The 284,162-nt window shown below is 53.2% G+C and overlaps 5 protein-coding genes, 1 long non-coding RNA gene and 2 pseudogenes across 14 annotated transcripts; 3 read left to right on the top strand and 5 right to left on the bottom strand.

Annotated features, from left to right (window-relative positions):
- On the bottom strand, positions 8,453-24,126 carry GHRHR (growth hormone releasing hormone receptor). Of its 3 annotated transcripts, XM_021078506.1 has the most exons (14): positions 23,965-24,126; positions 19,550-19,652; positions 19,315-19,422; positions 18,574-18,671; positions 17,348-17,445; positions 16,468-16,600; positions 14,923-15,076; positions 14,572-14,632; positions 13,900-13,969; positions 13,112-13,203; positions 12,494-12,623; positions 11,907-11,948; positions 10,336-10,440; positions 8,453-9,560 (listed from the first exon to the last, which is right to left on the bottom strand). In XM_021078506.1, the coding sequence occupies exons 1-14, from the start codon at positions 24,019-24,021 to the stop codon at positions 9,456-9,458; spliced, it is 1,356 nt and encodes a 451-aa protein (XP_020934165.1). In that variant the 5' UTR covers positions 24,022-24,126; the 3' UTR covers positions 8,453-9,455.
- Positions 41,430-54,689, bottom strand: AQP1 (aquaporin 1 (Colton blood group)). 3 transcript variants are annotated; one of them, XM_021078524.1, is made up of 4 exons: positions 54,110-54,689; positions 44,601-44,765; positions 44,237-44,317; positions 41,430-43,510 (listed from the first exon to the last, which is right to left on the bottom strand). In XM_021078524.1, the coding sequence occupies exons 1-4, from the start codon at positions 54,497-54,499 to the stop codon at positions 43,331-43,333; spliced, it is 816 nt and encodes a 271-aa protein (XP_020934183.1). In that variant the 5' UTR covers positions 54,500-54,689; the 3' UTR covers positions 41,430-43,330.
- Positions 54,754-66,250, top strand: LOC106508225. Its single transcript, XR_002340503.1, has 4 exons — positions 54,754-56,051; positions 58,755-58,874; positions 62,775-62,964; positions 65,031-66,250. It is a non-coding gene; the product is annotated as an uncharacterized LOC106508225 (long non-coding RNA).
- LOC110257608 lies at positions 74,299-81,919 on the bottom strand (annotated as a pseudogene).
- Positions 74,299-180,459, bottom strand: MINDY4 (MINDY lysine 48 deubiquitinase 4). Its single transcript, XM_021079233.1, is given in 21 exon segments — positions 74,299-74,737; positions 84,204-84,276; positions 84,820-85,000; positions 91,486-91,647; positions 94,678-94,741; positions 106,733-106,800; positions 112,643-112,708; positions 113,861-113,924; positions 115,551-115,652; positions 123,851-123,939; positions 125,345-125,461; positions 128,171-128,277; positions 133,235-133,293; positions 159,353-159,666; positions 159,669-159,770; positions 165,169-165,415; positions 169,185-169,420; positions 172,006-172,125; positions 178,381-178,809; positions 179,342-179,439; positions 180,442-180,459. Coding segments are annotated over 19 exon segments (2,283 nt in total). The 5' UTR covers positions 178,444-178,809; positions 179,342-179,439; positions 180,442-180,459; the 3' UTR covers positions 74,299-74,688.
- LOC106506831 lies at positions 183,639-205,315 on the bottom strand (annotated as a pseudogene).
- INMT (indolethylamine N-methyltransferase) lies at positions 191,283-196,123 on the top strand. The gene is given in 3 exon segments (NM_001244733.1): positions 191,283-191,490; positions 193,233-193,440; positions 195,458-196,123. Coding segments are annotated over 3 exon segments (789 nt in total). The 5' UTR covers positions 191,283-191,339; the 3' UTR covers positions 195,888-196,123.
- CRHR2 (corticotropin releasing hormone receptor 2) lies at positions 229,703-274,405 on the top strand. 5 transcript variants are annotated; one of them, XM_021078456.1, is made up of 13 exons: positions 229,703-229,868; positions 239,641-239,734; positions 244,631-244,756; positions 259,492-259,577; positions 261,121-261,230; positions 261,618-261,735; positions 263,576-263,729; positions 264,260-264,320; positions 265,808-265,880; positions 269,892-269,977; positions 270,169-270,304; positions 270,590-270,631; positions 272,371-274,405. In XM_021078456.1, exons 1-13 carry the CDS (start codon positions 229,782-229,784, stop codon positions 272,509-272,511), a joined length of 1,314 nt encoding a protein of 437 aa, XP_020934115.1. In that variant the 5' UTR covers positions 229,703-229,781; the 3' UTR covers positions 272,512-274,405.

A 284,162-nucleotide genomic window follows, 5' to 3' on the forward strand; every position in this document is an offset into this window, starting at 1 on the left:
ACAGGGAAGCCCAACCATGAACACAAAACACTTAAACAGAACAACGAGTTGATCCTCACTGCAGATTCCACATCTGTGGATCTCAAATGCATCTGTCCCCAAAATCACAGCGCTGTCAGGGTTATCCATCTGAGGGCCAGGGGCATGAGGGGCCCTCTGCACACGTGCTCAGCAGGGTTCCACCACGGCGAAGCTCAGCCCTCTCGTTTCAGCTCAGACTGTAAAGTGTCCTTTTCAAGGGCTCCTTAGGGCCACGCTCTTCACGTTTTTTGTGCGTGTTGGTGGTGTCCCTGCATCGGATGGCCCTAGGTGTGGTGCAGGGGTGCTGTCTGGATTTCCTCAAGTGCAAGGAGGCCACGCTGTGCCCCAAGAGGAAACACACATGTAACTTAGCCTCTCTCAACATGAGTGATGGTGCTGTTGGCCACAAGTTCAATGTCAATGAATCAGCGATATAGATTAAATCAGGTGTCTATAAACAGAAGCACACGGAAAACAAGGCTCCGTATTGATCCGCTGACAAAACACTGTGCCCAGAGGCTCCCAGGAGCCTGGCCCTGGGAGGGACAGTTCCGGATTTGCTACCTCGGTGTCCACGGCCACCGCATAGAATGTGACTACCCACGTGAATCACGAGGATGAGCCCTAACTCCTGCCGAGGGCCATGAAGAAATAAGCACGGAACACAGTACAATGGGGAACCATGTCACTAAGGAGCTGGGCGAGCCTCTCTGAGGAGGGGACACTGGTGCTGATCGGGACTCAGGGGCAGAGTATCCCAAACAGTAGTTGAGGCTGAAATGAGCATCGACCCAGGGCCTCTGGGGATGGTGAGATGGCCTTGGGGCCCCGGGGACAGGGGCCGAAGGAAGGTGGGGTGGCATGACGGGGGGGGGACAGGCCACACGGGGCCTTGAGGACATGGAAAGGAACGCACGTTCTTCTCTGTCAAGTGGGAACAATGTGGGCGGGGGGGGGAGCTCTGCTCCTTCCTGTGGGCCATGTCCTGTGAGAGCCAACAGGCCACCTGTGAGGGGTTTGTGGCAGGACCCTTGGGGTTGTGGCACAGAAATTGGTGGCAGGAGGATGATGTGGGACACAGGAGGGCAGCCAAGACTTTGGAGCCTCCCGATGGAGCCCCAGGAGTTACTGCTGGAGTCCCGTGGGAACTGCCAGGTGGGCGGGGTTGACCCCCAGAACTGGGAGGAGGAGCAGGTGGTGGCCCGCTGGGCAGAGCCACCCCCACACTGTGGACGAGAGGCTGGGCGGCCACGCAGGAGCCTCACGTGTGACCTGTGAGGCTCTCCCGCGAGGCTGGGTCAGGGCGTGGGCAAGGCTCCCTTTAAGGGGGTTCCTGTCACCTTCCCCATCCCACCCTCCAGGACCCTTCCTATGCCAGAGCAACCTACACACTCATGCACACGCATGGATAATCTCTTTTTGAAGGATCCAATCCGATCAAACGGTTGTGTGCTCCGGGCCTCCCACCTTCGTGGGAGCTGCTCCCCCACCCCCCAGGATCTCTCCTCTCTTCACACCCTATTCATCCCTGTGGGCCCAACACACCTCTGCCTCCCAGGAGGACTCCTCTGACTGCTCTGACCCCCATTGACCTCTGACATTTGAACCCCCACAGCCCTGCTGGCCTGAGTCCCGCACCTCTGTTCTCGGCGTGCACGCCCACCCCCCAAAGCAGAACCGAGGTCTCCACTTTGAGGTCCCCATGGCACAGCCCTGGCAGGAAGGTGTGCAGCTCAGAACTCGAAAGCTACGGCCAGGATCAAACTCAAGGTCAAGATTCCTGTAGGACCCAGGTTGAGGGTGGAGGCTGTGCTCAGGGCTCCAGCTGGTCCCAAGTTCAGACTGAGGAAGGGGCTGTGGATGGTGCCAGGTCTGCCTGTGCTGAGCCAGCTACTATGGGAGCCCTCTACTCCCACGGCCACCCCACACCCCACTCAACTCCAGCTGCTGGGCTGAAGCCCCTGAAGCAGGCCCGGGGCTGATTCCACAAGCCACTGGGTGCCAGGAGGGGCCCTGCCTGGCAGAGATCTGTTCAGTGAGAACCCAGAGCTGCTCAGTGCCAGCCGAGCCCTGGGCCCCGCTGGTGCCATGGTGATGCCACCACTGCCAGCCTTTCCCAGCCCCGTAACCATGGGAATGTGTACAGGGCTGCAGCTGCTTAAGGAGCATCTCCGAGGCTGGGAAACAGACTGCCCATTGACCCCATCATGTCTGCCGGCCTGACCTGCTCCTGGGGATGCCAGCAGGGAGGCTCTGGGAACTTTGGTTATGCTGCCCCACCTGTCATTCCCCAGGCTGCCCACCACACACACACCCCACTACACTACCGCCACCCTATCCGTGGAAGGGATGCCTGAGGAGAAGGGTCTGCAGGAAAGAAAGAGCCTGGGGTGCAGGAGATGGGCAGAGGGAACCACGGAGGATCTGACAGATGGGGCAGCTGGCCATCTGGATGCAAGTGAAAGGCTTCAGCCACCTCCGGCCAGCCCCAGGCCCCAGACATCCAGGGTCGTAGAGACAGGCCAGCTGCCCGTTGGACTGTTGTGTCACTTCCCACAGCTGGAAGCGGGGGCTGCATAAAGAGGAACTAGAGACAGACAGAAAGCAGCAGCAGGACAGGGACAGAGAGAGAAACAGATCAAGATGGAGAACCAGAGGCAGAGAGCGACACAGGGAGAGAAGAACGGGGAGAGACCCAGCAGCAGAGTGCCCACACGGCAGAGTCACAGAGATGAGAGACAGAGCGGCCTGCCCCCCGAAAAAGTCCCAGACATCTGCAGTTTGTGCCTTCTTGCTGGTTTCCAAAGCTGGGCTCTATCTCCGAAGGCCGTCCAACTCCTGACAGCTCCAGGGCCCGGCCTCTGTCAGCCCCCAAGTTTGGAGGAGGAGGCCATCAGAGAATTGCTGGATGGGACACACAGGTCTCTGGAGCAGGGCGAGTGCCTAGGTCTTTTCCTGTCCCCCTGCCCTGGCCCCTCGCCATGTGGCCTTGTCCTGGATCTCCCCCGTGCTTGCCCTGTCCCCCGACTCAGCGTCACCCATCCCGGCCTGAGCCCCTCTCTGCCGTCGCCAGCCTTCCCTCATCACTGGACACTGGCTGCCAGTCCTCCTGCCCCTCAGCTCCAGCCTTCATCCTGGTGACAGCGATACCCAGGCCCACTGGCCCAGCAGCCCTCTGGTGCTGCCCCCGCCCCCTGCCCCAGGCCCTCCTCCTGGGCTCGCAGCAGCCCCTCCCTCCCAGGCGCAGAGGCCCCATCCTGGTTACGAACCGCAGCTGCAGTGCCCGTTCCCTCTGACCCTGCTCACCTGTCCTTCCAGATCTTTCCTCAGGGCCTCCACCCACACGGCTGACCTGTCCAGCAGACTAAACCCTGGTCCACCCCACCACTGGCCCCTCTGGTCTAGACCCCGGGTTGTCAGCACAAGCCCTCATTTGCAAATATAGCCCAGAAGTCTCGAGTGCCATTGTCTTCTGGGCAAAACCTCACCCCAAATAGGCTCCCCTTGGCCTTGACTGTGCCGGACGCGGCCCCCAGGGAAAGAGTCGCTCTCCAAATTCACCTGCCCTGCTCACCACCGGGAGCTTGTTCCCCACCTCCTGCCGCTACTACCTCCTAGCTTCCCCCTTCTCCTCAAGACCCCATCTGCTCTCTGCCCCCACAGCCCCCTCCCCTCCAACCCTGCCTTCAGGGTAAATGCAGGAGCCAGCAGCCCCCCAGCCCCCGCTACTGCCCACAACCCCCAGGGCCAGGACCCCCTTCCCTGGACAAGATGCCCCTACCTGGATTCTGGGGCCACTTTCTCAGCCACCTTGCCCCACAACCCGCCCTCCCCCATCCTTCAGTGACTCCCACATCCAGCCCTTTAGCACGTATCCAGACCCTGGATCCATGTTCGCCTCCCGAGACCCTCCCCTCCTCTCCCCCTCCCAGACTGGCCTGGACAAAGGGCGTGTCTACACACACACACACACACACCGCCTCCCTGTCTTCACGGTCCACCCACTTTGCAGCACCCTCCAGTCTGCCTTCCAAGTCCATCTTCTGCCCCAAACGCTCCTGCTGCCAAGTCCAGGGCCCTCTTCACCAGCCCCGTCTCAGGTTCCAGGGCGGCGTGGCAGCGCTCACACGGTCCCGGATCCCAGCCACCCGGGTTTCCTCCCACTGCTCCATCCAGCCTCCTCCAGGGGCTCCGGCTCCTCCCAGGGTCTGTGAATATTCAGCCCCTCGGGCCCCCTTCCAGGCTCAATCCTCACTCTCACCCCTGGGGTCAAACACCACCACCCATAGACCCACAACTCATGAACCCCACTTCCAGCCAGGCCTGTCTCCCGTGCAGCCCACACCGATTGTGCTCACACGCCTACGACTGCTCTTCCCTCTAAAACGCGCTCCTCTCCACCTCGGCCCGTTTCAGGATCTCTAGGAGCCCCCTTCTCTTCACCTCACACAGGAACTAACTCATCATGACATCTTTTGAATCTGGCCTAGTCTTCCCTACCGCCACCCAGGGCCAAGCCTCCCCTTTCCGGCTCCCTGCTGCCAGCTGGGGTCTCCACCTGGAATTCAGCCTGCCCTTCCATACCAGCCAGAGGGATCACTGCAAAAACATGTCTTTTCACACACTTCCAACAGCTCTGGGGGTGAGACCTCCTCCCCATGGCTTTCCTGATGCTATGAGATGTGGGTGCTTGCCCCCCCCCATCTCAGAGCTCCTTTCCCTTTACTCACTTCAATCCAGCCACAGCAGCTACTTTCAGTTCCTGCCAAAGGACAAGCTTCTTTCCACCCCAGGGCCTTTGCATGTGCTCTTTCCTCTACCTGGGATTTTTATCCGCTTCCTTACTGGGCCAACTCCTGCTCATAGTCTAAGCTTAGCTTATGTGTGCTCTCTCCAAAAAGCCTCCCCCCTTTTCAATACCCCCAGACTAGTTTTGGTCCTCCAGATATTTGTCCCTTTGGCATTCTATGGCCCCTCTGTACACCTATTACCACCATCATGCAGTTGTTTGAGCTGCATGACTCTCCCGGTGTTGGACCTCTGCCTTGTTCACAGGAAGCCGGCTTATTCTGAATGCCCTTCCTACATCTGAGGAACTCAGTCAGTATGTAGACCCTCCTTGCCAGGTAGAAGTCAGCACGGGCTCTCCAGCACCCCCTGCAGCTAGTGGGCAGGATCAGGTACCCTCAGAGGTAGCTCTGTGAGACTAGGGTTTGGAAGAGAACTCCAAGAGAAAGCCAGCGCCAGGTGCAATCGAGTTTTGGCAAGCATGGCAGTGGAGGAGTTTGGCTTTTCAGGGCAACCACGTGGCGTGTCTGGCATTTCGTTCCCAGCGCTGCTAGTGTGAGCAGACGCGTCTGCAACCAAAAGTGATCGAGTTGGGTATACGCCACAGTGGTCCTCTGTCGGACGGGGGCGGGGGAGGGGGTGGGTTGCTGCCTTGACTCTTCTCCCGAAGACCTGCGAGCTCCCTAATGTCCTTGACTAGGTCGTGCTTCTGCTGAACCCAGCCGGAGGGGTCCTGTTGTCTGCAACAGCGAGCTCCCCTCCCATCTTCCTAACCAGAGCCTCGGGAGGAATGTTTCAGAAATATTTGCTCCTGTGTTTCTAGGCTCTAGCAAGGCGTCTGCGCCCTAAGCAAGCATGTAGCAAATGGGGGGCCCCACAGGACCCAGAGCCTAAACAGAAATGCCCACGAACATCCCTGGGGAGAACAAAGCCTGAGTCTGAGGTCCACCATTCTGTCCTGCAGACGCGTCCTCTAGCACTGCTCCCCAAGCTGAGATCAGACACATTCTCCCTTTCTGCCCAGCAGCCAGTGGCCCTTAGCCCGGTGGGGTTCTAGGATCTACATAATCAGCCTCCACCGGGAAGGCTTCCTGGGCTGCTCCTGTGCTCACCTGCCCCCAGTTCTCTGAGTTCCCGCAGTGCAGAGAATCTGAGCCCCACACATCTGTTCTTAAATTCAGGTTCAGCTGCAGTCCCCTAGGGATCTCATCGACATTGCTGGGGGCTCCCCGGGGACAGGGAGCCGGCACTGCGATTCCCCTCAGCGGAGAGGAGCACAGGCTAGAGACACAACAGCGGGAAGTTGTTTCTCCCTTCCTTTTAGGAAACTCCTTTTAAGACCTGAGGAGAAGCTGGCTGGAAGGAAAACACTGCCGTGGACGATGGGAAACCCTCCTTCTCCTGCACAAAACCAGGAGCCCAGGGAACCCCCTGTGGTGTGAACGCTGTACTGAGACTCCCATGAGCACGGGTTTTCCTGCTGCTTGAGCTCTCATTCTTCTTAGCTTGTTCCTCCTCAAGGCTGGAGTCAGAAGGACTTGGCAGTGCCCCATTCCCCCCTCTCCTCCAGAAACCTCTTGCTCCTGAGGCTGGCCAGACCAGAAGCCCCTTCTGCCACCAGCCCCACAGGCTTCCTGTGCCCAAGGCCAGGTCCTGGGAGTCCAGCGTCCCTCTCCAGTGTCTGGGCCTCATCCAGGGAGCAGCGTCAGCCCCGCCGGGGTTCCCGGCCTTACTTGTTCTGCCACCTGGTGGCCAAGTTGAGCATTGCTCTTCTTGTTGCCTGTAATTCAAGGTCCCTTTCGAAGCGCGCTCAGAAATCCCTACCAACCACCTCCTTCCTGCTACAGATGGGGATGTTGAGGCTCTGAGAAGGGAAGGGTTTGACAGTCAAGGGATCTTCCCAGGAACCCTCTAGGTAGGCCCAGTCCAGGGATCCTTGCAGTGGAAGAGAGTAGCCATGGGGTGGGAATTTGAGGCTCCAGCTGAAACTGGAAAGGGTCGAGGAGGAAGGAACGGAGTTCCAGCCATGGATGAAACTTCTACGGAAAGAATGGACCATTCACAAAATGAGCTTCTGCCTCAACCACCGCTACCACCGTGAACTAACTGCTAACTTTAGCTCGTAACACCAGTTAAAACTTCAGAAGAGCACCCTTTGACTGCTAAGCTGACAGAAATACTCTTAATGACAATAATGACGCAGAGAAACTATCGCATTCACACTGCTTGCACAAGAATACACCGGGCCACCTTTTCTGGAAGTCAATTCGCCAACAAGCTTCACTGACTCACATGCATTGCATTGGCTTCAAAATTCTAGGTCTAGGAATTTACTCCAAGTTTTTATCTTTTTTGAGACACACATGGAGAATTGTATGCAAGGAAGTTTGTCCTCACAACTATTTGTTAAAAAATTGGAAGCAAAGATCACCAGGAAAGATGCGTAAAATAATCATTGGCTACACAAGATTATTAGGTAGACTTTGTAAATCACACTGCAGAATAAGGGTCTGCAAGCCTCCCTCAGCAGCCATGATTTACCCTTCTTAATAACTTTATTGAGATAAAATTCACATCTTAAATCTTACACTTTTGAAGTGTATGATTCTGTGGGTTTTCATATATATGCAGAGTGTGCAACCATCACTGATATCTAGTTTTTTTTTTTTTTTTTTTTTTTTGCTTTTTAGGGCTGCACCCACAGCATATGGTGGTTCCCAGGCTGGGGGTCAAATCGAAGCTACAGCTGCTGGCCTACACCACATTACATTAACACAGAATCCAAGCTGCATCTGCAACCTACACCCCAGCTCAAGGCAACACCAGATCCCCGACCCAGCCAGCGAGGCCAGGATCGAATCCATGTCCTCATGGATACTAGCCGATTCGTTTCCGCTGCGCCGCAAGGGGAACTCCATCACTGTCGATTTTAGAACATGTCATCAGCCCTAAAGAAACCCCTTATCCATCAGTCATCTGTCTTCATTTCCCCCTCCCCTCAGCCCCAGGAAACCACTAATCTGTTTTCAATCGCTATGGATTTACCTATTCTGGATATTTCATATCAATGGAAGCATGCGATACATGATCTTTTGTGACTGAGCCAGTTCACTTAGTATCTTTTTAGGGATCATCGTATCCTATCATATATCATATGTCATTCTTTTTGCTTATCCACTATATGGTAATGCTTCATTTCATTTATCCATTCACAAACTGATGGATATTTGGGTTGTTTCCATCTTTTGGTGATGGTGAATAATGCTGCTATGAATATTCATGTACGAGTTTTGTGTGGAGGGACATTTCAATCCTTTTGCCTCCATACCTAGGAGCGGCTTTTCTGGCTCATGTGGTAACTCTAGGTTGGACTTTTTTAGGAACTGCCAGACTTGTTGCAATTTTACCATTTTACATTCCCACCAGCAAAGCATGAGCATTCCAATTTCTCCATATCCTCGTGAACATGTGTCATTGTCTGATTTTTCACTTTAGCCATCCTACCGGTGTGAAACAGTATCTCCTTGTGGTTTTGATTTTCGCTTTCCCGATAACTAATGATATCACGCATCGTTTCATGTGCTTTTTGTCCATTTTCCTATATCACTTATGTTAATTTTAAATATAAGAAACAAGATACAAATTGATGAACATAGCACGATCTTCAGACGTTTCAAAAATGCAAAGGAAAAAAATCTTTTAGGAAACATACAAAAATATCACTGGTGATTGTCTTTCGGTAAACAGAATACAGCTGATTTTTATTTTCTTTTTAAATTGCTTCTACATCTCCCAAATGCCCTGCAATCAGTATGAACTAATTTCATGATCGGAGGCTGAAGAAGGGAATGCGTGGCAGGGTTTTCAGACCAAGCCGCATTTGTCTGACCAGAAAGGTGCTGGGTGGGTGAGCATCATGGCCAACAATGTGCCCTTGGGTTTCTTACAAAGGCATCTCTTTTCCCCGTGTGACTGCAAAGGAGAATGTGGCCTTCAGAAGACAAGGCAATGGCAGGAAGGGTGAGGGTGACGAAGGAAGACTTCCCAGAGGCCACGGGGAGCTGAGCTTTGCGGGACAGACCTGCTGTGAGCAGACCAAGAATGGGAGAGATTTGGTCCTGACCTGCACTAGCCATTTCTGCCTGTTCGCTATCCTGAAATTTCCCTCTATGCCCATCAGTCAGCAAACTGCTCCCCAAGGACAGCACCCAGTTCTCACCCTCCTACCTCCTGCCAAGGAGGAGGATGGGGGAGGAGTGGACTATGACCATTATTGCATCGGTGGCTCTTAATGGGGGGGGAGGGGGCACGGGCGCGATCAGCTGGCAGCAGGCTGGGGGCACGAGGGCACACAATGGAGAAGATAGAAGAGAAAAATCTAGAACTGAACGATCTCCACCCTAGAGAAAAGGAGGGAAAGAGATCCCAGCCATTTCCAAAAGAACAAACCCAAAGGCTAACAAGGCAGAGGAGAGACGTGCTCATTAGTTATCAGAGAAATGCAAATTGAAACAACAAGGAGATGTCACTTTACACGCATTTGACTTGCAAACATTAAAATGCTGGCAAATGCCAAGGGTTGGCGGCACTGCTGGTGGGAGTGGAGATCTGGCCGGAGTTCTGGAGCGCAATCTGGCACCACTCTGTCACGTCAAGAAAAGGCACAACCACTGACCCGGCACTTCCAGTCCCGGGTATGTGTCGCCATGGGCTCGGGGGCGGGAAGACCCAGCACATGAACACGCACTGACCTAGAGCCAGGGGGAGACGAGACGGTCACACGTGGGTGGTGACACCCCGTGGCACCATACAGCAGTCAAAACAAGCGACCAGATGAGCGCCCACGGCAACCTGGGTGGATCTCTTACAAGAATCGTGCCGGGAGGAAAGACGTTAGAAGCAGGATGAGACATACAACCGACAGCATTTATGTAAATTAAAAGTACAGACACGCATCACACCACGCATTTCGCGGGAAAACACAGAAATGCAAGTATTCACATGAACACGCTGGAATATTTGCCTGTGGGAGGAGGGGAGCGGCGTGGAGGTAGAGATGGAAGAGGGTACATTTTTAAAGTGCATTAAACCAGAGGACCCCAGTACAGACAAATGACAGCGACGCGACATGAACTAAGGCGTGAGGTCTGAAGAAAAGCCCACTGATCCCTCCCTGGCAGAGGCGCATGGAGTCACTCGAAAGCACATCCACTCATTTACAAGTTTATTGGCTCCTCTGGCTTTCGGCTCCGGCCCAGACTCCAGGAGGAGGGACGCGAGAAGGAAAGAGACAGAGGAACCAACGACTTCAGAGGTAGACACACAGGGACTCAGGCCAAAGAGTCAGAGGCAGGACAGGAAAGAAGGGCTGGACTGCAGCCTGGGCAAGGGCACGAACGGAGGGTTCCTGGGGGGCAGGGGGCTGGTCCCCCTCCTCTGGAGGAGGGTGGACCCAAGCCGCTGCCCACGTTCAGGTGTGGATTCCAGGTGTGTGACAAGGGCAGCTTAGCACACAGTTGTCAGCACCTTCGCCCTTGAGCGGGAAGGCTTTGCCCATTTGGCATGAGTCCTCCAGGCTGGCAGAAGTTCAGGGTCATGGCCATGCCACCTCCGTGAGATCTCAGTCCTCACCTCCAAGGAAACAGGGAGGATGTTAGGGAGGTCCCTTGGCTGCTTCTTTACTCAACCCCAGTGGGGCTGAGAGCACAGGGAGAGACCATGCAGGAGAAACAGAGACAGGGGTTTCTGGGGCAGGAGAAGCTATGGTTGGCCGCAGCCACTGCTAAGTACTGTGTCTGGAGGATACTACTTCCTCCTTCCTGGGAGTATTTCTGACCATTCCCTTCCACTCTTTTTCTGCCTTTTAGCACTGCCTTTGTCTAGGCCCAGTTAAAGATATTTATGGGTGCTTTATTTGAGTTTCTGGTAAAAAAAAAAAAAAAAAAAAAAAAAACCTACTCTGTCTTCTCCAAATAGCTGAGACCCTGTTCTGGGGCTCAGTCCGGCCCCTGCCCACTGAGCTGAATTGTGGCCACTGGGAGCCTGTCCAGAGGACATGACCTGAAGGAAGTGAAGCCTCCAAACTTTCTGAGGAGTCGCAGTTGAGGGTACTGAGAATAAGTGAAAAAAAAAAAAGCCATTTGGGAAGTGCAGGGGGTTGGGGGTAATGTCTGCAGTTTCACATCTCCAAGGGGGCTCCGGTGGGCAGAGGGAGCAGAGAGGCTGGGACCTTTCTGACAAAGATGAGCCTAAGCGGTGACAAAAGGCAAAAGGGAGATATATTCTGTTTGTCCAACATAAAAGTGAGCTTCCTGACAACTGTTGAGAGGTAGTAAGCTCCCTGTCTCCAGAGGCATGTAACTGTCTGGCCCTCAAACCTGCTTCCTGGAACAGATCCCTCGACACATTTCTGTGGAATCCCTTTTTTCAGACGTCATCTGGGGCACTGAGTTCAAATTCCCCCACTTCTCCCATAAAGCAAGTCTGTCCTAAAGGGAAAGTGTCGAGTGTCTTCGGGCGGGATGTTCTAATTGGCTCCTCTCTGCCATCTCTCCATCATTCTGCAAGAACACCGACACCATCTATCCTGTCTCTTCACGTTTGTCCACCTCTGCTGGGTCTGGGTTTTTGTGCGTCTCTCCTCCAGTGCCCTGCCCTCCATTGTCCTCCCTGGCTCTGCACCTGAATCTATCTCCCTAGACTTTGTATGTCTACCTCTGGCTTTCTTGATTCCTCTCTGTCTTCTCTCTGTCTCTCCAGGAACTGACTTGTTCGTTCCCCCACTCTCCTTTTTGTTCAATTTTAGGAACACAGAATTAAGGGATCCCTTTACCCCCCCCCATCCTCTTATGATCCCTGAAAGGCCTCTTCTACTTCCTGTTGAATGGACAGTAAACTTGGCCCAGCCCAGAGAAGGGATGGATAAAAGATGTTTATAGGAAGTATTCAGGTGTAGCTTGATCCAGAAGCTCAGAACAGACTCCCAGGAAGGACTGTAGAACTGGGATTAACAGGGGCTGGACAGGAGGGGGAGGGAGGACGTAGGACTGGTGAGAGCGAAGCCTTAATGAGTAAGGACAGCCTGAAGGGTCACATACCTCTTGGTTGAGGAAGCAGTACAGGATGGCAACAATGAAGCCCTGTGGGGCCAAAGAGAAAGGGGCCCGTCACCTTGGCCCGGCCTCAAGGTGTCTTCCTACTACCTTTTCACCCACCGCCAGGCTATGGCTTGAGCCAGGTCTTTGGGAAAAGGGTAAGAAGGTGTGTTCATCACTTACTATGTCCAGTGTATTGTCACATGTAACTGTCACACAAGACGGCCAAGGCTGTACTGTGGGCCCCAGTGGCCCATTTCTCTGATTTTCTTTATTCCTGCATCGCCCAGTATTAAGCAAAGAGCCTGGCACATAATAGGTGCTCAGTATATATTGAATGGACTGGGTGGATGGATGGAGAGATGGGAGGATGGTTGGACAGATATGTGCAGGTGTAATTGAACAATAGAGACATGGATGGATGGAAGAGGAGCAGCCTGGCGGGCAGCTGAATGAATGGCGAGGGCTGGAAGGAAGAATAGCCAGCCTAGTCGCCCTGACCTACCGTGAAGTCAACCCGGCCCATGGACGGGAGCACCTGCCTCCTGCCAACGACTCAGAGGGAAGGAGTGAGTGCCTGGGGGCCTCACCTGGAAGGAGCCCAGTCCCAGCTCCAGGGGGAGGCGGATGCCCAGGCCAGCACTGTCAGGCAGGAAGTTGAAGATGACGTAGTGGATTCCAAACAGTGGGATGAGGAGAAGGGTTGACTTGGAGAGACGCCTGCAGAAGAAGACAAGCCCAGGGCTGGAATTAGAAACACCTACATGCCCCCTGCCTCCTTTCACTTCCCACTGGTGTTCTTTACCTCGGACCCCTGGAGTCTAAGGTTCTCTCTGCCAAATGCTCTTGTCTCAATGTATTCCAGTCAAGTCTGTGCATCTAGTTCAAAGACACTTCCTCCGGGAAGTCTTCCTTGATTGCACCCCAAACTGCACCATCTATTTTAAAAGGATCTCCTTCAGGAGGCGCCTACTGAAATTGATCTCAGCACTCATCAGCTGTCTGGCCTGGTAACTGGCTGTTTGGAGCCCCCACACTTCCTATGCTGTGATGTCCCAGAGGGCAGGGGCCAGATCCATTCTCTCTCTGGGAACATGGTAAGAATCATAGGACCAGGATCACAAATGCCTAATCGTGAATCAAAAAGGAACATGCTGACTCCTGCTCCAGTTTTGTCCCATAATCCCTAAAACACACACACACTTTACCAGTACTGAGGCTGGGTGTGGAGGCTGCCCTGAGCTGGCTCCAGTTTCCTCAGCAGGATGCGGATAATATTGAGAAAAAGCCCAAAGTTCACCTGGAAAATAGAGGTGCAGGAAGGTGGAAAGCAAGGATCAGGGTGACTCCAATGCCGGGGGTGGGGCCTCTTTGGGGCCCAGGAACCTCAAGTCCTGAGAGGCGGGGATGTGCAGGTGGAAGGATGTGCATATCACTGCTCTAGACCTTGACCTTGTCACCTAGTGACTAGGAAGTCCCATGTGGGGTTCAAGGACTCAGGGGCTCAGGGTCCTCCTCCCTCTCCAGTCATGGGACCAGGGTGGAGGTCAGGCCTTGCCATCCTGCCTCCAGCACCTCTCAGGCTCTTCTCTGGCACAAAGCCTATGGCCTTCACTTTGCACAATTGCAAAACTGACAAAAATGTGTACATTCACCCAGGCCACGCAAACCAGTCCTGGATGCTCTGTCTTCTGCATGGGAGCAGGTAAGCGTTTCAGCAGCCACGCCGTCTACCCCCACAGCCCAGCCTCACTGCAGTAGTAGGTGATCTGAAACCAGGGCACAGACTCATCAAAACTCTGAGCTGGAAGCACTGGTTCTACCAACGGGCTCTTGAGGTCCAGAGAGGCTGCACAGAGAATCTGTGGCAGAGCCAGGCTGGAACCTGGGTGTCGGGACTCCCAGCCTGGAGTCGTGTTTCCTGCTGTGTATGGCTGCTCAGTGGACCCAGGCGGTAGGCTGAAAAAAGCAGAGGCCACCAGTCTCAGGCACTGACCCCCACGGAGAGGACGATGGGCCCTTTGATGATCCACCAGTAGGGGGAGCTGTCGTCCAGGTCCCAGCACCTGGGGAGAGGACAGGCCAGGACAGATGCAGGGGTGCCGTGCGGGCAGGTGCTGCAAAACCCTTTTCTGGAGGTACCCATGCTGCTCCCTCCTCTCTTCTCTCTGCCTGCTGGCCGTTAGGTTCCTCATTCTGGAATTTGGGTCTTCTAGCCTCATGCCCTACTGTCCAGCCTTATCTTCTCTCCCGGACATTTAGAACCTTTCCGAAGGAGCACCCCAATCCAAGCTGGACTCACCCTTTCTCTCCACCTGGAAGGTGAGTTTCTCAAAAATCAGTCTGTCTGCTGCCTTCTTACAGCCTCAACACTTCCGCCTCTGTTCCAAGAAGCCCCCACTGACAGCCCCCTACCCGTGCCTCTCCTGGAGCCCCGGCGCCCTGAGCCTCTGCACCCCCTTCCTGCCGGGGCTCAGGCCCCTTCAGTGCTGTCCACGGACCATGTCTCCCCACCCTCAGGCCTGGGGATTCCCTGAAGGCAGGAGCAGGAGCAGGAGAGAGCTCCTTCTCTCTCCCCAGGTTGAACAACAGCCACGTTGCCTGAATGTCCAATTCACAGCCCATGGGAACCCGGGACAGAGGGGACGAGGGGATCACGCAGACTCACGCAACATCCTCAAAGGCCAACTTGCAACCCACCCACGTGCCAGTGAAGAGCAGGGGCAGCCCTGCGGGTACAGAGAAGACGCGAGTAAGGGGTCTGCTCTCCATCCAGCACCTGCCTCCCACCTCCACTGCCAGCCACGGGGGCACCATGGAGGCCGGACCAGGCAAGAGCTCAGAGGCTGCGGACGTGGCCCCGAGCTCCAACACTTGCTGTAGGATTACAAGCTGCCCTTCCCCGCTCCGGGCCTTGGGGTCACCATGAGTGAGCTGAAGCAACCTTTGTGTGCCTATCCTGGGCATCCTCCACCCTCACTCCCACCCCCACGGTGCCCAACCTCGGCTGGATGCTCACCCCAGCCAGCGAGAACCAGCCACCAGAAGGCCCTCCTCGTGCTGGGTGACGTAGAGGCCAAGAGGCAGGTCAGGTAGACAGCTTCTGCCAGCAGCCAGCTGAAGTTGGTCATGGTGGCGAAATGGGAGGTGGCCACAGAGACCTTGCACAGAACCTGCGGGCCAGGGCCGGGTGCTTCAGAGCCGGGACGCCCACTGGAGCCCCACCCGGTCTCCCCACCCCACTCAGGCCCTGAGTCTCCAGGGCTGCTCCAGCTTGGGCTGCCCCAGAGGGGATGCGGTGGTGTAATGTGGTGGTTAAGACACAGATTTGAGGTCCAGACAGCCTGGGTCCCTGTGTACCATCTGGGTACCCTCCCCATACCTTAGCTTTTCATCTGTAAAAGGAAAAACCCGATTCCTAGCTCATGGCCGCCTCAGAAAGATTAAATGGAAATTTACACGAGTGGCTACTAGTTGCCTTCTCGTCCCTTCTCTCCTGAGCTCAAGTCAAGCCCTAGAGCTGAGGACATGGAAGGCCATTCATTCCCACGCGGCTCCATTCGGCCGCCGTTCGCGCCGGCACCCACACATGCACTCATTCACAGCTCGACTCTGCTCATCTGTCGGGGTGAGAGGCATGGCCTCCGAGCGTAGATGGCCCAGGCTGGGTCCCACTCCCACCCCTCAGCAGCTGGGTGACATCGCCAATTGTCCCTCATCTACAAACGGGACAAAAATGAAAATATAGGTAGGAAATAAAAGGAGATAAGAGATGCAGAGCGTTTAGTGTAATGCCTGGCACATAAGTGCTCCGTCTGTATTGTAATTTCCTTCCCTGATGAATGAAGGGCACGTGCTGGTTCACTCATGTATCTGTTCGTCTCGAGCACAGTGTCAGAGGACCTACTAAGCGCTGGGCCTCCACACGCAGCCCGCCTCCCTTTATTTTCCACCTCTTCTCATTCACTCGCCTCCCAGCCCCCGTTAGGACCCCCCAGTTCTTGGACTTGCCCCAGCCTCTCCTGTCTGCGGGGGCTGCTTCACCCGGCTCCTCCCCAGTCCTTCTGCATCATCGCTGCCCACCCAGCTCCAAAGCCATCTCCTTCCTGGAGCCCTCGCCTGTCCTCTCCCAGCTGTCAGCTCCGTCTCTCTGCCAGCCCCATAATCTGGTACAATCTGTTCTCTTTGTCCCCTTGGGGGCATCTGCAAGCCCCTCACACCCACAGGCAGCACAGAGAGACCTGCTCAGAGGGAGGGCGAAGAGGAAAGTCTGGGTGGAGCGGAACGTGGTCCAGGCTGGGGTAAGGGATGGGCCATGGAATAGGGGGAGGGAATATAGAACAGAGCGTGGAATAAGGGAAATGGGGTGGACGGCAGGGTCCAGGAAACGGCAGGGGGACTTAGGACTTGACCCCAAAGAGGGGCGGGAAGGGGGAGGGGCGATTTCCTGCTCTGTCACTGGCCAGGCCAGGGCCCCAGGGGACTGGACCAGCGGGCACATCTACAGCCTTAACCCATCCTCCTCTCCCGCACCCCCACCGGCACCCCCAACCCTGGCTGGTACCGTGGAGAAGCTGCAGTGGTCCGTGTTCTCGCTGTGAAAGAGGGCGGCGTCTTTCAAGAACACAGCTCCCGCCTTGAGGATAAAGGTGGCGAACAGCTGGCTGTGGATGTAGTTCCTGGGGCAGTGGAGCCTCCTGGAGGGGGTGGGGGGGGTGGGGGACAGGACGCAAGGTGGGAGACGGGCTTATGGTGTGCTCAGAGCAGGCTTGGGGCGGCTGAGTAGGTGAGGAGGTGAATCAAATTGGCTTGGCTAGGATCAGATCAGATTGGATTGGATCCACTTGCGCTGAACCTGAGGCTTCAGCTTTACCCGTGCAGGAAGGCTGGGCTCAGGGTAGGTGAGGCCACAGAGAATAGCCGTCCCTGCCCTCGGGGAGCTCAGAGTCTGGAGGACAGAGGCAGAAACCACAGGGTACCGCCCGGGGGTGGGGGTGGGGGTGGGGGCTGGCTGATCAGAGAGATGAAGCCCATCCCCAGGAGACAGGCTGGGCGGGGTGGGGCTCAGACTCGGAAGTCTGGGGGGCTTCAAGAGGGCAAAAGTCAAAGGAACTGACATGGTCCAGAAGGGCTTCACTGGAGAGATGCAGAGGATGCCGAAGGCAGAGGCACACTGAGCTTTGAATTTTAACAGATGGGAAGACACTGAGGAAGAAGGAGGCGGATAAATTCCAGCCAAATAAATTCCACATGAGCAAAGGCACAGAGGAGGGAGCTGGCCCTGGAGTGTGAAGGGAGGGGTCGGCTTGCGGGGGAAGGAAAGGAAAGGTTAGAAAGAGGCGCCAGATCTGGGAGCGTCTTGAGTATCTCCAGGATTTAAGTTTGCCGCCGTGGGCGACGGGGAGGCAGCGAAGGTCCTGGAGCAGGTGGTGAGGACGGCGAACCTGAGAGCAACCAGGATGGCGATGGCCACGAAGAGGGCCACGGCAGAGACGCTGTGGCCCGTGGTGTAGACGATTCTCACAGTGGAGAAGTAGGATTTCTGGGGAGGGTGGAGATGGAGGTATCTCAGCAACTGGGCCCTTGGGGAAAAGGAGGCTTGACAGTCAAGCAAGTGAAGCTTTCGATTCTAACCCCAAACTGCTGCTGTGGGGGCAGGAGCATCTGCGGGGACCAGGCAAAGCCCCTCGGGAGCTGGAGCATTTGTTTGCAGCCTGTCGGCTGGTGAGGGAGGAGGCAGGGATGGAGCAGGCGAGCTGCCTGTCATTGCTCCTCAGGGAGGTGGGCAACGGTGCTGCAGAAACTGCCTCCCTGGGGACCCACGGCGCTCAGGAGGAAACAAGCCTTGTTTATTGACATCCAGCTTGTTCCCGGCCTGGGGACACAAAGACCCCAAATAAAGGGGATAGCCAGGGAGAGATGCAAGGAAAAGCTCTTCCCCTGGTCAAGGATTTGGATCAATCAAAGTCAGCCTGGACCCCAGAGACAAACACGGAGCGGGGCCGGCTGCGGGGGCGGAGAGGGGAGCAGGGATCCAGCAACCCTGAGGGATACAGGCAACCACCACCCCTCCCTGACCCAGTCTTTTCATCTGACAGACGGTCAGACTCCTGCTTCACCTCCAGGGCTGGGGGCGGGGGGTGGAGGGGAAGAGATACAGGATTATGGGTGAGAAGCATCTGGCAGAGGCCCTGCTCAATTCAGAAGCTGGGGTGTGCCGGCTGGATCAGGGTCACTGCCACCACCCCAAGCTTCAGTCTTCCTCCCTTGCCCACAGTTGTGCACACCAGCCCACAGACTGAGGACCAGAGAGGGCAAGGAGCTTGCCCAGGGCCACCAGGGGCTTTGTTCCCCAGAAGTGCTCCAAGCGCCCCGTCCTGGGGGTCAGGGCACAGAGAGGGTACGCCAAGGAGACCAGGGGACGGCGGCCAGCACATCTCCCACCCCATCCTCTGCCTCCCCCTCCATCCTAAGAGCACAGCCCACCTGTCACCCTTGAGCAAGTGAGCCCAAGACCCCTCTCCTCCAGACACTACCAGCTTCTGGAAATGTGCTGATGAATATTCCAACCCGCTGCCTACAGGCGACCTGGGGACCCTACCTTTGTGCGCCCACCACCCAAACAAACATCCACAGCGACCCTGCCTCCAAGATGCCAGGAGCCTCTTACCTCATCAGTCAGCAGCTCCAGGGGCACAGGGCAAGCCTCGGGATATGGCGGGAAGGGCTCAGACCAGCCCGTGGTGGTGCAGTCCCGCTTCAGGGCCCCTGGGAGGCAGGCGGGGGGTGGGAAGCAGAGGTCTGGTCAGGGCACCCCTCCCCTTGCCCCAGGACGGCCCATCTCCACGGCAGAGAGGGGGAAGCCTTCTCTTCAGAGGCCTGGGGTCTGGGCCCAGCTGCCTGGGACACCTTCTGAGACCTTCCTTGCTGGCCCCAGACTCACCATCTATTAACTGAGAGAACACCTTCCCGAGGCGCAGAGTAGCGCATTCAGGCCCAGCGTTCTAAGGACAAGCCGGACAAAGGAGGCCCTTTCGGCCTCTGGAAGGATGGTCCACCCAGACACCCAGGCCCGGGGGGGGGTGCAAAGTGGGGGCCCCTTGCACCGGCCCCCTCCAGGCAGCCGATAGCATCTTAGAATCAGAAAGGCTGTGCCCCTCCCCCGCAGAGCCAGCCCCGCCCCCCAACCAGGGCACATCCAGAGAACATTTACTGGGTGCCAGGCCCTGCGCACAGCACTGTCACAGGTCAGGAGATGGAGGGCTGGGAGGTCACAGAGAAAGACGGGGAGGGGGACGCGGGGCTCCAAAGCCAGGGTGTGTCCGCCATCCTCTGCCACCACCACCGCCACCGCCACCGCCACCGGGTGAAACCACCTGACCTCCACCCGCACCCGCCCAGTCCCCCTCACCTGGCTCAGAGCTGAAGTGAGAGAAGAAAGCCGGGCAGGGGAGGGTCACCCACTCCCCAGGGCCTGCCGTCGGCCAGCACAACAGCCCATCCCAGGTCCTAGGACAGCCTGGACGGCGAGATGGGAACAGAGAGGACTCAGGCCAGGGACAGGCTGGTCCACCGTCCTGAGTGGTGAGGCCGGAGGAGGTCAAGACATCCATGACAAGCCCCCTGCTCCCTCCCAAGCCCGGTACCCGAGGAGGAGTTGGCCATCCGGTCTGCTGCTTGTAGACAAGTTCGCTCGTCTTCTCTCAGCTGGGTGATGAAGTCACATTCCGGGTGCACGTGGCCCAAGGCCTGTGGGAGAGAGTTCATGGATGAGCCCAGCCAGCCGGGGGCTTCCTCTGGGCTTGCTGATCAAAGGACCTGAGGACAGAGGTAAAGCCCGATTCATCTCTGTGGCCCTGCCCCGAAGCGCGTCCAGACCTACTAAGTGGGTATTTGGATGAAAGGCGGGCAAGAAGGAAGGGAGGGTGAGCAGATAGAGAGCTGGATGGATCCTTCCCCTTTTCATCGCATGGAAGTAGATCCTGAGCACATTAAAGATTTCAGAAGATCTCCCGGAGGGGGTCGACTCAGGAAGGCATCCGCACAGCGGTCTTTTTCCCTTCCTTCTTTTCCTCCTCTGCTCCGAGCTCCTGCTCCCTGAAAATAATTCTGTGCAAACCACCCTGGTGGGCAGAGTCACGGCCTCCCCATATGTCCACATCCGAATCCCTGAAACCTGTGACTAGGCGACCTGACAAAACCTTTGCAGAAGTGATGAAGTTAAGAATCTGATGACAGAGGGGTCATCCTGATGATCTGAGTGGACCCAATATAATCCCTGGGGTCTTCACAAGAGCGAAGCAGGAGCGTCAGAGTCAGATAAGGAGATGCGATGACAGAGGCAGAGGGTGTGTGTGTGTGTGTGTGTGTGTGTGTCTGTGTGTGTGTGTGTGTGAAAGAGAGAGACAGGGAGAGGAAGATCCCACACTGCTGGCTTTGAAGGTGGAGGAAGGGGACCATGAGCCAAGGATGCAGCCGGACAGGTGGAGTTCCCACAGTGACGCAGCAGAAAGGAATCCGACTAGTATCCATGAGGATGGGGGTTCGATCCCTGGCCTTGCTCAATGGGTCGGGGATTGGCATTGCCTTGAGCTGCGGTGTAGGTCACAGACGTGGTTTGGATCCCACATTGCTATGGCTGTGGTGTAGCCTGGCAGCTGCAGCTCCAATTCGACCCCTAGCCTGGGAAACTCCATATGCTACAGGTGTGGCCCTTACAAAAAAAAAAAAAAAATAGAAGCTATAAAAGGCAAAGAAGTGGATTCTCCCCTACAGTCTCCAGAAGGGAATGCAGCCCTGCCAACACTTTGATTTTTAAACCACTAAAACCGTTTTGGACTTCTGACCTTCAGAATTGTAAGGTCACTGAGTTGGGGCTAATTTGTTATAGTAGCAATCGGAAACTCATACAACCACCTCACAGATGCCTTTGTCTCGAGCTTTGCTGGCTGGATGGATGTGGACATGAAAAAAAAAATGGATGGGTGAGCAATGGGTAGATTGATGGAGGAATAATTTACCTTTTTCCTTTCTTTTTAGGGCCGCATCTGTGGCCTATGGAAGTTCCCAGGATAGAGGCTGAATCAAATCTGCAGCCTCCTACCTATACCACAGCCACAGCAAGGCTTGATCTGAGCTGCATCCCAACCTCTGCTGCAGCTTGTGGCAACACCAGATCCTTAACCCACTGAGTGAGGCCAGGGATCGAACCCACATCCTCATGGATACTCTTTGGGTTCATAACCTGCTGAGCCACAACGGGACCTCTGGAGGAGCAGTTATGGTGTGTAGCTTGGTGACCCTGAAGGATTCTTTTCGGGAGTTCCCCCAGAGGCTGGTGCAACCCCGTGACCACAGGAAATGCTCTCTGGATGCTGGAAAACAAGCTGTTTTTCTGGAAATCCCCTAGCAGTATTTCTGCAAGTTTGCCTCATGGTCCAGCTGGAGATTGTTTGGGATGGAGCCAAGAACACGCAGAAATCTGCGGCTGGATCTAGGACTTCGCATTTTAACAAGGTCTCCGGGGAGCTGGCAGTCAAAGGCAGGAATTCTTAACACCTCTCCCTTCCACCGCCCCAGAGCTTGGGCAAGACTGAAGGGGCCTGTCCAATACCCCATGGCCCCAAACAGACCCACGTGAGGAGCCCACGTTTACCAGACACGCTCCTTACACCGTGGACGTGGTCCACATTTGTGTCTGACACGCACGTGGAAGTCGACCAGTGTAAATTTCTGTCCCCAGGGATTCACCGGATGGGGCGGGGGATGGAGTGAGGAGAACAGCTGAGACCCGGTCCCAACAGACCCAACACAACCTGATCAGAGGCAGGACAGACACGGTCGGAGGGGGTCCCTGCTCACAGGGACTGACGAGCGGGCATTTGAGCCAGACCCGAAGAAAAGGGAGCTTTTAAGTGGTGAAGAAAAAGGCATTCGGGACAGAGAAAACAGCATGTGCGCAGAGCGGGAAGGGGAGACCCACCCAGGCTGCGGGAGCAGGGGGCCCTCCCCATGGCAGCCTCAGGCGCGTGTGCCCCAGACACACACGTGCACACACGAGTCCACAGCGTCTGGCCCAGAGTCCGTGTCAGCAGGTGTTGAATTAATTCCCAGTGTCCTTAGACAGAACTCCAGGCACAGTGAAGAGGGCAGTGGTTGTGAGACAGGGGCTGGGGTCAGAGAGGCAGGACTTCAAACACTGCACTGAGGACAGTGGACAGTGCGTGACCACAGAGGAGGACCCGGGGCCCTCACCACAGGCCAGTGAGCGAGCAGAGGACCGGGAGACCCAGCCCAGTAAGTAGGCTCCCCCGACCAGGCCTGCCCCTTCCTGAGCTGCTGACCCTGGCCCTCCACGTCCAGCTGGGGTTCAGCTCTGCCACTTCCTGCTTGGGCCCCTGGGCCCACAGGTTGCCCATTCCACCTGCTGCCCAGGCTCCATGGCTCCAGTCTGGTGGTGCCCCAGAGTCATCTCTTGGCTTCATCCCCAGGACTCAGTGACCTAGGGGCCATCTCCAAACAGAGCCCCCGGCTTACCTCTCCCACATCTCCCCCGCACGCCCCAGCAGTCTGGTTGTTGGAACCGGGCAGGTGGGGAGGGCAGGTGGGCCTGGCATGGGACGACTGCCTTGCACAGCCAGCTGAGCTGTAGCCTGGGTGCTCCCAGAGCTGCGGGCTCCTTCTGCCCTCCCCCGCTCTCCTCGCCGGGAGCCCCGCCCTTCCTGGGGCTCCTTCTCGGGGCCTGACTAGGCAACCATGGAGGCCAAAGGAACGAGGGGCCCTAGTGGGAGGCATCCCACCAAAAGGGTAGAAGGGCAGCCCCCACATTTCCTAAAAGAAGGAAAATTGAGGTATGGCCAACTAATGACCCTGGGGGTGGGGGAGGGGTGGCCCTTTCTAGACTGACCCAAATGCACCTGCTGGACCCCCTGTCACCCTGCACACCTTGGCCTTGAGGACTGTGACGACATCTGACCTGGGGTCTGTGGCAGATGGCACACTGTCATTTAGTGCTGGCCATGACACTGGCACCAGCTCCTGAAGGACCCCTGCAGGCTCTCAGCCTCCCGTCCCCAAAACACAGCATTGACCGTGGGTCACACAGGTGAGAGGGAGGAGCCCCGATGCCCAGGGAAGGGCAGCGGGAGGTGCCCCTGTTGCCCCCCACGCTCAGCCTGTGACAAGTCAGATCCCACTCCGTGCACAACAGCCCTGGTGAGCAGACATTATTTTTGTCTTTTACAAGAGAAGTGAGGTTCAGGAAGCGAGGGAGCTTGCTCAGGTCACAGAGCTAGTTTCTCGGTGCCAGGATTCAGGTCCGACGGCCAGGCAAGGAGTGGGGGGAGGTGGCATTCAATGCACAGGAGGCGGGGCAGCCCCCCAACACACACTCACCCACACACACACACACACACACACACTCTGTGTCTCTTGTGCTGGTCCCCGCATTGTCCCTGTCACTGTGTGAACTCCGGGAAAGCATGCTGGGGGGGCACATTCAGATGAGCCCCCTCCTGGCCTCCAGCTTTCTAGGCTTCTGAGCAATACACGATGTCATGAGTCTCCCCAGCCCCGGGGCGCATCCTACGAGGAAGAGTCCCCCAGATGCTGGAGGGGAGCAGTTGTCCACTTCGTCCCCAGGCCCACTCAGTCCCCGCCAAGCCCTCTTCAAAGGAAGCAACCAAATCAGAGTGTGGCTTCCGGGGCCGTGGGGTAGGGAGGACGTAGGAGAGTCTATCTAGGAAGGTGTGTGGGGAGGACTTGGGGTGTGAAGGGACGCACAGGTGTGTCTTGGGGCAGACAGTCTGGTGGCCCCAGTGGGCACAGACAGACCCTGGAGGCAGCAACAGGGAGGGGAACTCAGTTCAGCATCGCAGGGGTGGGCAGACTGCCTGGGAAGGGGGTTGGGGGAGGAGAGGGGCCGTGGGTATCAGGATGTCTCCAGGCCGTGTGACCTGCTTGGTAGAGAGACTCCTGTTCTAGGGAAGGGCATGGGGTCTCCTCCAGGCAGACCCAGTAGGACCCTGTGGCTCCCAGGTCTCCAGCCCAGCTGGTTACTCACGACTGGTAGGGAGCTCAGCAGGCAGAAGATGCAGGCAGCCCACACCCCGCTGTCCATGGTGGTGGCTCGGCCTCTGTCCCCTGGGTCAGCCTCCGTGAGCCCCAGACTTCCCCGCACCGTCCCCGCTGCCGCCACCGCCAGCGCCCCCTCTGCCTCCCTTTCCTGGGTGGCTGTTTGAATAGGCAGGAGCCAGCAAAGGGGACAGAACCAGCTGAATATTCACCAGGATCGCAGGACACTGTGCCCAGCTCAGCCCTGGCCTTGGGGCGGGACTCCATGTCCCCAGCAGGAAGGGGTTGAACCCCTCACAAGTCCCCTTCCACTCTGTCTGTAAGCTGGCCTGTGTCTGCCCTCATCCCAAGATCACAGAGAAATGACAGCCCCAGGACACCTCTTGCCCAAGAAAATCAGTATTTGCTGCTCTGAGCCCAGCCCTCTGCAGCCCACCCTGCAGATTCCCCCGAAAGCGAAGGCGACTCGGAGAAGACCTGGGTCCACCCTCAGGGAGCTCCCAGTTTGGCTGTGATCACAGCCTCATCCATAGGGCTGGAGGGTTGGCTCAGAGTCCTGGGGACCCAGCGGAGGTAGGGGTAGGGTGTCCATGGAGGCTGGAAAGTGGGAATGAGCTTAGAAAAGGCAGTGAAGCCACACGAAGCACCTCCATGGGCTGGCCAGGAAGCTGATGTACCAGCAAAACCTCGGTTCCACTCCCAGTAGGAAGGCCAGCCTGCATGGTGAGATGACGTCTGCAGAGACCAAGGCTCTGGACTTCCTGTGGGGGCTAATCAGAATCTTTCCAGCAGTCCTACGGCATGAGGGGTAAACCAGAAGCATGCAAGAAGATTCATGGAGCTAAGCCGTCCTGTATGGGGCAAAACCACTGTTATCAGGGTCAGAAACAAGAGGACCTACCCAGCAGCTCAGATTCTTTGGAATATTCATTACTCAGTCGTTTTTATTATAGTTTTAGACTTTAAAATGTGGGATCCTGGAGTTCCCGTTGTGGCTCAGCAGAAACGAACCCAACAAATATCCATGAGGATGCGGGTTCAATCCCTGGCCTTGCTCCGTGGGTTAAAGATCCAGTGTTGCCATGAGCTGTGGTGTAGGTCACAGACATAGCTCGGATCTGGCATTACTATGGCTGTGGGGTAAGCCAGCAGCTGCAGCTCCTATCCCACCCCTAGCCTGGGAACGTCCATACGCTGTGGGTGCGGCCTAAAAAGACAAAATATACATATAAGGAGATAGATAGATAGATAGATAGATAGATAGATAGATAGTATAGGATCCCAACTGGCCAAGCTAGAGACAGGGCTCTGCATTACCCTGGATCAGTACCTGGCAGGTGCAGACATCTGTGAGAAGCTCTGCATTCCCAGAGGCTGTTGGGCCAGATGCTGTGACCCAGACATGTTTACAGCCTGATGCGAATCATGCATGATGGAGCACCTCGCCCCTGCAGTGTCTGGATGGAGGAATCAGTGTACATCAGCAAGGCTTTATTTTTCCATTTGTAATCATCACCAACAAAGAAAACTATCTGGGAAAGAAAACAGGAAGCACCCGCCCCCCAAGCCCCAGACACTCCTGCCCTTGCACAACTGTTTTTACACCCTCGACCGTGGTCCAGGGCAGGTGTTGCACGACACCGAGCTCGCACATTTGTGGGACGAAGCAGAGCCCCTCTGGTGACAGGCTGCGTGAGGACACAGCGCTGGCGCAGAGTGCAGAGCAGGTGTAGCTTAAAGGGAAAGCCAGAGCCTCTGTCCCTGAGTTATAGGGAGGCAACAGCCCAGGATAAATGCTGTAATTGATACCTTTAACAACTGAGTATCAGTTAGTATTACAGAGGGTTAATAATTGATATTACTGCTGCTACTAGTGATTATTATTTAAATCAGCGATTCCTGACAAGAAGCAATTGGTCACCCAGGGGACATCTGACAATGCTTAGAGACAGTTTTCAATAACACAGCCAGGGGTCGGGGTGGGGAGGAGGCGTGGCAGGGTGCTCTTGGTACGTAAGGGTAAAAACCATAAAAACCGGGAGTGTCGATAAACATCCTACCTTGCTCGGGGGGGATGGTCCCCCAAGCCGTCTAAAGCATTTCCCGCTGCAAAGGTCAATAGCATGAAGGTGGAGAGACTCCGATCCAACTGCTTGCGTTCCCCAAGATGCCTTCAGGTCCATTGTCCCTTCTGTATGGACAGTGTCTCTGGACCCCCGTCACTAACTATCTCTGTATCCGCTCAAGGTTCAACATTTGCCTCCACCATGTGCCATCGGCGTGGGCAAGCTGACCTTTCTGAACTTCAGTTTTTCCATCCGAACAATGGGGTGTAGGGTCGATAACTTCCTTGTGAGGCCCATGGGATAAGAATAGACAAGGAAAGGCATATAAACCAGCCTCCTAGAGTGCCTGATTCACAGAGAACATGTTACAGAACGGACTATCAGCCAAGAAACAGTCCACTTTTTGTACGGAAAAAATAAGGTTACATCTCTAGCTCACACTTACAAAATACAAATTCTAGAAGGCTTAAAGTCCCAACTATAAAAGGACAAAATAATAAGATTGTTTTCCAAAAATGGAAATTTGCTTTTATAATCTCAGGAGAAAGTAAATTTTCTTATATACAGATAAAAACCATAAAGAAAGGATTAATAAGTTTGACCACGTCGACATTTTAAAAAAAGTATGTTCAAGAAAGGACCCATGGGAGTTCCCGTTGTGGCGCAGCGGAAACAAATCCAACTAGTATCCATGAGGATTCAGGGTTCGATCCCTGGCCTCGCTCAATGGGTAAAGGATCTGATGTTGCAGCAAGCTGTGGTGTAGGTGGCAGATGTGGCTCAGATCCCACGTTGCTGTGGCTATGGTATAGCCGGCAGCTGCAGCTCCAATTTGACCCCTAGCTTGAGAACCTCCATATGCTGCATGTGCAGCCCTAAAAAGCACAAAAAAAAAAAAAAAAAAGAGAGAGAGAGAGAGAAAGAAAGAAAGAAAAGCAATATGATATAATTTTTTAAAGTTATAGATAAGCCTACCCTCTAAACCAGAAGTTCTATTTCTGGCTATTTGTTCCAAAAGGCATTATTATTTATCATAGGTAGTCCAACCCAGAAAACAACACACCGGTCCAATGATAACTGAATAGCTCAATAAAATGTGACATATTCACGCAACAGAATAATATACAGCATTAAAAGGGTGAACTAATTCTATTTGTGTCAACAAGGAGAGATTTAAAAAATGTACACCCCAGAAACTTCTGCTTCCCAACAAGACAGAGTAACGGCCAATGACTTACCTTCCTCCTTCCTTAACAACAAGATAGCCAAACAAAATATACAAAATATCAGATTTTTAACAGTGAAGAAGAAAAGCATCCATGCTCATATGCACTGGTGCAGAAAAAAGCATTTGACAAAACTCTATTACCCTTTCAGGATAAAAGCACTCAATATGCCAAGATGAGAGGGGGGCTTCCCTAAGACGATAAGGGCCACATATGAAAACCCGCAGGGAACTTCATCCTCAATCATCAAAGACTGAAAACTTCTTCCTTAAGATGAGGGACAAGATGGGATGTCAGCTTTTGCCACTTCTAGTCCACATAGTACTGGAAGTTCTAGTCAGAATAATCAGGCAAGCAAAAGAAAAATAGGGCATCTAAATAGGAAAGGAAAAAAAATTCTGTTCACAGATGACACAATTATATGCAGAAAAATTTTACATATTTGTGTATATTTAAGTATCATAAAAATCATCAAATCATAAAAATGGAGAAAAAAGAAAAGGGACCGGGTCCAGAATGTGGGCTCAGATGCAACAGTTGCTTTAACTCCAATATTCCTGAGTTTAAGAAAAATATCCTTGTAAAAAATTTAAATGTAAAAGATCCCAGTAGCTAGTGTTTCATTTTTTTCTTGTCACCGGTGAGTACTGGCGATGTAGAGTGGGGTCTGTTTGCCCACAAGCTTGTAAGTTCTTTAAAATGTACCCTCAGGTTCTTGGCGGAGCGCCCCTCCCAGCCCCTGCAAACCACACAGAGTACTGGGCAGGGGAGGCTTTTCGGTCTCACCTATGTCTGGTGCCCCCTGGTGGTAATACTGGGCAACTGCTGCCCCTTTCTAACGTCAGAGCAGGGCCAAGCTGGAAATCAACCCCTGCCTTAGGGTGGCTCCAGGCATGTCCACAACAGGGGTAGGAGTCTTGTAGCTCGTAGACAGGCCTCAGGGAGCAGCTATTTCTGGATATTTGAGCCAGATCTCCCTTGTGGCGGTGGGCTGAGAGGGTCCTCAGAGCAAGTCCAGATCCAGCCCTATCCCTGAGTTTTAGCCCCTCTCCCTATTTCCCCAACCCTGTTCTTCCCTCAGGGGCAGGAAAAACCTAACACAGGAGATGGGGTCCTGAGGTCTCTACAGAGGGCACCCATATAGCTGGGGCTAAGCAGGGGCTCTGGCTGCCTGAAGACATAACCACTCTCACATGTGCTCCTGACCTACCTCTGCACAGGGCCTGGGTCAAGGCTCAGTGTCTATCCAGAGTGGCAGCTCAGCCTGTGATCTACTTGGGGTCTGAGTTGGACCAGAGTTGGGGCTCACACTTGGGGGTCAAGATCAGGGCTAAGTTTGGGGCTCGGTCAGGGCTTAGCCTCCAGCCAGAATCAGGGGATCAGGTTGAAGACCAGGGCCAAGTCCCTGGGGTACCACTGACAAGGATGCTTTGATTCTTTGGGCTCTGAGGGCAAATCATTTTCTGTGATGAAGTTTTCAGGTCAGTCTCAGAGTCCCAGAGTGATTTTTTTTTTCCCTGAGCAGAAATCATGGCCCCGCTGGAGCACCTGCTAAATGGGGTGGGGGGGGGCAGGGAGGAGCGGGGTGGGCCAAGGTGTGGAAGGGCCGGGGTGCTGAAGGAGGGCTGGCCTGCAGCCAGGCAGCATGAGGACAATGTGACACTTTGTTTTCCTCTAACGGAAGAAGGCCCTTTGATTTGTGCATGGTAACTCATTTCTTTATAAACTTTAAACTTCACCCAGACTTTGCCCTCCTCCTGGAGCAAGCTTGCTCCAGCCAGGCCCGACGAGAGGGGCTGCCTGTGAGGGATACAGACCCAACTGTCCCTGGCAGCTGCATAGATAATTGCCCCTATTTTGCAGAAGGAGAAACTGAGGTGCCCAAAGTCACAGGGGAAATTGTATTTTTGAGCTGGGACTGGGACCCGGGTCTCCAGGTTGCCGGCCCTAGGTGCTTTGTTCTGCGGCCCAAATTGCATGCCATCCTTCCCAGTGAGATTCCGATTCAAAATTTCAACGGCTTATTTTGGTGTTGAAGGGGTTATTACACTAACTGAAGGTGCTGGGAGCAAAGCCCCCAGAGCTTTGTGGGAGCATCACCAGGAAAGGGGCCCCAGGGAGAGGGGAGTAAGGCTGCACCCCCCCCACACACACACACATACACACTGGCCCACCCTGTGGCCACGCCCCAGACTTTGCAGATGTGGCAAAGTGCCCCCTTCTGGCAGAGAGAGGACTCCATGGCCAAGGAAGGATGGACCCCTTCACCCACTCTTTGGGATAGACCCAAAGAGAGCAGAGACCTACCCGGGGTCACGGAGCGGGTCAGAAGCAAAGCTGGGCTGCTACCTGCTCAGCCACTCCTCCCAGAGCAACAGGAGGAGGGGCACTGCCTCTGAGATGTTGAGATGTGGCTCTAGATCTGGGGAGGGGGGGCCCTCCGGGCTGGGGCCGAGGGGAGCTGCAGGAGTGGGGGTGGAACGGCTCCAAGGCTGGCGCAGCACCAGGGGTGAGATCAGTGCTGCACCAAACTCTCCTTGGCTGTAGTATGGCCAGTGGTCGGGGCGGGGGCGGGGGGGGCGCAGAGAGTGGTCGGGAGAAGCCAAGGGGGGCAAAGCAATGTTAAACACAAAATTCAAGATAGCAGATTACCTCTAAGGGGTATTCAGGGAGTCCAGGACATGCATATAACTGGATGCAAATTGCTGGATGTGATCTAGTTCGGGGGGTGGGTGGTGGAATCATGGGCGTTTATTAGATTGTTAAACTTCACTTACCTCTTCAGGCATTAATCCTGGAGCTCCTGCAGTGGCGCAATGGGATCGCCAGCATCTTGGGAGCGCTGGGATGCAGGTTCGATCCCAGCCCAGCACAGTGGGTTAAGGATCCAACGTTTCCGCAGCAACTGCGGCTCCGATCTGATCCCTGGCCCACGAACTCCATATACCAGCAGGGCAGCCAAAAAATAAATAAATAAATAAATAAATAAATAAATAAAACATTAAAAATAATAATTAATACTTACATAGAGTTTACTATGGGCCGGGCCCTTCAGTAAGCATGTTATTTAATCTTCACAACAGCTCTGTGAGGTGGTCCCATTTTACAGATGAGGAAACTGAGGCCCCCCTTGATCTGTTGCACATCACCCTGGATTCTAACCTAGACAGTCTGATTCCAGAGCCCATGGTCTAAAGCACTCCACCCAGCTAGATATATTGTTGAATAAGTGTATTTTTTTTTTGTCTTTTGTCTTTTGTCTTTTTCGGGACGCACCCACGGCATACGGAGATTCCCACAGGCTAGGGGTCTAATCGGAGCTGTAGCCGCCGGCCTTCACCACAGCCACAGCAACACCAGATCTGAGCTGTGTTTGCGACCTACACCACAGCTCACAGCAACGCTGTGGTTCCCAGTCAGATTCATTTCTGCTGCGCCACGACGGGAACTCCAGTAAGTGTGTGATTTGATGTGATAAAACACTTAAAGTGCCCCCTGGGACAGGTCTGGAAGGAGGCTGCCCTTGCCTTCCAGGCAAGATGCAGATGTCCCCACCTGCCCTCCCCTCCCCCAGGTAAAAATCCCACCGTCCCTTCCTCCTTCTCACTGTCTCCCCGACCGCCCACCCTGCATTCCTCCGGGCCCTGAGCTTCCCTTTGCACAGCAGGGTGGCTGGGACTGAGCCTAGAACATTCCTGGAGGAAACAGCCCTGGTCTCCACTGTGAGGACCTAAGAGCTGGCGGGAGCTCCTTGCCCTTGAGGTGGGAGGGGTGATGCCTGGGCCTGGTGTCCCCTGAGGCTTCTCCTGGCTTCTCCCTGCAGCTTCATCCTCACCCTCCCCACCCCAACCAGCTCAGGCCCACCCAGCCCCCTTATTTATAAACCATATGTCCCTGTCCCTGTCTGTCCCTACTGTTTATCCAAAGCTTCAGCTGCTTCCCCTGATAACCCGAGGACCCGTGGTCCTGGGGAACTGGGAGGGGCCGGGGCAAGCGGAGTTCAAGGGTGCGCGGCCCTGCCCTTCCCCCTGCTCAGGAACCTCCAGGGACTCCCCCTGGACGTTGCAGGGACTGATGGACAGAACTTGCTCAGAACTTAGGAGCCGTCCCTGGTTAAAATTCCAGTTTCCCTTGCTGCTCCCAGGAACAATTCCAGACTGCTCAGCCAAGTCCCTCGAGTCAACTGAGGAAATTCAGGCCGGGAGAGGGGAAGTGACTGGCCCTCCCTCGCAGCCAGGCAGTTTGAAGTCCTCTCTGCTTCACGGCACTGCCTGTCTACCCTCCCAGTGTGGAGAAATGGCAGAACCCTGGGCCCAGACCATTGCTCTGAATCCTGGCTCTGCCCTCCCTTAGCTGTGCAACTTTGGATTGGTTGCCTAACCTCTCTGATTTATAGTTTCTTCATCCAGGAAATGTAAACATTGTCTGTTTTGTTCAATAGCCAGTACCCAGAACAATGCATAACCCGTGCTAGGAGCTCCGTCGGTGTTTCTCCGGTGAGTGAATGAGGGAGTGACTCCCTCTCAGCTCATCTCTGAGTAGCAAGCAAAGCCATATGTATGGGAATCTTGCACATGGCAAACGGGGCTCCCCTGCCCCTTTGCTGACCACTCTGAGGGCTCCAGCCTCCTTCCTGATCCCAGTCCAGGTCCCCCACCTCCAAAGCCCAGATCCATCCTGAAATGCCCAGGCACCAAGATTCTGGAGCCTAAGCGGTCTGCTCCGAGCAGCCCAGGCCAGCCTCCTCCCCAGCCGCTCCTCCAGCCTCTGCTCCCCCTTCCCTGCCCAGCTCCGTGGTCCCTTCGCTTGGTACCTGGAAAAATAGTGCCCCGGCTTCCTCTCGGTCCAGCCCGCAAGGTCCCCAGACACCCCTTTCCTCTCTTCTCTTTTGTTCAGCACATGTGGCCCTCAGCCCAGCGTGGGGGTTGCACGGGCGGGCAGCTGAGGGGGCTGAGCTCAGAGCAGGGAGCTGGGGGAGCCTGGCACCCACTGTGCTCAGGGCAGTTCTGGGGGCTGCAAAGGCCTTGGCAGAGGCAGAGTAGGGCTGCCCCACAGGGAAGGGCCGAGGCTGAGATGAGAAATGGCCTCAGTGAAAGGCGATGAGAGATGAGGGCCAGAGCAAGCTGAGGCCGCAGAAGGAGCTCTAGGCCGAGCAAGGATGGAACCCCAGGTAAATGAGGGACGGGCCCTTCTCTCTGGCCTCAGCTTTCCCAGCTCTGTAATGGGAGCAGGATGCTGGTGTGGGGGTTTGGTCAACTCTCCACCACCCGCGGCCCTTCTCAGCTTCCTGTCATTCTCACAGCTGGTCACTGCGGTCCCCACGTGGAGACACAGCTGTCCCACGACCCCTGCGCCAACAGGCAGCATCTACGCCCAGCCAGGCCTGCTAAAGAGCCCCACCACCCCCTTCCTGATCCTCCCCCACCCAATAAGCCCCCTCACCCGCCTCGTAGGACCCACGAAGGATTAGCGGCCAACAGGAGGTGGAGCACTGTGGGCACAGCGGTGGGGCTTGGAAGCAGCCCCCCTGGGCTCAAGTGCAGGGTGGCGTTTCCACCAGGGAAGCCCCAGAGTAAGTGGAATGAGGGCCAGGCCTGCGGGTGCTGCCCAGGCCTCCTCTGCCTCAGGCAGGGGGCTGGGACAGGGTCCCCAGGACCAGCAGCCAGAGCAGAGAGGGGGTGGGAATGGGATGCCCAAGACCAGCCTCCACGCGAGCCCCCTGTGCCCTGCCTTCCTCTCAGCCCTCTGCTCAGGGAAACGAAGTTGGCAGAGGGGGTCCCGGGTCCCCCAGCCCAGCAGAGGCACAGGAGAACAGGCAGGACAGGCTGCAGGTGCAGCTCAGTCCTGCACCTTCCAGAGCTAGACAGACCCAGGCCTGGCCGTGGGGGACGTCAGGGTTCCCAAAGCCTCCTGGAGCTTCCAGGGACAGATCCAAGGCCTATGTGTGTTCCCCCACAGCAAGTGCAGGGCCAGGGGCACCTTAGGACAGAACTGCAGAGGTTTGAGCTGGGGTGTGAGGGCTGAGACCCCCAGGCCAGCACGTGGGGCGAGGCTTCCAGGCACAAGGTTTGGAAAGGCCTTTGAGCAAAATCCTAGCCCGGGAGGAGATGTTGGGACTTTCAGATTCAATCCCCGTTGTATGGCTGGGCAAACTGAGGCTCAACGAGGAGAAGGAACACATCCTATGTGCTGCAGGAAGTGGGTGGCAGAGGCAGGCCTAGGACTTTGTGCCTGGACCCCGAGCCCCCCTGCTCGCTCCGCTTCTGCCGACTGCATGGGCTCTGGCAGCGAGGGAGCCCTGGTGTGCTGAGTGCATCCCGGCAGCCCTGGTTGACCCGTCCCCAAGGCTCTGCATGAGATCTGGCTGGGCATGGGCTCATCTCCAGCCGGCACCACCTTTGCCCGCACCTCTGGGGGCTTGGCACGGACACCAGCCCCAGTTAGTTGGAGCACAATGGAACCAAGTCAATGATTCCTGGACGCTTTTTCCTGAATCCACAGAGGCCTTCACTGGGTGTACCAGGCGCCTGCCCCAGCCTCTGGATGAGCTCCCCAGGACCGAGCGGGATGGGGGTTAATCAGTAACGGGCACGGGGAAGAGTGGCTGCAAGGAGGAAGTTCCCCCTCACCCATCAGCCAGACTGTGCGCAGCCCACCCCGACCCCCAGTCTCTCCCTCTCTCTCCCTTTGTGTCTCTCGACCTTTGTAATCTTTCCGTCTCTCTTGCGAAGTGGTTATTTCTGTCTTTGCCCCACTCCCACCTCCTCTCTCAGCCGTGTAGACACACACACACCTATATCTGCTCCCCTTTCCTTGCACCCCAGCATCCTCACTCCGAACCCAGAACTTCCCTCTTTCACCCTCTCCCCTCACCCCCCCCCACACACACCGAGGAGAGGTTCTGATAAACTAAGCCACCCTGAGGTTTTAAGGAGGGCTTCTGAAAGCTGAGGGGCCCTCAGAGACAATGCCCAGGCCCACATTGACAGATACATGTGTTCTGTAGAAAACCGGTTCTCCAAAACAGTAATCAGATTATGTCCTAAAGAAATTTCTGTGGACAAAAACATTTGGTGAACACTGGCCTAAGTGAGTTTTTTTGTTGCAGGACTTGTCAGGGCCTTTACCACGATGAATTTCCTAGAGGGTGATAGGGTTTTCAAAGTTATCTTAGCTCCAAGAGGGAGAGAATGGGGATCTCACTCTGCAAGGACCACAGGGCAGGTGACCCACCTAAGCCCGTTCACTCGGGCCTTTTCTGGGCACACGGATGGCACTGATGAGTAAACTCCCCAAGGCTGCTAACCTCCATACAAATCTATTTCTCCAGGGTTCCCCCTCCAGAAAATCTTGAAGACAGCCTGAGACAGCTTCACAGGTAGAAGGGAGCCCTCAGAATTTTCTGGAACTGAAGCTTCAGGCCCCATGGAGGCATTCCTAGGTTTAGTCTCTCCAGCCCCCACATTCCTGGAGGCAGATTCAGCGGCTCCTCCCAGGCTGGAGGTCAGTGCCAGCAGCAGAAATTCTTGGAGTTCGTCTCGGCTGGAAGGTGCCACCGGCTCATCAGTCACAATCCGGGTGCATCGGCAAAGCCGGGAACCTCATGAACAGTTGAACAGAGTCGTTCTCCCCCTGGAGCCCAGGAATCTTCTCGCGGCATGTGGAGCAGGGACCAAAGCAGAGAGGAGGAGAGGGGGGTAAGGGGAGCCAGGGGACAGAGAGACACAGAGGACCAGGACATGCCGGCATCCCTGTCTTTCTGCTGAGACCCAGAAGCGTGGGTGGCACAGAGGGCGCTACCACAGGGGTTGCGTGTGCTCGGCTCAGAGTTGCAGGTGCACACGCCGGATGACCTGTGGCCATTCAGGGGCCCTGTGCCCAGTGACCACAGGAGACGTTGCCTTCAAAGTCAGCCCGGGTCAGTGATTTGACCAAGACCCAAACTAGCTTCGTCCTCACTGCACCTTCTTGAACACGGCACTCACCTCCTGGCACCAAGTCACCGAGGAAGCAGGGTACGTGCAAATAGAGGCTCCCAGCATTTTTAGCAAATGGATACTTTCCCATGCAATTCTCACTGAAAACAAAATCCTTGTTGCCCCCCGCCCCCCAAAAACACCTCGTGTGTAAGCTACCCAAGCACGAAGACCTGGTTCGGTGAGGGGCGGGGGGAGTCAGGGCTCCATCAGACCCCCAGGAACCTGCTTTTCCCGGCGGGCAGATTCACGTGGACTGCCTGAAACTCCGCCTGTGCCGTCACGGCTCAAAAAGTCAAGCTCGACCTAAAGAAGGTTTCCTTGGAGTTCGAACAAATAACCAGAAAGTTGTGAGTTGGTCGCATGGGGATCCTGAAGAGGCCGTAAGGCTGGTTCCACGCTCATCTCAGACATCATCGATTCCTACCTGAGGGGCTTGACACGACTCTCCTCCACCCCCACCGCCACCCCAAGGTGATGGTCAAAACACACCGACACCTAGCATGACCTGGCAGCCGCCCCAGCCGTCACCATTAAACTAAATAACTCTAATTCATTGTAGTGGGTGTTTTTTTGTTTTGTTTTGTTTTTTTCTTTTCTTTTCAGGGCCGCATCCACAGCATATGGGGGTTCCCAGGCTAGGGGTCTAATTGGAGCTGTAGTCTCCAACCTATGCCACAGCCACAGCAACGTGGTTTCTGAGCCGCATCTGTAACCTACACCACAGCTTACGGCAACGCTGCATCCTTAATCCAATGAGCAAGGCCAGGGATCGAACCCGCAACCTCATGGTTCCTAGTCAGATTCGTTAACCACTGCGCCAAGACAGGAACTCCAATTGTAGTGGTTTTATGGGTTGAAATTGTTTGGGTTTTCTATTTGAGCTCCTTAAAGGCATAGACTATTTATATCTATTTAAGTTGCATTGTGAAAAATATATGCTCAGTTTCAAAAAGTAAAGTTCCCATTAAATCAGATGGCAAAGACATGTTAGTCACTTTCAGAATGTCCAAGACTGCTGGCCATGGCGGGCTCCCGTCCCTGAGAACTTTTTAGTCTTTATGGATGATCTGGATTTGCTTCTTTGGGATTTGACTCACTGGTTGAATTTACTGAGTCTCTTTCTCGCGCTCTCCCCCCCTCCCCCCGACCCCGTCTTTCATTTTTCTCCCCAAAGACAATACTTTTCTCCTTCCAACGCATCTTTCTCCTGTCGCCTCACACAGTAGCTTGCTGGAAAGTGTGTGCGGCTCCCCCTTAACGCGCACAGCCAGGCCGGCCTGCCCAGGCTGCATCCTCCGTGGAGGCAGGCTGGCTTCAGGCTAACTGAGCAGAGCGCCTGGTGGGGACACCTCTTAGGAAACAGGACCACGGGCAGAAGACCCTTCTTTAGCCTTTGACCACGTGGCGGGGATCAGTCCTAGGTGAGGCTGCAAGAGCTGGCAAAGCACTGGGCATGTGTACCACCTAAACAAAGCTGTGCCAGGGCTCTCCCACAAGTGAGACTCACTGGAAGGTTCTTAGGACAGATGAGAGGATGACGCCAAATATAGTATCACAGGAATAAGTTCTCCAGCACACACACACACACACACGCGCATAAATAATGCATTCTTTCCATGTAGAGGTGATGAGCCAAACGTGCGAGAGTGCCAACCTGCCAGAAGCATCCCACAGCTGTTGAGCTGGACAAGGCCCTGGAGGCCCCCTGCTGACGGCAGGTGATCCCCTTTAAGTGCCGGCCTGCGGAGAGGTCCAGGAGAGGCAAGAGGCTAGAGAAGGACCAGGAGAGCCAGGGACACCAGACAGCTACGGACAGGGGCCGGGGGGTGGGTACCAAGTGCGCAGAACAGATGGAGGGCTTTTGGTTTTGGGGGTTTTTGTTTTGTTTTGTTTTGTTTTGTTTTGTTTTGGCTGTGTACACGGCATGTGAAAGTTCTGGGCCAGGAATTGAACCCGAAACACAGCAGCGCCTTGAGCTGCTGCAGTGACAACACCAGATCCTTAATAGGCAGCACCACCAGGGAGCTCCTGGGGGCATTTTAATATTTAAGAATTGGTGAGGCCACACTAACCCCCATGGCTGAAAACCAGTTCGGCCCTCACCCCGTTTCCCATCAACACACTGGAAAAAACAGGAAAATAAGCACAACCCTAGAGTGAGAATATGACTAAGTGGAACAAAATAGAGTCATCTGAGCAGGACAAACTCATTAAAATTTCTGAGCACCATCTGCCAGTGGCCCCTCTGCACAGCAGGGCCCAAGGTATGGTGGGAACTGTCTCTTGGGGGCTGGGGATGATGGCCCTGATGGCAAGGGCCTCCTGTCCCTTCCTCACCTCCAAGAATTGCCCCTTTGGAGGCGCCAAGGACAGTAAACATCACCACCTGTGCGTCCTCGGCCCCCAGGACCGGCCCCTCCCTGGCCCCCAGCTCACAGCGAATTCCACTCATCGTCCTCATTTTCTTCTAAACCTAAAGAAAACAAGGCGTCATGCCCAGCAGCTCATCCATAAAACCTTAATCACTATCCCCCTCCTGGAGAGGCTCCTGACCAGTGAAGGTGTGACCTCCAAGAGTGAGGGAAAAATCCTGATGGGTGGGTACCATGGCCAGGCCACCCCATGGGTGGGGGCCCCTGGCACCAGTTCTTCCAGTGCTTTTCCAGACGGGATCCTGGCTTTGGTCCCAAGGACCCTGAGGACCAGCCTGGGAACCCCAAAAGGAGAGAGCTCTCCCTACTTCTATCAAACACCCAATAGATACCATGGTCCTTGCGGCCAAGAGGCAAAGTCGCCCTAAGTCGCCCACAGCCTTCCGTGTGGCTCTCTTGGAGCCCACGTGGGCCTTTGAGATGGACGATGATGCTGGGGTCAGGGCCAGAGTTACGGCCACTAGCCCCATTGAGGCCTCATGGCATCTATGTATGAGCAGTTGATTGACCCCAGTCCTAGGCAACTTCAAAGACTAGTTCTTCTCCCATAGACCCCTTGATCCTGGGGGAGAAGGAAATATCAAAGGCCCACATTTATGGGCTCACAAAGTTCACAGGTTTCTGGGTGTTTAGAAACTCCGGATGACTGACCGATGCATGTGGTCACGTGTGCGTGTGGCTAAAAGATCTTAGATTGACCTGAGTCCTCCTCAGGGCCCTGGAGGGCGTCACCTGAAAAGCCCTTTGGAAAAGCATGAAATCTGCGTCTGGGTTCCAGGCCTCAGGACAGCAGAGGCAGCTGTAGAACCGCAACTTTTTGCTCTTGTGAGTTTAATGGAGAGACAAAAATTCTAGGATTTAGTAATGGCTGGATTACATCCTGCTTCCTTCTGGGCCAAATGCAGAGATCATGACCTTCCAGGCCAACTGAGCCACCTCCATGTGCAAGTCTCCATTGGACCATGGGGGAGCCCAGTGAGGGAAGCGTTCTGCTGTCTGGTCTCAGGAGGGACTCAGCTGGAGGGGGTGGATAGGCACTCCCCATCAAAGCTCCTCATGTGTGTAGTTGCCCGAATGCTTGGCAGCTGGTGAACCACAGTTGAGTCATGGAATCTTCCAGGAAATATACTCTCTCCATTAAATGTTGATGAACAAAACAGACAAGGGTTCTGGTTGCTCATTGCTCCAGAAGCCTCACTTTAGCTCCAGATATTCTCCCAAATCTTCTCGTCTGTGCTGGGCTGGACAGAATATGAGCAGAGCAGAGTAGAGGCTGCCCTTGGGAGACAGTATCTGAAGCACTGAACGAGGGAGTCTGGGATAGTCTTGCCCCAAACTTTTTGCCCCCAGGCCTGAATGGTCATTATTATTCCTCAGGGTGCAGCGTTGGCCTTTTCCCTTCTCTGGTGGGAGAGGACAACCTCTAGATGAGCAAGCTTATCAGACCTTTTCCTTCCAGATCAAGAGGGGAAGACTGGCCTGGAGGACCCTGTATGGGGCAAGTGCCAGAGGAGCTGTCTTGGGCAAAGTGGTGCCAATATATCTCAAGCAGACACATTGGCCATTTTGTCCCCAAATGAATGGCACCTCCTGGTGCTAGAGTGCCCTTCAGCTGGCCATTCTCTTCCCTTTCTCTTTCCTCTTAACAGCCTGCAGGCAGAGGAGACCTAGCTGCCCAGTCAGCCCGGAGCTAAATGTAGTGGGGGTCATGACACAAGGGGCCAGAACCGCATAGTAGAAAGCATCCAATCTTTGAATCCAGACAGAGCAAGTTCAAATCCCAATTTTGCATCCAATGCTCTGCACGACCTTGAGCAAATCACTTCATCTCCAGGGCCCTTGGCATCCCCTACAGATGCCACACAGCGGTAATCATCTCTGCCTTCCAAGGGTACCGAAAGGTCAGAAAGGCTGTGTGTGGAAGTTCCCATTGTGGCTCAGCCGTAACGAACCTGACTAGTCTCCATGACGATGCGGGTTCAATCCCTGACCCCTATTCCATGGGTTAAGAATCCGGCATTGCCGTGTGCTGTTGTGTAGGTTGCAGACACATAGGCCAGCAGCTGCAGCTCTAATCTGACCCCTAGCCTGGGAACTTCCATATGCCACAGGTGCTGCCCAGAAAAGAAAAGAAAAGAAAAAGAAAGGAAAGCGAAGCAAAGCAGAGCAGAGCCAAGCAAGGCTGTATGTTAAGTCCTGGGAAGTGTCTGGATCACTTCAGGCTCTGTACCTTGGTGTTAGGATTCTAGAAGTTACAACTAAACAATGGATGGAGGAAGGCTCTGCCCTAGATGGCCAGGGGATAACAAAGTAAGAGCGGGGGTTGAGGTCAGGTGACCAGGGCCCCTGATGGGGATGGAGAGGGTGTCACACCAGGGATGATGGGACCAAGAAAGGCTGTGAGAGAGAGAGCCTCTGCGCCCCGGGGCCCTGTCTCCACAGCCTGGTCAGCACCTGCCCACTCGAGCAGCCTGTCCTCAGCCTGGGAGGGGTGGGGACAGTTTGCACAGGCGGAGGGCCCAGGTGCCCCTCACAGAGGCGCAGTGCACGCTGAAATAAGCAAGCTGGCTCCGCAGCCCTGGCAGTCTCTGCAGCCCGAGCCGCCCTTGAAGCACCTTGCGTGAATCCCCCCAGCAGAGGGAGACAGAAACTGGGCATTGCTCAGGAGCAGAGTTGGGGGGCCAGCACCTTCCCCCTGACCCCTGACCAGCTCATCCCACACTCATGGCGACGCCTGCTCACGTGGCCCAGTGAGATGTCCAGGCTGAAGGTTCTCGGAGCCTCCCAGACTCTGGGCCTCCTATTACCAGGCACCTGGTTTCCAGGAGAGCTGTCCCTGTTTCGAGACACTCGCCCTAAGTGTGGGTGTCAGGGGTAGGGTCGGGGGGTGGGTCCAAATGTCAGCCTGACAAAGATTGTCCTGTGATGGGGCGTGTCTCAGAGTATTCACACCCGCCCCTCGGCTGAGAGGGCTCCCATGCCTGCTGTGCCCCCAGTACTGGGGGTGGCCATGAGTGGGAAGGAGAGGCCTGGCTGGAGCCCTTCCAGCCCACACGGGCCTGGAGTGACACAGGGACAGGTGGAAAGGCAGGAGTGGACAGAGGCGTCCCCCTGGGGCAGAGGTCAACCCCTCTGACCTGTCTTCTCTTCTGCCCTGGGAACCCCACTTAAGAAGCTGCCGAAAGCCGCAGATCCTCCACGGGAAAACACACATCTTCCCCGAACGTGGCTTGTGATGATGCCAGGGCGGAGGAGTGCTTAGCTCCCAAGGCCTCCAGGGACTAAATGACTGTCCCCCGCCTCTTATTAGCTGCTGGCCATCCTTCCCCAGCCAGCCAAGCCCAGTGCTAACCTCACTGTGATGGGCGAGTCTGTTCCCACCCTGCCCCAGGGCTGAGCTCCCAGGGCAGGGCCTGAGGGCCTCAGTGGGTCAGAAACCTGAGGAGGGCCAGAGGGAGGGATGCGTGGGCTCTGCAGTAAGGGGCAGAGGGGACCCACGGGCTGTCACACTTCAATCCCACCATCCCCCAAGTCCTTCGCCTGCCAGAAGCGAAAACGGCCCCACTGGGGCAAGACCCCATGTGTCCCCACATGGAGCCTGGGTGGGGCCGTGCCCACCCTCTGAGATCATGGATCCTAAGGGCAGGAGGGCAGGAGGTGGCTCCCCCTGAGGCTGAATCCCCAGGAGTGGGGCCAGAGACGCCCTGTGGGAACGCAGAACTGAAAGAAGAAAAACTCAGGGGAGCCCGGATGACCTCTGTTATTCTTTATTTTCTTAACATATGATGTAATTCCAATTCCAAAGAGCCATATACGCAGAGCAGACAGATGCAGGGTCCTGGAAGGCAGCAGCCAGGACAGGACAGGATGGGTCTGACCACCGCCCCCCCCCCCCCCCTGCAGCACAACCCTCCCCGCTCCTGGCCCCTGGCCATTGCCCAGGCGGAAATGCAGAAGCTGGGAAAGAGAGGGGCCAGTCTCCCGGTCCAAGGAGTAGCCAGAGACATGGCCCTGGCAGCTAGGAGGCCTGGCCAAATCATGATCTAGCTGTGGGTCCTGGCCTCAGTTTCTTTAGCTGTTAAATGGGCTAGAAGGTTTTGCTAGGAAAGGGAGAAGGGAGTGTGCGGATGTCATGAGGGGTCGTGACCATCAAGGGCCTCCTGATTGTCCTGCTGCTTCCAGATACCTGTGCATTGCGTCTCTCCGTTTTTGTCACAGTCAATGGCCACGGGCACATGGGAGGACCTGCTCTGGCCCTGGTGGAATTGAACGGACGTGTAGATAGCTGGCCCCAAGCAGACTGTGCTCTGAATTGCTCTGGGGCTGCAGCCATAGAGAGCTACTTCATCGGGTCAAAACCAGCTCTCCCTCCAAACAAATGAGGAGGGAAGGCTATGGCCTGGGGAGCCGTGCAGGTCACCCAGCTGCCCAAGGCCTCCGCTCGGGAGCTTGGGAATGGGGGGGCTGCTGCTCCCCACCCCGTAGGATCAGCTGGGACCTGAAAATTCCCCTCAGCATCCAGCCAGGGCGTCGGCCTCCGAGGGCTGATCCCAATCACGATTATCTGTCCTCAGGTTTGATAACCTTCAGATGACCCAGTGCCCTTTAATAAATGCACCTGCACACGGTGGCCTGCGTCTACACTGGCAGGAAGAGGGAAAAACTGCGTGATGATGGGGGTGGTGCAGTGATGGGTGGAAAAGACCAACCACAACTCATGAAGGAACACGGTCATCCCTCCCTCGCCCCTTCAAGGCCTTCATTCTGCAACAGCAGGCTCTGTCCAGTGGAGCCAGTGCCTAGGGATCAGCCCTCTCCCCTGGGAACGGGGACATCCGATGGCCGAATATCGCCCTCTGCTTTGAGACACTAAGCCTATGTACAGGTATGCACACAGATGGGTAGGTACAGCTGTATACTTGGCAAGTGGAAGAAGCAGCGCTGGTCCAGACTACATCTTCCAGAACCTGCGGTGTGTCTATACTTACAGAATCCTAAAGAGGGGGGCTCAGGCCCATATAGCTCTTTATGGGGTCCCTGCCACTTTACAGATGGGGTCACTGAGGCCCCAAGATTGGAATGTGCCCAGGGTCGTGCAGCACACCACAGGGTTGGGGCGGGGGTGCCCTGGAAGCAAGCCAGGCTGCAAGGACAAGGCCTGTCTGCCACCTGCCCCCACGGCTGCACCTGCTGGGCTCTCTTCCCGCTCCGAGCACCTTCGAGGGCACGTGCTCATTCTAGGAAAGAGGGCGACGCCCAAAGACACAACGCCATCACCATGGAGCCCCAGGCACCTGCAGCAGGTGCGTTGGTGAGCAACTTTGGGATGAGGGGGACTTTCTGGCACACCTCCCGTCACACTCTGAGGGGACAACCTAGCAGGGTGGGTCCCTCTCTTTCACCTCCTCTGTGACGTCAAGGGAGTGGGTGATGGGTGAATCTCGGTCCCCAGGAAGTCCTGAGGCCAGAAAACGGAGAAAGAGAAAGAAGGTGAGAGCAACAGCCCCAAATCAGGCTTGACCGCGCAGGTCCTGCGGATCTTTGGGAAGTGACTTTGGCCAGCTTGTCAGAGTGTCTACAATGTGGATATCACCCCTCCCCCCCTCCGCCCGCCCTCGCCCCCCCCACATGGATGCCCGGGCCAGGCCCCTCCTATTTGGGCTTCATCTCCACCCTGGAGTTGATGTCGTCGCCATCCAGGTCATACTCCTCCACCTGGCCGCTGGTCCACACCTTCACGCGGTCTGTGAGGTCGCTGCTGCGCGGCGCCAGGATGAAGTCATAGATGAGCACGGCCAGGGCTCCTCCGATGAACGGCCCCACCCAGAAAACCTAGGAACGAGGAGAGCGGCTCAGAGGGTGTCTGATGGGGCCTGAGACCCCCGAGACCTGAGCGTCTTCCCCTGAGACGCCTGCCCTGAGACCCCCGCCCTTCCCCTGAGATCCCTGCCCCACCAGCCCGTGGCACGGGACAGGGAAGGCAGCTGAACCCCACCAGCCCCATCCCAGTGCCCCCACAACTGGCTCAAGCCAGGGCTTCGGTAAGGAGCGTCTGTGCCCAGCTCAGCATGCCGGGAGTATCAGCCCCTCCTTGAGGGTAGCCACTGCCCCAACCCAGCCTCCCAGCTTTGCAAGGGCCCCAGAGACAGTCTGGTTTGATCAAAAGTGGCCTGGGACAGAAACATCAACTGTCAGAACAGCCAAATCCACTGGACGCTTACTCCGTGCTGCACTCAGCCTGAAGGTGGGGAGGCCTTTGTCCTGGGAGGGAGGCAGGCGCTACCACACGCACCCCTCCCCAACCCCATCGCCTTAGCTCAGGAGACACAGACACTGCGAGGGGCCGGGGTGACGTGGAGCAGGTCAGAGCCGGCGGGGGAGGCCTGGTCTATGCTGCCCGAGGTATGAGCCCGGCGGCCCCTTTTCTGCCTGGTTTCCATCCCACTGCCCATCCTCCCAGGGCCTCTGTGACAGGAGAGGCTGTCACTGAGCAGGGACCCACCATAAGGCACTGAAGCCTCCCGCGCACCTCCACGGGGCAGCCCTGCAACCACTTACCCAGTGGTCCTGGAAGTTGTGCGTGATCACCGCGGAGCCGAAGGACCGGGCAGGGTTAATGCCGCAGCCGGTGTAGTCAATCTGGGTGGGGGCAGCGGGCCGGACACGAGACGGAGAAACAGGCAGAGGGAGAGGAAGCCAGAGGGTGACATGGAGAGATGGAGAGAGAGGACAAGGGAGGAAACAGGGAGGGGACAAACAGACTCAGAAAGATGGTCGGGCGGTCCCTAGGCGTCCCTCTCACGGGCAGCTGGTCCCCCCATCCCGTGGAATGAGCCCTGTCCAGATCCCACCCACTGTCCTCCACGGGACACCTGCCTGGCTCTGCCCTCCCCACCCCCACCTGGGAAGGTCCCCCACTCACCGCCAGCAGGTGTCCCAGGGCCACAGAGAAGCCGATGGCAAGGGGGGCAGAGCCCCCAAGGTCCCGGCGCCTCCTGTCGGTGGTGGCCAGCACGCACAGCACCAGCTGCAGGGTGCCAATGATCTCGATGCCCAGGCCCTGGCCCGAGTTCACGCCAGGGGCCAGCTGGAGGGGAGAGGGGTGGCAAGGCTCAGTGAGCAGGGCAGTGGGGACAGTCCCCCAGGGTCTCCAGCCTGAGCCCCAAGAGCCAGACCGTCTGTGCCCTAAGAGCCTATCACCAGTGTGTGTCTGGTCAGGCCCCACCCAAGCACATAGAGCCACCAGCAGGGACATCAGGCCTTTCCCCCTCCCACACCTGCCAAGGAAGCGCCAACTCGGCCCCTGGTGCCTGCCCAGACCCACCGGTGCTCCCCCAAAGGCCAGAGAGGCCTGGGGTGAGGCAGGACTGCTGCAACCAGCTACATCCAGGCCAGGGTACCCTGGGGCTACCAGAGCCATAGTCCAGGGGAGAGCCCCGAAAACGGGAGGACACGGCGAGTGACATTCAGGGACAGTCGAAGAAGAGCAGCAACTGGGCGGGAGGGCCCAGCTGGAGACATTGTTTCATTCTCCCAAATTCCAGAACATTCCACCCCAGCCCCTGCTGCATCTAAACTTTCCAAAGCAGGGGAGTGTCTTCCTTGATTATGTGGCCCTCTCCCTCCAGCTCCCTTGTGGCCTCCGCCCTCTGTCTCCTTCCCCACCTCTGGCTGCCGCTCCCCCGGTCCAGGTCCAGTGTCTCTCTCCCGTTTCCTCTGGGCCCTGCGCTCCCTATCTGTCCCCTCCCTCTCCCTCCTGGCCCGGCGCCCCTCCCTCTCTCTGGCCACACAGGCTCCACCACCACCGTCTGGCTCCCACTTGCTCCTGGGCCACTTTTAGAAACATGACTCATGGAAAAAGAAGGGAATGGGAGCTGCCGTGAAGTCACTGGAGCCCTCCCTTTGTGGCTGTACCAGGAGCCCCCTCCCCAGGGAGCCCCTGCCCCTCCCCACAAACGGGGGACCCATGAGCCACAGGTGCCCACACAAGGGAGCTGGGCCACATGGGCAAAGGCCCACTCACAAAATTGCCTGGACGTGGCCGCATAGGCTGTCTTCTCCCAGACAGGGCTGGTGCATCCACATAAAACTGAACTTGAAATCTCATGGGGGGTTGAGGGGCATCTCCAAGGCCACAGGGCATTTTGCAAAATCCTAGGTGGGGGCACCCCTCCACCACGCAGAGGTTTTCTCAGCTCCACCCTGAGGCCATCTTACAAGAACAATCCTCTTCCCGCTTTTGTCTGCGGCCCTGGGTTACAGGGAAAGTGACTCACATCCCCTCCCCTGCGCGGCGGCCCCAGCTCCGGGCCTGGAAAGGCCGACCCCAAGCTGTGGCCCCTCAGCTCCGCCAGCCCCCTGGGCAATACCCGCTTTTCTTCCCATGCGACGTGGGCTGCGGAAGCGGGAACCCTGAGTGAGGGTCTTGACTCTCCTACATGCTGGCACCATGGCCGTGGCCTCTCGGGTCCTCAGTTTCCCCATCTGTAAAATGGATCTAATTTTTCCTTCCCATTCTCCAGAGAGGCAGGGAGGCTGTTCTAAGGTGGCGGGAGCTGTTCTGGGGCCGCCTTAGAAAGGGCTGCAGAGGCAGGAGGGATCAGAATAGCTGTGGTTTTGTTCTGGTTCTTTCTCATCCAATCCCCAGGATTGGGGGGCAGACGGAAGGGGAGGGGCTCTGCTGCTCAGGAGGGTGGACATGGAGTGAGGCCCGCCTGGAGCCGGGACGGCCCCATGGAGAGGAGGTTGGTGAGGCCGGGCCGCTTGTACCAACACCCGTCACACCCACACCTGCTGCCACCCTCCATGTCTGAGGGCTCAGGAGGCTTGGGGTGCCTCCTCCTCTCCTCTCTCTGCTGTTCTCCAGGGTCGGTCAGCCTAATTGCTGGCTGGCAGGAGTGCCGACACCAGCCCTTCCATACTGATTAATGCAGCCATCGCTCTAAGTGGCTCCTGCCTCGCCCTCCCCACCCCGGCCCACCCTCCTCACAGACGTGGTCTGAACACCCGCATCTCCTGCCCCGGTTCTTAACCAGGTCTGAGCATCCCAGCCCCTGCTCTGCCCAAAGGCACCACTTTTCACGCAAAGTGAGCAGAGCAGGGAGTCCGGCGCCACGCCTGGTCCACAGGAAGTGACCCCAGCCCTGGACTCCAGGACGTACCCCTTCCCCGCTGCCCAGAGCCCTTTGGAACCTGACTGCCCAGAGACACATGGGTTTGTAACCTTCCTCTCCCCAAACCCGTTACTGCCACCACCAGCAGGAAGCCTCCCCTGGCTGCTTCAGTGCCTGTGACTGCCTCTCTCAATTGCCAAAGCCCCTGTGTTACTTACATCTGAAAAGCAAAATGATCATTCAAAATTGGAAGGGATAGCAAAAGGTCTGTTGAAACTTGATGTCCAGAAAAGAGCAAGTTAAAATTCAGACCATATGTTCCTGTTTACAACCTATGAAATTTGAAACAATTGCTTAAATAGGGCTAATCCCAGTTGTGGTCACTTATTACTGAAAAAAATAAAATAAAGTTTGCACAGGCCCAGGTAGTTTTGCCCAGCCGAGGTCTTACGAAGGCCAAAAAAAAAGGAACATCAATTTTCTGGACACAAGTATAAGCAACAGAAAAATCCACACTCACCATTTTGGTATCAAGCCCACTGAAGCCCACTCTCAAGGCCCAATTCAGACCCCACCAGCTCTGAGAAGTTCTTTCAGGCCTCTGGCTAGAATTAATTTCTGCTGCCACCCCGCCAAGCCCTCATCAAACTGCCTGCAACTCTGGCAGAAAAGTGGCCTCCTGGCTCCTATGTAGGTGCCTGAGATCCCTGGCCTAGGAGCTCAGTGAGGACAGAAGGGGACACGCTCTCATCTCCCTGCTTAGACCTCGAAAGGGACACTCACTGTGTGGTGACAGAAGTGGCAGACAATGCTAATTTTCTGGCACTTCCACCCTCTCTAGAGACAGCCTGGCTCCAGCGAAGCTCTCTGGACCCAGCGCTGGTTCATTTGCTTTCTCGCTGCGAGACCGCAGGCCAGTCTTTAGTCTCCGTGTGAGGCCGAAGCCCGGGAAGGAGACAGCAAGGCCAGGATCTTTGCCCCGGGGTCTGTGTCACCCACCTTCACAGGCCAAGGTGCTGGCTACACACAGGCCCGGCCAAGGGTCCTGCCTGTCCCAGCCTGGACCCAGGAGCTGGCAGAGATGCTCTGTAGCTGCCAGCGTGTCTCCGGCACCAGGCCTGACCTCTCCAGACAATGGGCCTCACCCCTACCCCCTTTCCCCGCTGCCCGTGGGCAAGCTGAGCAAGACAGCTTTCAAGGCCTAGGGCCCCAAGTTGGCCTGCGCCCCCTGGCACCTGATCCTTGGGGAGCAGCAGGTCCAGAGTCCAGCCTGGCTACGGCTCTGAGCATCCTCTCAAAGACAGAAGAGCAATGACATCGAGCCCTGCCCCACCCCACCCTCAACGCCTCCAGGAGTCAGCACTGCCCAGGACGACCTCAGCGAGCCCCTGGTCACCCCTCCGTGACGACGCGTGCATGCGCGTGCCTCCGAGGACCCACAGCTTTATGTGCCTCTGTGTGTCTTTGTAGACGGGTATCTGCAGCGTCTGGGGGGGACCGCACATGGCAGGTGTAACACCTTCCTTTTCTTTGTCATCTGACACTAAGAGGTTTAATAGACAATATAACTAAATGGAAAGTCTATCTAAGGATTACAAAAATTCTCAACCTGTCACACCAAGCAATACAGCCTAAAAATCAATGACACAAAAATGGACAGAATCCCAAGGAGAAAAGGATCGAGCCACCACCAGAGTGAAAGGGTTGAACAACCCTCTCTTAGAAGCTGATGGAATGCAGAGTTGGGAAATACACAGCACAAACAAAGAGGATTTGAACTGCACAATGAACAGATTTGATTTAAGGAAAATACATAAGGCCCTCATGTCCAAATTTGAGACTAAACCCTCTGTTCGGCCCACACGGGACATCCAGACAAACTAGTCTTGTATTGGCCAGAACCGTCTCAACCGTCTCGGAGAATCCCTATCGTACAGAGTGCCGTCTCTCACAGAGGTGGGCTGTGTGTGCGTGTGTGTGTGTTGGGCGAGGGAGTGTCTCTGTGTGGTCCTGACATCTGCGTTGTGTGCGTTTCTGCGTGTGTCACCCTTGTCCCCATGTCCTGCATTCCCACACACAGGTGCACGGCTGGCTGGGGCGGGTGGGGGGGGGGGAAGAGAAGGGATGGAGGCCGCCTTGAATAAGAGAAAAAGAAGCAATTCTCAAAGGGCCATTTATTTGCTCCCAGAAGCCACTTCATCTTCCTGACAAGAAACAATACACAAAGCAATGGCTTCCTCCTTCCCTCCCTCCTTCTCTTCCTCACCCCAGGGCAGCCCCACCCTCTTGCCGGGGAAAGGAAAGGGCTGCATTGAGAAGCCCCCACCCCACCCTCCTAGGGTCTCAGGAGAATGTGCTTCCACGCCTGTGTACGTGTGGCCGTGTGCCCTGTGCGTGTGTGAGTGTGTGCACTTCGGAGCCGCAGAGATAAGCGAGGGCTGGGAGGCAGGAGGCTGGGGACACAGTCCTGCCCCACCAGGGCCTGCTGTGCCACCTCGGCCCATCTCCCTGCCTTCGTGGTTTCCTTATGAGTCAAATCGCAGCCTCAGCTCAGACTCTGGCCCCAGACCGTCTGCAGGATTCCTCCCTGCCTGACACGGGACCCCTGCCCCCAAGACCCACGGCCACCCTCCCAGCCGGGATCCTGAGAGCTGGATTCCCACAGGGCCGTCTCGGCGGGGGCTGGTCTCGATACAGTCCTGTCAGCCACTCCTGAACAGCCACGCGGCCCAGAGCTGCCGGCTCCTGGCAGAACCTACCTGCACACCCCTGACGATGGCAGGGGCGCTCACTGACTCGGAGGCAGCTCCTCCGCAGTCAAAAAAAAAAGTTACTTCTTTACGCAGAGCAGACACCTGCCTCTCCAGCTGTCCTGACAGTAGGAGTTCCATGCTGAAAGGAAGTGCTAATGGGAGGGGGTATTTTCTAGCCTTTTCCCCCATCTTTTGAGTGGACCTTTCCAGGCTCAGGGCGTGCTCGCCGCTGAACTCTAGCCCTTGGTGGTGGGAAGCAGCCCCTCGCTTATCCCCCTGGACACCGCTGCGGGTAAGGAGCCCCTCTGGACCCCGGGGAGAGGCCCTGGCTGAGGGGACAGTGGCCATGACATTTCTGCCCTTACCCGCAGGTATGGGGGTTCAGTCCACACCCATTCAGGAGACCCCAGACCCACCGGTGCTTCCAGAGGGCAGGGACGGTGGCCCCCAGGGAGGCTCTGCCAGCAAGAACCAAGGGTTCCCTGTGCCCCTAGGAGAGCTTTTCCAAGCCAAGCCCCAAGGGGCAGGCAGGGGGCCCGTGTGACCTGTCCGGGAAAAGCCCTCAGTAACGCTAGAGGAGCCCCACGGGGCGGGGCGCTAGAGAAAGTGGGGAGCACTCTGAGGGCCTGAGAGCAGACTAGGGGAGACGGCATGGGATTGGCCTACAGTGAGCTAATGGCTCAGGGTGTGAGGGGACCCTGTGACCTGGGGGGGAGTACGCAGGGGGCGGGGGCGGGGGCGTGCAAGGTGAGTCCTCTCAGACTGAGGGACCCCGGTGGGTCAGGTCCCTCTCAGAGTGTCACCCCCTCAGATGAGGGTTCCCAGAGCAAGCTCTGGTTAGGGTGTTGGGGCGGGCACCACGGGGCTGGCAGGGCTGCTCCGAGGGCTCTAATGGGGGAAACAGCCTCAGAATTTTCCGTGGTAAGGGAAGTCTCCACCGCAAAGCTCCTGGCTCTCTGTGCCCTCCCCCTCATCTGGTTCTGGCTGGAAACGATAATTATATGTCCCCTCTGTGGCATCACCACCCAGCCCCCTGCCCCCTCCTTGGGCGGGGCTGTCAGAAACCTCTGGCTTCCCTTTTGGCAGCCCACCCCCAACTTGGGGGACGCAGAGGGCTTGGGGCAGAGCTTGGGGCAGGGGAAGGGGGTGAAGGGGGCGGGGTGCGCTCAGCTTTCCTGTCAGTTTTGGGGAAACTGAGGCCCAAGAACTTGGGAAAGTGGAAAGTCAGGCCCCGGATGCAGCAAGCAGAAGCAGTGCAATCCCCAGGCAGTCAGAGGCTGAGGAAAGACCCCCAAATAAGGGAGGTCTGCACTCAGCCAGGGCCCGTTAAGGGGCAGAAATCACAAGCTCTGGAGTGGCCTGGTACCCAGTCCCCTCTAGGACGCAGGCAGATGCTGGCCGGAACCCTGAGCCCTCACTCTCAGAGCCCCAGCCTTGCACTACAACCCGGGTCAGCCACACCCCACGACCCCCAGGCCATGACCCCTTCTGCCTGGAAGCCCTTTCCCTTCCTCCCCGAGGTCTCCACTTTCAGACTCCCATGGCACCTCCTCCCTGGAGCCTTCCTGGCTCTCACTGCCACGGCTCAAGGTCAGAAGGTCCCTGATGCCCTGACACCTTTTATCGCACCTGCCTCCTGCCCCCTATCAACGGCAGCTGTGCACCCGGCTTATCTCGCACTCGCACGGGACCAAGGGCTTCTCAGGGCCGGGAGCGGGCTGACTCAGCCCTGCACTCCGTCTGTGGCAGTAACATTTATGTTTATGGAGAATGTGGGTGAGCCGGCCACAGTGGCAGAGGGAAAAGAGCAGGTGAGCAGTCAGGGTTCCAAGGCTCAGGAGTGTCTTCCACCTCCCAGTGCCTTGCCCCGAGCCCAGCCACACCAAAGACCCCAGGAGCCAGGGTCACACAGACAAGGCTGCCTGCATGAAGTCACACAGGGCATTAGTAGCTGAGCTAGGGCAGGGGCAGGGGGCACCAAGCCCTGCCTCCGAGCCACTCACTCTAGGAATAAAACCATCCAGGATCCCAAAGCCAGAGAGACGTCTACGGCCCCTCCCAGGCATGTCCTGAGCCCTGACTCAGTGAGGAGAAAGTTGTCCCCGACATGTCCCCGGGGGACACCCCCTGACTCACCCCAACCACTTCCTGCCACTTCTTTCTCTATTTTCCTTAGAAATCTCCATGCCAACAACTGGCTCCACCTGGGTTTGGGCCAGGGTGAGGCCCGGGACTCGAGGGGCTGCAGGAGCCTCCCCCAGAGCTTGGAGGAAAGAGTGTGTCACCTGCTCTTGAGGCATTGGGGCCACCCCCAGGTCCCTTCGGATCCCAGGTCCAGTGTCTGACGGGAGCCCTTGGCGGGGATGCTTTCTCTGTTTGTGCCCTGCCAGACCCCAAACTTCCACGGTGTGGACAGGGCTGCCCTGGGTCCCGCCACAGTGCTCAGTGCCCTTATGCTTAGCACGGCCCCTCTTGGGCTCCCCTTAGCCAGACCGCCCTGGGAAGAGTGATAAACTCAAGACCTAGAGTGAGCATGCTGGTACTACACATGTGGCCAGGAGATATCCAGAGACCCAGGTCCCCTCTTGGAGCCTCAGGGCTCTCAGCCTCGGGGAAACCCAACAAGCTGGTAGGATCCAGGACTTGAGTCTAGGCTGGGCCCCACACGATGCTGTCCCTTTTTCTCCCCCATCTGCCACCCGCCTGGCTCAGGTATTGGGGCAACTCTGGAAAATGAAGGCCAGAGAGGGGACGGGACACTGGAGGAGGGCGTGGCCAGATCAAGATGACACAGAGGAGCCCGCCCTCCCACGTCTGCCTGGGATGGCCAGCTTAGAGACACCTGCCTGCCTGGTCCTTGAGACAGAGGGTCAAGAGGGGGCCGAGAGGCCTGGGAGACTCAGCTTCCCACCAGGAGGACCCTATCCCCACGCCCATCCTGCCCAGCTAAGCCCCAAGGTGATCCCAACCCTACCCGGCGGGCCCTCCCCGATGTTGCCCGGCTCTGCCCCCGCTGGAGAGATAGACCTGGAGGGACGCAGCCTGCTGGAGCTCTGTCCCTCACAGCCACCATGCCCACCTCTTTCTCGACTAAAGTCTAAACTCCAGTCTACAGGGCTAATCTTCAACCCCGGGTTGGGTGAGGTGTCACTGTGGCACAAGAAGTGCTAATCCCTCCATGGCAGGCTCATGCCAGCTGCCCTCCGCACCGGAGCTGGCCAAGCCTCCCCGAGCCGCAGCACCAGGAGCTGAACTTTGACTGGGAAGCAAGAGCTGCTTCTCTGATCACCCCCTGCGGTCTCTGCAGGGCTCTTGGCCCCTCTCTTACTGTCCCCACACCCGCCTGCCCTGCCCAGGCCCTGCCAGCCGACACCCCACCTGATCCCTTCTCTCTGCTCCCTGGCCTCGCTCCCTCCCTGTGGCAACGCCCCCTCGGCTGCGGTGTTCTAAGACCTCCTCCAAGCCCTACCCAGACTCTCAGGCCAAATCTCCCCCTGCTGTGGCCCAAGCCAGGTCTGAGTTTGCACTTGGCTGAAGGTCTGGAAAAGCCCAGGTCTGCGACAGCAGGCAACTGCCGCCAACAGCCAATTAGCTGTGCTAAGCGGCCCAGGAGGAATTCTTTTCTGCAGCTGCCGCTGGGTCACCCACATCTGCTTATCCTGAGTGCCCCCAGGCCGGGCCCCATTTAGTCTGAGAGCGGTGGGCACACGCAGGCACATACTCGCCCCCACACATGCCTGCCCAGCAGTATAACGGGCTCACAGACACAGACACGCTTCCAAAAAAGACTCACACAGGAGTGCCCAGGTTCCATGGGCTCGGAGACCCATGAGGGTGGCCATCCATGCGCGTACACGGCTCACACCCACCCACACACCACACCTCTCAGTGCCCGGCCACCGCGAATGGACCCAGAGAGGGGGTGAGAGGGCCCTGCCCCGCCCCTGCCCCTTGCTGTAATCCAAGAAAACCGCCTGCACACTGTCCAGACAGGGTTTTCACCCCCATCTTTGTCCCCCACCTGGGGCCAGAAGAGCAAGAGGAGCTTTTTCCTTCAAGGCAGTTGGTTTGGGGACCTGTGCGAATGTGGGGCTGCTGGAGCAGCCCCAGGGGAGTCCTGCTCACACTGTCACGGACCCACACACATGCCCGGCCTGTGGTGCAGGGAGGCGGGGGACAGCAGACAGAGTTTCCCTGGGGTCCAGGCCGCATGGGGAGGCAGCTGCTGCACAGGGAGGGCTTGGGGTGGAAGGGAGCAAGAAACCAGGGTGAGGAGCTGCTGGCCCAACCACTAGCTGCCTCCAGAGCTTATTTCCCATAATAGAGGCCCGCAGGGGACACTGGCAAGACCATTACGCTCTGGGTCTCCGTGTCCCACAGTGCCTGGAAGAAAAAGGGCTCTGGACCCAGGCACAGCTGAGTTCCAGGTCAACTGAGCATGACCTCCAGCAACCTCTCGTCCTCTCTGTTCCTCAGTATCCCCATCTGCACAGTGGGCAGAGGATGAAACCGGCGGCATCTCAGCACCATTCTAGAGCCCCGGCGCCTGGGACCACCCCACTCACCGAGTTCAGGCCAAGGGAGTTGCCGGGCAGGGAGGAGGTGATGCCTGAGAGGATGGCAGTGGCGACGATGGCCCCCACACACTGGGCAATGATGTACATGACAGCCCGGAGGACACTGATCTGGCAGCTGAGCAGGAGCCCCAGCGTGACGGCCGGGTTGAGGTGGGCGCCGCTGATGTGGCCCACGCTCTGGGCCAGCGTGGCAATGCTCAGCCCAAAGGCCAGCGACACCTTCACGTTATCCTGGGCCGCACCTGAAGTCTGGTTGTTCCTCACGGGGTACTGGAAGCCCAGGGCAGAACCGATGCTGATGAAGATGAAGAGGGTCATGGCCAGGAACTCGGCCACCACCGCCCTCCAGAAGATCTTCTTCTTGAACTCGCTGGCCATGTTGGCAGGGGGCTTGGCTTGAGACGGCTGCCTGGTGCTCGCCTCTCTCTGAGAGCTGAGCCACAGCCGGGGCTGGGCCTATTTATAGGGCCCCCCCGGGGGGGGGGAGCACAAAGGGAGGAAGGCCTCTCCTTGCTCCTGGCCCGCCCCACACTGCACGGGCCTCCTCTCAGCGATGGATGCAGACACAGCTCTGCTGTCGGCCTGCCAACTTTTTTTCCCTTCCTCCTCTCTCCCCTCCCTCCCTCTCTCCCTCCGCCCTCAGCCCTGCCCAGCTCGAGGAGGCAGGCAGGAGGCAGCGTTTCTCTAATAGGCTTTGAGAAATTCCTCCAAGTTGGCCCCACTCAGGGGGCCAGAGAAATCCAGGTGTCCCTGCCCTGTGTGCAAAGCGCAGGGGGTGCCCGAGGGCAAAGCCAGGCGCTCCGGATGGGGCGGGTGAGCGGCTAGGTTCAGCAGGTGGACGTTGCCCTCCTAGAGGCGGGCACCATGACCCTGCTGGTCTGCCATCCCCATCCAACCCCAGAGAGGCCTGAGTCTGGAGTCCACAGGTCCAGGGGTCCCCAGCGGCAGTCTGCGCCTCCCATACCTGGCCACTAAATGTCACCATAGGAATGTCCCAGAACCCTCAGACCACCGGCCAGGCCTCAGTTGATGGGGACACAGAGGCATCAGGGGGTACAGAGAGCTCATCTACAGACCACCCCCCACTCTGTGGTCCAGGGCAGGCCTGAGACAGGCTAGGATGCTCCCTACTCTGATTTGAGCGAATGATCTTGCGGCAGCTGGGGAAGATGAGGGCAGGCAAGGACTTTCCTCTCGAAGCCTATGAAGCTGGTGGACCACTGGGGAGACAGGAGGAAGGGCAACCTGACCGGAAAGCCCCGGAGGGAAAGGGGAGGAGAGAAAGGGGGAAGAGAGGTGGGAGCACGAAAGGGAGAGGAAGAGACACCGGGGCCCAGAGGGGAAGAGGCAAAGGAGGCAACGAGAGGCAGAGAGACAGAGGGAGGAGGAAGGACAGTGGGATGTGGAATCAGCCGAAGCAGAAGTGAAAGGAACAGATCCCCAAACAGTGATAGGGAGACACTGGGGACTGAGAAGGAGAGACAGAGACAGCACAAAGCGCGAAAGACCACTGGAAAGAGGGGACACAGGACTGGACCCAGAGGTGAGAATCCAGAAGAGCAAGAGGAGAGAGCAGAGGGGAAAGGGGAGGGACCGGACACTGCCTGGGGCAGGGGGAGGGAAGAGGCAGCTCTAAAGACCATGCCCGCCCCCCACCCCGCCCCATAGTCCAGCCTTGCGCCAAAGCCAGAGGCCCAGCGGCAGCCAGTGAACTGAGCAGGAACCTGGACTCCTGGGCCGGAGGCTGGTCAGGAACCCCAGGCCCAGGCCACCAGGCTGCTGCAGTGCGTCTGCGGGGAAGAGGAGCCAGGCAGGGCCCTGGGGGCAAAGCTGCCCCAGGAGGGAGGGGCCTCCCTGGTCCTCTCCTCCGGTCTCCTGCCAGCCTCATCACAGCCCTACTGGAGAAGGCGGGCTTCTCCCCATTTCACAGGTGGGAAACTGAGGCCCAGTGAGCGGAAGGACTTCTCTGAATTGTGTGTGTGCCAGGGCAGGCATGAGCACACGGGTCCTGTTCAGGGGCCATCTGCAGAAGACGATGCCAGCCCCCAATGGCCTCCCTCCTGCCCGGCTGCAGCGCCCCAGGTCTGCCGATGAACCCCCAGGGATCAGCTTGGTGTCTGCTGGGAGCAGGAGGCCCGCTGGGGTGGAGCGGAGGGAGCTGCGTCCACCTAAGTGCACCTAAGTGTCTATAAGTACAGGATGGAGTGGACGTGAGGCAGGGAGTCAGTATGGTGGCCCAGAAGCCTTCAGCTGGGGGTAACTGGTGCCTTATTAACTATCCGGGAGAGGGAGCTGGCCCTGCTGAGCTATTTCCCAGAACCTGCTCCACATCCATCACTCTGGGCAGGGCTGGCTCAGCTCTCTGCCCCCGCCTCCCCCTGGGAGTGTCCTCCCACCCTGGCCCCGTGGCCTGGCACAACCATGCCCCATGGTCAAGGGTTTTGCAGACAGTTCAAGGCCTCTGACCAGCGCTCCCTGCACCTGGCCAGGAGCCCCTCACTCTCCGGCTTTGGAGGTTGGTCCTGCTTCCCCTCCGACCAGGCTCTGAGGGCGGGGCTGGGGTGCCCTCAGGGTGGGCTCTTCTGGAGCAGGACCTTTCCCTGCAGGCCCCAGGCTCCGTGTCCACCAAGGGACGTACATGTCGGCCTCCCCCTTCCCCTGGGTCTCCTGATCCTGCTGGAGGCCCTCTGGTCCTGCCTCTGCTTGGCGCAGGGACAAGTTCTGGCACTTGTAGCTACTGGGACCCAGCCAGGAGGGCTTGAGGAAGGCAACAGGGGGAGAGCGGCACCAGGCCCACAAGGGTCTCTAGACTCAGGCAGGTATGGGGGTGCAGCACCCCAGAAACAGGACTGGATCCACGCAGCAGAGGACACGCCATGTGCTACTACGTGTGAGGAAGCACATCATCTAGGAAGTCCCAATTTATCCAACAAATAATTACTTAGCAGGTGTCCTGTGCCAAACACCATGCTGGCACTGGGGAGACAGCTACGAACCAGATGGCCCAGCTCCTTGTCCTCCTGAAGCCTTCATTCTAGCACATGAGCCTGCGGGCTCTGACCCAGTGTGTGACAGTGTGGTGTGCATGTGTGTGCGTGCATATTTGTCAGAGGCCCATGTCCTTCTGGAGCAGGGCAGGAGATGGGGGACGCAGGGGTTATAACAAAGCACTTGAGCCCAGGAGTTTCTACTGTGGCTCAGCGGTAACAAACTTGACTGGTACCCATGAGGATGTGGGTTCGAGCCCCAGCCTTGCTCAGTGGGTTAAGCATCCAGCATTGCTGTGAGCTGTGGTATAGTTTGCAGACAAGGCTGGGATCCCCTGCTGCTGTGGCTGTGGTGTAGGCTGGCAACCGTAGCTCCGTTTCGACCCCTAGCTTGGGAACTTCCATATGCCGTGGCTGCGGCCCTAAAAAAAACAGAAAACAAAAAGCAAAAACAAAGCACTTGTGCCCAGGTCAGTTAGGCACCCACCAACCTCAGGACGATATAAGGGTCCTCAGGGCAACAGCCCCCACCCCTGTGTCTCCTGGCCCCTCTCCCAGGCCAGCATGGCATCTGCCTTAAATGCCACCATTATGGTTCCATTCCTTTGGATGAAGGCATTGCCATCACCAGGAGGCGCCATCAGAATGCAGCCATCTCCAGGATAACGCCCACCTCATTTGCCTGCCATTTCCCATAATGCAAAAGGACCTCTGTGGCCATGACCTGACCATTTCAATGGGGAAGTGGGAGTCACAGACCCCCAAAAGCCTCAAACCCCTCCACTTCCTTCCTCCTGGTCTGCCACGAATCCAGACCAACCAGGGAAGGAAAGAAGGAAACAGCCTTTGTCTTAAGGGTGCATCGTCACTGCAACCCTAGGAGCCTCAGATGGTAAGAGATTTGCTAAGGAACAGAAAAGCTGCGATCAGAACTCGGGATCCCCAGTTTGGTTCTCTGCCCACCTATCAGGAAGGGCCCCAATGGACCTGGTTACCAGATGGAACCCCATTTCTTTAATTGTCTTTTTTGGAATGGCCACACCTGCAGCATACGTAAGTTCCGAGCGGCAGCCACACAAGATCCTCTAACTCACCAGGCTGGGGATCAAACATGTACCTCTGCAGTGACCCCGAGCCCCTGCTGTTGGATTCTTAGCCCACTGTGTCACAGCAAGAACTCCTGGAAACCCCATTTCTGCTGGCCCAGGAACAAGTATAAAAGCTGTGGAAGCTGGCCCAGAGGCACCAGGCGGGTGAGGGTAGGAGACAGACCATCTTCAACTTCCCCATGTAATCGGGGTGGGGTGAGGGCCAGTGGGGAAGGGAACATCGGGCTATTAGACAGCACACAGAGAGGCTAGGAGAGGCCAGAGCTATCCCGGCGGCCCCACCAGCCTGGGAACTTGGGCTCAGGGGAGGGCACCACTTCCACTCAGCACCCCCTCCAGTGTGGCCTGACGTGGCAGGCTCCTAGTCCCTCCCATGGGCAGGGCTGTGGCCCCCGCCTCCGGAGCCCACAGGCCTGGGCCGGGCTAAATTGGGGGGCTCCCCCCATCCCCAGCTCCCGAGGCGGGGCTGGAGGCCACTCAGGCCCCGGGCACTGTCTGGCCCGGTTGGAGCAACAGTCTCAGCAAACGCTTTTCCAGATGTGCCTTATTCCTGACGTGCCTGCAAGACCCACATTCCAGTCAGAGCTGGCTGTTCCCAGGACCATCTGGACCCAGTTGCCACCGGATCCAGTGGGAGAACCTCAGCTGTGTCCAGAGGTGGGTGCACAGAGCATCACCTGCTGGCCAAGGATGCTGACCTGGGGCTGTGGGCGGAGAAGACACCCAGGGGCGGGGCTGCGGCCCGCACTCCCTTAGCCAGCAGCTTCTGTGGAGCGCGGGGCAGAGGGACTGAGGGGAATGGACCCTCCCTTCTGGGCGGCAGGGATTTCCCACCCAAAGGCTGCATTATGGGGAACAATGACTTCATTCCCTCCGGAGGCCTGCCGGCGGGGGGGGGGGGGGGGGGGGATGGAGTTTGGGCCGGAGGAAGGAGACTCAGAGAGGCCCCGACCATAGGCTTAGCAGCAGCTTGGATGAATCTCCTCAAATCCCTCAGGCTTCTCTGAATCCTGGCAGGGAGCACTGACGGAGGGCGGGATACAGGACAAAGTGCCCCAGGGGCTGGGAGAGGGCGGTAAAGAACCAACGAGCTCCCCCTCCCAGAGAATCCCCTGGCCCTCCCAGCACTGCCTCTCAACAGGGCACTAGCTACCATCCCGCTCTGACCTTGAGCTGGGCCCACCAGCCTGGGCTCTCGGCCACCCAGATGGGGCCTGGCCCCTACCAGTGCCTGGGAGGCCTGGGCTGAAGCTTTGGCATCAGTGCAGAGTCATCGTTCCTATGAGGCATGGCCGTTCACTCCGAGGGGAGAGGAGGCCCAGAGCCCAGACACCAAAAAGGAGACAAACCTGGGCCCTGTCCTCACGGCTCTCCACTCACCACCCCTTCCCAGCCCCAGACAAGGGCCTGGGCTCCCCCACCGCCAGGCTCACTGTCCCCAGACTTTTGCACGCACACTCCTCCTCCTACCCAGGCGCCCTCCTCTGAGCCCCCCTCCACAGCTGCACCCACAGCCTCCGCGGTGAGCTCACCCCAGCCGGGGCTGACCCCTGTTGACCCCATGGAGTGAGGCTAGCTTAGGGCCTGGGTCTTCCCCTTCCCTGTCCACTGTGCCCCCAGCAGAGCTGAGCACGAGGCCGGGCGTGGCAGGGATGATCTTGGAACCCTCTGCTGTCTGACTGTCTGACTTCCTGAGATACAAGTACCCACCCCTCAAGGCATGTGAATTTCTCCCTGGCTGACAGATAACTCCTGGCCATTGAGGCGTCACTCGATCCCCCTTAAATCAAAACCGGATTTAGCGGCCACCAGTGATTCACCAGAGGTGGAACAATTTAGTAATTTTCTAAACTACTGCCTCCCATTCATTCTCCTCGCCCTGCCCTCCCCTCAGGCTTGCCTGCCCTGAGCGATGGAACAGTGTCTATCCTATTTCTGGAAAGCGGGATTTTCTATTTTGATGTTTTAGCAACCTTCCATCAAGAGCAATCCCTCACTTGAAGCCACAGAGAAGGGGCCAAAGAGATAAGGTGGGACAGTTGCCCCTGCCTGGCTTGGGGATTCCGTCTGGGCTCCCAGGCCTGAAATGAAGGTGCCTTGAGGACACAGGGCTGCCCCCGCCCCACCCCCTAGTCTGCTGGGACTGGAGGAGGTCCTCCAAGACTGGGTGAGGTCACGTTTTCCCCAGCCCTGCCCTGTGGGCAAGGAGGCCCTGCTGGGCCCAGAGGGCTGCATCTCTCACTTCTAGAAAATGCTGGTGGTGGCCTTGGTCTCAAGCTGCTACCCCTCCCTCTCGGGAGGGAGAAGAGCAGAACAGGGGACTCCACTGAGAGCAGCTGCAGTGATCGTGGGTCTGGGACAGCTGGGAACTTTGCAGGGCCAGAGTGTCGCTGGTTCTTTCCAGCAGCTGTGGGAGCAGGTACTGCCCTGGTGCTGCCTGGCACTCGCTATGGGCCCTATAGTGGGACTGCCCTGGTGCTGGAGGTACCAGAGCTTTAGGGAAATTCCTCTTTCACTGTTTTCTGCTGTTCTCAACCCCCTCACCACTGGCATTAATGTATTTGTCTTTATAGCTCCCTAGTTATAAATTTTCATTTTTAGTATTTTTTTATGGAGGAAGGGGCCTACAAAGCAAAAGAACCCAGGGCCTTCAAAAATCATAATGTGGGAAGTTCCCTGTGGCACAGAGGGTCAAGGATCTGCCACTGCAACTGTGGTGCAGGTTGAAACTGTGGTTCGGGTTCGATCCCTGGCCTGGGAACTTCATGCTTCTGATGCGGCCAAAAAAAGATCATAATGTGGCCTGGGGCCATCATGGCCACCGCCATGGCCAAGGGTAGTACTCTGAGGGGCCAGAAACGGCACCGTCAGACTGACACCTCCAACACGGAAGGTGTATTCCTGGGCTGAGCTGTGTCCCCTACCCTCTCCTCCTTGCGCATTAACCAGCCTTCTCACCTGCCCTGCCTAGTCACACCTGGCGCGGTGCCACAACACAGGCCAGGTTGTCCCTTCCTTCTCTCCTGAAGTGAATGGGCTTGAGTGCATGTGCATACACACACACACACACACATGTAAACACATACACACGTAAACACATACACTTGGACACTACACATGGGCACACATGCATGTACGTGCAATGCACACTCATTGATGTGCATCCACAAAACATGTGTGGCATGCACGCAAACGCATGTGCATACCCAAACACACACCCCCGCAAGTCCACACACATCCTCGCCTGCACACGCAGCAAACGCAGAGTAAAGATACGCATTGTGGCCATGAACCCCTGCACCTCCGAAACCCTGTGGCCTGTACAATGTGGCCTCTGTTGGCTGTACCCGGAGCCCTGGGACCTCTGCACAGTCTCTGTGGCACCTCTGAGCGCTCCCAGCTGTGGCCGCCCGTGCTGTTCATAATCCAGGGGCCTCCAGGAGGGAAGGAGTGTGGGCAAGAGGAGTGCAGTGGCGCATGTCCCTGACACCATGCTCTGGGTTTCCTCTCCTGGGGAGACTCTATCTATTGCTATGTGTGTCCTAGTCTCTGCTTCTCTCCAGATGGGACCCACCGTGCAAACCCTGGGTGGGGATGGGGAACGGGTCTGACCCAGCTCTCTGCTCACAGCCAGGTGGGGAGCAGGCTCAGTGTGCAGGGTAGCTCAGGAAAGTTCTCAAAAGCTAATGGAACCAGCCATCTGCCAGCCCACCAGCCAGAGTTGGGGCGGGGGGTGCGCTGGGCACCCACAGAGCAGGAATGGTCAGGCCAAGTATGGGACCCCTCCCCGCTTTCACTCCTTGGCTTCCTAGGACGTGGTGAGTCTAGGAGGGTGGGAGGGAGTAAGCAGGGCCGCCCTTGTCCCCAACCACCAGAGACCCCTCCCTCTGAGATCCAGTCTGGGGATTCTATTCATGTGAAGCCAACATTCCTGGAGCCCACGGGGCCAGCAAGATCATCTCACACAGGCGGATCGCTGTCTTGCCTAATGAGAAAATGATGACATGGCCCCCCACCCTGGGCCCCTGGGTGCACAGTCCCCAGGGCTGGCAGCTTCACCACCCACCCCACACATACCTCCTGCTTTGTGCTGTTATTCTACAGGTATGCCTGTCAGTCCGAGGAAGTCAACTCCCAGGGTGCCTGTGAGTCCCCCCTCCAGGGCCCTCTTGTCATCTGTCTTGTCACCAGAACTGGACACCTCTGAATACCTGAGTATCAGATCATTGGAACAGGAGGGTCTTCAGGTTATTAAGACGCTATTGCACGAAGGCAAACTGAGGCCACAGGTTAAAGTGGCTTTCCCAATGTCATACACAGTGACCTGGTCTCAATTTAGCCCTTCCCCCACTGTCAGAGGGGCAGTCAGGAGGGCAGGGGGGCCAGGAAGGCCTTGCTACTTGACAGAAGCAGGACTCTCTGCCCCCGCCACCCTCTTCGGGGGCTGACATCACTGGGACCGCTAAGAGCTAGGGCCAGAGGGGATGGGGCTTCAGTGCCTCAAACTCAGGAACAGCCCAGGTCCCTTCATGTCAATCCTGCCTCTGCCCCGGCCAGGTTCAGGTCTGAAGGAAGAGAACTCTCATGCTGGCAGCAGGCTGGGAACACGTGAGAGGTCCTCCTCCAAGCCCTCTGCATCTGGGAGCCAGAACGCCAGAAAGTGGCCATTTTTTGAGTCAGCGTAGGAAGAAGGAGCCTCCAGGCCTGGAGCAACTGCCTGCCTGCATCTCCCGCTCATCTCCACCCTGTGAGTCTCAGCACAGACGGGCAGAGGAGGAAACCTAGACCCTGGGTTGGCAGGCTTACTGCGGGGGCCCAGACACAAAAACAAGGAAGGCAGTGGGAGAGGAGCCCAGGCAAGGTTATGAGCTGGAGGGAAGAGAGTGATCCGTGAGGGCAGAAGTCCTAGAAGCCTTCCTGGAGAAGGAGGACTTGGAATCATAGGCCCTTGGGCTCTGAAGGGATCACGAAGGTTGCCTAAAATTGTGTATCATCAGATCCAGGAAGGGATCCTTAATACCATCCCTGCCAGGGGACCATGCTCTTCTCTGTGGGTGCTTTGCCCCCTGGGAACCTGTCACCTGTTCACTGTGGGCCAGCTCCTATGGTTAGCGAGTCGCTCTTTATATGTCATTTCCCAGCAGTGCTGCCCCCTTTCCTTCCACAGGCCTTCCGAGCCACAGGCCAAGAGTACGCTCCCCACCCCCTGACCACTGACAGCTCTTTAGATCAGAAGAGGGGGCATAAAGACAATTTTCCAAGGGCTGCCATTTCTCAGAGGGCCATTCCCACGTTTCACATGCCCTCTGTGCTTCTGCTTCATCCTGGTGGCAGTGGGGGGCCCAAGCCCAGCAAAGTTACACCAGGACAATTCCATTATCCTGGGAGTGGCCAGGAGCAGCTGCTGATGAGAGTCCACTTTGTACGAAGGCAACCTTAGTCCAGAAGGGAGCAGACAGTTGGTCCCTGGAGGGCCCGTCTCCTGGGCACATACCTACCACCTGCCTCATCCTACAGAGGATTGTCCAACAGGGCTCCCGTCTCTGACCCTGCCAGAAAGCAGAACTAAGAACCAAAATCCAGAGCCAGGGCTGGTCTGAATGGGTGGGGTCAGGCTTGGGCAGGGCTGCAGCGGAGATAAATTTCTTTGGTAGAGAAATCAGGGTGGGAAAGGGGAGATTCAATACTAGTCTTACTGCATATACATTTTAAATCCGTTCCTGGCATTTGAGGATTCCACCAGTGCTTCTCAGACTTTAATGTGAACGAGAGTGCCCTAGGCGCCTTATTCAAATGCAGATTCTGATTCAGTAGGTCCGGGTGGGGCCCAAGATTCTGCATTTCCAGCAGGTTTCCAGGTGATGCCAATGCTGCGGGTCTCACGACCGATGGTCTCTGGACTTTGAGCAGCAAGGGGCTGAATTACCAAAACAAACAAACAAAAAAACTCCTGATCACAATCTAGTTAAAAAACAAACAAACACACACAGAAAGGAAGGTAGCTTCTCATGATGTGGGAGAGAAGAGACTGCAATTGAGTATCACATTCCATCTGAGCTTCCTGGAAGCCATAGCAAAAAGGAAAGAAATGTTTACCAACTCTGACTCTGTAATAACAGAGACAGCTGTCTGTAATCAGGAAAAAGTCCTTCCCCTGATTCTGGCTGCCCAGGGAATGGATGAAGTAGATCTTACCACCAGGATATTTGAGAAACAGGCCATGTTTTAGGGGCACTGTGGGCCTTTCCATGAGAAGGACTGAGCCTAGGCACCTCCGTGGGGTGCATCCCTGACAGACTCACAGTGTAGATAACACAGTGCCCCTTGTGCCCAGCCTGGGTCAGCACCACGGTCAACGCCCATAGGAGAGGCCATCCTTCCTCTGCCTACCAGCTCAGACACTAGTTGGCTCCAGGGCCCCTGAAAAAGAGGGAATCCTAAAGCTCTGATGCTTCACCGCGCAGTCCTGAGAGCTCAGGAGAGGGCAGCTAAGGCCCGGGCCTGAGCCTCAGGAAGGGCTGAGATGGATCTGTGGGCAGTGTGAGAGCCTCACCTCTTCCCAATAATCAGGAAAGGCTTCCTGGAGGGGACAGGGCAGACAAACGTGTTTATGTGAAGGAAGGGAGGTGGTGGTGGAGGGGGAAGTCTGAGCAGAAGGAGGGATGGGATGGGGGCTTCCAGCCCTGGCAGAGGTGGGGAGGTTCCCCACTGCTGGCTGAGAGCCTCGGAGGGGCACTGGCAGAGGTGGGGTGGCGCAGTGCCCCGCCCCACCCCGCCCAGGACAAACTGCGTGAGTCTACCTTCTCTTCACAGCCTGGATCTCTGTTTCCCATCCTGGCTGGTGCAGAGGCAGAGGCCTGGGCCCTGCCTGCTCATGGAGCGCCAGTGTGGGCGGGAGCTGAGGATGAGTGAGGAGCTCGGACAGTTAGGCCTCTGAATGTGACGATGGACACGACCCCAGCAGGACAGGGGAGAGAGACTTGGTCAGCCTTCCGCCTAAAGCCTTAGGAAGTCCCGGCCCCAGGCCAAGGTCCTTCGCTCATAAACAGGTGTGTTCCTGTGAAAGGCCAGCCCGAGAGGTCACCTTGGCCTAAAGGGAGGTCGGGGAGAGCACAGTGGGGTCACCTGGGGTCTGGGCTCCCAGCCTGCCTTACTCACGCCTTCCCAGGGTGAGCCGGGATACACCCTCTCTTCCCAGCCTCCATTGTGATGGTGCAGGACCCTGACGACTTCCCAGAAAAGGAAATGGAAAATCTGTAGATAAATAAAGCCAAGGTGTGTCTGCGTTGGCAGGGAAGAAAGAAAAAAGCGCTTGGCATTTTCTGTGGTTGCCAAAGCTGTCAGGGCTGGGGGGGGCAATAGGAAGTGGGGTTCGCAGGGGATGGTGGGGCTGGACGGCTGCTCCCACTGGGACTAGCCAGGGTCAAACGGGGGCTCTGACCCATCCTTCTCTCCATGTTGCTCGAGGGGAGAAGTCTGAAGCATGAGTGGAAGGAAAGGCTGGGCTCCCACACAATCGCTTATGGGTATAGAACGCAGGACACCTGCAGATGTTTCTAGAGCCCCTAAAGTCTCAGGCCTGGGCTGGTGACTGGGAGGAAGCGAGGGAAGATAGAAGGGGTTTCAGGGAGCCTCACCATCTGCTCTGCTTGATCTTCCAGGAGGCAGGAGAGAGCAAAGAGAAAGGCTTGGCACCTGCCATCTGTCAGCCTAGGGCCTGGCGATGCCTTGATGTTCTGAGACTCCCATTTCCTTATGTGGACGTGGGAGGTTTGAGGAGACACCCACCAGATGCCGCCCACGGTGGCTGCTGCTGGAGCCCTCGGGGCTCTGGAGTGGTCACTGTGGGGTATGTGGGCCCCACTTCCAGGGGCCCCTTCATCCCATAGCCTCATTTCACAGATGGGGGACCAAAGCCCAGAGCAGGGAGAGAGGGCCTTAAGGGTACAACCAGAGAAGAAGACGTTTCTCTATCTAACGCTGGAGCAGCTGCGCAGCCGGTAAGAGCTGGGCAAAGGAGAGGACGCTCTGCCCTCTGGAGGTGGGCTGCGAAAGGGCGGGGGCGGGGGCGGGGTCAATGCATAGACTGAGGGCCATTGGCCTTGCTGTCTCAGCTTCCACGTGGTCACTCTTCTCCACTCTCAGTGAGTCAGACCCGCCTCAACTCCTGTGCCCTCCCATCCAGCTCCCAGTAAAGAGCCGGCATCTTCTGGGCCTAAATTGGGTGCTAGGCTCTGTTCCAGGCACTGCCCACTAACTCCTCACACCAACCTTCAGAGGCATGGGGTGTGAGTATTCCCATTTTATAGGCAGGGGAACTGAGGCTCAGAGAAGTTTTTATCTCGATTGCTTGTTTTAGTAACTTAGGTGACACAACAGAGACAGTGGAGGTAAGATCCAAACCCAGGCAAGTCAGGCTGCCCAGGTCCCTTTCTCACAGCACACACCCCACGGTGTTGCAGCACAGATCCCCCAAACCTGGAGAGAGAAGAGCGGACAGATGGACTTGGGCCTTCTGACCTGCAGGTCCAGGAGAGCCAGGGCCCCACTCGGCAGACAGGGAGGAAGTGTGCACCTCGGACCAGAGGCTGGGAGCTCTCTGCCTTCCTGTCTGAGCAATTCCTGGTCCTCAGGAGATGAAGTTTCCAGAATGCCCACTGACACCCCAAGTGGCCAGAGCTAGGGGTTTCAAACTCTGCAAACACAGATGGGGTGATGCCAAGGTCCTTCCCATGGGCAGAGGCCCTCCCCAAGGCCAAGGGGCTGAGAACCATCCTGCCAGACTGGCTGTCTTCCATGTGCACTTGGAGGTGGCCAGGCCCAAGGGAGCCGGCCAGTCCCGTCCAGCTGGCCCAAGGTCACCAACAGCTTTAAAAACAATGGGCAGTGGGTCCAGCCGTGGCTGGGGCCAGAACAAAAGCCTGGGCACTTCCTCTCATTGAGGCCCCCTCCTTCATGGTTTGCCAAGGCAGGAGACGGAGGAAGCCTTCATTAGGAGGTAGGGATGTTTTGCAAAGACTGTTCCCGGGAGAGCTGCAGCGCCAATGCCGACTGGGGAGCAGACGGAGGGAACAGCTACTCAAGGCCAAGATCTGGCTGCCAGGAAGCAAGAGGGAGAGAGCCCTTGACTCCAGGCCCATGGGGTCCCACCTGGCTGGCAGGCTGCGTCACTGAAACACAGGCCATCAACCACCTGCTCCTCCTCTCCATGGCCCTAGCTCAGAAGGCGGCATCTGTTCTCTGAGCCCCCCACACTGTTGTCCTGTCAGTTTTCCAAAGGAGCTTGGATCCACTACTGCCCTGGTCTGAAACCCTACATGGCTCCCCCGTGCTCACAGAGGCAGCTCAAGCTCTACCTGCCAGCCACCCAGGGCTCCCCAGGCGCCTAGCTCCCGGCAGCTCCGCCCGCCTCGAGTGCCTCTGCACCTCCTGCTCCCTCCTCTCTCCTCCCCTCCTTCAGGGTCAGGCTTCAATCCTCCCTCTCCAAGAGGCCTCCTTGGCTATTCCCATGCATACGAGTCCCCTCCTTTGAGCCCTACGCCCCCAATAAAATCCAAGAATCTGAGCCCAAGAGTTTGGAAAACAGGGTGTTAGATGGATCGATAATGGAACAATCTTTCCTTAGATTAAGGTTCCCACACACAAGTTGTCTGTTGACACAACTGTCCTGATGTAATTATTAATAGCACCCCCCCCCCAGGTTCTGCCCCTGAGCTGGGGTGGGGGAGGGGTGAGGCAGAGGCAGAAGAGGTCAGTGTCCCAAGTGCTCCTAGAGCTGACTCTGGGTGCCCCAGCAGGGCACGGGGAGAGGGAGCTGGGTGTGTATCCCCCAGGGTTCCACTCTGCGGGGAGGCAGGACTTGGCTGAGCCTCACAGATGGCTGTGGGCCTTAAAACACAACTTGCCTGATAAACACCCAGGATTGCTCTTATCAGAGGCCACAGGAAAGGCGCCAAGTTTAATCTCAAAACCACACCCAACTCAACGGTTTGGAGAACTCAGGAGAGCGCCTTTCCACCAGACACCCAGTGACTGGGGCTTTATGCCTGGAGGAGGGGCAGGGGTGAAGGAGGGAGCAAGTGTGGGCTGCGGAGGGGCCTCTTCCAAGAGGGGATTGTGTCCTGGGCTTCATTTCCCAGGATGGCACTGGTACGGGTCGGTGGGCTGGGGGCGGACAGGGACGTAGGAGCCCCGGGCCAAGGATAAGGAAACACAGCACGTGGCAGAGGGGTGTGTGCGTGTGCATGTGCGTGTGCATGTGTGTGTGTGTGTACATGGTAACAGGGGAAACCTGTAGTGACCCACACCTACCCCCTAGGTTCTGGGCTTGTGGGAGGGCAACTGATCAGTGCGCTCAGAGGGTGGGGCTGGTGTTTTCAGCTGAGTAATCCAGGAGGGCTTCCTAAAGGAGGAAGTTTAGAGACAGGCCTTGAGGGATGGGCAGAATTTGTTGCACAGACATGGAGGGGGCCAGAGGGCAGGGACCCAGGTGCAGCAGAGATCCCTGGTGAAAACCTCGGGCAGCGAGGGGCTCACCGGAAGGCCGCTGCTCTGGTCTGGGGTGGGGAGTGCAGGGAGCTTGAGAAGGGAGCAGGGCAGACAGAATCAGAGGCAGATTGGAATCACCGCCTGCCACGGCCTCCGCATCAGATGTAGTCCCTTCTCGGTGGTCTGGTCTCTAAGAGACCCTGTGAAGGAGCATCCCAGGAGGGCGCTAAGCAAGGATCACTCTGGTCGCTTTCGCCATGTGTAAGGAGCAGCCCTTCAGTGACCTCCTGAGGAGCAGGATGGGTGTGGACACAGCAATGGAGCATCACAAAAGGGAGGTGGTCCGGAGGAGAGGTGGGAAGGCCGAGCGGGATGGCTGAGCGCCTGGCCAGCGGGCTTGGGCTCCCTTCTCGTGTGCTGCTGGTCGGCTGGAGCAGCGTCCCCAGTGCCCCCCAGGCAGCCTGCCTGCCCACTCGCCCGCCCACTGCCAGCCCACCCCTCGACCTGCATTAAGCAATCTCCATTACCGCAGATGCCTGGCATTTTTGCCTGGTAATTACAGCTCCCGCAGCCCCGGAGGATTAGGGCATGATTAAGGAGTAGGGAGGAGACAAGTACCTGCAAAGAGACCTAGAGCCTCCCTGCCTCCTGTAAGTTCCGGGATCCCAGAAGGGCTGGATGGCCAGTGAGGATTGTCCACGGGGCCTCGGGTAGCAAAGGCCATCAGCGCTGTACCTCCATTCCTTCCTCACCTCTCTGAAGGTACCGCCCTCCTTGGGAGCGCACTGTAGCCCCTCAGTGTGGCCCCCCGCCTCCGCCCCCACACACTGTCCTGCCAAGAGAAAACACGGAGCAATCCTGTCCTCCCGAGGCCCGTCTGAGGTCTTCACCTACTTGGCCTCTGCCCCTAACCCTCAGGGCCTCCCACTCTCAGCTCACCCCCCAAAGACGTCAGAGACTTTGATGGTCTCTTGGTTCTCACAGTTCCTTTCACTGGGAGTGATCTTCCATCTTATTCTCCACTTGTCCAAACCCTGCTGGTCCTTCAAGCTCCAGGAGCCTCTTCGAGATCCCACGCTGGAAATATTAAGAACAGACACCAAATCCTTGTGACCTGCAGGCCCCAGTCCATGTGCTCACCGTGTAGTAACTTGTCTCATCTTCATTACAACCTTAGGAGGGGCTCATTTTACCGAGGCGGAAACTGAGGTCCAGAGAGCTTAGGTCAAGTGGTCACAACCACACAGGCAGGGAGCAGTGAGTCGGGACTAAACTCAGGCCCTCTGGTCACCGGGCAGTTGTTTCCTGGTATGTCTATGTGGCACCGCTCTTGCTCGTCCCCTCAGTACTTCTTCATTCTGAGGACACTTCTGAGTTTCCACACTATCACCCCACAAATCGCAAGCTCTAGGGCAGAACTTCTAAGACGTGTCCCTCACCACTCCCAGGCCTCCCAGAAGCCTGGGCCCCCCTGCTGCCCCCTCCTCTGCCACTGATACCTCCAATGGACAAGGCCCCAGCCTCCGCCTCTGAGTTCCCTTCCGGCTCAGACATGGAGAACCCGGGGAGCAGTTAGGTGGGATCTGGACACAACCTGGCCTCCGGATATTCCATAAGGTCCCTCTGAGCCCTGACCCAGCCCTGACCTCCAGGGGACCTGTGCAGTTCTTCTGGAAACTGCTCTTCTTTCCTGTGCCACCACCATGTAGAACTTACAGAGAGAGGGGCTCAAATGGTTCTGCCAAAGTTGGCCCATCACACCCTCCATCCATGGGAGAAGATGAGGAAAGCACTGGGCTGGCAGCAGAAGAGGCCGGCAGCCAGCAAGGCCTTCCTTGGAGAGAGGCATCAATCAGTGCTAGGATCCCCTTGCCCACTTTCTCCTCACGGGGCATCTCTCCGTAAGCCAAGTGAGGGAGGCTTCAAGAAAACCCCTTGAGGAATGCTGTTGGTGGGAATGTAAATTGGTGCAGCCACCATGAAGAACAGTATGGAGGTTCCTCAAAAAACTAAAAATAGAGTTGCCATATGATCCGGCAATCCCACCCCTGGACATATATCTGGACAAAACTACAAAACTATAATTCAGAAAGATACATTCACCCCTATGTTCACAGCAGCATTACTTGGAAGCCAAGACATGGAAGCAACCTAAATGTCCACTGACAGATAAATGGGTAAAGAAGATGTGGTACATATATACAATGGAATATTACTCAGCCATAAAAAGAATGAAATAATGCCACATCAGCAACATGGATAGACCTAGAGATGATCATATTAACAAGTAAATCAGAGAAAGACAAACACTGTATGATATCACTCATATGTGGAATCTAAAATATCTCAAATGAACTTATTTACAAAACAGAAATAGACTCAAAGACACAGGGAACAGACTTGTGGTTGCCAAGGGGGAGAAGGTGTGAGAGGGATGGACTGGGAGTGTGGGGTTAGCAGATGAAGGCTATTACTTATGGAAGGGTACACAATGAGGTCCTACTGTACGGCACCGGGAAGTACATTCGATATCCTGAGATAAATCAACGGAAAAGAATATAAAAAAGAACTCGTGTGTGTGTGTATGTATAACTGAATCACTTTGTTACATAGCAGAAATTAACACAACAAACAAATTTATGGTTAGAGATAAACTAGGAGTTTGGGGTTAACATATACACAGTACTATATATAAAGTAGATAATCAACAAGGACCTACTGAATAGCACAGGGAACTATATTCAATATCCTGGAATAATCCATAAAAATAAATGAATATGAAAAAGAATACACACGCATATATGAGTATAACTAAATCACTGCTGTACACCAGAAACTAACACTACATTGTAAATCAACTACACTTCAATATTTAAAAACACTTTTTTAAAAAGAAAGCTTCCTGAAAGCCTGTCACACGTGGCCCGCCATGTGGGACAGCCTCTGACTCCCACCTGGGGATGGTGAGATGGTACGGTTCCCGAGGCGTGGACGAGCAGGCAGGAGGCTGAGGTGGGAAAGGTCTTTCAGAATGGGGAGGCAAAGACGTCTGGTGCCGTGCTTGGTTCACGTGCGGATCCTGCAGAGAGAAGACTGTGGTCTTAAGAGGGGAAGGAGGAAGGTTGATCAGCAGAAGCTGGTGGGGTAGGTGCTGGGAACCTCCAAAAGCAGCAGCCAGAGGATGAATCACCTGACTCAGGGGAAGTCCCCCCATAAAAGCAGAGGCAGGGCAACTTTCCAGGGACGAGAGCACGAAGTTAGGTGTGCCATCAGAACGGTCTTCATGTGCACACTGCGGGAAGAACAGGGGAACTGGCCTGCTCTTTTCTCCAGAGACCAAGATATAGTCGAGAGAAAGAGAATCCAATGAGACATACAGTTGTCCCTTGGTCTCCAAGGGGGCTGGTTCCTGGATACACTGAGGATACCAAATCCGACGATGCTCAAATCCCATAGTTGGCCCTCAGTATCCGCCGTTGTAAAACCCATGGATTACAGGAAGCCAACTGTAATAAGAAAGAATAAAGCTGTTTTCTGCTCACACCCCACCGAGGTCTGCTTGTTCAATAAGCCACCACCCGTGCACGCGGAGGCCAGAGAGGGAGCAGCCAAGGCCAGGTTCAGCCCTTGAGAGGCCACTCAACCCTAAGATATGGTGCTTAACATTTTGGAGAGGAAAAAAGGGGGCACTGTTCTAAGATCAAGGCCATGAGGTAGGCTATAGACTCTCGCCCCAGAAATTTACATAAACATACATGTACACAAAGATTTTAATATAATTTGGGGGGTCTTTGAAGCCTACCCACAGTCCCCAGATGGATAACACTGTGGGCAAGGAGGCAGGGCTTCTAGTTCCTTCTTGCAGGTTTGGCAGCAATACTGTGGGTACATTCTGACTTGTAGACTTGGCAGAGGGTGGTGCTGGGTTTTGCTCATCTTCCTTTGCAGACAATTCCAGGCAAGGGGTGTCATACGGCATGTGTACCTGTGTCTTGGCTTCTAGAAAAGTGCTTTTGTAATTTGTTGGAAGTGGTTTTCTCAAGCAACGCTGGGAATATTTTGATTTCTCCAACTCCGCCAATGGGACCCTGGTCAGGAGGTTAAGTGTTTTATTGAAAAGACACACTTTTCCTTCCCAGGCTGATAAACAAGCTCACTGCAGGGAACTGACTTCCTCTACCCGGTCGCTCAGCTGGAGCGGCCTGGCCGTGGCCAAGGAAAACAAGAGCATAAACATCTCAGGGACATATAGGAAGTTTTTCTGCTGGACGCCTGCTGTGAATGGCCACTGGAGTTTACACAGCAAACCCCGAGGGGCCTCGGCATGGCGGGGACAAAGCACTCCCTGCCTACTCACTTCCCTCCCAGCTCCCCGCTGCTCCGCCAAAGATCCAGTCGGCCCCTGCGTGCCCAGACCGTGAGAGCACAAAACAGGTTCTTTAGTGGTCACCACCGAACGCCAGTTTTGCCCCCCGCGTGTCTGGCACTTAAAGAGAAGGGGGTCTCCTTTCAGTCAGCACAGTGGAGGGAGTATGGCCCCCCGAACTTGCATCCTGAGCCCGAGGGGGGCGATGCAGAGGCTGGGGACTGGCTGCCATCCAGTGTTTCTAACTCTCTGAGGCCTCGCCCAGGGCCGGACAGACCCAGGAGGAGGGCCCTGGTCCCTGCGTGTAAACACTCACCCCGCAGGCCTCACCCAGAGTCCCAGGACAAGCACTGGGGGTCAGGGCACACAGCAGAGGGGGCACTGGACATAGCCCCTGCCTCCCACATGAGCAGCCATGAGACAGAGGCTCCCGGAGGCCGGGCTCTGCCTCCAGGCGCCCTGGCTCAGTCAGCTGGGAGCCACTGCAGAGGGGTCCTCAGCTTCCGTTTTTGACACAACCCTCTCTCTGCCTCCTCCTTCACCGGGCTCCCACGGCCTTTCTGACTTGCTCACGATCTTTTCTGGAATCTGTAGGCTATTAGTTATTGACATGAGGAGGCTCCAAGTGTACCATTTCCTCTTCGCAGGTGATTACGGAGTTTTCCCCAGTCCCACCTATCCCACACTTGCTCTGGAGTTCCAGGGCCTCCAGAGGCTCTGCCCGCCCTCATTTCCAGCCAGTTCTCTCCACACACGCCCCACTGCAGCCACCACACGGGGGACCACCCCCAGTTCCTCTCCTCATTCTTATCTTATTGTCCCCTGTGGCCAAGAGGTCCCTCCCCAGAAGGTTCCTTTCCCCGTATCTGCTTGGCCAGGTCTGGCAGGTCTAGCCTACCCTCCTGGTCCACACGACCATCCTCCTGGGGCCTCACAGGGCTCCGGGTTGGCCCTGAGATGGGCTCCCAGGGGGCCTGAGTTGCTCCTGGTTGGCACAGCTCATGGAACCGGCTGCCTTAGACCTAGGGCGGATCCACAGAAGAGAGGCCAGACGAGAAGCCCAGCCAGGGTCACCACTGAGCCAGAGGATGTTGCTTGCCTGCTAAGACCCTTGTTAGATGACCACTTGGCCCACAGTGTCCAGGGCTCTGGGACCCCTCCACCCACCACCCACCCCAGCCAGGCTTCCTTTGTGACAACAGAACAAATGAGCCTGAACCCTCAGCATGGGTTTGACTCCTGCTTTATAGAGCCAACTACCAGAAATAAGGAGTGCCCAGGGTCCCCGGGGCCGACCGTATCAGAGGCCTGGCGAGGGGATGGCTTGGCAGGGAGTGAGGCAGGGATGCAGGTGGGAGGCAGCAGAGGCCCCGCCTGGCCTCATTCCATCCTTGGCAGCCACAGCTCAGCCCAGAGGGTGCTGCAAAGCAGTACTCTGGGCCCACGGTCCTGGACAGGCCCTTCATGGCAGGGGTAGGGAGGTTCTGGATGCTTCTGTAGCAGTGCTGGTCCATGTGCAGGTGACACTCTTCTGAGAGACTTGTCCTTCAGGCCTGGGATTCAGCCATCACCCCCAGTGATGAGCACTGGAGCTGTGGGGCTTACCCACGTGGAGAGTCACAGGATGGGGTCTGAGCCATTCCAGTTCACCGACGCCCCCTTCCATCTAAGAGCAGAGGAACAGAGAAAGAGGGTTAGAGCCTCAGAGGCCCACATAGGAGCTGAATTCCTGTTGCTGGGGCTTTAAGAATTTCAGATTCCAACACGCCCACCTCACCCCTCCAGACTCACAAACCTACATACCAGGCCCCTGCAAAACAAAGGCACCCAAAACCTCTCGACTGAGGTGAGTGATCTACACATCTCTGAATGCAGCCGTTTTCCAGATGTGCCTGATGGTGACACTTTAAAGGCACATGGGAAGACCTAGATATGTAAAAGTGCTGGAGGGCTCAAGGCACAGGAGGGGGGACACAGAGAGCCAGCAGGGGTGGCACCGCACAGGGGCTGGAAGGCCCTTGCAAGGATTCTGAGCTCGGCTCTAAGAACCATGAGAAGCTAGTGAAGGGTTATGAGCAGTTCAGTAAGACACAGACATGCATTATTTTTTTCCCTGGCTTTTTAGGACTGCACCCAAGGCATATGGAGGTTCCCAGGCTAGGGGTTGAAGAGGAACTACAGCTGCTGGCATACACCACAGACACGGCAATGCAGGATCCTAGCTGTATCTGCAACCTATACCACAACTCACAGCAATACTGGATCCTGACCTACTGATCAAGGCCAGGGATTGAATCTGCATCCTCATGGATACTAGTCGGATTTGTTTTTGCTTTGCCACAACGGGAACCCCCAGATACGCATTTTTTAGAAAAAATTACTTTAAGAAGCACAGAGTATAATTAAGCAGTGGTCCAGGGTAAGACACAATTTAATAATAGTTCAATTCCAAAATTAAAGTTATTGGAGGTGGGACCGTGACGTTTCCCAGCACTCAATTTTAACACATGGAGCTGGTTTTTAAAAAATGCTTCCCAGGGAGTCCCCACTGTGATGCAGTGATTAAGGATCTGGCGTTGCTGTTTCTGTGGTGTAGGCTGAAGCTTCATCTTGGATTTGATCCCTGGCCCAGGGCATGGGGTTTAGGGAGGAAGCAGACATTTTCAAAACCTAAACTTTTTATTCAGGACTGAAGTCAAAATTATAACTGCGGCAGAGGAGAGACAGAGGGATGCTTACTTTGCTCGTACATCCCCACTGGAGAGTCCAGCGCCGGCAGACTTCTAGCCACAGTCTAGACCCCAGCCTTTGCTTTACTGCACTTCGCAGGTACTGTGTTCTTCACAAATTAAAGGTTTGTGGCAACCTTGTGTCAAGCAAGTCTATTGGTACAATTTTCCCAAGAGCATTTGCTTACCCCATGTCTCTGTGCCACATTTTGGTAATTCTCACAATACGGCAAATGTCTTGACGGTGACCACGTTGTTAACAGTGATCGCTGATGAGTGATCGCTGATGTCACTCCTGCAAAGATCTGCGACTCTTTGAAGGCTCAGATAATGGCTACCAGTTTTTAGCAATAAAGTGTTTTCTAATTAGCATATGGACATTGGTTTTTGGACATGATGCTACTGCATACTTGATACACACAGGATGGTGTAAACATGAGCGGTGTATGCACTGGGAAATCCAGACACTTACTGCGCTGGTCTGGAACAAACCCGCGGTATCTCTGAGGTCTGCCTGGATCCCTGAGGTTGGAACGGCAGCAATGGAGTGAATGAGTTCTCCCAAAATAAGACTGTTGCATTTCCCAGCCAAATGCTTAGAAGCACCATGAGGTTTCAGTAATGGTTCACCATAAACCCAACATTCTCTGTCTTCGCAAATAACCTAGACCCCCTCACTGAATTCCTCTCTCCTTCCTTCCTCAGGCTTCTTTCTGCCCTTTGCCTTTCTTTATGCTTTGCTTCAATGGCCATATCAACGTCACTGATTTTCAGGTTGAGAGGGACAGCCTTGCAGAGGCAGTGAGATTCATAGCCATTCCATTCTCCCAACCTCCTTTCCTCCTGGTCACAGGCATCGTCTTCGTCTCTGTAAAGCCTCTGCGACCCTTTGCTGAATATTTTGCACACTTAACACCACTCCACTCCTCTTCAAGTGAGCAGAAAGATTTCTTGTCATTTGGAGAAAAAGAATGTTAACAGTAATTCTATGCTTCTTGCTCCAGTAAATATCTAGTGTGGGAGATGATATTTGCATATAGCCCATTTAGGAACAGTTGTATTGCATTTTCCTCATAGCTCCACCCAGGGCACAGTGAGGACTGGCTTTCCACAACCACTGGGGAATGTGAGAATCGCCACAGTCTAGACCCCAGACAGCCCTGCCCTATGCTGTGTGTGCCAGTCGATGTCCCAAGAAATCTTTATCTGGTCCATACATCAACACTGAATTGCATCTTCTTAAAACACTCAGCATGAAAAGCTGAGATGGGTGGGTGCCATCACGAGCTGCTCAGCCATGAATGCTACACTGCTTTAAGGAACTGGTCCTTCAAACACTAGTCCTGTGTGCTCTTCAGTGTCACTTAGTAGTGCTCCGTAAGCCTGAGAGATCTCACCCCAAATGGGGTTGTATGGTTTTCGGCCACTGGCCCCTTTCATCATGCATGAAATGCTGAGAGGTACCATTTCACCACTTGAACGATTTGGTCCCTGGGATCCTTCTGGTCACAAATCTCAGAGCCAGGTCTGGATGTGCAAACAGGTTTGCATGCATTTCTACATTGTCTCCTAAGAGTAATTAATTATTGGAAGAACTGCCTTAGTGAGATCTACTCCAAGCCTAACCAGTGATAAGAAATGGATGATAAACTCTGGTGCTTGTCCACGGACCCTGCCTCTGCTTCACTGTCAGTCGTGTCCTGTGAATCGACATGGTCAGCACCCTATTTCATTGGATATGGAAGAGTTAAGTGATTTTTTGGTGCCCGGGTGTGTTAGACTGCTCTCTGAGCTGCTGTGTGTCGGCACTGAGGCAGATCTAGGGGAATCTATCAGACGCTTTAGGGTCGAGCTACTTTGATGGAATCCATCAGCATCTTAACATTTGTCACTGCTTGAAGAAGAGGCGTTGGGATCGTATCTGGAGACAACCTGGCATCGCCAGAAGTCAGGCTGCTCCTGGGAGGTGAGTGCCACTGCCTGCACTTCTGGTGCTGGACCCTGATGATGTCTCAGGGTAGCTAATGTAAGTCCAGCTGGTGGACAAGATGGATGGTCTGACTTGCCCAACGGAGCAATTTCTGGAGGTGAGACTGGTGAGAAGACATTGTACTGATGGCGGCTTCCAAGGCACTGGGTGGACCTGCTACCTCTACGGGGTTAACAGTGCTTTAGCAACGTGCTGCCTGCAACATGGGGCAGGGCCTGATTGATTCCACCAAGAGACTTGAGGTTTTCAATTTTCTTTCTCTGTGCAGTTTTGAAACGTGTCATTGAAAAGCTTTTATAGTTCTGTTAAGATTTATAAGGGAGCATTAGCATCTGTAAATTTCCTATCAGAGTCTTAGATGCTAGGAGAACATCCTGAATCCAGACCCTCAGGGGCTGGCAGAGGCAGGCAGGGAGGAGACTGACATTCTCGCCAGCAGCCTGGCTCCAAACAGACGTCAGGGATCCAGACTTGCCAAAGGGAAACTACTGCCCAGACCATGGTGGATTCCTGCCCCAGTCATGGAGAAAATGAGGGAAAGAGTCAGAAATAGACCAGACTTCCTATATCCCTATAACATCCCCTCTCTGGTCTGCCCAGCTTCACTTTCCCCATACCAACAGGCAGACGGAAGTTCCTCCTCGGAGCTCCCAATCTGCAAACCCCTGAGATCCTGACAAAATGGGTTTGGCTTCGGGGTGGGGGTGAGTCATACCCATCTGCTGCTGGACATCCATGTCACACCGTGTTCTGAGGTCAGGCTGTGGGGTTTATGCTCGCTGTTCCCAGAGGTAACTAACCTACCCCACCCTGGCCAACAGGTGCCAAGACAGGGAGAGTGCTAGAAACACAGAAAGAAGCAGTTCACAATTACAGTAGGAAATCAAAGCAGAGACGTTTTAAAAAAACTGAAAGGGCTGAAAGGCTAGCATGCTGTGCTTATGTGTGGATGAATGGCTCTCCAGTAGGGATAGTTCTAAAAGTTTATAGGTCAATTACAAGCATGAATAAGAGCTCTGTGTATGCAATTAGGGGTTTCCAGAGGAAGGGGAGGGATGAAAAGGACTGGCTTCGAAGTGTGGAGGCAGCGCCCAGGTATACTCAGCTGTGTGATGCAGAAGAAGGCTGAGAGTGAGAGTCTAGAGCAAAATTTCTCAACCAGGGCCCTGCGGACATTTGGGCTGGATAATTCTGTTGCAGGAGCTGTCTGGTGCACTGCAGGACGCTTAGCACTCTCCCCTAACCTATGACAACCAAAAATGTCCCCTGGGGAGAAAAACTGTCCCCGATCGAGGACCACTCCCTTCAGGGTTGAGTTCAGTGACGATACTGTGAAGCCCAGAGCCCAGGTCAGCTCAGCGTCACACACAGGCCCTGCGCATGACTTCGAATGAGGCCCTGTCCTCCCCAGGGGCCATCACCGCAGCAGAGCAGCAGTTACCCGTCTCAACAGATTTTCAACACTGATGAAACTGAGGTATTTCAGGGGAGAAAAAGGTGCCTGACAGAACCTGTTTTGGCAAGAAGAGGGCAGGACTGGCCTTAAAGTCCTCAGAGCTGACCAGCAGAAATACACCCAGAACTCCGCTTACTTCGGATTCCCAGGCAAGAGTCCTGTCCCACGTCTAGCCGCTGGGAGCCAGGGCAGCTCCACAATGAGCCCCAGCCCAGCTGTCTCTCACCTGCAGCTCGGCCCGTGCTGTGCCTCCACCTGGATGGCCAGCTTCCCTCTCCTGCCCTCAATCCTCAGATCCAGGAGCCCTCCTGCCGGATGTGTTCTCTGATCCCGAGGCTGCCCGAGGCTCCTCCCTTGGCACCGCTGACAGGCTCTTCCTGCCCATACTGTCACGGGGTGTCCCTGTGAGCCCCTCAAAGGAAGAGCCGGTCTCCCTCACCTCCATCCCCTCTGGGACCTCTAGCTTGGGGCTGGGCTCCCTGGCACGGCAGCTGCCCTCCTCAAGCCCAGGCACAGCGGGGAAGCTGAAGTCTTCATCACACTTCACTCTTACCCCGCTTTGAACCCTGCAGTCACCAAGCCCTGCCCATGGCCCATCTCCACTCCCCTGTGCCTGCCCTTGTGCCTCCTCCGTTCTTCCTCCTCCCCCGACTCGTGTGTGAGCCCCACAGGTCTCCCGAGGAAAGGGAACGCTTCGACATGTCTTCTCTCCACCTTACAGCAGCTCAGGGAACGGACCGTTGTGCTCAATGGACAGATGGGGAAAGAGGTCCAGACAGAGCCAGACCTGCTGGAGGTCATGCCACGTGGCAGCAGCAGAGTCAGGACTCCTGTTCAGTGATCGTGTTTGCATCATGGCCTTACATGCTGCTTGCACCCAAGCAAGGCAAGGGACCCCACGGGCAGACGTGCTCTGAGTTGCAGGGAGGGAAACCAGAAGAGGGCAGTTGGGCAGCAGGAGCTCCCAGGGAGCCCTTCCTCGGTGGGTGGGAGGCACTGTGAAGAGGGCCCCTGGGCAAGAAGGGTGTGAGCAGAGGCGTGGAGGCTGGAGCAGGCCCCTCAGGCAGGCAGCTGAGGGAGGTGGGTGCTCAGCTCCAGCCCCTCAAAGGCACTGTTCGCAGCTGAAATTCCATTTTCAATTTCTTGTCTGAGCCTCCAAACAGAAACATCTGCAGCCCAGCCCCAGGCCCCGGTTATGAGTTCTTTCCTCTTTTCTCTGGACTGTTGACAATTGTTTCATTTTCTCCCATTCTAGCGAGGCTGGAAGCTTGAGAGAGGTCACCATGTGTGTCTTGTTTGGAAATGACCTTTTTTTTTCTCCTGAGATGGTTAGAAAACAGAGAAGGGAGGGGATGGGGAACAGACCCCACATTCCTGACACAGCAAAGGTAACAGGAGATTCTCTGAGGCCGAGGCGTGCGTCACACCAGAGAGAGGAGATAGCACTGGACCGGGGATGGTTCAAATTAGGATGCTCTTCTCCACAGGCAAAACTGGCAGTCTGGTCTTACGCAATGTCACCGTGGCAACCAAGCCAGGTGGTGGGAAGTCACACTGCCCGCTCAGTGACCTTCCACTGGGCGGGGACAGCATGGGCCTAAGCTCCAGGACCTGCACTGCTTGTGACTCAAGGTGTGGCCTGGGGCCCTCTGGAGACCCCCGTCTGCAGAAGGAAGGGCCATCTCGGGTGGCATCCAGGAGACCTTCTGTGGATCAAGCAGGTTGCCAGATGGCCAGGCATGTGGTGGGCTCTGTGTGGGTCAGGGTGAGTGTCCGCAACAGAGCTGGGTTTGAGGGCGGGCTGTACATCTCTCCCTGGATTAGCATAGTGTTGATTCTGAACTTGAATTGTGAACTCTGAGCCTAAGAACCAAGTCTCATCCAGCTGTTTCTTCCACGGAGTCCAGCCCAGGGGTTCCACGAGGTTGAAGTGATGGGAGGCAAAGCCCTCCTGGGCCCAGGTTAGTCTGCCCTCCTGTGAGTGCTTGGCTGCCTTTCAGCAGGTGCTTGGACTCTGGCCTTGGAAACGACCTGAGCTCGGCTCATACCGCCTTCCTATCAAGGCAGGGACTTTCAACGGGCAGCAGGACTTCTCCCCCCAACTCTAGCAGGTCCTCACTGACCTTGAAGACCATTTTCCCAAATTTCTCCCTTCGAGCTGTCTGAGAATCTGGGATGAAAACAAAATGCAAAGCCTTTGTAAGCCAACCCCTTGGAGCAGGATTCCAGAGCCTGGGCCTGCTGTTTCCCATTACAGTGGTATGTTATCTGATGGGTACAGAGGGGGAAAGCCAGCGTTCCCACTCTGCACTCGCCCACTCGGCTTTCTGGGAATGAGGCTGGAAAAGTCTCACCGTGTTAACTTCCCAGATGGACCCACCATGGTGGGGCCAGTGATGGGGGAAGCGGAACTGATTTCAGCGAAGCCCTGGCAGTGGCTGCAGCACTCACACCTGGGGGCGGGGAGCAGCCAGAGGAGTCAGGGTGTTACTGTGGGCCCCACGCTGGGGGGTCAGCACCTCACTTGACATCTGACTCTCACAAGGCACCCAGGGAGGGTGAGGAACAGGTAGGCACCGCCCTCACCACCACCAGGACATCAGTTCTCAGACTGCCATCCCAGGACAGCGTACCAGCGGACCTGGGAATGCTGCACTCTTCAGAAATGCGCATTCTCAGGCCCTACCCCAGACCTACTGAACCAGAAGCCCCAGGGCTGGAACCCAGTGATCTGTGTGTTCCCACACTCACCAAGGATGCCTGCTGAGGCCTGCGGACCAAACTCCAGAGGAAATCTTCCCAATGGGTAGCCACAGACATGCTGGGCTATTGATCTCCTCAGTCGTCAGGGAGCTGGGTGGAGTCTGGGCCAACCAGAGTCCCCAGGCCGGTTGTCCCTAACCTGGTGTACTACACAAATAGGATGATTTCTATCTGCGACAAGGACTAGGAAGCATGGCTGGAGGAGAGGCAGGGCTCAGCCTTGCCCAGGCTCCCCCCGAGACAGTGAGCTGTATAAACAAGGCAGGGAGGGACTCGCCTGGACCGTCTGCCCCAGGCCAAGGGCTCACTCCCCGAGGCGTGCAGACTCTCCAGATGGTTCTCATGCCATCACTTCACTGGCTCGCCTCATGGCACATGGCCACGGGGGGAAGGGGGAGGACAGCTGACAGGAACGGAGGTGCTCTGGGCCCAGGTTCACCCTCAGATGCCTCTGGACCAAGCTCCCTAACAGACCAGGGCCCCGAGTCATGCTCCAGCAGTGGGCTTAGGGCTGAGCCCGAGAAGTCTGATCCCTGGGCCCAGGGGCAGAGCCTGGAGGGTGGAGGCCTGCAGCAGAAACACTCCCAGGGAAGGAGTTACCCCAGATGGTGCAGGTGGAGAGGTCGAGGCGGGGGAGGCCCTTGGAGGGATACAGAGACAGATAGAGGCTTTCAGAGAGGGGTCCTGGGGGTTCGGGATGGGCCCAGGGGCGGTCCAGAGCCTGCCAGGCAGGCCCTCCTGCAGGAAGGAAGCCCCATGGCCTCCCATCCTGTCCTACACAAGGTGCCAAGGCTGGTGTCACCTCCTTCCCCGCTGCTGCCCTTCTCTCATCACCCTGAATGAGTGGCCCTTTGTACATGAAAGCAAAGCGACCTGCATGTGCCTTTAATCCTCCTGACGAAAGAAAGGCCGGTGCGTGACCCCACAGGAATGCTCATCCCCGGCCTGGTGGGGGCAGGTGGACGGACGGGCAGACAGACACGAGGGTGGGGCGTAATGAGGAGGTCCCGAGGTCTCCTCCACGTCCCCTCCCCAGGTTTCCACTGAGTGTGTGGAGTCCAGCTTCTCTCTGAGGCTCCATCAAGGGCTCACCTGCCCGTGGGTGGGTGGCGGCCCTAGGCTCCAGGTAAGCCCCCTCGATCTTGGGCAGTCAGAGCACAAAGCCCCAGCCGTGACCCATATCCTCCGCCCCAACCCCCACCACTTCACAAACAGGAAAACAGAGGTTCCGCCCAAGGTCACAGCAAGCCAGGAGAGGATGAGACAAATAACAACGAGAGCTGTTCGCGGTGCTTGGTAGTGTCCTGGGCACTCTTCACAATCACGTGAGCCAGGCGTGGCCATTACCCCCACTTTACAGAAGACAGAGTGAGGCACAGACAGGAGCTGTCCAGTGGCTCACAATCAGAAAGTGGCAAGGCCAGGATTTGAACTCCAGAACCTGAGTTCTTCACGTGTGCAGGTTCTACTGCTTCCTCGCTGGGCCTGCCCCTCCCACTGCACCCCAAGGTCTCCAGTCACCATCCAAAGGCTTTGTGAAGGGCCTGCCTGAGCACCGGCGATGCCCCACAGCTACAGCCCCCAAAGTGCTGCCCCTCCCGGGCCCAGATGGAGAACTCCGCCCCAACCCTGCCCCTCCCCCACCAGAGGAGTCAGTGACCACTCCCCTACCCCCCTGAGGCCGCGGGTACCCCCACCTGGTATTCAGAGAGCCCCACCCGCACCAGCAGAATGAGAGACGCTGCTCCCCCGATGCAGAGGGGCTGCTGCTCTGCTCCAGGAAGCCACCTCCGAGCACCCTCTACCTTCTACCGCCATCAGCACGTGGCAACCTTACCTGTCCTAACCACACTCACGACGACATCCGGCAGCTGCTGCCTTGAACGAGGAGGGTCTTCAAGAGACACCCATTGACTCCTCCGCCCCCACCACGGGGACATCCTAAGAAGCTATCTGAAGACACGTCATCCCACAAATCACACACTTCTCCCTGGACCACAGTGACCACAAAATGCCACATATGAACAAGCCCCCCAGCACTGTCTTTCCAGCCTGTGGGGTCCCACGCCCTCACCACACACCTCTTAGTTGGGACAATCCAGAAACCCGTCCTGTAGGCCACCCCTGACCCCTGCACTCCCCCACCCCCTGCCATTCAGGTGTGCTTCCAAAGCCAGAGACGGGCCTGACTCACTTGGTTCTAATGCAGAGCTCAAGGGGCGGGACGAGGTCGTTGTCTTTGTCCTCAGGGACGGTCTGGGTGGTGTCTGGGGAGGGGAGAGAGGCACACGCTCATCACCCCAAGGTCAGCAGCAACTCTACCCTACTCCCGGGACCCAACTCTTCTGGCACCACCCTCTTCTCCACGGCCCCACCCTCATCCTGCCCTTCGGTTCTGCCCTGGACACCACAGCACCCAACTGGCTGGCCTCTCACCTCCAGTGTCCGCCCCACCCTCCTGCCCTACTTCAGATACTAGAATAATTCTTCTAAAAACATATCTCATCCCATCACTCCTCTGCTCCAAAACCTTCCGTGGTTCCCTACTGCCTGGAGAATAAAGCTCAAATTGTTGGCATGATAGTCCTGACTCTCTACTACCTAGTCCCAACCTCATCGTACCCCTAGCGCCACCAGCTTCTCAAGGCCCAGCTCCGGCCCCCTGCAGGAGGACCGTCTCGCACTCGCTCTCTGATTCCCAGTCCTGACAGCCAAGGCTGCATTGTTCTCTGACTGTCCTGACTGGGCATGCTAGGGATGGGGCCCTGGGCCGGTCTGGATGCAGAGGGACGGGGCAGGGAGGTGCGCACCAATGGTCAGCCGGATCTGCTCCTGCTGGTTGGCCAGGCCGTCGTAGTAGTACAGGTCAAAGAGCCTCTCGGTCCTCCAGTCTCGCAGGAGCTCCAGCTGCAGGCTGAAGAGGACGCTGAAGTGGCTCTCACTGCACACCACCCAGATGGGGAACCTCGGGGTCTTCAGGAAGCAGCCGACCTGGACGAGGGAGACAGGGGCAAAGGGAGATCCCTGATGCAACGTGCCATCCCCAGGGCCTAGAGCACCTCTGCTCCAACCGCAGGCCCAGGCTGCCGTCAGCAAGGCCCTGTTGGGGACCCCAGCCTATGTGTGATGCTGGGCCTCATGTGTCACTCATATACACAGAGCTGTCTCTGCCGGCTCAGCCTGCTGCTTACAGGGCCTTGGCCCACAGGCACATGGAGACTCCCGCCTGAAAGCCAGGCATCCCCCTTCATCTCCCACATCTAGCCAGTATGTGGGGCTGCCCACCCGGCCTCCAAAAGCTGCCTCACGCCCAGCTTTCCTCCCAATGACCTCCTAACTGGTTCTTCCCAGACCCGACCCTCCCCAACCACCGCCACAGAGAGCCTCTCAGCAGTCCCAAACTATGCAGATGGCGAGCCTCATGCCTGTGCATTCTCAGCTCATCAGTACGCGGCTCTTCTCCTTGGGTCCTGCCTCAGCCAGTGACCCAGAGAGCATGAACCATGCCCTCCTTCTAGCTCCCAGGGTCGGGGGAGGGGGTACCAGGTAGTGGGGACCTACCCTCCTCTGCTGAAGTACCTCACTCCGCCTCATGATAGCGTGTCTGCCTGCCTCGTGCACTAACTAGACCCTGAGCACTGGGAGCACGGGTCTAAGTCAACAAAAGCAAGCATTTGATGGATGCAGGTCCTCATGAACGAAGAGAAACTTGAGCTAGAACTTTAGCTTGAAGACAAGTGGGGCTTAGAGCCACGGGGAAAAGGAAGGCCCTGGGTGAGCAATCTGTGGGTGACGCCAGGAACACCTGTCCAGAGACATTCAGGGAACAGCGGGGATCAGGAAAGGGAGCAGGGGGAGGGGAGGATAAGGAGCCAGAACTCCCTCTGGGGAGGGAGTCTGGAAAGCTCCCAGCAGAGGACCTGCAAGGCAGAGGGCACTGGGGAAGCAAAGGCACGGGATGGGCAGCGGGACCTTGCTGCTCTGTGCCTGCAGAGGAGAGAGGCGGGCGGGGCCCCTGAGGACCTGATCAGATGCCACCGCCAACCTCGATGCGCTCTCTCCCTGTCACCTGTGACTGCCCACCTCGGGCCCTGGTTTATTCATTTCTGTACGTGCAGTGGGCCAGGCTGATTCAGCCTAATCCCCACCAGCCCCAGGGAGATGTTTGCCTGCCCAGGTATTTACAGCCGCGGCCTGTGGATTAAAGAAAGAATGGGAATTATTTTTCCAGTGGGGAGATGGGCATAGTTTCTCCAGAGCCCAGCACAGAAGAGTGGCCGCCAGTTTTCTTCAGGCCTCCCAGAGCTCACCTGGAGGCAACTCTGGGCTCAGGTGTCTTGGACAGAGGGGCTGTGCTCAGAAGGCCCCAGACTCTCTCTGGGGAAAGGCTTGCCTGTGAATTTTGCTACAGAGGGTAGAGAGTGAACTTTACAAAGTGCTCATTTTCTCATCGTCCAAGGGCCTGGCCTGGCCCCACCTGGCCCACTGGGCCCTCCTGTCAGCATTAAAATATGACTGTGGGACTGGCTCCTCCGTGGGGGGAGGGGAATCAGTTGTCCCAAAGGACAGGGCGTGGCTGGATGTGCCTAAACCCTACTGCACACTTGGCCTCTGTTCCAAGCTAAAAGAGGCTTTCCTGGTGAGGGCATCACCTCGAACAGAGAGCCTGGGACTGGGGACCCAGTGCTCACTCACTGCAGGAAAAAGAACTGTGCGCCCGCCAGGGAACAGGCGTCTGCAGAATCAGCCACCCTGAACTTTCCAGCAGAGGGACAAAAGGGCAGCTTGACATTTATGCAATGGTCAAAAGATTAAGGGCAAAAAAGCTGCTGGGGGGGGGGGGTTGTCTATAAATGAATTTTCTCATCAGGAGCCCCTTCAGTGGGTGACATTTTCCAAAGATGAAATTTGCTTCCTTTGGATTCTGTGGTGAGGAAGGAGGGTCGGGGGCTTGTTTCCTCCAGCAGAGTCCTGGGCTCTCTCCTAGCAGATGAACACGCAACACAATTCGGGAGTACACTTGACCCTTGAACAACGTGGGTTTGAACCCTGCGGGTCCGCCTATACAGCAGATATTTTTCAGTAGTAAATACTACGGTGCCGCATGGTCCGTCGTTGGTTGAATCCTTGGATGCAGAGGAATGTCAGATACCAAGGGCCAACTGTAAATTGTATGGGGATTAACCCCCACAAGGTTCAAGGATCAACTTGTACTTTTAAATGGATTCTTACATCTTTTGCAGGGTAAGGAGTCTGTATGTGCCCAACTCATCCATGGACTGCCAGCTTGGGGCCCTAATTTAAAATGCCAACATTTGACTGCTGGCAGAGTGGCAGTCTAGCATCTCCAAAGATAGCATCCTTTCAACACGACTTAGAGTTTGGTCCCAGGCACCATGTGAGGCAACAGGACAGCAGGGAGGGACACTAGAAGCTTGAGGGGGTTACCAGATGAATGGGGAGGAGAGAGCAGATAAATACGCACACAGACACATTTGCACCGCATTACAATGGACCTCAGAGTCACCGCTATCTTTTGTACCACTAAGAAAGCAAACAGCCTGGCAATTAAAGTCTGACCCACCACCAACTGCTGTAATGCATCAAAAGCTCAGAAATGTTCAAATGCAGAGCAAGTTTGCGTCTCAAAAGCAGTGAACAGGGAACCGTAAAGCCAAGAGGAGGCTTGTGAAGGAAGGAATTCAGATTCTATGACGGAGGAAGACAGGTGCGCAGGGGACCCTGAGAGCAGACCCCTATTTCGATAGAGTGATGAGGAGGTCAGGAGAGGTTTCCTGACCGTGAAGTCAAAAAGCGAAGGGAGGGACATGCAGGGACAGGTCCCATAGGGCCTTGCGGGCCATGGGAAGGCCTGGATTGTAGACTCTGTATTTGTTGGCTAGAGCCACGTAACAAGGTTCCACAGACTGGGCAGTTCAAACAACAGAAATTTGTTGTCTCACGATTCTGGTGGCCAGAGGTCCCAGATCACGGTGCTGGCAGTTAGTGTCTTGCGAGGCCTCCCTCTCTGGCTGCAGACGGCCGTCTCCCTCGTGTCTTCACATGGTCTCCCCATGTATACCTGTGTCCCAGTCTCTTCTTATAAGGACACCAGTCAGTCGGATTAGGGCACAACCATATGACTGACTTTTTACCTTAACTGCCTCTTTAATGGCCCTGTCTCCAAACACAGTCACGCTCCAAGGTACTGGACTGGGACTAGGACTTCGGCAAATGAACGCTGGCGGAGACGATACAATTCAGCCCCTAACAGTCTCAGAGGACTCGGAACCATGGAAGGTTGTTAAGCAAAGGAATGGTGTGACCGATCTACTCTTTCAAAGATCACAGTGGCTTCAGTGAAGGGGCAGGATTGGAAGGAGGTGGGGACAGGACCCAGAGGCCAGCGGGGCCATCACAGGTGTGCAGACCAGCAGTGCTGGTGGCTCAGACAGGGGTGAGAGTGGACAGACTTGAGGAACAACTTAGGGAGGGAGCCCTGTGGCCCCCTGATGGGTTGGATGTGCTCCTGGTGTAAGTACCCGGTGGAGGGCAGTGTCTGTGGAGCTGGACAGATGACAGGAGGATGGTGCCCGTAGACGCTCTCTGCCAAGCTCAGTCTTGGCCCAGGACCCTGCATGAAGGCAGCAATGAACGTGACCTACAGGTTACGGGAAAGCCGCGAGGTTAACCTCCCTGTCCCCTGCTGTCCTTCCCTGCTCTGTCAGTCCCCCACCACCACTGCCGCTGTGAGCCAAGAGGGGCTGGGCTTCCCTCTGCTGTGTAGTCCAGCCCTCACTCTGAGCCCTGGGAAGGGGGAGTGAGGCGGAAGTCAGATGGAAGACCGGCCTGATGGGTCACCAGGTCACCTACAGCAGATTAGGTCCCATGGGACACAGCTAGGCAGGGGCGGGAGGCTGGTTAGTTATGCCAGGTGTGCATTTCTTAGCCTAGAGTTGCCTCTGCTTCCCTTGGACACAGCTGGAAGGTAGGTCACCTGACAAGCTCATAGCCTGGACTTACCACCTCCCATATTCTCAGGAGGGCCCCGGAACCCTGGCTCCCAGCCAGGGGCTCCTCTGAGAAGCCTGGACATGAGCTGGGAGTAAGAGGCAGGCCTGGCGCCGCCCTCTACTTGAAAGCAAGGCTTTAGCCTCATCAGAACAGTCCAGGCTGCTCCAAACACTATACCTTTCCCATGACCACGTTCGTGCTGCCCAGTGGAAGAAGACCAGAACAGGCCAGAGCGGGGCCCTGGCTCTGGATCCGAGCCTGAGCCTGGATACTAAACCTCCCTGGCTTCCTTTTCTCTCCAACGCGCCTACTCATGAAGGCCCAGAGGAATGAAGCGACAAAAGAGATGGCAGGTGGAGCTACGGGAGAGGAGAGCTCTTTGTCTAAACTGCCGGGCCTCTGCCTCCTCCTCTGCCCAGCCCGCGGGGAGCCCTGAGGAGGAGGAGAGGAGGCCCGGGTTCCTTAGCGAGGTTTCAGTCCCATGGCAGAGGAGCAAACCATCTCTAGCGCAGGGAGGTAAACTCTCCATCTTTGACAAACATTCAACAGCAGAGCGGGGCCGTGCGGATTCGAGGATTCAGATCATTGCGGGACCTGAATTTCCACAATCAGCATTTTATTCCAAGGAAAGGGTGACACTCCACCAATTTCTTGTCAATCACCCTCAACAGACCAAAGGAAAATAGTTTCCATTTTGACCAACGCCCTCCACACAAGAGTGAGACCGGGGCTCACGGTAAGGCTGGGGCGTCTGCGGGCCTGGCCAAGGCTACCCCCTCAGCCATGGAACTTGGGGCCGAATGCTCTCAGAGCCCACCCGCGGTCTGTCTCCCAGGGCTCCTGGCGCTTCTCACAGGCCACATGGCTGCACTCCTGGACTCCTTCCTGACACCAGCACATTGGGGAAGGAGTCACTACCATTCTTTTCTCCCCAAGACTTTGGAACTCACAAGTTGCTTCCTGTCCCTGGGGGTAGAGGGTCCCCCAGAGAGGGGATCTGGGGGTGGGGCCATGCCACATAGCCCACTAGCAACGGGACAGCACACCCATTGTGATCATGCAGGAGGGGCATGAAGAAACTGAGCCCTGCCCTAAAATGCTTCTCTCCACCTAACTGGCAAATCCATCTGCCTAGCACGCCGAGTGTCCCCTCGGGCCAATATCTGCATCTCTGGTCCTGGGGATGTAAATAAATGAGGCCTCATCCTGACCCTCTGAGAATCTTCGGGGGGTAGTCACCACTAAAGACCTCCTGCTACCCCTTCAAGACAACCCTTTCTGTGTATCAACCACAGAACAGTATCTTCCCTCAAACTGAGGCGCTGAGAAGGGTGAGCAGCAGGCTGGGACAAGAGCGCAGGGCCTGGTGCTCCCCTACCCACACTGCCCACAGATCCGGTTACCCTATCCCCTGCCCAGCTTCTCCTAGAGGTCCAGCCCTTTCTAAGACCTGGTTGAAGTGAAAGAGGAGACAGAGAGACCAATATACCTGCAAACAGATGGAGCGAGGCCTGTTATGGTTTGAACTGTGTCCTCCCAAAAGATATGTCGAAGTCCTAGGCCCCAGTACCTCAGAATGCAGCCTTATTGGAAAATAGGGCCGCTGCAGATGTAATTAGTTAAGATGAAGTTAGCGGAGCAGGGTGGGCCCACAACCTAACAGGACTGACATGCTTATAAGAAAAGAGACACTGGAGCTTGCTGGTGGCCTAGTGGTTAAGGACTCGCCATTGTCACTGCTATGGCTCGGGTTATGGCTGTGGTTCCTGTCCAGTCCTTGGCCCACAGATTTCTGTGTGCTACTGGGGTGGGAAAAAAGAAAAGAAAAGGAGACACAGAAGAAGAAGATGGCCATGTGAAACCAGAGGCAGAGACGGGACTGATGCATCCACAAGCTAAGGATCACCAAGGATTGCTGGAAAACACCAAAAGCTAGAAAGGGTGAGGAAGGAGTTTCCCTTTGGTTTTCGGAGGACTTTAGCTCTGCCAACACCTTGAGTTTGGGCTTTTGTTAGGAGGACATCTGCACCAGAACTATGAGGGAACTCGTTGCTGTGGTTTTAAACCTGTCAGTTTGTGGTGCTTTGTTGCAATAGTCCTAGGAAAACAATACAAGGCTTAAGACTTCAGATCTTTGTCCCTAGAGAAGAAGCCCTTGCCCACCACACACACACACACACACACACACACACACACACACACACACACACACACGACAACTGCAGCCTCTCTGATGCACAATCACACTGTAAATCCGTAGACGTCCCTTTCATGGAATCAGCTGGCCCTAGGTGTGAAGTACATCCTCTGCTGCACGGCGGCGAGGCTGCGCTTTCCCCAAACCCTCTGTGATTGAGACTGGCCCTGGCTCTGGGAACTGGAGCTGAACTTTCCTTCCTCTCCCTCCTGCTGGTCCCAGGAGCCGGGTTCCCGGGGGCTCTGGCAGCCCAGGCGCTGGGTACCTGGCACACGTTATAATGTTCAAAGAGAGACAGGAAGCCAATGTCGCTGCGCGTGGCAATGCCTTTGAGGAGCGTGATGTTCCCGTCGCCAGAGTCCAGCTCGACCACATCATTGAAAACATTGGACACGGCTTTCCCCGTCAGGAGCAGATTGACAAGTTCCTGTTGATGAGAGAAAGGGGAAAGGCCTGTCAAGGGGAGATGGGGAACAAGAGAAAATGGGTGGAGAAGGAAGGAAGAAAGCAAGGAGGATGACAGACCGAAGCCAAAGGGGCCTGTGACTTCAGCGTCTCTACCGCCCTCAGGGATGGCGCCAACTCTGTTCATCGAAGCAACCCTGGGACCTCATCAGTCTTTACTCCACAGGCATTCACTGAGCATCAGCACTGCCCAGGATCCTGTGGGGGGGGGTAGGGGGGGAGGGGGGTCCAGCTGGAGGGAAAGGGTGGTTCCTGACCTTGGCGTCCGGGTCTAGAGGGGGATCAGGAGGGGGCCTGCACAGCTGAAGTACAATGTAGGATGTGACTGGGGCTATTAAACTGTGCGCACAGAGCACTCATGGTCCAGATGGACACCCAACCACATGACAGAGTTGGAGCTGCTTTGCAGAGAAGTGACACTGGGTGGGCCTTGAAGGATGGCATTTTTATTTTGAAGCTTTTTTATTTTGAAATAATTTTAGAGTTAAAAGAAGTTGTAAAAATAGTACAGAGAGTTCCTGTGTACCGTTCACCCAGGTTCCCCCAATGATAACATCTTGCATAAACCAGAGCACAGTGTCAACACCAGGAAGCTGACAATGGGGCGACACTAATAACACAACTCCAGGGCCCATTCGATTTCACTGGTGAGGGCGGAGTCTTCATGCGGAGAGGAAGAGGAGTGGATGGCAGAGGCAGAGAAGTGGAGCCAGGGAGGCCCCAGCCTGGGTTCCACTCTGTCTCTGCTCCTGTTGGCTACGTGGCTTCAGGCATTTAGTGGCCCCGTGATTCCTGCCACACACCCTTCAGACCAGCAAGCCTGATGACCCCAGAACCAGGAGGCAGTGACAGGCGATGCCCTCAGCCAGTACCTCCTGCTTTGGTGGGTGGGGGTGGCTGCCAGGGCCCTTCCTCAAGCAGAGCAGCCCGGGGTCCATCCTGCTATCAGGAATGGGAAACAGGCTCACAGATGGCAAAGGATTTGGGCAGGGCACCCAGTGAGTTAGTGACAGAGCTGGGCTTCCGCCTCACTTTCCAGCTTCCTTTCGGGTGTCCCTTCCATCTCCCTGTACCTGTTACCCTCAGGGCACCACCTAGCCTGCCAAGGATTCAGGATGAAGGGCAACCACTAAGCATCTGCTGTGCCGCTTAGGAAGGATGCAGGCAAGCCCAGCCTTAGTGCTGGGGCGGGACCTTCTCGTAACCCACCTCCTGGCTATACGTGTGAGGTCAGCAGGCAGGCCTCTGCCCCACAGTACGTGGGAACAGCCATATCAGCCCTTGCCCAGCATAAACTCTGGAGGGCAGAGTTCACAGAAGTGTTTTCCCCTGAATTGTTAGAGAGATGCTCAGGTTCATAAATCCCTCCGTCAGCACCAGGATCCCTGCCCCAGTGGCAGTAAAAGAGGCCCCTCTGATGGCCACAGGGGAGCCCCCATTGGAGGGAGATACCAAGGGGGACTCATTGTGTTCTTGCAGAGGAAACGAGAAAGAATCTGGAGGAAATGTCTGCTCTGAGATACTGCACCTTAGGGGCACTGGCTGCCTAGGAAAGGCATGACCTTCTTCAGACACGTTCCGGGATTCCCAACTGATTTTCAAGAGGGGAAAAAAGGTCCTGCTCCCCATCTGGGGTGTGTCTTGAAACCTTCCTCAGAGCAAGAAGTCTTCTCAAAATGGGGGAGAGGGGTGACAGGCCAGTCCCTGCCCCTAGACTCAAAATCACATGGTGACAAGGCTTAGTGGTCATCTAGTTCCTTGCTACTCAAAGTGTGGTCCGTGGACCAGCAGCGTCATCCTTCGCAGGGGCCTTTGAGAAATTCAAAACCTCAGGCCCCAGTCTGGACCCACTGAATCTGAGCCTGCTAGTCAGTAAGACTCTGGGGGACCCTGTGCACCTCAAAGTTTAAGAAGCACTGGTCTAGTCCAAATGCCTCATCCTACAAATGAGGAAATGGAGGTTCAGGGATGGGAAGAAAATCGCTCCAGCTCATTCTGCATGTGAAACAGCCACCACAGCTCAGAATCCAGCCCCAGGCTCTGGTCTGCATCCTCTGTATCCTGCTTAACTGCACCCCCCACGCCCCGCCCCCACCCCACAGGGCCTGGGCCTGGGCCAAGCTGCTCTCTGCCTGCCAATGGGGAAGCTCCCACAGGGAGGAAAGACATCCAGAGTGGGAGCTGGATCACCCCAGGCTCACCCTAATACCTTTCTCTAGGGAGATGAGCAGCAGCCAAGCTCAGATCTCCTTGGGTGCCTTGGAGAAACCATAGGCCTTGAGCTGGTCCCTGCCTGGGGCCCAGGTATGTGTTCAGGGCTGGCACCATTAAGCCAGGACTCCCAGGATAACTGGATCCTCCACTGGGCCCAGCCTGTCTGTGCTACACATGTTGATTTTGGATGCCCTGAGGGTCAGATTTAACTGTGGCCTGGTGGCCACTTGGGGAGGCCCTGCCACACAGAGAAAGGCTCAGACAGCAGCCAGGTGTAGCATTTGGCTCCCAGTCTTTTGCTCGCTGATAGGATCTTAAATGGATCCTTTTCTTTGTATCACCAGGTGCCTGGGAGGATGGATGACAAGCAATTGTGCTAAGGGTCCTTCCTGCCCTCCATGAAGCCCCTTAAGGGCCCCTTTGTAAAAATGCAGAGGGGAGGATTGATGTAAAGACAGCGTCCTGTGCAAACGCAGGGTGCCAGGGCCATCATCTCCCCAACTGGACTCAGGGCTCCCAGCCTGTGCCTGGGCTCTGAGCTGGGCAGCAACTGGGTCTGCATCTCTTGCACCTCCTACAGCTCCATGCTCACAGACGGGGTAAGCAAACTCCAGAAACAGAAGCTAACCTCATTCCCTTTCTAGGTCTTCATAACGGGGAAGCCCAGCAGAGGTGGAACATGAGAGCGGCTTGGGGAGTGCTGGCAGGAGCAAAGACAGAAAGAAAGAGGAAGGGAAAGATGCGCCTGGCTGCATGGGGTCCCCACTGTGGCCCTGACCTGCGTGCAATATCCATGTGATCCAATCAGGTGGCTGGTGGGGACATCAAAGTCCTGGCGGACCCTGGAGAACAAGAAGAAGTGGTGTTAGCATGTCCCTGCCTGACCCAGGCTGCTGGGCACACCTTTCTGGCCAGCTGCTCCCCTTGGGTTCCAGGCTGAGGCCCGGAATTCTGGGTCTGGCGGGAACCTGAGCCTCTATGTTCTGTGCTCTCCCTGGGGCTCACTGCTCTGGGCAACGGCCTCCACTCTGGCTTCACAGGGCCCTTTTGACACCAGAGAACGGTAATGGAAGCACGCCACAGCAGAAAGCGCCCTGGGTATGGACTCCATGTCCTGCATTCACACCCAACTGTCGCTTACTAATGGTGGGGACTGCCACAGCCCTCGCCATTTCTGGCCCTCGTCTGCAAAAGTCTGTTAAGTGGGAGGAATGGTGTCTAATGTCTCCTTGTGTCCTAAAACAAGAGTTGCCACCCCCTGGGCATTGACCCCATACCAGGCTGCATCCACCCATTATTCCCTAAAACCTAAGAGAAGATCAAAACCTAAAGAATTGACTTTCCCAGGGTGCTTGGCTCGTGGGTGGGAGAGCTAGTGAGGGATCTGGCTGCTGGTCTCAGAGGCCTCCGTTCCCCCCAACCTAGGTCACCTCTGTGGCTCCACCCTCAGAAAGGGGTCCCCGAAAGGCACAAGGTGAAAAGTCTATTTGCCAAGATTTCTAGGGTTGTATGCTACTGGGGGCCAAAACAATTCAGAATGTCATGTCATGTCAGCAATGGCCCTGTCACATGCGAGGGCAGCACTAGGAGGCAAGACCCCAACCCCCAAATCTCAAAACCCTCCTGCCATCCAGAAAGCCCACCATTAGGACATTTTCACTTTTACCCCAAAGTAAATCTCTCAGGAGAACAAGAGTTATTGTTGAACAGAGCTGTGGGGCCGGGGAAGCAGGAAACGAGGCCCATCTACAGACCACATCAACCCTCCTGCCCCCAGTGAAGTAGGAATTACTAGATTTTATAGACGTGGAAAGAAGTTCAGAGATACTGCCAGGAGGGTGATCTGAGGCCAGAGAGCGGCTCCCCCCACTGTCGCCCACCCTTCATAGGCCATGGCCTGGCCTGCCCCCTGCATCCCCACCTCAAAGAGCATGCCAAGGGGCAGCCCAGAGGTAGGAAGAGCCAAGCAATTGTGACGTTTATTTTTCTCTTTTAGTGGAATAGAAGAGAAACCTGGTCCCAATTTTATGCTTTAAATCTAAGATCTGCCATTAGTCCGAAAACCTTAAAAACATGCATCCTGGTCTCCAACGAGCTTAGAAACTCGAGCTCCATGATTCCCAGGAGAAACTCTTCCCTGAGGTTTGTATTAACCATGGCCCAACGGGGACGGTTGGTGGTCCACGTGAGGAGACAGACAGGGTTGGCACCACAGCGCCCAGCTGAGACCACGGAGGCCAAGGATCCTTGGAAAGGACCCTGGAGGCTGGCCCACCAGAAGCAGCCCAGCAGGTCTGGGAAGGAGCGGATCGGGGGACGGGGGAGAAACGATTGAGGGTAGCGCATGACTGGTGCTGGCTGGAGCAGAAGAATTGATGGAAATGCTCCCCGCGGCATACCCAACACACACAGGCATCTTCCGAAGGGAAGAAAATAACCTCAGAGGAGCCCTGGGTGGACCGATAAGCATCACTGGCCCCAAGCCACCCTGAAGCTTTCAGAAGCAGTCTGATCTTCGTAATCGCACCGCCTCGTGTTCAGCCAGAGGGTCTGAGCGCCTGCGTCAGCTGAGAGCAGAGGGACAGGCAGAAAGGACAATAGGAGGAAATGGTAATTGCATCCTTAGGTGCAAACACGATGGGAAATTCAGAAGTAGGCTCAGATCTTAAAAGGGAGGACCATCTGTATTTCATATTAGGGCATTCGGGAGACGCCAAGGAGTGGCTTATGGCTTAAGAGATTTACAACTTTGGCAAATCTAGATGCCCAGGCCTCCCTTGAGGGGAATTCCCTGGAGAGCTGAGTGTGAGGAGTCCTGGAGCAAAGACACAGCGGCTTCTGCTCTGCCCCGAGACGAGGCAGCTCGCACAGCCAGGCCATCATCAGGCCTGAGTTCTAGCCCCGTGGCGGGGGCCCCAAATCTCTCCTCTCAGGGCTGCGGTCTCCCTTCGTGTAATACGAGGGGCGTGTACAACACGAGGGTGTTATGGACCCAACTGTGTCCCCTCAAACGAAAGGTTTAAAAGGGGCGGTGGGTTCTCCTTCAATCTGACTGGCATCCTTTTAAGACTTAAGAGGAAATTGGGACACACAGAGGGAGAGCAGGGAGGTGTACGGGCAGAGCAAAGTCCATGTGAGGACATGGGGTGGGGGACAGCCACCTGCAGGCCAAGGGGAGAGGCCTCAGGGGACGCCAACCTTGCAAGACCTCCATCTTGGCCTTCCAGCCTCCAGAACTGGGAAGAGTGCGTTTCTGTTGTTTGAGCCACCCAGGCTGTGGTACTTTGGCATGGCAGCCCTGGCAAACTAAACAAGGGGCCCTCAACATCTTTCTTCAAATGAACTCTATACGCAGAGGCCCAGCGCACACGACATAAAGGCACACTGCTCAGCTGGAGGCAGTGCAGAGGCTGGGCCCACCCTTCTTCCTCTCCTCAGCCCCCGAGGCCCCTCTGGGAAGCCCTTAGGTCTCCAGGGTCATGCAGGGTCCTGGGAGCAGGGCCTGAATCAGTGGAGGGGCCACCCGAGCCCTGAGGTTCCTGCTTTCTGGGCTTCTGAGCTACAAGCTGTGACAAGCCCTCCTCAGGACTGATCACCATCCCAGTCTTAGGGGCACGTTGCTCCCTCCACGGTCCTCCTGGGAGCAAGAAAACATTGGGTCCTGGGAGAATTCTGCCCAGCCTGAGGACTCAGGCACCAAGCTGGGAGAGAGGAGACAGGAGGGGCCCGAGCCTGATGAAGCCTGCCCCCAAGGCTGTCCTGCACTGGGGACCCCTTCAGGGAACTGGAGGTTGCCTGGATTTTAGACTGCAAGAAGCCCAGAGTGGGCGGAGCCTGAAAGGACTTGCTTTGGGCGTGGAAACTTAGGAGGAGGGGCTTGGCTCCGGCTGCCCTGCCACCAGCCTCCACAGCATCCTGGAAGCTCAGGGCCTGAACCTGGACCAATGGTCTGTGGTCATGGTCCGATCCTGAGGTGTCCAGCCCACCCACAGACAGAGGAGGGGGGCCTGTGCCCAAGGTGTCATCAAGGGCTGCTTCTCCTAGCTCTGCCCTCATCAGGAGGTCCTAGAGACACCACACCTCGTGGAGAAACAGAACAAAGAGGATGTTAGGGCTGGCAGAGCCCTTAGGGCCCAGCGTTTTGCAGGTGGGAGAATGGATACCTAGAGAAAGGACACAGCTGGCCCAAGGCTAGTGATAGGGGACAACTCACATTCAGGCCCAAAGCCGTTCCTAGAGCTCAAGTGCCTCTGTCCAGCCTGCCCTTTGTCATGGGGCTTGGGGGTGGGGGGCAGGAGCAGAGGTTCTGCCACCAAGGAGCTAACAATGAAATTTTGGGGTAGAGTCCTCCCTAGAGTCTCACAAGGCCAGCAGGCAAGAGCCACCACCTCTGTTCTAATGATGGGGAAATGGAAGCCAGAAAAGAGAAGGGACTTGCTTCAGAGTGGGCCAGAGCTGTGTCCCTGGCACCAACATCACACTGTCCAGTGTGGTCTGAAACACGTCATGGTCAACCCAGCTGACCAGCTCCATGCAGGTCCAGGAGTCCTAAAGCCTCACTCCTGGTCCTCACCATTCTGCGCTGGGTCACAGCTTGTCCCTTAACTCTAAACCCTCCCCAAAGTGCGACTGAACATGTCAATCTGGGCATTTTACACAGAAGTTTCTGAATAAGAAGGAAAACATGTCCAAGTGGCCTAAAAATACAATTCCAGTCTACCGTCAAAGCCATTCACCTAAAATCAATGTCCACCGGAGGTGGGGTCAGTGGCCAACTGGGTCTTAGATTTGCTGAGTGACCTCGGGTGAGTTGCTACCTCACTCTCAGCCCGTATCTTCATTTACAAAACCGGAGGCCTGGAACGAGCGGTCTCTGGGGACCCTCTGGGATGCGAATAAATGTGCCTGGTTCTCTATTTAAGAGATCGTGCCTAAAATAGCTGTAAATTAACCTGACCAGCCACCTCCCCTCCCCCTGACCTATGGGTGCCAGGCTCGGGACACCAGCACATCCTGTTGGGCCAGCTCCTGCCTGTGCCTCCCCAGAGACCCCTCCCCAGAGACAGCATCCACACCACCTCAGCGGCCTCCAGAGACAATCAGCCATTGTTTGGCCGGACTTCTATTGACTCTCGAGGACAACATCAAGAGTGAAAAGGACAGCCGTGGAACAGCTAGGAGAACCTGGGCTCTGGATTCGGGGAGCCCTGGATTCAAATCCAGCTGCTACTGCTTACCAGTTGCTCCCCTCTCTAAGCCTCAGTTTCCCCGCATGCAAAATGGATAGCAATATTATAAACTGCTGTGAGAACTGAAAGAGATGTGCTATATAAAGCATCTGACATTTGGTAAATGTCACTTCCTTTCTCCTACAATAATAGCAAAAATAACAACAACTGAAAAAAAAAAAAAAAACAATGACTGAGAGGTCATGATTCCTGCAACCTCAACTCTTGGTATCACAGCCAAGAACCCAGAATAAATGGAGGCTCCCAGTGACTGACTGAGGCCATGAATATCTGAAAAGGGTTTGGAGAAAGCGGATATTGACTGTTTTCTCAGGCAGGCTGTCAGGAATGGACAATGAGTCCGAACACCTGGGTGTCAGGCCCCCTCTGCCACCTGCGCTGTGTGACCTTTGGCAAATTGCTTCTATCTCTGGGCCTTGGGTGTGCCATCTCTTGATGGAGATAACAATAACCACTCAAAGAGTTGCTGCGATAAGGGCTGAGGCCATAAAAAGGCCTCGCGAGCCACAGGCAGCTCCCCAGGTTGGAGGGAATGGCTGTTATTTCCATTCTGCAGGAAGGAGCCCTGAAGAGGATGTGACAAGGCAGGGACCCAGGAAGCAGGGAAAGGAGTGTGGCTGGAGAGAGGAGGCCCTGTCTAGGCGAAGGAAGAGAAAGTAGGTGCTCAAGCCCCGCCCGTGCTGCCTTCTACCTCCCCACCCCCAGTCCCCTCCCACGTGCCAGCACCTTCCTTCCCAACCACACCTTGTGCAATGATTCCCTGCCAACCCCTCGGCGGGCCCTCGCCTACTTTGTTCTTGCTCTCTGCCCCAACTCTCCCCACACATCCCACGGGGCCCTGCTGAAAGCCGCCTCCTCCGTAGAGAGATACCTCCCTCACTCCAGGAGGGAGTGCCCTTCACTTCGGGGGTAGCTTCTTCCTAAGAACATCCACCCACCGCTTTTCAGGGGCTGGCCTTGCCCTACCCCCACCCGCCCAGGCAGCAAGGACTTTGAGGTCCAGGGTCACATTGTGCCCAGCTGGCTGCCTGGTGCCCAGGACTGGACCCTAACCCTGCAGGTGCACAGCAAATGGGCCCTAAATTGTGAGAGCCTGCCCACACCCAGCCCTGTGGAACGGGCTCCGGGAGCTGGATCCCAGGCCATGTTCAGAGACAGGCAGAAATAAGCTTCCCACCAAAAGCTGAGGCTGGCCCGGAACAGAAGATTCTTCCAAAAGGTTCATGGCCTCTTCCTCATCCTGAGGCCTGTCCTCTTGACCTGCGCACCCAAGCGAGCCCTTTGTGGAGCGTGGAGGAGAGCCCTTGGGAGAGTGGGCGGGGCGCTGGAGGCACTGAGGGTCATGGTCTGGGCTTGGCTGCCCTTCTTCGCATCCAGCCCTCAGGCTCAGTGTCCGTGGGCAGACCTGCCGCCCTCAGCCATGCTGCACTGGCACTCACTAGTCATGACTCGCCATCTCAGCAGCCTGGGACCAGACCGTGCCGGCTGAAATGAGGTGGACAAGCAGCAGTTTGGTCTGGGCCTCCCCGGGGTCTTGTATCCCACTTCCCCTCCTAGGTGGGCAGACACAGCCTGTCTGTCATTCCTCCCCCAGCCCAGGAAAGGCGAGGCGGGCACAGGAAACTTGGATGATGGTGTCAGCTGTGCCGCCCACCTGCCCTTAATTCTCAGAGCCCTGGTCTCCACATCTGTAAAATGCGACAATGGACCGGGCCTGTGGGCCTGCCCCTTGGGTTGTTGCCAGCCTCCAGAGTGCAGGGTAGGATGTTCCAGGCCAGCCTCAGCTGCGTTCATGGGACACTTGCTTTTACCTGCCTTCAAATGCCACCTGGGATCCAGCTTCTGGAGGCCAGTTGGTCCACAGGGCTGGGTGTGGGCAGGCTTGCACAATTTAGGGCCCATTTGCTGTGCACCTGCAGAGGCCCAGGGCCCCTCCCTCTCCCCTCCGCCTCCAGCATCTGCCTTCCTCGGGGTGAAGAAGCCAGCCAGAGAGCTACAGGACGGAGCTCTGGTCACTGCACAGGAGCTGGAGGACACGGGAGCTGGGGCCTCCCAGAAAAGGAGCCCAGGAGAGGAAGGAAGGTCAGTGGACGGAAGTGGGGTCTGGGTGGAGCGTGTGCTATGTCTGATGACAAAGGCATCATCAGCAAGCCCTTTGGGTCTGCCTCCCACCCGCCACCTTGGCCTCTTCAGACCCGTCTGCAGAAAGCAGTCCCTCACCAGCACCACCTCTACTAGAATTTGAATCCAGATGACTTGGAGTTCATTGAGAAAGCTCCTCTCCTGCTTCCTAGCTAGTCAAAGCGCTTGGCATGTCAGGAGGGAGGGCCATTAACCATGTGGCTGTCTCATGTCCCACGTGGAAGACCCAGGGGAGAAAGGCCAAGGCTCTGTTGAGGGCTGCACACAGTTGTCTGTGTCGAGCCAGGCACCAGGTCTGGGCAGTTCTGTGTGCCCTTCCCATCCTGGGCTGGAAGAATTTAGGTGGCGCCACAGGAGGTTGGAGGAGAACTCTGACACGTATCCTATCTGCCCCCTCCCACCAGGACAGCAGTCTGGGGCCAACCAAGAACCTGGGTTTCTCAACCAGGGCAGGCCCCTGTTCAAATCCTTACTTGGTCATCCACGGGCCTGCCCAGCGTCCCTGAGGTGGACCAGAAGCTTCGCCACTGCTGCTCTCCACTTCTGAGAGTGGATCATGGGGCCTCCTCCATCAGGCCCAGATCTGACCCACCCCAAGCTCACACCTGCTCCCAGCTCCTTGATGCATCTCCCACCTCCAGTTCCTGACTGCACAGCCATTCCTGCTCACTGCCCCCCCCCCGCCCCGGCCAGCATGGTAGATCCCTGGGGGTTCTAACCACCTTCAGGAGGTGTGGTCACACATCCCCAGATGGGTGTGGCCCAGGCCTGGCCACCACAAGGCATCAGGAATCGGGGTGTGGCTCCCCACAGTTTGAGGAGTGTGGGGGCAGGGGGCGCGGAGAAGGTTTACAAGAGGCCACTATGCAGGAGGCTCCCCCAAGAACACAGAGGAGACAGAGAAAAGAGGAGTGAAGAGACAGAACTGTGGACACCAAGTCCAAAGACCCTCTCTGGGATCCTGGATCCAGCCACTCCTAAAGCCCTGGACTTTTGATATGTATCAATTAACAGCCTTGTTTTCGCTTATGCTGGCTAAGAACTGCCTTTCTGCCACTTGCCTTTGCATGACCAACAGTCATGGTTGGCTGTAATTTCAAGGCCGTTTCACTGTGCTGTTGCTGTTTTCACTCTGCTGGAGACAGTTACAGACAGCTCAGAGCCACCATGCTTTGTATGGTATGGGGGAGGCCCCATGCCTTCAGGGCTTGGCTTGTGCTGTTCAAAAAGTACTTCAGCAGGGGACAAAGTACTGCCTATTTTAGACTTTTAAGATTGCCCTTGGGCAGCCAAAGTGAATGCCAAGGGTCTCCTGAATGAAAAGGTTCTCTTCACAAGTTGTCCCCTGCCCCACCACCCTGCCTAAATCACCCAGGGGCATTGCCTGAGCCCTCCCCTGTGCCACGTTCCAGCTCACTGCTGACTCCCCGAGGGGCTGGCACACCCCTGCACTGCGCTGTGCAGCCCTGGCTCAGAGCTGGCCTTGACCCCAAGGCGCTGAGCATCCTTGGGGCTGGTGAGAACAGAACACCCTGTGGAAAGTTCTGGGCCATGCGATTTGGAAAGCAGGAGAGCTAGGAGAACATGAAAGCCTGTATGGGATTTACTGTAAGCAATCTGAGATCTTAGGAAAGAAAATAGATGGCTTGAAATCAAGCAGAAAATAATAAAACCTTCTCAAGGCTTTGCATTCAGCCCAGGGTAAACAAAATTCAAAGGCCAGCCTTGCTACTGTTCTTTCAGCTCTGAGAGTGAAGTAGCCAGGCTGGCCTCTGGCTGCCCATGGCACCCTCGCCCTGGCTCCCCCAAGGTCTGGGGATGGCCAGTGGACAGGAGGCCCTGACTCTGTGCCACAGCTGCCCCTGGCCTCAGGAATGGGTCCCACAGCCCCTGCTAGGAGGGAGAGATGGCACAAGCTCAGTCACATTCACTCCCACACACACACAATCAAGTCGCCCTTCACACAATCTCAGACACAACCACTGACACCCACATCATCTCACAGCAGCCTCACGGCCCCCCCATCTCCCACCCACACACACGCCACCACGAAGGCACACATACTTGTGCTGCATTTGCGAGGAACTGGGTGTGATTTCCAGCCCCCTGACTCTACTCCCGGCAGAAGAGTCTGTGATTTGAGAGACTCTGCTCTACAGGCTACTAGGTCATGCTTTCAATTGCCTGGGTAGCTCCCATCACCCTAAGTGGTATCAGAGGGTTCAGCAAAGCTAAATCTGAACCCCAGAGCAGGAAGGCCCTTGGGGATCACCCGGTCCTATGGTTTTTAAGCTGTGTTTGCAGAATGGGGGCTTCTCCAAAGAAGTGTCTCCTGGGACCAGGGCGGACTCATCATCCACTGCAGGACATCCCTGTGGCCGTGTCTCACCAAGCCAAGACTGGGGCATGAAGGACAGGACGGACCTGAGAGGCTCCTGAGCACAACTGGGAGAGGAGGGACTAGCCGCGGCCACTGCCCACGGCGTGCTGCCCGCCCGGACCTGCCAGGCATGCAACATGTATTTCTGCACTTCACCTTGTGAGGCAGGAATTCTCATCCCCATTTTACAGAAGAAACTTGGGCTCAGAGGAGTACAGAGTGAGGCCGGAACAAGTCTGTTTTACTCCCAAGTTCAGGTTCTTAAAGAGCAAACCCAAAGAGCCCCATCTGGACCAGGCTGCTTGGGTTGAGCTATGTGACTTCGGGGCAAGTCACTCACCTCTCAGAGCCCGATTCCTCATTGAAAGACAGAGATGGTGACAATAATCACAATAGTGTCAGAGTTCCCTTCGTGGCTCAGAGGTTAACAAATCTGACTAGGAACCATGAGGTTGAGGGTTCAATCCCTGGCCTTGCTCAGTGGGTTAAGGATGCAGTGTTGCCATGAGCTCTGGTATAGGTTGAAGACGCGCCTCGGATCTGGCGTTGCTGTGGCTGTGGCGTAGGCCGGCGGCTATAGCTCCGATTCGACCCCTAGCCTGGGAACCTCCATGTGCCGCGGGAGCAGCCCTGGAAAAGACAAAAAGACAATCATCATCATCATCACAATAGTGTCACCTAACAGGGCCGCTGTGGGGATTAAATGTGTCCCGTGCAACATGACACAGCAAAGGATCTGGCACATAGGAAGCTTCCTAGACATTGGTTGCTCTCGCTCTTACTGCCCATGAGAATGTTCTCTATGCCACCTTCTTAGAAGGGAGAAGTAAGACAAACGCACCAACATGCTGCCGAGTCCAACACCAGAGCAGGTCTCTATGCTGGTCCTTCTGGAGGCAGGGGCGAGGCTGGCCATGGCTGCCCTGGGAGGCTTCAGAACCACTGGCCTCCGGGACCCAGTGAAGGTCCTCAGGGGCCCTGAGCAAGTGAAAGACTGTTTTTACAAACTCTTTCTCTCCTGTCCTGGGACAAGGGGAAGGAGGGGACTCCTGCCTCATTGTGTATGTCTGTGTGTGCCTCTGAGACTGTGTTTCTTTTCTTTTTTTTTTTGTCTTTTTGCCATTTCTTGGGCCGCTTTTGTGGCATATGGAGGTTCCCAGACTAAGGGTTTAATCAGGAGCTGTAGCTGCCAGCCTACGTCAGAGCCGCAGCAACGCGGGATCCGAGCCGCATCTGCAACCTCACCACAGCTCACGGCAACACCAGATCGTTAACCCACTGAGCAAGGGCAGGGATCGAACCTGCAACCTAATGGTTCCTAGTTGGATTCGTTAACCACTGCGCCACGACGGGAACTCCGAGACTGTGTTTCTTTATGTCTGTGTGTGGGGTGTGTGTGTGTGGGTGTGATGGAGGGGGAGGGGCATGGCAGGGCTGTGACTTCAGGTTCATAGGCATGAGGCTGTGCAGGTCCATTGGGGTAGCTTCCCACACACAGATGCCCCACAGGTGCCATGACCTAGGCAGGGACTGACCCCTGCCTGGCTTGGCTGGATGGGGTGAGGAGGTGGCAGAAAGCAGCCCTGGTGCTCTAGCTCTGGACAAGGTGAAGCATAGCCTAGACGTGGGGTCCCAAACGCCCTCAGACAGACAGGGCTGCCAGAGCAGCTCCCTAAGGAGCATGTGCAGGAACAGGGTGCCCATCCCCTAGGCTGTGGAGCAGCACCTGCAGCAGCCTCCTGGGCACCTAGAGCAGAGATGCTGCACATACCCCCAAGAGCCAGGGGACCCCTGTAGAGATGGGAAGACAGGCTGAGAGGACTGCAAAAGGGCTTGGCCCTTCTGAGAGCCCAGCTTCCCCTCAGTGAGCTCAGGGTCTCACCCACACACCCATCAGCCCAGGGATTAGCAAACCCAGGCCTGGGGAGAAGGCGGTGCGGCTTACGGTCTCCACGCAGTGAGCCCGGCCAGGAATGCACCATATCATTATGGCAGGATCAGAAGAAAAATGCCATTAGAAAGTGCACACACGCATTTAATAAGGTCAGGAGCTGCGAGCAGCAGGCAGGCCAGCAACACGAGGCTACAGAAGCCCTGCCCTCCTCCCACCTGCAGCAGGGGCCACGGGGCCACGGGCAGGGCCCTCCCAGGCCTAGGTTCGGAGAGCAAGCATCTCCTGCCGGTGCCTCCCCAGCCTGGGCACCCCATGGCTACTGTTTCCACCTCCCCAATTTCCCAGGGCCCGCCGGCTCAGAATTGTTCCCAAATCCCATGCCCCCCCCATTCCAAGCATCCCCTCAAAGTAAAAATGCATTCCCTCAGGTCTCCACGCCTGCTGGGGCCTCTTGGAAGTGGATGGGGCAACATACTGCACTTTACAAACCCATTAATGTGCTATTAATCTGCTACCCTCCCTGGTGACATAATCCCAGGTGACAAATATGGAAAAGAGGCCTAGGCAACTCCTAGGGAACAAGGATGATGATGAGACTCCAGCTCTCAGGCAGCTGGGAGGCTGCACTGGATGAGAATGCAAAGGGTCCCAGTTGGGGACCCAGACTCCCTGCTCCTCCAGCCTCCAAGGCCCCGGTGTACCCAGCCACTCATCTTCTCAGGGCTGAACCTTGAAGCCTTTGGGATGGCCTTGGCCTAAAGCAAATCTCCCTGCCTTGAATTCGCAGTACCTTCAGGCACCTCCCAGTTCTCAGGCTCAATTGTCCACCCCTAAGTGTCTTGGGGCGTCCAGGTGTGTGCTTAAGTCCACCGGGACCCTGGTGGGACTGTGAGCTTTCTGTGGGGGTCTCTCAGGTCTGAGTCCCCACACTCCCCAGCACCCATGGGGAGAAGGTGGTACTAAGCACGGGTGTGCAGAATGTAACTGCCCTTTCTCCCCCACCGGCTGACCGCCCCCTAGTCCCCTACAGCCCACTGCTTCATTCATCCTTTTTACCACGCTCACAAAGCACCCACTGTGGGCCAAGCTCTGCCCTTGGCTCTGGGGAGGCAACAGGGAACCAGACAGACAAGCCCAGCTCCTGGAATTGAGTGAGGAAGATACTCACAGTTCTGTGGACCTGGACAGGATGGCCGACAGGGTAAGCAGGACACATCCATAGGGGCCTGCTTCAAACTGGGGGGAGAGAAAGGAGTAAGTGCCCATCAGGTATTTCCCTCCTCTCACTTCCCCGGGGGACCACACCCCAGGGGGCAGACTGACCTCCAACTGCTTCTAGCCCAGTCCCAGAAGTTGCCAGATGGCCCCACCGCAGGCCCATGCAAGTCTCACTAACCAGACCCCTAAGGGATGGGGGATGCACCAGGCTGAGTGACAATGGAGCAGATGCAGCTCACAGCAAGGAGCACCCCAGGGCCTCTGAGTCCTGGACACTCCTGGACAGCAGTGGCCGGGGCAGCCTCCACCACCGTGCAAGTGTCTTACACTCATCTCACATTTTAAAACTATCCCAGGCCTGTTAACTACTGTTATTACTGCCCTCTGCCATATAAGGAAACTGGGGCTCAGAAACTGACTAGCCCAAGGTCACGTAACTTGCAAGCAGCCCAGTGGGTACATGTATACATAGCCAGGAGGCTCCATTTGATCCTAAACCCCTTGCTGCCAGGGGATGCTAACAGCTGCCCTGGACCAAGAGCGGCAGAGACCAGGCTGGAGGACAGTGGGTAGGGAGGTGCCAGGAAGGTGAGCATTGCAAGTGCAAGGGCAGATCCCATCTTTTCCAATTTTTTTGTTGTTGTTGTTGATCATGGATTTTTTTTAGATTAATTTTAATATTTAAAAAATATTCACTAAAATATTACTTATGCTGATTACTGAGGTTTTGGGGAGCCCTCTGAATTTGGGGAGCACTTCACTCATCTTCCCCTTGTTCCAATCCTGGTTTGGAGCCCAGAACCTGGAGCCTGGCTGTCTGGGTGTACATCCTGGCTCTGCCACTGCTATGTGACCACAGGGGCATTTCTTAACTTCTCTGTACCAGACTTCTCATGTATAAAACAAGGATAGTCAAAACAGGACATGAGGCTGTTGTGAAGATTACGTGAGATCGTCCTTGTAAAGTATTAAAACAGGGCCTGACACCTGTGTTAGCTGTTAGTACAATGCTGGGTCCTCACTGCCCTCCTGTCCAGTGAACCCAGCAGGCTACTGTCCACTGGGGTGGACCACATCATTTCTGCTTTCTGGAGGAATGCCGTCTGCAAAGGAGTATGAAGCCCTAACTCATCCCACTATAGGGACGATACCACTCCTGTGAACTACTGTTGAAGATGTGGCCTGTTACAACAGTCTGTGCTCCTTATGGGTCATCAGCTTCTTTTTGAACTTAAAATCAGAAAAGAAGCTTACTTTCCTGGAACAATGAGAATTATATAACTTATCATATTTCCATTTTGCCTTGGCTGCCAGGAAGCTCAGAGACAAATATGGTGTTCAACTACACAAACTATTTTAGCTCAAACTTCTAATAAAATTGCCTTTTTTTTCCCCTCAAAAGGTCTTTTTCAGGAAAGGACAAACTATATTATCACCTATACGTAGAATCTAATAGATAAATGAACAAAACAGAAACAGACTCACCGATAGGAAGAAAAAGCTAGTGGTTACCAGAGGGGAGCAGGAAGGGGGAGGAGCAAGATGGGGGTAGGGATTAAGAGATAGAAACTCCTACATATAAAATAAATAAGCAATAAGGATATGTTGTGCAGTACAGAGAAATATAACCATTATTTCCTAATAACTTTAAATGGAGTATAAGCTATAAAAGTATTGAATCACTATGTTCAATACTTATTTTAAATATATATATATATATTTTTTGCTATTTCTTGGGCCGCTCCCAAGGCATATGGAGGTTCCCAGGCTAGGGGTTGAATCGGAGCTGTAGCCACCGGCCTACGCCAGAGCCACAGCAACGCGGGATCCGAGCCGCGTCTGCAACCTACATCACAGCTCACGGCAACGCCGGATCGTTAACCCACTGAGCAAGGGCAGGGACCGAACCCGCAACCTCATGGTTCCTAGTTGGATTCGTTAACCACTGCACCAAGACGGGAACTCCCTATTTTAAATATTATTAAATAAATACTATTTTATTTTCACCCAGTAATTCAATTAGTCAGTCATTCAAAGAAAATCACTGCACGAACTTTTGTGCCAAGAGGATACTCCTGCTAAAGTGGTAACTTGTAAACAAGGTAGGCCCAGGTCTGCCCTCACAAGAAGGAACTCAGGAAAGACAGAATAATTAGCAGCTTGAAAACAGTGAGGAAGGGGCTCTGCACTGATGGAAAATACAAGCTTCTCTGGAAACACACACGGGAAGGGCCTTCAATACAGATTCAGGCCTCAGGGAAGGAAAGAGTGTCATGGAAGGCCTTCTGGAAGAAGTGATGTCTAGACAGAAACCCGAGGGACAAGGAGGATTCAGAAGAGAAGAGAACGCTGTTCCAGGCAAGAGGACAAGCACAGGCAAAGGCCCCGAGGGCAGGTTTACTAAAGCTGGAGCACAGAAAAGCCCTGAGGGCATCGCTTTCTTATAAGTAATTTTAAATCTTTTTTTGGAAGCAGAAATAGAATGAATGAATCAACAACAATCTCAAATCAATCTCCTCTTAATTCTGTGATCTCAGGCCAGTCACTCCACTTCTGCTGTACTCAGTGTCCCCCTTTGTGGAACAAAGGTGGTCAATACCCCGCCTCTCGTACCTCCTTGGCTTATGATGCCCATTCTATGAGACCACGTCTTTGGAAGTGCTGTGACAATGGCAAAGGGTAATGCTCAGGTCCCTGCACCCGGGGAAAGAGGCCTGGGAAGACTTGGGCCCCCAGGGCCCTTGTCACAGCTCTACTACAGCCTTGCCTGTGGCCTTAGGGAGTGACAAAGCTCTCCCAGTCTGTCTTCCCTGGAGAAGTGCCTCCCTACTTCTGCCACGGACTCAGGCATTGTCTTGGGGAGGCCACGGCACTTCCTGGGTCTGCTCTCCCTCTGCCGAGCCTGCAGTGCCTTCCTATTTGCAGGGCTGCAAGGAAGTAAGGAACACAGATGCCGTTGGAAGCCTAACTCTCTGTGGAGAACTATTATTACTCTCAGGCCTGGGGACACCTCCAAGGGGACCTCGCCCAGGGCCATGGATATGCCCTTCCCTGTGGACGGGTTAGGTGAGGCTGCAGAGGGTGGGGACATGACCCCCTCTGGCATCTGGCGCCTGCTGGAACCAGACTGAATGGTACCAATATTCCATTTTGTTTTTAAAAATATTTGTTAAAATTATCTCATCAAATACCTGCTGCCAAGACATGGATGGCCATAGGGCAAAGTGCCTGCATTGAAAGGAGAGCCCAGGCAGGCAAGAGGGACAGAACCTACCAGCAGGGTCCAGAAAAATGTCTGGTACCATTTGGGAGGAAGGGGCGGTCACCTGCGCTACTCTGGCCCTGGAGAGACCCGAGGCCACCATGAACCCCAGCGGGAGGCCGGGGCATGAGCATCCCCCAGCTCGCAGGGGGCGGCGGCCACACATCTCACCAGGAGGGTGAACAGTAATGAAAACACAGCAAGGAGGCTGTTTATTCTGGGCAGAGATGGTTTGGCGTTCATTTCCAGGCCTGGCACCAGGAACCCCTCTTAGGCCTCGGCCATGAAAAATGAATTTGGTGAGGGGAGTGCTGATGTAGCGCAACGGCTTCCAGCAAAAACATAAATTCAACTGCAGGGGGGAAACACTGCCTTCCAGACCGAGGAGGGCCAGATAGTGACCGCTCACACCCAGGGCTCAAAGTCGGGAGGGGAGGGGGGACTGCTCTGAGCCCAGAGGCTCGGCAGAAAGAAGACAGCTCCCAGGCCTAGTGAGGGTCCCACTCTCAGAACCTCTTTCACACTCACGGTCTTGCTTGGGCTTCATCGAAACCCCAAGGGTACAGGCTAAGGGAGGAGGGAGACCCCATCTTCCAGACAATAATGTAGATGATCTTGGTGTCAAAGGGCCACCCCAGGGCCATCAGGGGCAATGATGTGGCTTCAGATCCTTGGGTCAAGCGAGCAATCCCCCCAGGGCCCCTTCTCTGCCCCACCAAAGCCCCACGGGGCCCTGTGCTCCAGTTCTGCTACGCCTGACAGTGAACACAGGTGCCCTTGGTCCTGGCCTCCCTAAATGCACACTGATGCTGCTACGATTTGCTCATCTCTCAGATACATTGCTATATTCTCATACCGCTCTGGGTATGTGTAATAATATGTCTCCTGAATGCTTATACAAATTGCCTGGCACTTAATTTGGAAGACATTCTTTCATAGGCCTTTAAGTTTCTTCTTTAAGAACCACAGAAGAAGGGTAAAGAGATGGAAGTAACCTACTAACTGCCCTATTTTCCATTTTCCAGACGAGGCCACACGTGACCAAGGAATAGGCCAGAGGAGGTCCCGGGGCCCTGCTCCAGAGCCTCCATGGCCCTGGGCTGGTGGTGAGCACGCTGCATCTGCAGATGGTCCATGAAGAACCAGAGAAAGCCAGGACCCCTCCTACATCAGAACCTCTCCCACACACCTCCGGGACAGGCAGGCACAGAAAGGCAGCATCCTGATCTGGGGGCTCTGGGCCTCTCTTGGGTGGAGTCGGGCCCAGGGCATCAGCTCTGGGATAGTGGATTTCAGGTGACCCACGGCCTCAGGGACTGAACACTTGCTTCCCTGTGGCCTCCGTGCAGGCCCCATTTTCCCACCCAAGGGGCAGGCATCCATGCTGTCGGGGCCAGGACACTCCCTAGGATGTATCGGGACCCTCAGCATCCTCCAGGAGCTGTGCTTGAGACAGTGATACGACAGCAGGAGTGTTTGGCCTGGTCCCACATCCAGCAAGGTCTCCCGCCGGCTCACCAGCACATGCTCTTCTCTGGAGCCTGAAAGAGTCAGGCCCACAGCCCAGATGGCTGAAGGGAAGGCCGAGAGGAAGCCCAGAGACGGGCCTGAGCACCAGAAGAGGGCGGCCTCTCGCCGTCTCTTTCCTTCAGCCCTGACATACAGGCGTCAGAACTTTGTGGCCTCACGGTCGGGGAGCCATCTCCTAGCCTTACCACAGGCTGCTTCCTCTCTGGCCCTCTTCCCTCCTGCCTCTACACACCTGCAGCTAACCTGTCTCGAGGTTGCCTTAGGTGATCGCAACCGTGGTGATAAACCACCTGCAAGGGAAGCTAACGATCACCAGGAACATGGAGCAGGAAGGTGCTCCGAGGCGGGCACTGTTATCACCATCCACGCACTACACAGGAGGAAACCAAGGCAGAGGGTCCAGTAAGGGACCCAAGTCACCGAGCCACGCAAACCCGGGCTGTCGGCTCCAGTCACCATGTCCCTCACAGCTGGAGTGTTCGCTACCCTCCTCCACAAAGCCAGCGATGCTACAGCCAAACTCTGCATTTCCTTGGCCCGCCGGCTCACAGGCCCTGGCCAGGCACCCGCTCTCTCCGCCAGGAGCAGTGCGCGGCTCCCGCCCTGACTGGCCCTGCCCCACCTCGCAGGACACCACCCAAGGTCCTCTGACAGCAGGGTCTCCTTAGGTGCTCAGACCTCCAACCCAGCCCAACCGGAGCCCAGGGATCCCGTTCCTAGTCACCTCCCCAGCTGGTTCTGGGAGGGTCCTTTACCTCCAGAGGTAGCTGCCTGCTCTCCTAACCACAGTCTGATAGCTGCTCCCCTTATTCTGACCCTGCTCCACCCCTGCTCTGCTCCTGCAACTCCCGCTGCGGTGGCTCCCTTACCTGTAGCCATGACCAGCCCTCAAGGACACAGTGGCAGAGACTGGATCCTCTGCCCCAAGCCCATTCTTCTGCAGACAACATTACTCCCCGCCCCAGGGTGAGGAAGAATGAGGAACAAACCCAGTTCACCAGCATCTCTTCCACAAAGAAAGCAGAGGCTTAGCAATGCACATGCCACAAACTAGACCACTGTTCATACCTGATGGATGCTCTGCTGAAGAAAAGTCACCAGCTCCTCATAGCAGGTCAAACTGTGGAGTATGAGCTGAGAAACACAAACACACACAGTGAACTGCCCGAGCCCCATGGATGCCCTCTGCTGGATTAGCTTCTGTGGCCCCGACTTCAGGGCCCTCTGCTGGATTAGCTTCTGTGACCCCACTGAGGAATGCCCTGCAGTCAGAGAGAGTGACCTCGGGAGCCGGGGTGGAGTGGCACTCCCCCACCGGGGTGGAGAGGCATGACTTAGAGGCTGCAGGGCCCAGCCCAGGTCTCTGGGGCTGCTGCCCTGCAGCAATACTGAGTCTGCTTTAGAGACCCCAGGATTTGTTCATCATGGGACCAAAACCCAGGAGCTGGCATCACGCATGGCAGGGCTGCACCATGAGGGCTAGGCATGGATATCAGAGAAACCCCTGGGGCAGGGGGTGCAGGAGGGTACAGGGTGGGTCACCCATCCAGACGGCCATCGCCAGGCCAGTTCTAAGCCCAGCCGGCAGTGTCCTGAGTCCCATGGGAAGCAGTGGTCATAAGCCTCCTGTGCTTTCTCAGGCTGATTAGAAAAAAACACTTTTACAGAAAACATCCAACAAAGTGAGACGCTTAATTAGGATCCCCGGGCCACATATGCCTAAAGCAAGGTCAAAGGAAACAAAGTACAACCAAATCCTCAGTGAAGAGGAGGTTGATTTGCGGGAAATGGCACTGTTTCTGCATTTTCACGTCTCTCCTTTCTTTCCCAACCTTTGTCTTACTTGGGTCTGATTTATGGCTGGAGCTCTGTCCATCAAAACTCCTCTGTTGTCTAACTTCCTCTCTCTCTTCCTCCCACCCCCGCTACCCGCTCATAACAATCCCAGAGAGGATGCTGTGACATATAAAGAGGGACACAGGAAAGGCTGGCGTTTAGCCAAAAGGCATCAGGTGCAGAATGCTGTGCGTTGGGGGACTTCAGGCTCTGCACAACCTTGACGTGACAGGGTGCTCATGAGCCTTTCAGCCATAAAGCCAGATCTGGCCAGAGCCCATCCCAAAGCCGCCCACCTCTGCCCCACCCCAACCCCAGGTGGAGGAGTCTGATGGCCCGGGCCACAGGCAGGGCTGGGCCATCCCAGCTGAGGAAGGATTTACTTATATGAAAGGAGACTGTCCCCAAACAAAGCCAAAGGTTGCGTGATAATTTTCCAGAAAGCCGTACTGTTTCTAAGATTCCATCTGCTTTGTATTTCCCCGCTGGACTGAACTGCTGTGTTCCCGAAGCCCTAAAAAGGAAAGGGAGATGCATGAGTCTCTGCGTGGAGAGGAGACATGCCCTGAAGCCAGGGTGAAACCACACGGCAGCTCAAAGAGGACAAACGCAAAGGTGGCCCAGGGGAGAGGAGAGAGCAAAGCGCTTCTCATGGTCCTGCTCTGAGCTCCCCGCTAGGCTGGTCTGCAGAGTTCACCAACAGGGTATAGTGGGGGCCATGGAATGGAACGACAGTCAGCGGAGAGCTCAGGAACCAAATTCAAGTCCTGGCAGAAGCGCGTTGGCCTCTCATCCACTGCCGAACCTATTTCCAGACTGAGGAATGCTGACTTGCCCTTCGTTCTTGGGGACTTGAGGAAGTCTGGCCTCCGGCCTCTTGGAGGACATCTGTTTGCAGCCCAGGAAGGCCTGGACAAAAACGAGGCATTTGGGTTTGGGGCCTGCTATGCAGCCTTGGATCAGCCACTGCCCCTCTCTGGGCTTCTATTTCCTAATCTGTAAAGTGAGGAGAGACGGAATGTTGCCCCATCTGCTCTCAGGGCTGCCATGCAGGTCCTTGGATTCTAAAGACCAGGGATCAAAAGTTACCTGGAACATGGGTACCAAGGACAAGCACCAGACAAGAACAGGGACAATGATAATACCTAACACTGACATGACATTTGGTATGTGCCAGACCTATCCCAAGTGCTTCATCTTATTATTTACCACTTTTTTAATGTGGTCAATGATTTAAACTGACCGATAATATTATTTTCATTTATTATATACTCCATTTATATTGACTCATTTAATTCTCACAATCAGCCCAGTAAGTAATCATCATCATCGCCCTTGCTTCCCAGATGAGTAAACAGGTTAGGCAGAGAGGCTGAGCCAATTGCTCAAGGGCAAGCAGGCCATAACTAACAGCACTGGGACCAGCCTCTGCAGTCTCTTAAGCACTGTGCTCTACTGACCACTGTGCCCCACCAGGGTGTGGTCCTTGGTCCCAAAGGGCACCCCTTTGCTAAAGCTTAGCCACACGCCGGGATGAGGTGGTGCTTCCGCTCTGCAGCGTCAGGCTGAAGAACCGGTGACCGTCCACGGAAATGACAAGGATGACATCCTCCAGCAGTGGGACAGAGGCAGCAGGGAAAAGACTGTGCCGGTTCCGCCAGTGACCTCTCACGTCCCTGAGTCTCCTCCTCAGCAGAACGGGGATCCAAGTGACAGAGCAAACTCGAGCATGCTTTGGGGACTGGCGCAGGGGAAGACCGGTCGACTGAGTGGCTGTTTTCCGAGGCCTCCGGCTCAGACAAATAGAGAGAAGCAGGCTGCCCCTGGGCCAGGGGTTTTCTCAGGCGGGTTAGGCTCAGTGCTCCCCAGAGAGGGAGTCCCCAGGTCTGACCCCCTCCCCACGGGGGCTGTGTAAGGGCTGATCTTCTCCCAGGGCAGGGCTTTCCAGCACATCAGGCCAACTCTCTGGGCTTCTCCCAGCACAGAGCAGGAGTTGGACGGGACATAGACACAGTCCTTAGGCCCAGACAGCCTGTGGGGGAAGAGACTTGCCCGAGGACAGGAAAGCACAGGCCAGCTTGCCTGCAGCTGTGCCTGTCTGAGGCTGAGTGGTAGCAGCACAGCCCTGGGAAGCACTTACAGTGTGACCACGGCTCTCTCGTGGCCCCCGGCCCGCCACACAATGTCTGCGATGGCCAGGGCCAAGCAGTGGGTCCTGTGAGCGTCTGAAGGCTGCAGCTGCCTGAGGACAAAAAAGGAAATGTGTTTATACCTGCAAGGATATAAGTCAGAGATGGCACAGCCCTGTGGCAGATGGCCTGTCCTTTCTTCTGCCACCCGAGGGGCCCTGCAGCCCAGAGACTCTCGCAGATGAGAACCAGGGGAATAGACTTGAGGGAGAGGCCTCTGCAGGACTGGAGGGGCAGCAGGCAGAAAAATCACCCATGGAGCAAAGGGGCCTCTGGGGGTTTGGCAGGGCCCAGAGGTGTCGGAAGGAAAGGCTGCAAGTTCAGACAAAGCCCTGGAACCAAGCCTGGAACTGCTGCCATTCTAGGCAGAGGCATGGCCCTGCTCTGCCCCAGCCCCGTCAGTCTCGATATCCAAACCCCTGAAGACAACGGCTCGGGCAAGCAGGTGCCCTGTGCTCCCCGAGCTGATACAGATTCCGAGGGTAAAGTGCTGGTTACTTAGACACAGGGCCTGGGGATGTGGGAAGGGAAGGCTTTGGGGTGACTGCTGGGTTTTGAGTGAGTACATGGTGGTACCACCAACTGAAATGAGGAATGGGGGCAGGAAGAGGGAGCAGCTGGAGGTGCGTGTGGGGCCCCGGGTGAAGCTGTTGCTCCAAAGCCCGGAAGAGCCATCTGGGCCGAGTAGAGGTTTACTGCCCACCAGCCCATGAGGCATCCTTGGCACTCTGAGCGCCTAAGATTTCCCAGAGACAGGATGAGGAAGGCAGAGGTCATGGCTAAGGGTGGGGCCCGTGGAATTCTACCGCAGGGGTGAGGTGGGGGAGGCAGACAGGAGGGGCAGAGCTCAGAGACAAGCCATTACAGTCTTAGGAGCAAAAGGGTTTAAGAAGAAGAACAGACAGTCAGCGGGTGTCGAAAATGGCAGAGAGCTCTCTTACCCTGAACACCGTCACCAAGAGGCCCCCAGCGCACAAAGTCAACGAGAGAGAAGGGGGTGCTCCTCTCAGATTCACATCTCCAGGGCTCCACCGAGTGGCGCTTCTTGCCCACCCTGGATTCTGAAGCTTTTCTAAACTGTTACAAAAGTGGGCTGGGTGTTGAGTGTCTCCCTTCCAAACAAACGAAAGGGGGCTTGAGGACCCTGCCAGGGTTCACAGGAACACAGGAGTTTCCACGCATTCCGTCGCCAAGGAACTCCTGAGCTCCAGGCTGAGCTTGTGAGGGGGAAAGAAAACAGGTGTTCTCTCTTTCCCCTCAGGGCAGGAAAGGGGAACCATGAGATCAGGACGCAGGTCAGCATGGCGGGCAGCTTGTGACCCGGGCCAGTGCCTAGGACACCGAGCCAGCCGTCTGCACCAAGACTGTTGTGACTCAACAGGACATAGGGTCCCTCAGGTTCCCCATGCCCAAGCTGGCCATGACAGTGGTACCTCCTTCATCGCCTTGGGGGTGACATGTGTAAAGCCCTTGGCCCAGGGCCTGGCGTGTGGTGAATGTTCAATAAAGGGCAGCATTTGCTGCCGTCTTTATGGAAACCTCAAGTCTGCACGTCGGCTGTGGCCAAAGAGGTCACGGGAAGGTGAACATCTGATGTGAATGTGATCAGCCGCGGACAGCAGGCCATCTTTCAAACCCAAAGAGACCAGCAAGCATCCAACAACTTGAGAAATGAAACGCAGGCTCCCTGGCACTGGCGCGGCCTCAGGAAGCCCCCTGCTCCTTTGGAGACAGTGATCACGCCATCAGCAAACCGGATGGCCTGAGCTGTGCGGAGCGCTGGCCCGGGCCACCGTCAACTATGAAAACAAAGGTGAGGAAGCGCTGCCCTGGGTTTCGGGAGAGGCTGCCAAGGACCAAGCAGGGCCTGGAAAGTAGGACTCATCAGACAAAGGAGAAGGGACTGGACGTTGATCTCTGTGGGATAAGAACTCATGACTGTGGACCCCATCATCCCCACGGCTCCTGTTTCCTGCCCTGCCCCCACCCAGGTGACTGGCAGTCATGTCAGCCTCACCCCTTCCTGCCTCTGCTGGGTACCAGGGTGCCTTGCTCCTTGGCTGAGCTGTACAGCCAGTGCCTGGCTCTGCTCCATCCTGCCCTCCCTCCTGTCCTCCCCACGGGCCCCTCCCACAGCTCGGTGGGACCAGACCTTCCCCAGTTAAGGCGCTCACTGTGGGTAGGAGTGAGTGGTGCAAAGTTATGCCTGGGCTGTATACTCTGCCTAGAACATCTGTGCTGGAAAATGTGCAGACGGCACCAGGTCACCTTCCAAACCCTCACTATGTTCTACACTAACTTACTGAAGCCGGTAACGCTTGATAGAAAGCTTCTCAGTGTGGCCACAAGTAAGATCTTAAAAACCAACATACATGAAGACATTATCATGTGCCAGGCACTGTGAGAAGCACTTCACAAGTACTATTTCATTAATCATTAAAACCATCCCACAGGAGTTTCCGCTGTGGCACAGTAGGTTAAAAATCCAACTGCAGTGGCTCGGGTAGCTGGGCAGGCATGAGTTCGATCCCTAGCCTGGCACAGTAGGTTAAAGGAGCAGCTGTGGCTCAGATTCAACCCCTGGCCTAGGAATCTCCTTCCATATGCCGTGGGTTCGGCCATTTAAAACAAACAAACAAACAAACAAACAAAAAACAACAACAAAAAAAACCCACCACCCTATGAAGGAGGTACTATTGTTGCCCCCTTTTAAAACGGGGAAACCCGAAGCACAGAGACTAAATGATTTACCCAAGGTCACATAGTAAAACCTGGACAAGGAGAAACAGCAGGGAGGGAGGAAGCAGAGAGTGGGGAGCTGGAAGCAGCTGTCTCGAGTTCCTGGTGTCGGAAACCAGCATCCCTCGGCCTCTGAGCCCACTTTCCAGCACCTGCAACACCATCAAGAGACCTGGCTCCTGGGCCGGGCGTATTTTCCAGGCCTCACAGGCCCCAATTATAGACCCTCTGAACCTCCATGTTTCTATACAAAAGTCGTCATTCTTTTCACTGGCTTCCATTTAGCCCCTCCATCCTCCCCCAGTCTTCTCCAGCCTGCTCTTTTGAGTCACAGCCTTCCACAAAACAGGCATCAGGGTAGTACGGTGGTCAGACCGGGGTTCCATTCCCGGCTCAAGGCCTTGAGGAAGCCCCTTGCCGTCACTGGTCTCACCTCCCCACCCATCAAGGCGGCCACTGGGCCAGATGGCCCCACATGTCAGTCCAGCCTTGTCGTCCTGCCACGTAACCGGGCCCAGGTAAGACAAGGCTTTGGGGCATGCAGGCGACAGAGGAAGGAGGGAGGTGTGGTGAGCCACCCAGCCTCCACCTTCACCAGGTCACTGTCTGCCTTCACCTGGGTGACAAGGATGGTCCTGCACTGCCTCGATCAGGGACACGCGTGTTTATCAAGTTCCTACCATGAACCTAGCACCTGGCCTGGCTCTTAAACCAAGAGAAGTTTCTTTTTTAAAAAGCCTAAGTCCTCACAGAAATGCAGGATGGTGGTGGGCGGGGAGGAATAAGACATTTGTCTCGTTACCCAAGTCTCTCAGATTAAAGAGATATTTCTACCCTCGTGATGTCAAAACAGGCTGACCCGTCCACTCTGATGTGCCCACCCATCTGAGCCTGCAGAAGAACCAGAGGAAAGCTGGCCAGTGACTGCAGGCCTTTCCACTCGCTCTCAGGGTCAAACCCTGCCGGAGGAAGAAGGCTGGCCTGGGGCCCACCGGACCTAGTTCAGAGCCTGGCTCCGCTAACTAATGTCCAGAGAGGCCTTGGACAAGGGCCTCAACTTCCTCAGCGAGAGGACAGCTCCCTTGCCCAAGGTGCTGCCCAGGCCCGCAGGGGAACGAGGTTCATCGTCTCTTCCCACGAGCTGAGCCGCCGGCCGGCACAGCCCCTCCTCGAGTGGAAAAACACCAGGTCCTGCCGCCCGGCTCTGTCCGCCCCGATTGAGGAGAAGCCGGCTGCTGGCCTGATGGAATGAACCTTAATGAAGCCAGACAGTCCTACAGGAAAAACACCACCCGTGCCAAGAAGCCTTTACTTCAGCATGATTTCCCTGGAGGGCACAGTCACATCCTCGTGCTGCTTTCACAGAACCATTCCCCGCCTGGGTCTGCAGATCAGCACGGAAAGGCCCCCCGGCCCGGTCCCGGATCCCCTGCAGGGCCCATAGTTTGGCAGCTACAGGTGCCGCCTCTGTGTAGCAGGCGGGCCATCGTGGTGTTCCTGAAGAGAACAGAGGAACTGGTCTGGTTTTGCTTTATTAGTTTTGGGTTTTTTTTCCTATAAGCCAGATCATTTCTGAAATCCTGGAATTTCAGAGTCAAAATGGAGTACTGAAGGCTTAAACACAGCTCAGAACACACAACCCATGCAGCAACATCAATGACCCAATCAATTGATGTTAAAATCCTACAAATGGATCAGTGAAACCAGAGAGGCTGGGGCTGAGCAGTCCCTGCAGGGATGTCACCCTTTGCTTTCATGAGGCAGCAGGTGCCCAGGGGATTACTGTATTACTGTCTGTCATCTTCTGTATTTATTTGTTTCCAGATTAGGAAAAATAGGGAGGTTCTGCCCAGAAGCCCTTGGTAAACTACAGAGCAGCACCTTGGTCACTGAGAGTCCATCTGGGGGTCCAGCCCTCAGGTGTTTCAAGCTCATGACACTGAGCCTCCTGCTGCCAGCCCCTCCTGGCCCCTCTGGCTCTCCTGGTATTCAGAGTCCCTTCTAGGACACAACGTGGTGTGATGGACAGCATCATGTGCCAGGCTTGGCTCTGCCATGGAGGCCAGGTGTGACCTGGGCAAGCGTCTTTCCCACCCTGGGCCTCAGTTTCCCTACATGTACCACATCAGGTCATCCCCGCATCCGACCCAGCAGCATGGCCCTTGATGAATTATGAAGGACACGGAGTCAGACTTGAGCAGGACAGAGATTCACAAAAGGGGAAAGGGAGGCCCTGCTCGCCCACCGCGTAATCCTGGTGTGTGGCCAGTCCAGCCCTCTCTTCAGACACCCCCATCCTGGGACAAGCTAAGGACCACAGTGCTGGGCACAGCATAGGCACCTATAGATTGCACCCATGCCCATTTGGCCAAGATGACTTTCTGTGGCCTCTAAGATGCAGGGCCTCACCTCAGCCAAGGGCGACCCAGACTGCTCTCGCCTCCTTCCTCGGCTGCCAGCCCCGGGCCCCACCCCCTCACTTCCCTGGCTTTGGCTTGAACCAGAAGGACTCACCCCAGGGGTGCAGCAGCAGAGGGCACTACAAGCATCACCCATAGTTGGGGGCTGAAAAGACAGGCGAGGTCACTCCTCTGCAGCATGGATCTTTCCACACTGCCTGCAGGAGAGGCCCTGCCTGACCAGCAGGTGGAGTTCTCCTGGCTGCTCAGCACAGGCCTCCCCACAAGCAGGACCCCTTCCCACCAGGCACACTCCACACAACCCCCAGCAGCCAGCGGCCCTCCCCCCACCGCCCCGCCAACCCACCACTGCCCGCCAGGATCCAGCTCTGCCCCCCCAGCCCAGCCTTTGAGGGCCTTCAACCTAGGCTGGCCCTGACTCTTCTCTCAGGCTCTCAGATGAGAGGGAACCCCGGGGGCCAGGCTGCAATCCCCCCGCCCTCCGCCCCCTCTTCCCAGCAGAGCCTTGGCAAGCTCTCCATCTAGTTGGTGCTTAAATAAATAGACAACTGTCAGTACAAACGGAAGGTCTGGCTGGCTGGCAGGCAGTGGCGGGTAGGGAAGAACTCACTTCCCACAGCCGGTACAGTTTTCTTTCTACCTGGAGCCATCTTGGGCCCCCAGCTTGAAGGACCTTCTGCCTTCCAAGCCCTGGCTGCCCTCTCTGGTGTGGAGAGTAGAACTCTCCTGAGGACATGCCTGGGGGTCCAGAGGCTCTTACATCCCCTTGGTGGGGGTGCAGGGTAGGCAACAAGAAACCCTGGGCAGAAACACCCCCTCCTGATGGCTGGGAAAAGACTTTCCCTGAGAAGTCCAAAGTCCAAGTCCAAAATCAGCTCTGAAGGGCATGGAGCTGAAATGAGTTATGAGACATTTCCCATGAGGGCCGAGGCCCAAGCTTGACCCAAGCAGGCTGCTGGACCCGAGGCCTCTCTGGCAGTCTGGCCCTAACCCACCTGCCACCTGGGCCTTGGCCTGCCCTCTACACCCTGCCCTGGCCTCTCCAGGCAACTCAGGCCTCTGCACACCACTCTTCTTGCTGGAATACTGTCCCTCCCCTCCTGTTGGTCTGGAGAACCCATGCGTTTGTCCATGCGTTCATCCAAAAAAAATTCTGAAGGCCTCTCCCATGGACTAGGCCTGGGGCTGGATGCCAGGGACCGGCTAGGGACCAGGCGGCCCAGGAAGGCCCCTGTTCTAAGGGCGCTTGTGTCCCAAGGGGCAGACACGGGACAGGTAATCACTTGGATAGAAAGGGCACCCATTGGTAGGGGCCTTGAGGCAGGCCCGGGCTTGTCTCAGCTGGGAGGTCACAGCCTCTGCGTGGCAGGAGCCGGAGAAGGCCTCTAGGGGATTTGCTGGGAGGGAAAATCAAGGGAGGAACAGGCTTGCGTGGGAACTGAATCAGTTCCTCCTCCAGCTCAGCCGTAAGATTAAAATGTCACTCCTCCAGAAGGCCTGCCCCACCCTCCTCACGTCCCTGGGCCCTGAGCTCCCTTCACGTCCTATTCGTCTGGATCTCATGTTCAGTCGTAGGGGGCATGAAGCCAAGGCCATGGCTGCCCTTCTGAGTCCTGTGTTTCTCCCCAGTGCAAGGAGGGAGGATGGGCAGGGCGTGCACTTGTGCTGACCCCTTCAAGGGGCTCTCCCAGCCACAGCGTGGACAGTGCTTTGCTGGCCTGGACTCCAGAGCAGGCTGGGGGGTGGGATGGGACAAGGTGGGGCCTTGCTGTGGAAATGCTATGCCACTGGGCTTCCTTCCGGCTACACTATACTTACGGTTAGCACCTTTCAGCCTGAAAGATGAACCTTGGATTATTACTTTGCAAAGTAACTAGAGAAGCCATATTATTGAACAAATTATTAAATGCCAAGCATGAAAAGCTTCCTTTACTCCAACTCTAAGGCTACATCCTCCTTTAAAATGGTAAAATGTGTTCCATTTGCACCAAGCTTGACTAGATGTCTGGGGAACTAGTGCTTTTCCCAGGAATTTAAACATGAATAAATGGGGGATGGGTTTTGTTGTCCCCCCCACCAAAAAGGCACCAAAATGCCTATGTCAAGAACAAGTCCCTTTAATTAAAGTTCAGGAATTGGCAAAACTAAACTGTGATTTCCAAATCCACTTAATTACAACACTGGGAAGGAGAATGGAGGCAGGAAGATGTTTCTGGGGTGCTGGAAATATTTTCCTTCTTGAGCTGGGTGATATGTTACAGGCATGTGATTTGACAATAATTCACAGAGCAGAACACATATGAGTTGTGCACTTTTTTGAGTTGTGTACTTTTTTATGTATGATAGATTTCAACTGAAAGAAAAAAAAAAGTGCCAGAAGTTCTGTAGTCTGAGGGTGACTCGGTACAACTGGGCAGGCAGTTACTGGTTCAGGTAAGAGGGCTGTCCTCTCAGATTGGCTGAGCTGCCCTGGTCCTGGCCAGCCCCTCAATAATCCTTCTATCTCAGTACCAACCACAAGATAGGATTATGGGTTTCTCTCCATAACTCAACTTCACAGAGCACTCTGGAGGAGAGAGAATGCATCTGTGCTTCTCTGTATCACTTGTGCCTGCACAGAGAGAATGTTCTAGAAATGTCTGTTGAGGGCGTGAAAATGAGAATGAGGTGCCACGGGCAACTATTCAGGGTATAAGGTGGAGAGTGAATGGCCAGGGGCGAGCAGCCATATCGTGTGGGGCTGTCTGGACTGCGTGGAGATGGCTGCTGACAGAGGTGGGGTAACGAGGGGAGGAAGAGCTGGGCTCCGTGGGGATGGAGGGTCAGCAGAGTGACGTGTGGTCGGGATTCGGGCAGCTGCTGAGCTGCCCAGCCGCTGCCGCCCCTATGAGCATGACTTGCCAGCCTCCCTGCTCTCAGATGCACGGAGGTCACTTAGACCGGTCAGCACTGGCCCTGTTAGCCAGCTGCCGTTTCCCTTTCCAGAAGACGGGAAATATCAGGGAACACACACATTTCCTTGCTTATTTTTTCTGGACAGTGTGGAGAAGCTCTGGGAAAAGAAGATATTGCTGGAATGAGCATTGACTTACCGAGCGCAGCTGGCTCCACTATCTCCTTCAAACAGGAGCTTCTGTAGGACACAGCCTTGGACAGCCGCCAGAACCCCGCAGGGACCACCCTGCAAAGAGGGTCGAGCATGAGTGCCCGTGAGAACTGGCTCAGGGCAGAGCCGGAGCGGCTCTGCCTCTAGAACCAGCCTCTGCAGGTTACAGAACATGGGGAGCCGACGCCCCTCAAACAGGGTTTTCTGACACGGTGATGACTTCTAGGAAGCTGACCTGAATTGGGCAGGGGGGGACAAAGGCCCTGGTGCCCCTTGTTAGAGGAAGGAGCAAGTCTGTGGTGTGATGGGAGGAAAGTGGCTCTTCACAACCGGGTGAGTGGGGAGCCAGGGCTATCCCACAGGCATCCTGTTTCCATGGCCACGGCCTCAGCGTGTCAACTGACTGCCCAGGTTCAAGGCCCATCCTAAAGGCCTCCTCCAGGAAGCCTCCTTGTACCAGCTCAGCTAGAAGTTAGCCCTTTGGGCAGCCTCCGCTTGTCTGACCAATCTAGGTCTAGCTGGAGGCCTGCCTCAGCACCCAGTAGGGGTGTCTTAGAGGGAGAGGGCTCCTTGAAGGCATCAGTAAGTACGAGGACCGTCAGAGCAGCGGGCCACGAGTGCCCTGTACTCGGGGTGCAAGAACACATGCTGACTTGGCCGTGTTGGGGAGAGAAGCAGGTGGTCTGGAGCTCTTCCTCAGGCAGTGTAGGCAGGGGAGGCTTCTGGGGCTTGAGAAGTGGAACCTGGATGAGCCACCAGATTTAGAGTGTCTTCTGGCCCTGAAAGTGTGTATCTTGAGAAACGTATATAAGCCATGTTCAAATCCTGCCACCATCTACCTATGTGTTTCCCTCTTCATGCACTTCTGGTCCTCAGGCTTGATACTTTTTTTTTTTTTTTGGCTTTTTAGGGCTGCACCTGCAGCACATGGAAGTTCCCAGGCTAGGGGTCGAATCAGAGCTGCAGCTGCCGAGCCGCGTCTGCGACCTACACCATAGGACATGACAACACTGGATCCTTAACCCACTGAGCAAGGCCAGGGATGGAACCTGCATCCTCATGGATACTAGTTAGGTTTGTTACCCCTGAGCCACAACGAGAGCTCCCAGGCTTAATACTTTTACCACTTCCTATAGACCCTGGACCTTCACACAGCCTCCCTCTGTGTGCGTGCAGCCACCTGCCTCCAGTGTCCTTTCTGCAGTTCTGCCTGCAATGTCATTTCTCAACATCAGCCTAAGGACCTTCTCTGTTACCCCCTCCCAGAGGCAGGGCCCCTCTGCCGCCTCTCAGCGAGGACTCCAGCACCATGCATCACGGTTGCTCTGCCAGCCACATGCGAGGTTCCCCCCCGGGTGACAAGTGGGCCAATGTGGGGCTAGCCCAGGTGATCCTCACAGGATTTACCAAGCCCAGGGACAGGCACCTCTATCCACGGTGGGCCCAGAGAAAGTCCCTGGGAAGCTTAAAAACAACCTGCCTTGTTCTGCACAATGCCATATTTTAACGAGGCTGCGTCATTAAAGGCAAAACTCTGAAGTTTCCATTCTTCATTGAAACAGCAAAGGCTGGACCCAAACAGAAGGGTCTTTATGTCCTGTCAGGAGAAAAGAGAGTTTTATTGGTTGTTTTAAAAGCAAACAATACACTGCTGGGTGTTTGCATTCCCACAGGAGCTGGTCTTGAATTCTAGCAGCGTAATCTGTTTTCCAGCAGGGTGATCTATTTTCTTTTTATTTTGCAAACCCATTCTTCTCATATTTGAGGAAGGAGAAAATCAACCCTGAGGCTCTTACCCCTGGAACATCTGTAAACCAAACATGCCTGTGCCCACCCAGGCCAAAATCTTTTTATGTTCCTTAGAGGTTCCTTGAAACACAAAGTTTTAGTTTTACTAGGGATTTCAGAGGAGCCTGACCACACACTGTAATCACCTATGGAGCTCTGAACAATCCTGACGCACAGACCACATGCCAGGCCAACAAAAGCAGAATCCCTGGGTGGCAGACACTAGTGCCTGTAGCTTCTAAAACTACAGGTAATTTCTATAGGCACAGTCAAATCTGACAACTGGTGCTCTAGCAAACTGTGACCCACAGGCCATATTTAGCCCCCCCCACTTGCTTTGTAAGTAAGTTTTACTGAAACACAGCAATGTCCATTTGTTTACATATTGTCTATGTTTATATTACAATGGCCGAGTTGTGTAGTTGCAACAGAGAGCCCAAAATATACTATCTAGCCCTTAACAGAAAATGTTTGACAACCCTACACTGGTACAACCCTTTCTCACAACACCACCAGAGAGCAGTCCCCCCAAACTTGGCTTGTACACCCCAACCACCAAGGGAAGGGATTCTCCCACCACCTCCCAAAGCAACCCTCTATTTTTCACAGCTCTGTCTTCTCGAAACTTCTGGCTGTTATTCATCTTCCAGGGCTCACCCTCCAGACCCCCAGAAAGTGCCAACCCCTCTCTGCTGACCAGCGCTTGGATGGGAAAGAGAGCCTCTCCCCAGACACACTCTCCCACGCTGGCTGCTGCTTCTCTGTCATGATTTTACATCCAGGAGTCTCAAGGGCCAGCATGTGGATTCTGTCACTACCCGCTCAGAGTCCCTTTCCTCATCAGATCCTTCCTAGAGACTCACATTATTTTCCTCTAGAATCATGTCTTTTTATCTTTCATTAAGTACAAGGGAAACCTCTATGACAGAGCATTTGTCTAACATGTCATCAAGGGTGGACTGGCAGCACACGGGATGGAGGGATGCGTGAATTCACCCGCCAGGGCTGTTGCCCTCTTTGCACCAACTACAGTCATCCATGTATTTGAACTGAGTTTCCTGAGAGTCTAGAAACTATGGGAACCTGGGTTTTCTGGCTGAAGCCCATATCTGTCCTCTGATCACACAATGACAGCTCCCAGCAAGGAGAGTATGGTGGCCAGGTCATAGGGTTATAGGCTTGGAAACCTGGGTCCTTCTTGCTGGGGATGCCATGTCTTGGATTCTCCTCTTCTTTGCCTCAGTTTTTTTTCAGCTGCTTTTGGAGATGCTACTGCTGGGTGGTCTTGGGGGGCCTCCAGAGGGCCCTTCCCAAAAGAGTAGTACTCACTGCAAAGCACCATAGCCTTGCAGACAGCCAGACCATTTATCCCTAGGCTTAGGGCCACTTAAATGTGTCTGACCCGCTCCCTGTGGTTTCAAAAGAAGGAAGCAAAAGGGAGGAGAGGGATGGAGAAGGACAAAACCCCGAAAAAAACCTTCAGCTTTTTATCCACGTGCTGAGTAAATACTTGGTGAGTAGGAAGAGAACAGGGTCAGCTGGGTCCTCCTGAGTTTTTCCCTCCTGGATCCTGGCTGAAAAGCCAGTGGAGGACAGCAGGAAGAGCAACCCATCCTGCAGGAACCGCTGGCCCTGGGGATGGGCGAGGCCGTCTGGCAGCAGAGATGCTGGAGAATCCAGGACATCCCTGCAAAGGAGGCTGCTAAGGTCAGGAACCGGCTCCCCGATTCCTGACTCCAGGAGGCCACTGGGGAGAATCCAGATGGTGCTGAAGAACTGGCCCCACTTCCCTGTCCTTCCCTCACTGCAGCCCAGCCTGAGTCCAGCTCTGCCAACAGTGTAGGAGCAGAGTGAAGCTAATGAGGACAATTGTCCTGTTCCCTTCACAGCTCTGAAGTTACTGATTGCGGATGTGGTGAAGCAGCTCTGAACCAGAAGAGCTGGACAGGGAATGACTGGGAGGAGGTTGGAGCCTCACCTTTTATCTCAGGGAGGGAGAGGGAAAGAAAGCTGCCAGGACTAGGCCCCAGCTTTCCTGACCCTCCATTCAGGTTTTCTTCCACATCACATGCAACTTTCCATTTTAACAATGACTGAGAGGTTTTTTTTTTTTTTTTTTTTTTGGTCCTTTTTAGGGCCACACCCACAGCATGTGGAAGTCTCCAGGCTAGGGGTCTAATTGGAGCTGTTGTCGCCGGCCTACACCACAGCCATAGCAACGCCAGATCCGAGGCGCATCTTCAACCTACACCACAGCTCACGGCAACACCGGATCCTTAACCCACTGATCGAGGCCAGGGATTGAACCCGCAACCTCATGGTTCCTAGTCGGATTCATTTCTGCCGCGCCACAACGGGAACTCCTGACCAAGAGATTTTAACAAGACGAATGGGGCCAGAGAGATGGAAATTGCCTCATCCACACCAACTCAATCAAGATGGCTTGAATTCACACCAGAGCAATTCACACAAATGCCAATCAAGACGTATCACCCTACCTGTTTCAGCTGACACCCACCTTTGCCACTGAGAGGTCGATGGGCTTTGATGCTACTTGCAGCTTGAGCATTGATGGGACTGGAGACAGGATGACTTCTTCCTTTACCAATTCATCCTCCACATCCTCTGAAAGAAAACCACAGCCATGTGAGCTCCTTGTTATGACCCACGGAGAAGAGACTAGGAAGCCATTTAACTCCTAGAACACTGATGAGTTCTGAGATGGTTGGAGTAAGTCCAATAATAAGGGGTCCACCATCCACCCCATCCCCTCAGGGGCTCCCAAGCCGACATCAGAAGGAACAAGGCAGAGTGAGAGCCTCTGCTCCTTGTCACCCTTGTGCTGGTCCAGTCCACAAAGATGCTGGCAGGTGGGACTTGGCTATGGGCCCACTAGAAAGCTCTGCCTGTGGACACGTAAATTGGGCCCAGAAAAGTCTGGTTCAGAAAATTCTTTGTGAGCCACAAATCTGTGCCCCTGAGGACAAACATGAAGAGGGCAGAACTAGAAAGAAAATGCCATCCTTCCTGAGAGAACAGTAATAGTCATAATAGATTATGGCTATTGTGGTTTTCATTTATTAACCACTTGTATTTTATAACCTAAACCCCACAACAGCTCCATCAGAGAGTAATTATCATCACCCCACTTAGAGATGAGGAAACAGAGGCTTAGAGACGTTAAGCAACTGGCCTAAAGTCACACAGATGGAAAGTGGCAGAGATAGACTACAAACCCAGGGCAACTCCTAATCGCTCTGCCATCCTGCCTGTCAGACCTCCCTGGACCTCCAACCCAAGGGACACTAAGTCACATTCTAGACACAGTCTTCTTATAGCTGAGCAATTGAGGACCAGAGAGGGTCCCCTCTTGAGTCCTGGCAGCCCAGCCTGTGCCTTCCCAGCCAGCGAGGCGTTACATCCACTGGCGCAGCATTTACCAGAACACTCAGCTGAAGGACCCACGTGAAAACAGCCCAAGGCAATTATGCTGGCAAAGCCGCAGGTTGGTCTCCAGAGAGCCTCTGGAGACTTCCCCCATTTTCCCAAGATTAAATGATGATTTTAAAAGCATGCCACTCCGTACAGAAACCAACATTCTCTGCCATCATCCTGTGCATCTGGACTATAGAAATGTCACTGGCCCAGACCCACATCTTCGGAGATGGTGTCAAAAGATGAACATCCCCAGGACACATGCCTTATATCTCATTCTACAGCCTCCCTTTCTGCCCTGGAGGAGGACTGGATACAGCATGAGGCCAACTCCTGGAGGCTCAGTCCATTGTAAGGGAGACAGATTCAAGACGGAAAAAATTTTCAAATAAGTCTGGAATTTAAATGAGAACCTCTCTTAGTTAGGGTCTCTGAAAAAGCCTCCCTGTGACATAGCCTTACAATAATACCCTGAAATAAAGACCAGATGTTCACCCATCAACATACTCAGGTCTTGAAAACATGGTGGAGAAAGTAAGAAAGAAATGGGATACATAGCATAACACAATTTATTTCCGTTATAAGTATATGCAAGGAAAACAACACTACACATTTTCCAAGAACGATTCACAGGTAACAAGAAATCACTAGATACTGAGGATGGTCACTTATGGAGAGGAGGGTCATGGGAGTGTGCGGGTGGGGCCAAGGGGAAATAAGGAAGGACAGGCCGAGGGGAGAGAAGCCGATGAGCAGAGAGCAATACGGAGAATGTTCACGAAGAAATAGGGACGTGGGATTAATTCAACCCTAAGCATCTGAGGCCCAAACAGAAGGGGAGAGTAATAGGATTCTGCCAGGCTCTGAAGTGTCCTTGTGATGCCTCCAGTCAAACTATTTCCTGGAGGCCCAGAGGGGGCAGGATTTAAGCCTATTTGGAGGCTTCTGTTTAGTCTGAGGTTGTCCAGGAGGCAGCCAGGGTTGAAACACACTCTGCTCCAGCCCCATGAATTAAGTCTGAGGGTGGGAGCAGGGGCCCAGGGGGAGTAGACTGGGTAGAGTGCCCAGGGGGAGGCAGTCTCCCTTGGCTGCTCCCAGGAGGCAGCTGGTCCCTGTGCAGGCAGTCAGTTCAGAACCATGTGGCAAGCCTCACGCCCAGACATGGTGGGACGGCCGTGGAAAGGAAAACAAGCACCCCGGCATGACATGTTGGCCAAGCAGACAACATGCAAATGCCAGTGGTTTGAAAATGCTATTTTTAAGGCCCTGGTGTAAATGCGTGGTTGAAAAGAAGCAAAGGCTTTTGTTTCCCATTCCATTTTACTTATCCTTTGGAGGAAAACATATACATATGTATAGTAATACTTAATAGAGGCCCCTGTACCCCTTTTCCAGATTCCCAGTACTTCCTACCAACAAGCTATCTTCTGAAAGTGCCCCAACACCTCCAGACTCAGGAATCTCAGCACAGCACCCCTCCAGGCTTCCATTCTGATAACAGACTCCATCTCTCCAACCCTCCCCCAGGGACCCAGACCGAAACCTCAGCCTTCTCCCACACCATGCTGCTCCAGCCTCCTCCGACCACCGAGCCTCTGGAAAGCCCCATACATTTCCCCCACCTTCCTCGCTCCGCTGTTACGGGAATGTATCATTGCTTTTCTACTTGTTCATCGTGCACATTTGGAGCCCCCATGATGTGCCAGGGATTATGAGGGACAGAGGAGGTCCAGAGATGATTAAAACACCACCCTTGACTTTAAGGAGCTCACTGCCTAGGTGGGGAGACAGAGACCTCAAACAAATAACACGGTATAAGAGCTACAGTGGAGGAGTTCCCGTCATGGTGCAGTGGTTAACGAATCCAACTAGGAACCATGAAGTTGCAGGTTCAGTCCCTGCCCTTGCTCAGTGGGTTAACGATCTGGCGTTGCCGTGAGCTGTGGTGTATGTAGGTCGCAGATGCGGCTCGGATCCTGCGTTGCTGTGGCTCTGGTGTAGGCTGGCAGCTACAGCTCCGATTCGACCCCTAGCCTGGGAACCTCCATATGCCGCAGGAGCGGCCCAAGAAATGGCAAAAAGACAAAAAAAAAAAAAAAAAAAGAATCCCTCTGTGTCACTGCTGTGGCTGTGGCAAGAGCTGCAAAAAAAAAAAAAAAAAAAGAGCTACAGTGGAGACAAGTGCAAAGGTTATAAAGGCAGAGAAGAGGCAAACAATTTTGCCTTAAAGGGTCAGGGACCCTTCCCATAGGAGGTAAGTATTTGAGCAGGATCTTACAATACCCATAGGACTTCCCCAGACAGAACACGGGCCAATCACCCCTTTTCTGGACTATTCCAAGAGCCTCCTCACTAGTCGCCCCACGTCCAGGCTCTTACACCTAAAATCTATCCTCCACACACATGCAGAGACAGACTCAAACACCACTCATTTCACTTCTTTTCTTGACAAGACCTTGTCCATCCTTCAACCCAGTCTAAATACACTATCGAAATTTCTGAAACCCAGCACAGAACTTGGCTTATTCACCTCTTGAAGCAGTGAAGAGCTTTTGGTCATCTGCTCTGTGTGTTGCCATCAGGGGACACCTCTCTTCCTCTGACCCACCCAACCCTACCCTCCAAGAAGGCAGGGCCACTTTCATCATCACCTCTGTCAGCTTTCAACAGTCCTGCACGTGCCCGAACACGTAGCTGCTAACAGAAGTTTGCTGAATTGAACCAAAGAAGGATTCACTGGGGTGGGGAAGAGAATGCTGTTCCTCTAACCAAATTTTATTCCTTGTTTCTGAGCCTCTCCACCACAAAGCTTCTCTTTCTCTTTCTCTCAGTGACCGGGTTTCACGACCTCTTATCCTTTATCTCCATCTCCTCTAAATCGTCAGCCGAACCACTAGCCAAGAGGGGTCGGCCTCCCTCCAGAAGCACACACACACTTCAAACAGCTGGGTTCTGAGAGAATAGCTAAAAGCCTTCCTCCCAATAGAAGCCCTCTGGGTTCTGAAGGCCGGGAACTGCTTCGCTTTCTGTCTAAACAGGAGTGGCTTTCATTAGAAAATCTTAAAGTGCTTTACAGAAAGGCTTCAGATGCCAGGGTTTCCCGGCTCCGTGCCTCATTCTGCACAGCCCTGTGCCCAACCAAGTCCACCCTTCCTGGGTAGGCCGAGTGATCCCACCAGCAACCCCAGTGATGATTAAAACTCTGAGGAACCGTTCCCTCTGAAGAGAACTGAGCAGAATAAACAAACCCCCGCCTCCATCATTCCAAAGCCTGCCCCCGCCTTTCAACTTCATCAAAGCAAACTGTCAGACGGCGTGTCTCACACAAGTCACTTCCAAGGGGCGAGCTGCTTTCTTCCTTTGCTGTAAAAGCGAGTGCTTAAAAGGAGAGGAAAAGGATGTGAGCAGCTCTTATACGTCAAAAGGTCCAACAGGTAAACTGCCAGCTTCCAGGAGGAGGGAAAACGTCAACGCACTCAAGCCTCATCCTTCCCTGCCTGGTCTTTGGTTGTCATCCTTTATTCTACCGCTGCCTATGCCAAGGCCTGTGAACACATAAGCCTCTGGGGAGTGGAAAATTCCAGAAAGAGGAAAAAAAGAGGCTTCAAAACGAAAGTGGATGGACAGGTTCTTCCCTTGACCTTGGAGAGGAGACAGACAGATACATACATGTGTGGCAGGGCACTGACCTGAACACTAAAGGTCTGTGCACCGATCCACCTCGTTGTTCATATTTTATACCTCAGTAGTACGTCTGTAAACTGCTGTAAAGGATGGACTTCTCCAGGCAGAGCTATACAATAATATTTTGACTGAGGACTGTCCTCTGGAGACCTCTGTAGGTTCTCAGTGGTCCTAAAAGAACCTCCAAATGCACGGAAGGCTCCTCTGCCCCCTCCCTCTCAGGATGCTTCTAGAAATGTTCAGACTTAAAATGATTTCTCCAGGAGAGACAGGCAGTGGAAGAAGGCATCAAGCAGAATGAGAGAAACCTGTTTCACTCCCCAGGCCAGCCTCTTCTTCCTGAGGTGGGGTGGAAGGAAAGGAGTCCCTCCCCAGCAGTAGAGAGCCCCTCCACCTCCCGGATGAACCAAATGAAGCCCCTGGACCCTGGTGGGTACAGCACTTAGGTCTCACTGGTACCTACCAATCTGAAGCACAGCCAGCTCCTCATCGACCTTGTTGGACACCGGCAACTGATTTTTCCTAGAAAAGAAAGGAAATGTCCGTGTCAGAGGCGAATGGCAGAGAAATGCAAACAGCAGAGAGGAATGGGAGGGGCACTGCATGGGGTTTCAGGAGCTGGGTTCCCTCTAGCCTGGCCCTGCCATTCTGTGTGTGCCTGGTATCCGCATGCTCCCTCTCTGAGCCACAGGTTCCATATGGGATAGGACCAAATCACCTCACAGGTGCTCTTCAATTCTGTGTATACACACATGCACACCCCAGCCAATACAGGATGACAAACCCTATAGTTTGACCCTTGCCAAGAACCAAATGCAAGCTAGTGTTATGATGCCACTGTAACCCTGCTGGGACACACACACACATACACGCACAAATCAAGTTCTTGCAATCACTGCACAGGTTTCTTTTTATCTCGTTTTTTTTTAAGTGTTTCCTTTCTCTCCACTTTCTTGTCAAGTTATCACCAGCCATTTACAAGAAACCTCTAGCATGCACCAAAGAGTACATCCCATGATCTGGATTTGTAAACCTGTGCACATAGAGCTTTCTTAAAATGGCCCACCTGTGTTTTAGTTCTCTTTAGATTTTCCCCCCAGCATGTATCTATCTGAACTAAAGTAAAATCATTTTTAAAAAGAACATATTAAAAATAACGAAATTACATCACCGTCTTGAAAAACCCATTTACCATGTTAAAAATGACAGCTCTTTTGAACGTGGCATTGAAATATATTTTCCTCCAACATCCTTGCAGGGAAAGATATGATTGAAGTAACAATCGTAATCTCGCCACGCACGGCGCGTTCTATTGAACTGGCTTCCTCCTGAAGATGTATGAAGGGGCGTGAGTGGAAGACCGTGGAGGACGCGCAGTACCGAGTCCCTGAGCACATACTGCTTTGGACTCAGGGTTTGCTTCTCTGGTGCTGGAACACTGAGCTCCTTCCCCCACCCTCCCAGGCAGCCTGAGCCTCCCCTAGTCCCCCGCCCACTCAGCCAAGCCCATTTTCCTCAATTCAAAACCACAACATTTCTATGCCCCTGTGCTACCAGATTTGGTAAGCGTTCTTGTGGGGAATCGTGAAAAACAAGATGGAAAGGGGAGCTAGGGCATGGGGGGCAGTGGAAGGATGTGGAGGGGTCAACACAGAGGCCGTGTCACAGCCACCTTGCCTCCGCGCCCAGCAATGACGAACTGCATTTTTATCAGAAGCCTCCATCAGCCGTCTTCCCCCACCGGTGCCGGCGCTGCCACTAAAGCCGAGGACCTAAGTTCCGTCTCTGTCTATCCCGTCTGTCACTGTGTCATCTGGAGACCAAGGCAAGGTGCCTTCCCCTTGCTATGCCTCGTATCCCTATCTGAAAAGCAAGGACTGAGGCACAGGTGCCAGATGGCCTCAAAAACCTGCCTTGAACCATTCTGAGCAGGGATCAGCAGGAGTAAAAACATCTCTGGAACATCCCAATAGCAGCATCCCTCTCATACCCACCTATGCCTTCTGCCTCTCCATCTCTCACCCAGATCATTCTAACAGGCTCCTAACTGGTTTCTTGGTCCTCAGATCTTCCCCTGGGTGTCAAAGCGTCTCTCTACAAAGCAAATCTGACCATGCCACAGCTTACTGAAATTCTTCAAAGATTGTCAACAACCGTAGTCACGTCTACACAATGATGGCAACAACAGAAAATACTTTCTGATCCCTTTGACTGTTCCAGGCAGTGCACTGATTGCTGTGTAAGCATTGAAAGTCATCTGCTCCTCAGAACAACCTTACGAAGTAGTTGGTGTACTGAATCTCAGAGACGTCAGTCACTTCCCCAGCTACACAGCAAATAAGTGGCAGCACAGGGATTTGAACCCAGGTAATGACTCCACAGATAACGGCAGTAACCACCACACAACACTGCTTCCTTCTAAAACAAAATCCAGGCCCGCTAGGGTGCCCTATGGACTGTCTGTGACCCGGCCACCGAGTGCCCCAGCCTCGCCTCCCTCTGCACCCTCACTCTCCTCCACGCCGAACGTCTCAGCCCATCCTCTACACCTCCTCACAAGCTGTCCACTGCAGCTACCATAGCCCTTGGTGGACTCACTCTGAGCCTCTGTAGCCCAGATGGATTGCTACCTTCTTCTCAACTCCAAACCATGCATTCATTCATTTCCTCACTCACTCACCTAGCAAACATGTGGCAGTTATCTGGCAGGTCTCTCTCCTTGCCTAAGAGAGACCCAATTGCGTAAAATAAACAGACATAAATTGCAACGTGACATTGGGTGGTAGGCTGAACAATGGACCCCAAAGAGATCCACATCCTAATCCCAGAAGCCTGCAAATGGTACCTTATAGGGTGAAAAGAACCCTGCAAATTGGATTAAATTAATGATCTTGAGATGAAAGGAAGTAGCCGGGATTATTTAGGTGGGGCCAACCTAATCACAAGTGTGCCTGTGGAGGGAGGCAGAGATTTGACACAGAAGAGGAGAGGTGATCCGATGATGGAAACAAAGGATCAGGTGATGTACTCTGAAGACAGAGGAAGGAGCCCTAAGTCAAGAAATGTGGGTGGCCACCAGAAGCTGAAAAAGGCAAGGAAAGCTCCTCCCCCAGAGCCTCTGGAAAGAATGAGCTCTGCCAACACCTTGACTAGCCCAGTGGACCTCGCTTCAGACTTCAGTCTTCGGGAACAGTAAGATAATAAACTTACGTTGTTTTAAGTCACTGCATTCATGGTACTTTGTCCTACGAGCCATGGGAAACTAGTTCACACAAGTAAGAGAAACAACCAAGCAGGAACGAGGGACTGTGGGATTCTCTCTCCCTCTGCATCCTGCATGCCCAGCACCTAATCAGTGCTCTGTAAACAGGTGCAAATTACGGGAGTGACCCTCACAGAAGCTAGGTGACAGCCACAGGTCACATACCTTAGAAGTGCCAGAGCCAGCAGGGCTCAAACCCAGGCTGCTGGCTCCAAATGCTCTATTTTGCTCTTTTTTCCATTTTATGGCTCCTTCCCCTGCCCAGAACCCTCCATGGCTTCCTGTGGACCGGGAGACAAAGTCCAAACCTCCCAAGTGGCCCCTTCGGCTCCCGAGGGCAAAGCGGCAGGGGCAGGCGCATGGCCACGAGGCCACGAGCCCTGAGGAGAGGGTGTGGATGATGTTCCCGCTGCAAGGGTACAACGGGGCCTCTTCCTGGTCATGAGACTTCCACCCTGAGGCCATCCATCAGCTGCAGAGCCCAGCTCAGATGCTTGGTGCCGTTTCCCATGGGTCTCTTCAGCAGAGGAGATCGCGCTAGCACTCACACTCAGGGAATGCGCTATTGTTCCCTTCATGTGTCCCTTGGTGGCATAAGCATTACAAAGTTTAAAAGGTCAGTTTAAAAGCATGTTCTTGCCTTTGAGTGAAACCCATTATGAAAAACAATGACAAAAAGATAAATCAAGGATTCAAAACACTTTTTCAAAATGCAATTTTGTAGATAACCCAGAGTCTTGTGTTAAAGTGCACATCCAATAAATCCATGGAGCCAGGCCACAGTCACCCAGCTTGCCTGCTGGGTCTGAGACCTCCCCTGCCCAGCCAAGCTCCTCTTTGTTTCCTTAAGGGAGAGGCAAGAGCCAGAGCACTGCAGGTGTTCAGAGCTACTTGGGGCCAGGACTCAATCCCTGAATAACGGAGTCTTGGGTGGACAGAAAGAGCCACTCAGAGACCAGAGTTCTTTCCTCCGATCCCTCCAATCTGAGTGGCCCTGGGAAGTCATTTACCCTCTGTGGGCATGGGTGCCTCACCTGTACCTTGGAAGAAGCCTAAGCATGGCCACTCGCTGAGGAACACGACCTAATACAAGGGCTCTGAGAGAACTGACGGGCTGGGTCATGCAGTTTCTGAAGATGCCCTACTGCCTATGCACCAACACTCAGAATAGTTCATCAGCTCTCAGCATTAAAACAGAGACAAGAAGAGGCTCCTTCCTCTGTCTTTGGCACTGGCTACTTGGTTCAATTAGTTACAATTACAAAAGATGTCCAAGAGTATGAAAACATGGATCAATTACTGTACATTCTATTTGATGAAAACACTGAACTGAGCATAAATTGACCCTACTTATGAATATAAGAAATTAACCTAAAATTTCCCCAAGCCAGTGATATTCCAGCACACCTAACTGAAGCAATATAAAATTATCTGGAGGGGCACTTCTACAAAGCAGGTCACACAAGATTCCCCTGGAGAGAGAGAGTTTTTCTTTTTTTAAGTCCCATTGAAAATATGCTCAAAACAAAAAAAAAAACCTGTTAAATATATGAGAAAATAATCCACCATAAGTGAAAACCAGCTGACACAACAACTAGGACTCCCAAGAATTTGAGATAATAGAACAACAACCTAAAACAGGCTGTAATTAGAGAGAGTAGGGAAACTTTTTTTAAAAAGAATGGAAATAGACAATACGAGAAAAAAAAATGGGCAGCTCTGAAAAGCAAATACAGTCATAGAAATAAAAAACTTCTAAGCATATAATGATGATGATGGATAGCAAAATATGAAATACATATTTTTTTAATCCATGAGTCTTCTACTAGAGGAGGAAAGAGGGGCAGGGATAGATAACAGAAAGCACCTCTCTATAAAACACTGCCAACTAATAAATGGAAAAGGAATGATAAAATGACAAAAATTAGAAAATCGACATTTTATAAATCCCTAATATGGGAAAAGACCATCAATGGATGCTCAAAGCACAGATTGAAATATTTTTGAGACACAGGATATTCCTATGGTCTGCAAGTTACAGATTCCTTAGTAATTGCAAAAGGGAAAGTTACTTTTACCGTTAACAATAGATAATACAATACAATGACGGAAGGACTGGCAGAAACCCTAATGGACTGACTCAATTTAGCATCACCAGAAATAAAACAAACAGACATTATATGTTCCTGTTGTGATGTAATGGGTGGTACACAACATCACGTACGTATTGTCGTGCCAAAAGCTGTTTAACATAAACCTAATCATGAAACGGACATATCTAGAAAGCGGTCATTCTGTGAGACAACAAGTCTACACTCATCATGAAAAATCGAAAAAGGAGGGAAATTGTTTGAGATTAAAAGAGATTAGAGACACACAGCAACCACAGGTGCGTGAACTTTAAATGGATCCCGGGATAAAAAACTAAAGACCCAAAGAACATTTTAGAGCCATCGGGAGGAATTTGATTATGGGCTTTACATTAGTGGGTGTTACTGAGTCAATGCAAAATTTCTTTGGTGTGATAATGGTGCTGTGGTTACAAAGGAGGAGGTTTTTGTCTTTAGGAGATGCAAGCTGAAATATTTTGGGGTGAAATGCCATGATATCTGAATTTTACTTTCAAATGGATCATGAAAAGTGTATGTGTGGAAGGAAAGAAGAGGAGAGAGAAAGAGAGAGAAAACAAATGCATCCAATCTTCTGGAATAGACCATGATAGAAAAGAACAAAAAAAAGAATGTACATATATGTATAACTGAGTCACAGAAATTGGCACAACATTGTAAATCAACTATAACTTAAAATGCAAAAAAAGTCTTACAACTGCAGAATGTAGGTGTTCACATACTATTCTTTCAACTTTTCTATGGGTTAATACTTTTTTAAAGTTGAGAGAAAACTTTTGTTAAGCTTAAAAAAAGAAATTAGATACAGTGAAGAGATAATAAATTACTAGGAGCTATCAGATGATAGTTACTCAGAATGCAACTCAACCAGAAAAGAGATAAAATATATGAAAGAATAAAGAGGAAAAAAAAACTTTAAGTCCAATAACACCTAAAAGCAGTTCTAGAAGGAAAGAATAAAGAGAATGTGAGAAAGGAAATTACTGAAAAGAGAACTGCTAATAACCTACCAGACATAAATCCTCAGAGAAACACAGTAAATCTCCAGTGGTACTTGGGAAAGTAAATCCACACCGAGATATGTCATCTTAAAGCTACCAGAATACCAAAGACAATGAGAAAAACCTTAGCAAAAAGATAGATTATCTATAAACAACAATTTCTTTAACAAAACACGTCTTTAGTATTTAAAATATTAAAGGCAAGGACAAAATGAAAACATTTTCACCTCATGCAGGTGAGAAAGTCAGGAAGAGAAAGACAAATATCATATAATATCACTTACATGTAGAATCTAAAATATAGCACAAATGAACCTATCTACAAAACAGAAACAGACTCAGACACAGACAACAGACTTGTGGTTGTGGTGGGGGGGCATGCAGAGAAGTGGGATGGACTGGGAGTTTGGGGTTAGTAGATGCAAACTATAGCACAGGGAACTATATACAATCTCTTGGGATGGAAGTGATGGAAGTATGAGAAAAAGAAGATATATATATACATGGATGACTGGGTTACCATTCTGTATAGCAGAAATTGACTCAACACTGTAAATCAACTATACTTTAATTTTAAAAAAAGAGAACATTTTTAGACAAAGACTAAAAAAGTTTACCATCATAGACCTTCACTAAATGAACTATCAAGAGATTAACTTCCCCAAAAAAAACTAAACCCAGAAAAAAAGAGCAGATTTCAAGCAATGGCAGAATAGAAATATGTGAACATTTAGATAAACCTAAATGAGAAATAACAATAAAAATAATGACAATAGCAACTAATCTGGGGAGAGTTTAAAACAAAGGGATATTAGACAAAGAGGGAAACTGCGAAGGGGAATGATTAGAGTTAAAGCTTTCTAAAATCCTTGCATTTTTTGAGGAGGTAGAGATACTGACTAAATTTAAAACTTTAAATCAATTCGGATCAAAACTTAACAGTAATATTAAAAGTAAAAATATAGTATATAACTTCTAAATCAGAAGCAGAAGACAAAAGAACATATCAGTTAATTCACAGAAAAGTGGCACTGTGAAAAACATTTTGGCAGTTCCTCAAATAGTTAAACACAGAATTAACATAAGACCCTGCAATTCCACTCCTAGGCATGTAACCAAAGAACTAAAAACAGGGATACATCATCATGGCAGCGCTATTCTCAATAGCCAAAAGGTGGAAAGAATGTAAATGTCCACTAATGGATGAGTGGATAAACAAAATGTTATCACACACAGAATAGTGTCCTGCCATAAAAAAGAATGGAGGAGATCCCATCATGGCTCAGTGGTTAACGAACCTGACTAGTATCTGTGAGGATACAGGTTTGATCCCCGGCCTTGCTCAGTGGGTTAAGGATCCGGTGTTGCCATGACCTGTGGTATAGGTCGCAGACACGGCTCGGATCCTGCGTTGCTGTGGCTGTGGCATGGGTTGGCAGCTATAGCTCTGATTTGACCCCTAGCCTGGGAACCTCCATAAGGACTGGAGTAGCGGTTCATGCGACAACATGGAAGAACCTCAAAAAACATTATGCTCAGTGAAAGAACCCGGAGGCAAAAGGTCATAAATGATTCCATTTATGTGAAAATCATAGGTTGGTGGCTTCCAGTGGCTAGGGAGTGGGAGGAATGGGGAAAAACTGCTTAATAGAAGAGATTTTACTTGCAAGAGAAGAAAATGTTTTAAAACTAGATAGAGGTGGTGGTTATGCAACATTGTGAATGCACTACATGCTCCTAGATTATTCACTTTAAGATGGTTAATTCTTTAAAAAGAAAGGAAAGGAAAATAAAGAAGATAAAAAGAAAGTAAATGTAAGGCAAAATCGAAGTATAAAATATAACAGGACAGGAGTTCCCATCGTGGCGCAGTGGAAACAAATCCGACGAGGAACCATGAGGTTGAGGGTTCAATCCCTGGCCTCACTCAGTGGGTTAAGGATCCGGCATTGCCGTGAGCTGTGGTGTGGGTTGCAGACGCAGCTCGGACCTGGTGTTGCTGTTGCTGTGGCTGTGGTGTAGGCCGGCGGCTACAGCTCCGATTCAACTCCTGGCCTGGGAACCTCCATATGCTGCGGGTGCGGGCCTGAAATGACAAAAGACAAAAAAATAAAAATGAAACAAAAAAACCAAATAAATAAAATAAAATAAAATATAACAGGACAAATGAATTCAAATATATCAGTTATTATAATAAAGGTGAACAAATTAAACTTGTCAGTTAAAAGACAGAGACACCCAGATTTAATCTTTTTAAATCAGCAATATGCTACAGCAGAAACTGGCACATCATTGTAAATCAACTATACTTTAATTTAAAAAATTTCTTTAATTAGCAATATGCTCTTTCACATGATACCTGACACAAAAAGAGAATAGAAAAGGATGGGCAAGAAATATATCACGTGTATGCCAACCATTTAAAAGCTAATGTAGCGAAATGCTATTAGATGATAATAGATTTTAAGATGAAAAGCATGGCTAGTGATAAACCTACTTGTTACAGAATAACAAAAGCAATTCAACATGAAAATCTGGCTACCATGAACCTCTGAGAAATGGTTAATAACAGTCGTACCTCAAAAGACTGTGGTGAGAATTCGACAGGTTAGTATGTCAAGTGCTGAGAATAGTGTCCAACAGAGTAAACGCTGTGTATTAGCTGAGATGATGATGATGATGATGAATGATGCTAGTATAATCTTGATTCCAAAAACCACTTATAAACATAAGGGCAAAAATATGAACTAAAATAACAGACAACTGCTTCAGCCATGAGTTTGAAGAATTTTTTGACCAAGTAGGGATGCAAGAATATTTTAACATTAGAAAATCTAGTAATTCCCTGGAAAAATTCAGAAATTTCCCAAAAGAGAGAAGAAATGTAAAATAATCTCAATAGATCTAGAAAAAGCATTTGATGAAAACAAATACTCATATATTTTAAAAATAAAAAGGTAAGAAGCTCAAGGGAAGGGAAGGGTTTTGCTTTGCTTTACTTAGGAAGCCCACAGAGCATCCTAACACAAAAGTGTTAGAAGTTTCCAGTGAGGATGTCCATTAACCCAAGAGATTCAAAACTATACCAGTGAAGAGTTTCCATTGTGGCGCAGTGGAAACAAATCTGACTAGCATCCATGAGGATATAGGTTCAATCCCTGGCCTTGCTTAGTGGGTTAAGGATCCAGCATTGCTGTGAGCATGTAGGTCACAGATGAGGCCTTGCTGTGGCCATGGAGTACACTCGCAGCTGTAGCTCCGATTTGACCGCTAGCCTGGGAAATTCCATATGCCACAGGTGCAGCCCTAAAAAGCAAAAAACAAGCAAGCAAACAAAAAAATCCCAAAACCATACCAGCGATATGCTAGAGAGTATAATGAGAAAAGTGAAACTGACAACCCCGGGCTTGTCAGAGTCCAGACTTCCTGATCCGGGTTCAGCACTCTTGCTACTACCCCGCTTCAAAGAGAGCATCCTTTTGGAATGAACAAGAGGGTTAGATGGCAATGAAGCAGAGAGCTATTCAGTTGTCAACAGACACACAGGAATTGGACAGATAAGCCACAGGGCCAGCTCATGCCAGAGAAGATTGGCATAAACTGCCAATAAACTTTTCTCCAGAATGGTCTTTGAGAAGCTGCAGGGGGGAAAAAACTATAATTGTAATGTATACATGTAAGGATAACCTGACCCCCTTGCTGTACAGTGGGAAAATAAAAAAAAAAAAAAAAAGAAGCTGCAGGGATCATAACCTCTGGTGATTTGGGGCTTCAGCTCTTTGACCCACTCCATCCCCACTTGCAGGTGCTTCTGGACAAGCTTTGCTCTTGGCAGGTGCTTAGGAGGTACTCTCCCAGTAGAGACTCTGCACAAGCCTTGCACTTAAAGGCTCTCACCAAAGACTGAACTTGGGGAGGGGTAAGCCTTGGCGAGGTGGATCCTTGAGGACAAGCTAATGTAAAAAGAGCTTTAAAAAATTCTCTACAGAAGGAAAGAGTTCTTTTGATTTTCCTGCTCTCCATTTCCCTGTGGCTTCCTGTAGAGGCTCAGAAAGCTCCCCGAGATGAGGAAGAGGTACAGAATCACAGTGAGTTAGACTTGGAAGGTGCTTGGGAGTCACCTGGCGTAACCTTTGCTTTTACCAATGAGGAAACTGCTCTGGGAAGATGAAGGGGGTTCTTCCAGTGTCTCCACCTCCTATGTGCTCAGCCCAAGGGGATTGAGGGGATCGGTGTCCCAACCTCGGGAAGCGTTCCACCTCCTGGGCTGCAGGCGTTTTTTAAATTAAGCCGTAGAAGAACATGAGGTCTCATAAGGGTTGGGTTATCGGGAAGTCATCGTGTGCACAGATCTCAGTTTTATACCCGGCAGTTGCCAGTTCTCCAAATGTTGACCTTCAACATATGAAAGGAATCTTTATTTCCTCTCTCTTTTCTCTTAAGGATGTGGAAAACCTGACTAGAACTGCCCGGTCTGACATTTCCTGTGAGAAAGCACTCTGCTTAGAATACTGTGAAAGCAATCTGCCTTAACAATTCAGGCCAAATAAATTATCTTCCTGAAACCAGTGAAAAACCTTAATTGGGGATTGGGCTGCATACTCAAGTCTCTTTCATCCGGATTGGACAAAGGTTGGAAAAAGATAGGGATCGCTGGGTGAGGAAGGCTGGGAGGGGAGCGGTCCCCGATGGCCCTGCATCCTCCTGGAAAAGCCATCGGCTCAGCCTCCATGGCTGGAGAAAACACACACACACACACACACACACACACACACACACGTGTTGCACCCTGCCTTTTGAGCCATTGTTCTTTGGGGATGATGATTCTCAGCTTAACTATCTTTCCGTATGCACCCTTCCCCATAGGCTTTGACACACACCCTTGGCCAGAAGTGTGCAGAGCCAGAACAAGATCCAAAACTATGTCCAACATTTCTCCTTCCCCAAGTTGGGCTGGATTCTGGCACATTCCAGGAACAAAGAAACATACCCTGGTCACTAAGGCATCAGACTGAGAGGGTTCTTTCAAGGACACACAACTGGCAAAATAAAATTGTACCAGATGTGACCTTCCCTTATATTATTCTCTCAGGATGGCACAAAGCTTTCACATACAATTGGTGTTTAATGGATGCTCCCTCTCTGGAAGCTGAGAAGTACTTGCAGTTCACCTAGATAAGACTCTTCCAGCTGGAAGGGCTGGAAAGGCCAACCCAGACCATCTAGTCTAATCCTGCCACCCTGTCAGGGATGGCCGCGTGGGTGGAGCTTGTTCCAAGGCCCCCTGGGTAATAGGCAAAGCCCGAAATAGAATTTTAAGCTCCAGACTCTCACCCCAGGCAGGTCCTTTTCATCTATCCCATGCTGGGTGTTGGAGGCAATGACTGTTTTCTTAAGACCCAGGACGCACTGGGACAGGTTGGGTGCACACCAGCAGGGCTTTGCAGCTCTCCCAACTCCTGTGTCTCTGCCCTTCTCACGGGCTGCAGTCTCCTGGGAGTGGCTGAGCTCAGTTCCACAAGGTGACTGGTGCTGAGAAGCAGGCATTGCTCAATAGGCAGTGAAAAGGTGCATAGAGAGGATGTAGCTCCAGGGAAAGAAAATTATCCTCTTGAAGGACAAGTGGTCTCTGGGGAGCACACCTCTGGAACATGGCCAGATCCATGGAGTAACCACTCATTCACCCAAGCTGTGCAGTTCCCCGAGCAGGACTTTGTTAGCGCACAGTCCTCCTCGCTCTCGGTCTCGCCTCCTTCCTCTGCCCACCAGCACGTGGCTGCATGGCTTGGCCAAGCCCAACCATTGTGAGATGCGATGACCAGGGCCAGAGCAAGAGACACGACAGGGCCTCTGGCCCACAGCATGAGCCCCCATGTGAGCCCCAGACCGCACACCCAGCAGGTGGGGTCGGTCACTAGGCTGCCTCTGATTACGGCTCCCACCGGTCAGAGGAGTCAGGACCTAAAGGGATGACTCCATCGTAGATTCTCTGAGGCTAGTGTGAGAGCCCAGGATGGAAAGGATGGCCTCTACAAGCTTGGCCCTGTCCCAGGAAGTCTAAAGTCACACTTGGAGTTACAGAAGGAAGGTTCTAAAACGCTGCCTCAAAGACATTACATAAGGGTTGCTGCCAGTTTCACTGTGGAATGGAAAGCTGTGGGGAGATGTTTACTTAGCTGCTAGGAGAAGCTGCTTTTTGGCACTGTGAGTGCCCTTTACTGTCCTAATTAAAGCCAACACATCCACAGAAGGAGCTGTCCCTGCGAGAAAGGCCGACTTTTTCTGAGTCCCATTAAACATTAAATCCACTTAGGTTCTATTTGGAGGAAAATGCCAAAGAGTGGTTTAAAACAACTTCTGGGGAAAAAAATATTTTCATTTTGAACTTACAAAACGTTCTTCTGCATATATGCTAATGAAAGAGCCATAAGCAGCAAGTTTGAAACAACAGTGGCTGGGTCCAAGGTTAACTTCCTATCAATTCGAAAAGAAATATGGGTTCATTTTCTTTTACAAAGGGTGAGGAGGCATACACTTAAATATTGTTTCTTTTTGGAGTATGTGTCTTTCCCCAAGCAGATGTGGACAAATCTTTATCTGCCCTGGACCACCACTGTCCTTTCTGTGACATCCTGAGGGTTCTAAATGCTCTATAGTTTTGTCCTTACAATCAGAACTGTTTCTCTGGGTGTTTATTCCTACTTTACCAAGCACTTGGAAAGCACTTTAATTTGTTTCTCACAAAAAGCCTGTGTGGGAGGCAGCAAAGGGAATTTTTAGCCCTATTTTCAAAAATGAGGACATTGAGGCTCAGAAAATTGGAAACTGCCCAACACAAACCAGTCCATGGCACCCAGGTCTGTGCTGAAATGAGGACCATATGCACCCACACAGTGACTCTTTCCTGAGGCTTAATTTGTCCATTTCAAAGGTTTGACTTTTCTTTCAAGATTATATCTATATTTATAATTAATTTTTTAAAACGAGGGGTTGGGATTAGCATACGCACACTGAGGTATATGGAACGACTGGCCAATGGGGACATGCTGTATAGAATCAGGAACTCTACCCAGTATTCTGTGACAGTCTATAAAGGAAAAGAATCTGACAAATAATGGATGTGTGTATGTGTGTGACTGAATCACTTTGCTGTACAGCAGAAATTATCACAACATTGTAAATCAATACACTTCAATAAAAATTTCAGAAATAAAAATAAAATTTAATTTTTAAAAAGATTATATTTAAATTTTACAATAAGCAATGGGATCTGCTGTATAGCACAGGGAACTATATCTAGTCACTTGTGATGGAACATGACGAAGGATAATGTGAGAAAAAGAATGTGTGTGTGTGTGTATGACTGGGTCACTTTGCTATATAGCAGAAATTGATAGAACACTAAATCAATTAGAATAGAAAAAATAAAAATCTTAAAAAAATAAATTTTCCAAAATTTAGTGTTCTTAGCCAGAAAAATAAATAATAACAACAACAATCTGAACAGAGTTCGATTTATCCTGAAGTTTGTGGGGCTTAAGCCTCACTTGTACAGGCCCTTCCAAGAGGCCCTGGCATAGTCTTCTATTTTTGTCAAATTTGCAAAAATGAGTTAGTTTTATATTCTTTGTCCTCAAGAGGTACCCAAACTATATAAGTTTCAGGCCCACAAAGTCTGGATCTGAACCTGAACCCAAGGAATTTGTTCTCTGGTTTTGTTTTTACTTTGCTGACCCATGAATTTCCAGTGACCCTCTATACTGATGGATGTCCTAAAGTCACCTGCACCCAGGCACCCCGTAACTGTCTCGTCCAAGTTTATACAGAGAAAGGCCCAGCCAAGACTGGCTTCTAGAACTCCTCTTTTTTTTTTTCCACCCCACACTGCCCTGTAACACACAGAAAAGGAATCTCCAGGAAATTTTGACCTACTCCAAAAACACAGTGGACTGATTGTTTTCTGGGCATTTCTTAGAAAAAGGAGAAAGAAACATGTTGCCTTAAACCCAAGCGAGCTTTGCAAATTTTGAGCATTACACCACTCACACACATAAAGCCAGAGAGCTGTGGAATTTCCACGGGTGAGCCAGCCCCCACTGGGACAAGCACATCCTGCGCTAAAATTAGATGTGTCCATGAATCAGCTAGGCAGCCTCCCTGTGCCTCACCTGGCAGCGTCCACCCTTGAAAAGCGGTGCCAACCAGAGTGTGGGAGCCCTTCCTCCCCAGCCCTCTGGGGTTACCACCCCTGCCTCCAATGAGGGTCCCCAGGTATCAGCACCAGTGGCTCACAGATGCAAAGCCTGACCTGTGGGGGTATTCAGTGGGAGCTGGGATGTGGATAAGAACAGCTGCTCAAAGGTGGGGAATCTGGGCTGGAACTTTCCACAAGCCCCAAGCAGGGACCGGCAGCACCCACCTCACACATAAGTCAGGAAGTGAGGACTTGAATTTCAGCACAAGTTCCTTCCCAGATCCTTAAGAGGTAACAATGTTGCATGTGAGTTTGCAAGGAGGAAAAAAAAAAAAAAAATCAAAGCAGCACATTCTCTTTTCTCCTTAATAGTGAAACTTCTGCAGAAGAGTAATGAAGACCTTTGTCAAAACTCTGATTCCCTAGGTTTCTAGGTATCTAAATGCAAATTAACACAGACTGAAAGAAAGCACACGCCCTCCAAAATCCCCTGGAGTCCTCACTTCTCCAGGCCACACCCTTCTTCCAGGGCTAGCGGCATCTGGCAGGATGGAAGACAGAGCTGATGTGTGAGGACCTACAGACTGCAGCCCCTGCTGGACTGCGTGGGCCAGCAATAGCCTCAGCAGCACGGCCCACAGGAAGAGCTTTGACCAAAGGTATCTGGAGCTTTTTCCAGGACAAATAGAAAAACCACGTGAAGCAACTGGACCCATGTTGGGCAGTCTCCTGCTGGAAATGTCACGTTGAGCTGCACGATGTGGATGTAATCAAAGGATTGCAAGTTTCCAGAAAACATCCAGGAGGTCGGGAGAGGGAAGATGCAGCAGCTTATACGGCCAGGCTGCAGGCATGCAGATTCCAGGCCCAGCAGCATGGGGGTGAGGGGGAGGATGGATCTGCCGAGGGAGGGCAGGAAAGCCTCAGGATGACATCGGAAGAGGCCGCTTTCTGTGCAGCTGGAAGACGTATATGAGCTCTTGCTTCTGTCACAGCTACTGGTGCCTGGAAAGTCAAAGAGCCTGAGGTTGCCCACATATAACAAGGAAGGGGCTGTGTTAGGGTGTTCCCTCAGGTTTTGTCTATACAAGCACCTCACCCAAATTCCAGTATTATATAGTGACACACTCTGACCCTGTTACACTCATCACGATCTTTACTGAGAGACAAAAAAAAAAAAAAAAAAAAAAAAAAAAAAAAACAGATCCCATTGACTATTCACTTTTCCTATTTGTTCCATATATATATTTCCCCTTTTTGTTTTGAGGAAAAAAAAAGTTAAATCTACAGGAAAATGTAAAGAATTAATACAATGAACATACCCTTCACTTATAGTGACAAACTGCTACTATTTGCTTTCCCTCTCTATTCCCGCCTCTCTCTCTCCACACACACACACACACACTCACACACTCACACACACACACACACATACTCACACACACACCATTCTGGGGGGGTCCTGGACTACTGAAAGCAAGTTGCAGATATCACTTCAGCCTGTAACTTGTAAAAAACAAGAACAGCCTCCTACAAAATCCATGTGGGGTTTATTTGTTTGACAACACTTTTTAAAGCCAGGATCCTTGTTAAGCTTTCCCAGATTCCTGCATCTGGTCAGTGTACCCTTTTGGAGTTAGTTTCTTTAAAAAGAAGAATGATAAATCAGTCATAATGTCTTTAATAGGCCAGATCCATTTTGGGTTTTGATCTAATATGGATACTTTCAACTTCTCTTTTCTTCTTTTAACACACTCCTGGTGGCAGGGTTGGGGGTGGAAGGAAATTCTGGGTTGTTGAGTCGTGTGGATGGACTTCCTTGACAGCTTCTGGCACTGGCTCCTAGACACTTGTTGAAATGCCCTTATAAGTTGATCTCCCCTCTGGATAGTAGCTTCTGGAACATGAATACTCACTGTGTCATTGTTTCATGAGGAAGTGGACAAGAAAACCAAGACTCAAAGCCTTGTAAAAGAGCCTCCAGGCCCCAGATGAGTACTTAGTTTAGTTTCCATCACTGACTTTTTAAATCATTTTTTTCTCACTCAAAAGAAGAAGGGAGGAGTTCCCATTGTGGCTCAGCAGGTTAAGTCTCTGACTAGTGTCCATGAGGATGCAGGTTTGATCCCTGCCCTCACTCAGTGGGTTAAGAATTGGGCATTGCTGCAAGCTTCGGCTTAGGTCGCAGGTGAGGCTCGGATCCAGTGTTGCCATGCGTTACCGGCAGCTGCAGCTCCAATTAGACCCCCAGGCTGGGGACTTCCTTATGCCTAAGGTGCAGCCCTAAAAAGGAGGAACAAAAAGAAGAAGGAGAAGGGGAAGAGGAAGGAGAAGTAGACGAAGAGGAAGAGCAAGAGGAGGAGGAGGAAGGGGAAGAGGAAAGAAGGCTGAACAAAGTGACATTGGACCAAAGGAAGAGCCGCCCCCAATTACACGGCGCCATCCTCCATCACAGAAGTCCCCTCTTGCAACCCTCCCTCACAGAATCTAATGAAGCCACGGGCCGGAGCCAAAGCTGGAAGGAGTGGAACACAGCCACATGGGCCTGAGCAAGGGCAGCCACTGTGCCAGGCCTGGTCTTGTAAAAGCTTCTGGAAAAGAGAAAGGCAGGCGCGTACATCCACGTCTACCTCCAGAACTTTCCTGCGGCCCCACTCACCTGGGCTGCAGTGTTCAGGGGCGGACACCCTTTGGGGGAGGCCTGCTCGTGCCTGGGTCAGGGAGCCCAACCCACTCTCTCGTGCTCACTGCCCTCGGCTGGAGCCCACCCAATGGAGCTGGACATTTCTTTTTGACCATTATGATCTTGCATAATCTGCCTCTAACTCCACTTCCCTTTCCTCTCTTACAAAATTTCTGCTTATTCAGGATTACGTCAGGATTATGGTAGGAAAGAAAGCAGGTATTTATTAGAGTAACTATTGTGGGCCAAGTATTTTACATACATTATTTCGTTTACTCTTCATACCAGAAAGCTAACCTAAATGCAAAGGTGGGTATATCATCCCATTTTTCAGATGAAGAAACTAAGCTGTTGGAGTTCCCATCGTGGCGCAGTGGTTAACGAATCCGACTAGGAACCATGAGGTTGCAGGTTCGGTCCCTGCCCTTGCTCAGTGGGTTAACGATCCGGCGTTGCCGTGAGCAGTGGTGTAGGTCGCAGACGCGGCTCGATCCCGTGTTGCTGTGGCTCTGGCGTAGGCCGGTGGCTACAGCTCCAATTCGACCCCTAGCCTGGGAACTCCATATGCTGCGGAAGTGGCCCAAGAAATGGCAAAAAGACAAAAAAAAAATAAAAATAAAATTAAAAAAAAAAAAGAGGATAGACACAAGCGACATGGTTGGAGAAAATATTTGTCAATAATTATCTGATAAAAGACTTCATCCAGAATATATGAAGAACTCTAAAATCTCAACACTTAAAAAAAAAAAAAAAAAAGAAACTAAGCTGTAAAGATTAAAACACACACACACACACACACACACACACATTGCACCCAAGGTCCCCTGTTAGTAAGGGGTAGATCTACCCAATTCTAAATCTTAGGCACTTTCATCCTCACCATGCTGAGTTACTAAAAATATTAAAGATGGAGAGCCATGTTGCAGTTTCAGAATACAATAAAATGCAATGTTTCCCAAAATAGCAGTCCTTAGTAACTTAACAAAGCTTTACTTAATTGGAATAAATTTTAAATAACTCAAAAACTCTGCTGAGCAGAACTGGCTCTTTCACTGAGGATTTAAAAGGTACTCTGGGGACTTATAATGCCCCAGGCCCGTCATTATGGACATCAATTATCATCATGGAGCGTGGCAGAAAATGAATCTGGCTACTGTCGCTGTCGCCCCCTCCCAGGCCTGCCCAGGCACACACTTCCTGCCTTCTCAGAGTCTCTGTGAACCATCAGTTTCTCCCCTCTGCTGCTGGCACCCAGCCTGTGCTTATAAACCTGCTCACAACTCCCCCATCCTGGAAAGGAAGACTCTGTTCCCTAACCCTCTACCCGCTTGAGCTGCCCTCCTGGGCCTGTGCCCTCTAACTTCTTTTAAAAAGCTCCATGTTCTCATGTACGTCCTCACCCCCAGTCCCTACTGGAATTGCTCTCGAAAGCCACTCTGTCACCAGACCTAGTGACCTCCCAACCTCCCCACTAAGGGTCTGAAGCTGCCCACCCCCCTTGCTTCCAGGGGATCCTGTCCACCCTTACCTCCGCAGGCATCTTCTCTGCCCACACCAAACACGTGACTCTCCTGATGCAAGGTTCTGACCTTGGCCCCTTATCATGCATCCTTGGCCACATCCACCCCTCCAAGGCCTTTAGCTCTCAGCCCCATGCCAGCACCTCCCAGACACCCCCTCCCAACTTCTCACGCAACATTTCCCACAATCCGTGTTTCTGCCCCACTCCTGGGAGTGAAAACAGCTCCACTAGACATGGGCTTCCTGAGCCAGCCAGGGCCTCCCCCTTTGGGTCCCCTCTTTCTGCCATCTACACGCCCAGCCTCCCGGCCCTAGGCCCACAACCTCCCTGCACACCAAGTCCCGCCGATTGTCCTCTCAAATGCTCTGCTCCCAGCCCCCATGGTCCAGTTGGGTCAGGGCCCACTCCGCCTTCTAGGTCAAGTTCCTGCTACTAGTCACCCTGCTCGGTCCTGATGCGGTCCTAGACTAATTTTCCTAAGGCAGAGCTCTCATTGAAAAAAAAAAAAAAAACCACCACCACCACCACCTAACCAAAAATGCGGGAGACCTTTTCATTGGTCTCTGTTGCTCCTTAGCTTGGCTCTCAAGAACTGCCCAGTCTTCCTTCCAGTCCCCTCTCCTCCTGGTCCCCACACTCACACTCACCCGGGTTCCAACTACACCACCTCACCCACCTCTTCACGCTTGCTCACACTGGCCTCTCAGCTGGGACGCGTCCACTCCCTGAATAGCCAGACTGCCCCTTGAAGTCCTTGCCCATCAGCCTTCCAACAGTCCTTCTTCCTCAGACAGGGGCCTGAGGATATGGCTTAAGACTGAGGCCCCTAGAGCCAGACTGCCTGCATGAACTCAGGCTGGTTGGTCATTCTGTGCTCGGTTTTCCTGTTAAATGGAGCTAAAGACCCTCCTACGGTGGCTGTCAGGATTAAATGAAGTAATACATCTAAAGCTCTTGCAGCGGGACCCCTCAAAGAGTAAGTATTCAACAGACATCATCAGCTTAGTTATCCCTGATACAATCCAGATTAGCCCCATGGCACTCTGCCCTGTCCCCTTGTCTCTTTCTCTTTTTTAACCTTGTAGAACAGTTAATGTGTATGGATGGCTCAGCCTCTTTGGGGGCAAGAACCACATTTTCAGCATCTCTCCCCCCAGCACTATTCAAACAAGCAATAAATGCTCCATAAATGCTTTGTTGAACTGAATAAAATTAAATAACAGGTATTTAGATTGAGATCAAGAACTGTTTACTCTATCAGGAAGGGGCTCTACTTCTGAGAGACCCAGGGCCACAAAACTGGCCTCAACAGGAAATGGAAGGAATCCCATGGCTTTAATAACTTCTTGTGGAATGAGCAGAGAAAACAAAGTAGAATTTTCTGGAATGAGGCACACACAGCATCCAGCTATAAAGGAAACTGCCCTGGCAGGTCATCTTTGTGATCTGAAGAACTCTGCCCCAAGTGCCCCTGACAGAACTCAGCATCAAAGGCCATCTTTCCAAGGCACCAGCCCAAGTGAGTCACAGCAGCATTCCATCCCACGGCCCCCATGGAGGAAAAGCAGCTGAGGAGTCACCCGGGAGGGCCCACTCCAGCAGGATGGAACAGGATTTGGCAGGGGAAAGATTTCAGCCCTTCAGGCCCCCAAGGTAGCCAGACAATCAGAGTTGTACTCGGGGAGGGCATAAGGATGCCCATCTTTTCCCTAAATCAATGCCCTTTTCCAGCTTTTGGGAAAAAGTTACAGTGAGCCTAGGCTCCTTCTCCATAAATGCACATCATCCAAAAATGTCTGCAAATGCAGCAGAACCCAGTGGAGGTTCCGGGGGCGAGGAGAGCTGAGGAAGAGCAAGACAGCCGCTTTAGTCTTTAGGAATTAGACCCCCATGGACTTCATCAAGTTTTTCCTCAAAAATCTCAGGCTTGGAGAAAGGTACAGAAGAGCGAGGAATATGCCAGGCACAGCAGTGAGGCCCTTGGCTGGCGCCGAACTGGGCTCTTCCAACCCTGCTCAGCCTTCAAGGCCAGCCCAGGATAGCCCCTTCTTCTAAGATCCTATGGCACCTGAATGGGCACCACCCATCTGGTTCTGGAGCAGCTGCTGCTATTTTTAAAGTGACTTTCCCTGTTTGCTAAATCACTAGTCCCACTCTCCCATGTGTCCCTTGAGTGACGGGAAGACCTCACATTTCACTTCCTGCCCCCCTCAAGGCAAAGGCAATAATTCAGCTCCATCCAATAAATTTGGAATAATTTTGAGCAAAATTGAGGGAGGCAGGTCACAGACAACTCCCCTCCATTCTCAGGTGGCTGACAGTCCAACAAGAGAAACGAGATACCTTGTGGCATGTGCTGTGAGAGGTTTGAGAAGGGGATCATGTCCAGGTTTGGGAGCAGAGAAGAGATGGGAAAGTCTTCCTAAATAGGGCAACATTCAAGGAGCTCCCATTGTGGCTCAGTGGAAACAAATTTGACTAGTATCCATGAGGACGCAGGTTCGATCCCTGGCCTCGCTCTGTGGGTTAAGGATTCGGCATTCCTGTGAGCTGTGGTGTAGGTGGCAGCGTTATTCCAATAATGCTTGGATCTGGTGTTACTGTGTCTGTGGGGCAGGCCAGAGGCTCCAGCTCTGATCTGACTCCTAGCCTGGGAACCTCCAAATGCCTTGAGTGAGGCCCTAAAAAAGAAAAAAAAAAAGAAGGCAACATTCAAAACGACTTAAACTTGGAACATCACAGTTTTGATGGTTTGTGTCAACTGCTTAGATGCTTGGTGTTTTGGTAGGTTGGTTGGTTGGTTGGTTGGTTGGTTGGATGATTGGTTGGTTTAACAAATGTATGCATAAAAAATAAATGAGTCAATCTGAATAAATGTCAGCAATTAGACTTGAAGATAAAGTTTGGATTGTTCCAATTCTATTAAAGATTATCGGTTTAAGTTTCATGACTCTGTTCCAAACAAATCAACAACATTTTCCCTTTCATTCTCCTTACTGTGTACATTTTCTCATTTGTTCAATATAAATTGCCACATCCAGGAATAGAGCTAAGAAAAAACAACAACAACAACAAAGAAACACGCCCATTGCAGTCCTCAGAGAGTTCACAGAAGTAAGGATGAGTTATCAAATCATTATGTTCTATTGAGGGTTATCCATGATACTGAGGAGCAGAAGACAAGTAGCCAGACTCTATGGACCAGGCCAGGATTAGGGTGAAAAAGACAAGGCACTTCAGATGAAACGTTCAGGTTCATGGAGGTGCCTGCGCTGCGGCTGAAACACCTTAAGAGTGAGTGCCTCCTTAACTTGTGCATCCCAGACACCTCACTTGCTTCATTCCATCCTGACCCTGTTGCTGATCTCTCGATGGGCCTCTCCTTGGGGTTCTGGCAGCCAGTGCTGCTGGAAGCTAGCTCTCAGCCCAGCTAAGTATCCTGGAGTGAGGGGGAAAGAGCATCCAGAAAAGAAGACTCTCCGTCTACCTCCCCAGCTCTCTGACACTCATCTCCCAAAATTATCCCTGAGCCTCAACAGCCTCTTTCCACTAGCAGCAGTGGCTTCTCCTGCATGGGACATCTTCCCAGCCTGCATGTCATGGACCCAGGCCTGGGGTAGAGCTGCCAAGACCTGGATGTGGGCAGAGAAGGATCTCGGAGCTGCCATTCTGATGTCCAGAGACGGACAAAATGAGCTCATTCACCCTTCCTAGGAGACATGGGGTCACTCTTACCTCTTTAGCTACACATCCTTGATCTCAAAGGAAATCTGAGTCACGAGAAGTCTCCTTTCCCTGCAGGATGCACTGGGTCAAAGACTCAGAAACCTTGGGACTGAAGGTATATAGCAGTTATATAAATACTACACAGGAGTGAGAGCATCAACCCCACTCCTGGAGGGTTCTGAGTTGCCTGTGACATGCAGTGGAGCTGATTCTCATGTTTCCTCTCCTGGCCATGCCAGGGAGAGGCCAGCAGTGAGGGGAGAGAAGTGGCATTCCATGGTGGACAGGGCACACCTGTAGGGCAAATGTGGGTATGAGGTGGAGAACCAGCCAGGCACAGGGCACCAATGGGGATGAGGAGAGTGGCCGAACTGCCACGGAAGACAGCCTTGGAGTCAGTTATGAAGGGGCAGCTGGGTCAGCACAGGAGCCCAAGCCACCTGTCACAGAAGGCTTCTGACCCACAGGAGAGCAACTCTATGCTGTATCTTTTCAGAGTCTACCAATTTCGAACCTTCCTAGTCTGACATAAAATCCAGATAACACGCAGAGACAAATTAAAACGACAATTCTGCCCATTACTTGTCCCATATGGTACTGATATTGTCAGACTCGGGATGCTCAGATATGGGGAGCAGTCAATAAACCGCAAATGCCACATCCTCCGCTCAGCCTCCGCCAGGCCCCAGATGGCTTCATTCAGTCCCTCTGAGGATGCAGACAGGCCTGTGCTGGTGACGGGGAGCCCGGTGGAGTGAGGACCAGGAGGGCTGGATCTCATCCATCTCTCTCCCACCTGAGTGTGCTGTCATCATCATTGGTAGGGGCCTGGTGAGTGTCTGCTGAATAAAATCACAAGGCCAATCAAAGTGGCTGGGGTCCTGAAGTGATGAAAATCTGCTGCCACCTACTGTCCAGTCTCTTGCAAAACCTGAAAATTTGAAGGGGGCACCCCCAATGTCAGAGTCACTGACTCCCTGGAATTAACAAGTGGCTTTGACACAGAGGCAGGGACACTGATGCTTTGTGGGTCATGGTTGTGCCCAGGCCACAGAGACCCATGCAGAACATGCAGGCTATTTCTCACCCCATGTTACAAGTTCACCATGAAGTCTTTGTGTTAAACCCTTGGGCTCCAAGCCCAAGGCTCTCCTGCCCTGTCAACAGCATCCCCATCTGTTCTGGATCCTTCACTCCTGCGAAAGCCAAAGTTGAGCACCCAATCACATAGAGCCTCAGGAGGGCTCTGGGCTTTAGCACAGGGAGCCGCCTCATCCTTCCACATCTCCAGTGCCTGATCTGGGCACCATGAAAGCTCAAGAGACACCTCCTGTCTGATGGAGACAGCATGGCCTCACCTAGCCGAAGCCAGTGATGGGTGAATATGACACTCTCACACTGAGGGGGGTGGGTGTCGTGTGGGAGGGGCTGTGTGTAGACCACATCGGGCTTCATTCTAATCTCCCCCTCTGAGGTCTGTCTCCTCATGTGTAAGCGACTCCTGCCTGGCCTGCACCATTAGGGCATCCTATGCACCACAAGTGATGGCCATGAGCAGGCAGGGAGATTGTCCTTTTTTTGTTTGTTTAATTAAGTCTTTTTTTTTTTTTCTTTTTAGGACTGCACCTGTCGCATATGGAAGTTCCCAGGCTAGGGGTCAAATTGGAGCTACAGCTGCTGGCCTATGTTACAGCCACAGAAACATGGGATTGGAGCAGCATCCTCAACCTATACCACAGCTCACGGCAATGCCAGATCCTTAACCAGGGAGGCCAGGGATTAAACCCATATCTTCACAGACACTATGCTGGGTTCTTAACCCAATGAGCCACAATGAGAACTCTGAGACTGTCTGTTTTTATTATCCCTCTGGGAGCTTGGTGAGTGTAGGAGGAACTATGGGAACTGACATGGAAGATGAAGGTGTCTCCCCCACCTGTGCCCTGGACTGGGCACACTCACCCCAGCTGCACTCTTCTCCAGAAAACTATCCTTCACAAAACTCACCTAGGAGGTGGCACTGCCCGCCCCACCCCAGGATGGGCAACTCATTGCCAATGACTGACACAAGAAAAATAAGTCCACTCCTGGCTTGAAGATGTAACCAGCTCTGGGTCGGTTCACACGCTCATCTCCCTGTGGGGGGAGCCTAAGACCCCACTTCATTGCTGAGACCTTCCCCTGGCCTGTCCTGCTTCCCTCACTGCCTGCCTGTCTCCTGAGGGCACATCCCCAGCAGATGACCTTCTCAGGCTTAGCTTCCAGGACACTGGCTCCCAAAACCTGGCCTGCAGCCCATCACCTGGAGGGCTTGTCAAAACACACTGTTGGGTTTCACCCCCAAAGTTCCAATTCAGCCGGTCAAACAAGCTGTGTTTCTAACAAGTTCCCAGGTGATGCAGATGCTGCTGCTCTAGGGATCATAATTTGAGAATAGCTGTTCTTGGGACTTTGACCTAAGACAGAAATCATTCAACAGGTCATCGGCAAAGGGGTTGGAGATGGCAGGATTTAACCACTCAGCAGTCAGTCTGCCTCCCAACTCAAAATCCTGGAGCTGGAAAAGGAGATCATCAGGCCTCTGGCACTAGACCCTTGTGCTCGGTGCTAGGGGAGAATCCAGGTCACTGAGGCCCATATCATTTTACTGTAAAAGCTCAGAGGAGCCTACAGTCTAGGAGAGACTCCAAAGGCACAGGGCCCCAGTTTATATACTCATTCTTTACACGAGATGAACCTCAGAGGTCAGCCAAATAGGCTGTGATGCCTGGATAACAGAGAAGACAGAAGTTTGGTCTGGATGCACCCAATGCCATGTGTACAATGTAGGATGAGGGGGAGGATGTCAGAGGTGGAGGAACCCTAAAGAGCAGTCCATCCAACCCCTTCCCTTACAGACAGGAGCACAGAGTCCCAGAGAAGGCCTAGAGATCTGTCAAGGGCAGACATTCAGCCTGCAAACACTGGAAAAATAAGTGCTCGATTTAAAGACAAAATAATTGCTTTTACTGTCCTCAAAGAACAGCTATGAGCAATCCTATTGTGTGGGCTCTAGTAACAGTCCTGGTATGAGAAACAATCCCTTCATAGCGTCAATAAGACCCCAAGGCCAGAAGAGAACTGTCCCGTCACAACAGCATCAACGGGGCCTGAAATGAGAACCACAGGACAGCTGACTGCTCACACTTGAGGATTCCAGACACAGGGTCCCTGACTCACAGGCCACAGTGAGGTCAGTCAACAAAGAAACACTACTGGCCTGATACGAAGTATCACTGCAGGGAGGGCTACGGACTGTGGCCCAGTGCCGTGGCTCAAACCTGATTCTCCCAACATCTTCCTCATTTCAGGGAATGCAACCCCATCTTGCAGTTGTTCAGCCAAAAACTTTGGAATCATCCTGGCCTCTTCTCTTTTTCTAACACAGCACATCTAGTCCATGGGCAAATCCAATGAACTCTACTATGCACAAGTTTCCCTACTACCCGAAAATAGAGCGTTCCTGTGAAACCTTCCCTAAGTCAAAATAAAAAACTATGTCCAAGGACTGAAATCATAGAGAATACATTATGACAAAAGTGGGAATAAGCTAGGCATCAAAAACAAAAAGATAACCAGAAAAATAGCCCAAATGCTTTGAATTAATCAATACATGTCTAAATAACCCATGGGCCAAAAGAATAAATTACAATGGTAATTAGAAAATATTTAAACTAATTTATGCGATTACACAATGTATTGACTTGCAGGATAAAGACAAAGCATTACTTAGAGGGAAACCTGTAGCCTTAAAAGACATTACAAAAGAAGAAGACTGAGGTGGATAGAAGATGGGAGAAATAGGTGAACTGACTATTGAGAAAAAGAAAGAAAGAAAAAGTTAAGAAAGGCCCCAAAAAACCTCCCCAAAGCCTCCTGGTATATGTGCTCTGGGCCGTTTTCTCCCTGGTAGAATGACCATCACTATCACCTTCCCTACTTTACAGCCTTGTTCTGAGAGCCCAAGGAGCCACTCTGGACTAGAGGGTTCTCTGCAAAACCATCCACTGGCACAGCACACTCACCTGAGGGGTGACAGCTGGCTCCCCTGCCGCCGTTTGAATGCTCTTTCCAGCCTCTCCTGCATTGTCAGGGTATTCCCACCAGACAAGGAGAACGTCAAAGCAGTCCTGTCAGCTTCTGGGCCACTGTCCATGGCTGTACTGTCCTCCGAAAGATCCTTCCACCTGTCACTCCCCCTCTGGGGCAGCCCTTTGCCTGGCAAGTGAGGAGGGCTGCTGGGTGAGGTTCTCTGCTCTTCCGAGGGCACCTCACTAAGCGGCCCCAGTGGGTTCCTGGGGATGCAGCCGGTGCTGGAAGCCAGGCCCTCCTGAGGGCAGGACAGGCTGGGGTGTCGGGAACGGGTGGGCTCTCTTCCTCGGGGGGCTGGGTTGAGCTGCTCGAGGCTGAGGACCGCCTCAGCGAGCGTTTGCGGAGGGAATCCTGAAAGGGGCAAGGACAAAAGCACTGAGGATCCCCTTGGAGGGAGATGGGAAAACATCCCACTTCAAGCACTTACCCATCATGTTCCCCGCCCCAGCAATGTCACTCCGCATCCCCAACTCTTAAAATCCTACCTACCCTTTGAGGAGGCTCCCAGGAGCTTCCACTTATATAATGCTTTCAGGGCACCCCACCTGCACAAACCCCAAGCTCATGCCTCGTTCCTCCTCCCACACCCCTCAGAGAAAGCAGGTCCCAGCTTCAGGCAGGACCACAGCTCCAGGGCAGATCTGTGTTCTAACTCCTGCATCACCATCTGCCAGCCATGTCCCCTGTGGCAAGCCATTGAACTCTTTTGTCCTCACTTCTGTCCCTTGTAATATATAACCAGTCCACCATCCACTACCTGTAACTACTAAATTCCGAAACCTCTAAAAATGAACGTTTCTTTTCGAATCCTGTGGTAAATTCATTTTTAACTGTGATGAGGTTGATTGCAGTCTTTTTAAAGTGCAAATATTCATGTTTAGTTGCAGAAATGTTCTGCCTAAAGGGTGCTACTCTAAACCCTACTGCAGGCATTCTGTGGTACATTGGTTTAGGTACTGTATTTCCTTTCTGAAATTTTTATTTTATTTTATTTTTTCTCTTTGTCATCTTAATGATTTTATTTTATTTATTTTTATATAATGATTTTTATTTTTTCCATTATAACTGGTTTACAGTGTTCTGTCAATTTTCTACTGTGCAGCATGATGACCCAGTTACATACATGTATACATTCTTTTTTCTCACATTATCATGCTCCATCATAAGTGACCAGATATAGTTCCCAGTGCTACACAGCAGGATCTCATTGCTAATCCATTCCAAAGACAATAGTCTGCATTTATTAACCCCAAGCTTTCCATCCATTCCACTCCCTCCCCCTCTCTCTTGGCAAACAAAAGTCTATTCTCCAAGTCCATGAGCTTCTTTTCTGTGGAAAGGTTCATTTGTGCTGTATATGAGATTCCAGATATAAGTGATATATATGGTATTTGTCTTTCTCTGTCTGACTTACTTCACTCAGGATGAGAGTCTCTAGTTCCATCCATGTTGCTGCAAATGGCATTATTTTGTTCTTTTTTATGGCTGAGTAGTATTCCGTTGTGTATATCTACCATATCTTCCTAATCCAATCATCTGTCGATAGACATCTGGGTTGTTTCCATGTCTTGGCTATTTTGAATAGTGCTGCAATGAACATGCGGGTGCATGTGTCTTTTGTAAGGAAAGTTTTGTCCGGATATATGCCCAAGAGTGGGATTGCTGGTCATATGGAAGTTCTATGTATAGTTTTCTAATGTACCTCCATACTGTTCTCCACAGTGGTTGTGCCAATTTACATTCCCACCAACAGTGCAAGAGGGTTCCCTTTTCTCCACACCCCCTCCAGCACTTGTTATTTGTGGACTTATTAATGATGGCCATTCTGACTGGTGTGAGGTGGTATCTCGTGGTAGTTTTGATTTGCATTTCTCTAATAATCAGGGATGTTGAGCATTTTTTCATGTGCTTGTTGTCCATCTGCATATCTTCCTTGGAGAAATGTCTATTCATGTCTTTGGCCCATTTTTCAATTGGGTCATTGGCTTTTTTGCTGTTGAGTTGTATAAATTGTTTGCATATTTTAGAGATGAAGCCCTTGTCAGTTACATCATTTGAAACTATTTTCTCCCATTCTGTAAGTTGTCTTTTTGGTTTCTTTTGGGTTTCCTTTGCTGTGCAAAAGCTTGTCAGTTTGATTAGGTCCCATTGGTTTATTTTTGCTTTTATTTCCGTTGCCTTGGGAGACTGACTTGAGAAAACATTTGTAAGGTTGATGTCAGAGAATGTTTTGCCTATGTTCTCTTTTAGGGATTTGATGGTGTCTTGTCTTACATTTAAGTCTTTAAGCCATTCTGAGTTATTTTTTTTTTTTTTTTGTGCATGGTGTGAGGGTGTGTTCTAGTTTCATTGCTTTGTATGTAGCTGTCCAGTTTTCTGAGCACCATTTCCTGAAAAGACTGTCTTTTTCCCATTTTGTACTCTTGCCTCCTTTGTCAAAGATTAATTGACCATAGGTGCCTGGGTTTATTTCTGGGTTCTCTATTCTGTTCCATTGGTCTGTACGTCTGTTTTGGTTCCAGTACCACACTGTCTTGATGACTGTGGCTTTGTAATATTGCCTGAAGTCTGGGAGAGTTATGTCCCCTCCTTGGATTTTTTCCCTCAGAATTGCTTTGGCAATTCTGGGTCTTTTGTGGTTCCATATAAATTTTTGGATAGTTTGTTCTAGTTCTGTGAAAAATGTCATGGGTAATTTGATAGGGATTGCACTGAATCTGTAGATTGCTTTTGGTAGTATAGCCATTTTTACAATATTAATTTTTCCAACCCAGGAGAATGGAATATCTTCCCATTTCTTTACTTCTTCTTTAATTTCCTTGATTCATGTTTTATAGTTCTCCCTCACAGCTGTCAACAAGTATTAGTTATTGCTGTGCATCTTTGCCCCTGTCCCCACTTACTGGCCTTAACCTTTCCGGCCAGTAGATCAGGTGGTGCAGGCCATTCTTCCTTCACCTCTGATGTCCACAGACTTCTCACCTCAGTCACCTATATCTAGTAAGCAACCAAGACTTGTTTACTTTTTGAAATGAAGGAATTCCAGAAGAGTCAACTGAAATGTTCTCTCTCACAATCAATCATTAACTATTGAAATGGGAACTCACATTGTTACCAGAGAGGTGAGGGACTTGGGGGAGGGCACAAAAATACACCTGCCGGACTTTTCCTGGGTTTAAAATTTGGGGCCTCTCCACATTTCCAGAAATAATCCCAAGCCAAATGGTAAAGCCTAAGCTGGAAAAAGAACAGCTAATTCCGTCGTGTTCCCTCCTGGAGGAAATTACTAGGCACTATAAACCTCCTCCAAAAGCCACCCAGGGCATCCCTTGCCACAAAGCGAGGGAAACATTAGTCACCATTCCCAAGGAGACCCAAACTTCCGGCCAAGGGCAGGGAACCCCACCTCTTACTCATCCTTCAGAAGTGCAGAGCTGCTCTAGCAGTAAAACATGATGCAATACCTAGGAAACCTTGGCTCTTTTGAGCAACCATTAAGTATGGCTGAGGTACTCAAAGGCCCACAAAACACCTTCCAGAAAACCTGGGGACTTTCTACTTCAATGTTATTCACAGGATTCAGATACCCCAGGGGAAAGGACACCTCCAAGAATAATCACTTTTCTTTTGGGGATAAGTTTGCAACAATCTCTTGGCAGGAAAGCAGGTCCAAGTCACTCCCTCCCACCTCAGTTATGAAGGGGTCTGAAGTGCATGGACCTGACAATTGGAAAGTCTCAGTAAGAAAGGACCCTAGCATTCATTTGGCCCACCAGTTCTCAACATGTGGGCCACCAACTTTAAGGGTCCATCCCCAAACCCTTTCAGAGAGCTCAAAACTCTTCTCATAATAATAATACAACATGATTTGCCTTTTGCACTGTGTCAACATTTGCCCTGATGGTACAAAAGCACTGGTGGGAAAAACTGCTGACCCTTAGCATAAATCAAGAGAGCAGTACCAAACTTTACTAATACTTGTAATGAAAATAAACAACTAGGAGTTCCTGTGTGGCTCAGTGGGTTAAGGACCCAGTGTTGTCACTGCAGTGGTTCAGAGTGTTGCTGTGGCATAGGTTCAATTCCTGGCCTGGGAACTTCTGCATGCCGCAGGTGCCGCCAAAACAAACAAACAAACAAAAAGTAAAATGCTAATTTCTCTTAGCAATGTCTACGCCACAGCATAACAAATATTAATGGTATTCATCCTGGACTCTACAGAATACACATCTTTAATATTCTTTGTGACAAAATAGGTAGTGTATATAAACACTCTGCAGGATGCAGGGGATGAAGGTTGTCACTAAAAAAAGCACTTATGAAGCCATCTGAGTTGTGAGCTAAACTTGCTATTTTTTTTCATGGAACCACTGACAGATGAACTATGGTTATTCTGACTTGGGTATCTAGCAGGTATTTTCTTGAAAATAAACTGAGCCTGTCACATCAAGGGAAACAAATGATATATCATTGCAGATTAAATACAAATTAACAGGTAAAAATCAGAATTGGGAAAAATTTGTGTTTGCCACTATGAACTTGAGGACTTCTCAATACTTAAAAACTTCCCGATGAGTTGAGTGGTAACATCAATAAATGTGATTATTTTATGTATTTTTTCATATAATGACATGTATCAACATTTGGAAGATCTAGGTAACTTAGTAAAATGACAATTTCCACATGACGGATGCATCATGTTACTAAACCATGCAGTGGTAAAGGATTCATTGAGAGTGCAAGATAAACTTACGGAAACTGATAAAGTACAAAAAGTTCATTGGCATGATTTCAGATTCCACATTTAGAAACTACAGCTTGTCTAGCTTTGGTGCAGTCTTAAAGAATACCCTGAGTTTTCTGAAAAGGCTATTAAAATACTTTTCCTTTTCCAACCACATGACCATCTCTGAGCCATGAAATTCCAGATCTCAAAGGGAAATCAGATACCCGGTCTAACAAATGAGACTATGGCCAAAAGGATTTTTTGGACGGTCCAAAAATCTCACAAAATGTAGGCAGAGGCAAGGACAAGGTCCACTGTTTGCTGTCCTAACTCCAAATGAACTGGGAGAACAGTACTGGTTCCTACAGCCACACCCACATCTAAACATGCAGCTCGAGAGGGCGGCAGTGACCAGCCATGGACACATGAGATCTATTTTTTGTTTGCTTCAGCTCCCTGATTTGACTGATACTACTGTTTGTTTTATTTTCCTTTTTTTTCTGTTTACAAACTCCTTTTATGTTCATTCTCTCTTTTGGTTTATTTTTCCACCTGAGGGGATCCTACCACCACTGTCCCTCCCTAAGGGAGACTATAAAACACTGGTGTTACATTTTTAGAATTTTTGTAAAGCAGAACTAAACTATAAGGATTGGGATTTTTTTTCTCCCTTTTAACTCTTACACTTTAAAAAATAAAAAAGATGTTCTCTAGACTTGGATGGGTCCCCTACTCCTGAATCACAAGATAAAGCTGGTAGATGTGTTCTTATTCAGCGAAGGAATGTAAAACCATGGCAACCACCTGGTGACAAGACAGGTAAACCGAGGGCAGGAAGGAATGAAGGCTGCCCATGGCCCCACCGGGCGTTGACAATAGAGCCGGGGAGAAAAAGAAGTGTTCTTCCCATCCCGTCACACAGGTCCTCCCTTCTTCTTGCTGAAATAAACCACACAGCCCCTTAAGCTCTGCCCAGCTCTCACTTTTTTGCTCCCATAGTAACAATAAAAGTACCAAACCCACCTGTGGGGAGCTGGCGATGGGCCCGGCCATCATGCCTCGGAAAATCAGGCCAGACTTGGACCTGATCTTCTCGCCCATCCTCTTCGTGTCCAAGACAGGCTCTGACGACTGAAACTTGTCCGTCTTCTCCCAAGCAGGAGTCAGAGGGGGCCTTTCACCTGGGACAGTCTGCACCGGCTTACTTTGGTGTGAAGGCCTTCTAGATGACACAAAATTACCCAGTACATCCCCATCAAGATTGTTGTGTCTGCGAAAAAGGGGTATTTCCATTAAAACAGATTCCCCAAAAGGAATTGCTAGCAATGATAATAAACTCTACATTCATCAAGCACCTATAGCAAGCCCATTCACAAATCCGTGGTGATTTCTAACCAAATCATGCTTTATCATTAAAGGTAAGGAACAAAAAATACTTTCATCTGAGGGCAAGTCTGGTCTACAAAATGAAACAAAGGAACAAGAAACAGAGTTGATGACTGGTGACAGGATCCCTCGATTCCTCAATGTAAAGAGCATCTTTGTTTCTTCCAGACCCCAGCAATTAAGGAAAACTCTAGCCCGTCCATACAGTCGTCCCCCCCGCTTACTGCAGATACAGGGTTCAGAACTATCCACAGTGCCAGGCACCCTATGGGGGCCTTGGGACATATCTCCTGTGGACAAGGGGGGGACTACGGTATGGTCATGAGATGGACTGAGCCCAGTTACTGCACACCACTGGGAGTGGTGGATTGAGATCTTTGGCAAACTTGGTGTCCCCGCCTGTTCAGCTAAGGTTCAGTAAAGTTAGGCATGCCAGTAGCTTCTTTCTTGGGGTTGCCTGGCATTGAAAGAGAGAAAGAATAAGAAAGAAAAAAAGGGTGTTAGTGTGTGCGTGCGTGAGCGTGTGTGTGTGTGTGTGTGTGTGTGTACAAAGGTGAGAGAGCAAGAGACAGTAAAAGAGGGTGAGAGGCAATGAGAGCAAGCAAGGAATGAGGATGAACAAGAAAGAGAAAGAGACCCAAGAGACACAGGTGAAGAGGAATCCCACCTGTGGTCACTGAAGAGAGCCCAGCACTCCTCTGACACAGGCTGGGCTGGGGTCTACCACTGGACTCTGGCCTGAAGGGGCATCGACATCTACTCTGTGCCACGCTGCTTACCAAGCACCAGCTCATGCATGACAGAAGCGGTCATGTGTGCTATAATTTCCTCCTTTCCAGCAGAGGAAAGGCCTGGAACCAATCCCAGGAAATCTAGAAGGGCTTCCAGAGAGGGCAAAACCTTGAAGAATGAATAGGCAGGAGGTAACCAGGAGAAGGCCCCAGGTATTAGCATGGCAGGTAAAAGCAGGACATGCTGAGGTGAGCAAGGAGGCTCTGGTGGAAGGGGCTTTGCAAGTTATCCTAAGGAGTTTGGACTTTATCGTAAAGGCTGCAGGAAGTATCTGAAGGCCTTTCAACAGGGGAGTAGCATGGCCAGAATTGTTTTGTGGAAATCTCACTCTATCTTAGGTCAAAGGTGCATCTAAGGAGAAGATGAATAAGATGAGTGACGTGACCCTGGGACTTAGCCAAAGATGAGCAGAGGCTGCTGCCATCAGGGCAGAGAAAGGGCGGAAGAGTTCAGCATCATTAAGAACACAAAAATGCACAAATGTTAGACAAGGAGGAGTCAAGGATAATATCCAAGTTAGTATCTTGGGCAACTGGCCAGAACTCAGAAGCTTCAACCTCAGCACTGCTGGCTTTTTATTATTTCAGAAATATTTAATTTCCTAGCCAGGCAGTACGTGCCTTTGCAGGAGGAATCGCCTTTTTCACAGCACCTTCATTACCTTTCATATCTTAAGTCTTGATTTAATTTTTTAGTGATTCCCCATCTTTTAGCAGCTTGACATCCAGATCCTAAGCTTTGGTTACCCACGGGAAAGGAAATGCTTTTCAACAGAGCTGGAAGAAAACACCCATTCCCAGGAAGTTAGACACACTGGTAACTACATGTGGTATGTGAAGGTGGTAACTTAACATAACTACTTTGCATAAGTATAGATACATTGTAATGTACAGATACAGCAAATCACTATGTTGTGTAACAGGAATTAACATAGTGTTGTAGGAGTTCCCCTCTGGCTCAGCAGAAACAAATCTGACTAGCACCCATGAGGATGCAGGTTCGATCCCTGGCCTCACTCAGTGGGTTAAGGATCCAGCATTGCTGCGAGCTCTGGTGGAGGTCACAGACGCAGCTCAAATCTGGCGCTGCTGTGGCTGTGGTGCAGGCCAGCGGCTGTAGCTCCAATTCAACTCCTAGCCTGGGAACCTCCATATGCCATGGGTGTGGCCCTAAAAAAGAAAAAAAATAAGTGTTTTAGGTCAATTATTCTTCAAAAACAAACCAACAAAAATAAAAACGATCAGATTTGTGGATATGAGAGGCAGGGGTGGGCAGGAGGAGGGTGAATTGGATAAAAGTGGTCAAAAGGTACAAACCAGTTATGGCATAAATAAGTACTAGGGATACAATGTACAACATGCTAAATATAATGAACACCCCTGTGTGGTACACACAAAAGTTGTGAGGAGAGTAAATCCTAAGAGTTCTCATCACAAGGAAAAACTTTTTTCTTTTTCTGTTCTTTTGTATCTATACGAGATGATGGATGTTCACTAGACTTCCTGTGGTCATCATTTCATGACGTATGTAAGTCAAATCATTACGCTGTACACCTTAAACGTGCTATATGGCAACTATATCTTAATAAAAGCGGAAGAAAAAAATAATTGTTTTCCAAATAATAGAGGTTCAGTCAAGAATGCCAGATCATTTTCTTCCTGCATTCCAAAAGGCCTTGTTTTTCAGATTTTACCATCTCTCCAGTGTTCTGTGGCCTTTGAGAAATCTATACCCATTTTTAAGCAAATGCAAACAAAGCAAGCCCTTGAACCTTATGGATCATGGAATTTAAATATTTTGAATTATAAGTATCCTCTACCACAAAATGGTCCATTTCCATGGCCTCTAGAGAAAAACAGCAGTGCTCCATGTCCGGGATTCTGAAAGTACAGAGTGTGGGAGGCTGAGTAATGGCCTCCCAAAGATGTCCATACTCTAGTGACCAGAACCTGTGAATCTGTTACCTTATGCGCCAAAGGGGCCTTTGCAGACATAATCATGTCAAGAGTCTTGAGAGAGGCACGTTACCCTAAACTGACTGCATGGGCCCAATGCAATCACAAGGTCCCTACTAGAGGAAGACAAGAGGATGAGAGTCAGTGGTAGGGGATGTGACAACAGCATCGGAAGCTGTAGTGATGTGCTTTGAAGATGCAGGAGGTGGCCACAAGCCAAAGAATGCAGACTGCTTCTAGAACCTGAAGAAGGAAAGGAAACAGATTCTCCCCTCAAAGCCTCTAGAAAAAACTAGCCCTACTGACACCTTGCCATTAGCCCTGTGAGACCAATTTTGGACTTTGGACCTCAAAACTGTAAGATAACAAATTGATGTTGCTTTAAGACACCATGAAGGTTAAATTTCGTATGTTAACCTGGCCAGGCTATGGTGCCCAGCTGTTTAGTCAGGGTCTGGATGTTGCCATGAAGGTATTTTTAAAACATGATAATGTCTACAATCAGTTGACTTTAATTGAAGATCACGCCAGATAACATGGTGTGCCTCATTCAATCAGCTGAAGACATTAAGAGCAAAACCAAAGGTTTCCCAAAGAAGTATTCTGCCTCAAGATTAACGTAGAAATCCTGAGTTTCCAGCACGTCAGTCTGCCCTACAGATTTCAGACCTGCCAATCCCTACACTCACATAAGCCAATTCCTAAAAATAAATCTATTTGTTTATATAGATAATATTTATACACACACACATATATATGTATACACACACACACACACACACACACATTCTATTGGTTCCTTTTGGTTTTATTTCTCTGGATAACTCTGTTATAGCCACTGAGTTTATAGTAATTTCTTACAGCAGAAATAGGAAACAAAACCACAGTATAAATGAGAAGAGGTACCTGGCTTTGCTCCCTTCCGACAATGATGTTCTCCAACTTGCATCTTCATCTGCAAGGTCGTATATATTTACCAGCGTGGTCTCTGAGCATCTCAACGGTAATTTGTTATTTTTCTTTGAAACTGAGAGTGCAGGGATTGGTGTTTCTTGAGTGAAATTGTTGGCAGTATTTTCAAAGTGATCCAGAAAATATCTGGTAATGAGTTCAAGGTTTGTTTTCAGAGGATTTTCCTTTGCCTATCATTGGAAAGAAAAACATTATTAACTTTACGTACAGCTTCAGGGGAAGGGTGAAAAAGATGGCTACTCCAATGTTTGACATGATTTATAAAGTACTGACTCATTCATATATTCTTTCAGCAAACATTCATTGCCTTCCTATTATATGTCAGGTACTGCATTAGGCAGCAACACAGAGATGAAGACAAAATTAATGCTCTAAAAGTACACACATCCACGAGTTCCCACTGTGGCTCAGCAGTAATGAACCCAACTAGTATCCATGAGGACTTGGGTTCGATCCCTGGCCTCAATCAGTGGGTTAAGGATCCTGAACAAGGCCAAGGATGGACGCTATGTCAGGTTGGAGGTTTTTTTAAAAAGACAGATTTCCCAGACCCCAGCGAGCCTTATTAAGCCAGAATCACAAAAATTAGAGCTTTGATTTCCTTTAGAAATTCTCCTAAGCAACTTGGACAGACACAGTTATCCAAGCGGAGATTTACAAGCTGATCTTAGGGATTAGACCATGTGTCAGTCCACATCCCACCCATCCAGGAACAACAAGGCGCTTCAAAACAGCAGCCAGGCATGGGGCATGCGGTGAGTTGCAGCCGAGGGGTAAAGTACCTGACAAAGAGCCTGGCTGGCACCGAGAGAACCCCTGGGTGTGTCCAGCCGTTCCCCATTTCTATTCCCCTGACCTAAGCAGCAGAACTCTGGGATCAAGGCCTACAGCCAAATGGGTTCTGATCACATTCAACAGATTTCTCCGGCAGTCCAAATCGGTGGGTAGTTTTATTTTTTAGAATAGGACCCCAGAAAACTATGTTGTCTAAATCTAAATGAAACAGGAAGAGAGTTGAGGGGGGGAGATATTATATACTTTATTTCAACCTTCTTATTTTTCTTTCAATATAAGAGATTTAAGATCCTGAATACTTGAACTATACTTTGTGGCTTTTCATATCACTTTGTCCATAATAGATGTGGTCCTTTTATAAATCTAGGTAACATTTTTCAAAATCTCAGTGTTACATAGACATTTTTATCTATTGCATACTTAATAGGGAAAAACAAGTTACTGGAATTAACATTAAATTGTAGGGCTTTCCCAGAATCACTCTAGCTTCTGCGGAGTGAATGTCAAAATTATAATGCCAAAGATAGATTAATGAATATACTATCCTATAAAACATAATCTCCAATTCATTGTATAACAGCTAATAACTACTGTATAAATCAAATAATCAGGGCAAATATCAAGATCTGATGAAAATACCTTAAGTATCTTAAGATAATAATAACCTTAGGAAAATTATACTATGGTGAAGAAATAAAAATAACTTCAATGGCAAAGATGCTTCTGGGAAATTAGGTAAAGGTGCATTTACATAAAAATCCCACTGTACCACAATGTTTAATAGAATTTTCTGCTTAACTATCTCACTCTCAGTGGAAAAACATTCTCAAATGTACAGTTCAATCTCCTGCCTTAAAAAAAAAAACAGCAAATAGAGGATTGTTGAGGATACGCTGCCTGGGGCCACAGTCTTCTGTCTAGAAAGCTTCAACCAAATCCACGCAGGAGATGGAGGGGCTCTAGTGTCATTCCAGGACCCAGAGAACAAAGGTCTTTCCTGAGCCACTGGTAGGGCTTCACTTGGCTGCCATTTGTGATAAATGCTGAACGACTTGATCATGAGGTTCCTTCCAGCTCAGACGCTATGCCCTCCCAAAAGGCAACATGTGCTGGAGAACCCATTCTTGAATCAAATTATCAGATTCTCTCTTCCTAACAGAAAGAGCAATTAAGTCAGAATGGTGGCTTTATTCATTCATACAGTCCACAAATAAAGACTGACTATTTACTGTCATCAGGCAACATACTAAGCATGGGGATACAACAGTATCCGGCAGCGCCCAAGGTAAAGGGAGAGTCAGATCCTAATTAAAGGACCACACAGTCTCCTATTATAAGCATAATAAGCACAATGAAGGAAATCTGCAGAGTCCCCTCAAGGCTTCTAACAGAAGGTGGAGGGATGGAGGCTGAGGAATAAGAGAATCAACTCCACCACCACCTAAGGAGATGCCTGCTCCATGTGGTATCTCAACACCAATGCACCCGGGTCAGCTGAACCCAGGACCCAAATCAGCCTGAATTAAATGTCACAGTGGCCTTAAGAAAACGGTATTACTCAGAACTGAAGAAGGCAAACCATATGCTGGCAGAGAATGGAAATTTTTAGCACAACTGAATGCTATAATCTTAAGAACATTGAGTCTTACTAAGAATAGCCTCAATGGGGAGGAGGGAACACAGGGAATAACCATTACAGCTCGGTTCAAAAAATAAATAAATAAATGAGCCCAGAGCTGCACATGCGCAGTATGCCAGTTGGGGTGGGGCCGACTAAGGCTGGAAGCCTGACACACAGCTGGGATTTGCATTGTCCGCACTGAGCTGTGTCTGTTTCTCCCAGACTGCAGGAATGGCAAGCCTCTGGCCAGGGGTCTCTGATGCCCCAGCAGGGCTCCTGAATTCTTAGACATTGCCAAACTTGGTTCCAGAACTCCATCCACACCTTAAAAGCATGTACCTTGTTCTCTCTGTAGAGAAATTCAAGATGCAAAACCTTTCGGAGAACATTTCTGCTGTTTATGCTGAGATCAGAGCGTGGGCGTTCCTGGTCCATGGTCACACACGTCTTCTTTAAGCCCTGAAAGATGAACTCTGAAGCATTATTTACCATTTTAAATCCGAACCTTCCACCCCCTGACACAGAGAATAAACAAAAGACTGTTGGTGTTCACCACGACCATCTCATTCTGCCTTCCTGGGCAGTGGCAGTACCAAAAACCCACTTAAGAATCTATTTTTATATAACCTTTACACTTGATATCATCTTCACAATTATTATTCCGAATCTCGCAACCACCTCGTGGGCTGAGCTCAGGCTGGAGTTGTCAGCGCATTTTATAGAAAAGGAAAGTGAGATCCATATAACTGTCTCGCCCAACGCTGGCTCAGGAGCCCTGGGTTTGGCCTAGATTGGGGGCCACAGATTTCGAAGCTTTAAGGAGTTCCCTTCGTGGCACAGCAGAAACGAATCTGACTAGGAACCATGAGGTTGAAGGTTTGATCCCTGGCCTTGCTAAGTGGGTTGAGGATGCAGCGTTGCCGTGAGCTGTGCTGCAGGTCACAGACGCGGCTGGGATCTGGTGTTGCTGTGGCTGTGGCATGGGTCGGCAGCTGTAGCTCCAACTGGACCCCTTGACTGGGAACCTCCATATGCTGCAGGTCCAGCCCTAAAAAGACAAAAAAAAAAAAAAAAAAAAAAAAGAATTTGAAGCTTTAAAAATAAAGAAAAGGAAAAACATAAACGAAAGGCCAATATCCATTCTCTCCTTTTCTCAAAGGGGGCACCAGGGGTGATTTGCCCGACATAACACTGTGCCATCCCATAGTGGGAGTTATGACCTTCCCAGGCTGTGAGGCGGTGGTGCAGGGTCCCAGCCTCTCAGGAGGCACATGCAGCCCCAGCGCAGCTGCTTTCCCTCATCCAGCCCTGACCTCCCAGGAGAGTCAGCCACGGGAAGGGCTGTTCCCCTAAGAGCCTGGCTTCTTTATTTGAAAACAACCGCAGCAGCTGCAGTGTGCCCACCTCACAGACCACTGTGTTCACCTAAGGGCGGAAGATGAGATGCCTCATCCACAGCTCAGCTGGCACTAAGGGAGCCCTTGCTCTTGATGGATCCAGACCCTGGGGCTAGCCAGGCCTCAGCACCTCCCCTAGGCATGGCATTCAGAATATGAGAGGCTCTCAGTGCTGGGAAAACAAAACAAAACCTGCTGCCTGCCATGAATTGGAGCAAGAAGAATTTGTGAAATAAGACATACGAACACAACTTTGAACCAGAGAATGAAAAGGAAGTCTTAGGGATGAGGGAAACAAAAAAAGGGTGTATACATTGGGGAAAAGTTAGGGACATGCCTGGGTGCAGCTGGAAGGAGCGGTGGGACTCAAGGTACCTGCATTTCATCTAGGCTTAACCATGGCTTTCGCACCAAAGTGATGCAGAAACCTCTACAAAAGGGTCCCTCTCTGCCAAGTAACTCGTGATGTCTGTCTACAGTTCAGAGCAGCAAGCCCTGGCACACTGTAACAAACTCTCCAGGGCCATGGTGCACCTGGGCATGAAAACTACTGGGGCGATGGACAGGGATGCCCTCAGGAACCAGCCAATCCTTGGTCCCATCATTTCCTCAGTGAACACTTGTACACCTACTATGTGCCAGGCTCTGTTCCAGATGCAGGAGATGTAGATGGAACATGACCAAGCCCTGCCCTCCTGAAACTGACATTCTGCTGGGGAAGCAAAGCATAAACAAAGAGGTAAACGTACAGTATGGCGGCTGCTACTATGCACTATTATAGAGACAAAGAAAACAGGGAGAGAGGAGACAAAGATGAAGAACACTATTTTAGTTAGCTATTGACTGAGCATCATCTAAGTGCTCACTCCTGTCTTCTGGCTTCCCCATCTGTGAAATGAAAGGAACAAACCTCTAGTCCTCTAGTTTATCTGCTAGAGGCAGAGGAAGGAACAGATCAAAGTCCTGGTCCTCATGGAGCATACCTGCTACCAGGGAAAAGACAACAAATAGAATGTGCTATGGGGAAAAACACAGCAGAGTTAGGAGACAGAGAGGGCCGGGATGGGGCGCAGGGAAGGGTTGCTATTTTATAAAAGATGATCAGGAAAACCTTCATGATTAAGCAACACTAGAGCCAAGACATGAAGAAACTAAGGGAGCAGATCACATCAACACTTGAGGCAAATGACAACAAGTGCAAGGATCTTACGACAGCTACAAGGAGGCCAGTAGAGCTAGAGCCACATAACCATGGGAAAGTGGCAGGAAATGAGGTCAGAGAGGTTGCCCAGAGCCTGCTAAGGAAAGACTCTACTTACATTTGTGAAATGAGGAGGTTACTAGAGGATCTGAAAAAAAGGGGCATCCTGGACTAACTCATATTTGTAAAGGATCACTTGGCTGCTAGGTTGAGGACAGACTGTAGGATACAGGGGATTAAGCATTAAGATCAGGAGACTACTGAACAAGTCACATGAAAGATGGAGGTGGTTTAGACCAGGGTGGTTGCAGCAGAGGTGGAAATAAGCAGCTACATCCTCTATGTGCTCTGAGGGCAAAGCCTGCAGATATACTGATGGAGTGCATGTGGGGTGTACAAGAAAGAAAAAAGCCAGGAAAGGTTCCAAAGGTTTTGGCCCAAACAACCAGACAGAAAGTTATACTACCCGCTGATACGGGAAAAACTGTAGAGGTAAAGGGAATCAGGAACTGAGTTTTGAACATGTTGAGATGTTTATTGGATATCCAAGTGGAAATGTAAAACAGGCAGTTGGAAGGAATGTAAGAGTTCAAGGAGAGATCTTGGCTAGAGATAAACATTTGGGAATTGTCAGCGTAACGATTGTACTGGAAGCCACAATACCAGCAGGAACACTTGAAAAATGAATGGAGCAGAGGGCCGGAGATGAAGTCTTTAAGCCCACCAGCACGCACAGTCCAGGAAATCAGGTGGGACCTGCCAAGAACCTGAGGAGTGACCAGAAATGTACAGAAGGAAAACCAGGAGGAGGTGCTCGCCGGAAGCCAAGAGGGAATGACTTTCCAAGAAGACATAATCACCTGAGTCGAACACAATTGCTGGGTCAATAAGTGCAAGGGCTGAAAATCAGAAGTCACTGATGAACTTGACAAAGAGTTGTTTCCATGGATTGGTGAGGACAAAAGCCTGATTACAGAATGTTTGAGAAAACAGAGAGAAGAATCAGAATCAGAGCAAACATAGCCCTTTTGTGGGTTTTGCTATAAAAGGGACAAACAGACTAGTAGCTAGAGGGGTTGGGGGTCAAGATGGAATTTGTAGGAGCATGTATACATGTTGATAGGAATAATCCAGTAGAGAATGCAAAGGGTACGACAAAATAGCGAGAGACAACGATGACTGCACAGTGTCCTGGAGCACGCAAGAGGGGACAGGCACACAGGGAGGGGTTGGCCTTACCCAGGAGTATGGAGACCTCATTCCTAAGGACGGAAGACAGGATGGAGCGAGTGGTACTGACCAAGGAGGGTTAGTGACTGTGGTGGTAGAGCCTGCTGGAGTTTTCTCAACACTGCTGCCATTCTCTCAGTGAAATCAGAGGGGGAAAGGGCTTTGGAGGTGGAGGAGACAGATATGTGAAATGGTTACCCAAGATCTGAGAGAGCGAACAGGCTGAAGAGGTACAAGCTGGTGGGCAGTCATCCCTGAGGCATCACAGGGGTGAGTGGCCATGAATTTAGAATGAATCCATCAACACGGAAGTGTTTTTCCTCAGCCCCATTCAGCTCTGCAGTGAAGGCATGGAGTAGACCAAGGTAAATTTTCTAAACCAGCAGAGAATGATGAAACGAGAGATGGGCAAGGGAGCTGAGTGTGGCGTAGAGGGCATGATTACAATGGTGGGTGGGTAAGATATAGGGAGAGGTCACAAGAGGGCTGGGGGGCTGTGAAAAGCTGGCAGGAACAATGGAATGGAGAGAGGAGTAAGGCTGAAGAATAGTTTATATCTCCCTCCTAAGGCAGGTGGTGGGATGCTTGGAACTGAGATTGTGGAAACGACAAGCCTAGGGCATGACCACTTAGGAGGGGTGTTGGAGACAGGCTGGGACAGGACACTGCAGGGGGGGAGGCTGGGGCATTAGAAGAGTCACCTTGACGACCCAGTTCTCCTGGACTTTCTGAGTAACTGCGGGCAACCCTTTCTCCTCTCAGAGCACAGTGTGCCCAGATAAAAAATGGGCAGGAGAGGAGGCCAGGTGAACCAGAGGACTGCCTAGATCAGGTGTCTGCTCTGTGGACCTGTCCAGTGAGTGAGACAGCCAGGTATGTAAACTGAAACATGAGTGCCAATGAGCAAACCACAGGAAAATGAGTCAGTTATTCCAAATGGAGTTACCCGAGACCTCTTGAAGGAAACGGGACTTGGGGTGGGCCAAGGATGGAAGAGGGGAAAGCCTGTGGGAGAAACCAGAAGTGAGGTCGGGCTGATAAGCTGGGGTCATGCTACAGGGGAGCCTTGGCTATTAGGTGAGGACTTGGGATTTCATTTGTACTCAAGAAATGAAAGGCATGAGGAAAACTCTCTAAGAGTTTTTGCTTAATAGCCCAGATTTTAAAAAATGATAGCAGCAGTACATCTCACAGGGTGGGTCACTGATATACCGTGTGCAGCCAGGACTTGGTGATGGAAGGTCAAGTCGCCATAAAAACAAAATGGATAAAGTGAAGCCACACTGTATTTTATTTTAGTCTTTTTTGCCATTTCTTGGGCTGCTCCCGCTGCATATGGAGGTTCCCAGGCTAGGGGTCTAATCGGAGCTGTAGCCACCGGCCTACACCACAGCCACAGCAACGCGGGATCCAAGCCGCGTCTGCAACCTACACCACAGCTCACGGCAACGCCGGATCGTTAACCCACTGAGCAAGGCCAAGGATCAAACCCGCCACTTCATGGTTCCTAGTTGGGTGCATTAACCACTGAGCCACGACAGGAACTCCCGAAGCCACACTACATTTTAAACATAAATACATTTTCAAAAAGCAAAGAAAGACTTTCAAAACAGGTACACACCAGAGATGGGCGGAAGAGGCAATGGTGACTGCCTGCTCTGTGCCAGAAGCAATGGTGGGCACCTGTCAGTATATTATTATTAATCATCATTATAAATCTGCCAAGGCTATGTCTTTTTTTTTTTTTTTTTTTTTTTTCTTGTGGCCCAATCCATGGCATATTGCGTTCCCAGGCCAGAGATCAGATCCCAGCGCCAGTTGCAACCTGTGGCAAAGTCAGATCCTTTAACCCACTACAGTGGGCCAGGGATGGAACCTGTGTCCTGGCGCTGCAGAGACACTGCAGATCCCAAGGCACACAGGAACTCTAGGGTAGGTCTTACTATTCCTGTTGTACAGGTAAGAAAGTCAGGCAGCGAGTAGCACACCCCAGGTGGAGTTGCTAACTAGCAGTGAATATTTGACGCCATCTGATTCCAAAGTCCTCCCCCTTTCCTCCACTCAAAACATTGCTTATTTTGTGTATCTTTCAGTGCCAGACAAATGCCCACTGTCCCACCCAACATAACACCACAAGATCACCAAACAGGCAGCAGGTGGCCAGCCTCGGTCACTTAATGTAGGAGTAATGGGTGCTCTCCCTACACTCCCATACTCGCAGAGGTGGTGACCTCTTCCCCTGCCAGTTGTCATCCCCACTCTAAGGGCAGATGAGAGCCAAGGTCCTCCCCAACTTCTGAGTTCTCAGCTCTCCTGGGACAAGACGCTAGGAGAACTTAAAAACAAAAACGATATCAGCCACTGAACTTCCCAAAGATGAACATGCCTGAAGGGTTCCACTGGCAAGAACTGTTTTAGCCCTTTGGTTCCTTTGAGCGGTGGGGCCGTGGCGGGGAGGGGGGGGGTAGTTCCTTCCTAGCAGGATATAAATATTGAGTGAGATTGGTTATGCAGTCGGGCACCCAGGTCGGCCTGCTGGGCTCCCAGGGCCGCAGGAACTTTAGAAAAACATGGGGCGGTCCAGTCCTCCTAGTTCGAGCGCCCCGGGAGGGGAGATGCCCAGGAGGGGGGCGGGGAGATGCTCGAGGAGGGTGGCCGCGGTCCTGGCCCACTTTGCGAGAAGTCCGCCGTGACAGAAATGGCCCCTGGGAAATGTAGTTCCCCAGGCCGGGGTCAGTGGCGCCCGCATCGGGCATCTCAGGAATAGGCAGCGGGCAGCGTAGGGCTCCCTTCCCCGAAGGTGCAGAGGTTGCAGGAGAGCCCCCAGGCTGCTCCCCATCCCCGATTTGAGTAACTTCCCAGAGCTGTGAGGGCGGCGCCGCGTACCTTTCTGCTGAGGAACTCCCTGACCAGGGAGGCCGCCACTTCCTCTACGAAGAGGCTGTCCATGCTCTGGGTCTGCCCACGAGGCCGCCGCGCTGCAGCTCCAGGTCCCTGGGTCCGTTGGGGCCAGTATGGCCGCGTTGCCGTGGCGACCGTGTCATCAGAGCTGGAGAGCTCCGCCCCTTTCCTAGGAGCCTATGGGCTGGAAAGGCGGGAGGGAAGGGGAGGAGCATTCTTCAAACTTGCTGTGAGAGCGGGAGGCAGAAGCCAGAAGGCACAAGCCAAGAGCAGCCCAGGGGTCAGGCCAAGGCCTCTGGGCTTAGGTCCTGACACTGGCCCTGTCCATCTGGGTGGCCTAGAACAAGTCACTTTTTCAATCTGAGTCTCCATCTTGCAAGGTGTGAACTGGGGAGACTGGCCGCCTCCTGGTTCCTGGAGGAGTAAACTCACAGTTAGTGGCCCCTAGAGGTCCCCTCCCCCAGCACCTCAGCCTCTCCTGGGTCCACCCAGGCTGACTGACTGGTTGGCCTGGGCCACAGGGGTAAAGAAAGCCAGGTCTCTTTGCTGACTTGGTGCTAAAATTAAATGATGTCCCTGGTCCCCCTGGGGGGCCTGCTTTCTTAAAAGAACTTGACAGTTATTGAGCACCAAGCATTTATACACATTATCACATCTTTAATCCTCCTGGCATAGGGTTACTATTGGCCTATTCTTTAAGACAAGACACTGAGATTCAGAGAGGTTAAGATTGTGCTAAAGGCCACACAGCTAGAAATGGACACAACTGGGATTCCAGCTAAACCCATGCTTTTGCCCAGTGCTAACATCCCAAAGCGAGTAACAAAGGGGCCACCCTTACAGTCTCCCCCCCATCTGCCCACCACCCAGGGTATTGGTTTGCTAAGGCTGGTGTACAAAGTACCACAGACTGGGTGGCTTAACCAATAGTAACGTAGTCTCTCACAGTTCTGGAAGTTACAAGTCCAAGTTCCTTCTTCGGTCTCCGTGGCTTGTAAATGGCTGTCTTCCCATAGCCTTCCCTCTGCACGTCTGTGTCCTAATCTGCTCTTATTAAAAGGATACTAGTCAACCGGATTAGGGCCTACCAAGATGAACACCCGCCTCACCACTAGTGATTGGCAGTCATTTTATTTGCCTATTCAGAAATTCTATGGACTACTCACTGGGCTTAGCAATGAAATTGTGAGTGAAAAGTTCACCCACGAAAGATTACATTTAGCAGATCTCTGTCTAAACCTAAAATGTAAACCAAAAATCATAATTTATAGGAAATGTAGCTTCAGCAAAGCTTTATGAAAATAGAGTGAAGGGAGTGTAGACCATATGATTCAGGACAGCAATTGCCTCTGGATGGGAAGGCAAGAGCCGGGAAGGGGAGAACCACGCAGGCAAGTATGAGTAATCGTCAGTGTTCTGGTGTCATGGGGGAGACATTTGTCTCATATGTGTTTGCTAAAGCATTTCTATTGATTCATTAGCGAATTAAAGATGGCCTTGCAGGGACCAATGATGAAAGGATGTCATGAGCAAGATGTATTATTAATCAACTCTATGCCCCTGAGATCCAGGAGGAAGTGGGGGAGAAAAGGGAAGTGAAGGGAAATTCAATGGACTTGATACTGGAAGGACAATTCAGAGGTCTTGTCTTTTAATAACAAAAGGGTTCCATGAGCTTATGTGTGTCCATACATGTATGTACATGCAAGTGTGGGTATAAAAATCACATACATCACTGTATGACAGTGACTCCGTATACCTATGCATCTAGGAGTCTGTGAGCTCCTGCGTTTGTGTGAGCCTGATCACAGGAGTTTACGGAGTCCGGATTCTACCCGGTGCCCTGCTGGGCTCTGGCAGCAGTGATAGGGATGCAGTAGGCACAGGTAGTTGTAGAAGTCCCCATAAAGTGTAGGAGAAAACGTCCCAATAAAAATGTAGAAAGGAGAGACCCCGGCCATGATGACTGAGCAAAGTCTAGCCAACAGCCCCAACCACCCTTCCCCCAAGCATCTGCTTCTGTAAATTTGTTGCCGCATCTACTACCTTGCCTGACGTCACTCCCGTCCAACTAGCCAAGCTTGGACCCGAAGACGTAGCCCATAAAAGCCTTGTGAAACCCTTCTTCCGGGCTCAGACTCTGGAGATCAATCTCCTCTGAGCCCACCGGCGTAATAAACCCGAGTTCTCCAACTCTCCGAGTGCTCGCTTGGTTTCTCGCCGGGTAAAAGAGCTGATCCACTGCAGCCACGGAGCTGCTGGAGCTAGTACGCTACAGCCACGGGGCTGTCGCCAGAGCTGATACGCTGCAGCACAGGGCTGCTGGGTAGCTGCCATAACAAAAGGACCATAGTTAAAGAGGGAAATTTAGGGGACATTGGGAGGTCACTGTAAGTTAATAGATTGCTCAAAAAAGCCATCAGAATAAGGCAGGCTTGCTCGATTAGTAGAAGTTAGAGAACTGCCTCAGGTCATTGGGTGGGGGGGATGGGATGAGGCCTGCATTCAGATTCAGACCAAAGGCAGGAGTTTGAGGACTGCCCTTCTGCTGATTTGAATGCACACCTTACAGGATACCAAGGAGGAGCTACTACTCTCAGAAAAGAAGAGGTGGTCTCTTCCGACCCCCACCTTCCCTGGATAATAAAACTGTGGCCCACCAGATCCTCGGGCAGAGTCTTCTTGCCTGCCCACTTGCATCTCTCACAAGAGTCCTATCCTAATAAATCTATTTCTTGCCTATCACTTTGCCTCTCGCTGAATTCTTTCTGTGCGGAGGCATAAAGAACCTGAACCTCAGTAAGTCCAGACATCGGGTGAGTGCTAATTTAAAACATGGGTTTTAGGTCCCAATCTGGGTTTTGGCCAGGTTCAAGTCCCGGCACATGGGTTCAAGTCCCAATCTGTGTTCTGGCTAGATTCGGCCATTAATACTGTCAGTTTCAGCAGGGTGCAGCAGGCACGGAACAGGTCTTGGAACAGAAGTGGGCCTACTGCATTGTCTTGTGAGAGATGAGGGTCCCAGGGTGCCTCTTCCAGGATGCTCCAGGGAGAGAGCTGACCAAATGGATCCCCCTCCCACTCAGGGCCCTTGAAGGCAAGTTTGGGCTTTTACCTGGGTCGGGAGGTTCCAGAGAACAGAAGCATACATGCTTGCCCCATGACCACATCTTCCAGCAACCTGCTTTCCAGGCCCAGGGAGGTGGGAGTGTCGGTCTGACCAAGCGCAGCATGTCCAGACCAGCTGGGTTCTGAGATACTGTGAAAGCCCTTCTAATGGCGTGAACTTCAGTCTTTCTCAACTGTTCTTGCCACCACTCCCAAAGGTCAGGACAAGGTCCAGCCTAGGCCACTGTCCTTGGCAGTATGAAGGAAAAGTTCATCCGCATGCTCTCCACATGGCCCTGTCTCACTGGTCACCTCCCAATCTCTAGCGCACAGGGCTACCAACATGAGACTGCAGAGGGAGGAAAGACCCAGGCCCTAGCCTGGCTCCAACAGGATGAAGTGGGGCAGCCACAACTCTGGCAAGGTTCTTAGCCTTTCCCACCCAAAACATCCCAGACCCTATCATTTTCCGGAGTGATGAAGCCCAGCCCACCCTGCAGCAGAACCATTCAGGCAGAGGGTGAGAGGGAGATAAAGGCATCCAATGAATTTTTGAGAATGTGGTTGGTTACTTTAACCAAGAAGTACATATAATTCTCTTCCACCTCTGTGATGGTTAATTTCATGTACCAACTTGGCTAGGCCATGGTACCCAGATATTTGGTCAAACATCCATCTAGATGTAACTGTGAAGGTATTTTTTGATAAGATTACCATTTAAATCAGTTGACTGTGAGTAAAGCATCTTACCCTCCATAAGGGGGTGGTCTCATCCAATCCCAATCCATTGAAGGCCTTTAAGAGGAAAAGATGGAGGCCCCACTAAGGACAATGGCATTCTGTCTCCAGACTGCCTTTGTCTCAAGCTACAGCTCTTTCCTGGGTCTCCAGACTGTCAGCCTACCTTGTAGATTTCTCTCTCTAAGTTGGAACTAAGTTGTCACCAATGAGAGGGAATGAGAGGGCCAGCACCTTAAGACCAGGCCCACCTCTTCCATATTCTTTGCTCTCCAGTTAGCCAGAGCAGAGCAGCAGCACCTATGGATGTATGCTGTGACCATAAACACAAGACAACACCCTAGGGCAGTGATTCTCAAATTTCGGCCCCCCCAAATACCAGCACCACATGAGAACTTGTTAGAAATGCAAATTCTCAATCCTTAGAGCAGATCTACTGAATCAAAAGCTCTAAGGGTGGTGCCAGCAATCTGAATGAAACCAGACCTCGATGTAATTCTGACGCCCACGTGAATTTGAGCATGCTTCCACAGGGAAGAGACAGTTTGTGGCTTCCTCTCTTTAGCAGTCTCCTGTCTTGGGCACTGTCTGTCCCTTCCCTGCAGAAACCATTCCTTTTTTGTCTGCTTCAGTAGAAACTTCCTATGTGCTCAAACATCCTGCTTGTCAAGGTCCATTTTCTCTACTATACCTCATTTTTGGCCACCACCACCCCCCATCTCTGGATGTAGGTACCACAACTTCCTCTGCCTGTTGATTATTCTGCCATGAGTACCTCTAAAACCTGCCCTATGAGTGTAAGCCTGTCCAGACCAGTCCAAAGAGGGGTCTACTCAGAGAGACATACACTTGGGGAAGAGCTGGGACTGCCAGGACTGACCAAGCCTGCACTAGGAGAGAGCCAAGGTGAAGAGGTACTTTTGTGCCCTTCCAAGCCTGTGGGGGCAGCTGCTGGGGCGGAGGGAGTTGGGAAACCTGTCTTATTCCAACTCCGTCACCAGTTTTCTGTGTGTCTCTGGGCAAGTCACTTAGCTTCTCAGGACCCCCTTCTTGGACTAGAGAACAAAGAGGCTGTACTAAGGAATTTCCAAGGGCTGTTCCAACACTTAATTAATTTGGAGAAGTAATGTCAATAGTCAATTTGTACCAAACCTTTTACTTTTCAAAGGCTCACTTTTCAATGGTTTCCTACTCCCAGAACTTTCTTGTAGATTATTAAATAAGTCCCATTGCCCAAACTTCACAGAAGGGAAATATGAGGCCCAGAGAAGGGAAAAGACTCACCTAAGTTCATTCAGCTGATGATAGGCAGAGCAGAATCCAGGTCTCCTGACTTTCGTAAGGGTTACTGTGTCCAGCTCTGCTGGGTTTACCCTGCCCAAAGGCACAGACTGGAGGAAAAGAGGATGAGCGGGCTCAGGGATGAGGCCAAGTCAGCCTTAAGGAAAGGACCCTTTTCTCTAATTGGTTTGCCCAGCCAGAGGGGCACCTTCTTCTTGCAGTCCTTCCAGGGGGCGAGGGAACAATTTTCCCAATTAGTCCAGAGACACCTTTCTACGATTTGTTTGTCTGTCTGTAGGATCACCTTTTCCTAATTTGCACATAGGCACTTTATATGCAAGCTGGAGTCCTGACTCCCAGGCTATGCCTCTTCCTACTCAGGGCTGGAGTAGGGTTGCCAGATAAAATATGGACATTTGAATTGGAATTTCAGATGAACAATTAAGACTTGTTTAGGACAATTATGTTCCCATGCAATTTGAGGAACACACTTATCCTAAAAAAATGTATTTTGTTCATCTGTAACTTAATGAACAAGGCATCCTGTATTTTTATTTGCTAAATCTGTCAGCCCTAGTCTGGTGGCCGTGGTGTACCCAAGCTGACTTCCATCACCTCATGGGAGGCAACTGCTACATTTTTAGGAATTTCGTGAGCCAGCTGTTTCCCTAGGAGCTTGAAAATCAACCACAGTGGGAGTGTTTACACCATGGAAACTGGCAGTCACCACAAATCAATTCTTTTCTTTTTTAGAGCTGGTTGTGAAACATTTACCAATACTCCACTGTCTACAGGCTTCCTGACTTTAACATACTGGGTAAAGATTCTAAAACCATGTCCCAGGGTGCTGTTCAATTGCATGGGAGCCAGATAGAATCCGAAGCTAGATACAAGGCTTAATATATTAGAAAATGGAATATTTCACTCCAGATCCTAGAAGTAGGTATGTAGGAAACAGAATTCTATAAAAGGATGTTGAAAATCTCAGCATTTCAGAAGATGGGAAGTTAGTATTCAAAGCAGGGGCTAGGAGACACTACCTACTCTTTACCCTCTCTAGCATTCCAGACCTCTGGCTGGCCCTCCTGGCTCAGGGTCCAGGCCTCTTGAGGGCCCCAGTGGGGCAGACCCCTGCTTTAGCAGCCCTGGGTGTTGTGCAGAAGCTGCTCAATGTGAAAGGCATGTCCAGGACAGCCTGCTCCACCTCCTCCTTCTTTAGGACCATGCAGGAGAATTCAAGTTTCCCAATCATGTAGAACAAGACCCAAAGTGTGACCATGGTCACCCCCTGGCTACCCAGCTGGAGTAGAAGGCAAGGTTGCACGATGGGGTACAGCAGGCACCCATGCCAGAACAGGCACACTCTGCAGCCAGTAGGAAGAACACACAGTCTAGTCAGCAGGAGGCCGCACAGCTGGGGTTTTCATTGCACTTGGCCATGGCCTGAAGCTTTTCCTCCTTCTGCCCTCAGTTGCTTCAGAGAGAGGACAGGGCTCATGGAAAGCACATCAAGGTCCCAGAGGGAACTCTCAGCCACTGTGACCAGAAGATGCTGGAGATCTCTGGACCACAAAAGCTTGCTGCCTCAGCTTCTCCAGCAGGACATGGTCAGGGAGAGTGGACCAGATTGTGACGAAACTCCTTTCCCTGATTCCATGGGGGTACCCTCCTCCTGATTCCCAGGAGGGAAAAGGAGCCCAAGCATGGATCAGGAACCCAATAAACATTTTTGGATGAGCTAGTGAATTAGCTACAGATAATTCATGGATATAGCTGTCTTAAAAACACAATGTTGAGGGGTTTCTGCTGTGGTATAGCAGGTTAAGGATCTAGCATTGCTGTAGCTGTGGTGTAGTTCACAGCTGCAGCTTGGATTAGATCCCTGGTCCAGGAACTTCCATATGCCACGGGTGCAGCCAAAAAATATATATACATACACATACATATAGAAAATATTAAGAGAGTTCTCTTGTGGCACAGCAGGTTAAGGGCCCAGCATTGTCACTGCAGTGGCTTGAGTTGCTACTGTCGTGCGGGTTGGAACCCTGGCCTGGGAACTTCCATATGCCATGGGCCAAAAATATATAAAATATATTTAATATAAAATATATATATCTAATAAATAAATATATATACATAATGTTGAGTGATGAAAAGCAAATCCTAGAAGATAACATAGAGCAAGTTACTCAGTTATAAAGTCCACAGGTGATTAAAACTAAACAATAGACTGTTTAGACATATGTAAATATGTATTAAAATTATTTTTGAAAAGCAAGGAAATTATAAATATAAAACTATATTAGTGATTAACTGGAGGGGAGAGCTGGGGAGAGGGCAAAGAATAGGGGAAAAGCATATGTAAGTCTTTGCTCTATCAGAGACTCAGCACTCAGCTTGAATGGGGTTTCATGACACTGCATGTAAAGTAGCCACAACAGATACAGACAATAGAGTGAAGAAGGAACAACGGATAGATGGATGGATGGGCCAGTAGATGGGTAAATACATCATAGGGTCACAACAGGTATAGACAACAGAGGGGAAATAAAAGAAAGATAGATAGGCAGACAGACAGACAGACAGATAGGAAGGACAGATAAAGGAGGGAAGGAAGGAACAAATGAATGAATGAACAAACTGTCCTATCATCTGGTCTTCAGCGGTTATACCAGGCTGTATGACATCTCAAGTCAATCCTATGATTAGAAACTTGCCCCCAAAAGTGCTGTAATCCTGAAACTTGGGGGCCATCTATTATTACTACTCAAAGCAGCTGGCCCCATCCTTAAGGGACCTACTGTCCTGGAAGTCTGGGACAACAGAGCGGGCAGAGCCCTCTGAGAAGGGGATGCTGATGTCCAGCCCCCAGGGAACCCCCTGCCCAACCCCTGCATCCTATCTGTTCTCTTCCAGCTCACCTGCAAATCTCACTCCCAGGTCTAGTCACAGGCCCCCAATTCCTTCTTCAGCCATTTTCAGCTCTTCTGGCTACAGGAAGGTCAGAGAGTTACCAGCAAGGTCAGAGAGAGTGACATCTCTGAAGGACACATGGGCAGCAAGCACTTGGTAGATGGTAGGGCCTGACTCAGCCAGTGTGGCCATTTTGGCCCCCTGCAGGAGGGAGAGAGGTTACTGAGACTGAGAAGGGCTGGGTGAAAGAAATAAAACCTGAAATAGACACTCTGGTCCTGTTGACAAGGTAAGCAGCACCAACCATGACTTTTACCGATGGATTGAAGCCTCCTGTATCCCAAGCACCATGCTAAATACTGTATATGCATACATTTTCACCTACACTTTAGAACTACCCTGGGTACTGACTACTACTTCCATTTTAGAGATTAGAAAACTGCGTCGGAGAAAGTTCAATATCTTTCAGCCAAGAGTGTAACTGCTACCCTCCTGGACAGAGAACAGAAGCCCCAGACCCTGCTCTGGAGAAGATTCTGGCTGGCATGTTCAGAAAAGCCCTCCAGGGGGCAGGGTCTTAGGTTCAAGGCTGACCTGGAGCCTGCCCTGCATATCCAGCCCTGCCCAATAGCTTCCTCTGGGAGGGCAGGCAGGGATGGCAGCCAGGCTGAGAAGGAGATGACCTGGAAAAATGGCCTGGAGGTGAGCTGGGGTGGCCTGGAAGCTGCAACGAAGCAAAGCATTACTTTTCAATATGCCACAGGGCACCTGGGCTTGGAACCATCTCTTGGCCTGCAGGGTCACACTTAGCCAGATTGTTCTCTGATTTCTGCCTTCCCCACCCTCCTGCTCCTCCAGGCTCAGCAGCCTTTTAATCTCCTGCCCTCCTTCCCAGGACGCTCCTCTGCATTGTTCCCCAATCAAGCACCCAGAGTGAGGTCGTGGCTACGAGAGCCTGGAAGACCCTGCCAAATCACTGCATCACCAGAGAAAGGTAGTTATCACCGGGAGGCAAGCAGATGCCATGAGCCCTGCTACAGCTGATCCAGGTGAGACCCTGGGAGGCCAAGGTCCTGCCAGCAGGTTTGTGACAAGACTGAGACCCCACCCAGCTCTCCTGACTCCCCTTGTAGGGCTTTTCCAGACTCTTGTTACAGCCACATCCTGATCTCAAAATCCCACTGTTTGCCCTTGGCCCTCTCAGGGTCTCTGAGGCCTAGGGGGTAGGCTTCATGACCTTGAGAGCCTTTCTTGCCCCACCCCAAAGATCTAGGGGTTAACAGAGAGTATTTGGGAACAGGTGTTGTACATTTCCAGCAGATGGCACCAGAGCTATGGCAAGACACATCCCATCTCCTGCATAACATCTGCGCAAAGAGAGGGCAGGGTCCCACCTTCTCCCTGCCTCAACTCCCACTCCCTGCAGGCCCTAGAGAAAACCAGGCTCCCACCTCGGCTGGCTGTCCCGGACACCTTCCCCCGTTTCCCACCCAAGTCCCTGAAGAGAGGCTCAAGGGGTTGCAGCAGGGGAGACCCCCCCCCCGCCACCAACTGGGCAAAGGTCTTGAAAGGACACTTCAGTTAAACTTGAGCCTCTCCACCTTGGATAACAGACTGCTGTCAAAATTGTAGGAGGTGACCCGGTCATCTCTGGGCAGGAAGCACTTCTGATACCATCACCCCCGTGAAGCTGGCTTCTATAAGGAGCTTGTGCCCTTCCTCCCTACCTGGTCCTTACAAGGGCACCAGATGCCCTACTCTCCACCCCTAGAACTCCTTCTTTGTAGCCTCACTCCTCCCATGCTGGCCTCTATTGGAGCTGCCCCTTCTTAGGAGATGTAGAGAGAGTCCAGGAACTCTCATCCCCTCCAGCACACTTACATATCTCTGTCCTTTAGGGACAGACCCTTGTCCCTTAGGGGCAATCAGTGGAGCCCAATCCTGGGTCCTCCTCTCAACACTGCCAGCCACATGCTGATGCATGACCTTGGGCAAGGCTCAGTTTCCCCATCTGCATTCCCACTACCTTGGCTGTTAGAACCGAAGTCATTCCCTTAGGTTGCAGACATTGTGAGCCTGACAGCACAGTGAGGCTGGCGGTCCCCTGGAGTGGCTCTCCTCCACCAGGGAGTGGGGAGGGCTCTGCACATCCTTGCCCTTCTTGAGGACATTGCTTAGGTCCTAGGGGGCAGAACCAAAGGCTGACCCTCCATCACTGTGCTGGTCACCATGAGATCAGAAAATAGCCCCCATATTCTACAGATGGGACAAGGGAGCCTTGTCATAGAGCATAAACTGTCAGAGGAGGCTGAGCTTTTTGGCTGCTGACTTGCCATGTGATCCAGATAAGTCAATCCTGGGCCTCAGTGTTTTTCCCTTTAAAGTGGGTGTGGATTATAAGAGAAAAACTTGGCTTCCTTTCTGGTACCAGGAAAGCGCTCTGTGTCTTGACCAAAAACCAGCCAGAAATGCATTTACTCCCCTGGAGGTCCAGGCCTTCTGCCCTGAAAGTGGGATAGACAAGGACGTCTTGTTCTGGCTTTGCGTAAACAAACAATTCTGACCCCATAGGGCCTGAAAGCCTGAAGCCCCCACCAAGCAGAAGCACCCAGCGATCAGTCAGGGCCTGGATTCTAAGGAGGGGATTGGTAACAGCGCAGCCTCCAGGGAGTGGTGTGCCTGCCTGCAGAAGGCACTTAGGGCAGGCAAGAAGCTGGGGCACTGACAGTATATAATGTGAGGGGCCTTTAATAAAGGGACAGCATGAACGAAGGTGTGGGCAGGGCTGAGGGAAGCCACAAAGTACCTACATTATTCATGCTTCTCCAGAGAAACAGAACCAACAGGCTGTGTACATGTTCATGTGTGTGTACCTAAAAAATATATATCAAAAAGTTTATTTAAAAAAAAAGTTTATATTAAGGAACTGGCACCCACAATTATGGAAAAGGACAAGTCCAAAATCTGCAGGGTAGGCCAGGAGACTGGAGACCCAGGAAGAGCTGAAGCTGCAGTTCAGGCAGCATCCGCGGCATATGGAGGTTCCCAGGCTAGGGGTCTAATCAGAGCTGTAGCCACCAGCCTATGCCACAGCCACAGCAACACAGGATCCGAGCCACATCTGTGACCTGTGACCACAGCTCACCGCAATGCCAGATCCTTAACCCAATGAGGGAGGCCAAGGATGTAACATGCAACCTCATGGTTCCTAGTCAGATTCATTTCCACTGCGCCATGACGGGAACTCCAAAAAAAATTTTTTTAAATAAATTGGAGAGAGATCTAACCATTTTCTTCCGATAGGGCAGGAAGTTGTGCCATCACCATTTAGTATATAATTGACCCTCTTCTCATCCCAGAATACAGATTCTAATACTTCCAGAAAAGGGGGAAATTTGACACTAAATTAGAGTTTATATTCTGTTGAAATTAGAACCTGAAAAATAAATGTTGATTTTGGGAAGTAGGACCCAGGACTGTGCTGCTCACAGTATGCGGGCCTCAGTTTCACCCTAGGAGCCCATTCTGAACCTCAGAACCAGAATCTATATTTAGCTGGGTCCCCAGGGGAGTCCTGGGTACACTAGTTTGAGCAGCACAGCTAAGGGACCCAGATAGGCTGTGATGGAAGGAGAATAAGGTTTGGAGCTGGTCTTTAGTTTGGCTTTGGACACTGGCTTGAATCTGAACCTAGACCCCGTCACTTGCTGTCAGCACCCCTTGAGGATAAGGCCCTTCACCTTCAGCTTCCTCTTCTCTACAGACTGTTATGAAGATGGCAGAGGCCCAGGGTGGGGGACACGCCTGGCACACATTACAGGCCAGGGCTCCACACTTGCCCAGTTGCAAAACACACTAGAGTTTGCTGCCTGAAATCTCTGCTCTTAGGTACATTTTTTGAAAGTGATTTGGCAACACTTTTTTTTATATAAAACTTCTTGAGACTTTTTCCTACAGCTGCATATGAATCCACTTTGCAGATTCATATGCAGCTGTAGGAAATAAAACAGAGAGATCCATGTATGCTTTACCAACTTTCTCCAGTAATAGCATCTTTAAAATGTAGTAAATACCACAGTCAGGATATTGTCACTGATATAACCCACTGCTTCCATTAGCATTTCCGTTTTATGGGCATTCCTGTTTGTTCTGTATGTGAGTCTGTGTGTGCACCAAAGTTCTATGCAATTTTAGAGTTTCTCTTGATGAATGCTAACACTTTTTAAATGGTTTGTATAAATAGAGCCTTCCCAGCCTTCTCAGGGTTCCTACCCAAGTTTACTTCTGCCCTCAAAACATGAAGGGTTGGTTAAGAAAATAAACAGGATTAAAGATAGAGGAAATATTTAACTAGGTTCAGGACAAACTCTTTTCAAGAGCAAGGTCACTGACCTAGTCAGTGAAATTTTAGCCATCCCTGAATCCTGTTTTTCACCCTCAGGGGTCTATCTGCTCTGGTTTTTGTTTTCCCACCAAACTCAAAAAGGGAAGAATCCTTGCCCTATTCTAGAAGCTTGGTCTCTTTCTGTATTTCTGTCTCTCACTCTCTCTGCCTATTTCTTTCTTGTTCTCTCTGTGTTCTTTCCAGCTGTTTCATTCTCTCTACACCCAACCCCCATGAGCAGAACCTACACTCAAAATATCACCTCTCAGGAACCAAGAACTGAGGACCTCCCAGAGGATATTGGCCACCCTATTGCACTCTCCATTCCTGATAATTACTAATAAGATAAACTCCAGCCAGAAAGGCTAACACCATGGCCTGACTCCAACTTTGTGGAATCCAAGCTCCTCCCTGGAGGGAGGGTCTGGTCTTATGTAACGCCTAACGGGCAGGGCCTGGGAGAGGAGGGAGGATATAACGGCACGGCAGCAGGGGAGACACAGCCAGATCCCCAGCCAGAATGGAGGGCAAGCTGTACAGAGGAGAGGACTACAAGGAGTTTGACTCCCAGGACTACTTAAAGACCTACTACACCTTTGATTCAGGCACCGTGGCTGAAAATGAAATCCTGAAATTTAACCTGAAAAACCTCTTCCAAACCTTCTCTTCAGGTGAGTGGCTGGAACCCATCTAGGAAGCCAGGGTGGGCATGCACCTGACAGGAAGTGCTGCTGGTGGCAGGGGACCTGCCCTCTGGGACCCTGCACACCAAGGATGCTGCAAAGGCAGCCCAGCCTGTGAACCCAATGAGTGCCTCTGCTAAGTGGCCACTCAGTGCAGGGCAGCCTGAGCCTGGAGGGCAAGAGCCAGGCTTGAGTCCGTGATAGTCCGCCTCGGTTTCTTCACCTGGGAAATGGGAAGGTGACTCCGGACCTCTGGAGCCTCCTTGCAGCAGGCTCATGCTTGGGGGAAAAGAGACAACAGACAAGAACACACTGCCTGCATCTGACCAGCTCTGTCTGTCTTCCCTTAAAGCCAGGCTTCATAGTCTGGCATCATGAATCCCTTTGAAGATATGATGAAGGAGCTGCCGTTGTAGCTCAGCAGGTTAGGAACCCAACTAGAACCCCTGAGGTGGCGGGTTCAATCCCTGGCCTTACTCAGTGGGTTAAGAATCTGACATTGCCCTGAGCTGTGGTACAGGTCACAGACATAGCTTGGATCTGCGTTGCTGTGCCTGTGGCATAGTGTGGCATAGGCCAGCAGCTGCAGCTCAGACTCAACCCCTAGCTGGGAACTTCCACATGCCCCATGTGTGGCCCTAAAAAAGCAAAAAAAAAAAAAAAAAAAAAAAAAAAAAGGAAAATACGATGAAAGCTCTGCTACCTACTTGTGCGGTCACACGCAAGCATGCATGCACACACACATACACTCCTAATCTTTTACTCAGAAGGAAGTTCATGGATACCCACAGCCACACCACAGAGCTCAGTTTACAAACCCCTTCTCTGGGGCGGCAGGCCAGGTGACCAGCAGAGACTATCGCCCAGGTTCCTCAGTGCACGCAAGGGGATGCTGAGGTCGGAGAGAGTGAGGAGGCTGGCCCGCTCAGACTGCCAGCAAGTAGCAAGAGCAAAACTAACATCAGTTAAGTCAGGGCTGCCACACACAGATCGGCAGGGGAGGGGGTGCCGTTCTGAGCAAGTAGGAGTTAGTCACTCAATAAACCTTGCCTAATCATGTAATCAGAGCCAAGGAAGGTTTATCAAGCAACATCCACAGAAATACAGAAGAGATCAAGCTTAATGCTCACACAGAAATCTGAGGAGACTTCCTAGAGCAGCGGCTGCCACTAGGCCTTGAAACATGGACAGGTGGGACTGAAGGAGCACAGAAGGCAGGAAGTGGGAAGAAGACGGCAGTGAACCTAGTGCTACTCTGAGGCTAAATCCTTCCCCCTAACTCATCACAGGATCCCCTTGCCTTCCCTGAGGGGCTCAGCCAAGTTAGAACCCACTGGTTGAGGTCTCAGTCTTTAGCCAAGGCTCTGTGCCCTGCAGCAAGGAGCAGGGAGGGCAGCTGGTGGTGGGGGTCTCTCTCACCATTGCTTTAAACCCAGAGTCAGAAGCCTGCTGAAAACAAACAAACCAGCTCCCATGGGAAGTCCACCTGCACCCTGCCCAGAAGTGCAGAACTGGTCCTGGGGCAGCAGAGGGGACTTGGAATCTGCCATGCTGTATGCCACCCACCAGCTGTCACCCCCCTGAACCCCAGGTGTGGCAGTCTGGTCACTCCCTCCCTGACCAAGTGGCAAATCCTGGGGAAGGGCAGAGCTGGCATCTCCATCTACTCCAGGTGGGCATAGAGGTGGCTGTCCCCCCACCCCAGACCCGGCATGTGCTGTCTCCCGCAGGAGGAGTGGGAGGGGACATCCTGATTGACATTGGCACAGGCCCCACCATCTACCAGCTGCTCTCCGCCTGTGAGGTCTTCCGGGAGATCATCGTCTCCGACTACACAGACCAGAACCTCCGCGAGGTGGAGAAGTGGTTGAAGGAGGAGCCGGGAGCCTACGACTGGTCCCCAGCCGTGCAATACGTGTGTGAGCTGGAGGGAGACAGGTACCCACGGCCACCTCCCTTCTCAGGCCAGGTCACCCACCCTGCAGGACAGAGCCTGCGCCTGCAACCTGCTTCACCTGCCGCCCCCGCAGGCTCCTCCTCACCCTCACCCACCTGGGTCGCAGAGGCCCAGAGCATGGCCCTCTCTGAGCCAGTCCCACCTGCAGCCTGAGAGCTGCCTGTGCTCTTAGCTTCAGCTGCCCTACTGGGCTCTCCACATTTTGTATCCCACCTCTCCTGCATGGCCAGCCACAGTCCCACCTCTGCCTGAAGCCTCCCCTGATTGCTCCTGCCCTCACTGATCTCGCTTTCCTCTGAAAACTAGTAGTTCAGCTTCTCCTTTACCTAATGTTGGAGGGCACTTGTTATGGGAGAAGTTGGGCTTCAGGGAATCCCCCACACCTGCCCCCTCACCACCACTGCCAACTCTCACAGACCCACAAACAGTGCCACACCCCCTGCCCCTGCGCCCTCCCCATTCAATTCCCAGAGGGGGCTGCATGGACCAGAGCCCCAGGGGGAATCGGCAGGATTTGGGCCCTGATTCTACAGCCCAGGAAACTCAGGCCCAGACCCTGGGAGTGACCGCTAGGCCACCTTAGAGCCAAGACAAAGACCAGAGTTTAAATTCCTGTCCACAATAAGAAGGTTAGTTACTGGGGACTGACCCAGTTACAGGGGACTGATCCAGTTACAGGCGGGCACATGTGATATGGGACAAGGCTGCAGGGCATCCACATCAACCCAGTGTGGACAGCGTCCTGAGGGTCACATCCACTTCTAGGTTCAGGGGATATCACAGTGAACAGACACAGGCTCAGCCCCATGGAGCGCACATCCCACAGTGAAGACAACACAGCAAGCTAGATAGACACAGAGATTCAGGAAAAGTCAAGTGTTTTAAGAAGAATCTTCAGCTGAGGAGGACCTAGAGAGGCAGGGGTGCTTTGCCAGCTGGGATGGTATCTTAGCCATTTCGGGCTGCCTTACAAAATGCCATAGACCCAGTGGCTTAAACAAAGACATGGCACATCTCACAGTAAGGGGGATGAAGGTGCCAGATCAGGTCCCGGGGAGAGCCCTCTTCCTGGCTTGTAGGTGGCTGTCCTCTGGCTACGTCCACCCAGGAGGGAAAGGAGAGTCAGAAAGCTCCCTGGTAACTCTTCTTTTCAAAGGGATGACGCCCATCCCGAGGGACTCCACCCTCGTGACCTCATCTAACTCTAATTACCTCCCAAAGGCCCCATCGGCACATACCCTCACGTTCGTGTTAGGGTTTCACCATATGAACATGAGGGGGCACAGATCAGTCCATGGCAGATGGGGATTAGTGGCCTCTCCAAGGAGAAGCCCTCGGAGCCACTTCCTGGGTGAGGTGAGGGAGAAAGTACCTGAAGATCTGGGGAAAGAGGGTTCCAGGCAGAGGGCACAGCGAGGGCAGAGACTCAGCTGTGGGAAAGACTATATTGAAAGAAGCAGGTCGAAATGGCCTGGGTTGCAGCGAGGGGTGCTGGGGACAAACTGCTAATGGGTACAGAGTTTCAGTATGGTTGATAAAAAATTTTGGTACCAGACAGTAGCAATAGCTCCATATGTAATGAATGCAATAAATAAATGCCCCTGAATTGTATATTTCATGTGATTTAAATGGCAATTTTTGGTATATATGTATATTTTATAACTAAAACACTAATAATGTCATATACCAAAAAGGGAATTATTTTAAATCATCAAAAGGAGGACAGAAAGAAGAGGAGGAGCAAGTGGAAGAAAAGGATGCAGGAAGAATCAAACATCATATCCACTGTCACCTACAGCTGTGTAGCCTTGAGCAAATCACTCAACCTGTCTGGGCCTCAGTTTCCTCATCCATATAATGGGGGAACTAGGATTTCCTTCAAAGGGTTTCTGAGCAGGTTCAATCACTGGCCTTGCCATAGCGAGCATCCTGGATAGGGGTCAGGGTGGGGGATGTTGTCACAAGTCTCATCATCACCTCCATGACTCTCCCCCACAGGAGCAGATGGCAGGAGAAGGAGGCCCGGCTCCGAAGGACAGTCACACGGTTACTGAAGTGTGATGTCACCGAGCCACACCCACTGGGGCCAGCCCAGGTGCTACCAGCTGACTGCGTGCTGACCCTGCTGGCCCTGGAGTGCGCCTGTCATGATGTGGACACCTACAGGGCAGCCATTCGGAACCTGGTCAGCCTCCTGAAGCCAGGAGGGTACCTGGTCACTGCAGTTACCCTGGGTTTCCAGGGCTACATTGTGGGCAACAAGAATTTCTTTGGGCTCCACCTAGAGAAGGAGACAGTGGAGAAGGCCTTGCAGGACGCTGGCTGCCAGGTGCTGAGGTGCCAGCACAGCCCCATAAGCTACACAGAGACCTTCTGCATCAGCAAGGGCATGTGCTTCGCAGTCGCCCGCAAGAGTCCCAGTGCCTAAGCCAGCTGGCAAGAGGGCCTGCCCAAAGGGGGCTCAGGGTCAGAGTTTCCAGTCTCCCGCCACAACCCCTCAGAGCAGGGCCAACAGGAATTTCACCCCTGCACTCCTATTGCTTCCACCCAAGGTCATAGTGAAAAGCAGGGTCTCCCTTGTACCCAGCGCAGGGACCTGTCCCCCATACCCCCTTTTGGTTCAAGGTGTACCAAAAATCAGCAAAATAAAGGAACTCAACTGCATACTGTCTTGATTGGGGTTCCCCCCAAAGCAGACCCTGAGTCAAGGATTGGAGGGCAGAGTTTATCTGAAAGGGGGTCCCAGGAAATACCAATAGGAGAGGGCCGAGGGGGCGGGTCAAGGAAGGCAGGCAGGCTGGTAATAAAGGGGTGTCATCAGGCCCATCACCACCATGCAGCTCACCTGTGTGGGCCCTCAGAGTCATCCCACCCCAGGAAGCTGGGACACTTGGTCAACACCTCCCAGGGGCATAGCTGAGGACTCCCCCAGGGCCACTGACTGGGCAGGAAATCTTCAACCTGCCTGTTCATGGGCCGGAGGAGGAGAGGGGCTCAGGCAAGAGCTTGTAGGGCTGGTCCCTGGAAGTTGGGCCCAGGCCGAGGGGAAGGGGAGGAGGCTCCAAGAGCTTCTGCAGCAGACATGATGCCCCACAGGGGGCTGGAATGTGGGGCAGTTCTAGGAGGCCTGGCCCTTCTGCCCAAGGAACAGGACCTCAGGTTCTCAAAGCCCAAAGGCATCTGCAAGAACTAGATGATTTCTAGGCCAAACTCCTATTCCCCCACCCCCGCCCAGGTGGGAAGAATCAAGATCTGGTCACTGTGGCTCAAGCATGCAGAGCTGGGACTGAAGCAGGGCTCCAGGTTAGGATGGATCTGGGGGAGATGCTGCTGCCAGGAATAGGGCATGAGGTAGGCCCTGGAGGAACCAGAGGGAGGCAGGGGTCAGTTCCCAGCCCATGGACTCTGTGACCCACCCTCTTTCTTCCTGAGGCCATCCATGGGCTCAGAACCTTGGGGCTCAGAAAAATGTCTCAACACATAACTGCCCACAAGCCCCCCCCACCAACCTGGCTGCTGCCTCCTGTCCTGCAGCCACCACAGGGCTCCCTGAACCAGTCCAGTGACCTCCCACCTCCATGTCCTCGCTGCTATGGACTGCTTCTCTCTCCTCCAGCCCATGTTCCAGCTCTGAACAGCTCCTAACAAGGTGTGCGGGAAAGGACAGTGACAGGGAGCAGGGCTGAGCCAGGACCCCTGGCCCAGATAAAAGCGCAGCCTGATGCCGAAGCCCAGCGTTTTCCAAATTGCTTCCATTGTGCTCCTGAGGGTCCTGAGCCTCGTGGCAGAGGGCAGCGCCAGCAGAGTCCTCCTCCTTCCAACTTTGGCTGGGACTTGGGGTGCTGACAGCAGGGAAGAGGCGAAGTGAAGCGGCAATGGCTTCCCATGACCACCAGAGGGCAGTGCAGGGCAGAGAGCGGCCAGCAGAGGTGCAGGGAGGGCAGAGGTCAGAGGCCTCCAGGGCAAAGAAAACTCCTCACCAGCACAGAAGCCAGGACCAGCCCACTCAGAGGAACCTGGAAACCCTTGGGCTGGCAGGGCCTCCTGGAAGCCAGAAACCTCCTGTCTTTGTGGGTCCTCAAAACTGCATTTCAGCTGGGACCCGGGTACCTGGGCTTGGCAAACGCATGTGCATGGAGTCACCTGGGGAGCCTGTTCAACCTGGATTCTGACCCAGTAGGTCAGATGCAGTAGAGGCTGAGATGCTGCCTTCCCATCAAGGCTCAGGCTCTCCTGATGATGCCATTCCAAGGGCCATACTTGAAATAGCAAGGCGGCAAGAAATGCATCTTCATTTCTGACTTTTCTGTGATGTAACAGGGTTCCAGGGCACACTTTGGCGTGGGCACACCTCACTTCTCTGGCTCCTGTCCCCAGAGAGGGAGGAGAACCCGGGCTCCACCCAGAAAACATCCCCCACTCCCCTTCCCTTAACCTGGGCGTGATGGGCTCTCCCCACTCTGGTCTCTGATAATCTTCTGCAGCATATGGAGCTCCTCAGGGCAAAGACTGGGTATGCCCCCAGACACCCCAACTCCACAGGCTCCTTTCTCTTCTGGCAGGACCTGATAGTGCCTAGGCAGATGTGTATTTCCAGCAGCTAGACACCTTACAGCCAGCTCTTCGTGGCAGTGGATCCCTCCTCCATCACTAGTCCTTTGCTCAGTGCCTAGGAGCCAGTGGGGACAGGGTGGTTTGTGTTGCAGATTTCCAACTTGAGGCCCAAAGATGCAGAGACTTCTACCAGGGGCCCCCTACCACATTCCCAACTCTACTCCCTCAAAGAAGCCTGGGTAGAGGCTTGGGTGGGGGTCTCACCCTGGATATGCATTAGAATCACCCAGGTAGCTATAACCTTCCAGCGGACTGGGCCTCCCCCCGTGCCCCATGGGGACCCAGGTAGCAGTGTTTCATAACGCTCTCCTGGTGAGTCGGATGCCTACTCCAGATGGAGAACTACTGTCCTGGGCCAGAGCTTTTTACTCAGGAACCACCAAGTAAAAAACGTTGAGTCCAATAAAATGTAGAGTCCAACGTGATAGGCCTTAGGTGGGCTAACAATGCGCATTTCTTTTTTTTTTTTTTTTTTTGTCTTTTTGTCTGTTGTTGTTGTTGCTATTTCTTGGGCCGCTCCCGCGGCATATGGAGGTTCCCAGGCTAGGGGTCGAATCGGAGCTGTAGCCACCGGCCTACGCCAGAGCCACAGCAACGCGGGATCCGAGCCGCGTCTGCAACCTACACCACAGCTCACGGCAACGCCGGATCGTTAACCCACTGAGCAAGGGCAAGGACCGAACCCGCAACCTCATGGTTCCTAGTCGGATTCGTTAACCACTGCGCCACGACGGGAACTCCACAATGCGCATTTCTAACCTGTTCCCAGGTGATACACTCACCTCTGATCTCAGCACCAGTCTGGGTAGGAAGAGTACAGAGAAGGGCACCTCCCTCCACCCCTAGGCTGGACTGACGCTAGCTGGGGGAGGGGACCAAGGAACACAATAATGTTGTCCTAGGGCAAAGCAATGACCCCTGACCTGGCCAATAACCCTATACCCTTCAGACCTGGGGTCCTGAATGATTCACAAAAGCCTTCTCAATCATCAAAGCCAGATCTCTCTGTGTTGCCTCCACGGCTGTGCCACTGGGAAGGCCCAAGAGTCCCTCATTCCTTCCCGAGGATCACCCACAGAGCAAGTGTCTGTATCTTATCCCTCCTTGCTCTCCTGCCTTCCTGACCACAGTGTCCAGCTGCCTCTCCACATCCCTGGCCCTTGAGCCCTCTAACTTAGCAGGTCTGCTTACTAGGGAAAGTGCTAGAAACGCAGACTGTTGGGCCCCAGCCTGACCTGCTGAAGCAGATCTGCACTTTAACAGGACCCCAGGGCCTTTGCCTGCATATTAAGTCCTCAGAGGAATGGACAGAGAAATAGAGACAGAAGACAGGAGGCAGACGGGGAGGAGGGACAGAAGGGAGGACTCCGGGCTCCTTCTCAGCAGCTTCCTCTGAGGCCCTCCTCACACTCTCCTCTCAGCTCGGTGGCTGTGGGGGGGGGGTCCCCTGCCTCCCACATGGAGCAGATTCTCCCTCCTTAGCCTCTCCATTCGCCACCGCATCCCCCATTTACTGCCTCCATCGCTCAGGTTATTGCTTCGCGTCTCTACCTCCTCCCTCCCTGGAAACTCTATTCCCTCGTTTCCCTGGGGCTCCCCCAGTGCCCATCAGCATCTGGTGTTGCTGCACGAGGATCTTTGAACAAAGAGGGTGACGATGTGAAACTCAGGATCATGGGCTTGTGGCTGCTGCAACTTTCACGCTCTGAACTTCAAAGCTGCTAAACCCACCCAATCCAGCCACTTGGTCTCTTTCTCTATATTTCAAATGGGCCACCACCCAACAACTTGGGGCTTCAGGCAGAACATCCAGAATTCAAAAACATGTGCTAAGGAGGGGTAGACTGCAAAGCCATAAATGCTTCCCTTTCCAGCAAGCAACGTATCTTTGCAGATGATGTTGCTGCTCCTCCCACCATGAAGTCACGTCTATTTCTAGCCATCAACTTCCCTCACAGATCTGGGCTTCGCCACATGACTTGCTTTGACCCAAGTAGCATTAGCAAAATCAATGCCAGCAGGGGCCTGAAAAGCACTTGCACTTGGGGCTTGTTCCATCTCTTGCTCCTTGGTACTTCCCCAAGAGATCTGAAAACCTAGGTCCACACAATTACCTGTACATGGACCTCTGTGCTGGCTGTGTTCATAACTGCCAAGCTTCGGAAGCAATCAAGGTGTTCTTCAGCAGGTAAACGAATAAACTGTGGTCCATCCAGGCAATGGAACATTATTTGGTACTAAGAAATAATGACCCCTCGAGCCCTGAGAGACATGGAGGAAACTTCCGTCACATTACTAAGTGAAGGAAGCCAACTGGAAAAGGCTCCATGCATACTGCATGATTCAAACCATATGATGGCATCCGGGAAAAGACAAAACTATGCAGGCGGTAAGAGGATCAATGTTTGCAGGGGTTGAGGAAAGGGGGGATGATGGGGGTGGGCACACAGGATTTTTAGGACAGACAAACCACTCCGTGTGATACTGTAATGGTGGATACATGTCACTACGTGCAGGGGTCAAAACCCACAGCACGTACCCCCAGAGAGAAGCACAATGCAAACTGCGGCCTTTGAGAGGTGATGATGTGTCAAAGTAGATTCGCTGACTGCAACACACATACCCAGCTGGTGGGGGTACTGCTAGTCGGGGAGGCAGTGCAGGGAGTGAGGAATATGGGCACCCCCCTGACTTTCTGTCCAATTTCACTGTGACCCTAAAACAGCTCTAAAAAGGAACGTCTCTCTTTTTAAAACATGATCATAATCTGGAACTTGTTTCCTCTCTTGCTGCTCTGAGGAACCCTAGGACCCACAGCCTGTGGAAAAGCCCAGGTGGCCTCTGGATCCTGGTGGCCCTGCCATGCCTATTGCCCCAGCTGATACCAAGCCAATGCCAGGTATGTAAGTGAGGCCCTCCCAGACCTTCAGGCCAGCCAAGGTGCCAGCTGAGCACAGAGAGTAGCCAAACCAGCCCTGCCCAGCCAGTTCATAGGATCATGAAATAATAATAAATTCTTGCTGTTTTCAGCCTTTAATATCAAGGGTAAGTTGATGTCACACAAAAACAACTAAAACACATGTTTTTCAGTTAAAGATGGCAGATGGAACACAGATTTGAGATCAGTCTCTCCTAGAGCCCAACTAAAATGACAGTAAACATTACTTAAAACCATCAGCTCAGGAGCTCCCTGGGGGCCTGGTGGTTGAGGATCCACTGCTATCACTGCTGTGACTCGGGTTACTGCTGTGGCGCAAGGTTGATCCCTGGCCTGGGAACTTAGCAATGCCACGAGTGCAGCTGAAAATGAACGAATGAACCAAACAAACAAAAAAAACCCCATAAACACATAAGGACAAGTTGGAGAGGAGACAAGAGCAACAGTTTTGAAGCTGGCGAGCAGCCTGATGAGTGATCTCTAACTTAGCAGATCAAGACTGCCACATCATAAGCCGGCAGAGGTGAACACTGTTAAGCACCTGATTTGCTTTAGGTGACTAGACTGGCTCCTTCTGGAAAGGGTGAGGGTGGGCTGACTGTGGGCTCAGAACACAGCCCAGAGGAGGACTGTAGGACAGTGTACACATAAAGCCAGGGTGCTTTATCCTACCCCCTGGGGCTCCTGCCCCCACCCACCCAGGACCAAGGTGGGTCCTTAGAAAGGGTGTCTGGACCAAGAACCATGAGTGGAGGGAGAGGCCCCATCCTGAAAGTAAGAGGATTATGAAGACTTACTGACTGACTCTCAAGGCCATCTCCTCCCCAGCTTCTTCCCTCTCACTCAGCCCCCAGAATGCCTGCTGCTAAATGGTTTCCCTCCAGCAGGAGTCTGGAAACATCTTCTCTGCAGAATCTGACCAGAGAAAGAGAAATTGACATAAGGTGCTCTATTGACCTAAGAAGTCGACACAGTTGTCCCCAACAAATAGCTCAGCCAGGTCCCCTCCAGGAGCACTTCTAACCTCTGGAGTGCCCCACTCCCAATATGAACAGCCAGCCAAGGATCACCGCATGTGTGAGGAATGCCTAATCACAGAGAACAAAACAAGAGAAAAAAGCAACAGGGAAGAAACAGATTGTATAGGAAGAAGAAAACTTTTTAAAAGGATCATCCATATCCTCCAAGAGATAAAAGATGCTGCATGCGGGAAACAAGAACGAGATTCACAGGGCCGGCTCCCTGTGCCCACATCACATCCCCACCACCTCTCTGCAGCTCGCGTGGACAGTTCCCTGCTCCCTGATAATCAGGACATGTCCCACCTCAACCTAGAGCCTCCCCTTGTCTCCGCAGTTTCCCACCTCACGTCTAATAGCTGTAAAGCTGCCGTAGCCACCTCTAGCCCCTGCAGACCCAGCCCAGCAGGTTAGGGGTTCAACAGCCCAGGGAGATGAGAAGCACAGAATAAGTGCCCCAGTCTCATGTCCTCTGAATGACCCAGGAGGACACAGCTTTGCAAAGGCACCAAGGGGCAACATCCCAAGTTGGAGGGGCTCAGAGGAAGACTGGGCAGCCCAGGGGCCTAGAGGTGGGGACTGGGGGTGAGGGGAGTAAGGCAGGCAGTGTGAGCTGAGGAAAGGAGCTATCCAGGGTCTACCCTGCTACCCGAGGAGGTGATAGGTGAGATAGAGGCACAGGTGGAACATTGCCTGGGTGTCATGAGGTCCGGGTCCCAACCTTAATTCTTCCAGTGACAGCAGTGACCTTTGGTAAGTCCTGTCCCCTCTGAGCTCATCCCATATGTGGGTGTGATTCCTGCCCTCACTTGGTGTGGCTGCAGGAAGGCCCCCTTCCCCTCACACGCCCGAGCCTCCTGTGATTCCCTCATGCTACGAGTCTCAGCCCCCAGCCCCGGATCAAGGGTCCCAGCTTCTCTCTCTCCAGGACCAACAATGTCAGGTCTCAGAGCCTGGGGAGAAGCAGCAACTCCCTGCCCCAGGCAGCCTTGTCTCTCCTGGAGTGCCCTGCATCCCACCCTGCACCCCTCATACCACACCACACACACCACACAGCACACACACCCACCACGCACACACCCCACACACAACCACACACACACACCACACACAACCTCACACACACCACACGCAACACACACACACACACAGAGGTAAATATATATCATACACATACCCCACATATCGCACCACACTCACACACACACATCTGCTTTCCTCTGTCTGCTCTGGGTCCCTGGGTCCCTCTACATGGCGGTTGTTAACTCTAAGTCTGCCTGTCCCCACCCCTTGAAGGAGTGCTCACGTGTAAAACACTGAACGCAGTGCCCAGCGCACCCTGTGCCTCTCTGCACGTGATCCGGCATAATTGGTGCTGTGTTGCTCTGTGTGTCACTGCCTCCCTCTCCATCTCTTCCCCTCTGCCTCTTGCTCTCTGCCTGCCTCTTGTTCAGCCCTAGAACTCTCGCTCTCTGCCCAAGTGATTCACTCCTTTCATCCTCAGTCTCTGTTCCCCACTCCAGCCCCTGTCCCCTCCCATTTGGGGACTAATCCCACCCTGAGTGGGTGCAGAACTTCAAGGACAGCCCTCCTGCATATGCCTTTCCCAGGGTGGGCTCAGCTGCCTGACTGCTGCTCCGTCCCTCACCCTCCGGGCTGTGGTGCCAGAACCCACATGCTGGGTCCCAAGCTGGTGGCTCATCTCCCAAGAGCAGCCAGCCCACCTCCAGGGTCTTCGAGCCCCCCTTGGCTGTGACATCCACGAGGAACAGGTTCTGTTCTGCTGGAGCCAAATCAGGGCTTCAAATAGCCGGACACCTGGAGAGTCAAGCAAGGCAAATGCAAGCTTCAGTGGAAGGGGCTGGTGTTCTGGAAAGGGCAGGTCCTCCAACCCAGCCCCTCACTTCCCAGATGGGCAGAAAAAGAGATTCTTCCAAACTTCCTTAGGGGTCGTCCCACATACATACCCCAACACTCCAGCCACACTGACCTTACTGTTCCCAAACCTCACGTCTCCCTGCATCAGGGTCTCTGCCTGTGCTGTTTGCTCTCTTGTGCACGCCCCTTGGCCTTGGCTGTGGCCATAACTGGCAGATCCTCTCATTAGCTCTCAACCCAGATAGTTTATCTGCTTCATTTAGTGCATCTTCCCCTCCCCCTTCACCACCAGCCCAGTGCCACATGGCTTTGCAAGACTCTAAGGACACATTGTCTTGTTTGCCAGGAGTCTGTGGGCTCCATCAGTCTGGGGACAGGTCTTAATGACTTCTGTGCTCCCAGGTCTGGAACACGGCACTGTCAACATGGCAGTCAGCCCACGGGAGCACATTTCTCCGTTAGCCATTGCCCGGTGGGCTGATCGTCACTGGTCAACCATTCCTGGACCCAGCCCTCCTTCCCATCGCTGTGTCACTGAGGGCAGTAGAGAGCAGAGGTCAAAGGCACCACCGCCTCGGTTTCAGTCCTGACCCTGACACTCGGGTTGACAAACTTGGGCAAGTCAGCTAAGCTCTCTCCTACTCTGTTTCATCGTGTATACAATGAGGTGATAGTGGAGATTAAATGAGCGCATGTATAGCAAGTATTCAGCACTGCCCTTGGCCCGAGGTAAGCGCTATGAAGTGTTGGCTGCTGTCAGAACTCCTAACCCTTTAACTCAGCTCATGACCTGCTGGGCACCCAGGAATCACACAGTGACTCCGTCAGAGGTGGCGCAGGGTGGGCTCCAGCTTCAGAGCTGGGGCGGGGGGGGGGTCTTCTAATGGGGTCAGTGGGCACTGACAGAGCCCCTCTGAAGACAAGGGGGAGGGCAGGGAACTTCCCTCTAGAAGGAAGAAGAGGAGGGCATCACGTTCCCAGGATGACGCAACCCACACAGGAAGGAGGGCAGACACCGGCACCAGGGGATGAGGCAGCGTCATGGAGAGACAGTGGCAAAGGAAGCTGAGGCGTGAGTGGGGACAGAGCCCAGCTGGGTTGGACAGATGGGCTGGGCTGGGTGTCCCTGTGGTGGTTGGCACTGCGAAGGCAGCCCTGGGCTCCTGCCTCCTGGTCACAGTCAGCCCCGCTGTGGCCTTCAATCCGGGGACACAGACAGGGTAGGAGAGGTGGAGCCCAGCACCCTGACAAACACCAAAGCACAAGCGTGCACACCTCGGGAATTCCTGAACTTGGAATCCAGACTGAGGGTGTCAGATATCACGGAACACAGGAGGAGCGTCTTAGAATCCGGCGTACAGGTCCACGGAAGCTGAGCAAGCTTCGAGAAGGTAGGCAGTCAAGGCTGGCGCAGTTCTCTCCCAGATTCGGGCTGCGGGGTAGGATCCAGGTCTGGTTCTCAGGTTCCTCTGAGGAAAGTGGGAACCTGGGTGAGGAGGGGCTCTGAGCCCTGCGCCCACGCACCTGGAGGACAGCGGGTGGGCTTTTCCTGACGAGCCCAGTGACTCTTCATCGGCGGGCGCGTCCTGAGCTCCATCTTTGGGGTGGGGGGGGTATGGCACAAAGGCACGTTGGGGAAGCCCAGATTATACTGCGCTGTTGGAGGTCTGAACAAACACCAGGGGGTCAAGGCTTGTTAATAGGGGCGCGGTGGGCGGCCGGGCGAGACCGTTAGCGCAGGAGCCGGTTCGTGCGCCCGTTCTCGCGAGACTGTCCGCGGCCCCGTGGAAGCCCCGCCCAGTCGCAGCCGCTCTCGCGATGCTCCTCACTGGTGTAGGGTGAGAAGCAGTTCGCAGCCTTCTCCCGGGGCCTTGCAGGTCCCCTGGCCTCCGGCGGTGGTGGTGGGTAAGCTGGGCTGAGGGCTGTGTCCTGCAGAGTTCCAGAGCCCTCCCCGCGGCCCCCAACTGGCTGGGCAAGGCCCCTCCTCCGCGATGGTGGCAATGGCAGTCCAGGGCGCCCTGCTCCCGCAGTGATGATAGTTTGGGCAGCGTTTGGGGGCCTGGTCCTGGGTTGAGATTTGCCTCTTCAGTTGGGCCTGGGCAGTGGTGAGAGGACTCAGACTGGGTGTTGGACTAATGCTCCCGGGCAGGGCAACCGGCCTGCACGGCCCCCCCTCCTCTTAGCCAAGGTCTAGATCTCAGAAGGTGAAAGTCAATGCTTGGAACCTTGAACAAGTAAAACCAGGGCCAGTAATGTCGCTTTGCTTATGTGATTTGTTAATAGTTGCAAGGAGGCATGGAGACAGAACTTAATGCCTCCCGCTTCCCTTTCTTGTATAGTATACCTTTAGATTAAAAAGGTGCAGGACAGAGAATAACATTTAGTTTGATGGTTACAGGAACATGTGACCTGACCTAGTGGATAGTTGCAGGAACAAAGGATCCTGACACCAAGAAGTTTGCAGCAGTCAACCACGCCCCTCTCTCACCTTTCCTATAAGAGGGCTTTGCTGAAAGTCTTTAAGGAGTTTGGGTTTTTTTTTTTTTTAAGGCATGAGCCTCCTGTCTCCTTGCATAGCCCTGTAATAAGCCTTTCTCTACTCCAAACTCCAAAGTTTTGGTATTGTTCAGCCTCATAGTGCCTTGGCACATGGGCTCAGATTCAGTAATCTGAATCAGTAAGTTGGCTGAGATCCCACCCCACCCCCTACCCCCAGCCATGGCAAGACAAGGCAACAACCTCCTGCCCAGCTAGCACTCCCATGGGTGTGGGTATGTCTGGGGAAACAGGAGGGGCTCAGGTGGCAGGAGTCCTCCTTTGGGAGGCAGCACATTTATCTGTTGAGGCTGGTGGGCAAGTGTGAGCATCAGTGTTGGGGGAAGGGAGTGAGCTCCCCATCACCATGGGCTGTGCAAGCAGAGGCTGACAGCTCCCGAAGCATGAAAAGGGGCTCCTGCATCCCAGCAGTCAGTGGGAAGTTGATCTAGAGGAGGTATCTTCTGGCCTTCCCTTTAGTCCTAAGGGCCAGGATGCTTAGGCTGGGGGGTGGGGTGGGGGTGTAATGTGGGTGTGGTCAGCTGCCCGTGAGAGGTGGCAAAGCCAGGAGAGCAATGGCAGAGAGGGAAATGAGCACCAACCACTGGGAGAGTCATCAAGGGCTCCTGCAGGGGCTAGTGTGGGCTTGGGGAGGGGGGTGTTGCCACAAGCAGGGGGACGGGGCTAGGGAGTGAGAACTTGGGGTGGGGCAGTGGGGAGAGGGCGGATCATCCTGGCAGAGAGACTGGTGTGATCAAAGGCAGCGGGGAGTTGAGCAGGGGTGGGGCCCCCTGATCAGCAAAGCTGGGCGGCTGGTGGGTGCTGGCCCAATGAATAAGAGGCTGGAGAGGCAGGAAGGGTCTGGATAAATAGGGTCTGGCATGTCAGGACTCCTGACGCCTCTTCTCTGGGAAGGGGGTAATGGCAGGAGCAGAGGAGAGTGACATGCTTCTCTGGCTGCGGTGGAGCGAGGGTCAGAGGCATCCCGGAGGGAGCATGGTCTGGAAATCCTTACTGTGCAGATGCAGCCAACCCTGCAGGAGAAGCCAGCCCAGCTGAGACCTGACGGGGGCCACAGACTGGGGGTGTGCATAGCTGTATTTAAGGGAGACATCCACTTCTGCTGTTGGTAGCCTACCCAATACGCTGAGAAGACGACAATGGGTTTCTCTTTGTAAAGATAACTCTGGATCCGAGAAAGAAGTTTGCCGTCAATTCTGCAGGCCAGTCAATTACTCGCTCCGCCTCCCCCACCCGAGTTATAGTGTCCATTTTGGACCTCACAAGGAATGACTGCTTGTTTTTCCTTCAGCACCACAAAGAAGGAAGTGTTTTTCTACTGTAGCAGCAAAGGCAGAAAGCTTCTGAAATCCATTAAGAGAGCCCAGCGTTTGGCTTTCAGATGGTCAAATAATGTCCCTTGTTCCTGCATTGCAGTGCTGGAGGGGAGGGTGGGGAGAGGGGAAAGTTGTGACAGAAGCCCAAGCTTGGGAGAAGGCACCAGACGTGGCTCTCCCGCTAGCCACCTGCCCTTCTCAGGAGCTGGCAGGAGGGGCAGTCCCAGGGCAGGCAGAGCCCCTGCAGGCCATGGAGTCAGCCACTCCATTCACGGGAGGGAAAAACCAAGACTCCAGGAGAAGGGGGCAGCCTGAGGCTGTGAAGCTGGGTGCTCACCCTCTGGCCTGGGGTTTGAGTCCAGAGGTAGGAAGCCTGCATTCCAGCCCGGCTGAACCTGTCATCAGCTGAGCAGCCTTGAGTAGAGTGGGCCAGGCCCTCCCTCATCCGAGGTGGTAGTAGGAAGGTGTTACCCGGAATCTCCTCTGAGCATCTGAGGCCTCTCCACTCCTCTCATCTCCATGGTGCAGCAGCCTAAAGGCAAGGGACCTAAGTGGGGCACAGCAGTGTCCACTGCAGGCCAGCCAGTGTGGCTCCTGGTGAGGTGACACTTGAGGCAGGAGGTGAGGGAGGGAGCCACACAGGTGGAGGCAGGTGCCTTCCAGGCAGAGGGAACAGCAGGTATAATGACCCTAAGAAGGGAGAGCACTTGACAGGTTCCAGGTACAGGGTATGCAGGTGTGTGTGTGTGTGCACTTGTCCGTGTTTATGGAGAGCATTGTGGGTCACTGGAAGGCCGGGCCCTTCCTCTGTGACGTGAGAGCCCTTTTAGGCACTGGAGCAGAGGAACATGATCGGACTTAGCCTTCAAGGCCTCTTTGAGGGGGTGTGAGGGCAACACCCCAGAGGCCACGTCTCTGTCTGGGCCTCTGGCTGCCACTGCGGTGCCACCACACCCGGGCCTAAGACTGGCCTCAGCGGTGCTATCAAAGCGCTGCCCACCAAGGAAGGAAGCAGGGGGCTGCAGGGAGAGGGGACAGGTGCCTGCAGAGGGGACGGAGGCAGCTGGGCTCACCCTGGGCTTCTGACTGAGGAAGAACAGTGGAGAAGGAAGATTAGAACCCCCTCAGCCTGGGGCCTCAGCGCAGAGGGCTTTGTAAAGAAGGCGCAGATTAATAAAAAGGGATTGTGTACCCCTCCTCCTGCCTCCAGGAGAGCGATGCACCTGCAGATAAATTAAAACCACATCCAGCACTTGTGGGCTTTCAGTGCTCAGGCTGTGTGGGAACTGCTGGGTCCCTTGAAGCCACCTAGGCAGCAGGAGCAGTTCTGCCCTGGCTGCAGCCCTGGTGGGAGTCCCACCTTCCGGCCGCAGAGTGCCCCCTGCTCCAGGCTCACGCTCTCTGGGCCCAAGCACTGTCCATACCACGGGGTGAAGGGGATTAGGGAGAAATGGACCCCATCAACTCTGAGGTGTGTTTCTGTTGGTGTGGGGCTGTCTGAGCCAATGGCCCAGTGGACCCGGGGCTCCTCTGACTGCTGAGGGGCCTCTGTTGACCATTTGGGAAAAGAGAAGGCGGCTTTGGCTGATACACTGCGGGAAGAGGTACTGGCATTGAAAGGGTTGATGTGACAGGGCTTCAAAGAAGAAAAAAGGCTATGCAAATTCAAGGTAGAATTACATTACATAACTGAAAAATAGCAGGAGATGCCAGGCTGAGCCCTGCTTCTGGGCTTCTGGGAAACTAAAATCCTAAATTTATCCTCCCTTTGCAGCAGTTTTTCTCAGGGAGGAGCGACTGTTTGAGCACTAACACGGGTCCTGGCACCAGGTGGGCCTGAGAGAGGCCTTGGGGTCCGGGCCCCACCTTAGAGCAGGACCCAGCACTCTCTGCCTCAGGCCTGCCAGTGACTATGGCTCTGGCCCAATTACTGGCTACACCATGATCAAGAGGTACATAAAAGAAGCCGGGGCTCTTGGAGCCTAAAAAGCCAAGTTCTACCTGCTAGTTCTACCTGTCACATCTCACCTGCAGGCTCTCCAGGTGATGGCCCCACCTTGCTGAAAACCAGAATATTCCACATTGTCCTGTCAGAGGCCCAGGGAACAGAGAGTTGGAATTCTCTCTCCCTCACCGCCCCCACCCTCCCATGCACACACACACACACACACATACACACACACACACACACACACACACACACACACACACGTGCACGAGCACAGGAAAGAGGAACCATGCCTGGCTCCCAGCTCAGGGCTGCAGCCACCTTGCTGTGTGCATCCCACACACAGAGCACTCCATCCCCCCAAAGCTGTGACCTCCCCAACCCAACAGCCCAAAGCAATTACTAGCACCCAATTAATCAACTCTTCCTAGACATTGAACTCCTAGTCAGAGCAGCAGGGGCACGCTGAGGCCTGCCTGAAAACACAAAAGGGAGTTGCTTTAAGTGTTCTGAGCTGGGGCACTGCAGAGGCAGATTTTTCCCCCTTTTCAGCTGCTTAAAGCGACAGAACCTTCTAGAGCTCTGTGCCCCCGCCAGGGAGCGGGAATCTCATCAGATGGAGTTGGTCCCCACTACCTGCCCAGCAAGGATTTTCCAGGCAAACATTGCTTTCAAGTGGTGAAAGTAGTAGCAATTGTCAGTTAAGAAACACCTACTATGTGCCAGGCACTGACTCTCCATGATCAATTTCCACTTGAGCTAGGTGCCATTGTTCGGGCTTTACAGACAAGGCAACTAAAAGTTGGTGAAATCAAGAAATTGGCTGTATGGCAGCTGGTTAGCTCAGTTGGTTAGAGCATAGTGCTAATAAAAAATTGGCTGAAACTCACACAGCTGGCGAGTGACCTGCCCACGTTAGGTTGTAACCGCAACCCCTGTGTCATCATGACCATGATGGAACCTCCAGGTTTCCTGGGACTGCTGGGACAAATTACCATGAACTTGGTGGTGTAAGACAACAGAAACTTGTTTCCTCACAGTTGTGGAGGGCAGAATCCACTATCAAGGTGCCAGCAGAGCTGTGCCCCCTCCAAAGGCTTCTCCCGGGTCCTGATGGCTCCAGGCTGGTGGCAGCATAACTCCAGTCCGTGCCTCTGTCATCACATGGCTTTTCCCTCTGCGTGCCTGGGTTTTCTTTTCTGTCTCTTATAAGGACGGTCGTTGTTGGACTTAGGTCCCATCCTCATGATCCAGGGTGATCTTGAAGTCTGTGTCTAAATGGCATCTACAAAACCCTATTTCCAAAAATGATCACATTCAGAGGCCACAGGGGCCACTAATCATCTCCCTGCGCTCTGCGAGGACAAGGATTTTGCCTTTCGTTTGCTGACGTATTCCAGGTGACTAGAACAGTGGCTGATTCGTAACAGGTGTTCAATAGAACTTCCTGAAGGTGCAAATGAATGCGCGAATAACCGAGGTGACAGAGCTGAGACTCAAAACCTGGTTAGCTGGACTCTGAAACCTCTTCCTTGAGGCTCCCTCTGTTTCCTAGACTCCTAGCCGTCAACAACTCAATACCTTTCTTTTAAAAGAGACTTTATTTTTCTGAATCTAACCATGAGGAAACATCACACCATTCCAACTGGGGGGGGTGCATCCTACGAAATAATGGACCTAGGCTCTACAAAGGCATCAAGGTCACGAACGACTAGAGAAGGCTGAGAACAAAGACGCAACTGGTAAATGCAACACATGACCCTGGCTTGGATCCTGGATGGGGAAAAGTAGCTACAAAGGACATTATTGAAACAAGTGGTAAAAATGTGCCATGGAACTCCCAGATTGGCTAATAGCACTATGACTGTGTTACTAATGTTCCGTGATTTTAATCATTGTACTGTGGTTATAAAAGGCGCTGTAGTATTCAGGGCATAATGCATGTTAGCATGTATATATACATGTAACATGTAATGCAGCCATGTGTATGTATGTGTGTGTGTGGGTGTGTGTGTGTGTGTGTACACACAGGAATGAATGGTAACATTAACATGACAGAATGTTGACAATTGATGAATCTGGATGAAGCATATGAGGGATCTCTTTGTGCTTTTCTTGCAATGCTTCTGCAATTTGAAATTATTTTTATTTTTTATTTTTTATTTTACTTTTTATGTCCACACCCACAGCACGTGGAAGTTATCAAGCCAGGGATTGAATCCGCACCACAGTGGCAGCCTGAGCCACAGAAGTGACAATACCAGATCCTTAACCTGCTGGGCCACCAGGGAACTTCTGAAATTGTTTTTAAAAACGATATTAGGAGTTCCCGTTGTGGCACAGTGGTTAACGAATCCGACTAGGAACCATGAGGTTGCGGGTTCGGTCCCTGCCCTTGCTCTGTGGGTTAACGATCCGGCGTTGCCGTGAGCTGTGGTGTAGGTTGCAGACGTGGCTCGGATCCCGCGTTGCTGTGGCTCTGGCGTAGGCTGGTGGCTACAGCTCCGATTCGACCCCTAGCCTGGGAACCTCCATATGCCGCGGGAGCGGCCCAAGAAATAGCAACAACAACAACAAAAAGACAAAAAAAAAAAAAGATATTAAATGTAAACAGGTCACATGTAAACATGTAATAACACTTAAGGGGTAGAAAGCATCCCCAGGTCCAAGAGCAAGCACTGGAGCACCCGCATCCCCGGCGTCCTTGCATCTTGCCTACCTGCTTTGCCCTGACTCACTGGCTGACACCCACTGTGTCAGCCCTCGATAGCAGCGAGGGGAGGGCGACCCCATCCATGGTCCTCAACTTGGAAGGCCACTGCTCCCTCCAGGAGGCTGTTTTTCATTGGAAAAATGCCCAAGGAGTGTTACTGGCATTTAAGGAGCTGCCCCTGGAGGAAGAGGGAAAGCCCTCCTGCCCAGCCCTGGGGAGCCCCATTGGGATAAGGCTGTTGCTTTTGTTCTGAGAGTCCATGGAGCACCTGAGTCAGGACAGCGACACAGCTCCTTTCCTGGCTCATAGTCACATCCCCTTTCTTGTCCTGCCCACCTCTCCAGGCCCTGCTTCCTCTGCTCCTCCGTGCATCCAGCCACCATGCCGTCGCCATCCAGTGTGCCATTACAGTTCTCCATCCATGGTCTTCAACTTGGAAGGCCACTGCCCCATCCAAGAGGCTGTTTTTCATTGGAAAAATGCCCAAGGGGTGTTACTGGCATTTAGGGGCCAGAGCAAAAGACGAGATTCCCAAAATTTGCTCCCTCACCCTCACTCCACATCAGCCCTTGAGAAACACAGAAACTGCAGTGGTCACACCACCACGACTTTGCGTGCCCTCTGCCAAGAGAGAATTCCCTGATCCCCCTTGAAGGCACAGAAGAGGAGTTTGCACTTAGTCTCCAGGCCATTGGGAGCCCCCGAGGGAAGGGAGAGCCCAGCCGTCATCCCAGGCATCTGTCTCCTGAATGCTGGGCCTTGGAAAGAGAAGCTTTCATGAAGAGCACCTGGCCTTTCCCAGTTGACTTTTGCTGCATAGCCGCAGTGTGGACTCCAGGTCAATAAACTGCACCGGGAAAGCCTTTCTCATGAAAAGCTCCATGAAGCACTGAAGCTTGCCAAGTGGAAAATAAACAGTAATCCTTTCTGAAAGTTCACTGTACGTTCAGCTCTGTTCTTAGGCATCTGTGTCGTATCTCATCTAAGTATCACAGTGCTGTGAGCAGATAGGAGTAGTTACGTAGTAGGATACTAACCCACAGTGGGGGCCCCACACTCAGGACCTCATCTAAATCTAATCACCATCATCCTCGGGGTTAGGGCTTCAATTTGGGGAGGACAAACACTCAGTCCATAAAAGTGTGTGTGCGATCCTTCCTGGCACAGGGTAGTGGCTGAATGACTAAATGATGTGTTAGGAAGATATGCCAGGCCTTGCTGCCTGTGTCCAAAATCCCAGCGATCCAAGTTGGAAAGAGAGATATCCAAGAGTTCCCGTCATGGCTCAGTGGTAACAAACCTGACTGGTATCCATGCAGATGCAAGTTCGATCCCTGGCCTCGCTCAGTGGGTTAAGGATCCAGCAGTGCCAAGAGCTGTGGTGTAGGTTGCAGACACGGCTCAGATCCCATGTGGCTGTGGCTGTGGTATCGGCTGGCAGCTGCAGCTCCAATTTGACCCCTAGCCTGGAAACCTCCTTGTGCCATGGCCAAAAGACCAGGAAAAAAAGAAAGAGACAGGTGTTTAAAGGAAAATAAATGCAGTCCTCATGGGAGCCTGAAGAAGGCATCATGGAGGAAGTGAACTTTGCAGCAAGCCTTGGAGGCTGGGAAGGATATATTTAAATAGAGTCCAGGGAAGGGGACATTTCAGGCTATGGGGTTACATCAGCAAAGGGCCTGCAGAGAAGAGGAAGGGTCTGGAAACCTGGAGCAGGTAGGGCTGAGAAAGTGGCACTGATGACTCTGGGGCCCAAAACAGGTTTTTGCACAGACTGTTTGGGAGGGAGTGGGGGCAGAGGTGACTGGGGAGAGTCCCATCCCAGCCAGGCAGCTGCACCCCAGGGAGATATAACAAGCCTTCTCATCAGAGCTGCCAGAAAAATGAATTGCCTTCACTGAGGGGGATCCGAAGTGAGCATTACTGGCTGCTCCCTTTGGCATCTCACCTCCGAAACTCTGAGTTCCCAGCCCACGCTGGAGCTAGAGTCGGAAGGCAGAAAGCCTGCTGGGATGATTGAAGGCTTCACTTGAGATGAATCACATCCCCAAGTGGCCCCCCAGCCACCCTGCGTAGCAGGATGTTGCCCCTTCTGAGTGAGCAAGCCAGCAAGCCAGCGGGGACCAGAGAAGGCTGTTGATCAGCCGGAGGCCTGGCTGTCAGGTCTCTAGGGGCTGGCAGAGAAGAGGGGCAGTGCTCAGGGGCAGGTGGGAGTGAGCCTGGCTCTGGATCAGATGGAGGCTCCTGGCAACTTGGCTTTGCTGCTCTCTGGCATGGAAAACACCTTCAAAGTATCTGAGCCTCATTTGCCACATTTGGAGGAAACCTGCCCTAGGCTAGACCCGTCAGACCTCGGCAGAGTCTAGACCAAGCTCTAGAATCTGAAGCTTGGAACTGGGATTCACAAAAACTGGGGAAGCTGAGGCCTTGGGGGCTGAGGGCACTATCCCAAGCCAGCCTCATTGAGCCCATGAACACAGAAAAGCAAAGAGAAACTGGTGAGCAGGGGAGGCCTCGGAGCTGGGAGGATGCAGTCTGAGTTATTGATGGGTTTTCCCATCCAGGCCTTCCTTCCCTTGGCTGCATTTCCTGGCCTCAGGTTTTATATAAGGACCCCAGGTCCTTATACATTCTCTTTTTTCTCAATCTGTTTTGAGAGGATTTTAATTGTGTAGTAGATTGTGTTTCCAGAGGATACAATAATCTCTCTCAATCTACACACTCTTTTGCAATAAGCCCTTGCCGCTCCTCCACCAAGAGGTGAAACCTACTTCCCCGCCCCAGGCCCTGGGACTGCTTTAGCCTGCGGAATGAAGCTTCAGTGACATTCTGGGGCTTCCAGGGCCAGGCATTAAGAAGACTTGGCAGCTTCCATGCATTCTGAGGGGAGCCAATGGCCATGTAAAAATGTCACTTCCCTGAAATCACCATGCTGTGAGGAAACCTCAACTAAGCCACTTGGAAAAGCCATGCAGAGCGAGGTTCATCCACGCCCCAGCTGGTCCAGCCATCCTGAACTTGGCTCCAGCTGTGCCAGTGAAGAAGCCTTCCTGAATGTTCCAGCCCCAACAGACAACACATGGAGCTGGCCATTGACAACTGAGCTGTCCCCCTGAGCCCTCCTCAAATTGTAGAAGTATCGGAAAACCAATGATTGCTGTCATCTCAACCATCATATGTGGGGTAGTTTTCAGCAGGGATAAGCAAGACAAATTTTATCCAAAAGACTGCAATCCTTGCTACCCACAGACTCGGAGTCCAGATAGTGACAGACCCCCTAGTAAGGGACCCCCCAGTTAGGGTGAGACCTCACAAACTGAGGAAGGCTTGGATTCGATTCCCAGCCTTGTCACTTCTGATGGACTCTGTGACTCTATTGTTTGAAATGTCAGAAACACCTTCCTCCCCCTGCACCCCCGCCAGATCCTATGAGCACCCCTCCTGGACCAGCCCAGTGACCCGGAACCTCACAGAGCCATCTGCCTCAAACCGCGTCAAACTTCTTCTCTCTTCGTGGTATCTTTACTCAGCTCCTAATTCATTCAGTGAGTGTTATCGCTGTAAATGGCTAATAGCCATAAGAAGACATGGTCAGCCTCATGAGTAATCAGGGAAATGCAAATTAAAGCCAGAATGAGCTTGGCCTTCCTGTTTATCAAACTGACAAAATGAAGATTGATAATAACGGCTACAGACACGGGTAGGACATGTTCAGGTCTCAGGGGCCATGAAGCCAGCAATTTGGAGGACAATTTAACACATTGATTAAAAAATGTATCCTCCAGTTCAGCAATCCCACGTCTGGGTTTGTACCCCAGGGAAATACTCACACATGTTACACAAAGAGGCAGGGGCAAAAGGGTTCTCTGCAGTCAGGACGATAACTGGGAAAGTCTGGATGGCCCTGTACCCCACTCTGGTACCCAGGGCTGCCGATACTGTAAGAGGTACTTTATGCCATATTTATGCCATAGCTGACACACAGATGACATATATAAATGACACATAACATATAAGGGCTGATACTGAAAGATCTCTAAGACATGTCATTAAGTGAAAGTGCATCTGTGCAATGTGACATTTGTGTAAACGACCTCACAAAAAATAGAAGTACAAAAATTTAAATGTAAAGGCAAAATTTGATGTGAAAAAGAACTCAGGAAACTGAGAAAAAGTGTTCTCTGGGGAGGTTGATGGAACTGGGATGGCCAAGGGGGCTGCTTGTCTCTCTTATTTTTATTTTGTAGTAATGATCATGTATTTGGGTGTTTCTTATGTTATGAAACATCATTTTTTAATTTAGCATTTATGAATACCCATGGGTGAGAGTGAGAAGAAACCAAGCTGGGGAGAGAGCCAGGGCTGGAGTATGAGGCTGACCCTCGGGGGAGCACAGGAGTGGGGAGACCCCTGGGGCCTGGAATGGTCCCGGAAGGCAGCCTGGAGGAAGGAGTCCTCAAAGACTGGTGGGACCTGGGTGGTTGAAGAAGAGGAGCTATCCAAGCAGAGGCTGGGTACCCAGCTGTGGGACAGCTGCATAGGGTGCTCCTGGCCCAGACAGGAAATGAGGCTGGGAAACGTAGCGGGTTGGTCCTGGCCCAGCTCTCCTGTGCGCCGATATCCCCGACTGCTGAGAAGTCTCTGCCTGTGAGGCAGGAGGGCCGGGGGCGGGACAGCAGAGACACAGGGCTTGAAGTGTCCCCATTGCTTTAGCCTCAGGATTGCACACGCGCACACACAAGCACACCACCTCTGGCCCCACAGGAAGACTTCACACTCATCCTCATGTTCCTTTGTTGGTTCATCTCCCGCATTCTTTATTAGATCATCCATCGTCTCCCACCCACCCCACAGTGATGGAGATCTCACCATAGGCCTGAAGCCCAGCATTCTGCCTTAATCCTTCTTTAGAAACCTAAGTCCCTAGAGCTGGAAGAGCCCTCATAGTTCACCTAATCCAAACTTTTACCTGTTTTATAAATAAGAGTAAGAGTGTGCTTTGCTTGGAGTCACACTGAGAGCAAGTGCCAGAACCAGGACGGAGAAGGTGCCGTGCCCCAGCCCACCCCCAATCCCCTGCCCATCTGCCCCTTCCCTTTGACTCTGTCCCCAGCACCCACATTGCACCTGTGTGCAGTGAGAGCTCAAACTGCTTGGGTTCAAAAAAAAAAATGATTGAATAAATGAATGAATGATGAAGAAATAAAAATTAGGCAACACCGGATTTCTCATCAGAGAGAAAAGTGAAGGAAGAGAGAGGCTGTCTTTTCTACAGGTGTCGAGAAGAGATTTCTGTCCCTCCTCTTCTGCCTGAAGCCTGAGTGGTGTACCTGTACCAGGGACAGTGAGGCTGGGAGGGGAAAGGGTCTGGGCCGTCAGAGAGTAGGTTCAGGTTTCAGGTCTAGGTGTTCACTGGGTGCGTGTCTGTGTCTAATAGCCAGACCCTGAGCAATGCTGGGAGGTGATGCGACCCTGACCTTCAAGAACTTAGTCAAGGGACATAGTTCTCAGACTTGAACATGCATCAGAACAACCTTAAGGACTTTTAAAAACACAGATTGCTGCATCCCACTGCCAGACTTTCTGAGTCAGTGAGTCTGGGGTGGAGCCGGGAGTTTGCAATTCTCACAAACGCCCAGGTAATGCTGCTGCTGCTCTTCTGGGACCACAGTGGCTCTCAGTCCTGGCTGCTCCTTAGAATCATCTGGGAAGCTCTGAAACCACCCAGTGTCCGGGCTGCTTCCTGGACCAACCACCACGGAACGTCTGGAGAAGAGACCCAGGCAGCAGAGCCTCTCAGACATCATCTAGGGTGAAGGACCAGGATTTTTTCCCTTGTTATTATCAATCAACTGTAGACTAACACTTCTGAGAAATACAATAAAAACAGATGTCTAGGAAAAAAGAAATAAACCATAAAGATACACAAAATATATGTTCACATTTTTGTTGAGATTCAGCAAACATTAAACCACTCTGTCAATTGCCATAAAATTTTCCATTTGCTTAGTCTCAATTTCTATACTCATTACAGGCTGGTAGCCAGTAGTTTACAAACCAACAGTATTCACGGACCCTCCACTTTGAGCAGCTGAGGATGGACGCTCTTACTAACTCTCAGGGCCGGTCACAGCCAGACAAAGATGACCAGCAGCCTAACTCTGCCGTCCCCCCGGCACGTCATCTCCCCTCACTGTGTGGCTACAATTATCAAATCTGGATGAGCTCAGATCCTCTTCCTTTGGTCTATAGACTCCGTCCTTAATAAGGGCCAGGATAGGGATTTTCTAAAATATTTTTAAAAGCACCGCTACTGAGAAAATCACTAAGAGGAGCCTGGCTGAGAAGTACTGTTTCCTTGCAGTTAGATTCCTGGTTGGGAAGTCAGCAACTCTGGGTTCTGGTTTTCAATCTATCGCCAAGTAGCTAAGAGGCAAATAATCTATGTCTAGATAATGTCTATTGCCCTGGAGGTTCAGATATCAAGAGCCAGGATGGACCGTGGTGCGATCTGCTTGGAAAGAATTCTCCAGGTAACTAGTCACATGATGACTAGTTCTTATTATTAAACTGATGGCTGCTGTCCCTCCCTAGGTGAATCCTGGCACTACCACAGTACCAAATCTGCTCACTTGTGTTTGCCTTTTCCCAAAGACGATCTGTTGATTCTTTGACATTCAAACAAATGATTAGTTCACAATCATGGATAAAGAAACAAATCTGGGAGTTCCCTTATGGCTCTGTGGGTTAAGGATCCTGCCTTGTCACTGCTGTGGCACAGGTTCGATCCCTGGCCTGGGAACTTCCACGTGCCGTGGGCACAGCCAAAAAATAAAAATAAAAATAAAGGCATCTGGGGAAGACGTGCAGCCTCCCTTTATTTATTTATTTATTTATTTTTGTCTTTTTGCCATTTCTTGGGCTGCTCCCGCGACATATGGAGGTTCCCAGGCTAGGGGATGAATTGGAGCTGCAGCCACTGGCCTACACCAGAGCCACAGCAACACGGGATCCGAGCCGTGTCTGTGACCTACACCACAGCTCACGGCAACACAGGATCCTTAACCCACTGAGCGAGGCCAGGGATCGAACCCTCAACCTCATGGTTCCTAGTCAGATTCGTTAACAACTGCGCCATGACGAGAACTCCCCTGGCCTCCCTTTAGAGGAGAGCCTCACTTCTGGCAGAGAGAGGAGGGGAATTAAACTAGACGTTCTCTAAAGTCCCTTGCAAAGCTCTCCGTTTTTTATATTAAAGTATTGATTATCACTAGACTTTCATCATAACACAAACATCTGTAAAATATCGATGTCACTTCTGGCCTGGGTGACCAGGAGCAGGTGGCCAGGGTGACCTCCTCCATCCTGGCCACGTTCTTCACTCGCTTTCCCAGGTCGAGCCTGTCGCAGCAGCTAGGCCCATTGAGGGTGTACACAGTCCAGGCACTGTGGTAACCTCCCCACCTGGATTAACCCATGTCGTCTTCAGAACAGTCGGCAGAGACAGGGACTAGAACAGGCTGTATTCTGAGCTCCGCTTTACAAAGGGAACTGTGACTTAGAGAACTGGAGTAACTCACCCACAATCACGCAGCCAGCATGTGGCAGACACAGTTCTAATCAGGTAGTCTGTCTTAATCAATGTCTACGGAGCCCCCTACTATGTGCATATAAAACTCTGCCCAGAATCAATATTTGGAGACATCTGTGACGGTATTTACGTTATGTTCAAAAACGAATTTCCCCTTCTTCTCAAGTAGCCCAGGGAAAGGCAGGACAATTTGAATCCCTTTTGTCAATAATCTGTGTCCACGCCAAAAGGAACATTAGCAGATTGTGTGAGAGATGCGGTTCCCTAGGCAAATACCTCCTATTATCACTGAATCAGTGGCTCCAGTGCTCGGTTTGAGAGCACTATCCCTTAAGGAAAGAAAAAGCTTTGGAGTGAAATTCCAATCCCCTCTTTACGAACAGCCTCCCAGGCAGATCAGACAGGGGGCCAGGTGGCTGATGCTCAGGCCGGCTCCGAAATCCAGTGGGAGGGCTGGGTACCCTCTCTTCATAGCAAACCGTGGGAAGACAAGAGTGGTATTTCTCAAAACCTGTAGACCTCAGGTGGCCCTTCCTGCAGAAAGACACCTTAGCATGGTGGCTGAGAGCATGGCCTCCTGACCCACGTTGTTTGGGTTCAGTTCCCAGGACCACCATTTATTGGCTCTGTGACCTTGGGCAGGTTACTCAATCTCTCTGTGCTTTGGTTTCTTCATCTCTGAACTACAGACAATGGTAAGGTTTGGGGAGGATTCTGTAAGTGCAGTGTATGTGTGAAAGAATTAGAATCATGCCCTGCAGGGATCTAGGCTAGATATGCTTCAGCTGTTATTATTATAATTTCGGATAACTCACAAAGCCCACTATTTGGAAAGGCAGACATCAAGGTGTAAGGGCGGGGTTGTACTTCCTGAATTTTCAGCCTGCCTGCACTGCCCTGGAGATTTCAGACTCAAGACCGCAACACAAACTCAGGCCTGAATTTCCAAATTGCCAGCTCACCTATGGATTTCAGACTGGCCAGCCCCCACAATACCATGAGCCAATTCCTTAAGATAAATCTCTCGGTGTGTACATACATATCCTATGGGTTCTGTTTCTCTAGAAACCCCTGACAATCACAGGCAAAGCAAAATGGCAGAGCTGCTCTGAGCCCCTTGAGGGCAAGTCACAGTGGGCCAGAGCCTGGAGGGAAGGCGTAGCCTGAATGCACCAGGCTGGCTGTCATTTGATGGCTCTCAACACCGCCTCTCTGGTGGCCTGTGGGCAGACTCATCTGTGACAGGCGCTGTCCCACTACACACACCCAGCAGCATCCTGCGGTGGGACCCCCAAAAGAGGACTCTTCTTCCTCCCTATTTCCCAGCAGTCAGTGCACTGGGCCCTGGCCTGCATCATCTGTCCCCAGTCAGGGCTGTGTCAGCCCTGGGCCTTGCAGGATCAAGGTGGGAGGAGGCAGATCCAGGCCATCGGGAGCAGCAGGGTCCTGGCCCAGCAAAGGGAAGAAGGTCTCCTGGCTGAGCTTCCACGTAGCAAGAGTGTCCTCATCCAGCTCCGTGGTCGGGGGCTCAGGGGAAATGCCTATGTGGGTCTGTGCAAGCCACACAGACGAGACAAGGGCAGGAGGAGAGGCCAGCAGAAGCGAGGACTCTGACCAGAGGCGACCATGAGAACATGAGCTCCCTGGAATACACGGCCGCCTGGGGAGGTCACTGAACTTCCCCTGGGAGGCGGGATAGCGTGCTTACAACAACTTGAACTAAACCTCAAAGGACAGCTGTCGTTACGGGGAGAGAGCTCTGGCCGGGGGAGGCCGAGGGGAAAGCAGCCCTCCCTCTGCTGGGACAGTTTCCCTCCTCTCTCTGGGCCAGAAGGCCTTTCTCTGAGCTTTGATGAGTTAACATCTCCTTGTTTCTGGCTTCTTTCTAGCTTTCAGCTCCGCTGATGATTTTTGTGTATCTCGGGATGTGAAAGGGAGTGAATGGGGGGGTGCAAGTCTTTAGCTGTCATAACCTCTGTGTCCCCTCATTTGCAGCGTTCAGGGCCTTGTCTTGTTCCAGAAACAGCGGAGGCCTCTGGAGAAGAGGCGATCAGAGCGGAAGGAGTGGATGCTGGCCCACATCACTAATAGCTGGCTCTAGCCGAGGGACCAAAACAGAGCTGTCACCCGCCACCGGGCCAGGAAGTTATCAGAGTGTCCGCCTGAAAGGCCATCGACCTCCAGCATGGAGAGCAGCCAAGCAAAGATTGGGGACCCCAAAAGGGAGACCAGATCCCTGGGAAACTGCCCCTCTCCAGCCTCCTCCATGACCCGGTGGGAATGTAAGGCAGCCCAGCCACAGAGACCTCTTATCCCCACTTGTCAGATGAGAAGCCTGAGGCCCAGAGGGTGAGCTTTCTTTTCAAGGGCTGACAGAGCTGGTAAATCACGCAACAGGACTGGACGGCCCCTCTCAGTTGAGGCCTGGGGTCAAGTTTAATCAGATTCTCTGAAGCCACTCAGCCACTGGGCCTGACTTTTGCCAGCAAAGAGATGAATGCAGGTTCTGCCAGCCTCATGGATCACCCACCTTTTACTAAACGGTGTCTCGGTCTCCTGCTCTCTGGGGTGCCCATAAGTCACCCCAAAGCAGAGGCAGCCTGGCCCAGAAGAGGAGGGAAATACCTGTGACCTTGGCTCATCTCACGCTGCAGGCAGAGGTGGGGAGGGCACGGTTGGTGGTGGGGCCAAGGAGCAGCCTTCCGAGGGGTGGTCCTCCGTAGGGCCCTGACTTCTCAGTTGTCAAATGAGGATGCAACCGGAGTGACTAAGGTCCCTTCCAGCTCCCATGTTCTCTGGGGAGCAGCATCAGGCCCAGAACTCAGACCAACACCACATCTTATCTGCAGAGCCTCACTTGTCTCCTGCCTCTGGGGGGTGTCCCAGCTCAGCCATTATCCACAGAATTTTTTCTGTTTAGGACTGCACCCATGGCATATGGAGGTTCCCAGGCTAGGGGTCAAATCTGAGCTGCAGCGGCCAGCCTACGCCACAGCCACAGCAACCCAGGATCCAAGCCATGTCTCCTGCCTCTGGGGGGTGTTCCAGCTCAGCCATTATAGAAAGCCATTATTCTTTCTATAATGCTAATGTGACCATGTCACCCCAATAACTAATTCCTCCAGTGCCTGCCTTACCCCACCCATGCCCCCTGTCTGGGGCTCTGCCAGTGCTCAGCCTCACTTTAGTGGTCCCTGCTGCCCATCTGTGATTGACTCCACCCCCACAGCTCCCAGTGGTCCCCAGGCCTGTCTCTTTCTCACTTAGTCTGGGAGGCCCTCCCTCCAGACCCCCACCCTCACCCAGCTAAGCTCTGCTGATCTTCTGCCACCCTGGGGGCTGGGTGCCTTGGGGACCCCACAGTCACTGGCCCTCAGAGCCCTTGCCTGTTCACTGGTCTGCCCCCACACCCCAGCCTGGCTGTGACAGCCGCTCTGTCTTCTCTTCCTGCATCCTGCACTTAATAGGTGCTCAATAAATGTTGAATTCATACTGACTGTCCTTGGCCCTCCTGCCCAGGGCTCTATAGGACTCCGGGAAAGACAGACTTAGGTAGGAACATCCAGAGTCTGCCCATTGCGCCAGGGCCTTCTCAAAGCCCTCTGTCCCTGACCACTCCACGCCCCTTGCTCCAAGGCTCCCATAGTCATTCCCACTCAGTCACTCAACAAACATTTGTTGGGAACCTACTCCTTTCCAGGCCCCCATGATCACACTTTGCAAAGGGTCTTGCGCATAGTGGGTCTTCAATGTTGGTTGACGTTGAACTGGAAGAAACAAAGTGACAATAATAATGCTCCCTCCCCTCTCCAGGAAGTGGTCATTCTCCAGCCCTCATAATGGCCCTGCATGGCAGGTGTTGTTTCATTCCACAGGTGGAGCCACTGAGCAGAAGAAGTGGAGAGAGATGCGCCATAGGGGCCACAGCAAGCACTGGAGCTGGGATGGACAACACGGACCAGAAGGCTGGCCAGGGGACAGCAGCAGCCTGGCCTGCACGGCCTTTGGAATCCCCTCCATGGGTTTTTGTGCAGCTCAGCCCATGGTGCCTGCCCCTAGGAGGAGCCTGCACAAGACAGGGGGCAACTGTGAAACCACAGACACGACAGCCAGGAACCAGGCCCAGAAAATACAAGCCCCACAGCTGTTCTCCAGGCACAAAGTTCAAGCCTCCTTGGTGAGCAGGTAAAAACTCTGCCAGAGCTGACTTAATCCCTATTAATCAAACATGATGACTTGTTTTTCTTTAGAGACGAGTGACAACAGAGCAGATCATAACTCAGATTTGGACCTGGCCTCCCTGAACCAGTTTTGGAGGAAAATAAGAGAGAGAGAGAAAGATCAAAGTCATATCCCACAGTACCCACAGAAAAAAATCAAAATAAAAAACGAGCAACGCCGATGCCTGTTCTTTCAGCAATGCTGTAACATTGTGTTCTGAAATTGCATCGCAAAAGCATACTCTGCAGTCTGCGGCTAAACGGGTGTGACCACAGCTAAAATAAGGCAATAGCATCATAAACGTGGGGGGCAAGATGTCACCTGGCCATAACGGTGGTCCCCTCATCTGCTATGGCCCTGGGTCTGAGCCCCAGAGGACAGATGGGGTGAGTGTGGTGGCCCCGCAAAGCAGGACAGGGAGTCTGGCCAGCGCCCCCTGCGTGGTGCAGGCCCTGCCTTTCCCTCAGTCTCTGGCTGAGATGCCATCTCATCTCTTGCCTGGGCTGCTGTACCAGCTACCCTGCCTTCTCCTTCACTACAGACTTGCCGTCTCGAACCCAAGACCACCCTGCTGCTCCAGCAAGCATTCTAGAGAGCAGATCCAACCCTGCTCAGACAGCTGCAACCTGTGTCCCGGAGAACCCCCGTCCCCCAAAGTCAAGTCCCCCTTTCCTTCCACAGCCACACACAGTGACCTGACGGCCTAGTCCATTTGTTTTACAGAAAGTTGGACGCTCCCCAACAGTTCCGGTTCCTGCACATGGGGGTGGGGTGTCTTCCGTTTTCCCGATCACCTTTTACTCTAAATTCTACTCCTGTTCAATTCCTGAGCACTCTGTGTTGCTTTGAATTCCTTGGATGGTAAGCAGCAGAACCATGTTTCAAACTGGCTCAGGCATCAGGGAAGATTTATTGGTGATTCCCTTTCCAGAGGCAGAGGCAAAGTGGGTTTCTGGCTGGACTGGAACCAGAGCCTCAAAGTCTACCAGGACCCGCTCTCCCCCTCTCTGCTTCTCTCTGTGTGGACACTCACTCCCTCAGCTCGGCTCTCCCCTCGCAACACCAATAGCCGTGCAGCTGCTGCATTTGACACTGTCAGTTCTCCTAGAGAGCAAGAGTCTTTCTGTTTGATGCAAAGTTTAAAAATCCCGGGGAGGAAGTTCCTGTGTGGCGAAGTGTATTAAGGAGTTGGCATTGCTACAGCTGGGTGTAGGATGCAACTGTGGCATGGGTTTGAGCCCTGGCCCTGGAACTTCTACATGCCATCAGTGAGGCAAAAAAAGTTCCCTGTCAGCTTCCTGATTAGGATTCAGTTCTTTCATTTCTGTGGCCCCGGGTCCAATTCCTGATCTGGGAAAGTCTGCAAATGGCCAAAGGACAAAAAGAAAAAGCCTGGAGTTCTTTTGTGGAGCAGTAGATTCAGGATCTGGTGTTGTCACGGCAGCAGCTTGGGTTTGGGCTGTGGCGTGAGTTTGATCCCTAGCCCAGGAATGTCCACATGCCACGGGTGCAGCCAAAATCAAACAAGTAAAATGAAAATCCCAGGGAAAGACTCCGATGAAGCCCGTTCAGATCAGCTGTCCACTCCTGTACCAACCAGCTGTGCTTGGTGGCTGAGGCCCTCGCATCTGTCCCGCCTGGTTAATTGCATTGAGCCGATCCAATCACTGCGGAGCAGAGTGAATCGTGCCCCGAGGAGGCACACGTAATTCTCGGAAGGCAAAGCAATCTTAGATATTACAGTGGTTCGTGGCCCTCCAAAGAACCACAGTATAGAAATGGATATATAGTATGTCTATGGTATTAAAATTTCATAGTGGGGGAAGGCCACGAAGAAAAAAAATCTAAAAGAGCTCCTTTGGTGGGGGTGGGGGTGGTGGAAAAAGAAAAACTGTAGAGAAACACTGGAACAGAAGATGGTGACTTTCTCAGGACAGGACCATCCTGGAAATGTCCAGTACTCCCGCCACCTGCAGATGCTGACCCCTCTCCAACTCTGTATACACACGGGCAGAGCACCTCATCCTCATCCCCCAAACGCTGCTGAAACACGCTGTTGTGTAGGGTGGACTCTTTCTGAGGACGGGAGGTAGCGGAGGATGATGACAGACCCGCCGCTAACACTGACCGACTCTTCACACCTCTGGGAAGCCCTTCCAGCCCATCTCTCCTCACACCTCGCCTGCCCTGCAGTCCTCATCCCCTGTTCTCTCTCAGAGCCCTGGGACAGCCCAGATCCTAGTTCTGTTTCCCCTTTACTGTCTTGGATGCCAGACTAGATCTTGGAATTTCTGCCACTTTATTTGATGGAGCAAACCACCTGCCTCCCTTCTAGATCATCCTGGGTTTGTCTTTCATAACCTGGAAGGGCCATAAAGGCATTTTCCTAAATAAAAAGGCTCCACTGGCCCAAGTCTACCCTTGGGAACCGAAAGCTTATAAATGACAATTAGTTGTCTTTCCCAGATCAGAGCTGCAGGCAGGGTTTCTTCTGCCACCAACAACCTCTGAAAGAGGGGGAGAGCTGCCCAGAGGACCCCTCAGGGGCTCCCCGGATTTCGTACGTTTTTATTGTTGTTGTTTGTCTTTAACCCATGACACTTAGAAGGGTCAAGTCCAGACTTCCCTGACTTTGTAGGCTCCTTTAGGTCCCCAGAGGCGAGATGAGGATTCCTGTACAGCATTTCGTACAGAAGGTGTTCCCGGGAGAGATGGGTAAGAGCAGGGGCAAAGCAGGACTGAGAAATGCAAGAAGTCCCGCAGCAGTGGGATGCCTGGGACCCTGAGTGTTAATTACTCCGTCCACCTCCAGGACAAAGCAGCACCAACCCGTCAATAGCAAGACGTGCCCTTGGGGGGTGGGGGATGTAAACTCCGGGGTTCCTGGGGCTCAATCCCTACCTTGATGTAAAATGTAACTCTAGTTGTCCAGGAGATACCCTCTTATGACTATTCCAGGTTGGGCGAGGGCACTGATTTGGAAGCACAAGGAAGGCCAGAGAAGTGTACACAGAATGCCCTGCCAGGGAGGAATGAGGATCCAGCACTCACCTGCTTGTAACGCAGACCCTCCTAGAACTAGAGCGGATCTAGCTTCTTTGCAGCCTGTCCTCCACTGCCTGGCCCTACACTGTCCCCAGCCCAGCCAGCTGTGCTTGCCAGCTCCTTGCCTCTGCTCTCCCTGGCCCCTCCATCTGGAGAAAAGAGCGCCCCCTTCTCCATCTGTTTAGATCATTCAAGATGCTCCCGGTAGCACCTTTCCCCTAGAGATGCCCTGCTCCCTGAGCTGCCCTGCACCTTGTGCCATCTCCCAACTCCCATGACAGTTACTCATGCCCAGATCACAGGCTCCACACCCCTTTTCTCTGCTGGCACTCTGCCCCCAGGCAGCAAGGCTGGCCTTGAGGTTAGAGCCTCTCCTCTCTGCTGAACAGCACCTACTGTGAGGCTGGCTGTGGAGATGCTCCAGTCAATCATGCTGAAAAGAACTGCTGAACCTCGTGCTGATCCATCAACTCTCTGAGTCTACCCACCCTTCAAAGTCTTGCCGAATGGCCACCTCCTGGTAGAAGCCCTCTCTGACCAAGCCCATCTGACTGGGTCCAGTAAAACCAAATCCTCTCTCAAGATTTGGGATGGGGTTTCCACCTTGTTACTTCAAGTGAATGGGGGAGAGCTAATCAGCCCTTCCTTTGCTTTCCCCAGAAAAATGCCCTGCACCACTGGATCTGGGCTCTGTGCAACAGAGAGAGACACACACACAAAAGAGCCTCCCCCACCTCCCCACCAAACTAGGTGGAGACCAGCCACCTCCAAGGGGCTGTAAGAGAATAGCCCACATCAGGGAGGAGCCAGGGGCTCAGATTTAGGCCCTGAGATTTCTGGGGAGGCTGATGGAGGAGCTGGTGCAGTCAGGAAGGGCTGCCTGGAGGAAGGGGGTAGAGGAAGGAGGACCTGAGGGACAGAAAAGTGTCCCAGGCAGAGACCAGAGTGGACAGAGAGTGTCTAAATTTCTTGAACTTGTGCTGCACCCACCTCATCTGCTCCAGGAAAATCTTGGTGCCACACTAATCACATTCTTTAAATGCTTTCCTCTCAGATCCTAACAACACTGGAATTGCTGCTTAAGCTTTTAAACTCTGTACACCAGGCCTACCTGCTAGAACAGTCCCAGCAGCTGCTTCATTGGCTCCCAGAGAAGAGGCCACACCTCCTGAGCCTGACCCAGCCCCAGGCTGGACCTGTTCCTGAGAGGACGCTGCTCAGCACTGCCCCATATTCGGATCCCTGTGAAATGTACAGAAACTTCCCAATGCCAGGGCCCCATCCCAACCTACATCATCAGAACTTCTGGGTGGGGCCTGGCATTGCTGCATTTGTTGTGGTTGTTTTTTGCTTTTTTTTCAAATATATTGTTAGCATATTATTTCAAACTTACAGAGAAGTTGGAAGAAAGATCCAGAGTATACCCACATACCCTTTGCCCACATTACCAGTTATTTAATTTTATCTTATCTGTTTTCTTGTCTTCTCTCTCTCATCTACATGTCTGTGTGTGGTATGCGCTGTGTGTGTGTCTTTCTTTCTTTTTCTTTTTTTTTTTTTAGGGCCATACGTGCAGCACATGGAAGTTCCCAGGCCAGGGGTCAAATCTGAACTGCCAGTTGCAGGTCTACACCACAGCCACAGCAACATGGGATCTGAGCCACATCTCTGACCTACACCGCAGCTTGTGGCAACACTGAATCCTTAAGCTACTGAGCAGGGCCAGGGATGGACCTGCATCCTCACGGATACTAATCAGGTTCTTAACCTGCTGAGCCACAGTGGGAACTCCTGTGTGTATTTCTGAACCATCTGAAAATAAGTTCGCTATATTGTCTTCCTTTAGTCTAAAAAATATTCCCTAAGAATATGCAGTTATCGAAATCAGGAATTGAACATGGATACAAAACTATTATTTAGTCTGGCCTCCAAGATCAAATTTCAATTGTCCCAAGAGGCAGTGGTGCCTGGTAAAAACTCCCGGCGATTGGAAGATGCCTGCAGGGCTGGAAAGCTTGGCAGGGGATGAGATCCGCCCCGGGGGCACTGTGTGCTCTGGCCACAACCACAGCCGAGACTCCTCCTCCCTTTCTCAATTCCTCTCTCCCCGGCGTGGGTAGCTACAGCCCTGGCAAAGGTGGCTGGCCAGCCGCTAAGAGGCATTAACCCCTTTCTGCAGGCTGGAGGCAGTCTGGCCCCTGGCCGCTTGGGCAGAAGCTGCTGCGGGGCACCGTTATAAATAACCTGGAGGGGGCGGGCTGCGGGGCGGTGTCACTGCAGCCCAGGGAGGTGGGGAGATTGCCCCAGTGGTCAAGGCCTTACCTTGGCCGCCTGGCGCGGTGGGGAGGGAGGGGCCGACACAGCTCCGACCGGGGGAGGCGGGAGGGGGAGGGGGAAGGGGAAGGGGGAGGGGGGAGGGAGGGCAGCGGGCGGGGCGGGCCCGCTGTGCTGGAGGTGCGCTCCTGTCAGCAGCCGCTGAGGGCATGGGGGGTCCCACGGGGCCCCCTCGCCTCCTCCTCGCCCCACGCTCGCTCCTCTGCCTGCTCTGCCTCCTCCCGCCGCTGCTCAAAGTAAGTGCGGGAGTGAGGGTCTGTTCTCAGGGTGGGGGCGCCGGGAGCTGGAGCTCCGTGCTCTCCTGACCGCGAGGCCGTAGGGGGTCTCACTGCTGGTTCCTGGGCCCAGTTTCCTCGACCCTGTTAGGAGCTGGGTGGAGGAGGTCTCAGGGCTCGGTGGCCGGGATGGGGTTGGGCAGCCCTGCATCCGGGGATGGACTAGAGATGTCCTCCCTGGGTGAGGGGCAGGTGGAGGGGAGATGAAACTTTTCGCACTAGCTGGGATGAGACCCCGAAGCCCTTGTGGCTGAGCAGAACGTTCTGGGGCCGCACTAGTGTCTGGGGCATGCCCTGCCTCAGGTCCAGAAATTCTCTATCCCCTGTCCACCTGTCTCCTCCCCATGGATCCCACTCCATCTCCCTTGCGGGAGCGTCAGTCCCTTCCTCACCCCATGACAGTTCTGGCCGTTCCCTGCAAAGGACCACCAGAGAGCTGCCCCCCAACCCCCGCAGCCCTGTCCCCACCCTCCTCTCTGCACCTGAAACCAGGAAGCCCTTAGTAGCAAATGAGCAACGGTGCCGGGGGGCGCTTGGGCAAACCAACCTTGCTAGAGGTTTCTCAAAGCTGTGGGTGTCCCCCCAACCCCCACCTGGTACCCATTGGCCAGGGATGAAGGGATGGAGAAGGAGCTGCACAGAACGCTCTGGAGAAGAGGGGGTGAGGCCAGGAGGGAGCAAGTTTCAGAACTGGATACAGGAGGAATCTACCTCTAATCCTCTCCCCATTTTACAGATGGGGAAACTGAGGCTCAGAGAGGGAGGGTGATCTGTCCCAGGCCACACTTTTCATGAAGAACCACGACATCAGAAGGATTCAGAGGCCATACGGTGCAAGGGACAGAGCCAGGCTGGAGGCCAGCAGGCCTGCTCCTGTCCCCACATGTACACAGAGGACTCCTCCGTTTAGCCCTCATCTCATTCAACAGCTAGATAGTGAGCGCCCACTGTCCGTGGCAGAGCGGCTTTGCCAACAACCTGATTCAAAGCCCCGCTTTGTGCTGAGTGGGTGACCTTGGACAGGCTACTCAAATTTCCTCAGCCTCAGTTTCCTCCGGGTAAAACGAGGATGATTTGGGTGCTTCCTGAATAGGGTTGTCACGAGGAAGGAAAGCTCCGAGCACCGTGCCTGGCACAGAGTAAACGCTCAATAAATGCAGCTGTAGTTCTGTGCCAGGTACTAGAGATGAAGACACGGGGGGGCCCTGCCCTCCCAGGGGGTCTGGTCAAGTGGAGAGGAGGAGTGGGCACCATGTGAGGTGTGGTCAGTACCCCAATGGGCAGATGGCCCAGTGGCTCCTAGACATGCCAGGTCCTCTTAATAACATTGCAGGCTGCATTTGGGTGGCATGGAGGCTGTGGAGTGAGCTCAGTGCCCCCCCCCACCCCCTCACCTCCCACTCCCCCTGTCTTGGGCTCTGAGCTCTTCTGGTCCCCACCCACTTGTTCCCAGGATAGGTGCCTTCCAAGAGGGCTGCTGTTAGGGCCAGGCTTGCCCCTCGGCCCTCCCCTCTGTGGATTGTGATGCCAACTGCCCAAGCTGGTTCGAGGGAGAAGGCTTCTGGTTGCTGCCCCAGAGCCTGGCCAGGTGGAGGGGTCTGGGGGAGGGTACCCTGGGTACCTCAGAGGCAACAGCCTCCTCTCCCCTTAGAGTCAGCCCAGGGCCTGCCCCCAACCCTCCCTGGACAGCCTGAGACCGGAGACTAGTGATTCACCCCAAGTTCCTCAGGACGCAACCAGCTAGAGAGGAACGTAGTGTCTCTGGCCCCCAAATGCAGGCGTCTTTGCTCTGGGTCTTCGTGGTAACAGGGTTTATTCCTGGGTCGTCATCCAACTATTCTGAGATTTCTGAAATGAAAGTAAGTGACCTGAGTGGGTGATGGGGAAGGGAGGTGACCCGGGGCAGGGTGAGAGCGGGGGCTGGCCTCCAGCCCTTTTATTTATTCAGTAATACTTGATTCAGCCAGTAGTTAAAGAGGATCGTGCATGGTAAAGACACAAGGGAGAAAACAGCAGCCCACCCCCCCACCCCACCCCCTGCCCTGTGGAGTTGATAGCCTGGAGGAGACGCTGGCAGGAAAAAATGAATGTGAAGAACTGTGTACATTTACAAGCTCTGGTCATGGGAACTAAGAGCAGCTGTGTGCAGGTGTGAGAGCCTCTGCCTGGATTGGGAGGAAGTCTGCTGGGAAGTGGGCAGGATGGCAGAGGTGGAGATGGGGTGTCCTGAGCAAGCTGGGGGAGGGCCGCAGTCCCAGCCCTGAGAAGAGATGCTGTGAGGCTCCAGGGGCAGGGTGGGTCCTGGTGGGATGGGACTTCTTTTTTTTTTAATTTAATTTTTATTTTATATTGGCATATAGTTGCCTTACAGTGTTGTGTTAGGGTAGGGGCAGGTGTACAGCAAAGTGGTTCAGTTCTACACATACATATATCCATTCTTTTTCAGATTCTTTTCCCACATAGGTTATTTCAGAATATTGAGTTGGGTTCTCTGTGCTCTACAGTAGGTCCTTGTTGATTATCTGTTTTATATATGGTAGCGAGTAGATGTTAATCCCCAATTCCTAATCTACCCCTCCTCCCCCAGGTTTTCCCTTTAGTAACCATAAGTTTGTTTTCAAAGTCTGTGAGTCCGTTTCCATTATTTTGGTTTTTTGGTTTTGTTTTTTTTTTTTTGTCTTTTTAGGGCCACACCCGCGGCACATGGAGATTCCCAAGCTAGGGGTCCAATCGGAGCTGCAGTTGCTGGCCTACATCACAGCCACAGCAGCTCAGGATTCGAGCCACATCTGTGACCTACACCACAGCTCATGGCAAAGCCAGATCCTTAAGCCACAAGCAAGGCCAGGGATCAAACCTGCGTCCTCATGGATACTAGTCACATTCGTTTCTGCTGCACCACGAAGGGAACTCCTATTTCTGTTTTGTAAATAAATTCATTTGTGTCATTTTTAAGATTCTACATACATATAAATGATAACATATGATATTTGTCCTTGTCTGCTTTACTTCACTTAGTATGACCATCTCTAGGTCTCTAGGTCCATCCATGTTGCTGCAAATGGCATTATTTCATTCTTTTTTACGGCTGAGTAATATTCCATTGCATCTATGTACCACAGCTTCTTTATCCATTCCAGGATCTGATTTCTATCACAAGGGCATGGGGAGCTCAGGGCTTGCTAAACTAAGGAGGGGCCTGATCTGATGTGCATTTGTGAACATGCCAACTGGTAGCCGAGTGGGAAGACACCCTGGCCCAGACTCACTGCAAGAGCCTGGAGGAACCAAGCCTTGACCCTGGTGAGACCTTTAAGAAACTACTTTGGGAGGCAGCGCTGTGATCATGCAGCCGTCTTGGGCACCAGGTGCTGTGCTAAGCCCTTTGCTAAAACACTGGAAAGGCTGGAACAGTTATTTACAGACGGAAACAGAGGTCGAGTAAGGCTAAGGAATGTGGCCGCTGGATTCCTGAACCCGTGATCTAACCTTGCCTCCCCCTCTGTGAAGACCCCAGAAATCTTGGCCGGGTCCAGCCCCTCGGACCTGTGGGCAACAAGGTGATCCCCCCGCGGGGTCACAGAATAGCCCTTCTCTGTGTGGTTTCTTGCCCCAGGTTTTTGCTGCTTTCTGGGGCACGGGGGCTGTCTGTTCTGAGAAGGCTCAGCAAAGACAGAAGACCCAGACTCCAGAAGCCTGGACCCTCCCTAACCTGCGCAGCCCTCCCCCAAGACCAAGGCCAAGGCCCTGCATCCCCCCCAAAACACACACACACACCCAGGGTCTGCAGGGTAGGAGTGGGGGACTCAAGGGCCATTTACCAGAAGCTAATTCATCTAATAACTCTTGCCCAAATTCAGCTTTCTGAATGTTTTCTAACCTAATCAGCTAATTTAGTCTCTCTGTTTTTGCCATTTTGTGGATGTTTTAGTATGTTTTTAAAAAACCACTTTGTCTGAGGGCACTGCCTAGTTCATTTCATATTCCTAGTAAGTCTCAGATTTGTAGCACTTTATGAATTAAGGGCCATTCTGAATCCTCTTAGCTGTCATTTTCTACTTTATCTAATTTTAAGCATTTTTAGGACTCCTCAGTCAGTTTGTCTAAAGCCACTTTATTCAAAAGTCTCATTTTTTAGGATGTTATTTCAAATCTACCAGAGGGACAGATAATAGTATCCATTAAGCTTATTTTGCTTCTTCCGTCTAGTATCTACACAGGCCTTACCGTGTGCTCGGTACTGTTCTTAGCCCTGACACCCATTACCTGTTTTAAGCTTCGCAGCCACCTCAGGGCATAAGACCGTCATTATCCCCATTTGACAGATGGGGAAGCTGCAGCAAGGTCAAGTGCCACAGTCACCCATCTGGGAGAAGCAGGGCCAGGATTCAAACCAGGCAGCCTGACTCCAGATTCCCTTCCCTTTACAAAACTGTAAGACACTCAGATGCCGAAACAAACCAGAAAGAGGTGACTTTTTGATGAGTTGATCATGGAGGAGATAATTTTAGGCCTAGTGACTTGCTAGAGGACCTCCTGCTGGCCAGCTCCCACCTTCCCTCCATCCCTCCAGGTCCCTTTTCTCCCCTCCCTCCTCGCTCTCTCAGACATTGGTGAGCAGGGCCCAGGGCTTGACACAGGTCAGGGAAGAGGGACAGGGGCGAGAGGGAGCCACAGGCTTTCAGAGATGAGAGAGAACACATGACAGGGAGAGGCCTGGAAGTTTCTCCAGGAGAGTTGGTGGCTGGATTCGGACTGGATGGGAAAGTGGGAAAATGCTGGAACATTCAGGGATGGGAATCCTTGATCAAAGTCTTGGCACCTGAGAGTTCCTGTCTTGGCTCAGAGGAAACGAATCTGACTAGTATCCACAAGGACGCGGTTCGATCCCTGGCCTCGATCAGTGGGTTAAGGATCTGATGTTGCCGTGAGCTGTGGTGTAGGTCGAAGACGCAGCTCAGCTCTGGTGTTGCTGTGGCTGTGGCATAGGCTGGCAGCTGTAACTCCGATTAGACCCCTAGCCTGGGAACCTCCATGTGCCACAGGTGCAGCCCTAAAAAGACCAAAACAAAAAACAACAAAAAAAACACCAAAGGCCTAGCACCTGATGGGTTAGAACTGAGCATCTAAAAGTCTCCCCTTCCAGGAAGCTTCCCAGGATACTCCAGAGAGAATAACCTGCTTCCCTCAGAGGACTTGCAATCCCTCACCCTCTGCCTCTGCCAGCCTCAGCTCCCTCCTGCCTCCCCTGTGTCAGCACCCAGACTCTGCCTTCTCCCGCTTTCCTCCCTCTCTTCCGCCCCTTCTTTCCCCTCTACTCCTCCTCTCCTCTCCCCATCCCCCCTCCCCCTTCCCTCCCCCCTTCCCTCCCTCCCCATCCCCCCATCCCTTTCCATCTGCAGTCTCCCCATCTCTTCCTCTTTCCCCAGGCCAAGGCCTGAGTTTTTCCTTCCTCTCTTCCTAGCTCAGGCTCAATGAAACCAGTGAATGAAAGAAAACACCGGGAGAGGAATCCTCCCCGTCCCAGAGGAGTCCTCTCTGACCTTGGCCGAGAGCGAGGAGGCAAGTGGGGAGCTCACCCCATTCCCCTCCAGTTACTGGCAGCCTGGCCACAGGACCTGCACTCCCAAAGCTCCCAGGCTTAGACCAGCAGCTAAATTTAGAGGAAGTTTGTTGCCAAGCCAGGAGGGAGCGCTAGGCTGGGCCAGACCCCCTGGCTCCAGAGAAGTGGCACCTTTGAGGCTCGCCTGGCCCCTGGGGCAGAGCTTCTGCCTGGACAGGGCCCAAGGTGGAAGAAGAGCAGCTGGCATCTTGGCTCTGACCCGCTGCCTCCTCCCCCTGCCAGGGCCTCTCCCTTGCCCTCTTCTAAGGTGAGGGCTTCCAACTTCAGGCACACAGAGGCTGAAGCAGGACCTGGCCATCCTCAAAGGGAAAAATCAGAAAGAAGGTGACCTGACAATCACAGAAGCCCAGAATCTGAGCTCACAGCACCCGTGGACCACCAGCCTTCACTTCCTCATCCTGAATCAGCTCTTCTGTGTGTATCTGACCAACCAGTAACCTACCAACCTGCCTGTCCTATCCTGCCTCAGCCCTTCACCTGCTGTGTGGCCTTGGGAGGTGACTTTGCCTCTTTGGGCCTCAGTTGCCAGACCTGTAAAATGGGATTATTCACAGCTACCTCAGAAGCTGTTGTGAGGATTAAGGGGGCTGTCTTGCAGCATTTAGAGCTGCATCTAGTGCATAGTAAATGCTGACTTCACACCAGAGAAGCCCTTTTTCCCACATGTCTCCTTCCACCCTCTGAATAGCATCCCCCATACCAGAGGCTTGCTGCTTCGTGAGCAGCCCTGGGCTTTCTTGCCTCTAAGCCTTTGCTTGCTCAGCTTCTGCCCCTGGAATTTCTTTCTGCTCTTCTTATCCTTCAGCCTGCGTGGACCACGTCCTTCCCTCCCCTTGGACTCAGCTCCCATGCCCGGTTTCCTCACCAGCATCCACTTAGCACTGCTGCGTAGTGGGTCCAGTGAGGAAGCTGCAGGCTGTGTCTTTAGGGGCCACTGTCCATGGAAGGGGTGCTTAGGGCTGAGTTTGGAAGGTGGAACATGAGGTTTCTAGAAGACTTTTGTAAAGGAGAAGGGTTTAGCTGGGCTGTGGGCCTCCCCTTTGAAGCAGCTCTTGACATTTAGTCATTTGTTTAACGCACACCAAAACCCCATGGAGTTTGTATTCTTTCCCATTTTAAAGATGAGGAGGCCAAGCCTCAAAGAAGTTAAGTAACTTGGCAAAGGCTACAGAGCTGAGAGACAGCATCCCCAGAGCCCTGAATAAGGGTGTGTTTGCAGCCTGCCAGCGCTGAGAGCTCAGCACCCAGGCCTTGGGGGTAATTATTCCTGGCTGTGTCTTTGCTTTCCCTGGCCCACCATGTGCTGTCTGAGAGCTGGGGGCTCTCCTTCCTCCTCCCTGCCCCACCAGCCAGCAGCAGCAGCAGCAGCAGCAGCAGCAGCAGCAGCAGCTCTGTCCAGAATAGGCACTCCAGGGTATGGTGCGAGTGTAAACTGAGTCAAATCCACACAAGCAGCTCCTTGAAGAGAATGAACATCTTTGGCTTTGCCAGCTTGTTGGACCAGCAGCGCAGTTATAGGAGATGGAGCCCAGATCTGAGAGTTATTCCAAAACCACTTTTTTTTTTATTTGGCCACTCCCACAGCAGGTACAGGGTCCCAGGCCAGGGATCAAACCTGCACCAGAGCAGTAACTCAAGCCAAGGCAGTGACAATACTGGATCCTTAACCCCCTGAGCCACCAGGGAACTCCCTCAATGCCGCTTCAGATCTGCTCACCCATTTTGCCCAGGCTTGAACAGCACGGGTCCACACTGGGCACGGCAGCCTGTGCCCCTCTGCTCTCTCAGAAAGAACACTCAGCCACAGCCTCAGACCACAGCGACGGATGCAAGGGCAGCCCCATAATGCCTGAGTCCTGGCGGAGGGTGTCCTGCCACCCTTGTCTAGGAGCTCAGAGCCAGGTGTTCAGATCCCAGCAAAGTCGAACATGAGACCCCTGAGTGGGGCTACATTGTGGCTGCTGGGGGCTTTGAGAGAAGGAGCCTGTATCTAAGACTCAAAACTAGTCAGTCAGAGAGTCCGCGGTCAACACAGTCTGCCTCTGGGTTGAGCATTGCCTCAACGGTGACCTCCAGAGGCTGGTGTCTCACTGGGAACTTCCCCCTCCCCCGCAAGGAAAGCATTACTAGCTGCCTCGCAAACAGAGAGAAGGGAGTTGGGAAGGGGTGATGGGTCAGGCCCTGGGCCCACAGTCTCCCCAGACCCAGCTGAGGGTGGGGCATCAGAATTCTTCTCGGAAGATCCCAGGATCCAGAGTGTCCCCGCCCCAGCCCACCTCATCCCCGGCAGGTGGCTCTCTGGCAGCAGGACCTTCCAGATGCTGATGGAGGCTGATGCTAAGGAGCTCCCAGCAGCCCTGGAATATGGGAACAGCAAGACCATGGCCCCCGGTGTCTGCCCTGCAGGCCAGGAGGCCAGAGCTCCCTGCTGATGGCTCAGGAAGCCCCTTACAGCACCCAGACCCGGACCCACACTGCACATACTATGCACACACTACTCACACTCACAGCCACACGCCCTACACAGATAGATGTGCCCCCACACAGACCCCTTACACACACACTAATCTCACACACAACACCTCTGCTCCCCAGCACTTCCTCCTGCTCCAGCCCCGTGGAGAGAGCGCAGAACCCAGGTGCAGTGAGTGCCTGTAAGTGGTGGCCCGCCCTCAGCTCTCCCATCTGACCAAGCAGGGTCATTAATTAGGAGCTCCGGGCCGGCGTGGTGAGGCTGAGCATGCAGCCTCCAGCCCCAGCACAGGAAATAGACTAAGCTTGATGTGGGGAACGTGATGTTTGAGGGCTGAAAGGCCCTGCTCCTGGAGACATCCTGGGGCAAACATTGACCCAGCTGCCAGGAAGGAAAATATCTGACAGGCAGGAGAAATGGAAGAGGCTGCCCACTAGTGGGGCAATGCCTTCTAGAATCCCAGAGTCAGGATTATTAGTGTTGAGGAGGTGGTACAGAAGTCATCTTGCACACACACAGGCAAGTGCATGCACTCTCACACACACGCTGGCCTCAGGGTAAGGAAAGTGGGGGCCTTGAGAAGAATGGGGGACAAGGGTTAGAATTTTAGAGGGCATTGAGTTTGTTCAGTCTCACACCATGCATTTCCAAGCCTGTCTACGTCTACACATGCTTTGTTCTCTATCTACAGCACCCTTCCTGGCACCACCCTTAGCAACTGGACAAACTCCTACTCAGCCTTCAAAACCCACCCAGCATGACCTCCTCCATGATACTACATCATTCATTCTCACCGTATAGTAGACACTGTAACAAGTTGGTTACCCATCCATCTTTCCCAACAGAAGCTGTTCCCCTGAGCACATCTACTTCATCCCTCCACATCCAGCACCCTCGAGTGATTTGTTTGAGTGGATGGGATCCCAGGTGGTTTCTGTCTTTTGAATGGGATTGCCATTGTTGCAACAACCATGTTTGTTCCCTGTAAGTGCCCACACGGGCACCGTGGTCCCTCCCTTTCCCCCATTCATCCTTCTGATTGTCCTTAGAGTGCCACCTCCTCCAGCAAGCCTGCCCTGTCTTCCCAAGTCCAAGTTAGGAGTCTTTTTTTTTCCTGTGTTAAGCTAATACCTTTTGTAACTGTCTGTTTACCTATGTGACAAGGAAACAAAGTCACATCTTCTCCTCTCTTCTGCCTAGTCCAAGTCTAGGGGAGTCCTAGTTGACCGGGAACTACAGTGAGGACACCCACTGTGTCCCCCAGCCAGGGTCTGACACACAAGAGGTGTTGTACCAATGTTTTCTGGGGAAATGAACCACTGGGAGACACCCCTCACCAGCCTGGCTGCCAGAAGGCCACAGGGCTCATCCCGAACTGAGGAGGAGACCTTTGTGGACCAAGGGATGGGCAAAGCATCTTCTTTCCCTGGGGGGCCAAGCTGCCCTGGACCACTTCTAAGGCCTTGTCAGGATTCCAGGCCTGGCCATGCTGCTGTTCTGATGTGTGGCCTTGGGCATTTCCTTCCTCTGTTTTCTTCTCTGTACAATAGAGAGACAAGTGACAGGACGGGGGGTGGGGCAGACATGTGTTGTCACTGCACAGCCGGGGCCTGACCCTCCTCCCTCCTATCTTCTAGGCAGCCGGGCCCAACCAGGCACCCAGAGACCAGCCCCTGTGGGCGCTGCTGGAGCAGTACTGCCACAAAGTCACCACCCTCAGCAACCTCTCAGGTATGCCAGCCCCTGCCACCACCTGCGGCAGACCCCAGGAGTAGGGGTGGGCCCAGGGCCTGGGGGAGAAGCAGGTCCTCCCAGGCCGGCCCAAGCTCAGTGGGTGGCACAGTGACTGGTTTCCAGGCCTGGGTGTCCATCCTTGCCCATGTGGGGCTCAAGCTCTTCACCAGTGATGAAGGGCTTGGTCGGGAGTCCTCCTCCAGTTCTGCACCCAAGGAAGCTGGCTGAGGTGGCATTCAGCGGGGGCACTCCTCTGCTTTCAAACTCCGCAAGATGGCACGACCGGCAGAAGGTGTAAAACACATTCTCCCGTTGCCGTGGCTACAGGTGTCACCTCCCGGTAAGAACCTGTGAAGTAGCAGCTGAGCCCCTGAGTTCTGACCCCTTAGAGTTTTCTGGCGGCTGATCCAGACTCAGGGTCAGCCTCTGCAGAGCTCAGAAGAGCCCTGGGCCTTAACGGGCTCTGGAGAAATGTCCCCGAAGCCCCGCCCAGTGTCCTGGCCTTCTGAGGGCTGCATCCACAGATGCGGCAAGGAAGGAGAAGGGCAGCCAGTGCCTCTGGGATCTGGAGCTACTGTCAGGGCACAAGGAGACAAGAGTGCTGGTCAAACAGGGACCCAGCATCAAACGCAGCCTGAGTCATGCATCAGACAGGACGGCCTTCCTTATAGTGGAGGGGCCAAGAGCTCAGCTCTTGGGGTCAGAAACACGGGTGTCTGGGTCCTAACTCCTCCCCCTAGCAGCTGTGTGACCCTAGACCAGTCACCCGACCCATCTGTGTTAATTCACTAAGGCTGCCGCGAAATGCTGCAGACAGGGTGGCTTAAACAACAGAAATTTATCTTCCATGATTCTGGACCATAGACGTCCAAGATCAAGGTGTCCGCAGGGTGGCTTTCTTCTGAGGCCTCTCTCCTTGGCTGGTAGATGACGATCTCCCTGTGTCTTCACACCGGCTTCCCTCTGTGTGTCTGTGGCTTAATTTCTTCTTTTAACAAGGACCCCGTCACGCTGGATCAAGGCCCAGCCTCATGACCTCAATTCAATTGAATTATCGAGCTTCAAATAAGGCCACATTCTGAAGTGCTGGGAGTGGGGTCTTCAACTTGCGGGTTTGGGGGACACAATTCAGGCTGTTACACCATCTGAGCCTCGGTTTTCTCTCTCATAGAAATGGGTGCAAGTTGACCTCAGAGGCTTATGGTGAAGGTTGACTGAGAGACCATAGCTATACCCAGTGTGTCAAGCAGCCTTCGGGCAGGAAATGGAGCCCTCCCCCCGCCCGCCCCATTTCAGGAGGTCCCCAGCCTTTCCCTGGTCAGAGCTCTGTGCCCTCAGAGGCAATGCTGATTTATCAGCAGACCCACTGCCTTCTCCCTGCCCAGGGCTTGACATGGTCCTTCGCTTCCCCGTGGCCCCCGGCAGGTGACGGCCATCCTCCCGCCTCTGAGTCTTCTCCAACGCAAGGCTCCCCCCACCCCCCGCTTGACTTATAGCATCATTCGTCTGTTTAGAAATGGGAGCTAGAGATAAAATGTGGAAAAAATATTCTTCAAAATCAAAGAAGAAAATAAGTGCTCATTATCCCACCACCCAGGGATTTTTAAATGTTTATACCGCAGATGTTCATCAATGCATAGAGCCTCGTGTTTTTTCTGGGATGATCCTGTGTCCACAGTTTTGTAACCTGCTTTTTCCTCTTATAACTCAGAGTGAACATGTCCCCCTGTCATTAATTATTCAGCCACCGCGTCGCTGGGGAGGCTGCCTAGCAGCCGCTGTGGAGACGACATCATCCTTCATTATCCATGCCCCTGAGGCGGGAGGTACAGGTTGTTAGGATGCCCTTGGACTTCAGAAAGAGTTTCTCAGATGGATCCACTTGATAGGGATCACCTTTTAGGTGTCCACTGATTGAACAAATGCATATTAACTAACACAAAGTTCAGAAACGAGTAAAACCAAACAACCAGCTGTTTAGACACACCGCATGTGATAAAACCAAAAAAAAACCTAAGAGCAAAGGATGATAAATGCAACATGCAAAAGAATGCTCCCTCTGAGGAAGCCAGATATAGATAAATTTGTAAATGGTTGGTAATGATCCAGTTTTGGATTGGATGATAGATGCATCGTATGTGCCAGTACATACAAACTTCCATAAAAGTCTAAAATAAAATCAAGTTGGGATGTATATGGGCTAATGATGACAAGGAGTCATGAATCAAAGACCGTGATCAATTAAATTGTCTGCCCCTGAGGTCCAAATAAAGGAAAAACACACATAATCACAAGAGACTTCAAGCAGACATTAAATGGATTATGTGTTTTATTCATCGCAGAGGAAACTAATAGAGCATATATTTACTGTAAGTTGTAGGGATATTATTTTTTCAGACCATAGGCAACATAAGTGCCCAAATGGAATGGAGGATCCCTTGAAATAACTCTCCAATCCAACACACACACACACACACACACACACACACACACACACACACACACCAGGGCTGGTTAAATGGGAAAAGAGCCTTGGCTGAGAGACAGGACTGCTGCCCAGGCATTTGTTCTTTCAGTGGTGACTCGCTGAGCACAGGCCTGGCGCATTCTGATGGGAGCTGGGGACTGGTTAGTGAACACAACCAGCCCTGCCCTCCAGGAGTCACAGGCTGGTAGAAGAGACAGTAGAAAAACCAACAACCTTGATGTGACATAGACCAGGCCCAGCAGATAGATAGGCACCAAGAAAGGCCACCCATCCCAGATAAGAGAAAGGACACCTCCTTTCTAAGGGCTAAGCTGAACATTAGAAGGATGAATGGGAATCTGCCTAGGGTTGGGACTGGGTCTCAACTGAGCCTCGCCTGCTCCTGGCACTGCTATTATAGATACTAAGGGATCTCTGCCTCTGCAGCTGCCCAGAGCTGAGCCAAGGGCTCTGTCCATTCAAAGGCAGAGGACAGACCTGGCTAGCTTCTCTGCACCTTGTACCTGTCAATCAGCTGGCCCTGGAGAGATTCCTGTGCTTGGCCCTGGCCTCAGTGCTCTCTGGCTTTGCCTGGACAGTGACAGCAGCATTAACACGGAGGCTGGGGAGATTGGAGCACCCAAAGGCAGCCCAGCCTGCCTCTTCCCCTCTCCCTGCTCAGGTCTTAGTGCAGGCTCAGGGTGTCTTAGCCTTCCCCAGCAGCTTTGTTCCCAGAGGGGGCTGGCAAGGAGGGTGAGGACCAGCTCTCCTGGGGCCTCCAGCCCAGCTGGGACTGGGACCCAGCTTTCCCTGCCCTCTAAAGATAGAAACACACACACTCACACATGCATTCATCTTCCTCAGCCTTTGCATCTCCGAACTCGGAACTGGAGATTCTCTGGGCTGGGAGGGGTGTCCGAGAACATTTCACTGGTGGAGAAGCTGCCCCAGAAGAGGTGAGAATTGGGGGACATGCAGAGAGAGTACAGGCAGAGGCAGACCAGAACCCAGCCTGAGATGAGGTGAACTATACCCCAGCCCTTGTCTCCAGATTCCCCTGCTCAGCGGGCATGAGCAGCGACCCAGTGTTGGCATTTGGCAAATTATGGAACAGGCAGCTCTGAGGGGCCTGGACAAATTCTAGATAAAGGTTTTTAGCTCCTCCGCACTCGCTGTGGGGCCTGGTCTCCCCTACACACACACACACACACACACACACACACACACGAGAGTTCCAGATGGCCCTGCACAAGCCCTGAGGAAGAGGGGTTCTCACTTTATTCCCTCTGGAGCCCAGGGCAGTCAGACCTGAGTATTTGAAGTCCTCCAGGTAATTTCAGCCACTTTCTCTCCAAGCCGGAGACCTGACATCATCCCTGCCCCCTGGCTTCTGTTGGAAGCCACCCACCCACTCCTCTCTCCGGTCCCGCTTCACCAGGGCTGGTCTCCCAAATCCCTCTCCATCCCAGACCTGGCCCAGGTCTGCACTGTTCAGGCCGCTTGATCTCACTAGACTCTTCCGGTGGCCCAGTGCTTCCCTCGAAGCCCCTCCAATCCACTTCCTTCCCAGAGGCCACCGGAACTTTTCTAGAGGGCGGCTCTGCACGTGGACTCTCTGCTCCCCCTGCTCCCTCTTCCGTGACCTCACTCGGGGAGAAAAAACCCTCAGGCCTCCAGCCACCCAACTCTGGCTCGGTGGGCACCCAGTTCTGATTCCTCCGCGGGCGGGCGCGCTTCGCTGCCCTCTGCAGCCCTGGAACCTGCCATCCTCGGACAGGGCATTTGGCCACCCTAGGCCCACCCTCTCTATCCCCGCCGCCCTCCCCCAGCCCTTGGCGGAGCCTTCGAAGGCGCTCGGGACAGGCGGGTGGGCCGGGGGCGGAAGCTTCGGCCCCGCGGAGAGGAGCCACCCGGCCCCGCCCCCGATGCCGCCATTGGCCGCGACCGAGCGGGTGGACCCGCAGCTCCGTGCGCTCCGCATCTCCTCTCCGCCGAGGTCCAGACTTGGCAGCTTCGGGCGCAGCGCCCGGAGGCTGCCTGGCGGGTCGGGGCTGAGCTGGCAGGACCAGGACTCAGACCTCTCTCGACCTCTCACTCTCGAACCCAGCCCCCGGCTGCCAAGCCGAGCGCACACTCACACTCCCTCCGGGCGCGCGGCTCCGGGGCGCAATGGACGCGGCGCTGCTCCACAGCCTGCTGGAGGCCAACTGCAGCCTGGCTCTGGCCGAAGAGCTGCTCTTGGACGGTTGGGGGATGTCCCTGGACCCCGAGGGTAGGCAGGAGGCGAGCGGACCGGGGCGGCGCGGGTTCCTTCCCTGGCGCGCTGGGTGCGCCCAGGGCCCCGCGCTCCCGGCGCCCTACGTCCTGCGGCGCCCCACGCCCCCAGCACCCCCTCTGAGCCCCGCTCCGCGCTCTCCCGTCGCCAGGTCCCTACTTCTACTGCAACACGACCTTGGACCAGATCGGGACGTGCTGGCCCCGGAGCGCGGCCGGAGCCCTGGTGGAGAGGCCGTGCCCTGAGTACTTCAACGGCATCAAGTACAACACGACCCGTGAGTGCCCCCCGGACCCTCTGCCGCGGGCTCTACACCCACCTCCCAGGAGGGCGGTTTACAGAGCGGCAAGGGCTCCTGACCAAGCGTTGAAGACCGCCGAGGGCCATGGCACCTCATACCGCTGGCGTTAAAAAGACCCCTTAGAGTACCGGGGCGCTGTCTGCCCCTACCCCACTGTAGCTTCAGACCTCAGTAAGGCAGTCACTTGCCCACGATTCTCGTGCTCCATGCGCTGAGAGCCCAGGAAGGGAGAAGGAAATACTTTCTTTTGAAGATAAATCTCTCTCACACATTATATATTCTGGGGGCCTGAAGTTTCCCCATTGGGGCTTCTTTTGTTTAGCCAATTTCCCTCCCCCCTCACTTCCCCCGGGGCGGTTGGGAGGGGGCCACCTACACGGTCAGGGTGAGGGCAGCCATCAGGCTCTGCTAGGGAAGAAGAGAACTGGAGGCAGGAAAGGTGGGGTGCGTCTTGTGTTGGGAACGTATGCAAAGCATAGACATTTCTGGACCAGAGTGTGGCGTGCATCCTCTTTCCTACCCGGATGTCCCCGGACTGGCCCTCCGGGCTGTGAGTCAGGGGCAGGTGGGCAGCGTTACTCCTGCTACCCAGGTGATGCAAGGTGTCTGAATCAGGACCACCACCCCCCACCTCCCTGGGGGAACAGCCTGTGCCCTCCTTCCTCCAGGCAAATCACTGGCTGACTCGACAGTCTGGGGAGATGGCAGAAAAGGTTGCAGGTGGGGTTGTGCAGTGTGGGCTCTGGGAGTGGCACAGGCCTGAGAAATCCCTGTGGAAGGTCTGATGGGGGCCAAGTGGGAGTGTCTTGTGAGGCCGTGGGGAGCAGCAATCACTAGCCCACCCTGAATGGCCACTCATATCTCCAGCCCCACCCCACGAGCAAAGAGCCTTCTGAGACACTGGAGGGGGCACGGCACCTGTTTTTGTCTGAAGCCCCTCATCTTGGAAACTTGGTAGCAACCTCTCTCTGAATGTGTGTCTGAACAGTGGCACAGGTCCTCTACAAACACACACACACACACACACACACACACACACATACGCACAAGCCTGCCCAAGCTCAGGCCTTCACCCGGTGAGAAGGTTAGAGGGCTGGACGTCCTCATGGGCATCTGATGCTAAGGAGCATCCCCCTGTCCACACCCTGGAGGAGGAGCACTGTGGTGGGCCCAGAGGGCAGCTGTGCTCAGAGGAGTCCAAGGGCAGGGGTGCCTCTGATGCAAGGAGGTGGGAGAGGCAGCAGGGCTGCCAAGGAACATTTCTGTGTCGTCTGACTGTGCTTCCTATCCATGATTAAAACAGACCCCTGAGCGCAGGGGAGGTCCCAGCCCAGGAGATGCGCAAGCAGCAGGAATGGCTTCCGTGCCCCTTCCCAGTTCTGAGGTTATAAAACTGTATTTTTAGGATCTTGCGAGCGGGGTGGGATGGGACAGTGCAGGTCAGGGTCTCTGATTCAGTCTGAGCCTGGAGACTGATTGCTAAGTGAGGTGATGAGGCGCCACCACCCCACAGCCTGTGGACCTGAGGCAGCTCTGCTCTGCTTGCTACCCCAGCCTGAGCTGTCCCCTTGCTCCGCAGCCAGCCAGGAGCCCTGAGGGCATGGATGGCCTGGGTCTTTTCTTCCTAGCCAAGCTGAGCCCAGTATTCAATCCGTTTATCGAACAGCTACTATGTGCCAGCCACTGCATTGGCATTGAGGCCCTCACTCACAACTGCAACAGACGAAAGGTATAAATACAGAGTGATTAATGCCCTAGTGGGGAGTGCAAGGGGGCCGTGGAATTGGGGGAGGAAGGGGGAAGCGGGGTGGGGAAGACCGACAGGAGGTGCCAGGGACACCAGACCCCCACTCCCCTCATGTCAAATGAGAAGCTGAAGAAAGGTCAGGGAGCCCCCGAGGTTGACCAGTGCAGTGCCAGTTGGCCCCCCTCTTAGTGATGAACAGTTTTCTTGATTTGGACTAATGCGCTGCCGCCCTCTGACTGCTGGGGAATGGGAGACAGTGGGAGACGGTGGGAGACGATGGGAGACGGTGGGAGCAGGAGCAGTGTGGCCACTAACCCGCAGGCCAGCCCCAGCCGCGCTGGGAAGAGCAGAGGCAGCTAATGGCAATGGCAATGCGTGATTGATTTCTCTCCTCCCCTGCCTCCCAGCCACTGCTTCCTCCTGCTCTGTTTGCCTTTCCAGTGGAATCTTTCCTGTGGAAAGAGGGACACAGGAAGGAAAAGAGCTCCTAGGAGAAGCCCAGGGGAAGAGGAGGAAAGATCCCAGCTCCTTTTCTGCCCACTTTGGCTGTGCTGCAGCCAGACCCCCATGGAAGCTCATGCTTTAGAAGGTGGGCATGCTAGAGGAGGATGGCAGCTTAAGCATCAGACCTTGTGAACTTTTAGTCCACTGAGCCGAGCAGAGAGAATCGGCCACAAAGCCCCCAAGAGTGGGTGATTGTCCAGGTGCCAGTTACCAGAAGAGCTTTGTAGCATGATCCCCTCGTTCCTGCCTTCTCAAAGCCCCCTGGGATAGGTACTGCTCTTATGCCCGTGCTGCAGATGAGGAAACTGAGGCTCAGAGACACGAGGGAACATTTCAAGGTGATCATCAGCTCCCACGCACCAGTGTGGGCAGGGGATCCAGAGCTCTCATACTTACCGCCAGGCAGCACTACCTCTGTGAGAGAGAGTTTGTGAGTAGGACTCAGAGGAAAAGAAAAAGACTCCTCCCTTCACCCTGCAGGACCAGGGAGGGCTTAGCCCTCTGAGCTGGACTTCTGGGGACAGGTGGGGTCTTAGCAGGTGACATGTAGTAGGTTTGGGAGAAGAGCTGGATCTGCTTTGCGCCTGAGGACTGGCCAGTGTTGTGTGGAGCACAGGAAGTAGGAGCAAGAAGCAGATGAACCAGATGGGTGGATATGGGGGCGGGGGGATGGCACAGGGCATTGCAGAGGGCTTCACCTTTGGTGTGTGTGGGGGAGCTCGGGGGACCTCATGAGCGGAGGAGCTCAGCTTTGGGGTCCAGAGTCTCTGGAGGCAAGAGGAGGGATCAAAAGGCTACTGTAACTGACCCAGGTCAAGTGGAGGCTGTGGGAGCAGAGAGGATGCAGTTGGCTGGATGGTGAAAGCCCAGCAGAGCGCATGGGGCTGGAGACAAGGTGTCAGGAATCCCTGTGTGCTTCCTAACAGCTACAGTTTAGGGAGGCCGGGAGGCCGGGTCAGCGCTGTTATTCTTGCCCAGAGACTATTTCCAGATGCAGCGAAGATGGCCAAGGGAAGAGACTTGGCCAAGGTCACATGTGCTAGTCCATGAGAGAACCAAGTTGTATCCATGTGTCTGAGTCCCTTCCAGGGGTCTTCCTACCGCCTACACCGCTGCTTCAGTGGCCTAGTTTCTGAGTTCTGGACTGTCGTTTGACCTTGTTAATTCATTAATCCTTACACTCACCTGATGACAGAGTCATAATATTTTATCCTCATGTTACACATGGGGAAACTGAGGCGCAGAGCAGTTAAGCAGCTTTCTCAAAGTCACACAGCTTGAAACAGAATAAGGATTGAACACAGGCTCTGCTGCCTCTCAAAAGCAGTTCTGCGCTGCGGGGTTAAAAAGAGAAGGAATTTGTCGATAGGATGTCGGGGAGCTTATGGAATTACTAGGTGGGTGGAGAACTGAATATGGGGTCCCCAGGCAAGCACTCAGGGCAGAGCTGGCCCTGCAGAAACTCTTACTCTCCCTGAGTGGACCTGACAGCTCCATGAGCCCTGGCCACCAGAAAGACCACAGCTCTGCTGTCACCACTGCCGTGGGTTCTTAAGCTTGGTTCCCAGGAAGCTTCCCCATCTCCACTGTGTGGGCCCAGAGCTCACTGATTCCCTCAGGGCAGTGCATCGGATGGGGTGGGGGGAGTGGAGCTTTGGGCCCCCAGCTCCAGGAAGGTGGGGGCCTGGCATTTCAGCTCTGTGGCAGTAGGTGTCCTCTGCTTCCCCCAGGTTGTCCCTGAGCCCACAGGGGAAGCAACTTCAAATCATGCCCCCCCCCAGCATTATCATAATGTCCATACGCAGTAGAACCCAGGGCTAGTCCCACCCACTTCCTGGGCCTCAGTTGCCCTGTCGGTTGGGAGAGGGGAAGGCGATTAGCAGCAGTGGCTGGTTTGGCCAGAGGTGGGCGCTGTGTTCCATGTTCCTCCCACCTCTCGCGATTCGGCGCCTCTGCCCATCTTTCTGTGTGCGACGCTCTCTGTCGCTCTCTGTCTCCGTGGCTTTGTCTCTGTTGCTATTTTTGTGTGATTCTGTCTCTGTCTCTGGGAGTATTTTCTTTCTGTCTCTTTCTGTGTATATGTCTCTGCGACTCTCTCTCTCTTGTTTTCTGTGTCGCTCTCTCTCCCTCCCTCCATCCATCTTCCCTCTCCACCGTCTCTCTCCTCCCATCCCTCATCCTATCTGCCCACCCTGGACTTTCCCTGTCCCCATGGTCCTCGAGGCTGCAAAGGAGGGTCCTGCTGCCTCGTGGACAAGGGCATCTTCCCCCTGCAGAATCACTGAGCCCGGCTCGGCTCAGCCTCGGCTCCTTGGCCTCAGGCTCCCACCAGGTCCTGCTGCGAATGGCGGGCCAGCTGTGGTTGCAACATCTGCCAGGACAGGAGAAGAGACATCCCATGAACCCTACCCATGGGGAGGACTGGGGTCCCGCTTCCCAGAACCCCACTCTAAAGACGTGCTGAAGCCCTGGTTGTGTTAAAATGGAAACACGTGAACAAGGAGGTTGCCAGCCGCAGGGTCTGCTTGTTTGTGCTGAGGAGACGGGGGGTGGCGAGAAAGGCTGAGCCCAGGCCACCCCAAAACCAGGTTCACACAAACCAACCATCAGCGATGGGAAAGAGGGGCTGGTGGACACCGGAGCACTCCCGGAAGGTTTCCTGGCTGGGGTAGGAGTGGGTCTTGAAGGGGTTTTTAAAATTTTAATTCAATTTAATTTTTTATAGTTGATTTGTAATGTTCTGTCAATTTCCGCGGCACAGCAACGTGACCCAGTCACACATCTACATCCATTCTTTTTCTCACGGTATCCTCCATCCTGTTCCATCGCAAGTGATTAGATACAGTCCCCTGTGCTAGACAGCAGGCTCTCATGGCTTTTGAAGGTCTTAAAGCTGTGGGGACATCACATTTGCCAAGGGCAGGCTTGGTGCTAACATGGAGCCTCAGAGAGGGTCCCAGATAGAAAGCAGAGGAATAGAAGCGGGGGCTCCAGAAACTCAGGTTGGTGGGCGCAGTCTCCAGGGAGACCCAACCACACCCTGAGGCCTGAGGCTGAAGGGTCAGAAGTTACCAGTGCGTGAGAACTGTCCCCTGCTGGGAGAGAGGGGAAGTGGGACAGATGTGCCATGGCCAGGTCTGGCTGAGGGAGCCAGGAGGAGAGACAGCAGAAAAGGATGGCCCCCTGGTCACCCAGACACCTCACTGCTTCCCAGCTGCGGGGCTGTTGGTGCTCAGTCCACCCTCCCCTCTCAGCCCTGCTGCTTAAGGCTGGGAAATGACCGGTCCAGAGAGAAAGGCACTTGCCTGGGGTCCCACTGAGAGCCAGGGCCCGGAATGAGCTCGGGGAGCTCATGACCCATGCTCTAGCATTTTCTACCTCTGCAGGTGTGGGGCCTGGACAGCTGAGAAGTGTAACAGTGGGGTTTCAGCTGTCCCTCTGCCTAAGGACCTTTCATCTCAGAGAAGACCAGAGGTGCAGCCACCCCCTGACTGTGTCCCCTCCCCAGGAATCCTCCAGCCACTTAAGGCCCTTTCTCTGACCAGGCTCACCTCTTATTGGGTTTGTGAGTGTGTTGCCCTCTCTCCACTAACAAGCTCTTCCAAGAGGCATAAGACTCAAGCCCAACTTCTAGGAGCTTCTGTTCTAGAGAGGGAGACAGATTCTTAAAGACAACTTTGTTTGTTTGTGTTTTAGGGCCGCACCCACAGCATGTGGAAGTTTCCGGGCTAGGGGTGGAATCAGAGCTGTGGCTGCTGACCTACACCACAGGCACTGCAACACCAGATCCAAGCCATGTCTGGGACCTACACTGAAGCTCATGGCAACACTGGATCCTTAACCAACTGAGCAAGGCCAGGGATCGAACCTGCGTCCTCATGGATACTAGTCAGTTTCATTACCACTGAGGCACAACAGGAACTCCCAAAAGAGAACTTTTTGATATATGCTCTTCATTGAAATAGCACAACCCAGGCTGCAGGAGTACGTGGGAGATGGTTGATTACAAAAGAGGGGAGAGGGAGGCAAGCTGGGAAGACTTCATGGAGGAGGTGCTGTGGAACAGGGCCTTGGAAAATTGGGCCAGTGATGTGTCGGGTGGAAGGGAGCGTGGGAACAGAGGTGGGGAGGCGAGGTGGGTAGAGGGAACAGAGGCCAGGTTATGGAGACCTTGAATGCCAGATCATAGGCCTCAATTCTGTTAGCATTAGAGCCCCCATTGCTAGTCCATAGCATCATGAGAAAGGACTAGAATACTCTGGAAGGATGCTGCTTGATGTTTTAAATCTGAATCCAGATTGACTGGGAACGCTGACCTTGTCCCTGTCCTCCCCTCCCTCCTGCTCATGAAGTCAGAGGCTGCAGCATCCTTCTTTGCCCACTTCTGCCTACAGCCCTGGCAATACCAGCAGGCCCTGGCACCTCCACAGCAAAGCGCCACCCCCTCTCTGTGACTCTCAGAGACCACCCCAAAGGGCCGCACATGCAGTTCACCCACCTCAAAGCAGGTGCTCTAGAGTCTGGCCGGGATTTCCTTTTACTGTATCCGCAGAGGTGGGGCTTGGGGTGCGTAAGAGCAAGAGGAGCCCAGATCCAGCTTCACCTGAGCCCATCTAAGTCCTGGCTGTGCTGTGACTCCCTGAGTAATGGGCAGGCCCACCCCATCCAAGCCGAGGTTTCCTTATCTGTGTACTGACCGCATGGGCCCCTGTCATGGCTGGGAGACAACGCTGCCTCGGCTCCCCATGCACAGCTGGGCTATTTTCAACAAGGCAGGTAGAGGGTGGTCTGGGGTCTGAGTAGTCACATCCTGGGATCGTGTCCTTGAGGGTCCCACTCACGCCAAGGAAGGCTTTCCTCATTCTGGGGTGCCGTGGCCTTCTGTCACCCCTGAGAGGCACTGCACTTCTAGGGTCTCTGGGTGATGTCTTAGGAGGCAGCAGCCTGTCTATACTTAGAGGGTCTGATCCCCAAAAGCCTCTGGAGAGAAGCAGCCCCGTGGGCCCTGGAGAGCCCTGTGTTCACAGGAGGATATAGGATTCTGCCAGCCAGAGATGTCTTCAGACCTCCCCCCCGCCACTGCCATCAGGTCGTAGAATCTAGGGAAGCCAGTTCTAATTCTGTGTGTCTCGCTTCTGGTCAGGTTCTTCTCCTCTTTGGGCTTCAGTCTCTCTGTGGGAGGTGGGCAGTGAGCTGGATGAGTCCTCGTGGCCCCCTTCCCCTGACGTCCTCTGCTCCACAGCAGCCTCTGCGCCGGGGTCCTTCTCTCCTCCCTCTGCAGGCAGCGTCATGGTGACGAGCGTTGCTAGGGATGACCGGAAGGAGGAAGCCCTGCCAACAGAGGCCGGAGCAGGGGGCAGCCTCCTCCTCCCACTTGCCCCTTCCTGGGGGAGGCCAGGGCTCTCACCCCATCACACCTCTTCCCTTTTTCCTGGGCCCAGCGTGGTCTCCACTGAACCGCTTTGTGCCTCCTGACTCAGCTTCCTCACTGTCTGCCGTTAGTGTAGACATTTACCTGCCATGCCTACTCAAGGATGGAAGCGTATCGTGGCTGAAAAGCCCTTGGGAAACAGGGAGCGGAAGGCTTTGGGACATCCAGAGTGGACAGTGGGGCCTGGAGAGCAGTGTCCACGCAACACTGAAGAAATGGGAAGGAAGTTCCCTTCTCTCGTCCCAGATGTCACAAGCAGATGGCCCTGGGGAGGCCCTTCCCAACCGGATGACTGGGTTGATGATGGCAGATTCCCTGTCTCTCAGCCCAGCAGACTGGTTTCGCACTTGAGTGGTTGGTTCTGAGCTTGGGTGAGCGCCACCAGCTGCCCCCACCTCCACCCCCACGAGGGAGCTGTAATCCCATCTGGATCAGGACAGGAACCCTCAAGCTGGGCCCCAGAGCACACCCGCCTAGTTAGCTGCAGCAGCACCAGAGCCATGCAGGAATGTTAACTCAGGGAGACACACCTTGTTTGGGAAGCTCAGGAAAACAGTGCTGTTGGCACGATGGCTGGGCTATGTTTTCTTAAATGGTCTTTTAATTGGAGGTGAAAAGAAATTTGTCCTGTCCACTGCCTGGTCCAGGTCGTAGATTTTTCCCACAAAGGGTAAGAAAAGTGACCTAAGGTGAAGGTCAGAGCTTTCCAGCAGGGCCCCAAGCCAGACGAGAAGGAGATGGCTGGGTCTGGAGTGGTCCAGCTCCAGGGAGAGGCAGTGAGGGGCCTGAGCCGGGATATGGGGCCCCTCAGGCATTTTCCGATCTGGGGGTCCGGACCCTAAGTGGCTAGGACACAGCAGGGGTGACACAACTGTCTTCTGGAACACAGGGTAGCTGGAGAGCCTCTCCCTTCTAGAAACTCTGACTCCAGGGTCTCCCATGAGAAAGTGTCCCGGGGAGAGAGAACTAGTTCTGCCTCTTCATTGCTGGTGACCCTGGGCACACCTCTCCCTCCTCGGGATTCTTTAAACCAAATGAGGGAAAAGTTGCCTCCCCCTCTTTTGTTTCTCTTTTTAAGGCCACACCTGCAGCATCTGGACGTTCTCAGGCGGGAGTGGAATCTGAGCTGCAGCTGCCAACCGATGCCACAGCCACAGCAACAGCCAGATCTGAGCCGTATCTGCAACCTGTGCTGCAGCTCGTGGCAAGCTGAGCAAGGCCAGGGATTGAATCCGCATCCTCACAGAGATGTCAGGTCCTTAACCTGCTGAGGAGCTCCAGTTGCCTCCCCCTTTTAAGTTCCCAAGGAGATTCCTGCTGCCTCAGCTTCCAATGCCCTTCTTGCCTGGAATCTAGAGGATGCTAGATGTGCTACTTCAGACCGACGCCCCCACCCCATGACGTGATGGACTTACCATGTCAGCAGTTCTGGCAGTGGGGCTCAGCCTACCTGCAGCATGAGCGTGAGACTCGAGATGCCTCCTGCATGTGGTTCTGTTTTGCATTTGCCATGCCGCATGGCAGAGGCTGGGCATCCGAGGGGACAGACCGTCCTCTTGGCTCACTCGGAGCCTCTCATTCTCAATTGGAGTTCCCCAGTCACCTCAACAACTGCACCACCTTGGTCCATCCTGAGCTCCTGTGTGCTCAGCTGTGGGTAGCCTTTAAGAAAGGACCAGAGGAGAGGGTGACCTGAGCCTTGCCCAACCTCCTCCCACCCCCCGCAGATAGCTGGGAAAGCACGACTCAGAAGAAATCAGTGAGAGAACCTTCCCGACCCAGCATGAGCTAAGCTAGCTGAGCCCTCCAGGGGCTGGAGCCATCCTGGAGGCACCTGGAGGAACTAGGACTGAAGCTGGGCCTTGAAGAGGGGTGTGGATTAGTTTGACCTTCTTGGGCTGGGCCCACAGCCTTGGGCAGGTTGTGGGGGCGGGGGTGTTTGATCTTGGGAGCTTCCCAAGGTCCCCACCTGCATTTGTGGTGGGAAGTGGGGAGTGCGATTGTTCTGCTGTCCATGGTACCGAAAGCTTCAGGGACCTCATTCCTTCAGGAACTACTGCTTCTGGCCCTTCCCATCTCCTGCCAGCGTCTTCCCACCCTCACTTCTTGTCACTTTCTTTCCAGACATCCGTGACCCCGTTGTTGTCCCTCCACCACAGCCCCACTCATCCCCTACCTCTTGTGCTCTCTCCTTCCTAACTCCCACCAAGAGTGGTCCCTCGTGGTCCACATCTGCCATGTGTCACCACTTTGACTATCAGGGATAGACATGCTGACCTAGGGAGTGCTTAAAAGTGATGTATAGATGTTTGGGGTTGTCACAATGGCTTGAGGGTACTACTGGCATTTAGTGGATTGAAAAGACCCTGCAACAAATACTTGACCCACCTGAGATGCCAATAGCATCAATGAGAAGCAGTTTACATTACTTTTTCTGAGTGGGGAAAACTGAAGCCAAGAGGGACAGGATTGAACCAAAGTCACTTAATCAGCCAGAGACAAAACTAAGGCTAGAATGTAGGCTTGCCTCTCCTCCCAGCCAGGCTCCAGAAACTCATATCAAAGTGTGAGCCTCTGAAATGGGGAGCCCATTGTAATGGGGCTTCCAGCAGACCAGCACCACTCTGGGGGCAGAGTCCTGGCACACTGCAGGGGCCAGGCTTCCCAGAGCACAGAGCCCTGGAAGAGAAGACCTTGCCTGCATCTTCCAGACCCCGCTGCCCCTGGCAGGCTAGACTGCACACCACCGGCATCGATCTTCAGCAGGGGCACCTGCGTTGCTGTGGTAACAGGCACCCACCCCACAATTCTGCCCTGACCACCTGCCCTCAGACTTGCTGTGCCCATCTTCCTGTGGTTTCCAGGAGGTGGGGGGGGACTCTTACTGTCTTGTCCAAGGCTGTGCATGAGGGCTCCATGTCCTCATTAGCCAGCTCCCTAGAAGCGCTATGAACATCTGTCTTCCAGTCCCCTGGTACCCAGTGTCTGTAGCCAGAGCCTCCTTCCCAGGCATTGCCCCCTCTTGCCACTACATCCCACATCTCAGACCCTGCTTTCCAAGGTTTCAGCAAGCCTGAGCCAATTTGATTCAGCCCACGTGTACTCGATGGCTCACTCCTGGGCGGTGGGGAAGCTGTTGACTCCAATATGGTTTCTGCCTACTTGTCTGCCCCCCTGGGAGCTCAAGTTCAGTAGCAAAGAAAAGAAGGATCAATTCCAAAGAGATGAAGCCCATAGTGAATTATGGCATATGCTTTAAAAGAGATTTTTCTTTTTCAAACTTAGGGAGTACAATTGTGGATTGTGAAGTAAATGTGGTGGGTCGTGACTAGCATTTGTACATAAAGTAAATATAGTTCATTAGAAAAGAACAGAAAGAAAAATAGTAGCGCTGTGGTCAAGATGAATGTCACTTTGTGCAATGATTCAGTAATATGAGAGGGGTGTGGGTACTGGATGTGATATGAGATGGATGTGTTGCTGTGGTTCAAGAGCAATAGCATGTGAAGGCCTATGTCTCGAGAGATGGGAAGATGCAGAGGAGGTATTTAGAGGGAAAAAGAAGAGCTAGCTCAATACTTTTGGGGTTAGGGAAGCCCCCAGGAGGAGGTGGCATTTGAGCCGAAGGTTGAAAGATCGGTAGGAGTTTGTCAGTGGGTCGTGGTGAAAGTGAGCAGTGTGTTTCAAGGCGTGGTTCCACATGGAGCCGTGTGTGTGCCAGGCCTGCTAGTGCCACTGTCGTCTGCCATGTGGAGTGATGGAGATGGGTCAGGACAGTGCGACTGGGGCCCAAGTATCGAGAGCCTTGAAAAGCATACCAAGAATGTTGGACCTTATTCCCAAGAGCAATAAGAAGCTGCTGATGGCTTTGAATCAGAAATCAACATAATCTCTCTGGCAATGGAGTAGAGGATAGAGAGTCAATGGGAGCAAGAGATGAAGCAGGGAGGCAAGATGGAGTCTGTTGTGCCAGTCCAGGCAAGATGACCGGAGAGGGGGTGGAGGTGTGGGCAGGAGCCAGGGTGGACTTCAGAAAAAGAAAGAGGGGGCAAAATCCACAGAGCTTGGTACCCCAAGGGCTTGATGTAAGGGACCAGAAGGGTCCCAGATCTGCAGCATCTCTATCCTGACCCCTTCCTGTCCACAAGCCCACCCAGTGGTCAGCACCACCACAAGATATCATACTTGGGAAATGCGTGCTCTGAGGCCCTGTCCTCAGGGAGCCCCGCACTGATCAGAGAGGCCAGACTCACACACCTGAACAACTCAGGTCAGGTCACGAGCAAGGGCTGGGGTGTGGGGTGTGGGGTGTGGGGCTCAGGCTGTCAGGACTGAAGGGGATGGCAGGGTGGGGCATTGGAGGAGGCTCAGGAGTAAGGTAGGAGTAATCAAAGAGGCCTTCCTGGAGGAAGGAGCTTAGCACCGAACTTCAGGAAAGCTGGATAAGATCTGTGAACTCATCCACAGAAGATAAATTTTTCTGCCCTTTGAACCAGAGCCAGGATCAGGGTCTGTCTCACCTCACACAGGCCTGTTGAGAGGGACTCCAAACCCCTGTCAGGGAGGGATTATTCATTTTACAAAAGCACCCCCCCACCAAGATGCCTTTTCATGTGTCCTTTCGGTTCACCTTGTATTCTGTCCTTTAGTTCCATAGCATCACTGACCCTACGCATCACATTCTCCTAACAGACAGCCTTTCTAGAAGTTCCCTGATGGCTCCGCAGGTTAAGGAGCCCATGTCACTGCTCAGCTCACTGCTATGGCCTGGGTTCTGTCCCTGGCCCAGGAACTTCTGCATGTTACAGGCAGAGCCAAAGGGGACGGGGGTGGGGCTGGGGGGGGGAGCATACAACCTTTCCATAGGAAAACAGCCCTGGAGAGGAAGAAAACCCACAAGGGGAATTAAGTGCCATGGTCGGAGGCAAGAAGCTGTTGTCCACACCCTGGAGTCAGAGTCCTCGTCAGACTGGCATTGGCCTGACTGACTCACACCCGGCTCAGCGTGGCCCGCCAGAGGACACCTGACAGGCCCAGAAGGCAGGAATAGGCTGGTAACAATCCCAAATACGAAAAATCCACGACCTCAGCGCACCAAATTAAAAAGCAATTAGGCTAATAGAATCCCCCCCACTGTTTCTGCTCTTCGGCAAGTGCTCTTTAATAATCCCTGGCTTTTAACTCACTGTCAGCACAACGGAAGTGGATTTTTTAAGTAACTCAATTATTTCAGAACTCATTGCTTTTAGAAACAATCAAAGTCCCCCCTCCAGCTCCGTGACTCTGTGCTTTGTGAACTATCTATTTTAATTAGCTTTATGTTGTGATTCTAACATAAGCCCCAAAGAAAAATCCACAAACAACTGCCCATTAGCCAGAGAGCAGAACCCTGGTACAAATCACCGCTGAACAATAGATCATTTAGAATTTGTAAGTAGGAGGGGGAGGGAAGGTACATACACGACCAAATGCTGAGCAGTGGCTGGCAAAGGGCTTTGGAGTTATCCGGAGCAAGGGGCTCCTCCTACCTGAAGGCGATGGTGGCTTACCTGGAGAGGGTGGCTTAAGGAGCTAGGCCTTGATAGTCAAACTTGGATTTAAAGAAAGTATAAGCATTCTTTGAACTTCTTACATCCCCCTTCAATAAAACCCGTGATTTTTGGAGTCCCTGTTGTGGTGCAGCAGAAACGAATTCAACAAGTATCCAAGAGGACGTGAGTTCAACCCCTGGCCTCACTAAGTGCGTTAAGAATCTGGCATTGCCATGAGCTGTGGTGTAGGTCACAGACACAGCTCAGATCCCACATCGCTGTGGCTGTGGTGTAGGCCAGCAGCTACAGCTCTGATTCGACCCCTAGCCTGGGAATTTCCGTATGCTGCACCTGCAGCCCTAAAAAGCAAAAACAAAAAACAAAAAATATACGCTTTTGTACATTAGACACTGATGCTCTGAAATGTCTTTTTCCATGTCACATTCCAACTTTAACACAGAGGCAGGTTCCCAGCATTAAGAGATCCCATAGTGGTCTTCTAGGCAGCCACAGCTCAAGGTCAGCAGCACTGCCCTGTTTCCCCAAATTGTGGTCCTTCCTGTGTACCACTGCCCCCTAGCCGAGGGGTTAAGAACACAAACCCTGAAGCCAGAATCTCTGGGCTTGAATCTTCTCATCTTTACATCCTTGGCAAGTGGCTTAATCTCCTTGGGCCTCAGTTTCCTCATCTATGTAAAGGGTTAATATTGGTCGTGGCTCAGCAGAAATGAATCTGACTGGCATCCATGAGGATGTAGGTTCAATCCCTGTCCTTGCTCAGTGGGTTAAGGATCTGGTGTTGCTGTGAGCTGTCGTGTAGGTTGCAGACGCGGCTCGGATCCCCCGTTACTGTGGCTCTGGCGTAGGCTGGCGGCTACAGCTCCGATTGGACCCCTAGCCTGGGAATCTCCATATGCCGCGGGAGTGGCCCAAAGAAACAGCAAAAAGAAAAAAAAAAAAAAAAAGACCAAAAAGGGGGGGGGTTAATATTGTACCTACTCCTTAGGATTGCCATGAGGGTTGAATAGGCAGATGTAAACAAAGCAGTTGGAAGAGGACCTGGAATGCGGCAAACACATGCTATGTAAACGGTGGCTATTATGTAAATGCAAGTGCTGATGCTGGTGGGGAAAGTATGGATCTGTGAGCATAAAATGATTACGAGAAGGATGGCAGTGATTCAGCTCACTGAAAGCGGTGCATCTTCAGCCGTGAGTGGGGGCTCACGATGGGCTCTGGTTTTGAACAAAATAAAGAAAGTGTACAAAAGGCTAGTCAAAGATCGTATCAAACATGGGCTTAATCACGCCTTTTAGCTGCCCGGGGTGATAAGCCCTCTGTGCAATTTCACATTCATGACTTTCACTTGCCCCTTCAGACGTGCGTTCAAGTTCCCATCCTAGAGGGGCTGAGACGTACAGACCTTATCCTGTGGGCGCCAGGGAGTGTTCTTGAGGAGGGGAGTGACCCGCCTCTTGGCGCTTGGCATCTTTCATAGGCAATGCCTACCGAGAATGCTTGGAGAATGGGACGTGGGCCTCACGCATCAACTACTCCCAGTGCGAGCCCATTTTGGATGATAAGGTGAGTGGTCTCCACCTGCCCGGCCCCTGGTCCTGGTACAGGAAGAGGGACTCAGATCAGAGGATCCCCAAGGGAACAGAACCAGTCCTGGTGTCATCTGCTCCTTCTTCTTGCACCTCTTGTCCCTGCCCCCACGTCCTGCCTGCGCTCAGTGATACTGATGGGGTGGAGGTGGGGAACAGGGAGCCCCGCCTTGGAGAGAGCTCGGCCAGTGGAGGACACGGGCAAGGTGGCCCATGATGCAAGAAGAGAATGACCGTGTAACCAGTGTCCCAATGTCTAACAAGGCTGTGTGACATCCTTCCTTGTCTGGGCCTGTTTCCCAGTCTGACATTCTGATTCTATGACTCCACATGGAAACTAGTGCCACCCCCAGTAGGACAATCCCCACAGGAAGCTGGATCCCACTCAGATCTCCCCAGAGTCCCCCCCCCCACGCCCCCTGCTCTGGAACTGGAGTCCACATTGCCTGCAGCTCCGGCTTACTCCTCGTTGAAGTGACACCTCATTCCTGACCCCAAACGGTACGTCCCACCTCCATCTCCCTCCTCAGTGGCCCATTACAGGCCCCCAGTGGGGCTGGAACTTGTCCCCCAAAGAAGCCCAAGTTCAGAGGAAAAATATTTGTCTATCTTTAGAAAGGGATTCTAGGAAATGTGAGCCACAGGGGGTCTGCAGTGAGGGTTGAGTAGCAAGTGGAACAGATCATAGTGGAGAGAAGACCCCCCTCCAGCCCTCTTCCCCCACCTCCTCATCTCATCGCTGCTCTGAGCAGCGGCAAAACCAACACGGGGTGGGGTTGGGGGTAGTCTGCGCCCCCACAGGAAGGAGTGCTTCATCACTGCCTCTGCTTAGCATTGCTGGAGTGTGGTGACAATAAGAAGCAGACTAGAGTGCTTTCATGGTGCAATGGGTTAAAGATCTGGCGGTGTCACTGCAGCAGCCTGGGTCTCTGATGCAGTACGAGTTCCATCCCTGGCCCAGGAACTTCCACATGCTGCAGGAGCAGCCCCCCAAAAGACATTTAATATTGGTCTTAAAATTGTTCTTAAAATCTCCGCAGATAAAACACCACCTCATTGCCACACCCACGGGGCAGACCTGCCACAGGTCACTGCTTCTGAGACTGTAGGTTAGCTGTGTGGTACAGATGTCAAAACTGAGTCCCAGAGATAGAAATCAGTGTACCTTTCATCGCTCAGCCCACTAGGTGTGAGCTGAGACAAAGCACGGGTGTAGCAACTCCCATTCCAGAATCAAAAATAAAATAGGATCTACATACCCACACCTCTGGCAGAGGTCAGAATACCTGGTGTCCAGATCTGCCCCGAAATTGCACGTGGGAAGGCCTGGCCACAGCCGCTGAGACCGAGAGCCACAGGCTGACAGGAGAGAGCTCTGGGAGCCAGGCGTAGTCATGACACTTGCAGCCTCTTCTGCCCCCGAGGTCGGGACACACGGGGCAGCCGTTGCTAGAGTGCCTGGTCCCACCCTTCACATGCCACAAGCCTCCATCTGCCCGAGTGTCTGTCTGTGTCTCCAGCAGAGGAAGTACGACTTGCACTACCGCATAGCCCTCGTTGTCAACTACCTGGGCCACTGCGTGTCTGTGGCAGCCCTCGTGGCCGCCTTCCTGCTTTTCCTGGCCCTGCGGTGAGTTCATCCCACCCTGCTTTTTCCCTGGCCTCACCCGTAGCATCCCCTTCACCTCACCCAGACATTCTCACCTCCACACCAGGGGCCCTGGAGCCAGTGGACAGAGGGGGTTTGGGTGGGGGGAGCCTGGGCACTGACCCCTGGCAGGCTTGCAGGAGGCAGAAGGGTAACTGACTGGTTCTGGGAGACCCAACTGTGGCCACCAAGATTGGGAATTTGGCTCCTGGTACAGCCCTACCTTCGCCCCAGGCTGGGTTTCTCCCTGGCCTCATGGTGGGACACCCATGGCCCCTGACCCCAACTGGCCCCTGACCCTTGCCCCAGCTGAGCTCTGACCCCAGGTGCAGCCTGTGCCAGCTGACCCCTGACCTGGGCCTCCCGCAGGAGCATCCGCTGTCTGCGGAACGTGATTCACTGGAACCTCATCGCCACCTTTATCCTGCGAAATGTCCTGTGGTTCCTGCTGCAGCTCATTGACCATGAAGTGCATGAGAGCAACGAGGTCCTGGGTGGAGGTTTGGGGCTGGGGCTGGGGGGCTCTGGGCTCTGGCCGGGGGGTCCCTCCCTTGCCGAGTCCCCAGGTGCAGACCTGCATCTGAGCTCCCCCCACCCAATCAGTGTCCCTCCTGAGCCAGGGATGGGGAAATGGGGTCCCGGCCAGGGTCTTGGGAGCAGCACCAACCTGACACCAGACTTTGGTTTATCCTATTCCCCTCCCCATCATGTGAATTCAGCCCCTCCCAAAGATCCCTTAGGGAAAAGGAGGCTAAAATTAATCTCTGTTAAGCTTTATCTCACTTAATTTCAATGAGAGGCCCTATAGGGACTCCCCCCCTCCGCCCGCCTTATTATACAGACATGGAAGCTGAGGCTGAGAGAGGTTAAGTGATGCTATCATGATGCCCTCTGCATCTAGGCCAGCAGGATCTTGAGCTGGCCACCCCAGATTCATGTCAACTGCTGTTGCACTATGTCTAAGTCATCAAACCAGAGCCTAGAATGGGGCCATGTACAGAGCTCTTTGGCCCAATATTAGCTACTGCTCAATACATTGTCTTTGGATGGCTGAACAGGAGCGCATGCCCAGCCTGGTTTGACCCTGAACTTGGCTCAACATTGAGCCCTGCCTAGCACCAGTGGAACTCAATCCAGTTTGACGTGCCCTGCCACCCAGTGTTGGCTTGTACTGATAAGGCATCATTAATGTGTCGAAAAGGCAGGGTTGGGAGGAGGGGATCTTTCAGGACTCAGCACAGCAGGACCGTCTCGGAAGAGAGGAGAGGGACCGCCACATGGGGCCCAAGATCAGGGCTGGGACTGTGGGGGGACGCTGTGGAGGCTGTGATCAGCTCGGCTGATAGATTATCTGACAACCAAGGCAGTCAGGGCGGAACAGAGAGGGGCTGAGATGTCCACGGGGGCCGTCAGCTCCCCATCACTGGGCTTCTCTGGCCACCTACCTTTCCCCACGTCCCAAGCTCAGCTCTGAGGGTGTCCTGGGCATGAGGCCCTGGGAAAGATGGCCAAGCAGAGTTTCTCAAGAGGACCTCTGGCTTGAGACCAGACCTGGCTGTGGCCCACTGTGGCTCTGGGCAGGCCTGACCTCTGCCTGCACAGTCTCCCCTTTGAGGGAGGGGCAGCCGTCCCGCTCAGGGGGACAGGGACAAATTCCCTTCACCCGAGAAGGCAAATGGCAGCACCATTCATTTCCTGGTGCCTGCCTCTGCCACCTCCACCTCCACCTCCAGGTTCAGAGAGGTACGGCCCCTTGCCAGGGTCCTGGAGGTCGCGCGCCTCCTTTCGGAGACAGAGGTCACCACACTCGGCCCAGAATCTCGTAAACCTAGAAATTCAGGAGCATCACCTCCACAGCGGCGCTCGCTTTGGCAGACCCGGTGCTATTTCTGTAACAATTGTCTGTTCATCAACTGGCTACTTTTTTCCTACATGAAATTTCATATCCTGTTTCTACGTGGAAACCAATCTGACTTGCTGTGAATTGAAGGGGACCCTCAAAAAAACGATGGTGAAAAGACAACAGTGCCGTCCACTTCTCGCATCTGCCTGCAGAGATCTCAGACCCAGACTCCCCGTCTCTTTATGAAAAAGAGAGATTAGGAGGCACTAGGGGGCATGTCAGATACCCTGGTACCAGGGAGCCTCAATTTAATCTAAAAAGTGAAAGAGAAACGATGAAGGAGGAAGCATCCCAGACTGAGATCCGACGGTATTTAATGCCGCGTCCATGACCCAACTAAAACCCCCTCCCCTCCATCATCCCCTGGGCTGCGCACACGGGCCTTGGCCCCAGGCGGCCGCTGACTGCTGCCTGCCTCCTGCAGGTCTGGTGCCGCTGCATCACCACCGTCTTCAACTACTTCGTGGTGACCAACTTCTTCTGGATGTTCGCCGAGGGCTGCTACCTGCACACGGCCATCGTCATGACCTACTCCACCGAGCGCCTGCGCAAGTGGCTCTTCCTCTTCATTGGATGGTGTGAGGGTCCCGGGGGATCTGCAGGGCCTCCTGGGGAGGAGACAGCTCACAGGGTCACCTCCCTTCATCTTGGGTTCCAGGATGGACCACATTCCTGGCTGCCATCCTCAGGACCGTCCAAGGATGCAGCCACTCCCCTCCATGCTGGCGAGAAAGAAGCCAACAGTCCCTCCAAAAGGACATTCCACAAATAGCCCTCCCTTTTTTTGTCTGGGGTGGCTAATTCAGAGACCAGTGTCCCTGGCTTCACAAGAGACGCTGGCCAGCTCCGTTTCTCTAACCAAAAATATCTCAGAAAATCATGCCATCCCCTCATCTCTCTGACCTGCTTGCAAGGGATGGCTGAGAGTGGGGAAAGGAGAAGGGGCAAAATCAGGGGACAGGACCCCCTGGGATCATGGATGGCCTGCAGGTGGAATGGATTGGAAACATGACCCTAGCCCCTGGTGGTCCCCCTCTACCCTGGGTTCTACAAGAGGGGCTCCTGACCGTCTGTCTGTCCACTACAGCTGTGTCTGTCCTTCTTTCAGGCGTCCCCTGCCCCATCATCATCGCCTGGGCCATTGGCAAGCTCTACTATGAGAATAAACAGTGAGTAGGACGGGCCAGCCACAGGGGTCAGAGCGATATTAGGACAGGTCAGCCATGAGTTCCAGCTAAGCCAAGGGCAGGAATTGCAGCCTCAGCAGGAAAGAGTCACTTTTCCTTCATCCTTAAATTGAAAAAAATTTCCCCCAGGCACCCAGAGGCACTCCTGTGGTAGGTGTCAAATCAACTTGGTTGAATTGAGTTAGGAATTGTGTTTCCTTTCAACACGCAAGGCATGACCCCCTTGGCCTTTGGCAAGGCCTCCTCCTGGAGCTGGTTGTGGCAAGTCTGGCCTGGGGTACATGGATGAGGCCAAGGGCTCCTGGCTTTTAGCCCAGAGTACATCCAAGGCTGTGGCACTGAGCCTCTCATAGATGCCCAGGCCAAGGCCATGGGCACTTGTTTCATTCCGGCATCCCTGTCTCTGCCTGGAGAGCAGTGCCCCATTCTGGGACCCTCTCTGCATCAGAAACTTTAAACTATTGAGTCTCAGCCCAAATAATGGCAACTCTGGCTGTGGGTCATCCAAGGAGTGGCTGGGAAATTGGGTGCCACCAGCTGAGAAGGGACAGGGAACGACAATCTCTCTATACAAATCTTAAAGTGGTCTCTGAGGCTGGAGAGGGCAAATGGGATTTGGGGACAGGGACAAGAATGGATGGGGTCCAGGAGCCCATTAGAAAGCTTCTAATGATAAAAGCTGCCTGAGAGTGAGAGGGCTGCCCTGAGAGGTAGTGAGCTTCCTGTCAAAGGGGGCATTCAAGCAAAGAACAGAAACTCTGGTGCTGGGAGGCCACAGGGGAGATTCATACCTGAGGCAGCGGGCACTGGATGCCCTCTGAGGCTGCAGAGGACACAGTCAGAATTTCCTGAAGTCTGTGTGGCCTTCATGAGGTCCAGTGGAATTGCGGGAAGGGCCAGACTGGGTCCTGGGTCAGCCTCCCCCAGACCCTGAAGCTTTTCCATCCCTTAGCATTTCCAGAGAATTACCAAGACTCTAGTAGCAGCAGCCCCCCTTCCCAGGGTGAATGAAGCCAGGGATCTACCGGGAGAAGGCTCCTGCTTTGTGCAGCTGAGTGCCTGGCACAACGAGCGGCAGGTCTAAGCAGTGCGGGAACAGGTGATATGGGTGGTTGGGCACTGGGCCAGCGAGGGGGAGCCCAGCTCTCTATTCATGAGCCTCCAGCATGTCCAGCCCAAGGCCCAGCCGTCTGGGGTGGGGTGGGGTGGGGGCATGGGGAGGAGGAGGAGCCCCGGGGCCTGCCTCAATCTGCCTGGCAGACCAGACTGTCCATGTCGGGCAAGAGGCAGCTCAGGGGTGAATCAGAGTGGTCAGGGCAGCTAGGGCTGTCCACCCAGGCTTTTGGGGAGTGAGCAGCCATGGAAATCGGGTCTCAGAAAGGGTCAAGCTAGAGAACTCTGGTCCCCAGTCTGCAGTAGTCCCCAGGCTGTGGCTCACCGGGCTATTTACAGCCACCCCCTCTTTGCAGGTGCTGGTTCGGCAAGGAGCCCGGAGACCTGGTGGACTACATTTACCAGGGCCCCATCATCCTCGTGCTCCTGGTAAGTGCCCACTGGGAATTGGGCCAGGGCTGGGCACCAGGAGGACAGCAGAGGACCCACCCAGCAGAGATGCTGGCAAAAGATGTGGCCTGGAGTGCCGCCCCCCTGCTGCCCCCCAGCACACACTCTGTACCCGCCACCCCCACTGCCTGGCCCCCGGCCCCAGCTCCCCCTTCCCCTCTCTCCACACCCTGATGCAGCTCCTTCCCCTCGCTGGCCCTCAGGTGCTTTCTTTGGGCAGCGAATGGGTCTGAATAACGGCAGATTTCTAGCGCCTCCGACACCTGACAACCCCTTGCCAGGTGCAGTGCTGAGACATCCAGGCGAGGGGCCAGCTGGGGGCAGGAGAAGGGTCTGTAGGATTCTGTTCAGCCCCGACTTAGATCTCCCTCCGCCCGCAGCGACCCCCTCCAGGGCCCAGCCCACCGCCCCCAGCCTGGAGCAGTGGGGTGGCACTCAGTGTAATGAGCAATTGTTCCTTGTGCAGCTCCCCGCCCTTCGCCAAATGTATTCACATCTAAACTATAATTGCCACCATGTTTTTAATCCAGCACGAGCTTTAATTAAGGTAGAGGTGAAGCAGAGGCTGCGTGCTGCACCAACGAACCCATTATATATCATACGTTAAAAAAAAGAGACATTTACACAAAAGCCCCATAAGAGCTTGGCGTTTACGTAAGACTTATTTCAGGCTTGGTAATTTCAGGCTCCTGTATGCACCAGCTTCCTTAAAGGGCTCCCCACTCCTTGTGGGAAGCTGGAGAGGGAGTGCCATCCCCTTGCACGCAGCAGGTGCCTCGTGGGGGGTTCTTTGGTCTACCTTGGAGACAATTCCTGTTTATCTCTTTTTATTTCCTTGCTCTCCCCCCTTTTGTGGCATCCTCTGGGATTCATTTGGCCCCCATCTTTGGCGTGTCCGTGATGTATATGAACCAGAGATGACTAGGGAGGTTTTTTTATCCACAGCCTGAAATTCCACCATCAGGGTTCCATTCATTTCAGAGGCAGAAGCCTGTCCTTGTCAGCTGTCAGTGGGGGTGGGGGTGGGGGTGGGGGGATGGCATTGTCCTTGGAGTGCCAGCTGCAGTGAATCACTACCCCCTGCCCCCGTGTGAATGGAAACCCCACGAGACCCATCCACTCCCCACCGGCTGATGAGCGCCTGCCCCGGAGGGAAAGGGCTTCTGGAGAACCTGGGACCCGGCCAAGGAAGGCCGGCCTGGGCAGAGATGTCGGACAGCAGTGAGGAAATGAGCAGAAAGGAAGACAGGCTTGGAGGCCCAGGGCCAGGACCCACCACCCGCCCCTCTCCACGCCCCCGCCTCCAGTTCGTGTAACGCTAGACCCCCAGTCAGATTGCACAGTGGCCGGATACCTACCACACGAGGCTGAGCCCTGATCAGGCAGGGGTACTCTCCAGCCCAGAGACTGATGAGGGGTGAAACTGGCTCCCCCAAGGAACTCACCTGCCAGTGGGGGTGTGAGCTGTCAGCATGAGCACCAGGAAGAATGGGCCGGATGATGCAAGGGTGGGCTTCTTGGGAGGCTCCTCCAGAAGGTCTGGCCTTACCTTTTACTCCACACCCCCTCCCCCTCAATTCCTAACTGGAGCCCTTAGCTGCCCTGAGACCATTCTGGGCTGGGAGGGCCCTGCAGGGGTTGTTGGAGGAGGAGGAGGGGCTCTATCTCCCCCACCCCAGGACTTTCGCCCCTGGCCTTCTTTCTCCTTCCAGCACAATCCCCCATCTCCATTTAGTTCTCAACTCATGTACCATTTCCAGGCCTTTCTGACCCCTTAAGAAAGAGGCAGTGCCCCTGAACCCCAGACCACAAGCCTTCTGCCAGCAGAACCTGGGTCAGCCGTGTCCACTGCCATCACTGGTGCCAGGCTCAGAGCCCTGGTACATGGCAGGTAGATTCAGTGAATGAATGAGTGAGCGAATGGATGAATGAAATCAGAGACCAGGCTGAACAAGATCAGGGTACAGTAGCCAGTGCTCACTGAAGAGCTGAGATTGGCGGGGGGGACAGAGAGGGGAGAGCTGGAGAGCTTCATGTGGGCTGAGGTGGCGCCGTGGGAGAAAGAGAGAGGAAATGCAGTGACATAGAGGAGGCTGGGAACCGATCCCGAAAGGGAAGAGTGACTTTGGGGCTGCACAGGGGGGAGTAGAGGGCATCAGGCCTCGGGTCCCAGGCCCTGCACTCTAGTCCCTGTCCCTGCTCTCGCCTCAGTGCATAGAACAGGGTCCTGTAGCCCAGAGGTGCTCGGCAGGTGCTTATTGACTGGACAGGTGGGTCCCTCAATGGAATGTTGAGTAGATGCCTGGATGGATGGGGGAGTGGATGGATGTTACACGTTAAATAAACGAGTGAGTGCATGGGTAGATAAATCAATGAATGGATGGTTGAGTAATATTTGGATGAACGGATTAATGGATGATGGACAAACGGATGAGAGTGGGTAGATAATTGAGTGAATTGGTTAGTGAGTTCATGGATGATGGGCGTATGAGATTTAATGCAGGGAAATGTGGCAGAAATGAGAATCTCTTTTGATTCCAACTGCCTCTGCTCTCAGAGAAGTCAGGAAGAATCAGAAAAGGTCAAGGATTTTGTATCACTCGTATGAAAAAATTAGGACTGCCCTATGCGTTAAGATGACTTTATGATCCAAGAAAATATACCAGAAACCCAGGAGCTAGAAGCAAGGCACGGCAGACCATGGGCAGCCCTGGCTGAAGGCTTCCCATCCCAGCCCTCCCTGCAGGGTCACCAGGCGGTGACACTGTGGTCACAAGAGCAGCAGGCTGTGGCTGAGGAGGAGTCTGCCCCCTGCCTTGGTCCGCTGAGCATCGTCAAGCTTAGGGGTGATCCAGAGGCCACAGGCATGTCTTCCTGTGATGTCTGCCTATGTCCCCAAACTCCCACCCTGGATCCAGAACTTAGGAGGCTTAAGAAATGATGGAGTCAGGACCAGGATCTGGAAGGGGTATGTGCACACGTGTTCACACCTGTGCACACACATGAGCCAGCAGACACGCTGGGCTAATATGTATCTCCCTCTGAGTCATGGGCACTTTCTTGAGAGAGACCCCCACGGTGTCAGGCCCACCACCCTCACTTTCCTATCTGCCTGCCCCTGGTGATGGGTGAAGAGAGACCCAGGCATATCCATGTTCCCAGAGGCACGCTCACACGCCCACACACTCTGAGACAAATGCTTACACAAGCGCAGAGCCCAGACCTGCATGGAGCGTTAGAGGGCCGCACGCAGGCGCACTGCCAGGCCGACACTTGCACACACACCGGGACCACAGCAGCATGAGGCTGGTCCTGGGCTGAGGCTGGGGGCAGCAGGCTCTAATGTCGCAGAAGGCTTGGAACAAAGATAATAAGTCTTGGAGTCAGCCCCACAGCCGTTTCATCTCCGTTGCCTCAGGAGTGTCTGCAAAGGTTCTAGAATTTTCCTGAGCGCATGGGATGCGTGGTGAGAGATGAGTCAGTCCTCCCGGCAGCCGGGTCATCCATCATTCCATTTGGCCAGGTCCGCTCCACCCGGGCGAGGCTGTCCTCAGGGACGCCCCCAGTTGACAAGTGGGGGCCCTGCAGCAGAGGAGGAAGAGCTGGGCAGAGCTCTAGGCCCAGCCCCGGTGGTGTCCCTGGGAAGGGCAGGGGCTTAAGGGACTTTCTGAGGAGTCCTGCCTCGGGAAGGAGGGGCCTTTGTGCCCTGGGTCACTGCCTCCAAGGCTGCTTTTCCTCCCTCGGGTCTTGGGGTGGAGAGGCAGCCCCTGGAGCCCTCGGGTGACAGGGAACTGAGTGAGTGGGGTACCTGCCTGTCCTGACAAGAGAGGAGCAGAGGCCTTGAGGCCCAGGAGGGTGCTGGCGTGACTGGGGAGGGACAGGTGTGTGCGTGGGACGTGGGGTTCAGTGGGTTCCCAGGGGAGGTGGCCGCCTCGCAGCTCATCCTCACCTCGGGTCCTTCCTTTTTCCCTCCCTGCCCCCTCCCTCCAGATCAATTTTATCTTTCTGTTCAACATCGTCAGGATCCTAATGACAAAGTTACGAGCCTCCACCACCTCGGAGACAATCCAGTACAGGTGAGCGATGCGGCCTCGATGCCCTGCAGGGGAGGAGGGAGGCGCCATCCGGGCCACGCCCCACCTCCGGGCAGGGCTGTCTGGGTCCTCGCCCCGAGGGCTCGCTCCGGCTCCCGAAGAAACACCAGCCCGTGAGGTCCCGTCTGCAGGGTGGGCTCAGACGGGTCTTGTCACCCTCTTCCCCCCCCCAGGAAGGCGGTGAAGGCCACCCTGGTCCTCCTGCCCCTTCTGGGCATCACCTACATGCTCTTCTTCGTCAGCCCCGGGGAGGACGAGCTGTCGCAGATCGTGTTCATCTATTTCAACTCCTTCCTGCAGTCATTCCAGGTGGGGCGCACGGCCAGGGGGGGCCGCAGGCGGCTCCACCTGCGGCTGGCACACTCAAAGCCGTGCATGCCTTGAACCCGGGCCCCAGCCCCGTCACGCCTACCGCCCGCCCAGCCCTTGCTCTGAGGATGCGCCACGGCCGCCTGTCACTCGCAGTGGGTCCTGGTACCCCTGCTTCGTGATGGGGGTGCCCACCCAGATCTGAGCCATCTGGTCCCTGCCCCAGCCCCGCCCCAGGCAGAGCGGCTCCCCGAGCGGGTCACTGACTCCTCTCTTCCTTCCCAGGGTTTCTTCGTGTCTGTCTTCTACTGCTTCTTCAATGGAGAGGTACGACACCCGGCCCGGGGCGGCCTGGCTCTGAGATCCTCAGACCCCCCTCCAGGGCAGTTTGAGGGGAGCCTCCCCCCACCCTGGCCTTTTGGGAGTTCCCAACTCTGCTCCACTCTGCTCCGGAGAAGTGGGGGAGAAGGCTGGAGAAACCCCTCCGCTTTGGGGAGGCAGGAGTTCTGCCTGAGGGACTCCAACCTGCTTAGAAGATCAACTTTGCAGGCTAGAAACAACCTGCAGGCTCCCCACAGTGCCCTCGGAGAGCGGGTGGGCAGGAGCCCAGGCCGCAGGGTCTCTCAGAAGAGGGAAGCCAAAACACGGGTGGCGACAGAAGCATGCTCTCCAGGAGCGGGTCAGGGATGAGCTGGCCATCAGGCTCTCATGGACCCAGGGAGCAGAAAGACACCTGTGCCTCCTCTCCCATCCCCCACCGCCACAGAGAAGACCACGCACCTCCGCGTGGGTTCCAGGGAGCCAGGCTCTGGCGAAGCCTGGTTAGCTCACGAGGCCTAGTGCAGAATCGTAGCATGGCCGACACGGGGGAGATGCCCAGTCAGGCCTGTGGTGGGGGATGACACACAGCGGGTCCTGGGGCAAAGGGCAGACAGCCCCCAGGGCCTGAGGGCTTCCAATCATCCCAGAGAAATGCCAGTGCCACCCTGAGGTCCCTTCACCCTCCTGTGCACAGGGCGGGGGCGGGGTCTGCACGCCTGGGTCTCTGTGGATTAAAGTAGACGCCGGAGGGGACAGTCCAGCAGAGGAGCCCAGCACGGGCCGGAGCGCAGGGACCGCGGAGCTGCTAACCATGAATGCCTACGGACTCTTACTCCGTCCAGCCATGTGCCAGGCTAGCACGTGGGGAACGGGATCCATTCTGCAGAAAAATCCTTCCGTTGCCGCATAAATGAGCAGAGAACGGTACCAGTGACGACCAGGGTTTCTAAATGAGCCCGTTTCTTTTTGTCTTTTTGCCATTTCTTGGGCCGCTCCCACGGCATATGGAGGTTCCCACGGCATATGGAGGCTCCCAGGCTAGGGGTCGAATCGGAGCTGTAGCCACCAGAGCCACAGCAACGAAGGATCCGAGCCTCGTCTGCAACCTACACCACAGCTCATGGCAACGCCAGATCCTTGACCCACTGAGCAAGGCCAGGGACCGAACCTGCAACCTCATGGTTCCTAGTCGGATTCGTTAACCACTGAGCCACGACGGGAACTCCTAAATGAGCCGCTTTCTAATTCAGCTGGGCACTATGGTAAGCCAGGCGGGTCTTTCAGGAGGTGGAGAGGTCAGGGCGGCAGAGGAGGTGAGAAGCCTTTCAGGAGGGACAGGGATGCCGGCCAAGCGTGGAATGGAGCACACACTTGGCCAGCGCCTGGGAGAGCGCGAGGGGCCGAGCCGTGAAGCTGGGTCCACTGAAGACGCGAGGTGGCGGAGCAAGTCGGGGCAGGGAAGGCAGCATGTCCCAGAGAAAAGCTGGGGGGACCACGAGAGAGGTGAGGAAGGAGGGGCCTTGAGAGAGGCCGCAGAGAGGAGCCCCAAGCTGCAAAGGCCAACAGCATGGGGAGAAGGACCCCGCTTTTGGACCCGGCCTGCCCCTGAGTGTGAGGGTGACAAGCAGAGGGACCACCCCAGCCTCCCCTGACGGCCCTACAAAGGCAGGGAGCAGGGGAAGGGACTGTCCCTGACCCCAGGACTGGCCTCCGAGGGCCCAGCTGAGCCTCCCCCTCCCCCGCAGGTGCGCGCGGCTGTGAGGAAGAGGTGGCACCGCTGGCAGGACCATCACTCCCTCCGAGTGCCTGTGGCCCGGGCCATGTCCATCCCCACGTCACCCACGCGGATCAGCTTCCACAGCATCAAGCAGACGGCCGCCGTATGACCCCTCCGTGCCTCCACCTCGCCTGTCACCTCACCTCGGGACGGCCTCCTCATCCTCCTCCAGCGCCTTTCGCCACAGGCCCCGGTGGCGGCACAGAGAGGGGAGGACCAGCTCTCCAGGCTGGCAGGAGAGAGCCCGTGCCACAGCCCAAGGGGCTCTCGGGAACCAGGGCCAGCTGGGTCCCCAGGAAGCCAGGGGAGAAGTCACAGGAAGCCGGGGGTGAAGAGCGGGTCACCGGTCTTCAGGCCTCTACCCACACCAGCCTTTCTCACTGGATCCTCACTGTAGCCCTGTTCACAGATGAGGAGACTGAGGCCCAGCATCAGGGAGGGCCTGCCCAAGTCACACAGCTATTTCCTGGCAGACCTGGGGCTCCTCTGCCCCTCTCACCACCAGGGTCTTCCCACTGGCAGCAGGGTAAAGGTTGGCCCCATGCCCTGCCTTCTGCCTCTGCGCTCGGTGGCGCCCTCTGCAGTTGGAGGGAAGCATAGCCGCTGGAGTAAGGGATTCATTCCTCTGGCTTCATCCCCGGGACTCTCACCTAGAGGAGCCTCACCTACACTCACCCCTGACCCTGTCCTCCTGCCCCTTGGGCCTTTGGAGGGATGCTGCTCCCTTTCCTGAGAGACCTCTTCTCAGCCTAATGCACAGATTCAGGGCCTTGGGGAGGGGCGGGTGGGAGGAAGATGCTGCCAGGGCAGCTGTACGGTCTTGGACCAGCCAGATACACAGTGCAGGATGAAGCGGGGAGAGGCGTGGGGACGGGCTGGGAGAAGGAATGGGGTACCAAGGCACGTCTTCGGTGATTGGAACTAATCCCTCTGCCCCCACCTGAGACTGGGCTTCAGCTTCCCCTTCAGAAATACCATCTCTGCTGTCTATGAAATAAACCATGCCTCTGTGGATACACGGCCTCCCGTCAGGTGAAGGGGTGCTGTGGGCCAAGGATGGGGGGCTGGGTCCATGCTTGTTTGCAGAGACTCTTACCCTGGCCTAGGGCCGGGGCTCCCTCTCCACCTGAGCCTGCACATCTGTCCTTTTTGGTTCACCCAGGCCGATTTTCTGCCCCTCCTCCCCTACCGAAGGCAGCATCATTCCCCGTGGAGGAGGGGTGCAGCCCCCCAGCAGACCACGGCCTGTCCCAAAGGCCGAGGTTCTGGAGTCTGAGGGAAGTGTAGACCGGGCCACAGTCAAGGTCGCCTTCCTCCTGGCCTCCATCCCTGCTTCCCTCCAGGAGAGGGTGCGAGTCAAGGGGCAGGCGACCATCAGGCTGGGGTTGGAAAGGCCTTTTGCTCTAGGTATGCCCCCTCAATTGTGAAAAATTATGTATCTCTTGCACATTTTTAAGTTGACATCTAATATTTTTTATGCAAGTTTTTGTTTGTTGTGCTTTTTAGAGCCTGTGGCATATGGAAGTTCCCAGGCTAGGGGTTGAATCAGAGCTGCAGCTGCCAGCCTACACCACAGCCACAGCGACGCCAGATCTGAGCCACTGCTGCGACCTACAGCACAGCTCACAGCAACGCTGGATCCTTAACCCACTGAGCGTGGCCAGGGATTGACCCCACAACCTCATGGATGTTAGTCGGGTTTGTTCCTGCTGAGCCACAACAGGAACTCCCTTATGTAAATTTTAAAAGTTGTGAGGGATGTGACTTCTGGCACTTGGTAAATATTTGCATTTTAAAATATAACTGCCACAACACTTTATAATACATCATATGAAATCCAAACATGGCAGTGATTTAATACTCTATTTAAAAAAATTTTTTTTAAAAACCTGCTCTTCTTTAACAGTGGGAAGTTTTAGGTTGTTCCTTTTCTCTCTGAACTTGTATTTTCATTCTGTTTCCACATAGACCTTTTTTTTTTTAAACTAATATAGCATTTAAAAGTTTTTTAATGTAAGATTTTTTTTTCCATTATAGCTGATTTACAGTGGTCTGTAAATTTCTACTGTACAGCAAAGTGACCCAGTCACACACATATATATATTCTTTTTCCCACATTATCCTCCATCATGTTCCATCGCAAGTGACTAGATAGAGTTCCCTGTGCTATACAGCAGGATCTCACTGCTTATCCATTCCAAATGCCATAGTTTGCATCTTAATATAGCATTTTTATGGGTGAAACTCTTTTATTGCTCACCTCATATTTCTCTGCCACAAAAATATATTTAGAAATTGAAATACTTAATTCCCTGTGACTGAAGATTCTAAGGACTTTTTTTAAAAGGTCTTCCGAATTGAGTTACTACAACTATTTTTGATATAAAAATATACAATTGACGATGACAACATAGATACTAAATATATTTATAAGTAAAACCTGAAAAGAGAAATATTGAAACACATCATAGTGAAGCAGATAGGAAATTAATTGTTCATGAATCTATGGATGAATCAGGAGTCGGCATCACTTTTTTTTTTCATTTTTGTAGATCTGCATGCAGAGACGCCTTTCATATAAATAAGCAGATATCACACAAACAAGCAGATGTCACCCGATTCTCTGAACGCCTTCTGAGAAGTGTGCCAAAAATTGCATAGTGATTTATTATCAAAAATGATCTGTCAGCAGGCCACTTGAGTCCTCTTTAGGCCTGGCTGGAAAAGATGAAATGAAAATTATCGGCCCTGCCAAGGGCTTTGCTCTCTGGCGACTGTGCTCCCGTGGTGGTTCGCCTGGGCACCTGGGGTGAGCCCTGGCCCCTGGGCGGAGAGGGGTGGGGTTAAAAGGCAGGTGATGCACGTGCGAGACGCACCCAGTCACCTGCTTCGCACATGCGCGCGTGGACCTGGTGTGTCCCCGAGACACAGAACCATTACCAGTCCTGGAAAGTCTTCCTGTGCCCTCAGCGGCGACAACACCTGCTCCCATTAGCATCTTGGGGGCTCTTGCAGAGCAAGGAGCCGTGAAAGGCTCAGCCCCACGAGGCCACTTGGAGAGCTCTGCTGCTGGAGGGGCAGAGTGTTCATCAGAGCGGAGAACTCAGGCCTGGCAGAACCTCAGTGCCAAGTCCTGATTACTCACCGCTGCCCCTGAGCCACGAACAGTTCAGTGCCCTGAGGGTCCGCTCCCGGGAGGGTCTGCCCTGGAGCTCTGTAAGTCGCTAACCCTTGGGCAGCAGGCAGTTCTACCCCTGCCCCTCCTCGGTCCTGTGCCCACCTTGCACCCCCTCATTACCAGGGCCCCTGGTCACAGCTCTGCTGAGCTCAGGCCTTGAAATGCCACCAGAGCCATTAGGCCCCTGCTCCTTGCAGCCGAGCTGGTCAGTCTTCGTTGTCCTCATTAGCATCTGCTTCAGTGTAGCTCCTTACCTGCTGGCCTTCCTGGAAAGTGGCCTCATTAGCAGACTCTCCTCTTTAGCGGGCAAGTTCCCAGACCCCTGTTCCCTGAGGCTCTCCTGTTTAACCCTTTCACCCTCCTGATTTATAAAGCTGGAGCAGGCTTGAGATCTCAAGGGTAGCCCTCAAACCAGCCTTTTAGTCCCACTGCCGGTGAGAGAGCACAGGCAGAGCCCTGTCCCCAGCATGGCTGCCACCTTCTGGCTCATCATCAAAGTGGGGCCACAAAATGCCTGCTGGTGTGTGAGCCAGTAAATGACAGATATGCCAGCGGGCGTGGCAGGTGATGGCAGAAAGTAAAAGGCAAGCCTGCGGGTCCGTGTAGAGGTTCTAACCAGGAGCTGAAGCCTCCAGACCCTTTGTCCCTGTGGAGGAGACCGACCAGCAGCAGAACAGAAAACGGAGTGAAGGTGGACTTAAGATGCTTGTGGAAACTGCCCGCAGCCTGTGGACTGACAGAGATGGAGACACACAGATGCTTACAGATGTGGAGGCCCAGAGGGAGGCCCAGCTGGACAGAGAGACTCCTAGGAACCCTCAGAGGGGACCCAGACGCTAGACGCACACACGTCCATCAGTTGGTCATTCCTCACTTGCGAGCCCCACTCTGTGCCAGGCATGGAAATAACACTAAATAAGACAAGGCTCCCCTTTGGAGAAACTGACCCCACAGCCACAGTCTCAGTTTGCTGCTCTTCCCTCCCAAGCACCTTCCGAGCCCGTGGGCAGCTGGATGAGAAGGGGGCTGCCACAGGAGAGACGGGCGAAGGGCAAACTCAGAACAAGTCACCCCCTTTGCATGTCTGGGGCCATTGTGGGACATGTCCAAGGTCTGTGAGGCTCCAGGGGAGTCATTGCCAAGAGTGACAGTTCAGCCAGGGTCAGGGAGCGTGTGGTGGAGAAGAGCTGTCCCTCCAGCCAGGGAGCCTGGCTGGGGCCCCCTGTGCCAAGGGACACCCCTGGGTGTCTCATCAGAACCGATGGAGAGCAAATTTAGGGAACCTTCCTTTCCAGACTGGGCGGGGTCTGCACTTTTTACAAGCCCCCAGATGATTCTGTTGCTGACTGGTGTGGGAGCCACGAATGAGAAAGTATCTCTTGACTCTTCTTTACAACACACACACACTTGTGTACTGTAGAAAGGGAAAGTGAGTGACCTGCCGTTCTAGAAACCTCTAAGGGGAGGAGGCTGTGGTCGGACGCAAAGAGGCAGGTATACAACATCTAAGTTTATTCATCACTAGGCTCAGTATGGCTTCCAGGCTCTGCACCTAAGGTGCCACTAGTTCTCTGGAGGTGGCCACCCCCTTAGAGACGGCAATTAGCAGGAGGAGTGAGCAGAGGGTGGGCTGGGATCACTGCCCTGGGCTGACTGAGTTTCCTCCTGATTCTTTGCTTAGAGCTCAAGGCCCTCCCCCGATCTGTAGTGTGTCCCACTCCCTACAGGACCATCACAGTGGCCTTCAGCTCCAACTCCTGTCCTGCAAGACCTGACTCAAAGAGCCTCTCTTCCAGGAAGACGTCCTGCCAGCATTGGTAGGACGTGTACCCACTGGGAGCTCCTACCAAAACCCCTGCCAGGCTTCACCAGCCTGGGAATTGCTGGAGGCCCATGCTATTCCTTCTGTCCAAAGCTAGAGCTCAACACCCAGTAGGTGCTCTAGAAACATACATTCAGTAAACTGGCCTTTCCTCTTTGTGCCACCCAGCGCAGGTTAACTCACAGGCTAGAGTCCAGCGCGAGCAAGGCAGCCCAAAGGCACAGAGATTCCCAGAGGAAAAATCCATTCTTGGGCTTCATGCTTCACCAACAACAGAGCCCAGAGGCCAGATCCAGGCTGAGGGCAGCCCTTCTCATCCCACCTCAAGGCATCCGCGCCTCCACAAGTCCAACTTCCTACTGGGTGGACAGTGAGCCTGTCCATCACCAACTCAGGTGGGGCGACCAGACCCGATCTTCCCCGGCTCATCGAGGTTCATGCCTGTTGTCCTGGTGTAATTAAAACAGCACTCTCACTCGTGAAAGAGTCCTGGTTTGGACAGTAAGTAGAGTTGATGCTTGACAACACTGGGGGGCTAGGGGAACCAACCATGGGCAGTGAAATCCACATTAACTTATAGTCCTTCCTCTATAGCTGCTGTGCCACATTCGGGGATTCAATCAACCTCGGCTTGTGTAGTTCTGTAGCTTTGCATTTAGTGGGGAAAAAAATCCACCTCTGTGGACCCATTCAGTTCAAACCCACATTGTTCAATGGTCAGCTCTATGTAATCACCCTACTTAAACCCCAGATTCATCTGAGTACATGGTAGGGGCCACAAAGCCCCCTTGAATAAACAAATGAGAGCCAGATCCACAGAAACTTCCAGTTGTTAGCTACTGCACTTTGGAAGGAGAGCCTACATAGAAGGGACTCTCTGAGGCTGGGTGCTGAGTTCAGTGTGCTTGTTGGACAAAGGCTAGATCAGCAGGAGGAACTGATTCTAGCTCCAAATCATCCCTCAGCCTCTGCTGTAAATACAAGCAATTAATTGCGATTCTTAATTAGCTCTGCAGGGCACTGAGTAAGGCCCCCTCTGGCTCCCAGAAGCCCAACTGCAATAAACAATCCAGCATCATGGATCCGCATGGAGGCCCCTCTGCCCAAGAAGGCGGAGAAATTCAAAGACCTGTCATTTCTTTCCTCCTCCTCCAGTTCCGGCCTCCAGATCGCTGGGGAAGGCTGGTGGTGGGCCCGAGAGCCACGCAGCTGCCGCCTTTCCTTCTTATTCTTCCAGCTCAATCCAAATACCTCGTCTATTCCAGGCTTTGCAAAGGGTGCCCTGCAGGCCCTGGGCACTAGATCCTAAGCAAATGAAACCCCCTCCACACACCAGCCTTGTTTCTCCAAGTCCATCCCATTCCTCCACTTGAGACAGATTCTGGGCGGTCCCCTGCACCATCAACCTGCACTCTTGAATGTTAAGGTCATTGCATCTGCGGGAATGAGGAGAAGGCGGTCCTTCCTTGGAAATGTGATGGATTCTTCTCCCTAGGAAAATAGAAATGTACAACCTGAAAGAACACAACGTATTAAATAGTGCCTGAAAGTTCTACAGGAATTCTCAAGGGAACGGTGGACCCACGTTTAAAAGCCCCTGAGCTCAGGATAAAATTTAAAGGCTGTTCTAATTTAGCTAAGAAGAAGCCCCTGGGTTGGAGATGCTGACGTCTGCCCGTGTGTTAGAAGCACTGGGGCATTTAAGCCACACAGGTTTCTGAGTCCACTTCTGACCTCTTGAAACACAATCCTGGGAGAGGGGATTTCACACTTTTACCAACAGTCCTTATGCAGGAGGTCCTTATGCCGGAGGGCCTGGGAGCCACCCCACACAAGGCCTTTCACCTGTTGTGTCTCTCACTGCACCCCCACCCTCACCCCTGCAGTGGGCGACCTTGCTTTGCCAGAGCCTCCTCCCTGGCCACACTCGCCTATGTGCGCGAGGCTGGGTCTCCTCCAGCAGGTGGTGAAGGGTGCGAGGGCAGGCAGGGCCTTGTCTGCCTTCAGCCCGGAATTGCCAGTACCCGGCAAATGTCAGGGTTCCACGAGAGATGACATTTGAACTAAGGGTTCCGAAAGCAAGAATCTGAAAACCACTAAACGTACACAATCTTAGTCCCTTTGTTACCCACCTGGGCGCTTAGACTCTTTAGTCAATAGAAATGGATAAGGAGGAGTTCCCGTCGTGGCGCAGTGGTTAACGAATCCGACTAGGAACCATGAGGTTGCGGGTTCGGTCCCTGCCCTTGCTCAGTGGGTTAACGATCCAGCGTTGCCGTGAGCTGTGGTGTAGGCTGCAGACGCGGCTCGGATCCCGCATTGCTGTGGCTCTGGCGTAGGCCGGTGGCTACAGCTCCGATTCAACCCCTAGCCTGGGAACCTCCATATGCCGCGGGAGCGGCCCAAGAAATAGCAACAACAACAACAAAAAGACAAAAGACAAAAAAAAAAAAAAAAAAAAAGTGTTCCAGATCACTTAATAAAGATTAAAAAAAAAAAAAAAAAAAGAAATGGATAAGGAGCCAGACAAAAAATTCAGGCCAGGCTTTAGCACAAGGGAGCAGAAACAGGAAGCAGGGGCCCTGGCGTGCACCCCCCCCCGGGGGGGGGAGCTGGTTCTTTAATTGGGGTGAGGATGGGGGCGGATTGGTGGGTCAGGCAGGTGGTCTGCTCACCCCCTTAGGGCGGTGCCGTGTGCAGGGAGATCATGCGCAGGACCCTGCTTTTGCTCTCAGCACCTCAGAAATGGCAGTTGGGTTGTGGCCTTTTTAAAAGTAGCTTATTGTTCACAATTGCCCCAACTGCACCTGTGTGTAGTTTTTGATCCCTTATATAGTTTCTTTGTATTCTGTTACTGGAGGAGACCTTTGTCCAAGTGCAAGTGCAAGCACTCCAGGAGAGGGTCCCAGGCCCCAGCCCACCTCACCTTGGCCTCTTGGTGCCCTGGGGTCAGGAAGTAGTTTCCTAACTGAGGTTGCTGGAGAGAATTTCTACTGAGGCACCACGGAAGGAAAAAAGACAGAACACAAATCTATAAGTTGGAGGCCCAGAGGGATCAGCGCATTGAATTCGGAGAAAGAAAGGAAAGATATGAGCACTGCCTGCCTCTGCACGGCAGACGGGACTAGAAGTTTTTCCATGTACTTTCTCATTTAATCCTCTTAAAAATCCCGTAATACAGGAAATTCAATTTAAAGAGGAAAAAAGAAAGAAAGGTAGCTACTAAGAGCTACCAGATCCTTTCAGGGCTCCTCAGCCAGGTCTAGGAACTCTTGTCTCTAAAAGGCTTTGAAATCCGAGAATTTCTCTGCTTGGAACCTCTTCTTACAGTCTACAAGTTTTGTAAGAATTTTTTTTTCAAGGCTGTACTCTAGGCATATGGAGGTTCCCAGGTTAGGGGTCGAATCCAAGCTACAGCTGCCAACCTACACCACAGCTCACGGCAATGCCAGATCCTTAACCCACTGAGCAAGGCCAGGGATCGAACCCACGACCTCATGGTTCCTGGTTGGATTCTGCTGCACCACAATGGGAACGCCAAGTTTTATAAGAATTTTTAAATTTACTACTTTCATTCAGTCATAATTTTAAAAATTTGGTAACAATTGTTAAAAAAAAATGTTTTACCTTTTTTCATAGGGTCAAGCGAAATTTGAACAGTAGAAAATGTGAGTTCACATTTCTCAAACTGGGGATTCTCTGAGGTCTTCTAGGGGGTTCGAGATTCTGTTTCCTCCACAAACGCTACTCTGATACCAAGTTTGAGAACTGGACTTGGTCAGAACCACTCAGAAGCTGCAGGGTTTTTACGGAGTGGGGGCATGCATTTTACGCCAAGAGTTACGTGTATTCATCCAAGGCAGTCATTTCAAAGTAAGCCAGTTTTTTCACCAAAATGTTGACTGTCGCACCTGCCCTGGAGAGGATGCATTCTGAAGTCTCTCCTCTATTTCTTGAGCACCCACTGAGTAGCTCGGCACTGCTCCGGGCGTCACGGAGGCCACAGCCTTGAATGAAGCGGACCAAATCCTTGTCCTCATGCAACTTAGATTCTGATGGAGGGACTGAAACTTAAACAAGACCAAGAAGCAATATGTGCTGTAAAGCGTTGCGCGCTAAAGTGGAAACGAGGACGGGAATAGGGTATGAGGTGTGCGTGGCTCTGAACGTGGGTCAGGAGAGGGAGGGTGTGGCTCGGTGTCGAGGCTGGGGATGAAATGACTGGGGGAGGGTCCACTGGGGTGACTGCTGAGCAAAGTCCTGAAGGGAAGCAGGGGAGAAGGTGTGAGGATAGGGCAGGAGGCACTGCACACAGATGAACAGCCCGGCCAAGGGCCTGCTTCTGGGTGTGCTGAGGCAACAGGACAGAGGTGTGTGTGTGCATGTGTGTGTACGTGTGTGGGCGTGTGCATGTGTGTGTGTGTGTGTGTGTGTGTGTGGTAGGGAGCAGGGTGGGGGTTCATGAAAGTGTTATTCTTGCATGAGCAGAAATCCACTGTGGAGTTCCTATCATGGCTCAGTGGAAACAAAGCTGACTAGTATCCATGAGGACGCAGGTTCAATCCCTGGCCTTGCTCAATGGGTTAAGGATCCGGCGTTGCCATGAGCTGTGGTGCAGGTTGCAGACACGGCTCAGATCCCAAGATGCTGTGGCTGTGGTGTAGGCCAGCAGCTGTAGCTCTGATTCCCCTAGGAACCTCCATATGGCGCAGGTGTGGCCCTAAAAAAAAAGACAGGGGGAAAAAAAAGAAATCCACTGAGTTTTAGGATGATTGGAATCACTTTGGCTGCTGGGTGTAAAACAGACTGGGAAGGGGGAAAGGTACAGCAAAAAGTTCAGGTAAGTCTCTGTCCACAGGTGAGGCAGGAAGTGGCAGTGGCTTAGAGCAGGGTTGTGGCTTAGAGCAGTTTAGTGGCCTGATCCTGAGTATCTGGTGAAGATGAAGTTGATGGCATGCATGTGGCAAAAGAGGAAGAGAAGTCAAATCCAGAGGACAGGTTAACGTGTAACCAAGCAGGCCCCTCTGGGGCTTCCTCTCCCCCATATCCTCGGCTGTAGCTCCTCTCTCAAGTACCTAGACAGTAGGAGCTGTGCACACTTCCTGAGCTTTTCAGATGCTAAAACCACCATCCAATGCAAGGAATTAACTACTGGATGATGCGGCGCAGGTAACTCCCAGACCTTCTGGTGCCTAAGGATCAATCACCCTTGACCACCAGAGAATTGTACTCGAGCAGATCACAGGCCCTGGGACACCCCTCCCTCACCTGGCCTTTAAAAATGGTTTGCTCAGAGTTCCCATTGTGGCTCAGGGTGTTAAGGACCCGGCAGAGTGTCCATGTGAATGCGTATTCGATCCCTGGCCCTGCTCAGTGGGTTAAGGATTGAGTGTTGCCACAAGAGGCGGCAAAAGTTGCAGATGTGGCTCAGAATTAGCGTTGCCGCGGCCGTGGGGTAGGCCAGCAGCTGCAGCTCTGATGTGACCCCTAGCTTAGGAACTTCCTTAAAAAAAAAAAAAAAAATTGCTTTGCTGAGGAGTTTCTGCTGTGGCACAGCGGATTAAGGATCCAGCATTGTCTCTGGAGGCGTGGGTTCCACGCTGGCCTCAGGTATCACCAAAAAAAAAAAAAAAAGCTTCGTTGAAACACTTCAAGGAGTTTGGGGTTTTCTAAGCACAAGCCACTCCTTCTCCTTGCTTGGCTCTGCAATAAACCTTTCTCTTCTCCAAACTCCGACGTTTCAGCTTTTTGGTCCCACCCATATGTCTGGCGTTCAGTAACAAATGAAGTGGACAGTTTGCAAGCTTGCTTCAGAATTTTTACTTTCTCATAATCTCAGAGTGCTGAATCTCACCATCAACTCACACACAGATGCAGAACCGAGGGGTTTTGACAAGCCAGAAAACCTTTTAATTAGCCTAAATTGTTTTAGTTGGCATAACTGCTTCTGCACTAATTGTTGGTGATTGAGGGTTTTTTTTTTTCCCTAGAGCCGCTCCTACAGCATATGGAGGTTCCCAGGCTACGGGTCTAATAGGAGCTGTAGGCCTACACCACAGTCACAGCAACTCGGGATCCGAGCCATGCCTATAACCTACACCACAGCTCACAGCAACACCAGATCTTTAACCCACTGAGCAAGGCCAGGATCGAACACACAACCTCATGGTTCCTAGTTGGATTCGTTAAACACTGAGCCACAACAGGAACTCCAGTGATTGAGTTTTAAGACTCAACTTAACAAATGCAGACACTGGCTGGAAAAATTCTACTTGGGCTCCCTTCGGCACCAAGTCTTGAACGTTAAAGAGGAGGGGAGAGGAGTTTCTTTGCGGCACAGTGGAAACCAGCCCAACCAGTATCCATGAGGACATGGGTTCGATCCCTGGCCTCTCTCAGTGGGTTGGGGATGTGGTGTTGCCGTGAGCTGTGGTGTGGGTCACAGACACAGCTCGGACACTGCGTTGTTGTGACTGTGGTGTAGGCCGGCAGTAACAGCTCAGATTTGACCCCCTAGCCTGGGAACCTCCATATGCAGCCCAAGAAAATAAAAATTAAAAAAAAAAAAAGAGGAGGGGAGAGAGCCTTGGCTCCCAGAAGGAGCTTCCCAGCCGCAAGCTCAAGAAACTTCCATTAGGTTCAGCCTCAGGCAGAGGTGCAGAGGGCTAGAGCAGGGCTATCGCAGCTGGATTCTAGAAAAGTCAGGCCAGGAATCTGCTGTACTTGGTTTCCAGCACAGAGGGCACGGCCACACCCACCC

The sequence above is a fragment of the Sus scrofa genome, chromosome 18, assembly GCF_000003025.6.
Source record: "Sus scrofa isolate TJ Tabasco breed Duroc chromosome 18, Sscrofa11.1, whole genome shotgun sequence".
NCBI classification, from domain to species: domain Eukaryota; kingdom Metazoa; phylum Chordata; class Mammalia; order Artiodactyla; family Suidae; genus Sus; species Sus scrofa.

Coding starts and splice junctions, on each gene's coding strand:
- GHRHR (XM_021078506.1), bottom strand. CDS start 24,021: ATGGACAGCGGGGTGTGGGCTGCCTGCATCTTCTGCCTGCTGAGCTCC. Junction 19,423..19,549: donor GATGGCCAACTCCTCCTCGG/GTACCGGGCTTG, acceptor CTCGCCGTCCAG/GCTGTCCTAGGACCTGGGAT. Junction 11,949..12,493: donor TGGGACTGGGCTCCTTCCAG/GTGAGGCCCCCA, acceptor TTGGCCCCACAG/GGCTTCATTGTTGCCATCCT.
- AQP1 (XM_021078524.1), bottom strand. CDS start 54,499: ATGGCCAGCGAGTTCAAGAAGAAGATCTTCTGGAGGGCGGTGGTGGCC. Junction 44,318..44,600: donor CCCTGGGACACCTGCTGGCG/GTGAGTGGGGGA, acceptor GCCCCCACCCAG/ATTGACTACACCGGCTGCGG. Junction 43,511..44,236: donor ACAACTTCCAGGACCACTGG/GTAAGTGGTTGC, acceptor CCTCGTTCCTAG/GTTTTCTGGGTGGGGCCGTT.
- CRHR2 (XM_021078456.1), top strand. CDS start 229,782: ATGGGGGGTCCCACGGGGCCCCCTCGCCTCCTCCTCGCCCCACGCTCG. Junction 263,730..264,259: donor CTTCCTCTTCATTGGATGGT/GTGAGGGTCCCG, acceptor TCCTTCTTTCAG/GCGTCCCCTGCCCCATCATC. Junction 270,305..270,589: donor CCTTCCTGCAGTCATTCCAG/GTGGGGCGCACG, acceptor CTTCCTTCCCAG/GGTTTCTTCGTGTCTGTCTT.